The following is a 220,671-nucleotide window of genomic DNA, read 5'->3' on the forward strand; positions in this document are numbered from 1 at the left end:
AGCCATTCCTGATAGGCAAGGCCTAGAACATTTTGTTTAATACAATGAATCAGGATCCAATGATGACAAAAGTTGTTAGAATAAGCAGCATAATTCAAATAAACCGACGAAAAAAGCAAGAAATATCTGGAAATGTCATTTTGACACCAGGCCGGGTATAATTAGAAATAGTGGCTTGGTTAGTTTCACACGCAATTTTCAACTTATTGTATTCAACTAGGGCCGATTATTTTCTCCGTTTTTGACTTACTCGGCATGTTTTTCGTCGGAGACGAGGTGCTCTCTTCACCGCCTCCGAAGATAGACGAATGAGTGTTAGATTGCTGTTGGCGAGCTGCCGGCTTATCATCGGGGGCAGGGGCGCTGCCGAACACGTTATTCTGAGGGGGTGGTGGCTTCGGTTTATTTTGAGCGGCGGGAGTCGGTTCATCGCTACCACCAAATAAGTTGATAGACGTTCGGCCGCCTGGTGGAGCCATAACCCTAAAATGAGAAATAGTACCGGAATAAAGTTCTGAATTAAATTCAGCAGGCAGGTCAGAGGAAGGGACACAGACTATATATAGACCCGGAATTTTGAAGCGAAATATTTCAGAAATACAAGACGTAATTCTTACTTAGAAGTCGGGCGACCGCAGTCGTAGCCTTGATTCGTTCCTGTCGAAGTCATGGTCGCTTTTAGCTCTTAACAACAATCGTAAACGAGGATTTTCTTTCTTTTTCGGTGTAATTTTCAACCCTGAGAAGTTTACTTTATCTATGTGTGCGGTATGGCGCGTGGGAGATTGTGTGCCGCACTAGATCACACCGCATAACCCAGTTGTTACTAAAATTGAAATTTAGAGTTCTAGAGCCCGGACTGAAGTTGTTCGAATTTGTCGTTTAATAAATTAATCTAATCAACCAGTATTCTTTAATTGTGTGGAACTTTTCAAGCCCTCAGAAATTGTAAGTAAATTAGATATTACATGTATTGCAAGGTATATGTTGATGATCTCAACTTTTAGCGGCAAGAAAAACAAAATTGTCATCTGTTATCTGTTTTTCTGAACAATTCAATTCAATAAATATTGAATATTTGCTTCCAATGAACATGGGGTTAGAATGAATCTCAAAATAGCAAATGAATTAATAATATAAATAGTTATCATATATGTATATTGTAGGTTTGACTCATGTGAGAAGAAACTGATGCAGCTGTAAAAATGGTTCGGTTGAAAAATAGGTAAAATATTCCGAATTTGCCATTGTCCGGCTCGTTCTGGGTCTTTCAAATGTGTCATCACATTCAGAGATTTTCAAGTGTTCCTTATAGGGACAGTATGGATCCAGTATCAATGACCAGCACCACTGAAGAGTCAATGATCCTTAATACTGGTCCCATTAGTTATTACAGGGGGTCTTAATCAATGTGACAAGTCCCGCCCCCCTGACTGTGAGAGATTTTCAGTACCTGATATGCGATTTGTATTTTTGCTTCGATAGGTACCTACTATGCGAGATAATCTATGAAAACGAAAACTCAGTCAGTACATCACTTACGGCTTTCAAAATATTGAATTGTTTGAAAGATGCCGTTTTACAAATACATGGAGTGTACGGCGGATCTTTGTTAAAGGCTTCTATATCTGGTAAGTACCGTAAAACTAAAAAAAAACCAGCAACAAGAAGTATGATTAATTTCCCATTTAAGGTCCTTTAACTTGTGCTAAGATGGACCAGACTGTGGTTTAGATTGGTATCCTATCCCATTTTACTAGCATTCAATAATCATTGCATTTTCGCCTACCAGTATTTAGCTCCCCTAAATTTTGCTTCGAAGCATTTTTTTGTTGATAACATCTCTGATAGGTGAATTATTGTTGATGATTTGCGCTATTTTCTTTTTTCAGTAAAATATTTCAATGAAAAAACGAATATTGTATTGATTCGCGCAGCGCGGGGTTCGCACAAATTACTTCAATCTGCTATGACGTTTGTACAGAAAATCGGGGACTATTCTGCATTCTTCAATACTATACACATTGGAGGTAGGTTCATTATAAATGCGTTGACCAATTAAAAACTTCCAGTCTATAGTAGCTGTATTCTAAGTGATTAGCTTATGGATCCTTTTATAGTCTATTTCTTATTCATCCTGACTATTGGGAGTTATAGTCAGAGTTTATACATTCATTTGTCAATTTTCAAGTACCAGATTCTAAAGTAAGATATTAACTTGGAATATAATTGGGGCACCTTGGTATGTGTGGAGAAATGTCAAATTTACCGTACCGTAAAATTTTTCAGGAGAAATTCCCATGAAATCTGTTTAAAGTTCCCATTCAGCAGAGAGTTTATTTTGGCCCTATATTGGGCCTAATCATTTTAGCTCATTTTTGGACTTAAGACCAAAGAAATATATTCATATACATATGACTCTGGTAGACTGGTATAAATCTCAGTACATGTATTCAAATTTGATAAACAAAACCCACAGTTGATGACTTCATAATTCTAATCTAACAGTTTATTTAATCTTAGGCTATGTAAATATATCATTTACGTGTTTATTTTTTTAGGAACGATCCAATCATGTCAGAAGTTTTTGATGAAATATAATAAACGACAGTTAAAAGTTCTACTTGCTTTGGTCTCGAAAAAAGGTGTTATTGTATTCGATTAGTATTAGAAAGTTTGAAATTTTTCTTGTATGAAAGTTTTTGATATCAATCCTTTTTTCTTATTTTAGAAGAGAGAAAGAAAATCCGCGAGAATATCAAACAATGCTCGATTGTCAAACAAAATCCATATTTAGAGGAAAATGATGAAAAAATGGTTTCTGATAATGATTGATACGTGTTATTTTGTTTGTAAATAAATGCATTTAAATATTTTGAAATCTTATTTCTTCATTACCATGGAAATCTTAGCTTTTCACTCTGGAACAGGTTCTTCTACAGTCTATTTTTTCATGATGAGCGGTCTGGAGAGGCCGAACTTAACGATTCAGTAATGATTGAATTCTATATACGATTATCACAGAAACTCGTTTCGGAGTTGTAGGTACTGCAAAAACAAGAATCAGCATACGGTACATTACTGAATTTGTAGTAGTAGTAGTAGTAGTAGTAGTAGTAGTAGTAGTGGTAGTGGTAGTAGTAGTAGTAGTAGTAGTAGTAGTAGTAGTAGTAGTAGTAGTAGTAGTTGGTATTTGCTCAGACATTTCGTGTAAGTAGTTTGTGTTTTAGAACTACATGATGCAGTACGATCATCGTGTCCACTTGCGCTCCACGCTTCAATGTGACCAGCTGTCAAAACAAACCTCAAATGAAACTCTTTCTATATCTGGGGTAACGGTGGCTGGCCCCTCACACACGATAGCTCTGACGTGAAAGGATAATTTTGGTGAGAAGTGAATCGATTTATCATATAGCCCCTAGCCCATGAATGATACATTATTCGGGTTCAAGCGCCCCTTTTGGGTCACAAACTAATAAAAATAACATCCACCACAAGTGTCATTCCATTGTAGTATTGACGTACTAGTAGGCCTACTGTGTAAGTTTTAAGCGGGTGTAGACTAAGATTTCTTTTTATCATTTGCAACTTTTGACTTGTTAAAATGGCTGTCTGTTCACTTGTATTATTATAGGCTTACTAGTAGGCTGCTAGACGCTTTTTGTGGCCGAATCGCACCACCTACACCTGCCATTTTTGAATTGTGCAGAATTTTTATCTCGGTTGTCTGTTAGGCTATAGGCCGAATTTATCGTTAGAAGCAGTACGGCAGGTAGTCTGAATACCAGTCGTTGTTACGGTTCCGTACAACAGTTGTTTCAGGAACAACGGCTAGGTACTAGACTACTGCTGATCTTGTAGTAGTCAGTTAGGCCTACCTGTCTATGGTTGAGTTTAGTTTCCCGATCGGATATTTTCAAGCACATCTGATTATAAAAGCTTACCACCAACCATTCTAACTAATTACCCCATAGGCTAAGCAACATTTTTGGAGGTATGGTGTCGGCTAAGGGTACGTGTTGGACTGAAACCTGAAATAAATTGTTTTTCTTATTGCACTTTCATCCTTTGGTGATAAATAATCCTAGTTATTTTTAACATCAGTTGCAGTCTTATCATTAGATGCCATTCTGACGTAAATCAAAAAATATCAGCTATGAAGTATATTATTATTCTTTCAACGTAAGCTTATACGTATTACTTCATGCTTATTTTCTACTCACTCAGATATTTACTTGATTTACTCCCTTAGGCCTATTTATCCCCTGTTGTTAGCTATTCCTAATATCTATTTCCACTTAGCCTTTTGCTTGAGAGAATGTCAGGTGAACTTGCTCAGTCAGTTTTCAGCCCACTTGAGACCCAGCGGGATATTGTGGTTCACTTTGTTCATTTTTCCTTTCATCCATCCATCCATGGACGGAATCTATTTTGGGCAGTTTTGAAGATGCTTCTATTACAGACTGTCTTGATTTTTGGTTTATAATGTATCTACCCAAGACACGTCTTCAGCCCAAAAACTGGTTTGGTCAGACTGGTGGCCATTGTCATTCGCCGAAATCAGCATTTTTACAGCATTTTTATGGGAAATTTTGAAGATGCTTTGATCATTTATCTTGATCATTCAAATATTTGTGTCCTCAAGGGCCCATCAGCATAAGAAAAAGTGGATCAATCCTGCAACCTTTTTTGTTCCTAAAAAGGTCACTTTTGGCCTGAATTCTGAGACCTGTAGCTTCCTACTGGTTTGCCATTTTTCATTGAAATTTGTGATGTGTATTCCTTGGAAAGATACAGGTTTTGACTTATAGTCTTGATATTTGATTATTATTAGCACTGTCATAGGATACATCTCAATATCCAAAACGACCTCCAAAATAAAGCAATTTTTCTTTTCGAATTTGCCTCCCCAATCACTTAATTAGTAATGAATTCAATGTCTGAAGAACAAAAACAAATTATCTTTTTTGAAACCTAATCATAGAAAAAATAGGTAATGATTATGTCACTTACATCAATGTTGTCATGTTGCTAAAAACATAAGCGTTCCCGCAATCATTAGGTTTTTCTGGTCGTTTATTTTACAAAATCAAGGTTGAACGATTAATTTGAGGCTGGGTGTGGCTATGATTAATCGTACATACATAGTTACCATGGTTGCGCCATTATATTTCATTTGAAGTGCATTCGTACGGTTTTGTTTCAATAGGTTGTTATGGTTCGTCGGACAGCTTCGATGTCGATGAAACAATGGAGCAGTCACTTGTGAAGTCAAGCAATAACAGGTGACAAAAAACTTTTTATTTGGTATCATTCAACTACAGTAGAGTTGGCGGATCCGATCAACTCGGATGTTTGTTGAAATATTTTTTCTGACACTATTTGAGAAGTATATAGGCCTAACATCCAACTCTGAATTCGCTCGAGTCGAACGCATTTTTAAGGTCCCAAGGGATGCGACTTGAGCAGAGTCTACTGTAGTACGTACGCACCTTAAGCGGGAGGCGGGAGGTGAATTCAGCGAAAATGCACCTTCCTTTTTTGCCCAGGAGACAGTTGAGTTATGTTAAAAGTTCACATGTGAAGGCTGGGTTTGTTTTTGATGACAATTTCTTTCAATTTGGCAATATCAAGAGTCACTTAATGCATGCCTTAAGCAATTAGAAATTTATCTATTGATTTTATCACTAATCAATGACAAAAACTACAAAACCCTCGTAAAGTTTCCGATTTCGGTGGCCCACTTCACCTTATATATAAGAGCCTCGACTATTTACTACAAAATAACACAACTTGTGACACATGAAAATCAACTGTAAATGAGCTATTCTGTGTCGTGATAAATGTGGATTTTCCCTTGAATATCCAGATGAAAGTGACATTAGTGGGTGCTAATGGGTTAAATTTTGATTTTTGTATCGTAGGTTGTCGCGTAATGTGTCCGAAAAGAACCGACGAGATCGATTGAACTCTTTGGTGAAAGAACTCGCGAATGTTAACCCTTACATCAATGATACGAATAAACGCCTCGACAAATGCAGTATTTTACGCCTTACAGTTAGTTACCTGAAGCTGTGTCAGTGTAAGTAAAACATGAATATTTATATGTGAATTCATGAAGGTAGGTGCATTATCAATCCTCTTTGTGCATTTGATGCAAATGATGGCATCGTGGAGATTTTGCCACGGTACAGCAAAACCCAGGGCTCCAAAACCCTGTCATGGGTTGTAGACCCCTTACACAGCTATCCAGACAATTGAATCAATCGTGGTATCTCGATACTCAAATTCTGCTCGCATTTGACTGGCGATCATCCAGTATTCAGGCATTAGAACTTGATGTGTACAATCATTAGCTCATTTGAAAAGATCACCTTTCATTGAGACAACGATTCCACATGAGTATACGTACGACAGATAATAACATACACAGAGTGCGCTTGCCTCAGATCTCGCGGGACAAATAGATTCCCTCTCACCATGCATTCCATGGCAGTTGGAGAAGGGATGGTTCATTTCACATCCCGTAAGTACATTCCATCATTTATATTTATGTGCCTGCATGTACTACTATTTTCAGATTTATCTAGACGCACTAAGCAGAGGCAGAGTGGACAACCATCCTCAGTTCCGCGAAAGTATCAACTCCAAGATTTTTTTATGGTACTAATTCAGCTTGTTTTACATTCTTCGAGCCATCGATCGTGCAAATATTACAAACCGATAATCTAACTTCATCTTTCAACAGATCTCATTTACTAAAATGATGTTTCTTTGCATTTTAGAAACTGGATTCATTTATCTTTTTGATCAACCAAACCGGTACTATCCTATTCGTATCGGACAGTCTATCGCGGATCTTAGGTCATAATACGGTGAGTGGCATCAGAAAGTTCATTTGGACCAGTTGAAAAGTGCCCTTGATAATTGATCCTTGGCACAATCGCAGCTAACCCCAACTGTTTGCGCTAATTACTGGATTCGTTTGCGGTTCCATCATAGCCATTTTACATTGCAAAACATATAAGGGACTCGAAGCGATGCTGCTTAAACCGGGCCAAATCTTGCCGATTCTTCGAAAGATGCGAGTATGATTCCGCCGAAATAGAGCAATCGGAAGAGAAACTTTCTAATTACAGGTCGAGCTGATCGGAGGTTCGATATACTCAATTATCCATCAAAACGATCATCCGATATTATCTGCTGAACTTGAATCGTTGAAATTTGACCAGACTGCCAAAGGTAATAAATAATATGCACGGAGAAACTGATTAGAGTCTTGGTAACGTTGAAAAAACTAGTGCTTTACATCATATCACAATGCACTGCAGATTATAGGTCCCTCTAATGGGCCAACTGTATTGTCGAACAAAAGACTCTGCTCTTGCCAGGATTCACAACTAGACTGTCCATCACGAAAACTTTTTTCTGGTTTATTTTCAGGTTTTTCGCACCAGAAGATATCTGTGACGTTGAGATTACTCAGTCTACTGTCTGAATCTCATTTAAGTCATTATGAGTGTGTTCAGTTCATCGCTCAAGCTCACTTTTTACCAAACGATCATCTCATCTGTAAGAATATCTCCTTCATTCTAGACTTAGCGAAACTTTCACCCTCAACTCATCGTTCTTATTCATCATTCATCTTTGCTGTACATCCCCCTTCTTTGTAAGAATGCAAACCTGATTGAGATTCTGTTGTAGTACAACTTCATGCATTGAAGAAAATTTCTGAGATAGGATGTCTGCAAATGCATTTTCTTCCTTATTTCAAGAACAAAGATATGCTGTTTCCACTTCATAATTTTCAAATACGTATTTGTGACACTTCAGTTTGATCAATTTGGCATTTTCTGAATTAATGGGGCGAAATGAAATTTGATTTAGGAGTTAAACATTATCAGGAAATTTGCATCATGTGAAGGGGAGACTCTTCACCCATTAATTCTATGGCTGATTATTGTGGCAGAATGTTGATGCAACAAAGTTTGAATCCCTGCACTTCTTTGCGAATAACTGCAACTTGTAAATGCATGCAGTCTGTGACATTCATTTAAGGCATCGCATTTTCGATCGCTTTACTTTCAGCTTCTTTGCATGACAAATCGACTAACTTAGTGTTCGGTGTAGCTAGACTAACATGGTCATTGTCAAACATGGAACTAAGTCTTAAAAATGATGAATATACTGAATACGTATCGACTCATGCTCTTGATGGTCGTGTCATGAATCTGGACAAAAGGTTAGCATTATTCATGAATTAGAAAAAAATTGGTTCCAAACCAATTTCATTTGCAAGTCTGTACTGAAAATATTGATTTTTTAAAGCCTGATTAGACTTAGTACTACATAGCTACAGTACTGGGCTTAAGTTTTGCATAATTTCCTGTTTTCGCCCACTTTGGACTTTAATCCCACGGGGCTATTGTGTCCGCTTTCCATTCGTCTGTTGACAGAATCTACGTAGTTTTCTCGGGAAGATGTCAACCTGCTTTGATGACTAGTCTTGATATTCACATTATTTATGTATCTACCCTAGACACATCAGTGGCACAAAATTGTAGCCTGATCAGAATCGAGATGGCCAACTTGTGGCCATTGTTGTTTTCCAAAATCAGGGGGTCATTTGCTAAAAAATAGGTTAAAGATAACCGGCGGATAAATACCATATAGTAACAATAAACTTTTTTCATAGAAATTGTTTGGCATTACCAGTTCCCTAATGGGCATGGTGTCCCTGGACTCATAGCTTTCTTTTCCTTTATTCCGATCTTAAGAATGTTTTATACAATAGTTATTCAGAAGCTTTTTCCTTGATCACGCGAGTTCATATTTTTCAGGGCAGCTGTGATTATTGGATATCTAAATCAGGAGCTTGTTGGCACTACCCCTTACGCGAAATGTCATCCGGATGATATGATATTCGTTTTGAGGAGTCACGAAAAATGTAAGATTTCAACGCAAAATTCAGTGGGTGATGTGTCATTTCGGTGTCAGCTAAGAATCATGGAAACTTTTCTTGTACGCTCGAAAGTTTGCTCAGTATTTCGAATGTTTCGAATTTTTGTGTTTCAGTATTAGAATGCGGTTTCACGAACAGTACGGTATTCAGGCTGATATCATGGGACAACAAACAATTGTACATAAACGCTCAGTCACAAATTATTTATGATAAATGGACTAATGAGCCGAAGCACATAATGAGCTGTAATAGAATTCTACAGTGAGTAACTATTCAAAGTCAATGATGCCATCGTGTTTCTGTAACTACGCGTATTATGACATTAAGAGCCCCAGTTTTAGCAATATTTTAGTTCTGCGCCTGAATATACTTGTGATAGGGTACCCAACATTGTTCATCCTCAGTACCTACTATAGTCGACTCCGCTTTATTCGGAGCCAAATTACTCGTATTTTCACATATTTCATAGACGTCGGCAAGTCTGAATTATTTCAAGAGAAACCTTTAATAGATAATTCATTTCACTCGTAGAAATAACTTGTACTATTGCTTTATCCGTACTATATTTTTGGTTGAATGAAATTACATAGTAATCAAACTAGTTAATCTGTACTGCTGAGATCGTCGGCAGAAAACATATGTAGTCCTACAGTTAGTGTCACTGGCTTGTTTACTAGTGAGAGCCACTTATAGTTTTATTTTCTTCAGGTTCTCAGCAGATGACCGTTCGCATTTTATGTAATCTATACGCCCGAAGCCACAATGCTCAAGAAAAAGGAGCCATTCTCTGCTTCATGCTTTCGAAGATTTTTGGGTTTATTGCCAATATTCAATACAACGCAACTTATTTTCAACAACTTAGTATTCTTTAAGTCATACATGCATTATATTAAGTTTAACACCTAGGTACGAGTTTTATGACTGCTTTGGCAATCTTTGGAAAATATCAAGTCACCTTGCTCATATCTGGCTTAATACGTATGAAAATCACCAGTCCCCAAAGATACGAGCTAAGCGGAGTTAACTGTATCTATGGTTTCAAATTCTTCCTTCCTACGTGCTTTCTCATAAGGCAGTCTGAGCTGTTACCTAGTCATCACTTCTGACTAGTCAGCAAACTTTTTTGTCTTGGATTAGGGAGATGAATAACACGATTGCTATCTCTTACAGGTCTTCGGTTGGTGAAAATCTGAGGCGCAAGCAATTAGTCAAGAAAGAACCGGGCGTCCAGACAGGAATCAAAGTCAGCAGCGATGACCAAAAACGGGATGAACGGATCAATACTTTGGACGATAAGACCAACGTGTTGCATTGTGTTTGCATCGGTGAGAATTGTTACACGTTGTCAGTGCCGTCAGAAGTAGTCAGCGACGGGTTCTATGACTTGGAAGGTCATCACGGTTTTTTCAACTTGGCCGACCACAGCGAGTGCTACGGGTCGGAGGATCATCAAACGATGGCGATCGACCTGCAAAGCCGTGGCGTGTCTCACAATGGAAAATATCTCAATTCGAACAATCCCATGAAATTGTTGTCCGATGAACTTACTACTACTTTCAACCCGGGAACAGGTCGATATGGCACGTGTTGCCCTGTAGACAGGTACACATCACCAGATGGCGCAGCTGAGCCTAATTTCGAATGTCAAAGTAAACAAGTCGGTCCTGTCTACGAACTCTCTTCCAATTATGGTGAAGCGAGTGGCTCGACTTGCGATTGAGGCCGATGCTACTGTTTGTTGCTTTTTAGAGTATATTTTTCAATCTGCTCATATGAATGGGGTTTTAATTCACAGATTTTGTAAACCAAAAAATATTCGAACATGCTACTTCCTTAATAGATGTTATAAGTGGGATCAAGGGGCTTCGGCCCCTTTGTCAGGATAAAGATTGCCAAAACCAGCATCCTCTTAAGATTGCATTTTTTTAGATATATTTCTTTAGATATTTCTAAGGAAAAGAAATGCCTTTCCTTTTCTTTTGAATGCCTGTCTTCCACCTTTCCTAAATCAGCCCCTGGACATATACGGTATCTTTTTGGTCTTGTGAATTGTTTGGAATAAAGGTTTTTCTTACAATTCTCTTCTAAGACCAGTGTTTCATTTGGTGAAACGTATCTGGGACTTTCCGGGTAAGAAATCAAGCAATGCAGATAAATGAACCGGGTGATCTATCCAATTTTATGTCATCTACAGTACGGCCTAGAAGTAACTTATCGGTAACCTTGTTTGCATTTGGTTTTGTCTTTATTTACATTCAAAAGGCATTTTGTAATTCGTTCGGCGCTCCGGGACTAAAATGCTTGTTTCGAACGGCATCCTCGCCGCTAAGACACATTAGGTAGCTGGATACAAAGAAACTCAGAACAATCCTAGGTGTTCATAACATGACTACGTGTATGCTTCTCTATTCTCTCTCTCTCTCTCTCTCTCTCTATATATATATATATATATATATATATATATATATATATATATATTACTATTACTTAAAATGCTGGTTAAATTTTCGCCTTCTGAATCCGTCCATCTATTATCCGTATCTAATGATTCAGTATTGTAATTGTTGTTTCAATGCATACATATTTAGCTGTTTACATATCTTAAAAGTACGATGAATTTTTAGAACCTAGTACAACTCGGAATCGAACTGTTATCACACGTTTCCTGAGCCGTCTTGAATGAAACATTCGAAGATTTGTTTATTTTCGCATCAAATCATTTATACTCTCTTGAGTTTAGAAGCTAGGCTAAAAGAAAATTCGCACCTCGTTCTCTCCTTTCTGCTGAGCTTAAAAGTTGACCCGGTCGGCTGCATATCTACCCTGTACATTACTTTTGATCACCGTGATCAAGCCAACAATAACTGACCCGGCAGCTATAGAATTAAACTGATAACAAATTTTCTTGCAGTTTACGAAAGTTACACGGCCCATTAGGAGAAACTAGGTATAATTTTTTTTAGCCTAAATTTTCATGCTTCATTGCTCAAAATGGTATATAATAGTAAGGTAAACTCTTATTAAGAATGATGCAGGCATTACGACCTTGCCAAAGTTGTCGTAGTCAGGACTCGTCCTAAAGATGACTTACGCTTTAGTAAAGTCAATTGGAAATATAAATCAGGGCTTAAGAAAAGATGGCTTATGATGACTTCTCTAATGATGATAAGGTTGGCTGTATTTAGATTTAAAAGTTGCACTGATAGAGAAGACCTTCAATACATAGTGAAGGCCTTATTTGACTAGAACTTGACAATATTGTTTAATTGGGTTTTTCATGGATGATCAGGCTTAACGTTTGCTCCCGAATGTCTTGTACTGGAGTTAACCGTTGGTGATAGCGAACCCAGTGATACCTACTTGTCTCAATTTCTATAATATTTATACATTATTTACTGACATCATGTACAGTATTACCATGTTTAATGCGTGGCAAATTTACGTATATTGTCTGTTGAAAAATATGTATTGAGTTACTCTTTGACTGCTGGTGTCAGTCAATCAATTGACTTTGTCATGACGGAAATGTTATGGACCTAATCATGAAAATACGTCAATTTCTTCATTTTCTGAATGCATGTACGAGTTGTTTCAACTGACAGTCTTACTGGTGAAGCGACCAAACAAGCCAGCGCAGGTTATCCTCTAGAAATCATGCTTATTCCGTCCTTTTTATTTTGTGATTTACATTTATCAAATCCTCGAAACACAAATACATGTATTAATAATCCATACACGTACAGGGGCCAGTTGCTCAAAAGTTGGTTAAAGATAAGCGGCGGACAATATCATAGTAACATTGAACTTTCAATTGTCGGCATGTCAACTATCCACCGGTTGACTCTAACCAACTTTTTGCGTTTTCCACTCAAAGCTTATGTTTATAAATGACGATACACACATTTTGGATCTAGATTGTTAAAAAGGATACCAAGACCAAGACTCCAAGGGACATCAGTCGGTATGATATCCAACCTCTATGTTGTCGTGATGAATATTCTAGTATACTAGCAAATACAGGTACCAAACAACGGCATGGGTAGAAATTGCTAGAATCCGGTAACGTCGCTCAGGTGCAAAAATGCTATTTCTTAGGTTTTTCATTGACAACATTGAACATCGACAAATATTAACCACAGGACATTCTACCCATATCCCCGGTCATGTATTGCCAAATTTGACTGTAAGTGGCTTACTGTAAGAGGAGTAACGTGACAAACATTTCCTCGTCACCGTCAGTGATAGTGTACGTATATTTTTGTATTCTGTGCTGGTGAAACTTCCACCTTTTATTGGAGTCTTGCGTAATTTGAATGTAAAGTATCAATAATACTCGGTCATGCCGTTGCATGTTTATATATTATGTATTTTTGTGACAATGTTTATTAGATTTTATAGATGTCCATATAAACAAACGTTACGTGATTGAAAATGATGTTATGAACAAATTAAACACGGTGTTTTTGTTGTCTCTTCGGTAAACCTCGCTTAACTTGGACTAAGTGGGCACAGCGGCAAGTGCAGTATCTGGGCAAACCGGCAAGTGAAGTAACCGCGCAAACCAGCAAGTGCAGTAACTGGGCAAACCGGCAAGTGCAGTAACTGGGCAAACCGGCAAGTGATGTCCGAGTGAAAGATGGGAAAATACACTAGGGAGTCAAAGTGATTTTGTTTTTGTCCGAGTTTGCCATCTTCGAGTGTGATCGCGGCTATGGTTACATGAGGAGTCAGCCTATAGCCGATCGGATGGACATTGGACTCGTTCAAGTCTGACGTAAACGGCAAAACGTTTGTTTCATCGGAGACGCACAAAACGTTTTGAGTAAAAAAATTACTCGCAAATGATAAAACGCACACGGCATAACGAGATACATCGAAAACGTTTTTTCCTTGCCGTCTGCGTTGGGCTTTGGACTCCACCAATAAGCGCGCTTTCGATCGACTAAGGGATTTATGAGTGTCTAATCCTGGAATTTATTCCTCCTAGATGTTGGATTCCGGTGTTTTAGATCTGTCACACGAATATGAAATATCCCCTGCCAATTTAAATTTGCCCTCCCTCGTACGCGTTCTGATACACGTTCTTCATGAAACAGGTGATAGCCCAATGTGCCTTCAGAAAAAATAGAGTTGACATTATGATATTTCGTGAAGATTAGACCTAATCCCACCATTTTAGACGATGTAATGCCATTTTCCTCAAATGCAAGAAACCGGGCACCTCAATTTTAATAAATCTAGTTGAGAATTTGCAGTTAATGAATATGTATTTAATTCCTAACCTGATACGAATACAGTGGGGCTACGTATAATCTATTCAAGAGTTTTTTCTTCGGTTTCAACTTCTTAACACAACTTTGAAGTCGCTGTCCCACTTAGCGTAGTAGATTTCAACAACGAATTCACCATATTCGGGTAGATTTAGCTCTTAAAAGCTCAAAAACTAAATAACAAAATATGAAACATATATTGATTTAGATTATCAAGCAGACATCGAGAGATTTAATCCAGCTTTCCATTACGGTACAGTACACTTCGCTCAGTTCTGACGTTTAGGACCGTAAAGATATGTCCGACCATGGACGTATAAACTAGATACGTCCATGGTCCGACTTAGGTGATATCCGAGTTGGATGTCATGTATTTCATAATAAGTGTCACAAAATATATACATCAACAAACATCCGAATGGGACGGTTATCGAAGTTGAGCGGATCCGACTTAGGCAGTCGGGCGGATCTAGGATATTTGAAGGGGAGGGGCCCAGGGAAGTAATAAGGGACCATATGAAATCAAACTGTAATGACGATCGCATAACAGCATAGCCCTTATGGCCGACGACTGTGAGGGGCCCCGGGTACTCGACAATAGAAATGTTTTGAAATTTTGAGAAGAATTTGATGGGATTTCCACAGAGTTGAATAATGAAATCTATGAAATTAATCATAAAATACACAATACCACATCCACAATCAAAATGCTATTGTATATTTATAATTTTGCATGAGAAAACACCACTTTAATTGAAAAATGTCACTTGGGATTTCTCAAGATTTCTTTTTGGGCACCTTCAAACCCTGGGCAGAGTCTACTGTGTATATAGGATAAAACCTTGCCCAATATGTATCGCCCAGTATTATTTACCTACCATGATTTTCGTGGGGCGCGTCTCATTCTTTATTGAAGTTGTTATACGCAGATCTATGTAAATAAGACAAACGAATTACACGCTGGAGACCGTCGACGTCTATTTCCTATTCTTAATTGGCAGACATCTCCCGGGAATATAGTGCATGTTCCGTCATATACACGGCTTGTCTCTCTTGATCGTCTCTTTACCATAAGCAAATAGCTCAAAATAAACCCGAAAGCGTATGCCATTACACGACTGTTAAACTGTTATATAGTTCCAGTTGATATGGGTCATGATTTGTGCTAATATTTGTGGGAATGTTTCAATCTTCAATTTCGTGAATATTTTCCAAGCTACCCGCGCCGATTGATCGGTTCAGTTTTTTGCTCTCTCATTTGCTGTATTTCATCTGTCTCGACGCATCAACAAATCCCGGCTTGTCAACCTGATTAATTAGTCTGAATTAAATCTGCCACGATTTGGATTAGATGCTGTAACCAAGACGTTACTGAAATAGGGCGCACGTCGCGCTTTTTTATTGTACAGATAGTAACCGACGTCAGCGAATTTGCACCAACCAATAACATTTAATTTCGTTATTTCGTTTCAAAAATAACGCTTTTGTTTGACTTAGCGAACATTCTAAATAGGATAGGTGGCTGATTTGGGCCATACTAAAAAAATGCCCTTACGGCTGGAGGCATGAAAAAAATTTCATTATCGTGCCTTAAGCTTTACATATATATGTTTTAGTATGGCCCGAATCGGCCACCATAGATAGGTCTATCCTCTGGAAGTAATATTTGTAAGTTCGGCACTCTGTTCATAAAGCTTTCTGTTGATATTGATGTAGCCGTCTGCATCTCACAGTTCCTCGTTTTATCGTCTGCCCGTCTGTCTCTGAAATGGAGGCGTCGCGCGGACAATCCCGGGTTATTGGTTTTATCCGATATCAATCGGGAGAAAGTTGCAGTAACTTTTACTCCTATCGGTTAATTGTTTGGCCTTTGTGCATTCGCCACAGGATTGGATGCGATCGCGAAACGTGAATTACAATTTATGGCTACTGCACGACTCCGCTGCCGTCGTGATTCAGAACGCGGTATGAAACTCACTAACAAAAACATAAGATAATCAGATTGTCATACATACCGTTGATGTTAAGACACTTGAACAACTTTTTAAGATATACAAATGTAATTGGTTGTATGCAGTTGGCAACTGGTGCAATGCGACGAGGCCGTCCGATGTTAGCATCGTCAGGGATTCAAACATGTTGGCTGCCAAAGTCCCTAAAAAAATTACAAAAAAATATGACACCCTCCACCAATTTTATTCACATACAAATTCTACGCTCATATAAACCTACTTTTCGCTTTAACGTGGCTTCGGACCATATGAACAGATGAGACGCAACCTGTACCAATACTTTTTTAAAAAAGAAAAGGCGTCTTAAACCTACGTTTATAATGGAAAAAAACACGTTAAACCAAAAACGTGGCATTTTCGTAAATTGCAAAAATGGACGGAGAATGCGTGTGATATAGTGATCTTTATGCATATGTATAGTTTCTTAATTGGGCTCGAATCAGCGACCATTCCTGATGCCATTGCAGGTCTGTATCCTTGCCGAGAGAAGATTGTGTACACGAACTTCATTCGCGTTAGCCACCGGCAGCATCTTCACATTTGCAATTAAATTGAATATCAACTCAAGTAGTTGAGAGTAGCCTACAGTTTACGCGAGTCCTTCTATATATACGTAATATTTCAGTCGGTCGGGTATAAGGATGAATATTATCGAATGTTCGAATACTGCGCCAGTTGTAGACCTATATTGCTTCCATCGTCTTTGTCATGCATGGATTGACATTCGCGCATCGGTCAAGGAATGATCTTTAAAGCGTCAGCAAAGTACAAAGTAGTTACTGTATTTGAGTAATATTCGCTACTTCATTCGTTTCAATCAACGTTATTCGAAATCTATTATGCGTAAATGACTGAACAAATAAACGAGAAAAATAATGTTTAGTCGAACAGTACGGTGATCATTACTTAACGTTACGTGTGCGACGAATCATTGCGACTATCTCTGAATCAATAGCAGAGAGCGGCGTACGTCACCCGTGATTTTATAGTCACGAGCCAGTTGACGCAACTCGCAAATGATAATGATGTTGATGCGCTCGACAACCAGGCGGTCTTGACGACAAAAACCAACGCCGCATCGGGAATTCGTACTACGCCAGTAACCGTAGCAACAGGATTCATCGCAGAAAAAAATATCAAAAAACCTGACTCAAACTGCAGTCGTAAAAGACACACCAGCGTCTGTAGTTCAGAGCATCGCAAAGTACGTGCTTGTTCTAGGTAAGTAACTTTCGAATGAATTTTTCCTTCGGATAAACAATATGATATACACAAAAAGTTTAAATCAATAACTAGGATATATGTACAATTCACAAAGTAGGGTGAAGAAAATTTTGACGGCAAGCTCACACTCTGAAAACTGTCATTTTCAACGTTTCTATCACGCAGTTCTAAAACATGTTCGATCATTATATAAAAGTTATTTTTCTGACTCGTTTCCATTTTTGTATTCGACCCGCGTCGTGTTCACTACTAACTAATTTACGGGCAAGAGCGCCTCCCGTTCACTCTTGCGCGGGAAAATTGTACAAATTGGTGATTCATGACCGCATATGTGTAAATATGGTATCATTACGAACAAAACGAGTTGACATAGCAACTGAAAAATGATCGTAAAGAGCGATTAGATGTTTTGTCTGTTGTATATTTGATGGTTATATTAGATACACCACCGAAGGACATTAGGCCTGGGTTTAGATAAGAGCGGATATTATCGGAGCCGATTTTTAGTGCGCGGTCGAATTTCCATACACTTTTTGCACACGATCGACAATTACTAACTTTTTAAAAGTTGTCGCGTCGCACGTAGATCTAAAACAGTCTTCGTAACTATTTTCGCATTTCCAATAACGTCTGTAAACTAATGGTGTTCATAATGATAATAATGATAATGATAATTTGTATAGGGAGCGCGTTAATTCCACGCAAAAAAAGCTCCTCCAGCGTTCAACAGCTGAACCACGATGCGGTGGAAACGCGCCGTTACGTGGCATCCAAACAAAACATAAATTTCTGGAAAAAAACATTCAAAACTAAATTCAACATGATATACACCGACAACTCAAAATCTTGCGGGTTTTGTATTTCTCCGAATGAGGAAGTGCCGTTCTTTCAACTGAACTAAAAGCTCGCACAAAATGATCTAATTAAAATTCGATACTTGCTGAGCAATCAATTCTTTTAATTCTATCTACGTATCACCTTCGCGGATTAAATATTCATGTTTTACCGATAAAAACGCTTGCACAATTTGAATTTTATTTAACGCCAAACACGGCTACTTTCGGTTATAGAACACGCCTGCTCCCGATGCGTTATGTAACAACGTTGTATTTCGTTGCCAGTTAATCATTTCAATACACCACATTAAGAATTCATATGGGATTCTGATTAAAAGTGTAACACGATCGCGTTACAAATTCACGGTTGTTACAACAAGTTTCGTGTTTCATATATAATGTCGACAACATATTCAAGATATTTATGACTGGTCTATTCAATATCTTAGTACGCATCTTTTGTCTCGGATTTTTTCCTTTTTACTGCTTGGCCCGTCTTCCCGTGATAAAAATTCGAACCTGGCGGCGACCGTAGGAGGTCGGCATGGCTGTATTCGGCAAGTATGTGCACCTAATCGAAGCACATCTCCCTTCCACCCATATACATTTTTTACAGGGACAGTAAGTATGCGAAAATTTGCCGTCGTGTGTCTCGGGCGCCTGGCCATATCAACATGTCTTTGCCTCAGTCTCTGGTTGCATAAATCAATTTTTCAGGGACAATAGGTATTGTGGTTCGTAACACTTTGAAATATTTTGTCTAGCGGTATATTCTGAGCAATGTGTTCGTGGTATGATATAGTAATTAGGTAACTGATTTCATTCGCGCCTATTAGGTAAGCCCTTTAGTACCATGGAAATAAGATTTCCTGAACATCCGTTCTAATCAAAGATAATAACCAGGCGAAATCCTCGTGGGACACAAACCTTAATACTTGAATTTCCGCCGCCGTGCGGTATCAGCATCGCGCTTCATCACATCCTATGTATAATACGGGCATCGCAAGGTGCGCTGTCTGGTTTTCCATTATCTCTTAACGAACGATAAGTTAATCGAAGGACTCGTTCGGATAGTTGAGTAAACCTCAACTTAAAAAACACCGATGTCCAGTGCTATTGAAATATCAAGATTTAGAATATCACAATCGATACTAATTTCATCAAAGCTATTTGCGTCCGCTCGACGTCGAGAAAGTTTTTCGCAACTTCTCGAGAGGAGATGCTTTGCTGAGTTGGTTCAACCATTCTGCAAATTAGGGTGACTCCTTACGTTCATTCAGCGTATAGGGAAAAAGGTCTGATGTTCACTTCAAGGAAAATCAAGACGTCTGGAGAGGTCATTAGATCCAAGAACTGACTAGACTGTCGCTCACATAAGTACTATTAAACCATTACCGGTTACAGCGGAACAAACACGATTAAATACACGGTCACGATTTTGATTTTGCGATGACTGAAACTTAATACAAATGGGCTTTATCGATTAACAAAATCTCGAAGGAGACTGAAGTTTCGTCTGGCAATTATCCTTTTGTGGACTCTCGGAACAATTGTCATAGCAATTATTGCCGTTTGGCAGAGCGCACATTAGCATGCTGGACATTCCGACGCTGAACTGGCAATATGGCATCGGTTCTATGGTTACAGACCGGCTCTTGACCGTTCGAAGAAATCGGCGATTATTGGTGAACAGTATGCCGTAATTGACCGCATTAGCTGTCCGCGGGGAAAGCCTTGGACATTTCAGATAATCTCAGCGTCAAAGTGAGTGCTAATCTTGCCTGGCTGACGCGCGCGATATCATGCGAGAAATTTTGCCGATGATAACGTGTGTAAGCTGATTCCTCTAGCGAGAAAAAAATGTCAACGTCTCTGTCGTCTGAACTTCACTACATCGATCTCTTTTTACGTGATTATACGCGCGTATGCGTTATCGTTATACGGCCATCAATGCTGTCATGTTCGATACCGGTCCAAATCGGTACAGGTTTTGTTTATAAAGAAACAGATATCACTGGCGATAATACACACAATCATGCCGATGAGTTTCTTTACCTCCAGAAAACCTTTTTTTGTAAAATAGCGCGAGAAGTCGATCGAAACACGCAACGGAAGCGCAGACTCACTTGATATACCTATAGATTCCAAAGGCATCCTCGCTTGCCAGGGTTTGGTTGCTGTCCGCCGAGCTCACGCCTTTATGTTGTCCAAGAGCAACTTCTGATATTTGAATTAGATTTTAGAATATATTGTAATATAGTCGCACACCTATTCGTTTCATTCAATTCCGCATTTGTTTCCCAATCATCGTCATGGCAATATTTTTTTGAGTACCAGGTAACAGTTTTCCGCGATCGTCATCGGTGACGCGTGCCCAGTCAGTCGAAATTTATGCTCTATCAAAATTCGCGTCTGGTTAATTAGCGTTGGACGTAGTTCGCTAATTAGGATAGCTCGTAATCATAAAGACTAATGAAGCCACAGGAAGTAACATCATCCTGCGAATAAAGGTGCGGGTTCTCAGTCACGGGAATTGATACCCGCACTCATCTATCATCCATATTTCTTTTCATTCGTTGCTGATCCAAGTTCTATCAGTGAAAATCGATTCGTTTTCAATGAGTTAACTCCGAGTTAAATCTCAACTCAAAACCGTGGAACTGGGTCCATAGTTTATCATTCCATGTGCCAATATCGATAAACGTTGTAATCAGAAAAAACGAAATAACTGAAAATAGATTGAAAATATAAGCCACGTTTTAATGAATAACACGGTGTATGCTAAACATTTATGACAGATGAGGTTTCTACATAATTAGTTGCGGAAGTCAACCATCTTATTCTCCAATGACTTTAACTATGATTAAGATAATTTTTAAGTAAACAAAACGGATCCTTTATGATTATTCGTTATGGACATTAATTTTCACTCGATACTTGTGTTTAAACGCTATACATTGAATTTTATTTGTATGGTTTGAATACACATCAACAACATGTAACAGTAAAACCACGTACACATAGAATTACATAGATTAACCTCTGCACAGTGAGCGATCTAAAACAATGTTTTTCGTTGAAAAAAAAACCTGAAACTAGTTCATGGAATGGCAAACAGAAGTTTCTACGAAAAAATTTTCCCCGAGATAAACGTATCTCTTTATCCGCAATCAGAGAGTTGATTTGGTGCGTGAATAGATCAATACAATCGGAGCACGTCGATGTAAAGACTGTTGATTTTTTGAGTGCTTCGAGCGCTCTTGCGTTCGTTTTTTAGTAGATTCGAAACTAATGATGGGCGACCACTCGGGATCTGCAAAGTCTGAACTCAAACGAGCGCTGTCGTGTTTTACGCTGATAAATGAGTTTATAGCGCGATCGCTATTAGACAGACCTGTTGCAAGTTTCCTTCGTTTAAATTCACAATCGCGATTCGATTGCGCTTTCTACACGTGTGGGAATCACGCGATAAGAAAATCTGAATTGCTGAAAATTAACTCCGTCGAGAATTTCGGTAACTGAAATTTTCCTAAGGTTCTTATTTCATTCAACCTCTTGTTAAATCCCTTAATCTGTTTAAGACCTAATGTTGGTTTATCATCTTTCATTTTTAACATTAAGATAATTTTCGATTTGAAGTAAGTTTATAAACTGTTAGCCACCGTTAACCTTAAAGGTTTTTTATACTTATCTGGACTATTACAAATTAATGTACCCGTCGTATATCTACGTTCTGTTAATCAGGAGAGACTGGTTGTTCCTATTTTTCTTGTCTTCGTATGGTGGTAGGGCATTCTCCACATGCTCCCAGATGGTGGAATAACCTTCTCGCGGGCATACCGAAACCCCATGTCTTGTAATTCATCAGGCACTCGAAACAGTTCTATTCCGTGCTAGCTTTCTAGAGCGCATTTGAACTTTTCTTCCGCTATATAAAGTTTTCCGCTATATAAAAGACAATCTATCATTATTATGTAGATATCTGTTTCGTCCATAAGGCTTCGGAGCTATACAATGACGGGGAATTAGCAAAGAGGCGAATTTAATGATTCGACCTCATAGTTAGAAAACGACGAAGAAAGCACTGTAACGAAATTGATAATTTCTATCCGAGTCTACATTCTACATTCTAGCTTCAAATAAGTCTACGGGAAATTAATGCGAAGCTCAAGTTCCCTATAGCGACATGAAATTCACGTTCAGAGAAGATTCAAAGGGGTTGCAATAGCCATAAAAGCCGCGAAGCAAAAGAGATCTTTTCGCTTATACCAAAGAGAGCCCCTTTAATAACAGTTATCAGTGCGCGTTCCGTACAATGAACTAAATTTGATGGATTTTCTGTGTTTTGCTTAAAATATTCTTCAAGACTGAATCACCCGCTTCTTAGTTTCCATGGATACACGAAAACCCAGTCGGAAAAACGAAAATCTTTTTGCGGCTATGAAAACGTTTCAAACGTGTCAACCCATTATCAGTGCGTCTATTTAGCGTTGCGAAGCGTCGAACACTGATGGTCACGCTATTGACGTTACCAAGTCGCAAGAAAGTCGTAAAAGTTCTCTTATGAAGAAACTATCTTTGATCTTGAACCTGAAACTATTCCGGAGTCGTTTCTTGCGGAATAAATCCGTCGATGCGGGGATAATCTCGCGGTTCCCTGGTGTATACGCAAAAATCAGAGCCGATCGGGTTTTCGATCGTTCTTCTGCTGCGGTTGTTTCGTGCGTGGTATAATATCTGACGCGAATGAGGCCTTTTCCTCTTCATTTACCGTTTGACAAATTCGTTTTTAAGAAAGAAGGTTTCCGTTTTGAAGTTTTTGAATTATCACTAAAATCGGTTTTCGATAGTTTTTAATCCCGCAAAGCATTGATTTATTTTGAAACGATTTCCTTTTTCTACGCATAGACAGACAGCGATCATTGCAATTATATCACTCTCCGTCAGACGGAAATAATTGAATTCGTTATTTTTTATAAAGATGAATTTTGCGCGAATCCCCATTTCCATGTTACGCTACTTTTTGTTAGTTATCAAACTTGCCATCGACGAAAGGAATATTACGAGAGAGAAGACTTCCGGTTCGTTTTTTTTTTCTAATTTGAATTGAGAATGGCATCTGCGAAGTTAAATCGATATGGTAAATAACGCGCAGAAGACGCTTCCATCGTCTGTCAAGCACGTCGAGCACACGTTCAAGCAGGAAGTGAAACATCGCGTAAAAGATCTCTATTCAAGTAGACTTCCGAGTTTTGAAACATGATGTTTTTATTGATTTCCTGGGAGGTCTAGTTTCAGTTTATTTCGACCTTTCAATTTTCTATCAGTCACTCTTGTCAACGAAGTTTCCCTTTCTCTTGATGTAAGAAATTTTTCTTTCATATTCTGGCCGCAATTTATGATATTTACAATCAATTTAATGGCTTCACAAAGCTTTGAACTCCCCAACTTTTTCATAAGTAACAGATACGTAGGCCTTTCCCCCTAATTCCCCTTATCCCCCTTAAGACCACAAAAAGTTTTTGACTCCACTGTATCCTTGGTACTGGATGGAAATTCTTATAGTACCAAGGATACTGGTGGCGTCAGGCCCCTGTGCTCTAATTCAATTGTAAATTCTTTGACGCTGTCCAATTTCGAAAAACGTGGATATCGCCAGCTCTCATCAGCGAAACAATTTTTTTTTAAAATATTTATACATGATGTTGGTTCCGAGGGATGATACAATGCGAGCCAATAGGCTGTACTTAGAAATTTGAGGCACTGAAGCCCTGTGCTTAGTGCATCGGTGCAATTGTGTAGTAATAGAAATAGAATAATACTAATACTAATACTAATGATAATGATAGATTGTTATTAGTTTCTGTGAATTACTAGAACTTTCATCCGTCGTTAGCAAATATTTTCGTACAATTATGAGTAGATTTATCGTCGGTATTTTTAACGTCCGCTTTGGTGTTAATTGAGTGCATAGATATACATTCGACCATTACGCGACGTCGAAGTAACATATTTCCGACTTGTACCGATGTTAATTAGGCGCTGATGAATATAAAGTCAAACAATAATTTGTCCGCGTACGCCGAATTGCCGTATTATGCGATGTAAATAACACAACGGAAGAGAAATCACGACGAAAGAAAGCAGTTTGTGTTCGAACGACGTGACTCGTTGTCGTAAAACCAACGAGCCATTTGTGCCGGAAGGAAGCAATATTGACGATTACGCTAATATGACTTGTGTCCGGCGACGTTTTATCCGCGTATCTTTACATGACCAATCGAAAATTACCTGCCATCTCGTCTTTTTTATAATACTAGGAAATAGCCATCTTACTAATCCACGTGATACGACAACGGATATGGGGGCAAATGTTGATTATTTGATTGCTAATTCTATATTTACATACAAGATGTATTTTGCATGGATAGATTTCACATTATTCCATCAACCATAAACTATCATTTAGGGGTGGGCTACTTCAAAAATCATACTTTTTTGGTTGTTCGTGAAAATTGAAAAGAATCATCAATATGAATTAGGGGTGAGTGACGATTTATGGCGGATATCTACTACTGCTGGAACGGTTAGGAAATCATTTAAGTGGCTCTTCATTGACAGCTGAAAGGTTTATTCTATTTCTATCCTTTCATTCGTCATTTCAAAATCTTTTTTTTGAAGCTAATGTCTTCTGACTGTTTAGCAGTTCCTTGATTTCTTCCCGGCCTTTTAATCCATTAGGTTAGATGATGTAACGTTATTGGATTTTTAAAGGACATAGTGACGTGTTTTCAATCCTCCACAGCATCTAACTGTTCTGAAAAAAAAGAAATGAACTGAAAATCGGAAAATTCTTTATGACCGTTCCTTGGAGAAATTTCCACATGCATTTATTCACTTATGTAAAAATCCTGGAAAAACAAGCGCAGTGGCAACTGTTGATAACGAACAATTTAATCGGTCCGATGCTTTCGCAATAATACAGGATTGTACCCTTGGTTCGAAATCGCTTTTGAGTAACGAATCATCTCATTTTCGAGCATCTTTCGCTTGGTTGGAGTCTTAAAACGTGTAGGATAATCGAACAGTTGATAACTCGGGCGATTTGTCGTGTGTGATGATCTATGACGAAGAATCCCGTGAAAAGAAATCAGATACGTTGCCTAATGGCTCAATTGATTTTACGATTGATTTTCTACTTTCGTTATGGATTCCATGTTTGGGAAGCATTTGTCGATGACATCTTTACGAGGAGGCGAACAGCCGTTTGTTCAGTAAAATCACGAACGCTTTCCGCAAAAGCTGTCGGTATCATACGATACGCCAGATAAAACTACGATTATTACCTAGAAAAAGTGTCCGCAAATTGAGCAAAATGTAATGCTAGACTTGAGCCAACACGGCTCTAATTGCTAGGGAAGCAGAGGATCGTTTTATACCGAGGCAGACATTCTCTTCACCAAGAACCTTAGTGTCTGATGTACCACAGTTGGTTACACAGGATCGTAGAGCAACGTAGATACACTGTGGAGACAGCCACTGCCAGGACTGGGTGAAACATTCTCCAGACATTAAGAATAGAAGAAAATGATTGAATCGTAATTTCAACTTAAACGCCCCGTACCCCACGGTTGTGAGTCCGCGGGTAAATGGTATGTTCGGTTGTCATTTCCGGTCACTACGTCGATGTCTTATTTGCTGTTTGCTCGAGTAGCCGGTTGATAGATTTGTCTCTGTAAGCATCGCCCGACATCTCTTTCGTATATCCGGTCCCCTGTCCAGTTTTGAGTGACTGTAAATAACATTCCTTTCCATATTCTATTTGCTTTATGAGATCTAACAAGAATCCCGCGGGTCACGCGGCTTGACTGACAGCCAATAAATGAAACTTGCATATGATTTTTGTATGCTTCGATCAAACACTGTTTCGATTATATTGATCATCGATCGTCAATCATCCCTGATGAAGTGAATTTTGACAAAGTCTTGTTCGTCTTGTAATCAATTTTCCGACGGGTACAAACGTCGATCGAAAGCGCGTAATATGTGGTTTTTGTAACCGAACCACGTAGCACGCACCGTAAGCTCCTTTTAATCTGTAAACGATGATCAATAGTTTCAAAACCATTATATGGTTCAATATCAAATCGCTTGTTCATCAATTATCTTAGACACATGCGTTAAGATCTGTTTTGAGCTTTCTTGAATATGTGAAGGGTGAATAGAAAACTGTGCTATATTGAGAATTACGAAAGATGAAGTTCGAAAAGTTTTCTTTTAGCTAATAGTTTATTTGATTCGACGTTTCGACTATAATCTAATAGTCATCTTCAGGAATACTGAATGAAACAAAATATGAGATATTTACATGTGACAAGAACAAACAGACGTATAAAGCAAGAGTGAAGGAAACTAGGGGTATTACAAGATAGAAAAGTTACGAACTAAAGAAATCATTAAGTAAAGCAAATTAGGGGGTAATTATCTAAAACAGTGAATATAAGCAGTAACGATAAATGAATGAAATCAAAAGCAAAGGAAGCAACAACAGGATCAAAACCAGGATACATTAGAGTCTAACCAAATTTGCTGAGAAATTTAGAAATAAGTTGGTAATAAAAACTAAATGGTTAATCGTGCTGTTATAAATCGGATTCAATCTATACAGTGTACATACGTATAGCGATGGCCGAATGTGATCCAAATCGGCTTATACTCAATGGTTTTTGAATATTCATTTCTGAAGACCTAAAGCGTGCGTGATAGAATACATGGAACATCTAAACTGACCTCTCATATAGATGTAAGTTGAAACAACGTGTGGACGTACACTGATCCATATCTTTGTGTTACAAGGAATCCAAGGCTACGTACACGAAGGCGCTAATAAGTCACAAACTAAATAACAAGTGACGAAATATAACCGAAGTGGAAGTAATTTGTGTACATCTTGAGAACAATGGCTACGTGATGCGGAAACCTGTTATTAGAGATGATTGCTAACCGCGGGCAACTAATATCACCAGTACTACTCCTGAGACAAATGAGAAAGAGAAAGGATCCGGTATTCCGATGTTAGAGATGAGGTCACTCTGAAATCAGTCGACGGAACTTTATATTAGATTTATATCGAAGACAATAGGCGCATTTCTGCAATTAGGCAGTGTTTGTAGAACGGCAGAGATAGGCGCCTAAATAGAAATGAGATAAAAAGATCTCCCTGGAGAAAATAGAGAACAGAGGAAACATCACTCAATGTACAGAGACCCAGACACCGCACGTACATGTATGAATTCAGTCGGTGTTCTAAATACAACCATCGACGCAAAAAACAGTTCTCGTGTTATCCTCCGTCTGTTATCTCTACACATGTCTTCGCAGAACAGGGGAAAATGATTTTGATCGTCGGTCAGATAAGTTGCCGTTTTGTTTGTTTACTGTTGCGTCTTTCGTGACGTCACTGATGACCATGTGAGTGTATATAACTAGACGATGCGACCCATAACAAGCGCATACGAGTGTTTGGATCGCGTTGATCAAGAAATATTCGTGGTACGGTCTTTGTTTCGATAGTTTCAAACCAACTCTGCAGTTGCTTGTTAAGGCGTATGAATACCCCAATTATCGACAAATTTCAGGGTGATATTTTACTCGAAAGCGTTTTACTTAGTGATGCGACCGCACCTTTAGTTAACCATTCACTGGGCGTAACGCATGTTGGTCAGTTACCGTAATTATCAAGTGACAGTGTAACTATTCATGATTGTCGCATAAGTAAACGGGGGATGCAGAGAGTGTTGGTCAAAGCAACGGCGCAGCTGTGAATTACCTAGCACATATACGACAGGTAAGTTTCTACGCTATGTCGTGACGAGTATATACTTATGGTGTTCGGCGTAAAGTGAAAACTTTTGGCCGTTGTTTTGAAATAAGTTTAATTTTTCCGATTAGCTTTAAACTAAACGGTAGCAGTCGTGTAACTAGTCCGAAAAATTCGACTTTAGTGTGACGAACAAAAAATTTCCTCTGTGAAAAATTTGTCGCGAGACGTTTTAGGAACGTGTCGAATTTGGCTCCGCTAATGCTAAGTTGTCAAACGACAACGATTTGTATTGATCATTTCGGCTGTCATTTTGTTTTGTAGCTTTGGATACATCGGAGAATCGATAAACGTTGATACAGGTTTCATTTATACATATAATATACATAAATATCCATCTCCTGGCTCTGTTTCATCATTCCCTCGCTCTATACAGAGAACACAGAGACTTCGTGTTTATATAACATTCTTAGACAATTCAGCGTTAGAAAGATAATTGTTCTAATGATGGTAAACATGTATCCACGGCGTATAAGCGTTTATTATCATATATTCTAAAGTCGATGTTTTATGCGCAGGATACATTGTGGTTTGGGCGGCAATCAAAACAGTCGCAATTAGTGCAACGCTCGAAGTAATGCTACATCGCATGGGAATAAAATGATTACAGCACCACCATCAAAAGTATAAAAATGCATTTTTTTCATGTTTGGCGCTGAACTAGCGAATCACAAAATGCCTAATTTAGTGTGCAAAAAATCGGCGGGCTTGATTATCACCAACTTGTACTAAACACCACACCAGTTTTCGCTTAGTCTCGTAAAACCTATTATACCTATAACCTATCCATCGCAGCTGTCACCAATATATCTCATTTGAATCAATCAGTCAATTAAAATGTCGATGCAGTCCACATGAGACGTATATACATGCATATATGTATATATTGTAGGTACGTATTTTTTCCGATGGTAAAATATGACAGATGTCTCCAGCTTTTGACTCCTTTTAACGAACGCGCGCTCGTTTTAACCGCGAAACTAAAACGGGTATACTCCGGTTACGAGAAATAGTTAAATCAAACTTGATAGGCAGCTGCACGGTATGCAAAATCGCCACTATATGATTTCTAACCGCATACTAGAAAACAGGAAAACTAACTTGAAAGTTTATTGAAGCCTTAAAAAATAACACATATATTGCGTAAAATTATATATTACTAAGGAACGATGAAAAGTTATTTTGATTCTAAATATATAGATAATTGAATTGAATTGACCGGCAACCAGTCTAGTCCCGATATGTTGACGACGTAGTGCACATCCTCTCAAAAATAATTATCAAAATTTATCAAAAATAAGATAGGAGTTAAGAAATATATTTAATTACAAAATAAACGTCAAAATTCATTGTTGTAATTGTAATTTTGAAACGCCAATATTGATGACGTAGTGCACATCGACTCACACAGAACCCCTTATATAACGCATACTACGTATCAAAGTATACTTCATTGTAACGGTTTTACGGCGTGAAAAAGTTATTTCTTCTGTTATATACTAGAATAGAAGAAAAAAAGATATTTCAGTTTCACTGTAGACAGAATTAGCGAACCGAAATAGCCAAAGCTGGATGAGACTGGATTTCTTTTTCACCCGGGCCAGACAAACGGTATAAACGGTAACGATACCAGATGCCTTACCAATAAGCTTAGGCAATCCTTGTAGTTCTTCGGATTGCTTCTCGTTAAACGTAATAAGTTACATCTTCTGCCGACTGACTCCTGACTGACTTTTCAAATGCCGATTTCATTTCATCACTGCGGTGAGATGAACCTTGCGCAACGAATAGTTAGTTGTTTATTTGATTTTCTAGATCGGTGCGCAGGACCACCTGATCGGCGTCTGAAATACTTTGAATATTTTCGATCATACCCGCAAGCAATACGTTCACCTGGCAGACAATCTTAAAAGTATGAAATTCGTATCATAGTTATCGGTGCCAATCAGATTATTAGGTTTCGATCACCGGCTATTTTGTAATTTTTGGAGCTTTTAGATGATATGAAATCGCTGTGGAACATCGTTGGTTTCGAAAAGCCAGGGGCGGATCTAGGATCTGATTCAGGAAGGGGTGCACCCCCAATCAGGGCATATCATATAATTAAAAGGGCATTCATCGGGAAATAGCAAGTCAATTTTTGAAATAAAGAAAACAAGCTTATGAGCTTGATATTTTTCATTTTCATGCGAAATTACTGGGCAACTTGACATTTTTAGGGGGTGCGCGCCCGCTGCACCCTCGCCTTAGATACGCCCTTGGCAGTGTGTGTGCGCTGCTTCGTTTTATGTCAACCACAGATGACAGACGTATATAATACATAAACGTACACACGACATCGGGCACGTCGAAGAATTAATCAGCGCGCGAAAATCACCGTAAATCAAATAAAGCGCGTTTATAAAATTATCACCGTTGTACATGCTGAATCGCCCGTAGTGGTTTTGTTTTCCGGAACTGTCGTTTTGCTAAATGGAAATGAACGGGTTCATCGATGACGTATGACAATTGTCTAATGTAGCAGTCAGAGAAACACTACGTTCTAAACATGATTATGTATATGTTATAATGTATATTAATACACGCGGACGTTGATATAATGAACGGCAGATGGTTTGTACATTCAATCGCTGTTTCATTAATAGTTAGTTAGTTTAGGCTTGTTGTTAATTCCGAGCTGTGTTCATTGGCTCATTTTCTGCGTCATTAACTGGATATGAAACACTTCGAAATTTGTCAAGGTAAGCGTCGTTGACCACTTCGTGAATTTCGTTATGAAAGATATTCTACTTCCGTATCAAAACGGTTATTTCTATACATAGATCTGTGAGCATATACCATCACATATAATGTCTAACCAGTTGATTAGTTTTCGTTGCATTAAGTAAATGCTTTTTCAAAAAGAAATCAACGGAAGCAGCTTCGACGAAGGATTTCTCGTTTGTGTAATGAAAAATAATCGCGGTATCAATTCCCTAAAAGTAAAATGTGGGCGCCATCGATGTACAGTTGAAAATGTTTCTTTGAATTCTTTGATTAATCTTTTTATGACGACAATGTTCGTCGTGTTTCTTATGCGACTGATCAAAGAGACGTTTTTAATGCGAGCGATAGCTAATTTAAAATTCCGCGATTCTTAGTATACGTCTTTGATCACTGAAAGTAAACCGGTTTCATCTTGCGTGATCGTTTTCCCATACGAATGCGAGACGCTATACCGCGCCGCGTTCGGCATCTCCGCCACTTCTTGCGCAACGCACGTTCACAAGCCATCAAGCCGGTGGCTACCTTTTCGATCTCTGATCATTTCTGTCGAAGAACGAAAAGGCGAATTATTCATTACCACCCGCAGTCATGTGGCGGACTGCTTCTAACCTTTCTACGCTTATCCCCCACCAGGATGTATCATTGTCTCCGAGTTCTGGTAACTAATCAATTTCAGTCGAGTTGCATTGTTTGGCCAAAATAATGTAAGCCTTACCACGTGATCGGCCTTGACACAAGACTGAATGCCTGCCATCCACTTGGTGAACTGTGGAAAATAGCCACCAAGTCGCTTGATTTGATATGAGTTCCCTAGTCGATGGTGACAAATTCAATTTTCCTTTCCTAAAAGCTTCTTTTCAGTGGCGATCAATATTAAGACATTCCAGCTGTAGCAGTAACGCATCGTGTCGTCTGCTTACATTATCGACAAACACATGACATCTTCGTCGAAATATTTCCTATTCTTGAGTCTCGTGTATAAAACAATGTAACAATCGATTTGACCTGGTGTCAGTGTTGCACATCTATCGATCTTAGCCGTATAGAATTTCAAATCTTTCTAGGATATATCATTCGCTGATTGGAATATCGCTTCGCGTTCATAGCGTTATTTTCTACCGCGTTTTTATTCGAAAATTGATGCGAATTCAATTCGCATGATTGCGGTAATGAAATTATACAGCAGCACGAAACTTGAATTAGAAACTAATCAGATGGGCGCTTGATTGTGTATTGATGAATACTAATCATTGCAACGGTAACTACATTGGAATGACTCGTACGTTTCCGGTTTAGTAAAAAAGAACTTTAATGATTAATCATGTTATTTACAAAACATCTGTTGTTGACATTATCAATAATCGTCTGTCTAGTGTTAGGAAGCAATGTGACGACACTACGTGATCTAGCCACCAGTCATACGTAGATATATAAAAATGGTCACATATTTTTTTGACGCATGGCGTGTGGGGGTTTGTCAACCGTAAAATGATACTACTAACCGAATTCTGACTATCTTTCCTCTATTGAGATTATTATGATATTAGTTTTTAACTCAAACTTAGTGCAACAAGAACTGAGTTAAAAAACAAACTGTTATCATGCTGTACATTTTGCAAGCATAATCTAACACCTTATTTGCAGCAAAGTTTATTATATTCACATCATTTTGTACACCTTTTCTCAGCCCGATGCCGTTTGAGATTGTTTCATAATCCGCGTACAACTGTAGAAAGATCTCTACAATTTTTTTTAACGTGTATCGACCAACTATTTTCGTCAACGAAGTCGCAAGTCAATTTCGATATGAATACTTTAAGGAAGTGAATCTTCCGATTCGATTTGCCAGGGTTTCAGGTCGCGATTGTACGAAACGAAACTTGAAAAGGTTTCTTTCGTTTGTTCAGTCGCCTGGAAATGTCAAGGTCGTCGCAGCGCGGCTGAATGAATAATTCACCGGATTGTTCCTAAGAGAACGTCTGCCGTACAACATTAATTCGCTTTCCCTGCGTAAAAATATATCGCGCAATATAATTAATTACAAACGATTTCAGATGCTGGTTTTATTCGCTGATCATTTATCACTTCAGCAGCCGAATTCGAGAAACTTAATGATATATGCGAATTTATTTCAAAAAGCCTAGCGTTAATCACTCTAATCACGTCGTCTATTTTTCATTTTCTTTCGCTTATTTACCAAAATCAAAATTTCTACATACATCGAATAGTTTTCTAAAATCTATAGTTGTGATATTCTTTTCATCCACCATTTTTACTTCGGGATTGAATGATATTTTCATGAACGAATTTGAAAATATCATAAACTTTATGCGATAATGATGTATCGAATATATTACCACGTTGAAAGCTTAGTTACACAGTTCCGGTTTGAAAAATCTGATTTTAGGGTTAGATATATACACGTATTTTGATCATGATCTTTTCATTTTCCGATTCAAACTTAACTGCAGGAGTATTGATTAAGAAATCCTACAGTAGAATTTCATGATGAAATTTATCAAAACGAAACCACAACGTTTCGACTGTTGACTAACAGCGATCATTGGGTTATCATTCCACCTGATGATGGCTGTTAGTCAACAGCCAAAACGTTGTAGTTTCCTTAGATTTTATCGTATAAAATTCTATTGCGGGCTTCTACAGTTTACGCAGATTATAGTGTTTTATTCGACTATTGACCGCGGTGGTATGTAGGCCTTTCACAAAAAATTTGACGTCTCTGATTCTAACGCAGCCTATGAAAATATAGCCTTACTTTATCGTTACTTTCTTGAATGGGTGGAAATTTGATCTAAAGGAGAATATATAGAACTTCAACCGCCTCCGAACCCCACGCTATCGTGTCCCACGCAAAATATTTCAATACGATTTCTTTTTGAATTTATGTTGATCTCATTTGTTTTCGTATTCCGATAGCGTTCGTCGGGAATTGTTGTTCATGGAGCTCACGCGCGTGTTTCGTACAAATAGGAACAAACGATATGTGGCAATTTTGAATTATTTGCCAACCTCCGGTTTCGACATCTGCGATTCATAATTGGCCTACAAGGGACATTGAAATAAATCCGATTTTAAATACTTTAAGACTGACTTTCTCCGAAAAGCCGCCGCAACACTAAGACTCCGAGGCCGGCGAAGTAACTCATTAATTCTGATAAGTTTAAGACGAAGGCGTTCTCTGCTTCGATTCGAACTTATGCTTCCATCGCATGATGGATCGGATACGTAGGGTAGACTGCGCGGTTCGTTCTAACAGATAATACCGGTATTATGCGAACGGTGAGAGTCGACGTGTAGCTATATTAATGATACTATATACCGATATTATCAATCTTGACGACGAATTATTTCTGTGTGTGTGTGTCTGCGTCTGCGTGTAGATTCCGAGTTATATAACACAAAATGAATCATTTTGTCATCAACGGGTGAAATCAATAATCGATACTGATGTAAAGATTAATTCCTTGGAAGAATTAAAACCTAATTCCGCAGAAAACTAAAATACACGAGTAGTTTATACTTACTTCCAAGATTAGGTGTTATCGAATTACTTGTATATTGTGTATTTATCGTAATCTTGTAAATCGTCTTCACTAAAAAATGTTCATTTCACAAGCGCTTATATTGTGGTTGCTGATTCGAGCTATAGAGAAAATCTACATAGAAATAGGTTTTAGGTTGAGAACATTGTATTAATAATTGAGCGCGTAGGAAGAGGCGGTGTATACGAGAAAACCGGGATTTCCACTGGAATGGAGGCAACCGAGGCTGTGTCATCGATCTCGAAGCAAACAGATGAACCGGGTTTGCTATTTGAGGATGTTCGATGTTAGATTTTTTACTGATCGTGAAAAGAGTCGGAAGGTGTTCCAAATAGTATTGGAACGGGTTGTATACATTGTATCAGTTATGCATGAAACACTACAGGAAAGGTGGGAACTTTAGCATATATTGAGGAACATAAATTCTATTAACTTTCTCGAAATTTATCATGCACGATTTTCGTATGGTTGCTTTGAAGTTTGGCACGATTTTTGAGTCAGTCTTGATCACGTGATGGCTATTGTATATTACTATATGGATTTACGAAGGCAATAACCGCAGCATAAAGGCTCCGGTCATCATGTGCCACAGAATGTCTGACTTTCGCATTTGCAGCCGTGATTCACATCGAATTGCAATAGAACGAAACGTGTAGGATATGATACGAATTTTTGTTTTGTGGAACTATACATATGTCAAACATATGGCTCATTTCGTCTATTCTCACTAAGTTTTGAAAACATTATCTTTAATGCCTTCCTATTTCCTAGATACAGTGGTACTCAAAATGGTTTGGGTATCCTACGGTTTAGAAAAACCTACTACGGTACATTTACCTACCCATTCGTAGGTTCTCCAACCGAAGCGCCGTTCTGATTTTTTCGTTGTCAACATAGTGAATTTTAGTTATCGAGTTCAACGCGGGTCACTGCGCGGCAATATATAGTTTTCGTTTATGTGATCACAATAATAACTGTATGAAATCTTTGGTATAAATATTTATGAAAGTTTTCCGAGCGGAAAATTAGAAATCCGTCAGGTCATAGAAAAGTACTGTGTTTGTAATTATCAATTTTGGTTATTAAACTACAGTTTAGTACTATATGTCCCTAACGACCCCCGTAAACTTTGCAAGAAAGTTACGCTATGTCACGTCGTAAGACAGTAAAATTGCGTCTACGAAATAATGTGTTATGTTTCTACATATATCCACGGATGTAATCTGTTTACGCTTGTAGGTGAGTGATAAAACGATACAAAAAGAAACTTGATTAACTTATTTTCAATGGTTGTAGATCTAAGTAGTTAAGATAATATTTTTTTAAATATTGTCTTGCATAAGGTAAAGCTTTTCGTGATAGGTTACCCAAAAGGCCGAGGTTTGATTAGTTTAAGAGATTTATCTCGAAAAATATCGATTTTCTTTCCGCGGACCAAACTGACGCGTAAACAAATGTGTCCGGATTTCGTTAGCCTCGAGTGGGTGATTATCCTGTTTTATCGGTCGTTTCGAAACAATTAATCGCATGGAAATCTCGATGTATAGGAAAGTTCTTTTTATATAGATTAAGCCACGATGAATTATTAAGGATTTGAAGGACTAATTTCGTTCCCCGTCGACTGTGTACTCCGGGCACGGAAAGTGGTGTAAAATCCACGTTATTGTTTAATTGATCGATGCGCATCAATATGAGGTCACGGTAGCCTGCAGCATCTTCGGTTTAATCAATGGTCATTACGGCACCGTGTGTGCGCCCTCTCAGAATTTCGTATCGGATTTCGTGGAGATGAACACACACACACACGCCATGGGTTAATCGACAATCCATTTCTGATACTATGCTACACCCGGATCGATTACAACCCGGGCGAACACGGACTGAACGTGTACGAATGAGATTAATTGCGACATAAACCCGATGGCATTCCTCATCCTAGTCGCCTACTTTGCGTCGACCGCGTCTGAGAGCGAACAAAAAAGTCCGTAAAAGTCTGATTCCGCGAGAGTCGACGGAATACGAAAATCTAATATCAAATGCGGCGGTGTTTACCTCATGACACTCGAGCTTTCTTAGATATTTCATGTCTCTATTGACAACGGTGAAGATCGTCCTAATCAATTTTATATTAAAAAAAATGTATTTCATATGTTACTACTAAATGTCATAACTCGTAATTTATAACATGGATGTTCCATCCACTAGCTGAAAGCCTTAAATAGCCGTTCATTACATACTTTGTTACAATATACTAGACTCAATATGATCAAATAATAAATGATTCTATTATGTTCTGCTTTTTCCAAATCAATTTGACCTTATCATAATAGACTTGACTCGTTGGGAGCGTGTATGTCGTGGATTCACAGACAGACAAACGACTGTAAGACATGACCTGAATTTAGTCAGAATTTCCTTCTAAGGCGTTTGATTAAACATTTTTTTTGAATCCGTCATAGACTAAGTGATCAATCGCATGCAGGTTTGTTTAGAGAGTGAATTCCATACGAGATTTTAAGGATACAAAAGATGATTTTGTTTTCATTGTCTCCCGCGATGTACGGAGCAACCCCTCGGTGAAGCATCTCGTTGTGATCCTCACTCGCGGCTCCGGTGGCAGATGGCACACTCGAAGCAGCTTCCTTGAAACTCGTCAGCAATAATCATTTACAAATCATGTAGTCATTTTTTGTCATGCGTCAATTTTGATATTGAAAATTGGCGACGCATCTACTAATTGTTTCAATTAATTTCGTGGCGTGTTACTGTGAATCGTATAGATGACAATCAACTTTCAATTAGAGATTTCTCTTTTGCGAATCAGAAGAACGTAGACTCCGCAAAGCTTCCGAAAGGAACAACGACGGCAGTTATGGTCGCGTGGCTTGAATCTAAGATCAGGATTTCAAAGTTATTCTAAACGTGAAACTTTAGCGCATATATACGCATTTATTTCCTCGAAGGCTTCTTCGAAGATCTTTTTCCTCAAAACTGCTGATTTCGGCAACTTGGAAAGCAAGAGATAGCCGTATCACGTATATTGCCTCTTCGAAACCCGAGCACATCCACCGAGGCTATTACCAGGGGCGGATCCAGGGGGATGAGTAGACAGTATTGGAAGGAAATTTAAGGGCACCCTTCTGATCTTAGGGCACACCCAGTATCCAGGTCAATGCGAGCGCCGAAAACTTTGAAAATATGGTACCATTTGAGGCTTTTAGAGGGCTTCTAGAGGCTAGCAGAGCAATCCAGAATAAACGAATCCGAGACAAGATTTCAACAGATGCGGATAAAAAAATGAAGCCGGCGAACCCATGAAAGAATGGTTGTCGCCAACTTCAAGATCAACAATGAATTTCACAGAAGACACCCATGAAAAACACTGGCATTGTTTTTTATATTTTCCCTAGTGCCCCTATAATCTTTAAAAGTGCCCCTTAACAATTATACAGAATACGGCTAAGTTGCCCCTTCATTGTTAACAATCGGCAAAAATTGCCTCGTCTTCACATTTATCCGTATGTCGTGTGCCGTATTCCAAAGCAAAAGTGCCCCTAAAATTTTAAAAATTAGGCAAATCAGCATTCACCGCGAATTAAAGTCTGACCCTTGAAAAGGCAAAGTGCCCTTTTCTTCAACATTTTCCGCGTATAGTGCCCTTTTCTAAAGTACGAGTGCCCCTTTTAGTCCTCCCTGAAAATGCAAGGACAAGGTGCCCTCATCTAAAGCATGAGTGCCCCTTGAAAAAGGAAAGTGCCCTTTTTAATTTATCATGATTAAATGCCTAATATCAAATATGATTATCTCTCCTCACTTTCTCGGCAGCAGTATTTACCGATTAATTTTATAATTATGCCCGGATTCCGGACACGGAATTAGAGGTTGCTGAAATAATGCCGTCAAAAATATTGCCGGTGAAATTTCGAAGGGCACTTAAAAATTCTAGACCGTAGTGGGCAATACGGCTAATACGGTCTGGATCCGCCCCTGATTACAAGCACTAACTAGGGTGTCCTTTGAAACGGGATATGCTTGTTAATATCAGCGGTGAAATATGTGAGCATTTCAGTATAATTTCACATCAGTCAACGGCTTTCATATTACCCTGATGCAACAGATATTTGATACAGAATATTGTTATGGTTTTATATCATGCGCCCCGTAGCAAGCGATTACGTACTTTATTATAGAATCACTGTACGCGAACACACAACATATCATTTCCCCTCAGATTCTAACCCTGGGGTCACTATTGTGTTAATGATTGGAATATTAATTATGAATGCACCGTGGCATCGCTATCATAATCATAAATACTGCATTATTCCGTTTATCGAATATGATTGACAATATTCTCTCCATAGATATACATCTATGAATATGTATAAATGAAAATTACAGATCTAACCCCCCTCTGGGGGTTCGTTCTAATTATTCGAATGTAAGAAAAATTCGTAATCATTCAAGAATTGGATGTCGAATGTGCCCCACAAGAATATAATTCTTTGAATTATGGTTCTTTTTTTCAGGCAAAACGTTATAGTATGCCGTGAATGAAATTGAAAAAGCTTTGTGGCATCTAATAATCAAAGGGAAACAATTCAAGATATCGCCTTAACGCTTTTAAAGATTTGACTCAGAGCTAGATATCATGTTCTAGACGGTCATACATTAAGCTGAATATTCGAAAGTACAATTTGAAAATCCGAAAGTTGTAAATGTAACTTAGAACAATTTCTGCTGTTGGTGAATTCGCAGGCTGTTTTTATATTTGAATATTCGTTTGAGACCTTTTTTGTATTATTCGACCGAATACGGCGCTATTAGATATGATAACTCCAAGAAGCATTAGATATATAGATGAATTCGAAAAAATTCTTAGTCAAATACAAGCAAAGTTCTACAATCTTTTCTTCGTTTGATCTAATAAGAAATATTATAGTTTGATTATAATCTTTTTCAAAAAATTTAGTCCCTTCTTGATCTAACTAATTATCATATTTTTCAAAATTCAGTCCTATCTATTTCTAACAGACGTCATTTTCAATCGAAGCGTATATCGTATTTTATCGTATATAGGTAGGAATTGAATATAAAAAGCTGTCGGCTATAAAAAATGATATGCTCTTAAACCTTAGCATAATATTTATATTCTTGTGGGTTAATGCGAACTGCGTGATCGATAATCCGTAAGTACTTAGTAGAAAACGTTTTTCCAAACCCTGAAGGAGATCATAGCTCTAAAACATTTCGTTGTAAGTTGTTCATTTTAATAGAAAAATATAGCTATCAATGGTAAAGCCTACGATGTACACGACACAAGGAAACACGTAAACAGGAGACGGAAACATGTTTCCAGGTGTTTCCCTGCGTCGTGTTCGTTTACGAACAACGATAAACACGGTTTCGGGAACAACGTTTCCGAGATCAAGCATGTTTGTTTCCGTGTGTCTGTGTTCCCGTGTTTCCCTGCGTCATGTGTATTGGGGCCTCGAGGTAAATGCAGTCTTTGCGCGCTGCTGTAACGATAAACCGTAACGCTAATTGAGGAACAAATCACGTTCATAATTTATTCATAAGAAATAAATCCGGCTGTTACTGTTCATATTGTGATCTATAATTATTTATACTTATCATATCTATACGCTCCTTGTCTAGTGAATTACGTGCATTGTTGACGAGGCCATGCCATATTTATACGACAGCTTGAGACGATCGTTTAGAAAAAGAATACTGGAAATTATTTTTCATTATGGTTGCCGCCATTATGGTTGCTGCCAATTTGACTTAGTTGATCTCTGATTGCCCTAAAACCAGCTTTAAATGATCAATTCGATGTTTCAAGTCAAAAAACGACTTAGAAATCGACTTCAAAGCCAACGGAACTAATATATGGGTGTAGAAACCGTTACAATAATGTTTTTATAATAACGATGATAACTACTATCAAAAATACATAACGAGTTATGTATTTCTGCTTCTATGCGTTGTTTAAAGGATTCTTGTTGATGTGTACTACGTCATCAATATTGGCGTTTCAAAATAACAATCACGTTTGGGAATTTTGGCGTATATTTCGTATTTAAACATATTTGGTGACTCTTCTATTTGATATATTTTTGAATTGATTTTTGGGAGGATGTGCACTACGTCATCGACTTATCGGGGCTAGACTGGTTGCCAGTCAATTCAATTCGAAAATCGATATATTGAAATTCATTGATGCTTTAAATTCTATCATCGTCATTTATTGTCGACAATATCAAGCAATATTTATGTGTTGTTTTTAAGGCGTCAATAAACTTTCAAGGTAGTTTTCTTGTTATTGCAGTATCGAGGAACACAGATGAAAACAAAAAAATGTATTCTTCATTTTTCATTTCCTTTTTTCAAACTTACATGTGCAGGCCTATCGCTGGTCAACGTCAGTCAAGCCACGATAGCTATACAGATTCATTGTTTATTCGTTTGGAATTGCTCTTTACGGTAATTCGTCGCCGGAAAAGTAGTGATGAGCTCGACGCGGGGAAATTGGGTTACTGGGGTGACGAAAATGAACCCCGTTAATGAAGTAGACGGCTTTACGTGCTTGCTTGCCCGACTAAGCACGTGCGACGTGGCTTCGGGACATCAGCGTCCGGCAAATCTGACCGTCTATCATCGCGGATTGATGAGATTTATTTGTAAAGCAATTCGGGACGTTCGTTATGACAAGCAATTTACCGCCATGAACAGTTGTGAGAGCTTAGGGGCAACGATATTGAATAGAGTCGTTGTAACTTCATCGAGTACGCGGCCATATTACGTCTAAGTTTGGCCATGACCAAAGTAAATATTGTTAGTACTGTTGTCGCGTTAACGTACTTAACCTCCATTCATAATAACATCATATCTGACCTACTACTATTCATCATGGCAAATGCAATTACGGATTCAATTTGACAATATAATCAACAAACAGTTATATACTTTCGAAATAGTTAGTACGACTGTTCTATTGGTCGTATGACTTTTGTTTGGTTATCGTTGAAATAATTGAAATAATACTTCGGAAAATATACACAACACGTAAGATTCGTGTTGTTTTCAATGACTTTTATTCATGTAGATTACGAAATATTCGAAAATTATATAAAAGCTTATTCAGATAAAGGGTGTTTCATTTCACCACGTCTTTGTTTTTGACAATGTTTTCTGCCTTCTTTTTGTGCAGTATCGATCACGTTTATTCGCATATATAATATTATATTTTCATCTGGTACGGGCACGAAAAACGCCGCAAAAGGAGTGTTTCTTTGTTTATAGCACAGAAATACTATCCCTTTCGGGGATCCCGGTAGCCCGGGGTCACACGGTTTGCGTACAGCTTTTCAACTAACCTGTTGACACGATGCGAACGCTCAGATGTACTGTATTTTTATTTCATCTTTTCTTTTCAGAGAGCCGATTTCCATGACAACGTCAGCGGATAATTCGTATCAACAGTTACCATAAATAAATAGTGTAATACGCAGACGGCGAAGACACCGCAGGGCATGTGACGATCGTATCCGGCATTCATCGTTTTAATCATCAAATATTTTAGAGAAATTAACCACAGCAGGAGCAGTATTGCCGAGCACTGCCCGCTTCATCGCCGTTTCAATCGATTTTCCAATTTGAAAAACGCCCCACTTCTAGTTCTTAGCAAGTTCTCGTCTCTCGTTCAGTTGTTCGGAAGTTCGGAAACTTTTTTCGCACTCACGCGGTCATTAAGGCCGATCGAAGACTTTTATTCGAGACAATCAGGGGCGACTAATCTTTACAACTGATGAGGCTTTCCGTCGCGGAAATTAACATTATTAACCCGGCATTATCGCCGTGCATCTTAAGCAAATTGATTGGGTTCCCCAGCGAAATTCAATCACTGTAAACCGAATCTTTGCACGCGATTGACTCGACCAAAAGTCAATACTAACTATGTTTCATCTTAACCACGTCGTGGCCGTCGTAAAATACGACAGAACCTTCATAATCACCGATGCCCGCTAATAACCTGTTAAAATAAAGTAGTCTTGTGCGTTAAAACGTTTATTGCCGACACCGAAATAAACAAGACAAAAAAGAATATGAAAAGCGAGAAAAAATCGTATCAAAATACAGGAAAAACTCGATACCAGTCAGTATTGAGGGATTAGTTTTTGATGATCGCCAAATCGGTCTTTTATAGTTCGCTTTTATTGATTCCATTGACAAGTCCATCGCGTTGAAACGTTGAAATTAGCCGCAAAAAATAACACATCACCAGTCGAACGCTGGCATAAACAACAGAAAATTGCATATGAAATGTCATGAAATATGCAATAAAAGGTGTTTATAAGGCGCATGGTGATTCGTTGCCAGGAGAGAATTTTCGCTGAAAGATGTCAGTAGTTCTGGTCGCGCCAGCCAATAATAATAAGCGTATTGATTCAACCGAAGAGCTTTTACCTGAAAGTGAGTGTAATCGCAGCAATCCGAACTATTCAAGAGTTGAAAAATCAGTTGCGAATTCGTGTCTGAATCCAGTTCCTGTTGAAACTGCTATGGACAGTAGTTCATCCGGTGAACCAGGTGGTCGAGTTAATACTGCGTACAGTTGTCCCGATATCGAACTACAGAACTACGCTTTCAGTATGAGCGGGAAACCTGATTCAGCACACAACAGCGATAGGCATCAGCTGCCGCCTCTCAAGTCAGTAGTGAATGCGCCGCTGTCACATGCAAGATGGAAGAATGAAAGCGGAGCGCCAGAACCACAACCGCAGTCGGTGGACGTTATACAGAATAAGCCGGACGAGGGTGGCACACAGAAGCGTCCCCAGCGGGACGAGAAAAAAGACTTCATTTCCGATATAGGAGTGGATTACATGAGGGTTAATGGGGCGTGTAGGCAGTTTAAGCAACTTCAAAAGCCTGTCCCAACACAGAACAATCCCGCCGCGGCGCCTAAAATGAGCTACAGCTCAGAGGATGCGGGAACGGCTTTAGTTGCCAATAATACAGAATATCCGAAATACATGGAGGAAAAGCAACCGAAACCCAGAAATAAGCCAAATGTTGGGTATAGACTGGGAAAACGGAAAACCTTATTTGAAAAACGACGTCGGATATCGGATTACGCGCTGGCTTTTGGGATGTTTGGGATAGCGGTCATGGTTGTCGAAACGGAACTTTGCGCCGCTCAGGTATTTGCCACGTCAGTTGGAGCCTGCAAGGTATGTTGACACGTACTCGTACATTTTTTAAAATCGTCAAAACATTTTTTACCGTCGCTTTTTCTTTCGTGAATTTTTTTTTTGAAAAGCGTTCAGAACTTTAAGATTCCAACATCGTTTTCCATAGTCTCACAGTGTTTTGGGGTTTCTTTGAGATAGTTTTCTAGACATCTTTTCCTCGTTGTTGTTTTAAGAAGATTAAAGTATAGCGTGTTGTATAGTGCTTTAACATATTCTACCTTCCGCTGAATTGTTTAATAAACTCGACACGGGAAAAAGTACGAAAACTCTGGCACAAAAACGGCAACATGATACCATTGTATTGATACATAACATTTCTTTCCAACTGTACAACATAAATGTCAACTGTGCGTTAACATATACTACTTGAAATGTGACTAAACGCGCGTTTTGTTGGATGTTTTACGATCAATCTTTTTTATTCAATTCATAACGAAACAATACATATTTTCATAATAACTAAGTCGATAAATCTAGTCCATGACGTTTGTTGATATCATATATGCCACATGCATTTGGCATCCTCGAACGGAATCGCGGGGGTACCGTTACGTAATGTTATCATTATTATTACAGTTGTCGGGAATGTTATTAATATTTTCGAATTTGTCATCCGACCTGTCATCAGCAGTGGGTCTGTAGTTGACCCGGTGTCAGTTTCTAACACGAGCTCACTAAACTATTGTATATACATATGTAATATACATCTCAGACTCCTGCCTGAAGTTAATGAAAATAAGGTTACACCAAACTGAATGTACCGGTACAACGCCCTTCATTTTATTAAAAGTAACTCGTTCGAAATCTGACTGGAAGACTTCAAAGACCGTATTCCGAACCAACACAGGTCACCAGATCAAAAATAAACATAATTCAATACATATATAGTTCTATTGGAAGCAAAGCAAAGTGGGATGACGTAATGAATTGGCAATATGCGAATGATTCGCGGAGAATAAGACGTACAACACTTGTTCGTCGAATTTAAGTAAATAGAATTATCGAATATGAAATGAGACCATATAAGTAATTATGATGCGTTGTCTTGGAAAGTATACCGTTGATATCTATATTCGTGTATAGATCCATTCTCCGGTTCTATTGTCGTGGTTTCTGTTCGGACCGCCTATTATGTTATGTACATAAGTCTAATTAATCTGTTTCGGGGTGGTCGAGATTTCTCATTGATATATCTGAGAAGTTCGAGGCGGGGAAGGCTATTGAAGACGGTGCGACGCGGTATCAGGTCGCATTTCCATTATTCATATCGCAGATGAGAACGCTAAAACTAAAGGTGATTATTAATACGTGTATGCGGATACATGAATAAGACGGCTCCCTCCTAATCAGCGCAGAACATCAATTAGTCCCAACACTATATATACTGGTCATAGTTACTTCCGTTATCCCTTTCCTTAGCTTTCGAGTTGGAATTCAGAAGTTTCTGTTAAGCCAAGAAGCACTCGGTATATATGTATATATAAAAAGACGAAGAAATGCGCTGAGAACGTATATATGTATATATGTATATAATATTTCAGTATACTGGTTCGTAATACAGTTATACCAGACAGACAATGTATGCGTATATACCGTATATCTGAAGGGAGGTTTATAGTAGATTAACAACAAGAACTGTAGAAAGTAATGTGCCGCTAAGTTTAGCCACCCTACTCGACGATGTAAATGCCCAGGAAATTACCGACGTTGCCAATATGTAAGAAGAACATATAGCGCGAGTGAACTGAGTAATAAAAATAAAAGAATGAACGCCGATAAAGACCGTTATAAAACGCTGGTCAAATACTTCACCATAGCTCCGGTGTATGCATACACCCGCATAAACCGATTTCATCGTCGGGCACTTTCGCTGCGAGTAATCTCCGCGGATAATGGCAACATCTAACGTTAATGCGATAGCTATCTATTTTTCTGACACAGTAACCTGCACGTAGGGCCGGCAATTACACCCGACGACTCTTCCCAAAAAATATCCATTCGAAGGTAATGGCGATTGAATGAAACTATACTGTATCTAATCTTCGAGATTTCCTAAAATTCAGAACGAGCCAATTTCATAGTTTGATGTACTAACCCACACTTCTCTTGTTAATTGAAGAAACGGTATCAATGTTCTGTTGGAAGAATTCTAGATAGGCTATTAACATTTGCGCCATGGTCGACTGGTGTAAAAAGCCAATACAATGATTCTTTGCAAATTTCAAAATGCATGTATTGCAGCTCATTGTTTTGGCGGGCAAAGGTCGGCCTTACGACTGGTTGTGACGCATTGCGACACGATTTTCAGCGACCGCAAGCGATGGATTCTGCCCATAGAAAACACTTGATCATAGTGACTGAGCGCGTTAATTTGTTTGTATGTACTGTCTATTTTCATTGTCTGTAATTTGTATAATAACGTATCTTGTAACTGGCTTTTGCTCTTCGCAAATTTGTAGATTTTGTGAGCAATAAATCTATCTATCTATCTATCGCTCGTATCGTATCGCTGTTCCCGGGTCCCGTAGGTTAACAAACATAGCATTATTTTACGGAAATTCGAGGACATAGCGATTTCGTGTAAAAATATATAACGTATACACGCAGTACAGAAATACATGAACGCTGGAGTATCCATAGACTATAGTCACTTCATTTATGAATGAAACAGCTGTCCAAAGAACAGCTGAACTTACGTGTGTAAAATGCATATTCCACTCGCAAATCGATTTTCATCTGCACGGGATTGTCAAAAATTTGAATTATCTAGTATTTTTCCTGAATAAACACGGACGTTCGATTGACGATATGTAGGCGGATTGTTAAGAAAAATTCACCCATTCCGCCTGTCGGCACGCCGAAACAAGCTTGGAATGTTTCACAAAATTGTACCGGTTCCTCGTAAACATGAGTAATGCATAAAACCGCCGAGAATCGTTCGCCAACGTGATCTTCAAAATGAAATATTGCCGACGATGTTGAAAGTTACGAATCTCGTGAACGGCACGATCATCTGTTAGTTGTTTTTTTGTGTAAAGCCTATCAAAATTTGATCGGCGTCTTTAATGACGTATGCTGATTTCCAAATGGAAAGCAATACGATTATGGATAAATGTAGGCCTTGTATGAATGTGGGATATGTGCGCCTTTACGATTGGTGACACATTTTGTGTGACGTGTGCGCACTTGTTTATCCACGAACTTGCGATTTTTTTTATTTATTTGAACATGCTCCTTCAGTTTATGACTATTACTAAAGTAAATATGCTGCAACCATGGGCTGACAATAGATTTAACCCGGATATTGTCGACTGCAATTTTCGTGATGAGTTTTCCATTTACCTAATTAAAGTGAAGGATACCGTTTTTGCGAATGACAAAACAAATGATACTCCCTTTCGCTTACTGCGATAGTTCGTATGTACAGTACGCAAGCTGATGCATAGCATATATCAACGTCTTTGTGACGGTCTCCTCTCGCTGTCGTGATTGATGACATTTTCTATCCTGAAAACGATACTTGACGGATACTGGCTCTCTAAATACTCATCCGTCCTGTGGTCGACCAAAGATCCGTATCAATTTCGCCTGTGGGCTGTCAACCAGCGCCGGTTAACTCGATTCTGGACTCCACGCGAACAACCGATAAAAGAAACAACACATAATCGAACGGAAATCGCGTTTATTTTAGCCAATCAACAGTGCCCGGCCGTCGTATTCTCGAAATTGAACTTCTAACTTACGTAATTTTTCACGTCTCGGTCTTGTCATTAAAAAACTGGCTTATCATTTCAACCCATTCTAGAAATATTTGTGTCGATTTTGAAATATGCGATTTACATTCGGTCGCCTTTGAAATGTTGGAAAATTACGCGATAAATAGCTAATCTGGTATTACTCGGCGGCATTTGCGTACACACGCAAACAATGTCCCCCATTACCAGGTCATATTCAAGCCACATATACCATAAATATATGAATACTTAATCTATCAATGGACCTTGGGAATGATGACCATTAAGCGATATTGCTACATGTATAAATCATATTCCACGCATTTAACGTAATTACAAATTGCCGCAATTAAATTTTGAATTGTATAGAATTCTGTTACATGCGATTTGTGCTCATATACACTTATATATATCCGACCAATTCTCCCATTGATGATGTGCATACGTCTTATAAGTCGCATCTATCTGCATTTTTAACGTCAAATTATTCAGTAAAATTTTTCAGAAATTAAGTTCGAAGTGATTGAACTTTTCAAATTCACCTATAATTCCATATGAAACCATTAAAACTGTGAGTCATAGAAGGCTTATATACTAGAGATAAATTGACTAATGGACACTATTTTTCAAAATAAAGATGATTTTAGTTGCCCTAATAGAAAATCAATATTTACAAATGATCCATCTATTTTCTTGATTCACTTATAATATGGCAATGTTATCTACGGCGGTGAGCCATCACGCAGTTGTTGAATGAAAACGATTTTTTTGGGGGGGGGGGGGGAATCAAAGATTATACGGCATTTACCCCCAGTAACACTTATGCTATCGGATCAGTACTAAATAAAGGTTATCAATACGTTTTAATAGTGAATTATCTATTTGACGTGCCGATAGCGTAAATTTCGTAGTCGATTATCGATACACACACGTGGTGGTGTCTAATCTCAGTAACCCGTAGCTGGCAAGGTTTCTGCGAACTAATAGCCATGAATCTTCGCTTTGAACTCGTTGACGGAGCATCAATGTCTATCGCTGCAGCGTGTACTTTTTTAAATACTTTTTTCTATCAGGAAAGCTCAAATAAAGCTGACGTACTCAATCTTGTTTGCTAACCATTCGAACCGATATTTTAACGTTTACTCGCCTCGCGAGTTTTAAGGGTCGAATGATTTACTGAAATATAGTTGTACCTAGGTCGCGTAAACCGATTGGCTGCGTCCACAATTATCATCTGCCAACATAATTAACCAATATGTATGTATCGATACGAGTGGTTCGGCTGCTTCAACGTCATCACATACGCAATAACCAAATATACGTATTACATATACGTATTAACAGCAAGATTCTCCGTGTAGTTAACAATGTTTGTGTTATTTGTTCTTCAACGGAAATAACTTGTTTGTAATCTGAGATCATTGCGTTGTTGTTTCTTGACTTCGCAACGCGTCTAGTTAGTTCACTATAAAACGCACCATTTTGTACAATTAATACACGCTTATTTCGTATATGCGTGCAACATTAATCGAAGCGTGTATTTTCACGCCGAATCCTGTAAAATCTAATAATCGTGGCTGACAGTTTTCTTGTCTTTGCCTCACGAAATCTCATTCATCCCTTAGATATCTGTAGGTACGTACAACTGATTACTTCACACGTAATGAGAAAATATATTATATTGAAAGTTTATGCTCCTGAAGCCCAAAGCACACGGCACCGAAAAAACGTTTTTTTTTCGGTGCCGTGTGCGTTGGGCTTCACTATGGAAATTTTGGACAAATCCGTATCAAGTATCCTAACGCTCATCCCGAAATCAGGACTTAGAAAAGAAAAGATCGTAATACAAATCTACCCCTCGTTCCGGCTGAGCAGGTTTTCCAGAATCCTGTTTACTCGGCAATAAACACCGACTGTAATGTATTTTCGTTTTCCACGGTCGGCGCGCTTACAGCTATGAAATACTAATTCATCTTAAACTTCCGGAAAATACCGAACAGGTTGAACTATAACATGAAAAATAGACTAGCCATTACCCGACGACAATACACGAGCAAGAGTAATGATAACAAAAAATCTTGTAGGTGTATATCACAAAATATGCGAATTCCGATACCCTGAGAATTAAAAGTTATGTTTCAGTTGATGAATTCCAATCAGGTCGTGTCATCAATTACTCTGCTACCTTTTCTTTCCCGTCGCCTATTTTCATTTGAGCTCTTGCACTGAAACAGACTTGTAATCATTGCTCATTGTAATCGCGGAAAATGCAATCAATTTAAAAATAGGGCGAACGCCAGAAAATTGCGGCTGCTTTTTTCTGCTTTTGATACAAAAAATTGGCTCGTCGAGTTTATGGCGCGCAGTGTGTGAATGATCACCCATTTTTTCCGCAAAGACCGCGGACGCCGATAATAACATTCGAGTGGATACAATTTCAACCTAATCACACACAGGCTTTTCATACATATGAACACGACAAAAACCCATAAACGATACGTTGGTTTGTGTTCGAGAACTATTTTTGCTGGCGCTCGGGTGCAACAGATGTAGTTAAGCGTTCTGTTTTATATCGAAATTGATTAACAATGGAATTAGACGAAATCGATCGTTTTGGTTCTGATATACTGTAACAGGTGCTCGTGTATTTGTACATACACTCATATCTGCGATTGACGACGAGACTCCCTCACTGCGGGGGAGGCGGCGAGCATGGGGTATCTTTATACATATGTATACGTAATTGAATATTTACATCGTTATCGATGAGTTAGTCGAAACGCACTAAATCCGCGAAAAAATGTGATTGATGCTTAAATCGTTATTGATGTTCCAACAGGGGTCAGAAGGTTTAACGATGTCAGGGATAGAAAGTAATCAAAACTAAAGGACGTATTTTGGATAACGTAAACCTCTGATTCGATTTTTTCATACAAGTTAAACATACGTATTTCATCGCCTTTGCTCCATACACACACGTAGTCTTTGCGATTCACGTCGACAAAGCAATTTAAAAGCAATTTAGAATTCTCACCATTATCGACCGCGTTCTTATTAGGTTACGCAAGGAGGTGGGAGAGGATGTGGAAAGTCAGTTCGGTCAGAATGATTACTCCAAGGTTTGGCCAAGACAAAATAACAGTTTACATATGATATATGAAATTGGGTGGATGGTGCAGACTTAAGAATCGCGCTGGCTCTCACTAAACTTGAAATACGACTATACCTTACCAATTCTCATTCCGAATAGGTATGGAGGTGTTAATTTGCCGCGTGAGTTACTCAAGACGTGTTAATTACACTATCACTTGGTGTAGATTCTAGAACGGGGAGATAGCCATAAGACATCACGGATGAAAATCAATCTAGTCTGACTAGATCTAGGTATTTTCGGTGCGAGAAACATGTCCCGATAATTTGACGAATTGCACGAATGTTTTACCTAAGAAAAGTTGCCTGCATTTTAGAATTTAGAATTTCACGTACATTATATGAATTCTTGATCGTAGCGAAAATAGTTTCGACACGAAAAACGTAGAAAATCGAACGCCTTTAATTGGTGGATGACAGTCAATTCTAATTAACAGTATAAGATATACCGAAATAGAATGCATATCAATCTAATCAGCTTGAAATATCTGGCAGCAAGATGCCCGACTGATTATTCTGGTCGCGGAGTTCCCCTTTCGCTTTTCATTTATTTGCGAACGAAAAGGAAATAAAGGTTTCCGTTCGGCTGGCGAGAAGTTGATGAATTCAAACACACTTCGACGAAGGCCGCCATTAATGAAATAGCGCCGACATGCTGGCAGTCTGCACGACCCATGCTCATATTCGTGTAAATATAATTCGTAGCGGTGAAATGTTGAGGTATTTGAAGAGTGGCTTTGCCGAGGAGGCCGAACCATCAGGCAACCAAATAAAGGAATATTGGCTTAGCTAATCTCAGTCAATAGTAACTTAGTATAACTAAATCTTAATAATCGTCGGCGATGTTAAATTTGCGAATAGATTTTATACAAAAAATACCAATAATCAGGGCCGGATCTATAGGAAAATTGGACGACCGGGGTCCAGATGAAAAGAAGGGGCTTTTTCAGCCATGTCATTTGCTACTAGCGCGGCCCCCTTTGGTGGAAAATACTTTTTTAAGAATTGAATATGCAATTTCCAAAAGGCTGACTGTCAAATGTGTTGGTTTTAACGATCTTTGAAATGAAGAAAGGGCCATCTCAATGCGAATGCCAGGGCCCAGACCCTCGAGACCACTCCCTGAGTAAACTCACTGTAGCCGATTAAGTATCAATTCTGTTTTGACTTCCTTTTTCATTGGGCGCGATTTTACAACATTTCATCGCTCCTAATTACTTATATCGTGGAGTCTAAATCGTTTTAGAGTCCATGCTTCTACCAAGTCGTTCTGCATCCCAAAATACAGTATGTATGAATAAAAATCATTTTCCAGTGTAATAATGATGATATGTGATGATGTTTTTTTCCCCAATTTCATTCGACCTGTTTAATGAAATCACGGAGTTGGGAGCGGACTGCATGAAGAGGTTCTGTCGGATACTATGAAATTGCTAAACTGGCCTAATCATTACGCTAAGTAACCACGAGTTAAACACGTGAACAGTTGATATTACGTCTATATAGTACTGTAACAGGTCGTTATTCCATTAAGAGTGGTTCATTCCACATATCATATACATTAACCAGTCGTGCATTACAGTTTACAATTGACCATTTTACTACTGCTGCGTGAAATAGGCTCGGGGGAGCATCGTTAATAATTCGAAATTTTCGTTCGTGTGTTTATACGCCCGTCATAAAACAACGATTTCGTATTTGAAAAAAATATTAATCCAATTAATATACATAATAAGTGCCCATTGAAAAACGTGGGCGATGATTGATTGAATAGTCAACTGATGATATTCATGTAGTTATTCATCTAGGAAACATTTTCCGAAGAAAACATAGAGAAAAAAAAGAAATATATCACCTATATGAAAGCGGTCCACAATAACATTGATAGAGGCCGTTTCTCATGAAACAGAATTGAAAAATTCGATTTTCTTTTTTTTTCATTCTAACACCAATCTCGTGGTTCTCAATGAATCAATTTACATTTTTACATGAACGATCAACCACGCCTCTACCCCCGGGAGTTATGTCAATAGGGAAATTATCCCTCTCTGCTCAATAATCTAAAAATTGGAAATTGATCAATACATTGCTTTTAACTCTAAGGAAGATATTTAACCGACGTATTAACCATGGGATCTGTTATGCCAGTACCGAGTGACCGAACGTAATAGAAATCATTTTAAGAAGGCATATAGTAATAATTAGTCGATATGTATTATGGTAGTTCTTAAATGAAAATATTGGCTGCATCGCCATATCCGGTCACAATACATCATTATTCGGTAAAGGTGAAAAGGAATTAGGTTGGGTGCGTTAAAAGTGTCATCAACGCACCTTAAGACTTTACCACGGAGACTTCAGAAAGTATATCTGACATCGATACCATTAGCATCTATACTTGAAACGAGGAATACTTTGGACATACTCTGTCAACAAAGAACTGACAGCCTTCGTGTTTCTCACCAGTTTCGGCCGTGCAACTATAGTTCTCGTGATGTACAGTTAGATCGGAGGCCTTAACATCTCATTCTCGATAAAACCTTGATGCCGAATGAATAAACACGATATATCCTTGTCGACGTATTTAACCTAACAAGAAACCAATTTGCAGAATTTGTTAGAATCTAGAGATGTAACCCCATTCTCTATTTTACCCGTAGTGTCTAGCATCTTTTCGTTACGAACACTGTAATTCCAATCGCATGCATTCGGGTCCCCTTATTATGAGTTTTTTTCGTTACTTCAGGAATAAGATGTTTGATTCTAGTTTATCGACTAAAATGACATATCAAGAGCAGATTGCATCCACCGGTTTTTCCAATATTCTTAGTTTTAGTACTCCTGATTTAGCAATTTCTGTCAATAACTTACTTAATCATGCGGCGTGATTTTACATCTGCTGGAGATATTAGAATCATCGTATATATGAAGTTTTGGTAATATTTTCTGTATCAGCCTTGCAAATACAGTAATTCTGGTAACGTCCATGATTTAACATATACATAAAAGCACTTACTGATTCTAGTCAATGCATTTCAGAGAAGCGCGTATCATTAGGTTTTTTTAGATGTATCGAAATCATTCCTAAATCTGTTATGATTATGGCGTAGGTCTACTGGCATAGATATTTAGCAGATTTCCTCTTGCTAATCTAACAAGTTTAACACATAAATCATTATCTAACTATACAAAATCGGTCTCGAATTTAGAATATCTGAATATATCAGCGTTGAACGAGATCTGCATTCTTAATGTCTCAGGAGTTCTCTCTATACATATATATTCAAAAAGTTCCAATCGACTACAGACACTGTTCTCATGAAATTGTTCTAATGAAGCTACCGTCCGGCCTAACCAAGCCCTGTTGCTAATTCGTATCAGGTGCCGCTCAAGAGTTGTCATTTTTCATACGTTCTGGGATGGTTAAGGTGGCCTCCTCCTTATTCACCTGTCGTGACAAAACTTGGAATTCTCCGATAAGAATTTAGCGCGACAACCGACGTGTATATAAACACCAGGAGAGAGATAAGTTGCATTTATCCCTCGAGGAATCACACGTGGAAAGTTTCCCATGGAGCCGTGACTTCTCGCTTGCTGTCCTCACCTCCAGAGATAAAAAACGAATAACTTTGTCACCGCAAAGCCGATGACGTAATACGTCTTTCGTCGAGGTAATCAACGACGTTTGATGTCAGTTCTCCGAGTTCCCTGCTCTTTTGATGCAATGAAATTAAATTCAGTCGAAAGTAACTCCTGCAATTATTTTCTTCTGGATCGAAGTGCTCGCTCGTTTCTGATTTCAACAGCTATTATACGCACTTTTCGCGGAAATATGAACTTGACGGCACTTAACGCTCAAAGATACTCCAGTTCAAGATGAAATAGGATTGGGCCGCACTGCCTACGTGCATGTATCGATATCATAGAAAACAAACACGTTTTGCAGCTGTAAAAAAATCGAATGATCCGCATTCAATTGCAAGACAATGATATAATGTTCAGAAGATTTATTGTTTGAACACGGATTTTTGAAGGATTATTCGCAAATAACCCACGCATTTTTTCATCAATGTCGTCGTGGTGGTATTCGAGTCGGCAAAATTTAAATACATCACTCATTTGCATGCCAGTTGTAGACGCTACAGCCACCGACGCCAATATCGTAAACAGCGAGTTCGTTTGAAATCGTATGCAACCAGTCGCAGTCGAGTTCAAAAAATCGAAATGAAATTTTGTCATTTTGCCGATGTACGAATATGATTAAATAGAGCTCGTGTTTGCAGTGCGGCTACAAAAAACCCCTGACTGACGAACGAGATATCATGGAAAACACGGTTGATAAATAATGACATGTGCAAAATGGAAATGTGTTAGTCATGTAAATATCACGTTTTTATTTGCCAGACACTTTTTCGTGGCGGTCTCTTGTAGTGGATCATTACACATTATGCGCGGACGCAATAATAATGATAATTTTTCGGTAATGCCGCGTTGAACGTACCATACTGGCCGCCTTGCTTGATACTCGCTTAAAACAAAAGTGGGTGCCTATTGCAAAAGTGTCGTAGCGACGGGCATTAGCGGGATTTATGGTTTGATTAGCAAATCTGGATATCATGCCTACATATCGATCGATTACGAGTTTTGATTTATGACCGGATTCCGAGAGCGTAAGAGAAAAGAGTGTGAACAGCCATTTCTTGTCGATCGTTGGCTGATTTAACACACTTTCGACAGTCTGGTATCGAGAAAATGATTTAAAACGAAAAAAGTTACGGAATACGTAATAATGTGGCTCCTAAACATATTTCCCCATGGATTCGAGAGCCAGAGGAATGTTTTCTGTTGTTGCCAACAAAGATATTTGATCTTCATTTGTTCCTAAGACAAAAACCGACACACTTAGCCTAAATCTTATGCAATTTAACCCATTAATGTCTAGGGGCCACAACAAAATAAATCAATAGATGCTCCTATAATTTCGAGAGAAATTCTTTGCAAGACACACGATAGCAAGATTAGATATAAAAAATGAAACATATTGGTGTTGAATGCCCAAGATTTCTTTGTCTATTATTTTGGCATCATTTTGTTCATTTTTTTGCGGTAATCGCCAAGTATGCTATATATACTAATGTTTTAGGTATCGTTTCTTTTGTAGGCAACACCATATTCCATAGGATTAAAATCGCTAGTCAGCATTTCAACGTTGATTCTGGTTGGCCTTATTCTAGCGTACCATGCTATCGAAATACGGGTAAGTAACGGATCTTCGGGTCTGTCTCTGTCGCGCGCGCGCGCGTCTCTGTGGTGTGACGTTGCTCGATGTTTGTCTACACCTCGAAGCAATCAGTATCAGTGTGAACGTCCATTCACGGCCCCTATGTCCCATGTTATGTTGTTTCCTCCACAGGGCTTATCGTGTTGATTCTAACTAACAACTGCACGCATACTCACCGACTCTAAAATGACAGTCACGACGAATTATCAACGTCTCGTAAAGGAGAGATTGCCATTCTAAGTACCGCCATTATCGTGTGACTAATGATTTTTAATTACGAACTGGAATCTTAATGTGTTTCGAACACCTCTGAGCCCTACTGCACAGTTGTGACTTAGTACAAAAGTCGTATTAAATCATAAGACTGGAATTAAGTTGTTAGATCGGCTATTGGATCTAAGATGGTCTTAAATGTAAGTCCGTAACTTTGCACCTGGCCCCAGCTTCTAGCCTTTGCTAGAAGTTATTCCCTTTTCTGTTCAAAGAAGAGGCGTTAATATGTTCCAAAGTAGCGTGCTAAATGCGAATCAAACACGATGTTGGCAAAGATTACAAGAGTTTTTAGGTATTGTAAACGATAACTGTGTACAATTTATAGAAATATAAGTTGTTTCACTACCCGAAAAATCTCCACACTTATCTGCGGATCAGTATCCGCGATCCACACCCACTATCAGATTAAAACCGCCGAATGCAAACCTTTTCGTACACTTCTCATTCGAAAATCCGAGTCATTATAGGCGGATACCATTATACCCAACCGATCAGACACGGAATCTGTGTTTTAGAGAGTCCGTGGCTTTGTCAGACGACACACTCGTATATCTTATGCGTCATAATCAAAACCGTTCTGAGGCAATCAACGCAATAACCGGACGCATGTTCCAGATAAGTGGGGTTCAGTAGCTTGTTATTACTCCGCTTATCATACAAATTTATTGCATGAATAAAAAATGTACTACTAGTATATATATACGGCAATGGTTATAACTTGACTTGTATATAGTTAGTTCCCATGGGTTTAGAACATGGAAGCCAATTAACGGCAACAACTAAAATAATGCGACTATAGTTGCGTAGCGTATCATGTTTATCGTTTATTCATTAGTTACGAATATACTAAACAATATCAGTTCATTAAAAACATTTTCATTTTCATATGATAGAAAATTGGTGAAATCTGTGCTCGTATGATTAAAGCATGTTATATCATATGTTTGGTTAGGTGTAATTGTGTGAAGCTATCAGTTGATATGTGTTGACAACATTGACAGCGAAGGAAGATGCGCTCGTTGATTTATCATCGAATCGTGGCCTTCGTTTTAAGATTTTCACGCGGCGACTTAACGACTTATTCGTTCGAGCGGATAATTCGACTAAAAGCGTATTGGATATAAAAATCGAACTTCAGCGCGCTTCCATAGACGCGCAGACTAATCTCAGCCGCACTCCGTCTGCGGGCGACTACAAGACTCGATCAATTCCTACTTCACCGTTGACAGAATCTCATATAATTGGTTATACGTGATCCGTATCTACAATGTTTACTGATTGCTAACCTCGAGTCCCATCGGGTGTTTGCAGCCTGATTATCCTCTCTCCAACGGTTCATACTGGTAATATTTGCTGGGAATAACCACCCGTCGGCCATCCTTATTAACAAATACGGCGTTAACCCAGGCGCCAAATTCCAAACGGCTCAACGAAATTACTTGTATATACTATATGACTTAATATTTCCTCAGACAAATTGGCCTGGTATTTTGACTAACAACTTCTAGAACACGATGAGCTTTCTTACCAAACATCTTAGCATTGCGGTGATAAGATATATCTTCACACGTTCGGTAGCCAGAGGAATGGAATAATAAAATAGAATCCGATCAGCCGTAGGTACATAAAACTCTAACGCACTTACGGTGCTTAGTTTTGCCGCGCATCTGACAAAATTAGCCTTATAGACCGTGTGATGAGTGGCGAAGTGTCAGAACAGGTTAAAATTCATTGAAAATTACGCGGCTGCCGAAATAGAAATAGGCAAATGTCTGCCATTTCTATAGTAATCCGATCGGGTGCCTTGGCATTTTTTCGAAAGAATAGAAATGCTACGTAGACATCCAATCTTTATTTTACCTAGAAGGATGGTGGAGAATAGTGCTGGGAGTTTTGCGCCGCTTTCATTCGCATACGTCGTAGTATTATTTCTCCGAGCTTTTCTCAGTAGTAGAAAAATACCATATAAATATGATTCTTAGGGAAATGAAGCCAACGCTGAAATATTTCTGAGTGAGAAAAAAAATATAGCAAGCGCTAAACGATAGAAAAAAATGTTTAGAGTCACAATCTATAAAACTGATTCTTCGATTTCTGCTACGAATGAGAGTTGATTATATTCCAGAAATATTGAACATTAGGTTGTATTTGGCGTATAAATCTTTAAGTTAACGCGGGCTGTTCTTCAACACCTGTATTGCAGACTCAACGTCAATACCAACTGCTGTTCGGAAATTCCTTCCCTCTTCGACATTACTATTTGTTTTGAAACCCTTCTCAATTCGAGCTATATCTGCGAAAGTGCAATCAGCGAATTTCAATATACATTCTATAAATCAAATCGTATCCGAGATTGAACCTAAGTACTCCATCATCATTCTCCATTCTTCAAGAACGGAAAGGTGTGCCTGTTCTAGCACTCCGACCATAGCTACGGCCGTGAATACCTAAAGTGCCCTAAATTCTCTTATGCGAGCGAATACGGTTTTTGGGAATATTGCTTGGCGCATTCGAATAACAAAATGTAGTTGAATTAGATTGAGTTTGTTAAGTCTGCCAGTTAGACTAACAGCATACACGCGCACAGTATAATATAAAACTGCTATCATCACATACGAAATGTATATGTAAACATACTTCTTCATCACCTGGTAAATTTCTTCCAAGGTTACCCTCTCTTCAAACAAGCGTATCTATCTACCGGAACCTGCACAATGTATTTAGGCCTATCTAATAATCCGAACGAGAAGAAATTGCGTTGTAGTTCAGTCGTGAATTTGAGATTTCAGCGCGATTTCATACACGCGCTACCAGCCGGAACGACGGGATACACAGGGATTATCCCGTGTATAGATGATACACACGTTAACTAGTATCGAACAAGGAGTAAATTCTGTAAATTGTACCACTTAACGCTCTGACATAGCTGCAATTTCGTCTGCAAATTAGGTAAATGGTAATTTCATTTACGCGAATCAATTCTGATTTATTTGATCGCCTGCGCCGGAAACTCGTCATCATCAATTGATGAATGGCATTTAACCAAAATATAGACCTATGCGGCTGTTGATCGTACCTCCATTCTATTCGATGGAAGGCTGTTAGAGTTCCTGGGGAGCCTATGTTGCTGTTCAAGGCGCTCACCTTGCGGAGTACCGCAGTGTTGCGAGCTTACTCTCATTTCGTTTTTCCGACCCCCGTGATCCGACTGAAAATTATGGATTTGGCTCTCCCGGGAACAAGCACCTACAAATGTTTTTCCAGTTTCTCACTCTCGCGTTTATAACAGTTATTGCTGTTTGCGTACAGCAGTGTGAGCTTGCCTTCCTAAAAACAAGATAACGGGGAACAATCGACTTTCGTCCGAGCACGCCCATTTCTGATGAGGATAACGAAAGTTTCGATCATTGTGTCGAAATCTTATCTGTTCTATATTCAGTAACTTATGTTATGATATGATATTAGATGTGACAGATATATCTGGACTTTGTCGTATCCACACTTAGGCAAACAAAACGACGCTTGAAATGCGCTCGGTGGTACAGACCCTACAGCGGTTAGTTGTTTAAATCGTTCAAAGTTACGACAAATTGCCTTTAGAACTTACACATGTACATGGGGAAAAACTCACAGACATCACAGGCCCAATTCAACTACGCGAATTTCTCCGATATATATATATATATATATATATATATATATATATATATATATATATATATATATATATATATATATATATATATATATATATATATATATTATATATATATATAAATAGACGTAAACAATTTTGTCGGTTTCAATTGAATATTTTTATACCAGCAGCTAGGGTGTGGTAGTAGACCCGTTGCATTGACGTCATGCATATCGTTTGAAGCCAAAAACTATGCGTCTTTATATGATAACGAATATGATAATTTTCATTGTTGTTAGTCATTTTCACGTTGAAGTTGGCGAATTGACAAAAATAACCCAGCTTATTAATTACTAATAAATAGCTAACGGGAAGAAATGCAGCGAAGCTTGCTGATAGGCGACACGTCGCCTTCATCGGGTGCCTAGACTAAGGTCATTTCAAAGTCAACAAACGTCGAATTTTGAGAGGAATTCGTTCAGAAGCTGATTCCGAGTAGATCGGACGGGTACATTCGGTGTCAGCCGGAATCTCACGGAGTTTTACCAAGGAACATCCTCTTATCTTATATAATACACGCATAAGTCGTCTGGGCAGATCCTACTAGCGAATCATTTTACTAATGATATTAATGATATATGATATTAATACTGCTTTCCTTTATGCAATTATCTTATATATATATATATATATATATATATATATATATATATATATATATATATATATATATATATATATATATATATATATATATATATATATATATATATATATATATATATATATATATATATATATATATATATATATATATATATATATATATATATATATATATATATATATATATATATATATATATATATATATATATGTACCATCACGGGCGATGCCAGCGCATGATTGCTCCCAAGGGTAACCCGTGATCACATCAACGGAATCATCATTTCGGCTCCGTTCGAAAATAGACAAATATGATCATAGCAAATATGAAATAATTATTCCCAAAGGTATTGGTTTCGATACAAAAATATGTGCTAATTTCCGCAGTAATGTTTAAAGCCCCACGTGCAACACAATATTTTCGGCCAAAAATACAAAAATATTACTTAGTCTACAAATGGCTATGGTGGCTGATTCGAAAAAAATATATCCTTTCGAACGAACAGCTTCAATGACTATTTACGTACGTGGCGATATGGAAAAAAGTCGGATTCTCAATAATTCCAGCAAATATATCAATGGCGAAGTATGCGGTTAGAAATATTGAATGAAAATATATAGATATCCGCTGAATTTAATACGTCGTGAAATGACGGGTCAGAGTCATTCGCCAGATGACGTGCGTTTGCAGCTGCTTAAATATTGCGAAGTGGGCAACGATACCAAAGGGAGTGGCTGTTACAGTCACCCGTAGCGACAGACGACTGCAATTCACTTTTAAAAACCCAACCATTTGAAGCTATGCAGATGTTTGAAATAAAAACAGCAGCTAAGATCATTTCGAACACGCTATATATCACTGAATAAACACGGCTCGAGATAAAAAATAAAAAAAAACGTTTTGAGAGAGTTCGATCGGTTGATCCCGGGAGGGACCGCTGACATAAAATGACACGGCGTTTAAATCATTGGAAATGACTTCGGCACCGGACTGTCAGAAAGTCAAGTCTTAACTTAGAAAACTTCTCGAAAGAATTTCTATATATTTCTATTAGCCACGTTATCGATTCTAATAATCGGTACTGATTAACAACCTGCCAGTCAAATCTTACGCATAAATACTCGCCATCTAAAAACTGATACACGGTTGTAGCTTTCGCGGGCAGACGCTGTCATTAATATTAGAAAAATTTTCAAAATTGATGAATTGGCAAACCATTTCGTGCTACTCCAGCTGCTAAGCATTCCTGCGGGCATTATCGACGTGGGATTTTTGCTCCTCGAAACGTCATCTTTAGCGTTACGGTGTCATTTTGGGATCTTTTAATGAAAATTACAAAATTGTATGTAGTTGCGCGTACGTTCCCCGTTATGAAGTATTGGGAACTGATTTACACCATTACAGTAAAAAATCAATCGAGGGAGTTTTATGAAAGCTGCGCAGTGTCTGAAATAAGATCAATCTAATTAATGAAAGTAAATATAGCGGAGCTTTTCGATTTCGAAATTAAGATAATCGCAGTTGAATGGTTCATGCATTCATATCTCGCGGGTTTTTTTCACATCGGTTTCAACTGTCTTTCCGCAATTTCATTCGGCGGAATTAATTTCAATCAGCTTTCGGCGTCGCGGCTGTTATTGGACAGATGGAACCCACGTACTGGTCGTTCAGCTTTTAGTCCGAGACGTCTATATTCCCTATGACAACAATGCAACAAGAAACCCGCCATTAAAAACGAATCGCATTTGGGTTCAGCCAGGACATTTCTCGTGATTCCTGAATGCATTTCGCGGAAATCCTGTTAAATACGAGGAGCTTACGTACGTAGATACTCATTCGACATTAGTCATGTCCGATTTTCTAATGGTTGCCTCGCTAATTACTCAACTTCCACACCGGGCGCTAATCAAGTCATAATCCACTTACCGCGTAATTAGATTTAGGCTCTATTTTACTTATCATATTAACAAAATGAAAGTGACGTGATTCGAATATAAATGGCATCGAAAACTTCTTTCGCACACAAATTAAGCAGAAGTTGCGGCCATGGTATTGTCTTGGACGGATTTTTTTCTACATGTTAGAGATATATATTCCAGTCGTTTAGCCTCGATTATCTCGCGTTGGATCAACAAAAACCGGGTCTCCTCTTACTCGCGATCGATAACAACAATTTCACGATGATGTCGCAGTTTGCGACCGACCACGCGCCGCGCAGAAATTGGAAATCTCATGATGTCACGAGAATAACGGCGAAAACAAATAGACCCCTCTTATCCAATCTTGCCGATCAAATGATCAATCCAATATGCCACACGAGGGAATCGAAAACAGATTTTTATATGGAGTATCCGTACATTGAATTAAGCAACTTTCTCGTTACATTGACCCCGAATGCATCCGCTATAGATCATGGTCGCAACTTAAATTGCTTCGTTCGCTCCGTTTCGTAGCAAATATTTTGATCAGTCCATTCTACTGTGAAAGAACGCTAGTATCGACGTGGTCGTGTATCGCCCGTGGCTGCGCTTCGGTCTGAAGTTATTTCTTCGGCGAAAGGTATAGTAACGTTAAACCTACGATAACAGGAAGCATTTTGAGATCGATCTCTCCCATCATTTGACGGAGTTCAATGAGTCCGCCCGAGGCCTACGAGTGTCGAGTCTTCTAAACCGTATTAGCCTTTTGCGCGATGATAGAAATTCCATCAGACGAACGGCGATTCCAAAAACTAGTGCCATCCAGAAACGAGTAAGAATGCTTATTTTCTATTAGGGTATGTTATGTTCCGAGTACGTCCATTCACCTTTGAATTCGAGCACGCGTGTACCTTATATTTTCTTATCTCTACTTCCCTGTTTTCTTACCACGTCTACGTCTTTCTCTCTCTTACATATTACCTATCTAGTTATCTTATCATTTTCGTGCTCTTTTTTTCAACACATATAAATTACGACGCTGCATGATTATTTGATGCATATATTTGTATACCTGTATTTATCACATCGAATATTTTTTTACTTACGGCGTCATCGACGAGGATGTAATCATTATATCTAAAATGCAGATTTGTCGAAATATCACGTTTATGTCGGACTCTATATCATTACAGTCTTTGTTAGAAGATTTCACCGGTAGCTTTTACGCCTGATAATTACCTTGTCTTAAATTCGCTTCACTAATCGCATCATCTTTCAATAGCCGCCTAACGTTTTGTCGCCTGAAGTCTATAATTGTTGTTGATGTGCATGAAGTCACTGGCTTCGTTCCTTCATGCGAATAAATCTTTTTTCCTGACTTCTTCTTCTTCTTCTTCTCTGTGAAATTCTCATTAGAAAACCGAACCATTTTGACAGATGATCATTGTCACGCTATCATACTAAAGTAGATTTCTAGAAAATTTGCAATGGAAATTTATCATCTGAACTATATGATATGTTCTGTCTCTGTATAGTTTATTGGTAAGCTTTCTTTTTGAATTAGATTTTATGATATTTCTTTCGAATTTAAGTATTCAACACTCTTTTCTGCGTTATTCTACTATTATCACACACGAGTTCGGTGCAAATTAAGCCTCGTAACGTACGAAAATGCTTACAATTCGCGGTGATAAAATTTGTATGTCTGGTATTTTCTTATTTTCCAATTTCTATACACTACGTTTTCTCCCAATAGCGGGAATCTCTGCATATAGGATATCATATCTTTCGTTAGAAACGTTTTCGAAAAGAATAGAAATGCTGTTGTAAGCGCGTATTCCGATTATTTTCCGAATATATTGGTTGAATTCATCATTCGAACTGGACATTCGAATAATCAAATTTGAATACGAAGTCACAATCAAATTGTCCATAGACAAAATGTCCATTTTTTAAACGCGAGTACATACATTACACGTGCGTACGTTACGGGCTGCTTAATGTATCGTGACGTCTGCTCATGAATCGGCAATTAGCGATAATGACATGCTAATTTTGATTACTAATAGATTATCCTGGCTGGGACCGATGAAAATCTAAGGATGGTAAGTCAGTGGCCTCGAATGAAATGTTATTTTTTCTTTCTAATCAAAAATTTATTCACACGTTCTATATATATATATACGGATATCGTCCACACACAATAATATGATAATTGTTTTATTTATACATGTATGTATATGTATATACATAACACATTATATTTAATACATACCATCTTCATGTTGTTGACAGCATGGCTCCGAACAGCTCACCAAATATTAATCACTCGTCATCAAATTAATTACCATATGATTTATTTATAGTCATATTGTATATGTTTATATACGTGTATTATTTTTGTACTCGTAACAAATATAAGGTCGGATACTTATTTTTTCTTTATTGAATTCGTTGGCTTTGTTCGCGCTTTCGTTGGCGTTTTTTTAAACCCGTAGGCATTTCACCCGTTAAACCGCTACGTCTAATATGGAATGCTAGCAGCACAGACGATTTTTTTCTTGTAATATGCAATTAATGTCGCCATCAGATGTGTTTGGAAAAATTGATCTCGATGGTTACTGATATGTTAACCATATCAAATTCGTTTTCAAAATCAAACCAATTTTTCAGAGAGGTCCAGTCTATGATAAAATGATTTCGAGTTTTTCGAGGTAAAATCTATCTAAAATATGAAAAGACATTGTCAGCTCTGGGCCCTGGGCCAAGTCTTGGCTAAGTATTCAACTTGATCGACCCAATTATATCGAGTTTCTAAACGTGGACTTTGTTTAGGGGCCGAAATAGTGTTGTGGATTTTTAATGTAAATCTGTGTTGATTCAAATATTCTTTTTTATTTTTATTGACACGTATATTTTGTTTTCATTTCCACGGTCGCTATTCGTTAATTTTTATACTACCTTGTGTTCGACATGTTTGGTCATTCAAGCCCAAAGGGACCACGTATCTGTAATTCAAGTTTGCAGACAAAAGTGTTTAGGAAATTTTGGCACTGTTATTAGTATTCAGTCTTTTGCTTATTTCATCTTTATTTGCCCGATTCATTTAAAAAAAAAGCGCAGGGATTATGCAGCATTTTTTGTTAATTTATTTACGAATATGCAGGAGACACTTATAATTCTAAGATTTTCTCGTTCCAGTATTTCACTCGTTAACATTGCGCAATATCACCACTTAATCGCCATTGCGATTTTCTTCCGACGAAACGCTATTTCTTAGATTCGTGCGTCATAGTTTTTCCGACATCACCAAACTCCGTCTTAGTCCTGGCTCGTCCGTAGTGTATACAAGATGGCTTTCGTATAGTCGTAGGGAGTATTGATGAGTGTATCAAGTCTGTGATTTCAACTGTTCAGGTTCGGGAGTTTTGTTTGTATACACTGCACTTTACTGAAATGCGGAAATGCGACGAATCGATGAATTGTTTACTGTGAAACCAGTTATTTCAAATAGTTCGACTATTTGCTATGCGTTATCATTCCATTTCGACGGCACCGAAACTACAACGGTGTTCAATCAGCCCATCGTACACGGCATCAATCATTTTGCTAATGTTACAAGAATAAAGTAAATATGGAAATGTCAAAGCAATTTGACTGGTCGACCAATACAGGATAGTGGGGTACGCACTGATTGAAGTAATTAATTCATTTTTCCGGCTTCATAAACGCCGCTCTATAGCCAAAAGCAGGTTTGTTTGATCAAAACCAAATATGGCCGCGAAGGCTAATTCGCTCAACTAAGAAAAATTGTTTTAAAAGAAATCGGTCGGTTTCATCAGTCGGGATTATTTTTCCATTTGCTTCGCTTAGAAAGAGCAGGATCCGTTCTGAGAAAAAAAAGAGTTAACGATAAATTTACTCTTTCAGTTAATTTTCAATCATCAACTCTAGAATCCTAAATCACATCGCCGTGGAACAGGCCTATGTCTTCTGCAATATCGCAAACTCTATTTCGATACAATTATCAGAACGTTAGAAATCGATTTCAGTACCACAAGTGTCTATTTAAAGCAGTTATATCGAATCATAGAACTAAAATCAATTTGAGTTCTATAGTCGAATCGAAGTCGACAGTTGTAGAAATGATGAATTCCCCCTTTTTTTCTAAAATCTGGGTTATCGTAGAATCCAAAATGAGGAATTGGATAATCTTTATTTTACTATTTGTTTGGATATGAGGGCTTTTGGGTTCTTGTGAGTAAAGACAAGCACATAGTAGCGAAAGCAGGGATTGGCTTAGAATCGGATCAGACCTTAATATTCGCCGCGATTTTAGCGTGTGGTTTGTCTTCATCAAAGAGAATGATGCAGTAGTTGTGTGAGAAGCTAGACGAAACAAGAGAAATTGAGACGTGATAATCTGCATTCGCTGAGGATAAATTACGACACAGAGAAGCGCCATAAGGGGTTTTATTTTTGTTATCTTTTAATGCGATAAATCGCACTTATCATCGACTAGATGGGATTGAGCTGTGTCTAAATAGATTTGCTTTGATCTTCCAACGACATTGTGAGAAAAAAATTACAACAGATTGTCTCTCGATCATTTGCGATGAAATACCGTACCAACGCCGTATACAAATCGTGTGTCACTGACTTTTACATCGTGCGTCATAAGATTGTACGAAATAATCCGCAATTAGATTTTACAAAGCAAAGGTTTTTGTTTTTCCTCGCGGCAATCATCACAAACAGGAGTCAAAATTAGACGGAATTCATTTTCGAAAACGAATGCGATATCGTTGAAGATGAAACAACGGATAGGATTTCTTGAGATTTTGTCATTTAACCATATTCGTGGAAGCGTCGCTGCCATCGCACCTGCAATTCGAATAACTGATTCGATCGGTGCTGGTGCTATCTTCTGTTTTATCGTTTATTTCAAACATTCAAATTCACGGCGGGCTTATAGAGAATTCGATTATCCAACTTCAATTATAAATTCTGCAAGAGATTTGTAAGTTATTACTCGATCACCAGACGACAACGCAGTGTGATTCAGATTCACGCGAATCACGAATCATCTTTCCTACGTCTCACCATCGTCCCCGAAGGACCAGTGATCAATTTCTTGTAGCCAGTAATCGGTCATCTTGTCAAATTGTCGTAGAAATTCTGAAAGCGAACATACACTTGTTTTTCGACCTTGCAATGACTCCGTATCATTAGGAGTTCGTGGAATGTTTGTATTCGTAGCCCATTCACAAACGTTCTTCGGATTGACGAAGTCTTACCACGAAAACATGAATGTAAAACTAATACCCTATAGTCATCTACCAAAACTACTTAGGAAATAAATCGTATATCTCATCGAATATATCTTAAAACATATCTACTCGGTGGTTCATATTATATCATACGATTAGGTCGAATTGTGTGAAATGATATATCTGACGTGCGCTTTCGAGAAAAAGGCATGTTTGCACTCCCATGCTGATATTTTGCGTCGCCGCCTAACCCTCCGTATTTGGCCTATCTGCTAAGAATGCATGCTGTTCTGCTCAGTGTCGAAAATAACGTGAGAAATTTCGTGTAATACGTGATTTTGCCAAGTGAAACAAAACCTTAAAAATGTATTATATATAGCTTATATTATGTACATAGCACATATCGTAGGAATAGAAAAATCGATTTTTTTTTTCATGAAGTAAATTCAGTAATCAGTATATGTCTGGCGTTCATTCAGACTGTAATTCTTTCGGAAACTATTTAGCGAAAAATCCGTATTGACGTCGTTGAGTTTTTTTGTCATTTCAGTTATTTGCCGTTGACAACTGCGTAGAGGATTGGAGAATAGCCATGGATTTCAAACGATCGCTTCAACTAGCCATCGAAGTGCTGATTTGTGCCATTCATCCCGTACCGGGCAAATTCACTTGGGAATGGACGACGGTGATATTCGAGACGAAGAAGCCGGAAAAACGAATAGTGCCTGTGGATCTGATTTTATCTATACCAATGTTTTTTAGATTTTACCTGATATTCCGATCTATGCTGTTACATAGTAAACTGTTCACTGACGCCTCCAGTCGTAGTATCGGGGCTTTGAATCGTATTAATTTCAATACGCGATTTGTGTTAAAAACGTTAATGACTATATGCCCAGGGACAGTGCTGCTGGTATTCATGTTGTCCTGGTGGATGATCGCAGCTTGGACACTACGGGCTTGCGAAAAGTAAGTATACCAATGTTTTGAATCGATTCCTACGTATTTAACTTCCCGTAACAGTAGAAAGGCATGTTTTTCGAGTGAGCACCCCGTTGTACTTCGTTAAAGTTACGTAGCTCTTATGCGCACGAGTGCAAATTGGTTTTGCATGCTTCCGTGTTCAAGATGCTTATTTTCGCATTCAACGTTGCATCATTCATTAACTCGAATTATTATTGCTGAATGATTCGTTTCATTTCGAAATTGGCACTTTCATTCTAATCCTATTTCGTCAGCACAAATTTCTCCTAACGTGAAATAATCAATCTAGGGTAAAACTCAACTTAAACAAGGATAAAAACTGAAATAGGTTTTTTCGTATAATTGAAGAAAATCGTATTATGATTATTAGTTTCACATTGTGTATATACATCTCGTTACATTTATGAAAACCGTTAAATCCCGTCTTCTAAACCTTAAGGATAAATAATTTTCAACCATTTTGAAAAAACACAGATAGTTCCACAGATTTTCTAATTATTATGAGTTGAATAACTACTGTTGTTTGATATTAGGTAAATTTGACTGCAGATTTTGACAACTTTGTCCACATACAATTATTACATCCTTTTTGCTTTCGACTGTGGAACTGGGTCGTGCATGCTGATAACATGATGATTAATAATTTTGAATATTATATCAATTTTAAAGCGATTACATGGGGGACTTCGTAATGCATGTAAACACCATACCAGGACATGCGTAAGTCGATCCTATTACACTCGCTCCTACCATATTCATATCATAGAAAGTGGGAAGAGGCTTCGAATCCTATTTCCTGAGGTGTCAGGTTTTCTATACCCGACTTCATATTTATGAAATCGTTTAATGGCCTTTTTTGCGGCTAAACATGATATTTTGTGCGCTAACCAAGCCATAAATTCCACTCGATATCTAACTTAAACTATTCATCAAAATCATAAAAAAAGACTATTCGATAAATCATAAAGATTAAGCCGATTACTCTTAGTCATAGGTTTCTTTCCATTTCTGTTTTAAAATCTCTCGCGTGTAAAAACTGCTTTCTGATATTTAGTATTTCTATCAAGGGACAGCCGCTTATTGAAGGTAATATAGTATATACGATAAATGAAAAGTTATTCTTAGTATCCTCTATATGTGGTTGGTGTTTTTTTTACGGTATGCAGGCATCGGTTTTTCATTTGTTTTTAAATCAGAAATAGCGAAAGCTAACGGCCGGTTGAAGCCCATTTCCATTTTTATTCCATCCACCTCACACCCCTTCTAGAAACTTTGTGAGATTTCTTATAATAATTTAATTGGGAAAAATAGCTATTACCTTCTCATTACGTCATTTGGATAAGAAAGTGCTCCCTTAAAAAATCACACCATATTTACTTAAATCCTCACGAACCCTCAAAGCAAAAACTGCATAATTCTTTATTTTTTCTATTGCAGCTACCATGACCCGCTACATGGCAACTTTTTAAATTCAATGTGGCTCATAGCCATCACATTTCTTTCCATTGGTTATGGTGATATAGTTCCAAATACGTACTGTGGTAGAACAATTGCTATTGCGACAGGCGTCATGGTAAGTAGCGGATAGGTTATCTTAGGCATTTTCTTTTACAATCGAGGGCATTTCTTACACCTGTTGATGGTCTATAGAAAGAGTCCGAAACCTCGTGTCATTGCTTTTACATTCTTGTGTAAAAGGAATTTCATTTTGAATCCATTAAATTTGTGCGTAAGTTGGTTTTAAACTTATAATCTATATTCTCACATCAGAGTGTGGCTATTCTGCTATGTTATTACCAGCGTTACCTTCACGTGCAACATTTTAATTCTGTCTTCGGCTTGCTATTAGGGTGGGGGAGTCTAAGCTCGTCTTTGTTAATGTAAAGCCTTGGCGTTAGTGGGATGGGAGCGTTGTTGGATGCAGCGATACAACACTGACTAAATGATTGAAAACTCCAAATCCTTCCTAAATTAAACGACTAATGAAACGGAATAGTTCTTTAGCGTTATGATCGGAAAAACTCGTATTCAAACCACAAATCGCCTTATGTCCAATCCTTAACAAAGTGAGGTTTCCCAGCGGGATTCTCATCCATAAATTGATGTAAGAAGAATTAACTTAATGTGTCGCTCTGAATGAGACTATTGGGGGCTTGATATTACTCGCGTGAGCACGTGTGCATTTTTGGGTTCTCCGGCTGGAGGTATTGAAATAACTGATAAAAATCTTGAAAATCTGCCTTGACATTTGGCAGTTCATAACGTCGAATCAAAATAGAATGCCTTGGTGTGTTTTTGTATAACAAGCTTTTAATCGCCTAATAGTCGGAGGTAACTAAAACGATCCTTTTTCTCGATGACGTCAAAGTATAAGATTTTTTATTGAGGCGTGTTTTGAAAAATTGCTGCGTGGGTTTGTTATCTTTTTTTCGTCTGCGCAGGGGAGTAGTCTGTCAAGCAGTTGCAGTCAGCAGACACCGCGCCTGACGCCAATCGGAACTCGCTAAACTTTTGTCGTTTAGAACCCATTAGCAAATGGACCTGAAAAGATTGGATTTTCTCGCATAATTTTTGTTCACCTCGGCGGCTTTTCATGACATCTTGTTTACTTAAGAGAGTATCGTTTTTATCCATTACATGAGATGCCGACTATGTTGGTGTGATGAACGAATCTTCGTCGTTTGCCAGACCTTTTAAAAGAACAAGCAATATCGTAACAGGCCATAGTTATCGTATGCACCAGATGAAGCGAGGGGGTATATTATGATTTTGGCTGTACCACGCCCGCTTCAACGTACGCGAAGTTTGCTTCACCGCGATAACTCGAAAACTGGTTGAGATGAAATCTTTAAATTTTCAAGTTACACGTATGGTAACAGTAATCACATTCAAGAGGGCTGACAAGCGGTCATCTTGGATTCCGAAAACGTATGCGCATTTTGGCCTATATCGTATCGCATCGGTTTATGACTCGTTGAAAGGCTTTTGAAGCCTATTTCTAGTCGAATCTTATGGCACAAGTGCATTACTACAGAGTTGATTAACGTGAATAAAAAGTTTCTCTCGCCAGTGTTTGTCCAGTTTGTTCTTGAAATGGATGGTGCAATATCGACAGTGCCGACCATACAACTTTTATTTCATAGAAAGTATTGATATTTCACACGGAAATGTTAGTATATATCAGTATATGAATCCAGATCATAATACCATCCAAAATGGCTGACTGGCGGCTGATTCCAAAATGTATATTTCGGCCTAACATTGTATACCAGTAGACGAATTTAGGTCATAATGCAATTCAAGATGTCAGAATTGCGGCCATCTTTGATGAAAACATTTACATTTTAGCCTATAACTGTGAATTTCATACATAGCCAAATAATTGCCGATTTTAACAAAAAGCAATTTTGATGGTGGACCTGGTTGTGAGGTAATTTTGAGATGTCCAAGCGATATACATAATATTCGCATGCGGCGAACGCAAAACGCTAGTTAGTTTCTATGTTCCGAGCTCAGCTCATTACACCGCCATAGTTTCACGCGTCCATAATTTTTGAATGTTGCAGCAATTTTCATATTAGAACATCAGAACAAAATACTAACGATTGATAGAGATAACAGGATAAAAAGATTCAATCAGTAATATGGACAGATTGTGTCAAAGGAACTCGCTTATTTCTTTATAGATCGAGTGTCTCTTGTCGCTACTGGTTCATCAATGCATTTTCTATATAGCTGCTCTGCGCAGATCGTGCGAACGTCTCACCAATAAAAACATATAATATTTGATTCTAGGGTGCTGGTTGTACAGCTCTCGTAGTCGCTGTCTTAGCAAGAAAATTAGAATTAACCAGGGCTGAAAAGCATGTACATAATTTCATGATGGACACGCAGTTAACCAAAAGGGTAAGTATCACAAAACGACGGCGCACTGTCTTGCTCTTCTCATGTCCGGTTGATGTCCTTAATCGGGTAGACATTAAAGAAAGATGCGCCAATCTCTAAGGGAAAGAAGAAGAAAGTGGAAGTTATTTTTTTGTGTGACAGACACCAACGGATGAATTCGACATCCCCGATCAACATCATCTATTATTTCGGTTGAGAAATCCAATACAAAAGGCAAGGTGGAAAGCCGAGAAATGAAAAAAGAATATACGTTGCTTCTTTTCAGTTGAAAAATAAAGCAGCTAATGTACTAAGAGAAACGTGGTTGATATACAAATATACCAAACTAGTGAAACGGGTGAACGCATCCAGAGTGCGGACCCACCAACGAAAGTTCTTACAAGCCATCCATGGGTAAGGACAAACAGGATTTTCTCTGTATCTCCGAGAAAAATACAATCTAACGTTTCAATCAATGTTAAGTCGAATACTTATTTAATGTATATTCACTGCAAGCCAATAAGTAGACTTAGAAATAACGAAACATCCTGAGCTTCATTTGCATTAGAACTTATCACTATTGGCATCTTCATAGATGAGTATTATTTGAGAAACCGTTCACTTATCAAAAATGATAGGTGTGGAAATATTTGAATAAATAGATATATCAAATCCTATCATTTAGATGCATGATTGCATCGCTTCGTCGAAAAAAGTGACAATCAAAATGTCTTTTCAACATTCGAGAACTTTCAAGGATTAGAATCGTATCAAATTGGCTTCGTTCCATTTTTTGGAAATTAATCGCGTTCAGTTTGGGTTGAGGCAAAAAGCAAAGGTATAAATCCACACCGAGATAGTTGTCATGAACCGAACGAACGCCGTTCCCCCGTTCAACAATTTTTCAAACTTTGATTCGTCACGTTTCGCGCACGTATTGAAGTATTTAAAAAAACATGTTGTTGCTCGTTTTAACTTCAGCCTACGGCGCGTAAAGATGGATCAAAGAAAGCTGATGGATAACGCAAACACATTAGTGGATATGGCAAAGGTAACGAAAGCTTCCCTTTTCGTTGTCAATTTACGACGAGCGTTTCACGCGCTGCGGCTATCTCAAGGGTTTGAAACTAGATTAGAGAGCTGCGTTACAATGTAATTTTAATATTTTACGATAGATGCCTTATTCATTCATGCATATTCATTTCATAAGCTCGTTAGTGTTATTCCGATGATAGATATCATCATTTTATCTTTTGATAAATATCGAACCGTGAGATACGAGTTTTGATTTTGAAATCTTAAAAAAGATGATATTCTTAAAGTATTCTGAATCCTTGAATAACCGTACTTTTTGACTAGATTAAGAAAGGTTCATCGTATTTTAGCAATGTTTCAGCACTCGCGGATACGTACTTATTCCCGATGACCAAATTGGTACTTTTTAGATGCATGTTGCATTATATTTGCATTCTGAAAAAAAGAACTCTCAAGACGCCCCCTTCCCGCGTAATACCACTAAAACGAAACATGATATAATCACACACGCTTTTTACTATGCGTTTCACTTTATCAATTGACCGAACCCCTTCACCTAAAGGCTTCTGCTTCATATCTTAAATATAATGATTAATTAAAGGCTTTTCTTGTACATTAATCAAGCGAACCCCGAAGTGAATTCACTACCCCCGGGATTATGCATGAGGACGGACCTCTGTGTATTGACTCTTTCTTGGCGTTCTATGTAGACGGTTTTTACGTATATAAACACTGTGTCGTTGTTCGTTGTCGATGAAACCGATTAACCGAATTAACGTATACGAACCATTAATCATAATAACCGAAACCAGCTTAAAAACCTCCGGGCGCCATTATCGGGCTCAACGGCTTTTTAATACAAAACGGTGCATGCAACACTGCACTCGATTCTCGTCAAGTATTGTTTTTCTTCTCTTTAACTTGTGAAGTGCCCATTTTATATGCACCACAATATATCTGCATATTATTTCGGAGTTCTCTCTGCGTCCGGGTCTCTGTGGTCAAATCCCGCCATCCTACCGCCGTATTATATGTATATACTATTATCACCGAGATCAACGAAAGCGTCCTAGGGACATATTTGTAAAAAGTTTTAAGAAAACTTACTAATCTACTCCAACTCGGATAACTCGGAATAAACCTCGAGATGCTGCATTTTTTGCAATTTTCCCAAGACGCTTCCGTAACGATCGAAACACTCAGTACCATATGAGATTTTGATATCGGATTTGGGATTGCACTTTAAGACAATCGTGTGGTTTCTTGTTTGTCTCCGATGTTTGATACTAGACGCATAACGCCGCTATTCGTGAACGGCGTTCCTTGGCAAAAATATTCATCGCGGCAAATCACGGGAGAAGCTCACAGAAATACTCTCCGTGCTAGTTTCAGTAGCCTACTGATTTCGGAGCACCTTCATATTAATATGTGTTCGTCGTATCTGGGAGGAATGATCTCTGCATGGTGACTGATTCAGGTCAACGGAAAAAAAGATGTCAGCCTTTTCAGTCCGTGGCAATTCTTTCATAACTCGAAAATGCGTTTTAAAGCCGTGTTTAGAATTATTTGAACGTAATGTTGAATTGGAACAAGACTGAGAATGCTTACTTGTGCGTGCTTATTTTCAATGAGAGCACGAAAATTCAGTTAAAAGTATTTATGCGGTCGGATCACTCACCATGTCAGGTCTTAAGAATGCGCACCGATTCATTCACCATCAGCTATCTTGGTCTTCAAGCCCTTTTACTTATACAAATATTATATAAAACACACTTCTACACCTGCCTGTTATCATCGACATATTTATATATATAAATCCATCACTTCTTGCCCGCATTCCTTTCAAATTTCAATCGATCAACAGTGGTAGTTCCTAAAAAGAAATACTAAAAGTATCGTCCTCTTGGCCATAGAATTATGTAAGGAGTCGCGCCGTCCGCAAGTGAACGCACGGCGCGCTTCAATCTAATCAAACGCTCTTTGCATTTTGTAGCAAATTTCGCCCGGTTTGGTGAATAACACAACTGCGTATATCTCGGTCCAACGGGTAGTCTACCAACAGGTTTGACGGTTTATCTGTTTTGACGGGAATGCCGCCATTACTAACAGGGCTCGCATTTAATATATGTTATATATATATATATATATAAATATACTGACACATGGTCGGTTGGTACTCTTTGGCAAGCTACGTATATATAGATCTGAAAAATCTGAAATTCGGCCCAAAGCGAACAACAATCGTCATTCACTCATGTCATACCTGTCAGCTGCTGATGTCTTGACTAAACCGTCCGTCTCTCTTACCGAAATTCATCCGTAGAATTGGGCGTGGTTATTTTTCTATAAAATGCTACTTTGTAAGATTAATGGCAAAACGAATATGTGCCCAGTATCAAAAACCACTTGGTAATTTTCCTTGGAGCGACGCGTTTGTCTCTTTATTGTGTATTGGATTGATTTCTGTAGGTGATTACGAATGGCACAGTCGAGTCAGAATGTCTAGATCTGGACCCGGATGTAAGCAAAATTCACCCTAGCCAGATTCACCACCAGATTCAGAATTACAGAGAATTCACGAACTTATAATCATGCAGATATATTATTGTGTTCTTCTGTACATAGTTTGCCAAAAAGATTACCTGTCACCAATTGGCCATGCCGCCAGATTATCCATGCTAAGTGTTTTAGCTCTTCTTATTTACATAGATATTTTGAAAGAATCATCAAATTGTTTTATTAAGATTATTATGATTTATATCATTTAATTATCATCGTTATCGATATGAATATCTATTTTGCATCGTAAAAGAGAATTCTCCTCGCTATTATCATCATTAGGTGACTTAGTTGACTTCAGCACGGCATGCGTTAAACTGGGCACTTCATATAGCTTTTTAGAAGCATTTTGCTATTAACAAAAGTGTATCTATAGCATATATTACATTTCAGTTTATTTTTACTTAACTAACCGTTGCAATATCAAACATTCCGAACGGACTTTATTATTCCCACGCCTGGTGATTTTTAGTTTGTAAAAAAAAGAAAATATTACCGCAATTAGAAAGAAGTGCTGCACGCCGTCATAGATTTCCCAAAATTAATCCAATTTTTTGTTGATAAAATTTCATCCAAGTTGAATGACGCTTTGTATGTTTAGTCTTCATGCAAAAAGATTCCCGTCCGTAGTGTGACTTGTCTGTCAAATCCTACCCTTTTGATGTGAGCAACAAAACCTGCATGGGTGTAAAAATTTCGGTCTGTAACGATACAGCGTTGTACTAAATGGTGTTGCATCTTGAAGTATTGATTGTGTTATTAATATTGTGTGTGGAAATTCAGTTGATTTCTTAATAAACCCGTTTGAATTATATACGTGTGATATATTTACTAAACGAGATCTAACATTATTGGCGCCGTATTTGCATCTTCACGAATATTGTTTCAAATCCAGTATGACACATAGATAGCCGTCTACGTTCACACCGTGTCCCTCCGTGATAGAAATGAATAAATGCACCGAGGCATGTTTAACCCAATCAGAAAGCATCATCCACCTCACCTTGATCTGCCTCATCAATTTATCAGCAATTGTTCACGCAGAATGAAAAATGCATGATCACGTATGTAACCTAACGGAATGCTACCCATCTGAGATCCTCCCAATATGGCGTCTATGCACACGAGGGTTGTATCAAAGCGTACGGTCAAGTGGAGGCGAGTGATGACACAAGAACGTTCTTTATCCAGATTGAATTGTGTGTGCGTCTTTTTTCTTATCTAAGCAATGCGTCAATTGTTTTTCCCCTTCTTTTCGTTTCAGACGCAATCAAATATTTACGAGGTGGTGACGGAAATGCATTCAAATCATTCCAAACTTGATGACCGGGTTACAAAAATAGAGAGTAAACTTAATACGCTGCAGGTACGTACGTAACTCGTCGAAGCCTGAAACTAAATCGATATTACACCAAAAAATTGCCTCTAGAAAAAGATGATAATTTGTTCCTTACAAGACGCTCGATCTGGATTTTTGTTTGGCGATGGAGAAGTTTGAAAAATAGAAGAATTCGTTCATAGTCAAATCAAATTTGACAAGGTTAACGAAAAGGCGCTTGTGAATGTTGCAGATATGTAGATAATATGGTCTTATGATACATACACACTTGCCACAGCCCCAAGAAAATCTATATGTTTGGTCGAAATGTGCACGAACTCGCCGCTTGGGGATAACATAAAGGGATAATTCATATCGAGGAAATACCCTTAAGAAATAAAATCAAATAGAACAGAAAAAAATCCTCTGTGACGCGGTTTGTTGATTGAATATCCATTTCAAAAATTATTTTTAAATCTTGCGTGTCTTTTTTCAATTTCAGGAGCAAATTGAAGCTCTTCCGAACATAATTGCTCATCGTTTGTCGGGTCATTCTCCGGAACATCCGAGCGTATCGCGACAGCCACCCCCAACGAGTAGTAGTACTCTAGCCAAACGGTCACCGACTACTACAACGGCCGGTGCAGCAAGTTCTTTGCCTTCAGACTCTCAAATATAGAGAATTTTGAGCTCATAATATTCAAGAACGGATAAAGACAGACCTCCTGTTAAAATCCTCATGTTAATTAAAGACAATACGGAAGTGATGAACGAAAATTGCTGTGACGGCAAAATTTTAAAAGGCGGCTTCACTCATTTCTTGTTTCTGTGATTTTCAAAAAAATGAATCGGTGCCAAACCGATTTTATGTGCGTGAGAGTGTGTATGTATTGTTCGAACGCTTCTAGAGTCGTGCGTGAATTTCTCCACACGGGAGACACTTTGGTGATTACTAAAACAGATCCCTGATTCGGTATCTTTCGGGAATGATCACTGTATTGAAGACGACCGTCGTCGGATCTGAGGGCGATGTCGAATCTCTTATCAGTCAAATAGTGTTTTTCGTTTGAACAATGAAATTCGTTCCAAATACCGTTAAAATCGTCTCTCTTTTTCTCACTTTTTTACAACACTACACACACATGTGTATGTTTACTGCTGTTTTGTGGCGAATATCACCCTTATATAATTGGGTTTATAGGTGGAGAGGTATCGTAGCTAGACAGAGGTATCGTAGCTAGACTAGCTAGGCGAAGACAAGTTTTTAGAGCCGTATTCAATCTCGGCCACCGATTATTTGAAAACGGGGATCCAAAATTGTCAAAAATAGTATGGACACAATCGAGTTGCCAATATCTTAATCGGATACCCGATATCTATCTTTTTGGGGGGTCGAACCTACTTTCTTGAGGAGGATATTTTGGCAAATTACCACTCGAACTCAACGAGACTGAATGATGAATTTGTGTTGGATTCAAAGACCATCGCGTCGATTACATATATACATATTCTTCAAAATTGGCTTTAAAGTTCAAAACATTCTGGTCACATTCGAAAATCCACTTTCAAATAAGATTCGAGAAAAAGAGCAAGATATTGTACGTGAAGATCCAGACAAAATTCAGACAAAAAAAAATTGTGATGTAGAAAAAAAATAAATTCTTTTGCTCCGTCCATAAAATTCACTAAAGTATTCTCAGATACTTCAACTTCTTGTCTGCCTACGTTTGAAATTGAACGAGGCGTTAGATTTCTGCTGAATTTCCCACAAGTTATCGTAAGCGATAGATCACGTGCTTTCCCCGTTAGTGGCGTCGGCACTAGTAGCAGACGATGCCGCGACATTCGTTTTCTTCTTTCTAGAAATGAAAGTAACTTATTGTTATTCGTAGATACGTCATCGATCTGCTATGCAACTTTTTGTCTCAATCAAAGACCGAAATGTCTAGTATAGATACGTATTGATGATTTGTGTTCTGTGGCATTCCTGAGGGCGATGATGTTGACGAATTGTTGATAATAATGAAATTATATTCCTTTGAAAATTAATGTAAATATGATATGACGAATTTTTCACTAGTGCGAATGGCGATCATCATTTGCACGACTATTGTTAATCGAATTGGTATGATCGACTAAAATAGGTTTCGATCGAGGCAAACGTTTGGATCGCGCATATCCGAGTACGTACGTTCGTATATGGCTAGCCGAAATATATAATACCCAGTACATTATAGGCTAGTGTTTCAACTCCTTAAATATAACAGTTGCATCTGTATTGTTATTTTGATCCGAGCTTGCAAGGATGAAATATTAGACTTATACGCATATATCTCTCATAAAATAATACCCACAGGGAGACAGACGAAGGACGACTGCTGTATCAAAACACAGACAGACGATAGACACCGATGTGCGGAGGTTCGAACAACAGCTAGTATATAATTGGTGATAAAGACTATATTAATTATAGCCCGCAACCCTTATACAGATGTTTATAATGTTCACATAAAAATGTTTGAAGAATGTTAAATACAAAGGTGTAATTAAAATATTAGAAATATCATCGCATTTGCAGTTTTTCGATTGGAAAATATAGGAATGTTCGGTGAATGGTTTCAGTTCACTTTCGGTACATACATGTATCGATATTGTTTCGACTCTTAGATTTCTCTGGTGCAGTCACATTGAAAGGTAATTCTAATTAATGACACGAGGACCATCCACGGACCTTTTACACCCAGTGTTGATCAGAAAAAGAAATGCATACACACCTTCAATAAGGGATCTAACGAGGCGCATTACCGGGTCGTTATTCAAATCAGTCCAGTAACAGACGGATTAGATGCTACAGTAAACATCATCTTCTCTGAACATGGCCGATTCAGACCTTTTGACTAACTCGGACAAAAACAAAATAATTTTTCTGACTTCGTAACGTTTTCTCGTATACTTAAAACTCACCTTATTTCGTTTACCTCGGACCGATATTGCAGGTCCGAGTTTAGACGAGGTTTACTGTATAATGACAGCGGAATAAATGCCCTCACACCCATATATGCACACCCTATACTGGGTCTCCAGTGGTAAGGTCAGGATAAAAAGAAGTACTAAGAATGACTTTTTCAGCAATTTTGGACGCAAAAGGAGGGACTTGTGGACTCGGAAAGAAGTACTTTCCAGTAAAATGAGGGCCCATAAGGAAGCATTTAAAATGCCTTGGCCGGAATACTCATGTAGACCAATCATACATGTCAGGGTAATTCCATAACACTTTCCTGTATATTCAATCTTACTGACAATTGAATTACCAGGTCTGAGTAAGAAAATACTTCAAGTCGAATTCGCGACAAAATTGCGCACAAAAAGTACATAAAAATCTAATTTGGAAGGACTTTTTTATCAAGAGGAAGGACTTTAAAAAGAAGGACAAAGATGATGTTTGTCCAAACCTTTTCCAAAAGAAGGACTTGGAATGACTGCTGGAAACCCTGCCAATATTGCAACATAGCAACCTCAACCCCAACCCTCATCTCTCACGTTGGCCCCGAAATTACTAGCAACGCGAGTAACGTAACAAATCAACAATTTTGTTATACCCGGTATATAAATATTTATTTGATTAAAAAAAAAAATGCTCTTCATTTATCATCATCGTATTGTTCTTCGTGATTGTATTTACACTCCGTTCCTAGATCGCATTCTCCGTTTTTAAACCTTTTGCACGGAAAGTTCTTATAACGATTTTCCTCAGTATTCAAGCTATGTGGTCCCTGAAAATAAAAGGCGAAATAATGATTATGTCAGTCGGACTTTACCGAATCAAATATTCAGATTGCAGTGGTACATTGTGAATATAAAGACGTGGGTTACAGTACTTGCTGAAAATCGAAAATGCATTCATATTTTTAGAACTATAGATTAAAGAATGATCATTATCCTAACAGCCAGAGTCAACTGTTGTGTAGTACCTTGCGTTTTCCCTGTTGTTTGGACCTTTTTTCCGTCATTGACTCTTCCCCGTCGAATTTCTTCGCCCTTGATTTCGGTCCCCAGTCTTTTTCGGGATTCAGCTGCCATCGCACTAAGCCTTTTTCCCTCGACTGTGGGTTAGCATCAGCGTGGAGTTCAAATGAAGCTTGAACTGCCGGTTCTTTGCTTAGAATCGCCTTCGTCACGGAACCTTCTACCAGATGTCTTTCATTGACCGGATTTTGTTTAGCCCAACACCTCATGATATCCTAGAAATTTAGAAAATACATATATATTGCAAACCACTACAAAGAGAACATACCAGAAAATCTCCACTGCATGCGTTTGTACATTATCTGGGGAAGAGTACAAATGATTGTTCGAAAATGTTTAAGAAATTCAATTCTATGACATTTTCCAAGATGATAAGACCTCTGTCATTACAACATTAATTCCATGAACTTACAGGCTACCTGGAATTCAACACTAAGTCCATACTCTATCTCAAACCACATGAATCCGATCTATCTAATCTAGATATAAAGCTAATCCTAGAACCATCTAAACTCAGTTTCCTTGTAATGGATGCAATGCAGTTTTTAGAGCGGCTGATGAATCCTGAGAAATTATCATTGCAACCTAAGACCTGGGTTCCTAACAAATCTTTGCAATTGCATGACAATCTTTTATGTGAGCTCCTTGACCCTAGTAGCAGCATCAACTTACCCATATCACTGACATTGGTGCATTCGTTTTGATGGAATTCTTCTGAGCGTGAGACATGGAAATATCATAGCCAGCATTCATAATCGCAGACCTTAAATGTAGAAAGATTGGAAGCAATACAGAAGGAATTGTGGCTGAATTCTTAGATTTACAGACTCAACGAAGGCTCTTTGATAAAAATATCAATTTGCTTCAACAAACCTAATAGTGACTAATGAAATAGCAGTAACGTGAAGAGTAGAACACAACCCATCAGTCAGGTAGTATAACGGTACGTCGGGAAGTTCTTCCGATACGACGGTCATCATTCCGATGATACGATTCGCCGTTTGAAACCGTTCGCTGTTCTGGTGTACGCTGGCGATCAGCTTCCGAACGAAATCCATATCGTGTAATGGCGCCGACCAGATCGGACCTCCGAGGATATGTGCGTGATTACAATGAGCGCACGCGGCGTCGACCGGCGGCCCGCGACCGGGCGCGAATTTCACCGATCCCTTATGCGGCTCGGCTAGTCCGAGCGGCTGCAGCGTGTACGTTTCGCAGCCGACGCACTGATAGACCATCGCCAGTTTACTCACCGCCATTTTCGCTTTTGACTGCGCCGAGAATACACGCGCGAACACGCGTATGTAGAAATCGACGCTGACGCTGATCACCGGTTCGATATAGCGACCGTAACGCGCCGCGTGACTCTGAATACTCTGCAGCAGCACGCGTAGCGCTTGCTCGTGGCACGCTTTGCTGCGAATCGCCATCGAACCGTATTTCGTGAAACAAGTTTCGCCGTGATTTCCGCTCAACACGGCCATATCGGTCGCCGTTATGCAGAGTAGTCCGCCGTCGCGTACGGCTTGAACGGCCGAATCCAAAAACGGACTCGGACTACCGTACGGGTCTAAATCGATCACGTCGAATTGATCGGAGACTTTTCGATTCCGATACATGACCATCGAAGCGTCGCCGCAATTCGCTTTCATTAAGCGCTCGACGGAGTTCATTTCGATATTTTTCGCGATGTAACCAACCGCGTTCTCGTCGAAATCGTTGCTGACGATTTCCTTCACGCCGGGAATCTCGAGCGCGAATCGAACCGATCGCAACCCCGTAGCGGCTAATCCCTCCAAAATACGTAATCCATTCGGGTAATACTTTCCGCACTCTAACTCCTCCGCGTTAGCCAACTTAGCCTCTTCAGCCTCCACGCTTTTGGGTTTTCGTCCTTTGATTCGACCATTTTGAAGATCGTCGAAATGCTGCTTGGCGAATTCCGTTATTACGCTTATAGTTAAATCGCGGTTGAATTCTTGCACCGGATTGTAGAAAACAGTTTTCGGGCTGAAGATGCGAGCTTTACCCTCAGACACAACATTATCAGTCTCAGCGGAAGGTCCAGTGCTTGCCATTTGGACGCGATAGCCCAGAGAACTCGAGCGTTTGAGAAATTTTGAATGTTTAAAGCATGAACAACGAAACGCGGTAATTCTCAACATTTGCTTTCATTCTGAAAAATAAAGATTTCAAGTAACCAATCAACATCATAATAATTTATCAAAGGCACTCATGTTCAAGTCCACGCAGTAATAGATAGGCTAGCAAAATTGGTTCTGTGATAAAATGCAACGATCTAAATTTTCAGATAAAAAGGTGAGGGACAAGGATTTTTCTCGATGATTGAACAGGCCGCCATTTAGGGCAAGTCGGTTGGTCTTACCTTGTAACCACTCCAGGAACAGCACCGTTAAAATTTAGTTAACTGTTAGGTTTATGTCTATGACAATTAAATAATAATATGCCAGTAGCAGGAGTAAATCAATCTAACGAAACAAGTAGAGTTTTTGGTTTTTCAAAAAACCAATCAGTTTGTCCTACGCAAAGACGCTGATCGGTCATTGGCACGAATATATTGTTTCGAACGGATCCTGGCCGCTGGCGCTAATTTGTACGACGGAAAAGTGTCATGTCGCATTTTCCACTTACTTTCGAAAATACAGAGCCATCGAAGCAAAGTTTATTTAAAGAAATGAAAGGATCTTTTGTTCGTCTATAAAATCATTTCACCCAGCACTGGCAGCGGTTGTCTCCACCAGTGATCTCCGTCGCTCTACGATCCTAGTGTAACCAACTGTATGAAGTAACTGTGGTACATCAGACACTAAGATTCTTGGTGAATAAAATCATGTGCTACCTTGCAAAACTGTTCCCCAATGCCCATTACACACACATGTGGAGGTTTCCCAGTACGACAGTGACGTCATTCAAGTTCAAGTTCAAGTTCGGTGATTCCTGTAAAGTGAGCGAACAATACAAATTCAATTCAATTTTTGTTCTTCAAAGTAATCGCTGATAATTACACAAACCCGATAAAAGATGACAGTCGTGATAGGGGCGAAGAATAAAACAGATACAAAAGATTAATATGAGTCACATCCTTCACTTTGCAACCGTCTTCTCATATCGAAATGTACTGGTAGCACTAAAAGCGGTTGGTCAATTGTATGTGGAGCCGGTGTGAATTTGTTTCCTTCTTTATTCGTTTATACGATTTTTATTCGAAAAGCAGAACTACGAGAGGTTTAAGATGTCTCGAAGACGACATAATAGTGGCGGTAGTGGCAGCGAAGATGAAGATGGTAGGTAGAAATGTGTGTGGTGTTTGAATGTGCTATTGTAGCGTATGGAAAAATAAACTGAGCAAGTATTTGTAGATCGGTTACGCTAATTATCAAAATAAACCTTAGTAGAAATTAATGTAATATAGCGCTCAAGTGTCATGACAGTTGCATTACAGTGAAGAAAAACTGAAAGAAACTGATGAAGAGGCAAACGTGAAAAAGAAAGGGCGTTTGCCCGGGGGCGGGGTCTTCCATGAGTAGAGACATTTTTTTAGGATAAACAGTTGCCTGTCTTGTTTGTTGTGCAACCCCCTGGCCCTGCCCTGCAACCGTACATAGGCTTTGGTTTCACCCAGTCCTGAGAATGGCCGGTTCGCGGAGCTCCGTATACTGCCAATACTAAAGAGCTCGCGTGAACCACCCACCCAGTCACGTAGTCGTTATTTTACGTCGAAATTGCCGACTGGCGCTCAGTCGGCACTTTAACCACTCGGTACTCGGCAACTACTCATCCGATTTCAATAAATAAACTACCTACACTGACCTTATGTTGTTATCTTTTCATTGTTTACCCTCCAAAGAATATATTTGAAGTTCAAGTGGCTGGAAATTGCCTCTATAAATATTTTAGTACCGCTTTTGTTTTACTAAAAAACGGTTCCTCGCGAGACTCACCCGCATGAAAAAATCAATATCTTAGCAACACAACAATAGATACCGCTTTGCGCGACTCGTGGATATTTGACAAGTCATGAAAAATCGTTTCATACACAAAATACGATGACAAAATGACTAAATAAACACAACAGTAAGAACAAGAAAGATCAGAGGTTTGCAATGATGGTTTATTTTTTGAAATCGGATGAATGAGAGCTGAGTAGTGATGATATAATTAGAGTTGAATTAAAAAGAATTTAAAATCACCGCGTATATGGCTCCTGCGACTTAGTGTCAGGGGTCGCGTTAGCGATATAACACTGACACTAAGGTTCTCAGTGAAGCTTTGGTGAGAATTATGTGACAAATGTGAAAACTTCTTGATATTTCTCTGAAAATGTGTATATTTTCAGAAAATCATGTTTTTCAAAGTTTTGCCAATAATGACACTGAGGTGAAAAATGTGAAAATTCCGCCTTACACCAATCTCACTGCTGCTAAGAGTTAGGGATGTCTTAAGACAGTGCATTTCTACTGATATTTTTCAATTGATTTCATTTTTAATTTTGGTGACAGGACATTCAAGAAAGCGACGAAGAGCTGAAGTAGATATCGAAGACAGACTCGAGTCCCTTATCATGAGAGTAGGAGAAAAGGTAAATATGATAATACATGTATAATGATGATAATTTTTATTCATAAACAGTGTGGTGCATAGGTGTCATGAATAATTGAAGAATAATAGGGTTACAGAAGATACTTTTTTCAATGTGTTTAATTACCCAGGAGTTCTCCCCTTTTATCTTTAGAGCACCTCATCCCTAGAGAGCAACTTGGAAGGTTTATCCAGCGTTCTGGAAGCTGATTTGATCAATTACAAAGGACAAATCATCAAGATTTTGTGCGATTGGTAAATGAATAATCATGGATCATTCGTCATTGCAATTCACTTTCTCCTTTTTAGAGTTTCGTGGTAATTGTTTTCATTTTATTTTGATTTCAGCGTAGTGAGAATGCCAGAGAAGTTGACGGTCTATACCACACTTGTCGGTTTACTCAATGCTAAAAACTACAATTGCGGTGGTGACGTAAGTTTCGAAAACCAGACTTGATATGCCTAAATGATTTATAAAGATGACATTTTTAGAGGGGGGGACTAGAGCATAATAGTGCTGCATCATTTTCTTTATTCGGGCCTCATAGGACTCGGGAATATTGATGTACCTGTTGTTTTCAGTTTGTTGAAATGTGCGTCCGAAACCTGAAAGAAGCTCTGAAATCAGGTGAATGGGAAAACGCGCGAATGATGGTGCGATTTCTCGCCGATCTCGTCAACTGCCACGTTATCGTAGCTGGGTCGCTGTTAGCGATGTTTGACAATTTCATCGAGGTAGCTTTAGAGGACAACATTCCTCAGGTACGGGTAGAGATCATTCACTGTTTGCGATACACCAGACCTCTTGGGCACACAAATGTACCCATGTTGCTGGACAAATATCCTATTTGGTATTTCATGTATTTTCTAGGTCCGTTCTGATTGGTATGTTTATACTGTACTTAGCGCATTACCTTGGGTATGTATATCTATCTATTTCATTCACATTGCGGAGATTCTGTAGACTATGAAACTGCAACGGTGATCATCCATCAATTATACACATATGTAATCATGGATCTTTCCCTATTCCTTCATACTCGCCTCATCACCAGAAAAGTTAATTCATTTCAGGCCATTATGTGTACATTATGAATAGTAGTCCTTGTTATGTTAATTGGTAGTGGTTCTAGCTGTATAGTTAAAACGATTTGAAATACAGTTTGAATCACTCCCAATTAACATATTGAAGCCTGAAAAATTTTCAAATGCTGTGTCTTTCTTTACCACTAGCGGTATGTCAGAGATATTTGTCACTTTTTGAGTTTAAATGTTGCGCAGGTCGGACGAGAGTTATTCGAAACGAAATCAGGGGAATTCAACAATATGTTAATGACCATCGGCAACTATATCAATAAACGACAGAAGAACTACGTGCATTGTTTGAGAGTATGGACGACTGACGACCCACATCCGCAGGAAGAGGTACGCTGAATGTTACTCCCTCGAGATTGAATGATTGTTGATGAATTAATTTTGATTTTATGGTCTAGATTTGAATCGCACTTTTGTGGCAAAGATTTGAGCCTGGTGACATCAGGACCCAACCACGGAAAGATAACCCGCTCAAATAGACCCAGTGTATGTGTGCATATTGTCGCACAGGGTTGCCTCTCAACTCGTTTTGATAGATCCATGGATAGAAATAAATGAATGGGATGGAATAACCATGGCTAAAATGAAATGTGACATCTGGTGGCTGAACACATTAATTCACTGTTCATTTCGATGTATAAAAGCTAGATTAAAAATGTCTTCGACTTATGGTTAAATCTATTTCCAGTATTTGGACTGTTTTTGGGCTCAGATGTGTAACCTGCGTAAAAATGACTGGAACGATAAACAGATCGTGCGACCGTATTTAGCGTTCGATGGTACGTTGTGCGAAGCTCTGCAGCACGCGTTGCCGCAGATTATTCCTCCGTCTCACAACGACGACACGGTCTACCCGTTTCCGTCTATCGTCTTCAGAATGTTCGATTTCACCGACGTTCCCGCAGAGGTAAGTTTGATTATGCTAACGTCTGATTACTGCAGATACTATTTGAGGATAGTTGTTACTGTTTTAAGAGCTCAATTACTCCTTAGAACATGACTTTTAGTTCATTTTCAATCAAACCATTATTAGATGTCAAATTGTGTGGTGAAAGCTACTGCAACTAAAAAGTTGACTCCTACTACAAAGATGTATAAGAAGATAGTTAAGTCTGATTACCACAGTGGATGTAGTCAGTGATATAGGTGTCAAATGCACTGTTTGAATATCCCGGAGGGAGAGGAAAGAATATAAATGAATTTATCTCGAATATGAGTGATGAATTATTGTTTTCACTGCCAGTATATATAATGACCCATTTGTGGCCTCATGTAGAACACAAACTTAAGGGATCAGTAGTAGACCAGAGAACTCGTCTGTTCCTGATTTCCATAATGCTACCCTTTTAGCCTGATGAAATCTCAGTTTGTGCTAGTGCGATACCGCTTTCCAGACATTGACAGCCCTACAAGTTTACTACGTTTATTTTTGTAGGGACCAGTACTTCCCGGTAGCCATGCGATCGAGCGATATCTAATCGAAGACCAGCTACATAAAATATTACAAACCCATCATCTGGAACGAAAAGATTGCGCCGCCGCTCTGCTCAGTTTCCCGACGAAGAATAAGATTCCTCTCAATTACATGATTGTTGAGGTATGTTTGAATTGTGTAATTCCGAGAGCGTTTGATTTGCCCAAATCCAAAAAAAATCCATAATGAATGTGATCAGTGACATTCGTACTTGTTGGTGACATTGTTGCCCGAGTATTTATCTTGAACTATGTATCAGTCATCTCTGTCTGAGGAGAGGTAACAACCAGTTTCATTTACCCGGTATCTCTTGGTCAAGATTTGACTAGGGTTAGAAAAGAATGGAAATTTTAACTCAAGTCAAATTTGAGCTACAGCCCATAAAAACCCGGGAGTCATCAATCAGGTCAGGCACCCTTGGTTGAGAGACTAGAGGCAATAATGATGAGTGTCACTTGCCCAGGCACTAAAACTGTGGAACTTGATCCAATTTTTCAAAAATCAGAAGTTAGGTGTTGATGACTGTAGTAGTGTTAAAACTGTATAATCTCAATCTAATATCACTTTAAGTTATATTATTTCAAGACATTTTTTCATATTTTCAGGTTGCGTTTTCGCAGCTATTCAGACTGCCTCGTGCTCCGTATTTGGAAATCTTCTACGGATCAATTTTGATCGAGTTGTGTAAACTGCAGCCGAGTTCAATGCCTCAAGTTGTATCCTTTCAACACAAATACGGTTCATTTTTGTAGAAAAAAAGCGATTAATTATTGGTTATTCGGTTCCTTGAATCAATTTGTTATTAGCTGGCTCAAGCGACTGAGACCTTGTTCGAAAGAATAAATCACATGAATGCTGCCTGCATTGAGAGGTTTGTAGATGAATGCCTGGCCTAATTTTCCACTTAGGGGTAGAGGTGCTACTGCACTTGCTAATGATATCTAATCCTTGTTGTTGAAAACGAAAATCATGTTCCTGTTACATGAAAAGTTTGGTTTCATTGATTTTGTTTACAATATTTCATTATTTCAATGCAGAAAACAATTCCAAATTAGCCATTTTTAGCTTAAATTTTTACGGAAAACTGCAGGACCTAGTTCCACAAAGGGTGTACTAATTTTTTCCTGATTTCAATTGGTTTTACCCTCAGTCCCTACTTTTCCGGTTTTGTAAAAACTAGTTCAACCTAGTAGATTCAATCCATGAATTATAGCCACGATCACAGCAGTTTTCACAAAGTAAATTGCAACTACCAATATTTCTGGAAGCCTGAATCACTTTGCTTTGTCCCAGCGTTCTTTAGTATCGAATGAGTGGTTTATGTGCGGTTACTTCCAGATTTGCCACGTGGTTCGCGTATCACTTGAGTAACTTTCAATTTCGTTGGAGCTGGGACGACTGGGCGCCGGACTGCACGAACTGCGACCCTGAGGCGCCGAAAGCTAAATTCATCCGCGAAGTTCTCCTGAAGGCGATTCGTCTGTCGTATCATCAACGATTAGTCGACAGCGTGCCCGAATCGCTCGCCGAATTCGTGCCGAAAAAACCGGCGTCGCATTATAAATACGAGGCAGAAGGCGCCGGGTCGTTGCCGGGTACGATGATCGCGCATCGTTTGATTCAGGCGATTAAAGAGAAATGCACTTCGGAAGACGCTCTTATGATATTAAACGAACTGCCGAACCCTAATGAAGATGATTGTAAGTTGAAATACAGTCAAACTTGCTTGAACTGGATCCGTTTGATCTACCCCAACTACATGCCATATACATGTACATAGTGATGTAGTCCTTCAAATTCCCCAAAAATAGTTCATCTATCATCGATATTACTGTTTACAGCCGATGCTTCGAGTTCCGCCATCAATCCGTTGAAAATAGATGTATTCGTCTCGAGTTTACTGCATCTCGGCAGAAAATCATTCAGTCATTCATTTGCTGCTATTGCAAAGTAAGTAATGAATCATTCATTACCTACATTCAGAATGTGTAAGATAACACGATGGTATACTCGTACTGTTTGCGCATTAGGTCGGGTTTGTTTGTTAATCGGTAACATTTTTCCAGGTTCCACAACTTGTTCAAGGCCTTCGGCGAAAGTGAAGAGAGTCAGATAATGATACTGAAAATTGTCTATGAAGTCTGGCATGACCATCAACAAATGTTAATCGTTCTCATTGACAAAATGCTTAAAACTCAAATCGTCGAATGTTCAGCCGTCGCTAATTGGATATTCTCACCAGAAATGTTCAAAGATTTCACCAGGTGAGTGAACAACTACAGTGTTTTTGGTAGATTTCTATATTCAGTTAATCATAGGATAACACCGATGAATTTCAGCACCCTAATTTACGTGAAAGACCATTATTATTATAAACTTCATCCCCAGTGAATATTTGATTTTTCACGGCTGGTTCCTCGTATTTTCATTTTTGCGACCGAGTTAGTTAGTTACCTACTACGCTAAAGGTTGAAATCTGGGGTGTGTTAACTTTGCTATCTCTAAATCTGGAAAGCCAAAATGTTTGAATCATTTTAATTGGTTCTCAGGCTTCACTCTGTCTGTGTGTGTGTTTGTCATCAGACAATTAGTGGGTCGATCGATCTTGATGAACCAAAATTTTGCTATTGGCCCTAGATACAACGTATCGAAAATGCATTTGGGACTAACGCATAAGAATTTCGGAGCCCGTGGCTTGTGTTCGGTTTAAAATTCATCGTATTTTCTTCTCGGTGTGTCGATATTTCAGCTTTTACATTTGGGATATTCTACATACGACGATAAAGAAAATGAACCGCCATGTCATTCGACTGGCAAAAGAACTCGAAGATGCACGTGATAAAATCGAAGCGGCACAACGCAAGGTATCGTATTTGAAATAATTTGTTCGCGTGCTGTGGATTGTATTTCGCCGCCGATATCATCGATGATTGCATCTTTCAATCGACAGATTCAAGACGGTTTCGATATCGATTTACTCGAAGAAGACGTTCCCACCGATGAAATGTTAGAACGCATGGACGAACGATTGGAAACGGCTCACAGCGAACAGAAAAATCTATTCCTCATTGTATTCCAGGTACGGATATACAACATTCAAAAGTGGAGAAATCCCGCTGTTTTTATGAATTTTTTCTACTTTCAACCTCGGATAACTTGCCACTCCGGAGACTGAAAATAATGGCAAACCCACATAGGAAATACAAATTTGTACTAAAGATAGAGATGACTTAAGCAATGTGATGACTGTATATGAAAGCGTAACATTTAACATTTCAAACGCTAGTCGGCATCCATCATCAGTGGCTAATGAACACTAACATTTTAGGTTCTAGGTTTCAGTCTAATGCCTTAGCTTCCATCTAACAAACAGATTTTCCCCTAAAACTTGATCCATCTTTCTTAATGACATCGTACTCTTCAATAGTGGACTCCACTCAAGTCGTATCTGATCAACTAGGACAACTATTTAACTTGGTTTGTTGAAATATACATCTTACCCTATTCATGAATTTTATACTATCGCTCAAGTTAGACAAGTTTCCATGGTCCTAAAAAGATTTTATTTTGAGCGGAGTCTGCTGCACTGCAGGAATCATGATTCCTGAGCTGGTTGTCTTGTGTTTGCTGATCCTAGAGAATCTTAAAGATGATATCATCGGGAAATCTTTTCTGTGATTTTTTTTAGAGATTTATAATGATACTGACAGAGCATTTAGCGCGTAGCGAAGCTGAACGACAAGATTATAACACTCCTTGGTATAAATGGGTCATAGAACGATTACAACAGACATTATTACTGGTAAGTTGCCCCCAAAAAAATGATCCGTCGAGAAGTCTAAATTCACCAGTGCATCGAATAATTTTCTTCTGTTTTCAATTCCAGCACCACGAACAGGTTTACACTTACATACAAACGCTGGAGAACTTATTGTTCACGAACGACTTGGATCCACACATTCTCGAAGTATTTCATCAGTTTTGTGCGCTACGTAAATGAGTTGTTCATGGATCAAAAGAGACAGAATTGACATTAAAAAATCTTGAAGCCAACCATGTACCACAAAAGGCAACTAAATAAGTGGAATAAAGCTGCATTTTTAGTTCTCACATTGCGCAACTAGATGGAGTTTATGTATTTGAGCAGTTCTCAAGAGACAGAATTGACATTCAAAAATCTGTATGCGAACAATGTACCATAAAGGCAACTAAAAAAGTGAAATTAAGCTGCATTTTAAGTTCTCGTATTGCGCAACTGGTTGTACCGTTAATTATTTTTGATCAGTTTTATAGTGTTATAGCGGTACATTGAACTATGACTATAATTATCTAAAAGTGTATAATGTTAAGTAATTTTGGCCGAGTCATCAGCTAATGTCACTGGGCTTTACAAAAGCAAACTTTTATGTTGAAATAATAATACTTTCGTATCTTGATGAGTCAATATCAGTTATTAGTTTAGTTGGTCTGTTTCACTGCATTTGTCAAAATAACTGAAATCACTTGTTTTAAAACTTGATGGGGAAGAACATTTTATATCTTATTGATATGAATAAAACTTATAAATCTAAATTCTTGAGTTTATTCACATATCTGTACCCTATCAGGACAATTCCCCCCAGGATAATTCCCCGCCGGACAATTTCCCCTGCCCGAAGTAAATCCTTTTAAATCTGGATTAACACCACCTAAATACATATATCAATAAATTTATCCGAATTAGTTTTAGTGTTACTTTAGCAGATCAAAACCTTTAAAATCCATCCTCAAGTAATTATAATCCACTTACCAAATCAAAGGAAACTTAGTTAGTCCACTTATTAGTGACTAATTTATTGGAATGAGTTTTAGTATTTAGTTAGTTAGCTAGTCTAAATTTAGTTAGTTCTAAGTTAGTTAGTCTAATTTATTAGAAGTTGGTATCTGCGCTACTTTAGGGTTAAAATTTACTTCGGGTGGGGAGCAATTGTCCTAGAATCATCTGTACTGTACTGCTGAGGGCCAAGCACGCGAGTGCCTCTTACTGTCTTCACACTTTCTGATCCTCACTTGAGCAGTTTTGCCACCACGTTTGCACATTAACAAAACATTGTCTCCAATGTTAAGTAAGTACAAGTCTTGTGTCTTGAGGCAGACATGTCTTTCAAAACAGATACGAGATGAAATCCGACAATACAAAAGAAAAAGCTTATCAAATTAAGTGTATTTAAAATTATGACTTAGGATTAAGTAGCAAGGTCGAAGAAAAAATTAGTTTTTGGACATTTTGCTGACTTCATTTTCATGGCTTTTATTCAAGTTGAGGGAATTTATCTTATACAATCGTTAAAATGCTGACTAGTGTTCCACCAAGGTCATCGCTCGAAATAAGTTAAATCAAAGACGTATTTGAAAAAAATCTTTTCATTTTCTGTAAAATACTGCACCATTACATGAAATACATAGTTTATAATACTTTTGAGATGGTCTGACCTGCCCTGCCCTTGTTACTAGAATTTAAACCGACATATCCTAGATAAATCGGTAATCAGATTGGTTTCTGGACTAGCACGAAATGTTTTGATTAATTTTAAGTTATTTACAACGTTTTTAGACCACTTGTCAGGTTTTATGAAAGGCTCATAATTCAATGCGGTCACCGCCAGCTGCTGTATCCAGCACAATGGTATCATCTTCGAGAGCTTTCAAATGTTCATCGAACCACTTGAAAATGGAATGAAATGCTTTCCATGAAGTTTCTTCGTGCTTCGTAGTGCCTGCATAACAAAAAGAGATGTTATCGGAAAGTCGTAATTCAGTTAACTGGTTTCAAACGCTTATCCCAGTAACTGATTTGTAATTTTTGCTTCGAATTTTTCTTTCCTGACCGCTGCTCTTTAGTGTTATTTTTGGCCACTTCAAGTGACTGATTAGGTACTTGGCCATATCAAGCTCGATGTGCACATGTAAACCTAAAAGCTAGATATCTTCGTTCTTTCAGCAGAGATTAACCTCTTTGATAGCATAACATACATACCTGCGGAAACACACTTGCATTCCTTGAACTGTATTTCTGCAACTGGTTCGTCTAAATCCAAATCGCTCGAAACCCAATTACAAATTTTCTAGAAAAAAAATCCAAACTCAAGTCCATAACACAGTAGTTACTGGTCCATATCAAATAATCATTATTTTGTATCGTGAAACTGGCCCCAGAAAATCGTACAAATATGATACCGATAGTCAATTTACGAATATATAGGGAAATCGTTTTAGTAAGGAAAGATGAAATGTTTCATTCTTTCAGGGCTGCCAACCCTCCCGAATTATTCGGAATCCTCCCGATTTGCGTGAAGAAATTCCGACGATACGATCGGGTATACAAAATTCCGACTTTTTTTTTCTTTTTCGGCGATGTCCGATTTTCCACCCGCCAGCGCGTTGTAACACAATATGATGATTTGGTAGAACAGAATTGAATAGGTGGGGAATTTATATGCACGCCCGCGGTGGATGAGTGCGTGGCTATATACTGTGTACGTGGGTCAGGCGATAAACAGCGCTTACTAGCGCGCGCGCGCGCGTGCGTGTGTATGAGAGTAGCTGTGTTATTGATTTTATCTACGCATGGCGTACGATTATTTCGTAGTAGGAGAGCAGCTTTTTAATTTGTTTCAAGAATAAAAATAAAGTTCATTCGTTTTAAAATACGTTGTTTTCAATCATTTTTGTGAAAATATTATGACATGTGGCAAAATGTGATTGTTATTGTCAAATTGCTCCGCATCGTTTCGGAGAAGAATCGGTTTACTGCGGTAATTAGCTCGTTTTCGCAGCGCGATTAGCATTCGAAGATCCGGGTTAGATTTCAACGTGTGGACTCTTTGAAATGTTTCGGTAAGCAATTGCTTTGCTAGTTTGAACCTTAATGTTGTCACTCTTGTGTTAGTTTGATTTAAAAAGATAATTTAAGATGCTTTTGAGCAGTGCATCTCAAAGTAAACTTTTAGTTCGCATATTTGGCAGATGGCAGCACCATCGAGTAGCATGTAGATTTAGAGACTTTTTACTGTTTGTATCTTTCAGTTCTGTACGTGGAGTCTCTCTTGGACAGTATCATGGAATTGATGCTGGAAATGGATATATTCGCATGACAGCTGTATAGTGTTATGTAATTCGTTTGACAATTTATGCCAGTTTTATGTTCTTATTTTTTAGTCTATTGTATATTTTTGATAAACACTGTTGATTTTTATCTTTCATAAAATAATAAAGAAAAAATACATTCTGTAGAATTTTCTGATTTTTTATTTTGCTAATAATTCCATATTTTCATATCCAGCTTTCATATATTACACGTGAAAGGTATTCCTAATTGAAAGCAAAATATTCCTACTTGGAAAAGTCACAATTTCTTCGGTTTCGATATATTCCTATTGAAACCTTCAATATTCCTAATTAATCTGCCATTCATCCCTAAATGGAATTTTGAAAGGTTGGCAGCCCTGTTCTTTACAACGCATAAACTTTTTTAGTATTTAGCCAATATATTGTCGAAGTATTGGACTTACTTCTCTTAATAGTTGCATGAGACTTGCATCTCCTCCTAAATGCAGAATGTTGTGCGCGGAATCAGTCAAAGCTAAAGCCGCAAATTTCTCCAAATGATCGCGTCTTTGGTGCAACTTGAAATGAAAACAAGCATAATTTATCATTACTGATAATACAGTAGGAATAAAGCTGGAAACTTCCTTAGGCCCTTTTTTAATAGCTTGGTTTACGGGGTAGACCTATCAAAATATCATTTCGGAGGAAAAAAAAATTTAAAAAAAATTCCCTTAGTGAGATAAAATCACTTTTTGAAGGAAGAGGGAACTGTCAATAGGGCAATATATCCAAACAAATGATTCTTGGAAAGTTCGAATTCTGCACACTGTGATCAAAACAGAACCTCGAGTTTTTCAATTCTTTCATCATTCAAGCCACAGATGGGAATAAAAGAAAAAAAAATTATTTTCATATGACTTTTCTTCAAATTTCGGGAGGCGGTTCCTGTAAACCAAGCTATTAAAAAAGGCCTTATTTGACACTCGTGTCCACTCTGCCTCTAGTGCTGGAAACACAGATTCAAATCTCACCATATAAAGAGAAGCCATGCCGCCGTAACTATGCGCCACTATAAATACATGTTTGATATCGGTGGAAGGTAAGATGAATCGATCCCAAACGTACACCATTTGTTCTTCCGGACATGAACATCCCTGTAAAGATCAGCAAAGAATTTTCAAATTCCATCGATACTCCTGTTGTGGTTAGTTTTTATCATCAACTGGCTCGCTTACCCGCACTGTTTTATCTTTGCCGTTTACAAGTTGCCGGCATTGATTTGTATTCATTACGAATACGCCATAGCCTTCCGACATGGCTCTTTTGATGAATGGAATCTGTGAGCCGATATCCAATCCCTCGTTTATTATCAATCTGAAGTGAAATGAAAATTTCTAGAATGAGATTAAAAAGTGAAAATATTTGAACTCAAGAATAGGAAAGTTAATGTTTCGCTATATCCAATGTTTTCTTTAAAGAGTGACAATCTATATCAAACTAGATTTTGAAAGCTGCATACAGCTTAAGAAGGAGTTATGAACTCAAATTTTTGGTTTTTTCATTCCTTTGTCTAGAAATCTTACTTTCTGGACCACTGTCCTGCTCGGACAACGCCATCGCCGTGAACTAATATCATAGCTTTCTCCCTCAGCATCGCTCCCGGACTCATGTACAAAAATGTAACGGCTTCCATGTCGAGAGCATCCACCTGAAATGAATAGATGTTCACACTCTCTTCATTTTTGAGAATTATTCAATGGCCAATAAGTGGTGATAAGATCATCACTTACTGGTAAGTCCATTCTTTCTAATTCCAGTTCATTTTCAAGCAGATCAAACACATATTCTGTGACAATCTGCAAGAGACAAAATAAACCGGCACATACAATTGTCTGAGCTTCTACAAGTCAGAAAACTGCTCTTTTTACATCCGCCAACCATAAAAAGGCCGACCACTTTCAGGGTATCATAAATTGGCTTGATTTTTCAAGCCCGACATAGTAAACCTCAATTTCTAACTTATTCTTTAAGACCACCCACCTCACCAAGAGCTTCATATCGTCGCTGATTATAACTGACTCCTTCAGGTCGAACGTTGAATATAAACGGTTCCCCAGTTTCTATATGTCGTAACTGTCCCTCTACAAAAAAATACCAACATACCTAATTAGCCAAAATAACTAAATATAGGCCTATAAGACGAATCAATTTATCTTATCAATTTCTTTAATCTTCTATTGATTTTTTTCTTCAAAATTAGCATATAAACCAATGATTTGAGGATACAAACTAACTGATAGTAACTGATCTGTGGTAATACGAGATATCTCCACTTATATGAAGTAAACAATAGCAAATCGGGAGTAACATCAAGTAATATTAAGTAACCAATAGTAATGTCTAGTAGAATGTAAGCAAAATGGTAACTATTGGTTACTCCATATTACAATAGATAACCCTATCGGATACTCTATCTTACTTCAGATTACAACAGATTGCTGGTTTGCTGTCAGTTACTAGGTATATGTTGAACAGATTAGGCCTTACATTATAGTAATATGGCATCATAAGTGCTCCGCTTTTTAACCCCCTATATTAAAGTCTGAAGTGTATACAGGGGGTGTTATACACAATGAACAGAAGAATGCTTACTATCATTGAACTTATATTTGAATCCTTCTAATGTTTCTGGAAACTCTGGTACAACTGGGGGATCATCTGGACTAGCCCACAATTTAGGTACATCCTCTACAAAACAGGAAAATAATATTTTTACAAAACAGGAAAATAGTACCTTGAAGATTTTTTGTCCGCTGAGCGAGTGTCTCAATGGGAATCATTTGGCATAGCTGGTTTGAAACTTTTGTTCCCGAGAGCAAGCCTCTCAGGCCATGTAGGTTTCTTGGAATATCTTTTTAGATTTAGGAATAATTCTAACAACAAATGGCCTCATTTATTTGAATTTGTACTTTACCAGTCAGTGAACCAAGACTTTCATCAGATACAGCCATGTTGCTACTCAAACCAATAACACTTCCCTAGAATTCAATGAATAAATATATAAATAACAATAAAAGATAAACAATTTTAACTTATAGAAATTAACTCAAGGTACAACCATTTTTGAGAAAATTGATGAACTCAAGAAGGGTAATTAAAGCCTAGTTAATTCCAATGTCTTTTTTTGCTTAAACACTTCATCTGTCGCGACTATGTACAAAACATATCGAGGAATGTATGAAAAATCTTCCTGGTTCGGTATGGAAAACCCCCCATTTCAAATACAATGGTATTTAAATTCGTAGAAGTTAATTATAATAGGGATACTGAAAAAAACTTAATAATAGCAATTGATAATGCATGCATGTAGTTGCATTGTGAGCAACAATAATAGGCCTATGGGTGATACCATTATAGTTCAGCGTGATTGTATCCATAAATAGCAAAGTTTTTATAAGATTTTGTTTCCGTTTTTAGATTAAAAATCAAATAAGGGCTCACCAAACAGACAAGGCTAAGAGTGTCAGCAGACCATTACCATTGGACATTGGTCTTAACCACCCCCTCCCCCACGGCACTGAAAAGGTCGACTTGCATACCAGTAAAAGAATTATAACTCGCATCAGGTCCAGTTTATATATGTTGTATGTTGGTGCATCTAATTTACTTTTTATTGCATTCCAACGACACTAACGTCCGGGACTATGAGACCAGTCTTTTTTTACTCCCAGGCAACAATCAAACGTCGAATCATCAGTCACGTTCCTGACCTCAGCAGTTTCGTTGGCGTTGTTCTGATGACTCATACGACACGTTACTCTTTAATTTAGAGAAATTTCAGTGAAGTAAAACAGAAAATTTCACGCACCAAATCGTGTCAGAAGGATTGAAATGGGAAGTGGCGTGAAAAGCTTTGTTTAATGAACGCTGGCGTCTCCTTAGTACTATCAATCTATCAATAAATTAAATTTGTCGTTGATGCGGACGGCGAATTTAAATTGTTGAATACAGCTGTAATATTTCATCTTGTTGACGTTTCTCAGTAGTCTGATCAGAGGGTTCGAAACCGATGAATATCGATATCGGTGGATCCCACGACGGACGCCGGAGTTTTCGCGGGTGGTTAGAAACGGGAATGCGAAATTTGTTTTTTTTTTCACAATCTTGATCAAGTCCTATGACACGTTACGTTACCGATTGGTCAGAATTATTTGAGGAAATTCAGAATCGCGTAACTTAGCACCAGACATTATAATGAGAAAACATTCCGAACTCTTCTTAGCGTCGTGTGGCCGATTTTGTATAAATGAATATAATTTTTGATTCGTATCGATTATTGCAAACTTTTTTAGTTTATACTCCATGTTTTGCCTGAAGGCTTTCTCCTACGCCCGCAGGCTCTCGTTTAACTTCAAAAGGATAATTCCTTTTTCGAATTTCGAATAGAATACAAACAGGGATTTTTTCTTGATTTTGCTCGTCAAAATCCAATATATCGACATTTCGAGATATTCGAGAGGAGCTATTGCGATGTCCCTGAACATTTCCTGGTCGGCAGCTGCAGTTGCCGATGAGGCAGACCTATACGTGTTCGCCGACACTATTCGTTTGGTAATTGTGACAGTACTCGTCGGATTTGGAACGATCGGCAATGTGCTTTCCATTATCGTCCTATCGAGACCTAATACGAGAGGAACTACTATCAGCTTATATCTGAGAGCTTTGGCCGTGACTGACACTTGCATTCTTTTACTGGTGGCCTTACCGATGACGATCGGAGAATTTTGGAGCATCCGTTTTAACAAGATAAACCATTTCACCTGTTTGATGATGCTATTCTGTTCGGGTTTATTTCCTGATTTATCGAGTTATATTTTGGTTGTTGTTGCTATTGAACGCGTTATATCCATTTATTTGCCGTTAAAGGTACATATTATGTGCAGTGCAAAAAGAGCTAGGGGAGTCTGTTGTACACTTTCTCTTGTTTTCGCGGCATTAAACTCTTCAACCATTTTGGTCTTCCAGAGTACTCCGCACGACATTTGCATACCTCGGAAAAGATTCGTTCATTTCTGGTTCGCCGTGTACACGCATGTAGATTTGATAAAATACTCAATTTTACCTTTTACCATTTTGGTAGTCACTAACATAGCAATAGTAGTAAAACTTCGCATATACGCTCGTAATAGGAGCGGATTACTTACTACCAGAACATCCGCATCTTCCGGAGCTAATGTAGATATAACCGTCATGCTCGTATGCGTGTGTACATTCTTCATCGTGACCTCAAGTCCTGTGGTCGTGTATGGTCTGTTGCGGGGCAATAAGCTAATCGTTCCCAATCAAACTGTTTTCAACTTCTGTCTGCTTTTGGTTTACGCGAACAGCGCGATTAATTTCTTTCTGTACAATATGACTGGTATGAAATTCAGAAGCGAAATGATGTTATTTGTCAGGCAAACCGTTACATCTTGCAACATATTTCTAGACAAAAGCGCACAATCGCGAACCAAATACCAAAATAAAGTTTAAGTTGATATGAGTCTTGGGTTTTTTCCCAACAAATATACGATAGTAATTGTATTGAAATGATATATCATTCAACCGATACATGGCAATACACCGTTCCTAGCGGGAACATTAACCGGAAAATATTTTGAGATGGTTAAATGATACCAAATAGAAGATTAATGAATATTGAAAAAAGTTGCAATTCAGGCAAATATATAAGATGCCTGGTAAATGTATCAGCCAAAACACCATGATAGCTAAAAGCTAATTTCATTTGTTACAAAGCCTGTTTTAATATTCAAGACCTTTCTCAAACTTACTATGAAGTGAAGAACCAGGCCCTGAAGACATTAAACTATTAATTGAGCATTATGTAAACGCCTACTAAACCAAAAATATTGTTTTAGACCATGAAACCATATTCATGATAAATTCCATCGTTGATCTCTAACTAGGGTCCAGTTTTATGAAAAGGTTTAAGCTTAAAACGGTTAAGTTTTGAATTGTTGGCCTCATTGAAAACATGAAGCAACTAAACCATAAATCTTAGTTAAACCTTTTTGTGAAATTGGAACTAATGACGGTAGATGCTTTCCGGTTTGACCCTGCGTGCCGGTTTGTTGTATTAATAGTTGTTCGCATATTATGTACCAAGTGATAAAACTTGATAAAATCTCTGAACACATATCTACGCGCAGATAAGGGAAATGCTTGTTGAATTCCCATTCGTATCGAAATGTGCATCTGTCTTACTCGCATCCGATCTAACCGTAATAACCAGAAGAAAAAAGTCATACCAACATCGAAGCGAGAGCAAGTGTTTTATAATTGTGGAACAATTGACTAAATGACTAGTACAGTAAGCCATATTTGGATATGGCCATATCCACAAGTGAATAGAATTAGATAAAAATGAAGTTGATTTATTGGTCTTTGATTCAAATGCTTTCGGTCGGATGGAAAGTGATCAAGTGATATTCCACGTGTTATTAGCCTCATCTAATAAGGATTAAGACGATACGGATATGAAATATTTTACGTTCGGGCGGAGAAGTTAAGACGGTTTTCGGACGGTTTTTTTGAAATGCCGGTTTTTGGAGCCAAAATGCTTGAACCACCAGTTACAGCGGGTGACTATATCAAAATCATCGTAGCGATCTTCACTATGATTGAAATTACGAGCGCAAAAGGACTGTGCGACGCTTGGTATCAGATAATCGGCGGAAATCTGCTCAAAGATGTCCAGTTTCGAGGCAATACCTCCGGTAAAATATCATATTTGAGAAATTATTTCAGCAAGCATTTCCAACATCGTTCAAAAAGGCATCGGTGAATTTATTTATGACAACAGTACATATAATTTTACATACAAATAATTCCAAGCCGAATACTTTTTTTAACATAATACAGGGGCAACTGAGAGCGCACATACGTACGCGGGGAATCGTTGGAATCGTTTTTTTCTTTGATGAATCCTTGCTCTATGAAATGAAAAAACATCTTTATAGATATTTCATGGATCGCCGCAGGCACTGAATCTAGAATCGATTTCCGCCTTTCGTTAGAATGGCACAACGATTACTCAAAAGAAGGCAGTCCCTTGTATTTATCGTTACAGCAAAATCTTACAAAGTTTGTATGTATTTTCTCTATATTCTTTTTATCTTGCAATTCATTACATTCTATTCTAATTCTTATTAATCATATTTCATTCACTTTAATTCCATCTCAAATGGCGAGTTACCATTTAAACCTGTAGACGATTCGACAAATGTTGAAGAATTACTTTAAAAAATGTTTCTTTTCGTCGACAACTTTTCAGATGATTGGCGCTAAGCAAGCTCTAGGCTATGACAACTTTCAATTTACTGTTCATTCGTTTTCGTAAGTTTGAATAAAGACCTCTTTTTAAAATATCATATCAAAACACCACAGAAACATGTGTGAATAGTATATCCTCAAGATAGGAGTCTTAAAGAAAGAATTAAAAACACAGATTTTATTATTTTTCATAAGTGAAATGAAATATCACAACGTAACTCTGTCCTTTCACACTGCGCTTTCTTTGTGACATAGAATATTAATCTGGTATTATATTCGTATTATCACAAAATAGACCTGGCAGTGTAATTGCGCATACCAGTTTCAAACCTAAGATACGCAACACAGAGGATTTGCGGCAGAGAAGAGATAGACTGAGACAAAACAACAATTTGCGTTAGTATCTGAGATATATTCAAAAAGTCATAGTTATATGATAATCCTATGGAGCCCCGGAAGTGACATGGCGAAAAATGTAGACTTTTGGAATGAATGCTAAATACACCAGGTGGCGTTATAATTTCGTAATAGTCGGGGCGATAGACTGGGAAATTGTCCTAGAACCCACAGTCAAGTCAAATGAAATGGTGATACCTAGCATTTACCGAGGAATACTATTATAATTTCTAGAACTTTTTCGACGAAAAACAAAACATCGCTATATCTCGCATCTCGTTCCCGAGAAGAAACATATGTTTTTCACCATGTCACCTCCGCGACTTCGTATATATTCCACTATTCTTAGTTGAAATGCTAAGCAACACTCAAGAAATTTTGAATGAATTCTTTATTTTTTCCTCCGAATAAAGGTGTAAAACGTGGGAGTGCGGAGTTTGGTATGTTGTACGAGATGCGAATATCTCGTTACACTTCTGGCGACACGAATAAGAACCCCATTACCTGGGCTATTTTGACGTGTAAGGCCAACGTTTCAGACAACCGGCGGACGACTTGGTCGAAAGGAGGCTCACCAATCGTTAGCGACGGTAACAGAATACAAATACGTCGTATCGAAAAGGAAAATACAGTAACGTCGACATTGAGAATCAATCCTATGATTTACAGCGACGCAGGTATGCACGAAAACAAAGTATCGATTACAATAGCGGTTTTTATAGGAAGATAGAAATCAAATTCATTATAAACTATACGCAATTAAAAGTCTTAGGTTTGACTAAATTTTGAAGACAGAAAAATTTTAGGAATTTTAGACATCAGATAAGGAAAATTGGTAAGAGGTTGAGAAAGTTGAAGTTTCATTACCCAGAAAGTATGTTATCCCTATCTATCCGATGACAAGGGAAGAAGACAAATTTTATTAGTTCACAAAAGATGCCATGGTCTTCAAATATTCTTTTCAGGGCAATATCGCTGCACAATCGGAAATTTTAAAAGCCAACGCAAAGTAACTATGCTACCGAAGGTGAAGCTAGAATCGTCGGTAAAACCGAAAATTTTCGAAGGCGTCCGTTTTGAAATGACGTGCACCGTTGTAGTTGGCGATGGAACGGTGCGCGTAAGATTTCTGCACGATCAAAATCTATTGAAACAAACAAGTACTTCGGGTAAATTAACGTCCAAAATCTGAAGTCATGAATTCTCTGTAGGAACCACCTGCATATCGTTACTTTCATTTGATTTTCATTCCAAGGAAATCAGGCCACACACGTCGTTGAACAAGCCGGGCTGGGTACTTATTGTTGCGTAGGCGTAAGTACCGGTGGAAAGCTTGGACCAAAATCCACTAAACTCACAGTGTTTGAAAGATGTAAGTCCCCCTGTTTCGGTCCCGGCATGTGTGGTGGGTTTGTAAGGGACACCAAATCATAAAAATCGAACGAACGAACTACAGATCAAATAAATAGCAGGGTCATCCCTGTTTTAAGATAAAAAATATCTTATCAAAACATACGTAAAATCCACGGCAATGACGCAAACGAATCATTGAGTCTGATGGATCAGTGACGCTTCCCAAAAAAAGCCGAGGGACCCATTGGTTCATCAGCTGATCGAATCCGTCGCTTGGCATTTTGATACCTTCAAGCATTGAAGCTGCACTATTGATATTTTCTAGATTACCAAAGTTTCAGCGTTCTCCTCGTCAACAAAGTTGACGTAATTGTCACTTATCGGAAAATGGAAAGTTTGTCTACACGCGACTTCAGCCATTATGAAGTGAGTTCGCTAATCGACACAAAAAAAGAAAAAATATAGAAGACCTCTCTTTTTGAAAAACTAACCGTCATCCCTACTTTCCCGTATCTAGATCATTGCTGAAACCACCGGTGAAATGCCTCTGAAGTTTTTCACGCAGGCTCCATTTGGCGAGTTAACAATCCGTAATCTAACTGCAGATAAAGGGTACACCATCAAAATGAGACCGATAACAACAAATTCGGCGATTGTGAAGTCCACTTCAAAGACTGTACATACTAGAGGTATTATGGAATGATAATATAATAGGGGTTCGACTCCCAGATGCGCAATGATACTACATAAAAATTCTATAAATATTTCAATAGGAAAAAGACAGATAAATTGTATTTCTCCATCAATATTTTTTTCTAAGGACATTCGAAGATTTACGTTTTGGAATATGCGCTCAACTCGACATTGGCGCAGACGTACGATAGCAACAACACGAAACTGAGTGGCTTAGTTACCTGGTCAAATAGACTGTATAACCAATCTTCGCAACGGTTCGAAAAATTATCAGAGCTAATACTAACGAAGGTGATGATTAGAAAAGCATTTGTAAACCATTGATGTCTTTATAGATTTTTGAATAACCAAAACATGGAATCATCATTGCAAGTGCTCGGTGTCCATTCTTTAGCATCTGTCTTGTTGTGAACGTTTCAGGTGACGCCTATCTTTACAAACATTTTCGGGTATTACTTGTATAACATCAAGGTGGATCATTTCAGGTTCGACAGATACGCATATCCTATAATCCATATGTGGACCAAGTTAAGTTACAGAATATACGATACTACTGAATTACTATGTCATTATTACAGGAAAGGAATTCTTGTGAGTATTATCTTAGAACTGTCGTCTGCAATGCCGCCGCAGACGATACCAATTTTACCGGTGGAAAATTATCTGTCTGACTCTCACAGTTCCATACCCGGCCTCCAGTGGATAAAGCTTGACAAGATCGTTCCACCTGCAGGTACGGTTCTCATGTGTTGACTAAGACCCCGTGATAATTTCATCAAGTGGACCTTTCAAGTACCGAGTCGATGACAAGGGAATTCATCATTTGCGACTCTCCCAGTACCGAGTTTAAGAGAAATTCCGCTGTACTAAGCATCTTTGCAAAATATCTGACAAGAAGTACCTACGTATTCTGAAATGAAATGGACGTTCGAACTAATAAGACCTCCAAAAGTAGTTGTTTAGGATTCGACTGTTTCTTTTCACATCAATTCCAGGTCAGTTTGTGTCCGTATATTTCGACAGCCGACAACAAAGACTCTACTCGGTAGGCGAGGCGGTAACACTCGTGTGTAATGCTGATGTCATCGGCGATGGGTCGGGTGTGAAATTTTCTTGGACATTAAACCACTACACGATCATGAAATCATCGAAATTAGAACGCCGTATTCATTATAACGTCACAACCAGAAGAGAGCAAACTTTCAAATCGTATATAACTTTTGACCCCATTCAGTCTGGTGATTCAGGTAAGCTTTACAGCTTTTCGTCCTTATTCATTTTACAGACGCGGATTTTTCATTATCTTAGGCGAATAATGTTTCATTAGGAAAATGCGCATAATGTAATATAATTTTGTTACCAAGTTATTTTTGGACCTGACGGATAAACTGATGTAGTGATGCAGTTATAGAATAGTCCTACAATGATGACATTTCAAAGTTTATTCGCATGACAGTTTCGAGATCCCATCTAAATCTAATCCTATCTAAATGCCATTTTTAGAAAACCAAAAATTTTGTAATTTTCGAAATATCATCAATGTGGGAAAATATATTATCAAGTGTGCTTTCTTGTGATTCCCGAAGTTACGCACGTAGTTCTATGATCATCTCGTAAGAAACACGTCTGTGTTTGATATCAATTGAATTGGAAATTTCATTACATTAGCGACGGGCTGTTGATCAATATTGCAGGGACACTCGTGTGTTTGGTCGAAGGTGATTCATTTAAAACGACGACGACTCATCGAGAAATTAATATCAAATCAGTTGTAAATGTAAAGTTGTCACCGCAAAGCGTTGCCGCTGAGGTCGGTACGAGGGCTACGTGGACTTGTAAACTATTGCCCAATGGCAAATATGTAAGCGGTGGTAAGGTCGAAGTTGTCTGGGAGAGAGACGGAGTCGTGTTACGACCTGTTCCCGATGCGATCCAAATGGGTAAGCGGAAAAAGATAACACCCCGAATCTCTTTGTTATTCGAAGTATTTTTAAATATAAAAAATAAAAAACAAAGGTTTTTGCGAAACTGATCGTTATTGCTATAATTCTGTAGAAACGCTTGTACTTCTTAATTTCCATGGATCCATTGCGATATAAAACATTATCTTTATCCTTAATGAATTCATAATTCTAAGAAATTCTCAAAACAAAATCTTGAAAATTTATTTCGTTTATCAGGCATCAAATCGAGTGTGGAAACGACACTGACGATATACAGCGTGAAATCGGACGCGATTATATCCTGCCATGCCGAGAACGGAGCCGGTCCTGGTGCTCGCTCCGAGTCATATCTCACTGTATTCAACAAAGGTTGGCACCGACCACTCAGACTGTAACATTATTAACCACCACGACCAAGACTTCTTTCGATACCTTTGTTATAGATTCGCGATAAAGCGGCAACAGTACATTATATTTCCAGCGTTGCTTACTTGCCCGGCTGAAGTCAGTGAAAATGGTCTGACCTTCCCAGAAACTAACCTCGGCAAAACTGCACACGTACCTTGTCCCAAGTCGAAATTGGGTAAATATATGACCCAATAATTTGATAAATGTAATTACAAAATTTGTTTACACAAACGGGAGACCATGCGATTTTTTGCAAGTCTTATAAGATAGACGCCATTTATAAGACGTTTTTTATGATTAGATTATGAATTTTATGATATAAATGTCGAGTAACTAAGTCGAAATTTTGGTTTTAAAGTAGAAATTTCGAAAAAACCATGTGGCCACAATGCTCTTCAGTAGTAACGAGAAAGACGAAGATTTTCTATTCATTGAATTGTAGGTTTAGTAACGCGGGACTGTGTTTTGTCTGTTAACGAAACTGCTCTGTGGACAAACACTAATCGGAGTAACTGTATTTCGCCGCAGTTCATTGAATTAGAAAAAGTGGCGAGTATTGTAAATGTCGCTATATCCACGAACCGGCCACTACGGGCTCCTGATACGGTATACTTTTTCAGGCTCTTGCCGTGTCGAGTGGAATGGAAGAATCGACCCCGCGTGAACTATGTAAAACGCTGGTGAACATAACCGACGTGACAGCATCCAAGGAAGCGTTACTCCCTAAAGAAATATCCGCGTCGGTGTCAATTTTGAAAACTCTCAACAAAATCGAAGCGCAGTCGGATTCGGCAGGCAAAATTGCACCGGTAGAATACCATTTTTATTTACCATTTTTCAAACAGGCGAGCGAAATCGTATCCCATTTTACACCACGATAGGACAGAGGTTATGGGGGAAATATACGGTGTTAACTACCCGTGACCTTAGCAGTTATCGTGAAAATGATTCTTGGGATCGCATATTTCAAAATTTCATTTTTGAACCCAATGACACATTTTTATTCTATTTTTCTACAAGGGGGCGTATTATTGAGAGAATGCAATCATTCATAGCTGAAGGTATCTACCAATTCATTTTTCGATTTTCTGTTTCAGGATTTTATGACGTCAGCGAGTCAAGCATTGGACCCGGTTAATTTGGAAAGTTGGGAAGAACTAGTAAGTCCGTTGCTTCGTTCTGGTCAATCATCGAGATTAAGCGACAATGATTGGAAAGTTAGATGTTTGCTTTGTCTTTGCTTTAGTCTGACACGGAAATTGCCGGGGAAATGTTAGGGGTGGTCGGCGATCATGGAGCTATGTATGCACAGGCTGCACAAACCGACGAAGGAATGAAGGAAATTGTCAAGGAAAACCTCGGTAAGTAAATTGATTTAGATGAGAGAATACCAGGAAGCTTTTCCGGGTCTGATATTTGACATGCGTTAAGTGATTCAAAAAACATTAATTACGTAGCCAACCTTCAACATTGATTTTAGGGCCCAGTCTTGACTGAAGTCCAAGAGTGACCTTTAATCATAAGACTAGATTAATATGTCGTTAGCTTGGCTATAGAACCAAAACCAAAATGAGCGTAGACCGGTCTTAAACCTATAACTGTGCAACCGTGCACTAATCATTAACGGTTTCAAAATGTGATAACCAGAAACTCTATTCAGGTAAACAAAGATAACTCTATGCGCTTTCTTAAATATGTTTCCAATTCTGTGAGATTTTGTAAGTTCTTCAGGTCAAAAGAGTGAATTCCGTAGATAACGACGGAAAAAAGTGCAAGCAGCAGATTAGAATGCCGACGCGAACTGCTAACTTACCAGATTGGGTGCTGGAGTCAAACGATATGTTAGAGTTACAATGGAAAGCCTTGAAATTTTCAGGAGGTTACTATATTCCTAATCAGAAATATCACACACAACAAGTTGATGACATTTTAGAAATAGAATGAAATCAATATAAAATCTATATAAAAAAGTAGTATTGCCATTTTTTTAGATAGTAAGATGATTGGTATAGCCACGGTGCAATACAGAACAATATCAAACGTACTACCAGCAAACAAGTAAGTTCCAGTATACCATACAAATCACATTAATTAAACTGGTGTGAAATTGAGGACTCTATCTGTGTGTCAGTAGAGGTGCGAAACATACAAATGAAGATTTACGTGAAAAATGCCTGCAATGTTTACACCAACTTTTGAATATAGTTCTTACATAGAATGGTAGTCGATATTCGTACGCATGATTTTCAGTCTGTTGATGATTGATGTTGTTTCTAGGAATTCACGTGGTGATGTATTCAAGGCGAACTCTCGTGTTTTGTCGGTTAGAATTTTACCTGATATTGATTACGCATTGGACCCACCATTGAAATACACCGTCAACCATTTACGGGTAAGTTTTCAACTACATGTACAACAAGGATTCACGTTATTATCGTTATAAGTTACTAGAAAACGTGAACAAGAATATACGTATGTCCAAAATGTACACTTGAAGATTTACCAAAGATTTTCGTATTGGGAATGCGAATGATTACAAAAAGTATGGTTGAAAAATGAATAACTAAGGCCAGCATCAGGTGGTACATCCACATTTCATTCAAGGTAATGGATTATCTAAGCATTTTTGTTGCAGGATAACCAATATTCTCCACGATGTGCATTTTGGGATTTCGAAATGCCAAACGGAGGCTCGTGGTCGACTAGAGGTTGTAAACGGGTAAAAACTGCGAGTGACAAAAATTCGACCACTTGCAGCTGTAATCACATGACCAACTTCGCAGTTTTGATGTCAACAGTGGTTCGTTGAATATAGTAATTTTTAAAATACGCCGTCAGCATATCTCACATGTATAGGAATTCAGCTAATATTTCTTGACATCATTCTTTTATTTTCAGTCTGTTTCAGATGCGTTGGGACTTCACATATTAACAACTGTAGGGTGTTCATGTAGTATAGTTTGTTGTATCGTTTGTATCATCATTTACATAGTAATCGACTTGTAAGTTGACTAAAGCTTTCATTAGTTATCGAAATATCACGAAACAGAATGATTGCTGCCTCATAGACCATTCTCCATAACATCTAACGTTTTATCATATCATATGTTCTAAATTATTTCATTTTATTCATTACAGTAAGTTGGGTAAGCTGCGACCCGTTCCGAAGAGCATTCCGAAAGAACGCAAGACAATAGTTATTAACATGTGCGCGGCTTTAGCGGCCGGCAATCTAGTGCTTATGACTGGTCTTGAGCAAACAGAAAACAGGGTAACTAACTATTCTACTTTCGAATGATTGTTTGTTTCTGTCGTCGCTTTCGGAATCAAAAATAAAATTTCTCTAAATTGTAGGTTGTTTGTGCGACCGTTTCGATTGTCCTTCATATTTTGTGGTTGGCCGTATTCGCATTTCTGCTGTGCCAAGGTGTTGATCTTGCCAGGAAGACGCTCAACTATAGAAACTTCATGAAACGCCAACCGGACCGCAGTAAATGGTACGCCTTCGGCAGCTGGGGTAAGAAGAATGCCAGCAATTTCGTTCCAGCGCAGATTTTGATCGGGTTTATACCTGGAAAATAGAACCGAACATAAATTTTGTTGTAGGGATGTGTATTTTGATTGTTGGCGTATGTTTCGCTCTAACCCAGGGCGAAGGATATGGTAATGAATACTAGTGAGTATTAACACAAATTAAAATGATTGCTATTATTGAAAACCTATATACTAAATGTGATTAGCGTTGTCTAAATATGACCAGGGAAATTTACTCAGAATTCATTACAAGATTATTCAATTTCCTTAATCCTACAATGCACGTTTCGCCATGTCTCTTGAGTGATTCTCTATCCAATTTCAATTGTATCCATTATTTACTAACTTATATGTTATAGTTGCTGGTTATCGGTAGAAAATGGACTTATCTACGCATTCATTGGTCCCGTCATGGGCGTAATTATTGTAAGTGAATTTACCATCAGATTCTTATCGCATTTCAACTTTCGAAATTGGTTCTTATCATCGATATTGAAAGTAATTCTTCTTTCGACATGCTGCCAGGTAAATTCAGTCATTGTTATTCTGCTGATCCGGGTCGTCGCTAAAAGTGGTGGTACGACATCGCCAAATCGAAGCATCAAAGACAAAGCCAGGTTAAACAAATTTTTGGATTTGAAAGTCATACTTTTGTTGATTACGTATTTAGAATATTCTTATCTTTACAGCCAAGGGCTCAGGGCATTGATTCCATTGGTTCCGTCTATGGGTATAACTTGGGTGTTTGGTATACTGATGTTAGACAACTCGTCCACGGCGTTTCAGTACATTTTTACCTTGTTCAATTCGCTGCAGGTATTTGCATATCTTCGGACTAGAAACCACAAACTAATCATAAAGTAGATCATTAAACATTTGATACGAAATCACTGATCTCCATTTTTTACAGGGTTTGACACTATTTCTTGTCTACGTTTTATTCAACAGTCGGGTAAATATAGATAATGGATTATATTCTAACTCTTTGAAATTGCCAAATTCGATATTTTGCCACTTTCTCATTATTTCTCTGTTATACGCGGTTAGATTTATATAATTGCTTCGTCATGTTATTGTTATTTGGCATATCAAGTACGTAGCTTGTATATATGGCCAAGTCCTACCTCACGTGTAAAAGCCAATTTTAGTTTTCACTAATGTCATGTCTCGAGGCATATAAGTTCAGTTTCTCCGTCGAGTTAGGGATGGAAAAGCTTTGGATGAAATGATATATATTTCAATTGAATCTATACTCTTTTTGTTTGTCATAGATGATAGTTGCAATCAAGGAGGTCTCTGGTATCAAACATCCTTCACAAACATTCTCATCTTCCGCCGGGAAATCTGTGAGCCAAATTTTGAATTTTCACACGTTTCATTAGACATGCATATCGAAAAATAGGCCTACCTCTCCTCCGTTCCTCTGAAGTTTTGGTTATTCGCTAATCTTACTGATTATTTCTACTAATTCCAGCAAGATACAATGGAAACTAATATTGGGAAGTCACCAGGTTCTGGTAATTAACAGTGCAATTAATTCTATCCGTACCGATACTTTGGCATTCACAGAATCGGTGCCTTTCGTTGCATTCAAATAAAAATGGCAGTAAATGGCAGTCCTTTGTTTCTTTTTTGAAGATAAACTGTCAAGAAGAAGAATTACGCCTTCTTCTTCGCGGCCAACATACGCTAAACATCAGGACAAAACAGACAACAGTTGCAAAACGAGGAGAACTTTTTCTTATCTCACGAAAACTCGTGTTTTGCCGTTGTTGGACGTAAGTTCTGAGGAAGGAAATGTCGAAATCGATGATTCTGTTCGCAAAATCGAGGTGGAACATTTGTCCGAGTTACCCCGAGATGATTCACTGCTAGAACAGGATGAGAGCGGAGATAGGCGCAGAGATGAAAAGTCGTTTATCTTGAAAGCGACCAGCGATGATGCCGATGGACACTGCAACCCTGCATTCAGAGACTCGGTGACCGAAAACGATTCCTGTCGGTTAAGAAATAAACGATGCTCGCAGGTAAATTGTATGGTAAATCTCGTCTGATTGTATGCAAAGAATGATTTCATTTTTCATTTATTTAAATTTCATCAGGCAACTGATGATACATCGCGACACAGTTATCCCTGGTTATGCGAAGATGGGGATCCAGAATTTCTCGTAAGTAAGGTGGCGTATACTCGATATTTATTGAAGAGTGTTAGAAAAGTGTTTCATGTTAACTTATGTTGCATGTACCTTGATTGTCATAGTACGAAACGAGGCTTCCGAGCCCTGTTATCTACTCATGTGTGCCATTCGCCATACTTTGTTAAGGTAGAAGAACCATGGTACAGTCTAGCGGTGACGCCTTCAGGTTTCAGTTTAGTTGATTTACTCCACAAGTTATGATAACATTGCACAGAACACAAAAATAACGCAGAAATTACAGCGTATTACAAAAATATAATGATAGTATTAATAATAGTTATATTGATAATAATAACAATAATGATAATAGTAAAATAATAACAATAATAGTGATAATCCATACAATAGGAAGAATTTTGATAGTTCCTTTATTGTTCCAATTCCAGGAGAAAATGATCGAAAGAAGAAAATATCTGGACAGCGTATGCGCGGTAGATGAAAATACAGCAGTTGAAAATGCCGTGAGTTTTGTAGTTCCAAAATCTAATATGCTAATGACCATTGAAGCAACGGCTTTACGATACTTAATACGGTAAGCCATGGTATTTTTGATTCATATTCTTTTCTAGAACCGCAGTAGCGGCGACGTCGTGGAGAAGGTTGGCGATAGTAACGCCAGGCAACGCTGGAATCTGCTGGCGCGGGTGTTGAACACGGCAAATATGAGAAACGAATTGCTAGAATCGCTGAGAAATCAGCAACAGCAAACTGTAAAATCTAATATACATCGAGATACGACCGCATTCATGACCGTATTATAGATTATAGAAAACCTAGTAATAAATGTATTGTCGATATAAGCGCAGGTGTTATATTAAAAGATTGGCGATGCTGATGTTTATTCTATCGTTGCGTGAATTAATATCCAATCGCGCCTAATCATCAAATCAATGATATAGAATCCCGTATTTTTATGGAATTTTAAGCTATTCATAGCGGCGCCTGTTGTTAAAAAAGAATTGTATCTTAACCGGTCGATAATTGACACATTCTGTGCCCCATACCCCATCGAAGTCTAATAGCCTCTCATATCAGACGATAATCGATTGGATCATGTGTTTTAAAACTTCACAGAACCGGTATAGATTACTTACACGTGGCATTGTAAAAGCATCATTCTCTTATCTTCAGCCGGGCTTTTTGATATCGACTAAATCTATATATGAAATATCCGCGTTTCAACTGAATGTTGACAGTTATTTTACATCATTTGGAACTCAATTCTTCTCGAAACCAACGACGAATTGAGAACGATTTTTTTGCACAATCACGTGTACATCAGACGTGCAAAAAATCCAATAGGATCCACCACTCGTTCTAGTCACAATAGCCTGAATTACTGCGAGTGATATTACATAACGTAATAAAAGATTTTCAGTTTTGTGAAAGGAATCATTTTTGCCTCATTTCATAACAGGACAAGAACGATGAGCACGTCGCGTTTTGATAATCGAAAACAACTTTATTGCAGATTATTCAATCAATAAAACTATAGTAGATAACGTTAACAACAAAACACTATTATATCATTTTTACATTATATTGCAGATTGCAACGAAATTTCGAAGCAAAAGAGACTTTTTACTGGTTTTCATAAACACCAGAAGATTTGTGTATTCTTTCGAAACAATATGAATACTAATTGCTGTAAATGGTGCCGATATTCTATGCATATTGATCTAAGCGACAGATGTTCGAATTCATTTCAGCTCTTGGCGATTGTTTTGCTTGGATGTAAGGCCTGCAATGTTTGAATTGTTTTACTCCAGATGTTTAACAGTATTTGACATGATTGGTGATCGTTGACACTCCAGTATTTTGCACGAGTAATCGAAGATACTTGAGGAAAAAAAAACGATAGTACCACTGCAACGATAAGACTATCATCAGAATACAGAATATATATATTCAACAGAGATAATTTCATTGTCATTTAACTATCAATCACCATTATCAAAATGAAATGAATCTCTCTAACAAATTAAGGCAAGAACGCTCGAATTTCATGTAAAAATCAAATTTCTCGGAATATCTTTTTCTAAATGGAGAAGCGTTGACTTTGTGACAACATGGGTATAAAGCCAATTCTGAATATATTCGGATCTAACGTGGGGTCAATATCAGTTCGTTTTGGAGAACACATGCATATTGCAGCATTTCCAAGCTCGGATCAACACAAGCTGTCACTGGAAGTCGACGTATGAACCCATGTAACTCATTATAATGAATTTACTACATAGCGCTTTGTGAAGTTGAATTATCAACGGAACTAACGGCATGCCCACTGCCAATGACCATAGCACTCATGGGCATAAATATCATCTGCAAGGAAATACAGATAAAACCAATAACTAACATCAACGAATACCATACATTCAATCTCTGGCCGGCTTCGAATTTCAACATGTCAAAAAACGTAACGTACATGAAACTACCCGTGGCGATTCCTTCGAGAATCGCTCGAGCTACTTGCATACCAAGGTTATTAGAGTTGTACGCGGTCATTATCGTGGCGATTACACCGCCGATAGGTGGCATTAGCGAGAATATTATCAGAATACCGATCACGTGACGATTAGTGATCTTGTCACGGACCTCGGATAGTTTTTGACCGAGACTGAAGGCAACGAGCGCCTTGTGAAACGACAAAGCCCCGAACATACCCCAAGCGCCACTGGGAGTTTTTTGAAATCCAATCACCATTCCTTCGAAAATAGAATGCAACGACAGGGCTATAACAATAGCGTACGAGCGCAAAAGCATCGTAGTCCTATCAGCATTTTGCGAGGTCGGCTGCGTTTCATAGTCATCCAGTGAAACGGGTTCACCACACGGCAGTTCAGCTGGTTGCGAGGAGGAATCGTCCTCCTCCGAGGTTTTAACCGCCACGGGAGGACCGTGGCAACTGCCGTTAAGCGGATCCGGTGGATTTTCGGAGTCGATCGCGCCGTACTCATTCGCTTCTTTGTAATGGCGCATGAAATGTACCTCTTCCACGTCTGACGCTAGCATATCGGCCATGTCATTGTAACCTTTTTTACGCATTCGATCCATCCAAAATATCAGGAAATGTTCCATCAACAGAAACGCGATAAGTCCCGTCGCGATAACTAATTGCGCTACGGGATAGTCGATTTTCACTCCTAGATTAGCGGTCGTAAACTGCATTTCGACACTGGGAATTAGATGTAACAGAATTGTGCCCAAAAAAACTCCGCCCGCAATGAAATGTAAGCTCGTCATAACCTTAGCTGTCAGGTCGGCGTGTTTCGCGTTTCCTCGTTTTTGAATTAGTTTCTGCACGAGAATTGGTAAGTACCCGAAGAAAAACGCTATTATCCATATCAAAATCAACGATATGCTTTTTATAATCACCAACGACACCATTTTTGCTTTCGGATCGATTTTATACTAAGAAGCCCTGATCAACGACGACTCTTTGTGACCATATTGCACACATTAAATGCAAATTTTGAGTTCATCTGAAAAAATGAAATAGAAATATACGTAGGTTTCGTCGCTCGGATGTGAATTTCATTTAAAACCACATGTACGCGAGAAAGTAGTTGATATTCGATTCTCGGCAAATTAGCCGCGCAAGGATGCGCAATTACACAAATTAAAATCGTCTCGGGAATCGTAATCATCGCTATCAGATTTTCCGATGTATTCAACAAACTATTTCTCCATTTCGTCCGTACTTACGATAACAACCGAATAACGTTTCCGTATAGAACTCCTCTCGACTTCATATACCTGGCTGCGTATGAGTAGGACAGCCGATGCGTGGGTATAGAACAGTTGTGTGAATATATTCAAACACCAGCTTGGTTTGGGTAAGCTCCATGCTACTGAATCGATCTACATTGCGCAAATATCATTTCAGGCAGCCAATTGTGCGCACATATTTCTGATTGAAGTATATGTAAATGAATTGATATAGCGACACAATATGAAACTGAACGAAATGCAAATCCTGATTTTAAACGGTATTTTTGACGGCAACTGAGTCAATCATTTCGTTCACTGACCGAGCCTTGCGTGTTCTCGCTTTGTCTAGCCACACGTGTTGTTTCGTATCGAGCAAAAAGTTTTCAATTTATTTCCGAGATCCAGAGCCAATATACACTAACGTATTTATGAACAGTCTGCTGCAGTTGTCGCATGCACATTAACAATATATATTGTCATAATCCCTCATTTTCAGCTGTGTTTGACACAATTCCTCCCATTTATAGTCGCTATAGTTGAAACACAGTAAAATAAGGTATTTACAGCGATTGAGTCTAGAATCAGTGTGAGATTCATTCGATTTTTCATAATCGAGATTATATTCTATGAAACAACATATTGTAAATTCGAAACTTGTTTCAGAATTTGTCTCTCTCAATTGGCGGTGTCTCTACTATTCTAGCTGCTGTCGTTTCCGAAGGGTTGGGAGCTATTCTGTTGGAGAATCTCCGAAACAACTGCGAATATTGCTCCCTAAATCTGGGCCCACTGATGCAGTACAGATAAAAATTCAAGGCGTTGTTACTGTATTGAAGTAGATTTAACAACGGCCACAAAATCGCGTTGGAGTCGAGAATTTGTTCTCTGTTTTGGCTGTTTTTCACTTCCAAATGCAAATAGTCCTTTCCTTTCTGATAGAAAACGATAACATAAATTGAAATTGGCAATGTTGTGATCATAAAGACGAAATTTACGGTCACCAACATGGCAGTCATGCTGCTGATTCGTTTTTGTCGATTCGGAACTACTCGGGCGTTTCCGCAACTGGTGCGGCGATGGCTGACCCTGACCTTGACAATGATCGAAACGTTGCATACGAAGATGATTACAAGCGGGACGAGGGAGTATACTGTCAAATCGATCAACGCCCACGTACGATCTAAGAAAAGTCGGTTATGCAAGTCCTCCGACCAGCAAAGAGTCTCATTTTTTCTCGTGATTATCAGTTCGACCGTGTGGAAATAGTGGGAGTTCAGAATAAACAACGCGATGAACATGGTCACCAACGCGATCACGGCGTTCCGTGTCGTGGTCATCGTTTTAGCGTGAATCGGTGCGCACGTGACTATAAACCGCTCGATCGTAACGGCCACTAAAATCCACGACGAACACTGGAGCAGGTAATAAACGAAAAAATGACCAAATTTACAAACCGCTTCCGAAAATGTCCAAATATCGATACCATCGGTCAGGTAAAATACCCAGTAGCGAGATAGACCAATGTATAAACCCAGAGTATCGAATATTGCCAAGCACGATAGTAACAAATGTGTCGGTACGCGTGGATCATTCTTCGTCATTACGATTAGGCACGAGACGTTTCCAAACGTGCCTAAAAGTAGCAAAATTGGAATTCCTAACTTCCAAATCAGTTCTCCAACGCTGTCGTAATAGTTCGTATCGTCGGGTGGTGGGAATACTCGAATTCTTGAGGCAATATTCCCGTTACCTGGATGAAAAAAGAAGGCGGATTCGTTTTATTCAATTCTATCGTTTGTTGTACATTCAGACGTAATGAATTTTGGAATTTATAATGGGTTCTTTATGGAATATACAATACGTCCTATACCGGTCGTCTCTTTTCTATTTGGAATGGCCGTGTTCTTCGAAAATATTTAAGCTTTAAGAACTATTACTTTCCTTGAAATAGAAATGCTAGCAACCAGGCCAAATTGAAAAAACCTTATCGAATTTTGATCCATATTATATTAGAGTAGTGACTCTGATCGAAGATGACGAATCTCCATCAAGCTTAAGTGTGATTTGAAGCGAAGAAATCAAAATTCTAATTTGAAAATAGTAAACCTATTAATTGGCAGTTCTACTTTACCTTCCAGATTTGCGAGTAGAATATGACGCGCACTTGTAGGTGTTCCATTCGTATATAATCGAATGATCTGGTCACCACTAGTTGAAACATCGTATACAGCGTCGTATCCGTGCATTATTTCTCGATTAAAATTTCTCGATATTCAAATTCTTGAATGCGGACGAAGTGGTAAAATCGTCTGTCTAGCTTACGGTGTAGCGTGGAAAAATTGTGCACCGCCAATGAACTCCTCATCACTAAATAGTGCATTTATACATTTTTTTTTCATGTTCTACCTAACGAAGCCATCAAACGTTCATTCCCGCGATACTAAAAGGAAAATAGTATTTTCCACGCAAATGGTCGACGAGTTGACTCTGGTGACGATAGATTTCTTATCAGTTATTAATGTTTACATAGTTGTTACGTTACGAGAATGTTTATGAGAAATCGAGGAATTTCAGCGGATCTACATTGTAGTTATTGGCCATAAAAGTGGGTTGTTTTTGTTATAATAAAATCGGTTTAATCGTAAACACGGTCGGTGTACCCATAACATGACGACCAGAAGTGCATTTTGGTGGGGGGGGGGGGGGCAGGACCCGAACCCGACGGAAGGCTTATATTATAACAATGATTGCAAAAAGGGCACTTTTCCAAAATTTCTGGGTCCCTGCTTGGTACGGCCCTGATTATCAATAAAGATTATTATGGTTGCGTCTTTCGTGATGTTTTTTTTTCGACGAATTACCACTTTTACCACGTCATAGTAAGTCTTACCTATCAAATATTGATAATATTGACAAATGCCAACCAGATTAATGGGTTGATAAGTTCATGATAATTTGGAATTGGGACCAAAATATCGAGTGTGAGGACAATGTAAATAAACAACTCATCGTACAGTTAGCCAGCCACCCGGGTTAAAGGTAAAAACTAGGTGAAGACGGCAAACTGAAGGATATTAGTATTGAACTTTATTATGCCCTGTCATGTAGTCAATTCCGGCTGCACTTTGTTGACCAAATCTGTTCGCGTACCCAGTGACATTGACACGCAACGTAAGGAGTTGGGCATGTACGCGCGCACGCCCGGAATTGGAGACATTCGAGTCTTCAGGTTTTGTTAGTATCGAGACGTGAGAATTAATAGGGAGGTTTCCAGTTACCAGGCGCCGTTTTTAGGCGGTCCCGCATTGTTGGACAAATTTTACATTTTTCACATTAAAACCTTTAGCGCGATTAATCGTCGTCCATTTACCTTTTGCTACAAAAATCTAAATTGTGTTTAGTTGGCCATCAGAAAATAGAAATTGTCACCTTTCTACCAACACATAACTCCAATAACAAGAAACTAGTTCCATTGAAACTTGTATTTTATTTTTAATACTGGTTGATTATACGTACACTGTTTCAAATCAGTTAATGATTTTAATCGAAATGATCAAAACGAACTTAGAATCTCGCAAAGAATCATCGTCTTTCGTTGAAAGATGTAAGAAAAAAACTAGAAAACGTAGTTACACCCACGACATCTATGTATATGATGATCAAATTACAACGACTAGAACATCTATTGACGAAGCGTATTACAAAATACAAAGTAATCCTTAAATTCATACATCCCATACACAAGCATCATTTAACAAGTGGATTTACGAGCAGAACAGGTGAATCCAAATTTTTAGGTATATTTTTGCGCTACCAGGAACAAGTTGTTAATGAGTAGTTTATGGTTCATCAAAACGAAAGCATAATAATAAGCCATAGACAGCCTCAACCCAGGAGAACACGACAGGCGTGCCGAATTGAAACACCGTCTGATAATTAGCGTCCTTGCATAGTAGTCGACCCTACGGTTGTGCTAGATTGTACATTTTACATGTTCATGTTGACCCCCACGCGTACCTCCCTAGTTAAACCGGCTATTCGTGCGATTTTTCAATCTTTAACACAAAAATGGTAAAAACACGCTCTAATCAATGGGGGTACACCGGCGCCGCTACTGTGACAAACGATGATTCCACACATGGCAGGCGAGGATCCGCCAGGTTCGCTAGTGGTACCCGCTTCAATACCTTTAAAGATTCAACTCGAATTAACTGTTCTGATTAGTGAATCAATTTCCAGTGAAACTATACCACACACTCATTGGGAACGTCAGGCTTGTTTGACATCAATTCTATTTGGGAGCCTAACATCCAGTTCAACAAATTGAAAATGAACAAATTTTCGCAATGTATTGTTACGCCATCTAGTATGTGCCAGTGCCCCATTGTATTACGTTTTTTTTATAATAACTGCAATCCGTACATGTACAAACCGTCGGGCGAGTTATTAACAATGGCTGCGATGCTACATCTATATTATATATAGTTTTGTTTGAATTACATTTATACAATAACGTTCCACATCAGTTCGTCATCATTAGAAAATAAGCTGGACTGAAAGTCCCCGAGTAGTTGTCATAAAACATCTTTATAAAAGATAAAAATAGACCATTTATATATATTAAAGTAGACTTTACACGTCAATCAAAAAAGAACGCGATGCATGCCACACAATTTGGAGCATGCACAAAAGAAAAATATGATTCGAAGCATCGACGTGATGGAAGCTTTTCTCAATATCTGAACAAATTTCTTCTTGAACTTCGTTCTAGTTCGAATATTCGTCAACAAATATTGGTTAGTCTGAATAGCACACGAATATTACATACTTCATCGCCTAAAACTGCATACGTCAATATGGCATCATCAACATTAAGTTGATTTTCATTATTTATTGCCTTTTTCTCTATTTGTTGGTATTTTGTTCCCTGGTTTAATTCCTTCCTTGTTCGCTCTTTTTAAAAATGTTCAGATCTTTGATCTTTCCTTGTTCTCTGAATATTTACCAGCCGAAAAGGCTTGATTTGCCGCCGGGTGGTTCCTGAACTCGAACTTTAGCTCGACGATCAACGTGGACGTTATCTAAGCCAGTTCCTAAAACAGAAAACAGGACATTTATAATGACCACGAAAATGACCACGAAAACCCATGGTTCGTATAGCTTTATCGATTCGGACAACAAAAACCTTTTTCTGATGGATGTTTCAAAATATCTTGTTCACTTTCGGCGTTTGCGTCGCTGTTGTCTCTACTTGGGATTGAAACAGGCATTCTCGTCACCGGAAGTACTTTACGCGCGGCCTAAAATTGCAATTGGTAAACGAATGTCCATAAACACAAATCAAAAACACGAAAGCTGTTGCTGAGATTTGCAAGATTGAAATAAGTCCAAAAGTAGTATTGCAATATCATGTATTGCAGTATTATGTTTTAGTGAATTAGTGAATATTTGTAAGTAGGCAAAATCGATCTCTCAATTAGATATCAACTTACCTTGTCTCTAGCAGCAATTTTACTGTAGATTTGTTCATTGTTGGCCGGAGTTTCAATAAATCGACCGGCTCCTTGAGATACGTGGAGCTGTAATGAAATGTGAATGCTATACACATCTGTATGCTTGTTTATGTGCATGAATTCCTATTACATCAAAGAATTACTACATCGAATATAAGGAACTGACAGCTGCTAGTACAGAGATATTAGACACACGCAAAATTTAGTATTTTGGCTTCGATTTTTTTCATCAATTTTTTGATAATTTTAACCGTTTTGAACACGTACGTATTGGACTGAACAATAATAGTATATAACGATGGTTTAGCAACAATAAATCGTAGAATTAGAAATCTACTACAAATCCTTGTTTCTTTACATCATCTTTAATATATATCAGGGGAATATAGATTAATATAGTTAAAAGAAACTCTCAGCATATATATAATCACCTCGCCCTCCTCGTATATAACACGTCCTTGACTGACAATTATTATCGGCCCTCCTTTGCATTTCATTCCTTCGAACATGTTATATTTGACTTTCGACAGCGACTTAGAGACGGATATCTCAGTGACTAGATTCGGATCCCAAATCAATAGATCTGCGTCAGAACCGAGAGCGATTCTTCCTTTCTGCGGGTAAATGTTGAATATCTTGGCAGCGTTCGAACTGGTTATAGCTACGAATTGATTCGGTGTCATTTCACCGGTATTCTGAAATAAAACAAATCGAAAACAAATCGATTACACCAAGTTATCATTAAAAGAGCTCTATAGCGATAAATCAGGGTTAGATTGCCTCTCGCTGAAGCTCACGCCAACACAAAACCTGTCTGCAAACCTTTTATTGGTCTTTTACATTGCCGGCTGAGTTTTGGGTTGGTGTACAAGCTTCGGCGGGAGGCAATCAAACCCTGGCGATCGAGGATGCTTGTTACTTACGACACATGTTTCCCACAATACAGACATTCGTTCTTGGACCCCGTGGACACCGTGCGGAATCTTTCTGAAGTCGTCGTAACCTAAACCACGGTCAACTAGCGAAAATGGGCTATGACCTGATGCGGTAACTTGGATAGATCCACTGAAAAATTATTATTTGATTTCATTTATAATATGTACATGTACAGAGAAAAGTTGGTTCAAAAATGATTAAAATCGGCATCAGACGATCTTACGATCCATTTCAAAGATTTCGATAAATCGTGTGAATTACCTAGAGAGGAAATTGATTAGATGAGAAGTGGTCGAGGGATCCGGTCTCAGCGGTGGAACCGATACCGTATGCGCAGCCGTTATCCAATCGGAACTATAGTAGTTACGTCCACTTCCGCCGGCGAGCGCGCTGACCCACGTCTCACAAAACACTAGCGCACCTATTTTTACAAGTGAGGATATGAGAATTATATATCAATATAATGACACAATGTCTTACAAGCGTCCATCCAAATTCCATAACCATACTTGACATCTACGAGTAAAATCCCACGATAAATGTATTACTGACTAAAACGTTCACTTAAAATACTAGATACATTTCGGGTGGTTGCTACCACCCTTCTTCAGTCTTACAAGCCTTTTTAGACTGAAGAAGGTTGGTAGCAACCACCCGAAATATTTCTAGTATTATGAATAAACGTTTTAGTCAGTATTACATTTATTGTGCGATTTTACTGGTCTTATCACGGATATTTCGATCTGACTGATTCAACTTGACCTCTGTTGCTGTGTCCTAACATCTGTATTTCAGTTTTTGCGTTTCTGGTTACTAATATTCTGGAATGGGCTTCATATGCAATGGTAGGTCATTTTTTTGTTTTGGTTGAATACAAGTAGTATATGTATATAACTATACCTTCTCTACGGGCCGCTGCAACTGCATTCGATGCGGTTTTGCTGAGTACGCCAATTATGTATAATGGGCAATTCGCTTGTTTTGCTATTGTAACAGCTCGCGTTATTGCTTCGCCTTCATTCTAAAAACATCACCAAAATACGGTCAATGTGTTTATAAAAATGTTGGATAATCTTGCTAATAGTTTCGAATGATGATGTGTTTTCTGATGAAAAACGATATCGACTTACCTCTTCGGGTCTGGCCAACAAGTGGCCTTCGGGCCCAGTGATACCTTGGTCTATAAGTTCCTGCGCTTTCTGTAAATACACAAGGAATAGAACTTATGTCATTGAAATGAAAGTATGTTTTTGATGTATAGGATCAGCTCTCCCACTCCCTGATATTTAGATTAAGAAATATACCAGGCCAACGAGGTCGCCGTTTTCAGCCACTATTTGAACCATAGCTCCGTGTTGCTTGCACGTTTTGAATATTCCATAAAGATCGGCATCGGTCATTTGATACATGTCTTTGTACGTCATGAAGCTAACGAACGTATTCACCCCTACAAACAGACGAAAATATTGATGTCAAGATCTTTTTGCTAAAACCATCGAGACCAACACGACAGCGGTCCGTCCCGGCGATATAAAGTCTCTGAAAAGCATCAGTTGTTCCAGTTTTGTACCTCGCGTTCGGATGAGATTTTCTATATCCACCGGAGTTTCTTCGTTCCACCGTGTGATACCGACACGAAGCACATAGTCACAACATACCTAAAATAGTTCAAACATTTACATTTTCAATACGACCATTCTCAATTTCCATTCTACCTTTCCTTTTTAAATATCTACCTTCTCGTCAATTTCATTGAGCCATCTATCGTAAACCTGGAGGTATGTCTCCTTCTCGCCCGGCTTTTCCATTATACAATCGACTGCAAACATATTGAAATGAGTTAAGGGCAACCGCCATAGTGGAAACAATTGAATTCTTTGAAAATATACGGTTTTTCCATAATTACTCAGTTTTGATGTGGGAAAGATCTCGATAGGTGTCGTTTTTCAAATGTTAATGGGTCATTTTTAACAATAATATAGACTAAACCTAACTGATCAGATATTTAGAGCTGATATCTTAACGTATCATGTGTAAATATTCTGAAAGGCTGGTTTTATGGAGCCGATTAGCCGCTTTCCTGCGAATGCTCGCTACGCATCGAGATGGAAATCCGTCTGAAATAGATGCCCTTGACGGTTGCCATGGTAAACGGATTATCGATCCCCAGCCTCAGCACGTTCGTTCGCAGACGGATGATTCATTTCTCATTTACTCTAGCTGCACTTTACAAAGCCTATGATTATGTGTATGTTGTATCGGGCCAGACGAATGTATATTATTCATCGGATTCATACATGGAGTCAACTATGTCTAAATGTCACCACTTCTGTCATTACATTATGTCATCCTTACTTACTAATGGTGGTTGTTCCGCCAGCCAGGGCGGCTTTGGTCCCGCTGTAAAAATCATCAGCTGTCGTAGCCCCCATCAAGGGACATTGGAAATGGGTATTTGCATCCACTCCACCTGTAAACGAGAATTATATCCAAAACATGCAAAAATGTTCATGACAAGGACCAGTTAACAGCTGTCAGTTTGTAGATGAAATAAGCCAAGCTCCGGAAGTATTGGTCCAATCTTACCTGGAATGATAAGCTTTCCTCGAGCATCGATGGTCCGCGTTCCTCCCGGGATAACCAAATCATGACCTAATTGTCTACGGAATAAAACGAATCTTTCAAATTGAGTTTATTTTTCCAGGTTCATAAACCTATTGCAATGCAATTTGTATGTTATATATACGTAGCTTGGATAAAAATAATTGTGTTCATTGGACAACAGAAGGCACATGTTTTAGAACATATCATTTAAATATAAACACAACAGACTTTGTCGCTTTCAGGTATGTTGCTTTAGTTGTCAGCTATGTCAGAAAAGAATTCAATGCCATTAAACGTATACGACACATGGACTTTTCCTGTAAGAACACGAACTAAATGTTTTGAAATCAAGCACAATGTGTGCGCACAATATGGAAATTATGATGAATTGAATTCCAGGCGAGTTTTATTTTTCATATCGCGTTTTGACGTATGTCACACCAGGTATTAATGACGTTAATGACGACAAATTAAACCCTGGTTATGATTAGCTTCTAGCAAGGGCTGGTCTTTCAAGAGTGTTTCACCTACACATGTTTAGTTTATCAAGATGACTTCGTTAAGTTTCTCTACCAGTGGACAATCACCCTGGCGGGAAAGTTTGGCGTAAAATGCAAATATTTTGACGAAAATGTGTAATTTGATGTATAAAAATAAGATATCTTTCAAAAGCATTATGTAAGGTTTAGCTACGACCTGCACAATAACAATGATAACGCTTGTTATTAAAACACGTTTATCCGTGAAAAATGTGATTAAAGCGCGTATAGAAGAACTAAAATCAAAAGTTGAAGAAATTTGAAGAAAAGCGGTTTAAAAAAACTTTAAATTTTTTTAAATTTCAGTCTTCAACAACGACTGTATTGACTTACTTCACGAGGCCATCTTCCATGTAAACATCGGCGTTGAAGGTGCCATCATCATTCACCACTCGACCTCCCTTGATCAACAATCTCGTCTGGGCACTCTGAAACGGCATCGTGTTGATTAAATCTACAACTTCTTACTCCGCCCTATACGTGTAAACTCTACCGTGGCACTTCGCCGTATAAAAGCTGACGATCTAGTTTTTTGGAATATATATTTACTGATTTATGTCCTAAACACATAAAAACACGGTCCCGATTTAGTTGTAGTGTGCTACGGAAAAACCTGTTTTTACACGGTCATTCGGTTCGAATTTCAAAAAGCAAACTGAAGATCATCTTATATCACAAGAATTAACGCATTCCTTGACTTTCTTCGGTTTTAATCCTCAAACAATCTTGACCACCGCTAATTCGTAGATTAGTTATAGATTCACGCTCTGTGAACTATTTCTCAACTCCGAATGGACGATATTGCTAATATCGCCTCTATGTAACTCGATAATCAAACCACACTCTTGAAATGAAAATAGGTCGGACGCGGTAAATACTGCAAAACCTCGGAATATATATATCTTGTTTTCTCAACAACCGTCGCCCGACGTCAAAATTCCGTCCGACATATACAATAACATTCGGAGCAGATGAATATTGTGATTCCAACTTTTATCAACTTTTTTCTACTTTTCTTCGTTCAGTTTCTACTCGCTATAAACTATCGTGTGAACACCGTCCCAAACACTGACAGTCTGGTATCATCGTGAAAACAATTAAATAATCCCCGATAACATGTGTGCTTCGTAATAAATAACGCTGGATTTTCGTCCATGAATTTCCACCCTATATCATTGTACGCTAAATTAGTCCCTGGTATTTCGATATATGTAAACGTATTCTATTTTTAATAATTTTCGGTAGACAGATGATTGATATGACACACTTCCTGTTACATTAACATTGTGCGCTATGTTTTATGCCTAGTGACATCGTTGAAAGGATTTATCAGTTCGGCAAAAACAACCACTGCACGGTTTGGTTTCTCTAATGAGTCAATAGTTTTATGTCCTCTGTTCTTAGTTCTAGCTAAAACTTGGCCCAAGTGTATCATTCACCTTCAACGTAACTACCAGTCGGGCTTCCATACAATAATATCAGTTTTGCTGTTTTATTGTTTTATCTGTTAGACCTTATTAATAGCTGTTTTATTTATATTGCTGGCCAAAGTTAACATTTTTTCTTCTCTCGTGCAATATAATGGAAACTCCTAAAAAATAGACTGTGGCAGGCGCCAAGCAACGCTTATCTCTTGCTCAATAGAGAATAAAAGGGAAAAAGAGAAGCGTTTTTATGCGTTCGCTTTCTATTCGATGCTTTGTGTGTATAATATATAGGAAACTGGCTTCTAAGACCAGGAGCTGCTCTGAGAAGGTGAGTATGTGTTTCTAATAATGTTATAGGCGTTGTTTACAATATTTGCAAGTAAAAGGATTGTACGAGCCGCGCTGCGCTAAAGTGTGAGTCAAGATGCAGGTGGATTATATATGAGAAACCACTGCGGGTCTTACAAAAGCAACAAAAACTACTCTTATTATTCTAGTGTACTGAAAAATAAGCTCATCGAGTAAATATTGTTACGTGTAGAGCGCCTAGTGTAGACAATCGAGTCTTCAACTAGTCTATGGTTAGACTTTTTAGATTGCCCTTATTTCAACACACTTGCCGACCGACATGCGCTGAAAAGGCGAACGGTACTTGAAATATCTATTTCTGATACATCGAGCGCATGGGAACACTCCAAAAATATATCCGATTCGATTGATTTCCTCTCATTTCATTTTGCGTTCTATGCATTCTATGCGTTCTATGCGTTGTAATTGACATCTCGTGAAGATCTACTTTCTTCCTAACATTAGCGAATATGACTCTAATCGTCTGCCTATGCTTCTGACATCTGAATAATGCTTTCGGGCAGATTTATAGGGCCCGGGAAAGTCTACGTAGGCTACCGCAAAACTCGATATCTTTTAGTCATCAGTCTGGAGTCCGCGACCGGCGTCCGCGCATACAAAATCTCCGCCCCGGCATGTTCAAACGCTCATGTGACATCGAAAATCGGACATCATCCCGCGTAGAAAGTACGCCATATCGACTTCAATTGTCTGCAGTGTATTTTAATGGAAATTTGCTACGATGAGAGGCAGATTGTCTGGCCATTGTTATGAAGTCAGTACGTTGACGGCAATGCGCTACGCTGTGGCGAATACACATGTAGTACACAATGTATATGAAATAATTAATGATCAGTGAATAAGACAATTACACGTTGCGTTCAGCGCATGTACTGGGAACATTGACGACAGATGGACCCCGGTCAATATACAGTTCTATTCACGTTTTTAACCATATGTCACAACGGGAGTCATTATAAATCAAACAGTTCCTGCTATTTTAGTGCTAATATAAGTGTGTTTCGTGCTAATGAGTTTATCTGGATTGTAGAGCGAACCCTCTCTCATCTTTGGCATCGTATCGATTTTGATTTCGATAGTCAAAGTTGCCCGGCGTGCCAATTCTCCACAGGATACCACTGAAAATCGCGAACATTTTCTGTGACAAAAACCACAATTCTGATCAAATTTCAAAAAGACGGTTTTGATGTATCTTCGATCTTCAACATTTTTGCCCCTTCTATTCAGACATGACAATTGAGCCGGATGTGTGGATGTAATGCACGATAAGGAAATACATGAATGGTCTTTACGGGGAAATCTCAATCTCTAAACTCTGATTCATGGGCTACAAATAGTAGTATTCTACAGAACAGGTGTTATTGCGCTCAGAAAACAAGTTTCAACAGTTTTTATTTCTTTATTAGTTGAAGAAAGCCGCTTTATTTCGGCGATCATTCACGAATCGTCATTTTGCCACCTATGGAATAATGCGTGTCGTACCGGTGTATTAAATAATTCAGCGCATTGTAGAATAATTCGAAATAACGAACGCTGCGAAAAACAAGTTCAAAGTGATATAAATATGCAAACTCTTTGATGTCGACTTACGCGAATATGCTTTCATTTTTCGAAAGAATGCTTTGATAACTATTTTCATTGTTTTCATAGATTACCGAAAAATAATGACCACGGTACGAAACCAAATTGAAACTTAAACCACCATTAGAATTAGTGCACCGTAGACTAATAAACAGTAGCCAAAATAGCCAAAATCAAACCGTGTCGATTGGTTGTTGTAAAAGCTACACGACACCACGTCAACCCTCAGCCAGTTTCACTCAGCACCCAATGCACTGTTGTATAGTTACAGGCAGTGGTTGATCGATATTTGACAAAACGGTAATTTCTGCATTTAAATAATCGACCTAAACGAATAATTATGTTACTTACCTGCAAATGTATGGGTACTTTCTTTAATCCAACCGTTGGAATAGTTTGCGCGTGGGCACTCATGGCGAAAACAGTTTATTAACAGAGTCCTTCGTTCGTCGAACAACAGTACTGCTACAACAGTAGTGTATAAAGGGTGTCCCTAGATGACGTCACGTACTGGCATGTCTGACCTACATTCATGCACATGTAACATGGGTATGAGTCACGACGCGCGCAGACGGACGCCGACGCGCCGGAGAGCTCAACAACGCGCTCAATCAGTCATTTAGAGACGGCAAACAATTTTTCACAAAATGAGAACCAGCTTCTGAGAAAATCAACAGGGTAGATTTAAAAATGCTCCTATTAGTCACGTCTCTTATTTTTTTTTCTCACTCTTAATCAGCCATAGCTCGGTGCCGTTTGTAACTCCGCCGTACATTGATGGCTACAGGGGGAGGGTGTCCGTGGGGACCAATAGGACCCCCTGAAATGTTGAGGTCTTTTAAGAATCTCATCCCCAAGAATTCCACACTAAATATTTTCGGAAGGAACGTCAAAATTAAACTTGAACAACTGAAAAAAATCAAACTTTTGTAGTTGCTTTTGTAGTTTTACAATTAAAGAAGATCTAAAAACTAATAGTGTAGGTGAGCAACGAAATCACGACGAAGCTTCGTGAGTGGAAATTTCGTAAGTGGACTGCCCCTCGCGGTTGACCCTGGATCCGCCTATGCTAAGAGGTAAATCCGCCCGAAAAGCATGAATTTCATTTGTGATAATTCTCGATCTTCAAAAATCGAAGCAACCCCTCCCGAAAGTCATTGCATTTAGGCCCATTCATTTTTAATCGGCCACCCATGATCATACAGCGTTGAACAATATTGTTGTTTGTCTTACAGTCGTTACTTATCGACGCGCGCAAACATATTCGACAATAACTTAATCAATAACGACACGTCTGATGAGTTCCTTCATTCAAGTTTTAATGACATTATTCACCGATGGGCATTAGAATATTGGACCTCAAATCGATCTTTTAATGGACTGAATTATTCAACGCAAACTGTGCAAAGCCATTGTTCTATCACGAGTTCCATCAGTGAATAATAACCATGCTGTAAATGTATTTCAAATGACAGTTATGCTATTTGAGATGCGAGCGCTCATTTCCTTCTCATCATTGGCAACAAGGAGCAACGATTATATCTACTAAAGTGTTTCAAGCTAGTATTCCGTTTTATGGGGTTATTCATTGCCCTTCAGTAGAGCCGCTTAATAAAGATTTACACGGTCATGCGATTTAATGACTCCGAGCTAACCAGATCACCAGCACGGAGTAGTTATACTTGAAAAATTCCGACGTGCTATTTCTTTGAGTCTACACATGTGTGACCGGTCACACATACGTATGGAGGTATTAAATCCCTTATCCGTGCTAAAACGACAAATTATTTCGTTTAATCAACATTTATAGGACGTATGTTCGTTAATCGACCAAGTTGTATACATACACGTCTCGCAATGGAAACATTTAGAAAATACGTCCACCTGTCGCGTATATGAGGGTATTTTCTGGTATTCGTGTTTTACCAACTATCCATGGTAAAGACTGTTAAGAAATATACAGTTTAAAGATTTAGATAAAAGATCGGGGAGATAGAGAGATTCGAACTGCGCGATGAATCCGAAACGAAAATTCGCTTCGAAAAAAATGGGAAAGTCGTTCGGGATTCCGGTATCTTACGAGGACGCTGCTGGATATACGAGCGAAATGGGGGCGTACACGGTGATGCGCATAGCCACGCAGCAGTTGGAATATCACAGAAAAGTGAACATTTTCCGCCAGGAAATGGTACGTAATCTTGTCTCGGTGAAAAAAGAAAAGAAAATACTGCAGAAATCGATGTGTCGTTTCCGAGATAAGAAACGCGAAATTCGGAAGCATCGAAAAGAAAACGCCGAATTTTACGCACATTTCGAGCGTCCGCCGTCACCGATGAACGTAAGAAAACAACGCCAGAAAAAAAGGGAACCGGATGTCCTCGTTACGCAGAATCACGACGTCACAGCGTTGGCTAACGAAGCCGACGCTGAAGAGAAGGTTTTCAAAATGACGATTCCGAAATTACCTGCCGAAAGCGATAAAATTACTACGGTCGTGATGCCGACAGTGTTCGAAGAAAGGGTCGCGGAGGAAGAAGGATACCGCGATAATGCCCCAAAACCGGATAAGTTGGGAACGAAGCTTCTGGTTGAAGAACCTGAAGTTCTACAAAAAGACGTGCAGAAAAGTTTAGATCCGAGAAAGGCTTTGTCCGATGCGGATCCGAATCAAGAAACTGTAGTTGACGAAGATCCGAAACCTGAAAATCAGGAAAATGAGAGTGGCGCTGTTTTGCCTAAGCTGAAAAGCAAGTCTTTAGATATCAACAATCGTGGACAGGTTAGCGGCGATCTTAAGCGAAATACACCGCTAGCGAGTAAAACGCACAATAAGCTCATGTCAATGACAGCCGTGGGTAGTAAACTGGCCCGCGAAAGATCACCTTCGAATGAAAATAGCGACAGAACGGCCGAGATTATCGAAAGAGTACGAAAAAGCATTGAGAAAGTCGACGACTGGAAGAAGAACCGAAACGATACTGATTTATCGTTGAGTCCAACACCTCCACCGGTTGACGCTAGAAAGCGAAAATCAACGGCACCTTCGTTTAGTTTTACGGATATCATTCGCCTGAAACGTATGAAATCTAAACAACTGCTTATGCAAATGGACAAACTGTTAACGCCCAGGGACGAAATCCCGGTGAAATCTAGGAAATCAAAACCAAAAATTCTGCCGCCCCTTCGTCATTCGGACTCGAGCGGAACATTGCAGCAGCAACAATCGCAAATGTTACGAACGCCCGACATATTAGAAATGCGAGGAGGTCAGGGCGACATAAGTCCGAGATTTAGAGGTATTCAAGTTCTAAGCCCTATCGGAGATAAACTACGCAAAGAGGCGGAATTCGTGATAAACAATGAAATGAAAGAAAGTCAGAAAATGAACAAAATCAGCTGGAAATCGGCAGTAATGGCGATCAGATGTGTTAATTCATTTACAAATCTCATGTAAAATATTATGATGTTATTGTGGTTTAATGTTAAATAATCTATGATTTGAGAGAGTTTATCTACGTTAATTAAAATGCAATTAAACTGCGTAAGTTTTAAATGAAATCAATACTTATAATCTATATCGAGCGTTTAGAAATAATTTATCAATGTTTCCTGATAGATATGCGATGCAAAATAAAATTGATCAGCTATGATGATACTATCAAATCGGAATTGAGTAATTCTTGAAAAGTCCGGATGATCCAACTGAACAATTTTCATGCAATTTCCTTTTCTTGAAAATAGTTTTGTTGGCACAATTCGTCAATTCCCGCAATGATAACAATACAATGCGGCAGATGTCAGCGATGGGCGACATATTCTAGTTCTGAGTGCGACCATCGTGGCGCTGTTTGTCGTCTGTCCTCCCGTTTGCGTGTGACGTCATGTCATCGTACACGGCAATACGCGTAGTGACTAACAATAATAGGTGGATACGGCAAAACAAATTCCGCCTTAGAACATTGAATTTGGAATGCTTTCGCACAATAGTTAAACGATGAATTCCACGCAGATTTTAAGCCGACTTTTTGCAGTTCTAACCGTCATAATCACAGGTATGTCTTCGCGAAATAACCGATGGATTTAGTTGTGAATATTTGCTTCGCATTCGCCCATTGTTATTGTCAACCAATATGGTGGATTCGGAACCTATTCACATGGAAATATGGGTCAGGGCATATCACACACGGCCTAGCTCACGGCACAATTCGTTTGGGAAATTTCCAAGACACGTACATATCAAGATATCATTTCGTCGAATAAGGAAAGAAAAAAGAAATAGAAAGAAACGATCACTTCATAAGACAGATCTATATATTTATTTCGTAAATATAATATTTACAATATAGATACTAGTGTCACAGAAACAATCCAGGTTAGCTACAGAGTAACACACTATATACAACACATGGTTAGACTTGAAATTTTGTTTTCTATGACAAGGAAGATTCTCTCTCCGCGGGCTCGTATCATCGCAGTTAATATTGTAGGTACTGTAGAACCGATAATCTGTTAATCCAGTGTCCATACTGAATTAACAGATTCGTTTTTCAGTATCTACAACCCCTGTGGTTCTCTCGCACGAAATGTATGCAGTGTATACCTGTTCGCAATTACTCCTCAATAGATGATTATAAATCAATTAAAAACTAGGAGCCGGTTCCATAGTCGAAACCCAAATCCCAAAGTGGTCTTAAATCTTAAGACGGGTAGTAACTTGTTAGATTGGCTATATAACTAAGTTGGTCTTGAGGCCTTGACTGTTGAAGCGGCCCATATTCTTAAATTAACTGTTACACAAGTTGATGTGTTGCCAATTATGTATTGTTAAGTGTATTAATTAACTCAATCACCTGAAGATAATTAACAAACACTTTATTATGCATGCACGATATGCCAGTAAATAAAGCACGAAAACGTGATTATCCAAGTATATTCATCGGTCAGCGATTTTCCATAAAAACACGATCAGCTCGCGCGTTATTTATGATTCTGTCGTGTTGAGGAGGTTTAACGGCACACATTTTCTTAATTTAGGCTGCATTGAAATGAAGTTTGATATCTTTATTTACTAAAACTGGCGACATTGGAAAAAAATCTTGGTGTTTTATTCGGTGGACGAACATACATATCTGTACCGGTATACATATAGTAACCGAAACTTCCACGACCTGAAATTTCAATTGATTGTGCAAATATTTACACATATTTAGTAATGTTCTATTTACATATATCTGCTGTCGTTTAGCTGAAAGGTCGCGGTTTTCTGATAAACGAAAACATAAATCAGAATACATAACGTCCATTGATATGGTATCACATATAGTTTCGTGATACGCATATAACGATTTCTTACGGGTTTTGGCAAGTTTGGGAAAATGGAGATTTTTTCAGGCCCTGGAAAAGCTATGTAAATCATATGATAATTCTTTATCTGTGGCTATGGGAAATAATAAGATGGTTTCGAGACCTCTATATCAGAAAAAGTTGAGAATAACTTGGGGTAAGGTATCGAAAATGAAATAGGTTAACCCGCAAGGATCCTGATATAATTGTGTATTTCCTGAAAAATTTCGGTTAGTTCGGTTTAAAATTCCGTACGCAGTTCAAAATAGAACAGTATCTATATTTTCTCGTTGCAGCCTGCAGTGCTCAGTTATATAAACCTCTGAAATGTTACGTTTGCGTGCACGCCGACGGGGCCCACGACGGAGCGCCGTACAATCCTGACGGTTTGTTGAAAAGTTTTCCATCGAGACCCGGTTTCGATTTTTCGAAATTCGTCCCGCACAAGTTTAGCCAAAGATGCAGCGAGATTTATCAGATCGACCCGCGCTATCTGAGCGGTAGACAGTGGACCGGAGCGCCCATCCAATCTTACTGGCCTCAGTTCGAGACAGAGTGTGAAACTGCCTATGACGGATTAGTAATGAAAGGCTTTTGCATGGTAAGTTTCACGTAAAAACATCTCATTTCACCAAAATGATTTTCATCATATTCGCGACAGATACATTTTGTTTAATGGTCGTTTCTTTGTGTATTGCGCATTATGACTCCCCTACCTGGGCGATAATACAAATGTTTTCAGGATATATGTTATATTTGCAATCTTTCATTTTTTTCAGAAAAAGGAATTGTATGTCGGTAACAACAAGATGATTATTAGATATTGTCAGCCATTTTTGGACGGCATGTGCCCGTACGACACGTGGGATAGAGAAAGTCAGACGACATGCTGCAAGGACCGTCCGCGTTGTAACCGATCATCCTCACTTCCGTCCGCAATCAATTGGTTAATGGTGATCACGTGCTCGTTAATCTCGTTGTTGACTTTAAAATCACGGACAGATTTTTAAAACCGTCCGCCACAACTCATTCAGCACATCATAAGTTATTCTGTGTATATAGTCGGGGTTTGAAATCAGCGAATCATTTTTGGGGTGTTGTCAATTGTGCATTTTCTGTAAAGAAAGACCCGAGTCTATCGCATTGTGGGAATAACGTTTGGCTAGATCCCGAAATCTTATTCAGTTAGCTGGGGTCTTATCTAAGTAAAATTTGGAAACTGGTAAACTTATAGTATACGGGCTTTCTAGATCAAACAAAAGCTTTAATACACGGTATTCTCATTTGATGCATTGAAATTTTAATATATACGGAATATATAAAAGCTTTGAATTAAGTATTGCGTTGTATATATATATTTAGAATACTTCTGCTGGGGTAAACCACAGGCAAATTATTGTAATCTAATCGATTTTGTTAAAATATACTAGACCGATTTTTTCAACGAGTCCATCCTTAGAAAATTAGTTCACCATCATGTATACATGTGTCCAGCGGAGTGTATACAATATGACAAAATTTTTGATCATGTTAATTTGAAAGTAGGATGTATTTATTTAGAAATCCAAAAGCGAATTATCATAACGACTCCATCCTTTGTAAATCCGTCACGTTTTTATATGCTGTCCTATTATCTATAATGTATGTGTAAATCAATCGGTTTTGATTATGAATAAATTCATATACTTTTTTGAAACGGGTGTCTCTATCGGTGACTGGGAAACTGTGGAAAAATCCCACCAGATGGCGATCGATTGAACGCGACGAAATGGCGTTCATTCATATCTGTTTGTTCTTCTTCGTCCTTCAATCATATTCACGCCTAGAAATAAGGACCAATCTAATAAGTTTTTACAAGTTTAACTCACTATATACAGTCAGAATTTAAAAGATTAAAAACGAATTCAAGGCTAAAATTTAAAGATATACACGACGCGTATCATGATCCCTAGTGAGAGTTGGAATCGTTGTGTATTTTTATTTTAATTCTTATCTTGATTAATAAAATTCGTTTTTCATCTTATGAATTTTGTATATAAAGGGTTTGAAACTTATTATCTGTTCGCGCTGCGTTAGATTGTGGCTATTCTACCAGTGACCAACGTACAACGCCGTCTTAGCAGGATACATGTCACGAGAACTATCATCCATCGCGACGACCACGATTAGGTTCGAATCCCTAATATTTACTGTCCAGACGCATGATCAACCCGTAACGTTTGACCGTTTCAGTGAGTTTCGCTGTTCACGTGCGAACGGATGTATCCAGACATTTGGTCCATGAAAAATTCGATAACTCCGTGTTTGAGTGCGGTAAACACAGCTCCTCATCAGTATCCAGCGTCGTGGTCGCACCATTTTGTTCTCCGTGCCCTGCAATGAGTAATTGATAATTACCAGTTATGACAAATCATACCGCCCATCTGTGTGCGATTAAAACTGAAAGGGACACTGATCATTTGACAGTCGTGGACAAATCCCCGAATCCCAGTGCTAATCTCTAAATAACGATTAATGATTAAAACCAATTGTCCCATTTACCAGATTAAATTCAGAGCCTGGGGAGATTACGATGCTTACGCAAGGGTGCACGGCGGAAACCGCTATTTTACGTTTAGAGAGCAGACGTAATCGTGCGCTTCACACTTCGGCCGGTGTCGTCGTGCGCCGCGCACGCGCACGTGTTTGCATCTTTTGATGCCGGGCAGCCGACAACAATGGCCGATCGAGTGTAATTATTCTTTCTCGCCGTCCTCAAATCGCTTACTTTCTAATCATAATTTCTGTAATTATGATTAGACGAGTTTCAAGGGAAATCAAAGGTAATAAATCGGGAACGTTCGGCTGACGACGCTGGAGGCGGTGCGCGTTGTTTTCCTCGCCAGATTGGATGGTCGTTTAACGTCCGATAGAGCAAATGAAACGTGATACGACAACGGTATAGACCATTGAAACGGTACCGACACGCGTTTGTTCCACCAGACCGGTTTCTGGTGATCGACGCGAAATGACACGTACTCCCACAGGTCAAACCAATTACGAAATCTACCGATATTAAGAAATTAACGCAACCGATGTCGTTTGCGTAATTTCCTTGGTTACTAAAATGTTCCCGATCGGGAGGGTCAACTTTCTTGATTCCTATCTCAATAACTCTACGAGTATGGCAACGGGACTTTGTCTGATAGCCTGATGAATTCGAACATAGAAGTGCTCACTACACTTCTATGATTCGAGTTACTTCTTTGACGCGTAAAACCGTAACAATAATGTTTATATACCTTGATAACTAGTATCCATTATTTAAGGGGTTCCGTGTAAGTCGATGTGCACTACGTCATCAAAATAACAATTACAATTGTGAATGTTGGCGTTTATTTTGTAACTAAATATTTCATAACTCAATTTTATATATGATGAATTTTAGTAATTATTTTTTGAGAGGATGTGCACTACGTCATCAACATATCAGAGCTAGACTGGTTGCCGTTCAATCCAATTATTAATATATTCATATCCAATATAACTTTATCGGCCCTTAGTATTGTCGACAATAATTTCAATATACGTCTTATTTTTCAAAGCGTCAATAAACTTACAAGTTATTTTTCTTGTTAACCCTCATTCATTTTCAACAAACGAAAGAAACATCTTTGTAGCTGGTGAACAAGCCATTCTCCAACCAAATCCTTTCAAGATCAACGGGGTTATATATTTTCGGACCTTTGTATATACGTCATTTGTATTTATTGCGGATGTGTTGGTGATATACGGAAAGTTCGCTTAGGAATTGAAGTTACGTGGTCAGTTCGCCGGAAGATATCAGGGCTGCCAAACTGGTACATTAATCTTCGACATGATGCAAGTTACAATTATCGAAGGAAGACATGGCTACAGGGAAATGTCGGATTCAGTAATCAATTTATATATATTAATGTATCTCGCCGCCGTGCTCAGATTGACCGTCATTCTGCGAGGTTATATTGACATCTCTCCGGCTTTGATCAATTCCAATTCCAAAAGGTAGATTAAAACGGGCGATGTACATCAACATCCGAGAGAGGGAGAGGGAGAGGGAGAGGGAGAGGGAGAGGGAGAGGGAGAGGGAGAGGGAGAGGGAGAGGGAGAGGGAGAGGGAGAGGGAGAGGGAGAGGGAGAGGGAGAGGGAGAGGGAGAGGGAGAGGGAGAGGGAGAGGGAGAGGGTTCACTACATAATATTGCACACACATACTCACAATGCATAGACATACAAATATGTAATGTGATTTGAATATGGCAACAAGGCAGCTATCTAGTATTTTGAAGCTGCAGAAAGGAGGCGCAAGAATCGTGATTGCCGTAATTTCGTTGTATAGGCGCAATCGTCTTCGTTTTCTGGAATTTTTGTTGACTTGCGTTAATTGCAAGGACGGGGGACCTAATGATTGCTATTGTGTTTGGATGGGTCAGTGTTATCAATCTTCAAGCTACACTCGCTCTTTCCTTTCAATGCAGGTAATTCATTTAATGCGTCACTCAATCGAGAAACTAATTGTCGTAATTCGGTTAACATTAGATGTAATTCTCTCGGCAAACATTTGTCGATGACTCGGTTGGATTGGCAGGCGAGCGCAGACGCTCATTTTGATATCATTTTAATCTTGTTAATTGCACTACGGAGCCGCGCTGAGCAGTGTTTCCCCGCTCAATCTCCAGATTAGAAAAAATGGCCCCGAGTTCTCTTCGCTCGCTTTCGTGCCGCGCTAATCAAATTTGCCGAACAATGTTTGTCGTTTTGCAATCCATCAATACAGCGCGCGCAATCCGTGTAAGGAGACACAGCAAAGGACCGCTTCCTTATTCGACAGTAAATGCGTCATGGAATAAGAATCTTTTATTGTATTCGTCGATGGATTTTTCACCCTCGAAGGCAGCGCGACGTTTCTATTCTTTATCCACTTCATCACAGAACTATTTTGCGGTTGCGGCTTTTAAAGATGGACGTTTTCAAAACAGGCGAGAGGCTTTCTTGCGTATCATCATTCGTTCCTCGAGACGTTCTCTGCAAAACGCCGGTGATAATCAAAGGGGGTTTATTTGTAACAATGCCAAGATGGTTTTATTTATCTTCGACAGACGCGGACACTTCGAACAAGACGTTGAAGTGCCCATCGAAACGCCGCGATAATAAATTAATTGGTTCGAGTGCGAACTTAGCTGCCGGCTCTGATTAATTAAAGCGACACAGTCAAGCAGACCAGGAGAAAGTGAAGACACAACAACATATTCCCTATTACTGACACCTTCCGATCCTTTCTGCTGCTCTATTGTCATTATTATATTTTCCTCGGGGCAAATGACTTTCGCGTCTCAATCTTTAATCAACGAATTATAAATATCTCGGTTAGGACTGCGTTTAATCCGTGATGTTTGCAGTTGGGGTAATCGAGTCAATATCTATACCCTTCTGAGAGTCCTGGTCCATCTGGATTTCGTCCGCTCCCCCTAATGTACGTCCCCTGTCCTCAACTCTCAGCAGCCTACTTAAAATTTAGGCTAAAAACTGTTAACATATTTCTCTATAATCTTCCTGGTCACTTTTGTAAGATCCTAGATCTGGCTTCCGTGATGTTTATAAAACGTCACTCCCACAGAGTAAAAATAAGATCCCGTTCTAAAATTCAACTATAGGCAGGTTTAAACTATGGAATTGGCTACGGAATCACACATGGAAAGCCCTTGTATCCTGGTGTAATTTATGTGTGAACTTCCTCGCAGCAATCTTCCATTGGTTATCGAGACATGTACATAATTTATTTAGAAACGCGAGTTACCATGGATACGACACTAATTGACAAACATATCCGAGCGAAGAATGTTGACGCTTCACAGTTTCACATGATACAATCCTGTAAAAGTATCACTCTGGTTCAAGCAATTTTTTTTCAAAATCAAGAACAAAATGTCCATTTTAAAACTTCAGGGTGATTCTAGCAGTATATTTTGAAAGAAGAGAATTATTCACGATGTTTTAGGATGATGTCTAGGATGTTTGCTTATAACACGTATGCATTTCATGTAGACATGTACCCAACCACAACATGGTAGAAGGTTTGCTTTGAACGCAATGATCTAAAATGCCCATTTCACCAACTCAAATCATGTGCCAAAATGAAGACTGGCACATTGAAGTACCACATTGACTCTCAGCGGGAAATAGTGTAATCTCTAAGTTTTTATGATTAAGGATAAAATCCTTAGGTATTGAGTTTAACCTTGGTTTGTTTCAATCAGCGACTATTTTCATATAGTCCAAGTGCAAGTTGGTAAATGATCTATTTGTCACCCCTTGTATGACCGGTTTTGCGTCCTTAAGCATCAGTAATTTTTTGAAATCCAATAGTATGAAGTTTACATCCAGTGGCTTCATTATAGGACAGATTAATGGAATTACATAACTCCGTATTTCTATTAGAACAGATTAGATCAGAGTTACATTTTTCAGGACACCCTGTATACGTTTAGATCTGTAAAGTCCACAGCCGCAAAGTCATTGATAATATACAAACTCGTTTATATATAATCTCCAAAAAACCCAGGCCAAAATAAGAGAAACCCCGATTCCTAAGCGCAAGACTTCTGTAGAAATTACGAAAAATCTCATTCAGACAAATAAGTATCTAGAATATAGTATCCGACACCTAATAAAGTGGTGATATATTTCCGCAATTTTTGAAAATGCGCGGAACAACTCGTTTCAGTGGAATATTAAAGCAGTTTGTGATGATGACAACGTTAAAACGACCGTATAACGCATAAAGCCTTCCAGCTCGCCAACCGTACCGTCGCAAAAAGGCCGCCAAGATTTCCCAGGCGGCAACGCTGATTCGATTACATACCAATTTGCTACAATATGAAAATGATTAGTATCCAGTCAGAGGGAACATCGCGCATCTTTCACCCCATCAAAGATGGATCCATCTAACTTGATTATTTCCAGTATATAATTGATTTTTGAGAGATGTTGGGTACGCCGCTTCTATCCGTTGATTACTTTGTGAGCAGTCGACCGTGTAAAATATCTAAATGAAACTTGAATTGCAGCCACCTCCACCCCCTAAACCCATGAATTGATTGCTTCTAGTATATTCCCTTTTAAAATCTTTGGTTTTATCTAGCATGACTGCGGCGATTCAGAATTTTGTCTACAGGGCAAGAAAACTTGTTTAAGGTATATTCATTGTCATTCAAGAAATGTCTTCAGCTTGAAGAATTCAAAGTATATACAATGTAATATCTAATGCACGAGCAACCAGAATCTTTTGACTTTTTTTCTAAATCGTTGAAGTGAAAATAATCTGCTTTTGACGCACCGTTAACACCATAGCTGTATTCGAAAATAAAGAAGAGGTACGCTAGAGTTAAAATCCGGCGATAATCATGTAATGCAAATAAGCAAATCTTTTTGACGCCGTAAAAAACGTTACAATAATGTTTATAATGATACCTATTTAAGGGGTGAGTCGATGTGCACTACGTTATCAAAATTGGCGTTTCTAAATAACAATTACAATATTTTTAGTTGAGGCGTTTTTTGTAATCAAATACATCTCATGACTCTTGATTTCTTTTTGATAGATTCTAATAGTTATTTTTGAGAGGATATGCACTACGTCATCAATATATCGGGGCTAGAATGGTTGCCGGTCAATTCAATTCAATTATCGATATACTCAAATCCAAAATGTATTTATTGATCCAATATATTTCGTATATTATTTTATAGTCGACAATTTCACGCAATATATATGTTATTTTTCAAGGCGTTAACTAACTATCTAGTCAGTTCTTTTGTATTGTTAACATTTGTTTTTTTAACGATTTATCTGACATCAAAAACTAACTATTGGATATTTTTTGTTTTCTCAATAGCGTCGAATGAATGCATAAGTGACGGCACGAATGAACGAACTTCAAGAACTGAAGGATTGGGTTTCCTAAAGACAGATTGTTTTATCTTTTTTTGAGATCGCATTAACGCATGTTGAGCGCATTACCGCAAAATCTAACAAACTAAAGCGGTAAAATTTGCGTTATATAACTGTCAAACTGGCAAACGATTCCGAAATTCTATTGATACCATCTGTTGTGTCGTGACGTCGGATGTTCTTCGGCACAATAGGATGCGCCTCTCATCTCTAATGATAACAATATTGTCAACCCCCGGTCACACTGTGACCAGCAATAGCAAGATTAAACACTAGACGTTCACTAGTTAATGAAGCTAATTTTCGCTCGTCGTTGAAAAGCTAAAATAAGCCACGTTTCGATCGAATGTATTCCGGTTTAGAAAAAGGAATTCTGGATTGCAAACTATATCTACCGGCCGTTTACAGATTATGCTATTTTGGAATAGGTACTGCGTATTCCATGGTCGAAACGAACAGGCCTAAAGATTCCTGGAATCGGTAAAAAACATTCGAAACCTACCTAAATCTAATCGAACCTTGGCGAAATATGTGCTATTAAAATTTGCTGATAAACGTAGGTCTATGAATAATTATGGGACATCACTAAAACATAAGCAGTGATTGTTTCTTATTTTCCGTATTTACCATTTTTCTCCATAAGTTTTGACACTCAAATTACAGATATCAGAGGAATAATTAGGATTTATTCGCTGTATACATCTTTGAAAACAGGTGATAAAACATAGCAGGTGTCCAGCCTCCAGGATACGGATAACCTGCCATTACATGATGCGCCATTAGTGACCCATCTGTGGTCAACACGCTCGTTAATATACTGGCCATTGGTCATTAATCAACTCGACACTACTGAATGAAAATGAAGGTATGGAAATGTAATGGATCCGAAATGACCCGTGGTCAGCATGAATTAGCGATACCGCTTGGGAAAAGTGACCGAAACCCAACAGCATGTGTGTGGTTTGAATGATTGCCAGAGAGAAAGAGAGAGAGAGAAAGATATGAATTTCGCTCATTGATCGAACTCGAAAAATTGTTGATCACGAATCGAAATTTACACATTGTCCGCAGTGCGTGACTAACTATAAAACTGCCATATGTTCTATTTTTAGCTGCAGCGAAAACTACTAGCCTCCTCCAAAATTCATAACGATTTTGATTCACGGTAATTATAATTTATTTCTACAAGTTACTTTTGTTGAAAAAGCGACATACGCGAGCGTGTTTGGAATCGTGGTCCGATCCCGTAGCCGAATGTGTGGCAACTGTCCCCTGAAAAAAACTCTAGACTCGCGGGACAAACACGAAACCCATCGACAGTTTTCTTGTCTTTTACCTTTGTTTCGTGTCTTTGAAATCTATCAAAATTTACCTGAGATTGAATCCCAATTCGTTTAACTAAATCGGTTGATTGTGGAAAGTATAGAATCTTTTCGAAAAAAAAATCTTGAGAAATAGTTTTGTGTTACAGACAGCTCAAATGAATTTAACAGAGAATAAGATCGTTAAAACATTATGCAAAATATTGATGAATGTTTTGGCAAACAAAAAATAATCTTTCACAATAAGCAAGTACAAGCATTATCGAGAACTTCAGAAGGGAGAGGTGAATTCTAAATCGCAATAAGGAAGGTTAATCGAAAGAATCGCAATTTTTTATAAAACCTTTGATAGAATAGAAACACGAATACATACAGAATTGCGATTCGGACTGCCGGTTTTAACATCTGATGCTTGAACGATGCCATAATCTGTAGAGGAATCTGTATGTATATATGGAATCTATAAGTGCGAAGCAAAAAATTAGTATATTAAAAACTCACCGAGGCAAGTACCACAGACAGAATCGAACGCGGGATAAATCCGAGTTAGGATATAACACGCATATTCCCAGAATGGATATTCTATCGAAATGTATTTCTATCACGACCGATTTTCGTTTGAAAAGTAAAAATTGAAAATATTCGAAGATGTTGTTTTTAGCGCTAGCACGTCCGATTGATATAGGAGCATTTGAAGGAATGGCAGACTGTGAGGACAGGGTAATATACTAACCAGACTTGATATTATTAGGCATAACTATATCAGAGTCGTGTACAAACGAATTATAGTTATTTAGTATTCAGTTCTCTTCTAGCCCTTAGCGCCTAATTCAGTTTGCCCGAGCTTAACTCGGCCTGATTCTATAAAACGACAAACCATTGTTCTCTCGCTACTGTTTAATTACGCGAAAGACGCCGGAGTCAAGTGGAATTTGATTAAAAACGTTCAAGTTTGCCGAAAACCTGACAAAAGCTTTCGGCAATTTCTCCATCGATGAATTAAAATGAACAGTTTGCCGTCCGGATTGGGCGGTAGATACCAGTACACGAGCGGCTGCGCGACACGGAGGGGTGGGGTTTCCAGGCAACCGATTCGCGTTTGGCTGCAACGGTGACGAAGATGAACTGAATACCGCCCATAACTGACAGCTATGAATCTTAAGTGTTTTGTAATTGGATGAGCGAGGGACACTTCGGGAGGATGTCGATAATATAGAAAATTCCAACACTTCCCCGATTTGGCATAAAACCTGCAAAGTCCAGTCCAGAAGAGCTCGTCTGAATTCGACACTTATTCAGAAATATCATTATGGATTACACGTATCTGAATCACCAGGGTGGCTTCGACCCCACAAACTGCTCAATACCGGGCATGGAGCCCACCAGTCTTCAGAATTGTAGTATACCTTGCACGTACGGGGACCTGGGCCCGTGCGGTCAAGTCTCGCAGGCTGCGTATCGTTATAACACAGCGGTCAGAAGTTTCGCCAATCCTTCGATCACGTCAGCAAGCTGTAGCATGATGCCGAGACCAAGGGATCATCATCAAGCGCCTGTCTTCCCGTCTGGTGGGTAAACCGAATTTTCTGCGTTAGTTTGTCGGCTGAAATACGATTTAGACAAACGAAAATTGTTTTACTGTTCTTTAACTTGGTTAGCGCGGCGAGCTCGGCTGCCATTACGCGCAGAAATTGAATTATTTAATTTGAAGCTGGGAATTTTGCATAATTTTTCCACATTTACTGGAAATTCTATTTATTTAGATATAGGGTTTGATAAAATAAAGGCACATGATAATTCGATTATTTGTTTGGCTTGCAGAGGTGTCATATTTAGCGGTCGGATTATGCGATTATCCTAGACATGAACATGCTAACTTATTTAGGGCGATAACTTAGTCAACATGAGCCAGGCGTTTACCGGGTTAGGCAGGGTTGGTTAAATTTACTCGATTTCAGTAACGAAATTATCCGTCATTTTTAGCGCTTATTTCTGGCAAGATTTATGACGCGTTCGACGCGTTTAAAAGCGACGCTTGATTTTGTTAGTCGATCGTTTCGTAACGAATTATTATTCAATTGTTTATTGCTAAATTAAATTTGCAGCTATTTCGCTGTTAGAATAACTGATTATCCTTATTCAATAAGACTTAATCACTGCATTTATCGTCATGATAGTATTGAAGGCGCTTTTATTCACTCTTCGCCTTTATTTACGAAACCGTCACACTAAATGTCCATTTAAGGAATTTTTTTCGGATAGACTTTTCGGATAAAATTGAAATCATAGTTAGTACGTGCGCTTTATTCGGTGATTGTTAAATTTTTGCTTTTTTGCGTTTAAAAGATGTCTATGATTTTAGTAAGAACGCTATTTTCGAAGCCGCTTCTTAATTCCCGCAAATTTGTTCTACTGAAAATAAGGGGGGATTTTTCGTCACCACATTCCGTCATTTCTTTGCATTTCTTTTGAGAATTTTTAATATAAATTTTTATTTACGGCAATTCATAAAATATATTGCGAAATGCAAATTCTAGGCCCGACCCCGTCATTCACTTTTCACAACCCGTAAGGATTAACAGAAATCATTTTAATGACACTGTGGTTCCACGTTTGGTAACTAGCGAAATTTTGATATTTTCTTCCTGGAAGTTCGACATTTTGACACCGTTTACGAATTGTTCATCGATTGATGACTTTCATTTTGAAATAGGAGATGTCTATCACTTAATTTTACAATGTCCTGTTTTCATAGATTTAAGAATGCAAATACCGAATTTCTATGTATCAAACATCCACACATTATGTATGCAATTGTTCACGAAAGTCAGTTAGAAAACTGGTTTTATACATCAGAAAATGTTCAAAACTTCTATCAGAAGGTATTATAATTCGCAGACAGCGCAAAAATTACATTTGATTTATTTCCGTGGGTGCGCACAATCCAATATAAAGACACGCAGTAGTTGATTTAATACGCTCAACATAGCGAAAAATATTCTTTATGAAATAATTGAAAATCATCCTTGAAACGATTTAATACTGATGAATATAACTTTATGTTTATCTATGAAGAATCGATAGATATGGCGTAATGATGATTTCAATAATAATATGATAGATGCTTGTAAAAAGGTAAATTCAGATAATCTACTGTGATAATCATATCGGCTCAATCACTTGTTTAGATATTTTCGTTTTTTTATTTCTATCTATAATATGTTATATATTGTAAAATTGTACATTTTTACCAACCCATCAGATCCTATCAGAGTATTAAGAATTCGATATATCCGCTTTACCGAAAGGTTTTTTAGGGGCATTGTTTTCGCTGTCTCTTGCGGTATTTTCTTTCCTCGCATCGCGGTATTTCGTGTCAGTTATTTAGGTAGATCACGAGAAGAAAAACACCGCCACTATTAGTGAGAGAGCACGCGTTATTTGTCATCCGAGGAACCACTTAATTCTTCGAGACATTTAATCGTCTTGTGAGAATCCTGTACAAATTTATTCAAGCGGAGAAATGCCCGGTCGTGTTTTTGTACCGACTCGTGGCTCGCATTGATGAACGCGCTAGTAGCACGTGCGCGATCCGGTTAGCCCGTTGGGCGGGACAGCTTTCGTGTGCCACGTCGGCGCAATAAACGCAACCGTCATCTCGTGTCGTCTGGCACTAGTGTGTGAGAAATGAAAGTTTAATTTAGGTGCAAGCACGCGCGCGCACGCCTCAGAACGTGTTTTGACCCGAAGGCCAGAAATTGTAGATGGTATGCAGACCGTATCGTAGCCAGATTGCTGCGACCGATGAATACTGTTTAACAATGCTGAAAACTCGGGCAGATTCCCGCAAATACGGCCATCTGCCGCCGCCTCGCACAAATATGTGCCCGACGAAGAGAAATTGATAATCGCTATGAAAAACAAAACCATCAACGAATGGTAAAATGATGAATGTAATTTAATTTGTCCAGATGTATATGCGACCGAGGAGAACGAATCGAGAATGCATTGCCGATCGCGAGGTCCCCGATCTGTCTGCAAAAAATAGAAATAAATTCCCGCTTAATGGAAATTCTAATTCGGGAGTGCTAGTTCGAATTTTTGCAATTTCTGGTAATCATCTCATCAGGCTTATCTTTTTTATTTCTACAGTTTTGGGTGAAGCATACTATGGACAACTATCGACTGACTATGAGAAGCCATCCAAAATATCTGGTAAGCATTTAATTTTATTCGTGGATCCCACGATCACGACCAAAGTTCTAGGGAGCATTAATACTTTCAAAAATGAAGTAGAAATCGTTCTTAATGATTGTGTGTATGGGGGTGACTTGAAAACTTCACGAACCTCACCCGTCCCTCCATCTTGAATTTTTTGGAATTCTATTGCTATTGTACACCAATTCAGAATTGTTAATTCAATTATTACCATAATAAACATCATCTTATTACAGTGTACGTTTTAGCAATGAGCGCGTAGCTTTGGAACACCCACATCATTGAAAGCCCGAGAGAAAAGCAATTTAATCAGAAATTATGAAAATTCTGGATATCTAATTCGAATCAATATGTCGGGTGTATCCTATATCATCCTGTTCTATATAAGTTCACTCTTCTTGGTGGATTTACCTTATAATTAGGTATTTTGAATTAATAGACAGTATAGAACTCACTTAATTCAGATTACTAGGGACTGCCCAAATTTCTTCGCTTTAAGCAAAATTCGAATTATTGATGATAGTTAACTTGGTTCCGGGTTAAATAGACCAAATATTTCATCCGAATTAAGTGGAAATCCGGATTGAAAAAATCCGAATTAAACGAGTACTACTGTACTGTGGTTTTAGCGTTATGTTCAACATTTTTTCAATGTTCCCCGCTCTCTCTTTTCAGACTACCTGCCGGGATTACCGTACAAGATGTACTCGCATTCTCACGATGCCAGTATCACGCCCGAAAAACGCAAACAGCGCAGAATACGCACTACTTTCACTAGCGCGCAGTTGAAAGAATTGGAAAAAGCGTTCGCCGAGACGCATTATCCCGATATATATACGCGAGAAGAAATAGCTATGAAAATCGATCTTACAGAAGCCAGAGTTCAGGTAAATTGAACATAACGATTAATCATGATCAACCATGTTTATTTCATCTTATATATGAAAATATTTTCGTTGAAATTCTCTGGCAAAGGTAAATGATTTTGGGGGAAAATATTGCAGATCAATCCGAAAAATATATATGATCTATAAATGATATAAAAATTACACGTATTTTCAATGACATATCTGAGAACTATTTCACGAGTTGAGTTGAACATTCCATCACATAGTATCACGACTCTGATAATGTATTCAAAACCCTTAGTCATATTTTTACATATTACATACGAAATAACGAGGCATGTTTTTGTTGGGATCATTTTATCATGATCGTTACAAGCATCATTACTACATGCCCACGGGGAGTTCACCAGTCCATAAAATACATGTCTCTCGAGTTCGGGCTATACGCAGTGAGATAATGATGCGCAGTCTCTTTGGGATGTTGTGCACCGTGCAGTCAATTTACGACCGCGCTTCGTGTGGCCGCGGTCGCTACGCACACTTAGGCTAATGAAATCGTTATGATATGAGATAATTCGACGGTCTAATCACAATAAAATGTCAAACTCTTCCCCTCCCGTTCGGCTCCTGCCGTCGAGCGTTGCAATATCTTAGATTGTCAGCAATTATATTTGTTTCCGTATTCCGTATAGACGACAGACCATTATTCGGTCGGCTGCCTGTTCGTGGACTAATCAGATTAGGCGCTCTCACTAGCCGCGCACAAATGACTAACGTTCGATTCACAAGTGTAAAATTAAGAATCAATTTCCCGCCGCTCTTCGTCAGAGCAATAAAAAATACTGTCCGCATGAAATATTTATCAAGCCGCCAACTCGTTTGTTTTGATTGACAGTTTCGCATTTATGTTCAATCTAATCGTCGACCTACACTCACCGTCGCTCATAGTGTCATCACGTTCCTACCAGTCGTGAAAATGAAGTTCACATTTTTTGGAAAGCCGGATTATTTTTACAGTTTTGAAACTTTTCTATAGTAGGAATATATATTTCAAAACATCTATTATATCTCGTTGAGGGAAATGACAGTAAAATGGAAAGATGAAGTAACGTCATGAACTTCAGGTTAAGGGTTAAGCCCACCGCACACACGAAGGAAAACATCGAATCTGCCGCATTCCTGGCCAAAAATGCGCCGAAAAATGCGCCGGAGCTGCGGCAAGCGTGTATGCATTGTATCGTAAAACAGATTTTGACCGTGTCAAAAATACACACAAAACCACAATAATTTCTAAACTTCCCCTAATGTTCACCCCGGCCAGGCCGGTAAGATGCAACGAGTGACTGGTCACATTACATAGGTCGTAAATAGCTAGGCGTTTTGGGTCACACACGCACCCACACACCACACCCGTACAACAAACTACATCGCAACTGATTTTACGTTTCATCGTTATGAATCAATTAGTTCTTTTTGAATCCGGGTTAAGATCGAGAGGTCAAGGTTAATGAATCGAATGAATTTTCTTTTACAGGTTTGGTTTCAAAATCGTCGCGCGAAGTTCCGCAAGATGGAGCGAGCGAAGCAACAACAGCAACAACAGCAACAGCCGTCGGCACAGCAAACGGCGACAAACAGCAGCGGTAACGTCAAACAGGAACTAACTGGAAATCAAAAAGATACCAAATCCGAACAAAGTAAGTCTAATTCGCATCCAGACTCGGTTGGAACGATCGATATCGTTCGAACCCAGTGAACCCAGTATTTTTGAGACGCGCGCTTATCATAATAAAGATTGGACGTAAATAACTGGAGTACAGGGGTATTTAACCTTAGATAAGTGATGACAGAATGTAGAAAAATTACCCGAAATCAATTCACTTTACATTAGTTTCACTTCACGTGCAGAAATATCCCACATCTATAGACTTTCATAAATAGCAGCCAGCCAGAGATTATTAGAAAATGATGATCTTTATATGTATAATATTGGTTTTTATTTTTCAGATAAATCGACAGCCGATAATCAGAATAAGTGGAACCCACCAGCGCCGGCAAAATCTACGAATTCAGCGCCGCATCCTAATCAACCATCTTTACCGGGACCATACTCAGCCGTGTTGACGGCACCCAATACTGACTATAACGCTAACTCTGACGCTAAACGGGAAGTGAATATGACGTCATCAATATTTTGAAACTTCTACCGATTTGATCAAATTTGACTCATGGTGGCAGGCGACCAGACTGGGTGGATTTGTTAGCCAATTTATATCACGTCTACGAACTGCACTAGCCAGTTGTAAAGTGTAAAATCCCTCATAAAACAACCGGCATTGTAAAAAGTAGTTTGCATTTGCCTGACAATAAAACTAATAGAAGAAAAACCAGAGCTATTGTTCCCGTGAATATCGAATTCGATTTCTTCGTTTCTACGAATAAAAATATCGGCTCTGACTGAAATGACGAGGGAACTATAAACGGATGTATCGCCAAACGTTTTGTTTTCACGCATTTTATGTCGATATAAGTGAAAGATGAGATTTCTTTCAAACCCTGTTCCAAATGCAGCCACCAAAACGACAGTTCAACTCATCGACTGTAAATATATGAATGTGCGTAAAAATGTTATGAAGATCTGTGAATATATTATATGTGTATAGGAAATGAATTCGTACAGGATTTCTAATAAAATAACGTAATACGTAACGAGCAATGAATTTGATTTTTTATTGGTGATTTTATTTTTTTCTGTATTCTTCCATGTATTCTTCATTTGTAACAGTGAACATCACGAGGCCAAAGCGAATCGAAAAAGCTTTTTGGTCGAATTTCAATTTTTCTCGTCGCCACATAATTGGAAATGCAAACAAAAGAAAAAGAAAACTACAGCAAATGGTCTTTTCCGTCCGATTTAGCTCAGTGTTCAAGTCTAGATATCTAAAATTTCCGCTTTCGGACTACACTCACTCTGGTTTTGAAAAGTAAAAAATCTTCTTGAAGAATTCACTTCGATGATAGCTTTATCGGTAAAAAATATGATATTCACCTACTACAAACAATTTGGTTCGAAATGATACGCAAAAAGTGCATTGACGCTGCTGCGTATTATCGCAAAATAGCAGATATGTTTGAATCAAAAGTGCCTTGTTGACACCGAAGTTATTACAACACCTGGTGAATTCTGAGTTTATCATTATGAAAAAAAATCTGCCGATACCATTAACAATTGATAAGCGTACGTATCTCACGACAAAACGTATATAAATGCGCGCCCCTGCATCGAAACAGCGAATATTCACGCTGAATCAGTTGTAACTGTTTTCAAGTACTACAGACATGTACAAACTAATCGCCGTTTGCGTCATCTTTGCAGGTAATAACATACTAATAAAAATATAATGTATTCGTTTCAACAAAATATTCTCATAATCTATCAGGTAAAATGTTATTGATATAATTACAATTATGTGTCCACCACTAATCATGCAGAGGAATCAAAAGAGCCTACATTTCTTGATCAGCTTTGATTAGTTTATCTTATATAATGTTTCAGGAATTTCCCTTGCTGACGGAGAAATAATCGGCAATCCCTGTTTGGTACGTATGTTGACTGTTCATATTGAGAAACCTTCATTCTGTGGTTTTGTTTCAAATTCATACCTAAAACTAGAACAGTGAACGAAAGGAAACGACCGATAAAATATTATAACAGACTGATGTAACATTTTTTCCATAATTTCCTTTTCGAGGCTCCGTTAATCGTCACTCACGTACATGCATATCTTAACACTTGATATTGGAAAATTATTGCAGAGCAACCCTGATTTTTTTAAACCCAACACGAAATGTGAAATAATAAGGGGAGATTGCAAATGCGTGAAGATTACCTCGATTCCAGATCTATCTCCTTGCGGTAATTCGGTAAGTCCTTTTTTCAGTGATAAGTTTTTTAGTTCCAGAAAAACTATTGAAGTTGTACTAACTTTCGTGTCCTTTTCATTCAGATACACAAAAACGATCCAAATTATTCATGCCATGCGTTCATGGGGGCATGTGTTTGTAGACGCAGAAATTGATTTTTCTACAATAACAATGCGTGTTTAAAAGTTAGAAATCTTGTTATTCTATTCGTATGTATCTTAAGGCGGGCGTAGGTCGGCTTAACATTGAATAAAATGGTTGAAATTATTCACCAATACTGTAGCAAAATGTAAAAAATGTCAAGTAGAAATAGCATTGATGTCCAGTAGATGGCGAATGTGTTGGATAGGAATGCGATGAATAGAAAAATTGTCCTCGGAGCAACTTCTGAACATGAACTCAACCAAGATGCATTAATGAAATTACTAAATGCCTAATTGGATTGCATGCTTCATAACGAACGGGCTTTCTACACTTATCTGGCACTTTCATTTGGTCGGAACGCACATTCTTTGCAGAATGAAATTGCAATTTTTCCAACACAAACTCTACAAATAGGTGCACACAAAAAAGTATAGAAATCATTCAGAACCGACCGATGTTTTTTATCATTTACATAAGAACTATGGGAATGATTATCGTGCTAACACAATTTAAAACTTCAAGTTAATGAACCGAAAGTAAGACTAAAATTGCGATGGCTAAACGTGGAGCATTGATATGCATGTGGATATTTCATAACCACCCGAAACGGAAAGTTATGCACCAAAAACGTAAGCACGACGCAGGGAAACACAGCAACACGGAAAAAGCGTGTTTCATCTCGGAAACGTTGTCCCTGAAACCATGTTCCTCTTTCTCCTAAATCCATACGACACAGGGAAAAGCTCAAACATGTTTCCGTCTCCTATTTCCGTGTCTCTCTGTGTCGTGTGCGTTTAGGGGAAAGTGAAGCGTGGTTTCGGGAATACAAGATAACCGAACACCTCCACCGATATAACGATCTAATGGACTAATATGCAGTGTGAGAATTGCTCCTTTCAATATAAAACTATCATTTTTAACATTTCATTTCGAACGTAAGGACAATGATAGGATGTTATTTCGGGCATTTGTTTTCGGTGTATAGGACACTATTCTCAATGTTAACGACTATTGTATGCCAGCGCGTCATTTGCGATGCCAGCGGATATTGCCCTCCTAGAGATATATTAGATGGTATTATAGAACCCGGAGGTAACGTCATAAAACATACCGCGTTCGCTATGATTAGTAGTTACTAACTCCGTAATAGCACCAGACTAAATCAAAATTATGATTTTGCGCATGGCGCAGTCGCCAGCCGCCGATCGCCTAGCGTCTGCTTATTAATCTCTTCACTGGAAAAGTTGCCCATTTAGAAGGGAAATGCGGATGTCAAAATAACGCTCGTAAATATAGTCGTTCGTATAAATAGATAGACTACGCGCGTAAGATGTCAGGGTTGAATGAAAAGGGCAGTGGCGTTGATATAGAAAATCCCACACTTACGTATATAAACATGTAATAAAGAAATTGAGTTAGAAATATTTACTTGTACTAAAGTAATTCATTCAACAATGTTTTCACAACACGAACTGAGACTATATATTGTGTTACGCGGTTTTTCTGGCCGTGCGTCGAAACCGTAAACCATAATCACGTGACAGTGACATCACGCGCACTCACCGCGATCGAACCCGTTTCATAGAATCCCCTTATTCCCATGCCCCGTACAATAGATTTCAGGATTAAGGGTTAGGGTTAGGTTCAGCAGCCTCATATGACTCGACTAACTTCGTCAATCTATGGGTTGGGGCATCTGACATCAGAGGCATCTGATTCTATGACACCGGGCGTCGTGAACGAAGAAGGCAAGGATGCTAACCCATAGACCAGTGTCCGGCTTGGCCAGTTGGTTCAACGGCTTGTCGTATATGCGTTACAACGTTTTGTTTTGCAATCGAGAGCGATTTCTTCATCTTTAGCGACGTAAAACTCCTCGTAACGCGATAATTCTCGATATCACCGAGAACCTCTGGTCATTGTCAGCCGTTTTTTTGTGAAATCACTTATCAATATTGATGTGTAACATGTGTATCTGGACGGGTACGTGTAGGTACATGTCCTTATCTTGTGTGTTTCAATTTTCAGTAAAAGTATCCGGCCCTTTACTTTGGAATAACATCAGTGAAAATCTAAAAACCTGGACTAAACTGTTCCTGAGAAAGTATAGAAAGCAACTTTGTGCTTGATTACATTATATAGTTATCCTCTAATTCAAACTAAAATTATACATGTAGTTATTGAAATATTACAGAAAACAACTGGGTTGTTAAATGATTACATCTTAATCAAGCTGTTATCATAGTTCACTATGTGTGCATTTTGTGTGTTAAGGGTTGACTGGGAGCATATTTTTTCTTTATTGTATTTCTCTTTTTTTTCTTCTTCACTTTTCTCTTTTGAGGGACCTGTTTTATATAAACTATTTCTTAGTTTCTACAGGCCCCTCCAAGTCTAATTTACTGTATTTTGTATTATGCTTTGTACACTATGCTGTAAATCATATTTGAAAAATAAAGTGTTCATTTATTCATTCATTCATTCATATGTATCTATGTATGCTACCATCTTGTCATTGTAATTGTAATTTGAATATACTGTACTCATTATATTCATTTTATATGGAGCAATAAACTAAACTGAAACTGAAACTGTCGCTCACGGCGTGTAGACCTGTACGCGCGTCTACTTTGGCGGGTGCTCCATCAGCAAACGGATAAAGAGACTGAAATGTGAAAGTATTACAAGCCTGTTCTTTTTTCGGACGCCTCGGTGAAATAAGGGCGTATATTTACGAGAATGACTTATATCCTGGGGAAATCGAAAAAAAATACCAGGAACAACCGCTTCGTCAGACTGAACCCAGAGGTGTCAATGCATTAACGGCATTTTCTTGATTCACTGAATCACAGTGACGTAGATATACTGTCAAACCGGTGTTATTAATCGCATATCTCTTCACTGTTTTAAGGATGATAACGGATGACACTTTTCGCAGTAAAAGACATGATAAATTGAGACATCTCCATCGGGACGTTGTTCTATCTGACACGTTCGTTACGAAAGGCGCGTAATTAAATTTCTACTTTTAAAAATAGCCCCGACGTATAGTCTACGGTTGTTTTATTCAGTAGAGCGAGGCGTTCGTCTCATCACCCCGGAACTTCCGTCGATGTTACAGGTCACGCTTGCATCCCCAAGGGACCCGAAAAACTACCAACATCACCAAATACGAATGAATAAAATATCAATTTCATCGAAAGAAAAGTCTTTTTTTTCGGTTTGCGAAGTGAAAAGAGCGGCCGATTAAATATAGGGCACTAACCTACTGAAATGTCAAATTTAAGTCAGCGTGACTGCATAGTTATACAGGGTGTCTCAGAAAATGTGTTACCGAGGCTTTAGGATTAATCATTCATTAAATCAGATTGAAATTAATTTTTTGGAGAGGATGGAATATTGAAATGCAATGATATATCCTTGCTTGGATGAGCACTTCTTGCGTCTTTTTGAATGGCTATGAAAATGGTCTTGAACCAAAGCAATAAATATTAAAGAATTGTTGCATCGTGTTTATTGTTAAATGATCACTTGTCATTTAAATTATAGTTAATGAATAGTCAATCTTAAAACTTCGGTAACACATTTTATGAGACACCCTGGACCCAGTTCCTTCCACAGTTGTAAGTTAAGATTTGACCCCGAGTTAAAACATTGAAAATGAACTAATCTTAACTCAGAGTTAACTCTCACCCACAACTGAACCGGATCCTGTATTATTCCGATAAAAGTAACCGTTACACAGCATCAATGAACCAGCTCATTTAATGGATATGTACCAATAGCAAACAATTTCGTTAATTATTCATGTAATTAATTGTTCCACTCTAATGAGTAGTATGTATAAACGTACATACAATAAAAACCATCAATCTTTGATAGTTGTAACATTGCCGGTTACGTTTTCCATTCGTAATGCCAAATGAATATTGCCCCCGTTAAGAATCATGGGAACATGTCGATTTTAGTAATTTCATGCCCATATAAAGAAAGATCTATATAGACAGCTCGAGCCTAGTGCGTATAGAACACTTCCAAAAAAGCTCATTGCCTCAGTAAAAAATTGCAGATGCGGTTATCATTATCGCGGTGACGTCTAATCAATTATACTAATTAGCAATTGGTTTTGAACCGAGCTAATTGTTAATGAATCAAATGAAATTGATGTTGTGGGACATATACGGAGGAGACAGACATCTTTTCCGTGAAATAAACTGTATGACAGGTCCAGGCCGATGATATTGGTGTTTTCTGTTACAGTTTCTCAGTAGGCTAGCATCTAACATTCCCTTCTTCGTCAAAGGAAAATGAAAACATTGCACTCAAATAGCACAATGAGCATTGACTAAGTTTGATCTATATACCAAATATCAGCACACCTATCGTGAAAACCATAGTATACTAAGACATACTTTACTACCAGCCACGACAACACAGCTGCAATTTTTTCTAAAGCTGCTTATTTTCGAAGCCACCTCATTTTGATATACCCGTAAACCAAAATATGTCCCCGCGCTTCGAAGTCGAAACATTCTTGTTACGGAATGTTCGGAACTTTTTTTTTACACCCTCAACCCGCTAGGCGCCATGCAGGGCATTCTAAGTGGGTTCGATGTTTCTTTTTCCCAATGGAGGAGAGACCAGAGAAGAACATTCGACCAAGAAACTCTGTCGCCACCATAAAACCTGAATTGACGAGACCAGTGACCGGCGGCTTAGACCACTCGGCCACTGCACCTTTCCAACTTAGTCAATGCTCATATGTTCGGAACTCGGTCTGAGGATATACAAATTGGCCAAGTCACGACTTTCACAGATCTGGACAACGACATAACAGAAAGTTTCCGATTCAATGAAATGAAATGCAGTTTGTAATGTTTAGAATTACCATATATGTGACTCAGTAAATTTGTTATGTACCGTCTCCGTCGGACTTGTTTGTGTGTTCCAGCGACTCGCACGCAAACAGTTTTATAGTATCCTCACGAACGACGTATCGTCACGAACTTCGGCTATTATTTGTAAATAAGCAACTTATTTGAGTAAATAAAATGCAAATTGTGGCTAATAAAACCCACTGGTATCGTATAACAGCGTGAATGTCAAAACTACGGATATGTAGCAATATGTACTTATAAAGCATTGAATTAATACAATTCATACAATCAGCTATTCCTGGACACGTTGACGTTGCAAAAATTAATAACCGTACTCAGATTATCGGGTACAATTTGAAAGAGAAAACCCGGATCACCGTTATCAACACTTTAGCCCCTTTGAAGATAAACATATTTTCATCGTAAAATGTTCGTTCCTTAGATGAATTCAATTGAGGATTTGTTCGTGGTGTCACGCAAATAAGTTGTCAATAATTCAAAATATCAACACGAGATTGTTCTGCTCCTTGCTTTGCATATTTAAGCTGTTGAATATGAAACGAAATATTGAGGCTTGTTCCGTTCTTCTAGCGCTGTTTGATTATTGACGCGATGGTGGGCTCTAGAGTTCATGGTAGCTTTGTAGGTGACTTTTGTCGAGTCAAAATTCGATGTCCCTCGCTAGGTCCCACAGGCCTGGAGTCAGTTGCGTAGTCACAGCTAGTTCTATAGCCAATCTAACGACTTATGACCATAGTGTTAGAATTTGAGACCACTTATGGATTTAAGTTTCGACTATGCAACTGGTGGACGTAGCCATAGTAATCAATACCACTAAGTTCAGTTACATTAATGTTCGAATATGTGAAATCGGGTCATATCTTTCACATATGAACAATCTTTTATCAAATCCAGAGATAGATTTGACGATGCTTTAAAAGACCATTTTAACTATTTTCTGTAACCAGAACACAATCAAATCAAGTAAACAGTAAACCATTATTGAAAAAGGAAAGATACAGATTCGTACGGTTAAGAAATAAGTTTCAAAGACAGCGCTATTTTCCTGACACTCGAAATTGTAAGCACATAAAAAGGCCCTAAACGCGAAACAGCATCAATCATCCGAAATAATTCAACATTCGCTGCCGGCGACATTCTGATAAATCTTTTCATTCTTAGATCACCGTCTTAGTTTATCGTGAAAGGAACGCTTTGCCAGAGCGGCTTACGATTACATAATTTTATTGACGCCTACGTGTTACATTGAAATCATTCATGGTTGATTTGCATCTTGAACTTTTTAGGTCGATGAATTTCAACAGCAGCTTTCAGTGACTTGACTTGCGTCATTTTGGATTTCATGAAGCCTTTGGTCGGCGTGGTTCCGTAATTCCGACCAAAACACCCACGATGTCTTTCTTCAAATATCTTATACCACTTATACATTTTCCCAATTTCCAATGCCGTCTTCACGCCCGCGACGTCGGTTTTCTTCATTCGGCTCCTACAGCCTTGTGCATATATATTCTATTTTCTTTACAAGTTTCTACAGCCAGGGAATGTTAACTTTGACGCGTAACGCGCGGCGCTATACCTCGGCTAGGATAATCTGCAGAGAACCACTTCCACCGAGGAACGCGGTTCGTCGAGGGGCGTGCGGTCATTCACTGCCTCCTAACTCGCGATTTCAAATGAAGTGAAGCATATACTGAAACTGAAAGCGTGCGATCCGATTATCTGAGATTAACTAACCAATGAAAATTGGATTACGACTAAAAAAGCTTGAAATCCGTTCGCAACGTGTAAATCTACTGCGGCATTAGATTGATCGGCGACACGCTTTCTGCTTCTTTTTCGCAAAACTCGAAACTGAGTTAGCCCCGTTATATTTTCAACTGACGCAACCGAAGCTGTTCGTCCGAGAGAAAAAAGGTAAGTCAATCAGTTAGAGATGGAATTTATCTAAAAAAGAAAACAGTCTTTTGCGTTGTTTAGTGTTTAGTGAGTTTTCACTGAATTGGTTGATTGAAAAAATGGCATTTACCGATTTGAATTTCTACGAGTTAGTAATACCGACGTTTATTGATAGCAACAGTTAACGGAATCCACATGGGTTGCAGAGATGAGAAGCTTAACTATACATGTTTTCTCTTATACGTTGCTTTTTTTGTGTGTACCTGGTCATCGCTCTTTTTATGTACGAAAACCGGCTCCGAGTTCAAAATGAAATCCAGCAATACTCGCGGCATGTGATTTGAAAACGAACTAGAAGGGCTAATTTTTTTTCTGTGGATAGTTGCATAACTAAATTAGAACGCGTACAATATCTCAGATTTCGAAATTGTTCGCTATATTGATAGAATTAGTGAATTGGATTAAGTTCCTGACTTTCTTCTAATCTCTATTTATAATTCTTAATATAATTTCTAATCTCTCTTTTCAAGTTTCTTCATATCTCTTAACCGATCTGAACTCGAATACGTCATCCCCTATCTGCGCTGACGATCGTTTGAACTTCCTGTTTTTCTTCGAGTTTCCTAAGATGATCGAAAGTCCCGCGGGGTTTCTTGTTTATAGCCGCGTGAAGTTGAAATGTAAACAACAGCGGCAAAAAAGAACGTTATGAAATTGACGATGTTTATAAATGCTTTGAAGAGAAATATGTCGTATCTCGGATATTTCATAGATGATTGATTTCGCTGCTTAAGCTGTTGAATCTTAACGCGTAGAAACAGTATCTATAAATAATGGTGTTATCGTTTCGACAACAAACATATTCGTGATATCGAAGTCAGGTCGGATACATTTAGCGATCAAAAGCCGTCACGTTTCAGACCGAAAGATTCGCACGAATTGATCAATGAAAAAAGAGTGTTCGACTTCATTTTGAAAATTTTCTTTTATTATTTGACAACAAAAAAAACACTCTATGAATAATTCATAGATTCAATGAAAAAAGGGAGTTCTTTATCTTAAAATGGGGATTGACCCTGTTGTCTATTTGATTGGTAGATTTGGTTTGATTTTTTTTAAATTTGGTGTCCCTTAAACAAACACCACTACACCTGCCGGGAACAAAGCTATATCTATCATAATCGTGTAATAATTGAACCAACTTATTGTTTTCAAGTATAGTGCATGTGCGTCCAGTTTCCCTAGATCTGACGGTTGCAAACGGACGGTTAATTGAAGTAGGAATACTAATTTGAAACTTGGAACTAAACTTTATTACGTAGATTTCCAAGTTCAAATCATCCTAGGTTTGTCAAACTACTTGTCTTTTCTCCAAATGGATTATGTGATTTCCATGTATTTGAAAATAATCCGAATTCCCTTGGAACGTACCGATAATCTGAAACAGATGTCTTTATATTTTGCTATTCCACGTTACTGTGTATTACATCATTAGTTCCATCGCGTTAATTGCTTTTCTGTTGATAACGCAGCAACGGAAAACCTATAACGCCGTTCCGATTCGTCGTGATAACATCTGAACACAGGATCTTCAGCGAAGAATTTCAGTATTTACAATTTCACACATGACGGCTATAGTGAAGTAAAAACCTATTAAACATCGCTCGGAAATCTGAAAGTTCCGTTCGCATTAACGATGATTTCGTAGCCTGAAAGTCGATGAAATGCTTTCAGTTCCTTTCCGCCATGACATTCATGTTATATAAATATGATCTACCGACGTTTTATTGATTGAGAACAACAGCTTGTATTAATTCCGTGTATCGTGATTATTGTCAATGAACATTCATTTACGCTGTCAGAATGCATTTAAATCTGTATAAATCTGTAAATAGATAAGCATATATACATACGTTGTTCTGTCATAATCAATATTATAATCTTGAAAGCATGTTATTAGTTAGAAGTTGTTCACTATAGATTAACGGATGGGTCACCACACCTACAGTTATAATTAACGGCTTCGTTAAAAGTACTAGCGAGATTAATTTACTTGACTTTTATCCTCTATTGAATTGCACTTCTTTTCGCGGATTAGTTCTAGTAGTGATTTTATCAGGTGTTAATGCACCGTGTTTTCTTTTGTACAGTACCGAGTCCGTCAACTGCCGTGAAATGTGACAAATGAAAACAATTTTGAAAATAGAATACTTAAGAATTCAACGCTCTGTGGTGTAGAACTTTTTTTCATGCGCCCACTTTCTGTGTGGAATCAGTTTTGCAAAAAAGTTAAACTTCATTGGACCAGTTACTCAAAAGTTGGTTAGAGTTAACCAGTGGATATTTGACATAGTGGCAATTAAAAGTTCATTGTTACTATGGAATTTATCTGCCGGTTATTTCTAACCAACTTTTCAGCAACTGGCCCCATGTTTTCAATTTTCAATGAGGCCAACAATTCAACAAACTTTAATCGTTTTGAACTTACTGGACCCCGGAGGGATTTTGAATAATTCAATATGAATCATTGTTGCTAGATTGTCCCATGTCCCTTGAGGAAAATTAATGCCATTCATAGAAGTTCTGATGACTTTGATATTCACGCCAATATATGGCGCGGCGTAATTTTACAGCGACAAGATATAACCTTATCAATTTCCAAAGGCAACCTGGAAATCTTTTCGGATCTTCTTAAGTCTCGTAAGTCCCCGGGATCGCGTGATGTTGAGGCGACAAACATTTTCATTCGCTGCCGGTATACGCTTGTGTACACCGCGGCTGCAATCGACGTGTTTCAGTAGGTTAGTGTGTGTGCTTAGCCCTCGCTTTACGAGAAACAATGATCGACAAGATGCGCGCGATGACCGGAATTAAGAGCGGGAATTAATAGATGGATCGCATTTACTCGAGTTGTATACAAACACGGTTGTAATAAAATGCGGATAATCGGTAATGCGAGTTGAGTGATTTGATGTAGAGGCGAATTGTGTCATACCGGCGCGAGCACGAAATGGAGGAGTCGGATAACAGTGCGGATCAATTTCCGGTCTGTCGCAAATCCGTTGTTTTATTCAATGTCATGAAATTGAAACTGAAATCTATCTGATTATAAGCAGTCACATGATCACGCGCGGATCACTCAGGTGATCAAGTTCAAAGCAACTAATTTCCAACGTAGCCGACGATACCAGAAGTCTATAAAATCCAAGCCGTCCTCCTACATTTAGGTACATTTTCCTATCAGTCAGGAGGTCCCCGATTGATTTATCATGCGCCGAGACGAAGAGAAACCTTTCGAAAAGAAACGTTCAATTCGAATCGATGATATCTATTTATCTGATTAGACATTTGCCTTCGTCGGGCCTTGATCGGAGCACATCTGGTGATTGCCAGACTAATGACTCTGGAAATCACGGAAGCTTCCACGTTGAATAGATGATTATTAAAAAAAATAGAGTAAATTGGATTACACAAGAAAACATGTTGGTGAATTGACCGTCAGAAAAAAAAACAGATAAAGCATGCATGTCTTATCTGAGATCCATTCATATTAGGGTTCCCAAAAGATAGGACATGTGTATAGAAGGATATCTAATATCCCTTATTATCCCTTAATTAAACAATATCTCTTGATTATCGAATCCAAGCTATTGACATAAACATCATATTACTCGAAACTACATCGATTTCTATCTGCAAAATTGACTTTGCGTAGCACGTGTTACTATTGCTCTAACAGCTGCCACGCGCGCATAGTCTTGTTAACGAATTTTTGTAAACAGCCTTTTCGTAAGGAACGCGATAGGAGGAACTCCACTACAAAGCGAAATACGGCAGCACACAATAGGAATATGAAACGGTCGGGTCGTTTGATTCTGCAGCTTTGAACGCGACGTGCGAGAAACGGAAATTGAACATTTCAAAGAACAACCAATCACTCAGTCAAGCATCTTATGGCTAAGCGTTTTGATGGCCTCTTAAGATACGTAGAATTTTGCCCGTCTTTGATTGCCCTTTCTTCGAGCAGATCAGTCGACCGTAGCTCGTGGAACATATCTCTCAAAATATCCGGTTCAAGTATATAAAAATCAAACACACTACAGCTATCTGAACAAAAATCGACTGAATACGACGAAAAAGAAATGTATATGTACATAAATATATAGATCTCGTTAGTAATGAAGCGCCCTGGGGACATGAGAGAGAGAAGAATATTTTCGGAATTAATTTTGACATAATATCTCGGAATAAAATCACCACCCAAACTAAATTGAAATTATTTTCTTTGAGATATTATGTCAGAATTGATTCTAATTGGTTTTTATTCAATGGGAATTCCCACTCACTACCTGCGATCCTCGTTAGATTTAAGGAAACTTGAACTTATACAAAAACACCCAGTTATTCAATATGAGTATGAACAACTGTCATAGATGGATGCGTATTTCGATTGAGTCATTCATGACCAGAATGACGTTTTTAACGTTTTTGAATCCGGTGAACGAAAAGAAGTCGTCGAACGTAACTCACACCAGCGAGGTTGATTGCGGAATTCAATTTCTAACCTTCGTAGTACGAAACAATTCCGAAGAATCTTACGCGAATGCGGTGTGAATTAAATACATTATTCAGTCGAAATAATGTAGAATCGTGGATCTGAATGAATTAATCAACACAGCTGTAATACTCAGAGGAAAACTGTGACGTCGATTGTTTCACGAATTCAATATTCACGAGGCAAGACTGCAATGTGACTTCTAGACTTGATCGATATTCTGAGAAAGGTCAAACTGTTGATCATTTCGTGTTGATTAGGAGGGAATTGATCGCCTGCTTGGGGAATGTGACATGTTCCACTAAATTACCACATCTCACGGTTGTCTTGTTGGTGCGAACGTATTTACTTTTGTCCGGACAGGTGATTTCGCCCCCGAATTAGTTTTGTAACATGGGTTATAATTCGGCTGCGATTAATACAACTGTACCGAAATTCTAGAAAGAAAATAATGATAAAAATGAAAATAACAACTGTTTAAAAGATTAATTTCGTGAGGAGGAATTTTTCAACGATTCTATTAGCAGTAAGCCATTATAGAAATTAGTCGCTCTTCCGAAGTCGCCGTCATATTCGCTTAGCGCGTCATTACACAAAGTGGTTTCGCGCGCTTCACAAGTTCAGCGGAATCTATGCTGGGTTCGTGTCGGCAAATGTTAGTTCATCATTTTTCTAATTAATCAAGAATAATGTAATAGCATGGAAAAACATTCGCCTTGCTCTTCGACGTATCGTGCCCGGCTGAATCTGTGTAACTGTTCCGTACGCTCAAGCATACGTTTTCGAAGATGAACGACCTTGAGACATTTCCGGGACGAATCTGATTCATATTTTACATACGAAGGAGAAGACGTGCTTATAGTCGAATTATGATTCACTGAAAATTTTAAGGAAAACGTTTTGGAATTTGTAAAAATTCAACCAATTGCGCGGTCACGATATTATGACCTTGACCTTGTTAATAAATATGGCTACCTCCATGAGTGGAAAGTTGTTGGTCAACTTCAATAGCATGTCTTGACAACGTCTGTTTTGCTCAACTTTAGAAGCGTTCCTTTCCTTAATCGGCGTTTTACGGCCACTTAACATCTACCTATACATTAGGGCAATTTCAGTAACCTTGTTCCCCCTGAATGACGCAGTTACACACAATTTTGAGAAATAGCAGATTCTCCTAAATAACTCCGCTGAGACGTGCAACCAGAGACTAAACAGTGGAAACATCATCTCATTTAAGGGGGTATTTTCGATCGGGTCGATGGAACCGGTAATGCTGCGACGCCATAAAATAGACGTATTGCGCTGAATTTTCGAATAAGCAATAATCCATGGAAAGCGGCCATGTAGCGATTTATGTATACTAATCGGTGATTCTCATTTTAGAAGATTAGTTATTCTTTATTTTGATATAATCTCCATATACATGAGCGTATAAATTGGGAAATTTACCCGAGGTTTGAAAACGAGTTCACGAGTTTTTAAATGTGTATGATAGATTGTTAATCCTTACCGTACGCAAAAATGTATAAATAACACGTCGAAGAGTACAGAAACCTCGATCTTAAAGCTCAACTTTCTCTTTCTTTATTCTATATATGTTCTTTTCGGTTTATTTTGCACAAGAGATAGAAATTATCAGTCGTAAAAAGCGTTTAACGACGAGTCGAGCCGCGGTTCATTTTATCTCACGTGCAACCTGGGATTTCTGTCCTTAAATATTACCGGTTAGTAAATCAAAAAGCCTCGCCGTATAATTCCATCTTGCGAATAACGGCATGATTATCCGGAGGTCCCCGGGGTCTAATTTACTTTTCGGCGCATTAAGATCCACGTCGTAAAATGCCGGGTCGACTTCGGAAACGCATTCGCCGGATGAACTTCGATCGCGGGACAAATTTCGAAAACTTGTGTATAAGGCTTGTACCTCGCATACGATAGACATTTTCGTAACGATGTATAACAATATATAAAGCTATCCCCACTAATGATAGGTAAGCTCCCTAATGAAACATTTTAGGTATGCAGGTAATGCATAGTTACGTACGATATATCAATGTTAATCATTTTCATCTGATGGTTAGTAGTGTCCAAACTGACAGTTATACTCGACGAGACAGAGAATTCCTTTGGCGTGGGCCATTTCGAGAATCCTGTCTAAAGTGGAATACCTGTATTTTTTTCTTATCCGTTTCGATACATTCTTTCCGATGGATTCGGCGATGGACTGTGATTTAGTGATAGTAATATCAGTGAGGTATATTTACTTAACGTAAACATATTCTGAGCGAATCGGTAGTCGATGAATCGCAAAATCAAACCCCCTGTTTCGCTCCCAGGTGTAGTAGGTTTGTAAGGTGGGACACCAAACCAATCAAACCAAATCTACCAATCAAAGGAATACGAGGGGACGTACCCTATTTTAAGATCGAGAAAAGAAAGATGCAAAAATAGGCATGAAACCCCTCGTAGAAACCCGTAGAGATGTCTGTCGTGAATACGTAACAGTTGCATCTATAGAAGCGGCATACCGGTACTGTGGCTTTTCCCTGCATGTCGATTGAAAAGTATGATGCAGTTTTGAGAGTTTAAAAGCCGAAGTTTAATTAGCGAAGATTTGATTGGAAAGGAAGGCGATCGTAGGCAGGCGTATGCTCGTTAAAGAGGGTGATGGGTATGGTGACCTGACCGTCGGGAATCCGGTAACGGAACGCAGACAGATTCTCCTTTCTGTAGATAATAGATTGGACACACTGTCAGCCATTTATCAGCGACATTCGATTGGATCAAATCAATTTTACATTTACTGGTATTTAGAATGGCGCGTATCCCTGGCTGCGTAAATCAACCTTGACGCAAACGCTGTGCTCGATTTAGGAAATATTCAGATTCTCAACCGATCATTGCTTCGTAAAAAATGTGCATCCGTCCTGGACGAATTGATATTCTACAGCGAAGCGAACCACCAACCAAGAATCACATTAGCCTTGTCTATATCACATTTCACGACAGCTACGGGTTTTACAATACCCTTAATTCAAAATGTCAATTTGAATTTGAAATTTCAAATCATCTGAGATTAGTAATTTTCATTGGTTTATACATGACGTCCGCCATCTTCTAATTATTGTCATCGTTCTGGAGCTGAAAAGTAACGTTTTCCAGATTAAAGAAGAAAAGAAATAAAACTCAGTTGATGACGGATCTGGCTTCAATATACGGAAATCTAAATATCTTTTTGAAATATGGATGTAAGTAACAGTTATAGGTCCGAATGTTTGTAGGATGGGTTCGTAAATATTACCAAAAATGATACGAAAATGCTACCGAAGTCTACGACAACATAATGAAATAACTGGCCTCCGTAAAGCTTTGCATCAGTGTGCGCAGTCCCTTTTTACATGATGCAATGATTTGGATGCTAAATCAGTCGATGAGGGCTCATAAAAACAGGTGAATGGACCGAGTTACGTCCTGTAGTGCGCCTAATGCCGCTATGTAGGTGGCATGTTGAGACGATATAAGCATGATTGATCATATTCCGGTCGTGCCGCTGGGGACATCTTGATCAGTGAAATTGACATTTAACCCGGCCATTATAAGTAACTAAACTAGAAGTTACTGTCGGGAGACTAGTTACATAATTAACATGTCCTTGGACCAGTCTGCTGCAGAAGAATGGCATTTGCGAATTGCGCCTTACAAGAAAACCGTGTTCTTGGGCACTCTAAAATGAAGTATCTATAGTTTGACTACTGTATGCATAAGTTCATTGTCAAATTAAGCGAGGGATTGCAGAAAACTTTACTGGATTAAATTAATAAGTTTACAGAAGGCACATGATTGCAGTCACGCCCTTGTATATCGTATTCTGCTTACTAGAACTCGACCAGGCAGTTTTGATTGAACTCATGATACAATGTTGTAGTAATCGAACACCGTTTTCGTAATTATTCCATTCCAATATGGTAGCTGCATGGCATGTTTTAACCTCGACTAATAAACGCTTCTAAGTTTTAATGCGATTCTCTGCGATGCGATGTGTGGCACACTCTTTGCAAATATTCGATTAACTACTGTTCCATCGTATCTCCGTCGATGTTTAATTACGGTCGGTATGAAATCTTCGATCGCGTCAACGCCATCACGACGCTTCGTATTTTTTGCGGCTCTGATCCTGGCGATCTGAAGATGAAATAAGCGACAAAAATTGGTTCATTTTTTTCGGCGGCGGTATACGTAGCGTTATGATGGATACGTCCGTCGGGACACGCAAAATACGTAGTGACGTCATCGGTAGTGTTGTTTGAATGCCGCAGCGAAACCCTATTATGGTGAATTCTCGAACAACCTTCGAATCGAATAGCCAATCTTCAGTGATTGAACTCCTGAAACAATTACCTCCTTTATTTTTGAACAAGTCCTATTGAAATTCTGCCCACGCTATGAGCGACGTTACCCCGTGTTGTGTGTGCGAAGCGTAAACGCGATCAACATTTAACGAATTGATGGCTTCGATTCATCCGACGATTTGAAAACAAGAAATTCATTGGTGCATTTGAATACCATCTGTGTTAATCATTTGTTTTTCTTTTAACCAGTCATCTTTATTTGGAAAACAAAAGCGTATATACGAATATATAAAGTTAACTTCGCCTAAGGTGGCAGTGTAAGGAAGGAAAAATATATATCTAATAAAACTTCAAGGTCAGAAAAAGTATAGTTATCAATGGTTTACAACGTATAAAACATATTACGAATAATGGTTCCGACTTGATTGGGCACAAATACATTGAGGCAAAGGTACACATGATGAAAACCGCGTTTGTGCTTAGTCTTTAAAACCCTCGTATTTATTGACCCACGTAGCAAACTTGCTACATAAATTTTAGGGGCTCAAAAATTGAGGAAGAAGGTGATTACATCCTCTATTAACCATTGTAGCAAATATGGTACATTTTACTTAGTTCATTCATATGACAACAGATGGCAGCACCTCACAGTGATTACTCTGACAATGAGTGAAGTTTGCTCAATTCACAGGGACCGCGATGCCATTTTAGCAGCAAATTCAAAATGAAAATTTAGAAGTCCCTTCATGCATAAATATGTCATTATGCATACCATGTAATGTCTAATACTTGTACAACAACTAGGTATCTCAAATAAAGTCAAGGATTTAGCGATTGAAGGGGGGTCAAAGTTTCTTGTAGCAAATGTATTACATTGGTAAAAAGCCGAACCCATATGTTAAAAAATATTTTTACAGTTTATGAATTTTGTCGGCATTCTTACTTAGACATATTCCTATTAGTTCCAAATAGCATTCTAGTTTGTAATAGTTATCGAAATAAGGTTGAATTGAAAATATTATAGTGCATTTTCAGACACTGGTAGGTGAGGGTCTTTTCTGAGCTTATGCTTCCCAGTGTGTAAGAGCCTCGATGAAGTCAACGCCACCTCTAAAGAAGCACGTCAAACGTCCATTGCCGACATCCAATATGATAGTGTAGCTATTTCTAGCCTTGATGAAACAAAGTTACATTGTAATAAGTTGGCCAAATTGGTTCAGTCAGATCAGATGTCCAAATTTTGTTTATAAATCTATGCTTGAGCAACAACTGAAACTATTTTTTGATATTCGTTAAGAAGTTTATGATACTATTGCAATTTTGCATCTGAAAATGATGATGAATTTGAAAGATATTTCCTCAAATTTTTACTTTGTTGACCAATGTAGCAAATTTGCAACATTTCAGAAACTAGGTTAAATGGGCCAAAATTTAAGCGTAGCTTATGCAATACTCCGACGTCTGATAAGGAAACGAAGCTGTTCATTTGCAGAAATTGCAGAAAAAAATACCTACTCGGATTCTAATCAACGGCTATTGAATGGAGAGAATTTCGTTTAAATACGTAAGGCTTCTAGTAAGATGCTCTTTGAAGTAATGAAGCAGTACATAACGAGTCACTATCGTCGACAATCATCTCACTCTGTTTGTAGAATGGATTGATTACCGGAGTATGCGTGATCGAAAGATAAAAGCGTCGCAGACGAGTGTATGAATCTTTTTCCTCGGAAGCTTTCGACTTGTCTTTTAGCATTTGAGGTACGCATTACTGCCATTTTGCCTGATAATCACAAGGAGGAAAGTAAGAATATTATCGAAATGCTTCGAAATTATACATATAAAGAATATTATCGATGATATTCTTAGTTTTCATGTACACATGTCTAATCAAAATTTCGAAGCATTTCGGTAACATTCTTACTTTTTTCTTGCGATAGTCAGGGCAAAAAGGCACATTCGTTTGACTATAAACCGTAAAAGTAAACGCTTATTTTGTTGAAAGATCCTCAGGTTTGAAAAGTCGAGAGCTTAAATTCGATAAAACATAGTCGTGTATCCCGTTCAATACCATCGATCACGCTTTCTTCCTGTAAATGATCTTAAAGTAGGGAGTTTCCCTGTTATTCGTATAGATTTCGATTGATTTGCTTTGATTAACCCACCACACCTGCCGGGCGCGAAACAGGGTGTTTGATTTAGAAATCGGAAATCGAAGTACAGATATCATATAGTTTGGTGTGTGATCGGCGGTCGAGTTTTATATAATTTTAATCAAAGTACACGATTGGAAATTTCGGTTTCGGTTCTTGTAATCGTCCAACTAGTCTGAACTGGCACGCGACTGATTGGGGTTAACATTGTTAGCTGCCTAATTTAATGCATCGAGATTTGGAAATACGTAACTATACTATCAGTGTTGAAGATCATATTGTCAATTTTTCACATTTCTTGTCTATCTTCCTGTATAAGTCTATATACACAGACTCACTATTTTGGCACATTATGATATGTAGACGATACCAAATTATCATAATTATTTCACTGTGGGTCAAAAACTTTATATGGAATTTGTCCAAATAACCGTAGTTTGCAAGAAAATAATGCCTGTAATCGACAACACGATATTCGTATGTCACATATAATTATGTTCTTTTCTCGGGACTTCATCTGCGGATGAAATCGGAGCCGAACAAGTTTTTAAGAACATTCCAGCTCAGTCGGAGACGGAAAATGTTTTTCTATTAGAGCTATTTATTAAGTCTGTAGACGTAATTCAATTTGTACAACACATGGAAACGTCTCGCTCGTAACTGCTTTTTCGTAACTTTATTCTGGCGAGAGAGACGTCGCGTTTCTTGTTTTTACGTTAATGTTCTATAAGGACGCAAGATATTATGGAAAACTAAACGCTTGCATAAACTACACGGTGGATAAAAGCCGATACGTCTTCCAATTAACAACATTTCTGGCAACGAAAATCTACCAAAGACACTAAAATACTGAACAGTGCCTCGTCGTTTTCTATTTTGTTGCACGACCGTAATTTGTACTTTGGCTAATAACTGAAAATTAAGGTTTTGTTGTTATTCGATTTTAACTATAGTAGTTACTGATTTTCTCACCATACATCTCGATACACATATTCATATTGTTGTGTTTACGTTGAACCCGATCGGCAGCAGTTTCACGTTACCTTTCCTCGAGTGGCCCATATTCAACGCATCTTCTTTTACCGCGATTGCATCGTCTTTTGTGTTTTTATCATTTAAATTATTGCGCTCGGACGGTTTTAGAGTTTAGTAAACTCTCCCTCAAGATCGTAAAATGCGATTGAATAGCGGCGGGTCGTCGATGAAATTATTGTGTTTATCTTGAAAGGAGAAAGTAACGCGATAGTAAATTAGACGGCAGGTGGGGTTATTCAAGGAGCATTTACCTGAAAATGTAATTGCTTCGGAGGTTGTTAACTACGAGAGACGATTTGAATATCTACTTCGATCAATCGAGAGATCTGTACTGACGACGCATATTTCATTGAACCTAAAGAGCAGTAGTACATCATTGCCTTCGTGTCAGAAATCGGCTATAGATTTTGCCATTAGCTGTTATTTAGTCTGCTAGACGCTGTTACTCTGCGTTGCCTATACGGATCGAATCCTAGATATAATTCGGCTACTAGTCTATGATCATAAGTTCGTGGTTCTAGAAAGTGACTGCTGCTGCAGCTGAGAGCGAGATGAGAGAGAGAGAGCGAGCGAGAGATCCATAATGAGAGAGAATTCACGCGAGATTGTTTTCCCTCGGTTGACGTAGGTGCGGCCGGTATTCTGTCTCGTGTGAGGATGTAATTCGAAGATTCAACAAGTTTGACATCTTTCGCCTCGCGAGAATCGTTGCTTGGCAAGCAGATCGCGTATGCGGTTGACTTAAACGAAGTTTCATTTTCAACAGTCATCTATCTCATCGCGGCGGTTTATTTATCTAATGTAGCGTCGAATTTGATCAATCTCGACAGCGAATGTGACTTTTGGAGTCTTCTCAGTTGTATAGGGATTAGACCCCGCTTGTACAATTCCAGGTTGTACAAACCTTGCCCACACCGATGATAAAAAGTCCAATATATAAAGATTATACAATAAAACAAATTCAAACGTATTCTAAACCATTCTAAATTGCATTCTTCGCAAAAGATCTTCTTGGAATTAAAATCAAGGTACTATTGTCCATTTTTTAAATCTGGGGTGGTCAGTGCTATGTACAACAGGACAGATATTTGAACAAATACGAATTGTATAATCGTAATGGACTGATTTTTATACGTTTTCCCTTATGGGAATTAAATCTCATCGTAAATCAAACTACGTACGTGTTTCGTTCAGTTTATCAATCCGCGATTTCTGACAGTTCTTCTCAGGCGCAGACGACAACCGAGCTAATTATACCTGCAGCGAGAGAGATCCGACGTTCATTAAAGGATAAAAAGAGATTCGGCAATTTTCCCTGCATGCTTTTCAACGACTCGTCGTAGCAGGTTTATAACCTATTTACCTGTAGCTTAGTGTCTGATAATAATTGTGATGAATGATTTTCAGTACAGGTCATCTGGGTCCTTATATTATGATTATACGTAATAATTCATTGTTCCCGCATAAGTTGTATAACCTCACATTAGGGCGTCGCGTCAAACCTAACTGAATGATGGGTTTTGTCTAAACGCTATAAAAATCGGTAATCTTTTCAAAAAGGTTTTTTGCCGTCGTTCAAGCGAGCTGCGGATTTTCGGCGTTAACAAACCTGCCGTTCGGGGAATAATCAATTTTCATCAGTACAGAAATTCGCAGAAATCCAATAGCAATCCCTTTGATTTATCAGTCAGTGTTGTGTAACACGACCTCCGAGGTATCTGGAATTTCATTCGGATTAAGTTCGATTCTCGTCTCGTGCGGTTCGCTGAGGAATCACTTGTAGAGGCTCGAACTTTTTTTTAATTTAAGCCGTTTTACGAAACCAAAGGCAACCATGATTCGCACCTGAGTGTAAAAAGCGAGTGGCTTCATTATGGGAAAATTGCGTTTGTTAATTTTACATCAAAGTCGCCGAAGGAAAGCCACGTTGCGTTGACTGGCTGGGGAGATTTCCATCATCAACTGAATTAAGCTGTCTGTTATTTTGCTTGTTCAATACGATACCTACAACCCATAGCAGACACCTATGCATGCGTAATCCCCATTTCATGAAATTTGGATACGGACGTTTCATCTTTTTTTTGTAAATAAAGTTCCTACGTGCATTAGCACATGTTGCAACTGATCTTTGATTGTCTAGAGCACTTAGAAAATTGAAATATTGTGTACAATGCGCCTTGCAGAGCAATGTACGCAGTTACATGGCTAAACCGCACACTTTTCTTTATTTATTAAATTTTTATTAAATCTATTTTTATCTTTTTTGAAAATTTTTTAGCATCTAGTCGCTAGCAATAAATGTGGATTATAGGCTAACCCAAGGGCCCTGCATGCAAGGTAATTTTCAGGCAGCACGTAGGCTCACAAATTCCGAAACACTAATCTATAAGCTATCTTATCACATGGAAAACAAGTCTCTTCGATTGTGAAACAGCACAGTGAGACGGTAAAGAAACTTTGAGGGTTATTCTTTTCATTCGCAATGATTTCTTTTGTCGGAGAATATGTAACATATTTCAGTCCATACGACAGCTTGAGTGCCAACAAAATAAACGGAAATCCTTTTGAATTACTGTCGTATAGAACAGAATAAAAATCACCTCAATAGCGATATACATGTGTAGTTATTAATGGCATGAATGCGAATAAATTCTATTTTGATCAAGGTTGTCAGCGTTTCGACAGAATATAATCCGCGTATGGAAGTGAATTTGAGGTAAAGTTCACCGATATCCATGTAAAAATGCTTTCAATCAACTCTACACGAATTCGCGCTAATTCCATTTGACAAGATCGGCTTTCATATGATAATATTTCATTTGATATTTTTGATTTACATCACCACTGATATTAAACAATTTCACTTTCACTCGAGTCTATACGGCTATCTTTCAATTTAAACATGTTTTGATGTCGTTGTCAAAACATGTCACTAATTAATCAAATTTATGCGGCTTTAAATTCACCATGGGCATTAATCAGATATTACGAGGCCTTTTCTGATTAAAAACAATGTTTTATTATCTTCGGGCCGGAATTATGAAAGAATCAGAGATAATTCGGATCGTTCAGATCGTTCAAATGGTCTTCATTTGTTAGGTATTTCGATGAAATACCTTGCGTGTGGGCCAGAATGCTCTTGACATTTGGAGCCCTAACAGGTCAGAAAGTTATTCCGATACCCATGACCCAGTTCCACGTTTGGTTGAGTTGTTTAGATTGAGTAATAAAAACAACTATAAGCCAGTGACGTACATCCTTCATTTTCCTATTACTTAGACATCAGGAAAAAAGGACATTAGTCGAGCTTCCGCAAAGGCGAGACCCTGGAGTGCCGTAGGCGCTAGAATCTTCCTAGAAAGGATGGCCATTCCCTCGTAAAATTTTAAAGATCAGAGGCATCCACATGCAATGTATTCTAAACTCAGGATTGGCACTAAATGCCTATTACAGGATTTTGGACCATTATTCCACAAAATAGATACATTTTTGGACTTTTTAAAAGATTCATGTTTTTCATTACTAATTGTCGGACCTGATGGCTACTTCGATTACTACCAAAAGTGTTGGATTTGCCTGTGTACGAACTGGACTGAATGAATGAACCGCGGTTATTCATCCTGCGTGTGACGTGTACGCACTCACGTCTTTACTGCGATTGTGCCAAATGTGACGTATACGAAGCCTCTGATTATTACGGGAATATATCCTGGGGTGCGTATTTTCCGAACTCTGCATTGTGTTTTGCGTCAAGAATGCCATTAATTACTCGGCAACACAAACCGCCTGCAATATAAGAGCTATAAGGTTTCCGCGCCTTTTAAAGGCTGTAATTCATTCATTCGTTGCGCTCTGAGGGAAATACGATGTTTTTAGAGCGAATATAGCCGGCAAGTTCTCGCTATTGTTTGCTGAATAATTTCCGTCACAGATACGTCGCTTCAACTCCTGTTTTGTTCTATGTCAGCGTTAAGCCTAATTTTTTTCCAATCCCGAAGTTTTCAGAATTTCAAAAATCCGATATACGCCTTATCGTATCAATGTTTGCCAAAAGATTTCAAAACATTTTCTCTCAAAGATGGAGAATTGCCAACGGATAATCCCCCCCGTGACCATCATTCTAGGTACCGATTACGTCAAGAGCTACCGTGTCAGATTTTTTTTCAAGCGGACGAGCAACATTCCAGGAGAATGTTCAATACGATTCAAGGAAGATAACGGAAAGATTTCAGATTACATTTTGCGATAATATTTCTAGACCTATGAGCACTCACGTGAGCCGAAATGATCGATCGGCTGCGGGCGATCATCCAATATCAACGAAATGCAAAACGTATTTACTACTGATTTATTGCAACGAAAAAGAAAATCAACGTTGGTCGCCTTTTCGCTCGAGAACCCGTTTCACCTGTCTATGATCCGATGACCAATCTATCAATTGGAAAGAAAATCATAACCCTCCAGAAGCGAATTGAATATGAATTGCTCGGTCCTCATTCGTATTCATTTTTTGTGCTAGAACGCGTCATCCACTTCGGTTAATCAGAAATTACGAAATCGGACGAGAAAAAGGTTTTTATTTCGGTTTTTTTTGCCTCTATGCATCAGTGTGCTAAACAACGTTACCTTAACACAAAATACACTCAGAATGCAACAGAGCTAACTGTAAATATGGGGAAAGTCTAGAAAACCCAGAAAATGGCGCCTGAAATCCTAGCTTCTGCAAATGCGAGTTAGGTACGCGCGGGATTTCCGCACAATTTACACTACATTGCTAGTTGATAAATGAGCGAAATTCGATGCCGGTTTTAACCGAAACCTTTGTCCACTGTCGATAAATTTGATGTATTGCATCGTATGTTCTGATCGAATCGGAAAATAGCGTCAAAAACTTTGATAAATAGGCCCCGTATTCATTTTGAAAACAGGCGGATTATAGTCTGATCAATCGGAACAAATTGACGAACCAGAATTCAACCCAGATATCTCCGATCCTCGATTGAGATATCTGTAGCGTAGATTCTCAAAAATAGCGTATAAAGATGAAGAGTCGAAGAGGATTCTTATTCAAACTCCTTACAGGAAAATGTTTGTGTAATCCTGCAAGCGATTCATTGCTTCATAGTTTGAGTTTCCCGCACAGCTAAACGGGATCGCACAATAGCCGGTTGCGCTTCGAGCCCTCTACAATTTTCTCCATACCGAATATAGTTCCGGGGGCAATAGTATGCCTTAAAGATGTTCATCTCCTGTCAACGGGAGAATGGAAGTGTATAAATGACAATGTATGCTAGTTGCAAGACGGCATATTAAGTTGTCCCCACGAATCAAGGTTTGTTGTAAGTATTCTGTTTGGTATATATACGTATATCACTGCTAAGAGCGGTATGTACATCCATATGATCCTTAATGGTTACTGCTTCACCTGTGTCGTTTAGATATCTACCGCATATCTAGCCAGGCTGTCTCGTGACAATCGTTAAAGTGGCAATCTTCATCGATACACGTGGAGCATCCAGATTACCGTGTTCCGAAAGATTACTGCCAGTGATGCAATGATATCCCATTAGATCAACATTTGTACAGTTCATTAGCGACACCGAGAGCCATACACGCAAACGCCTCCGGTGACCTGATATTTGAACGAAGTGAAGAGGCGACTTTTTAAAGTTGCCATAGCTTTGTACCAGCATAAAATGAATGGCATTAATGATATGTGGAAGGGATTCAATAGTAGGATCGGGCCGTTCAAGGGCAGCGAGATATATGTATATATAAAACCCGTGAAGATAATCGTATTTTCAAATCCAAAGCTGGTAAGTGGGAGAATTTCAAAACTGACACTATTCACCACTTTATGGTTATACCCTCCGAGTAAAAATAGACTTAGAATACGTAAAAAATCCCGCAATTAAGATAAATACAAAAGGCGATCATCAGGCATACTCAAGGTATGATCATGGCAGAATAATACCGAAACGTTTCTCGATGATATGTATTCATTTACGGCAGAACCTTTCGTTTTTTCCGGAATTTGTCAGTGGGAGTTTTACGTATACATCTTGCACGGGAATCTTCCTGACCTATATAGGCTTAAAATCGCAAGACGGGCCGTCATGTTGATAGATTTATAAAGTTCATCAGCGACGCCAAGATTATCGCGGGACCTCTTTTACTTCGGCAAGCGGATGGACATGCCGGCCAATCCGGACGCCGTCACGGCAAGCAAAGGACGTACCAGGAATAGATGTAGACATTAGTGATAGTCTATCCATTCCAAAACGTTCTAATAAAAAAAAAAGTATATGATTCTACACATGCGACGATAGAATATTGTACTTTGCAGGGGTTTTCCAACGATGAAAATCAATACAAAAGAACGAATTGCTTTCGAAGCCATTTTTATTTTGAGTAACAGAGATCATCAAAATTGCAATCGCCGAAACGGGCTATTATTTCGTATATCGAAGAACGTCAATCAAAATCTTATATCGATGATTGACGATTGACAGTCATCATCTTTCGACTGTTTCGTGCCGAACTCAAGTGTAATTCCACGCAGCAATCCATTTCATTAATTCCCCTCGAATCCATTTTATTAATTCACGGGCACCGAACGTCTCTCGAAAAACGCGCAGAAGCCAACAGCCGCTTCAGGTTATTGTGTTAATCGTGATTAATTGATTCAAAATGATTGATTGACTTCGGTTTTCCTTTAACCTCTAAATGTTTCACGCTCAGTGATTCGCTGATATTTGTTTTTAACGCGTTCATCCTAAAGGTGAAATGCATTAATTCCGACTTTCGATATCGAATACTCTCGCGGGAACCTATAACCAAAGAGATTTGGATTCGTTTTGTGGGATCGTTGTGCTTGCGCTTATAATTCATTCATTGGGACTAACAGAGTTAATTCAGGTCTTGAACGCTGAACACCTGACGTGAATTTTTGAGGTTACCGCTGGAACGACCTTCTAATCAGACAAAACAACAAGAATTGTCTATACTCGGTATCTTCAGTTAATTAAGGCGAGTTACATGATTGGTTTTGCAGTTTCCGAGAAGTAGATATTCTTCAATTCTATACAGCAGTCTGACAAAACGTCAAATTCCAGCGATAAGCAACAAGACGGCAATATCAAGTGCATTGTTTTTCGATTCTTTTTATAAAAAGACTCTCTTTATCTACCCTTCAAAGAGTTTTCGACTTCGTCTGTCTAATGGGGATATTCTCGAAAAGTCGATCTTGCAAACATGAAACCATTATGTAAAGCATCTACTCTCGGTGATACACGTGTAATAGGATTTGATTTTTCAATTCTTTCCAACAGGACAAAGACGGCCGCTCCTGTACTGATGATCAAGTCTGATGGATGATCTATTCAGGGGGTGTCGTAAATAGAGACGAGATTTCCTCCGAAATTTACTCCTTTTGTTTACTTTACGTCCGTTATGTGCAAAATAGCAAATAACACCAAACATACCCACAAAAGAAATAGAGGAAATAGAAAATAAGAGCGAAAAAATAAGGCTTCAAAATGACTGATCATAGCTGCACTCGTGAGAGCTTTACCTAAATCCACCACGGAGGGTCGGTGAACGCCACGAACATCGAAATATTGCAAACCATCTAAACTTTAAATCATAAGCGTGAAAAACATACGCACACGAGAACAGATATCAAATATCTGTTGAAAAGACTGTAACTAGATATCAACAAAAATACCTATAGGAAATGAAATGAGAGTAATAAGAAGTACCGAGAAAGATAAAATAACACATAATTTTTGTAATATACAAAAGCAGATATAATCTTCAACACGGGATATTAATGGGGCTTCGTGCAACATCTTTTCATACAAAGAACCCTTCCTAGAGCACAAGCAGCAGGTAGCTTTTTCGTGCAGATGACTCGAGTCTACTCTTCCAGATCAAAGAGTACAGTCAGTAAATGTTGTAATTTAAAAATATGAACAAATTCTACGACGAATTTTCTAAAGCTTCCCGGATCGTGCCGTAAATCTAACAGTACCGCAATACTGCGGGATAGCCATCAACTTTTTAGGCCCAATTAAATTAGACCGCAGTTTGGTTGCAGTTCAGAACCGTCATTGCTATGATGTTTATTCGCGAAATTGATTGAAACTCACGCGAAGATGACTCGAATGCTAATATATCTACTGTATAACCGTTACGTACATTGTATTTTCTAGTTATATCATTTCTTCGACAACATTCCTGATAACATTTTTTCTGTTCCGTTCTTAAAATCTTAAGAGTAATGTGGAACAGGCGGTTTTTAGGCCATTCAAAAATGAAACCGTGTTTCTCATCACCGCGTGCGCGCGTCGGAAAATCAGTGACGAAAATCGTGGAAAAATGAAATGAGCGCTCCCGCGTCTAGAGTAATTATGTAAGTTAGTTTATGTGAAAAATAAAATACGCCCGCCTGCATCAATAAATCTGTGTTCGTATTATCCTTTCTCCTTTTTTGTGCTCGGAAATGGATGGAAATGTTATGAAATGTGCTTTGTCGGCAATGAATCAGGTGATTTCGGTAACGACAATCCAAAAGCACAAACTTGATTTCAAGGTTTTCTAAACTACGTAAAAATAAACAGCTGCCTCCCTAGTGACTTTTGAGAAACCAGTGTGATGAGAAATACGGCATCAATTTTAAATGGCCTGTGGGAATCCAACCGCTAGTGTGTATGTAGTCTGATTCAAGTCACAACCGACGCCGAAATCAAAAGATAATTGGAATACATACAAAAATATAATAAACCGAAAAATCATTTGATCATGTAGTGAGATAATATAGATTCCAATGAAGTAGAATCACGGGGACCACTTTTACTCTTCTTACCAGGAGTTACCGTAATAGAAACCGGTTCAACCATTCCCTAGTAGCGACGCTTTGATTGGTCGATTATTTGAAATAGTTCGTATCTGAGCCAATAACAGATCGTTTCACCTGAGATCTCTTACAGATACTTAGTTCCTGCCCCAAAAAGATCGCGCGCTTTGTCGAGGATTTCCGAAGTTGGAGATTTTGCACTTCACGTACATCAACGTACATGTAATCAATTTCGTGCGGATATTTGGAATTTAGTTGTGTTTACCTGATATTATTCGACAATTATCTCTTATATACCGACAATGACTTCGATTAATTACCCGTGTTGTCTTACGATACGGAAACTAATAAACGTTTGGTTCGTGGCGTTTAATTTTATTCGACGTGGCATCTCGCTATCTGTTCGGTTGTTGTCGCTACATTAGGGGACATAAAATACGATATACGCAAAGTTAATATTATGGAATCATGTCAAATTTACGAAGCATAGAAACAATAACAATAAATTATACGAATGTGCGTTCGGTTCCCAGACTATCGCTAGAGAATCTGTCCGGTATATTATTGCTGGAGTGTTTATTCTTTCCATCAAAGCAAATAGAACATAATGACGTTAAGAATTTTTTCTACGGGGTTTTTAAGTGTCGGGCGCAATTACGCCATATACGGCAGAATTCGACCGAACATATAGGGATATTGCGTGATCGTCCATTTGGAATAAATTGGCGCGCACGAAGAATTATTCGAACCACGAAAAAAATAACAATTGGTAACGTCGCATTCTATTAGCGAGTGCGTCTATTAGTGTTTTCAGTGTTGGCGAAGATAGACAAATTCGAGAACTTAATAATGAGTTACATGTATGTTCTAGTAATGGAAATACTCGAACGTGATCAAGCACTGCGATGTTTCAGACATTTCAGACGTTTTTTTCTGCTTTTTTGTAAAGATTTAACAAGCAAAATGACTAACTAATGCTATACAAATTGTTGTTAACTATTCGACTTTGGCGACAAATCTGACATTGCTAGACTACAAAGCTACTACACAAAAAAAACGTGTCATTTGCGTTAACGAGAAACATGGTTTCGGGGGAAACAATAGCCGTGATCACACGGAGACGATTTGGCCCGGATCAGGCCCGAGTCAAATTTAGTCCATGCCTAATTAGAGAACGCGTTCACACGTAAACCACTCACTCGATACTAAGAAATTTAAAAAAAAATATATATATATATATATGTATATATATATATATATATATATATATATATATATATATATATATATATATATATATATATATATATTATATATATATATATTTTAAAGGTTTGTTCAGGTACAAAGTACATAGCAACACCATAGTAATAATTGTTAACAAGAAAAGGGTCAAATCATGTACTAAGCATGTCATGATACTAAGCAATGCTTAAACGAAGCGAAGTGCCCCACTTCCGGAACCAGTTGCAATTCACACGCAATAATTTGACCCGTGCTCACATTTGGTCGTACCAAGTTTGACCCGGGCCCATCTGGCACCCGTGTGAACAGTTGTTCCCGACCAAATTTGGCACCGACCAAAAACGTTCGTGTGATCGCGGCTAATGTGTCCGAGATTCCGTGTTTCTCTACGTCGAGTGCGTTGGGCTGATACGTGGCAAGAATTCTCAACGATCATCGTGACTCCAAAAGACTAAACGGCTAAGCGTCATTCGTTATCTCATCTGAGACGGTACAAAGATTCCTGCCTCGGGCGCCACGCACTGATAGGTATCATTATATCTGCTTGCGTATCATTGGATGATTGGATGGGAATTTAAAAATACATTTCTACGAGAGGGGAACCGTATTATAAAACTGATACACAAAGGATAGAGTATTCCGGGGAATTGTTAATTCAGCATTTTGAAATAGTTTTCATCTTTTTTTGTAGCCGGAGATGGATCTGTAAGAAACAACAAAAGAAGAAAAAACAACAGAAAACAAATAAGAACGGAAAGATGAATCAAACATCGTTGCTGAATGCTGATGATGTTAGACCCAATACTACTGATGTCGACTCGTCGTCCGTAGCTGGCGTGATTTCGACTGTCATTCCAGCGGTATTTGTCCGATATACGTGGACGGAGTTCGCTAGCGTACACGCGCCGCTGTCGATACAAGTGGACCGTTATTTGACGCCAATCATATACATAATAGGCTTAACTGGTAATCTTTTGGCACTGATCGTATGGATGGAGAAGCGTATGAGACAAAATAATTCATCGGCGATCTACTTAGTGGCGTTAAGCTGTTCAGATTTCGTCTTCTTAGTGTTGCACATAGTAATTGAATTAAGGTACGCCTGGGGAATCCGAACACTCAGTTACCCAGTCGTCTGCGAGCTCTACTTCCTCGTCTATCTCGCGCCTCAATATCTGTCCCCTATTCTCGTGCTCGGTTTCACCGTCGAAAGGTACATCTCGATATGCCACCCGTTCAGACGCGAGAAATTCTGCACGACGAAACGCGCCACGAAGGTCGTAGCGGCGCTGGCGTTCGGCTCGCTACTGTTGTCGAGTGTCCAGGGTTACTTCTGGACTTACAACCCGGCGAAAAAAACTTGCGACATGCGACCAACCGTCGCCGAAGGCGGACAAGCTTCGATAAAATCCATTTGGAATCTCGTAACCGAATTACTGATCTTTATATTCGTTCCGTTGTTCGTTCTTTTTTTCAACATCCTCGTTATTAAAGAAATCCACCACATAACGAAAACCACCCGCGCCCTCGACCCCGGCCACCACCACAAAGGAGCCGCCAGTACCATAATGCTTTTAACCGTCTCGTTTTACCTTATCATTACCGTGTTGCCGGCTACCGTTGTGTACCTATTAGAAACCACCATTTCAGAAGGTAATCATAACATGACCGATGACCAAATACGAAACGATCCTAGCTGGCAATCGTATATATTCTACATAACTTCGCGAAAGATCGTCGAGGAATTCGCCTTGTCGCATTACGCTTGTAACATCTTCCTGTATTTGGCGACGGGACCGCAGTTTCGAAAAGCGGTTGTCGACAACTTCAAAAGCGTGTGGAATTCGCGTAAGTCCAGCCTGGCGACGTATTCCGAAGTGCAAACGAGACACACGAACATAACGAAGGTTTAATCGAACCTATGCAAAATATCCGGGGTTTCAGTCAGTAGAGAAAAAAATTCATACGCCATAATGTTATTATAAGCACACAAGAACGACTCTATGTTGAAAAATATATATTTTGTATTGTATAATACATGAACCAGTTGTATGATACAAGGCAATTTCATTTTTGATATCATTCACAAACAATTGACTGGAGGAGAATGTACATATATATATATATATATATATATCCACTTCTTAATTAACATAAAACGGTAACGTAAATTCTATATGTATACATGTAGTACGGAGTTACATATATATGATAACAAGTCAATATATGAATATATTTACCCTTCCAGAAGATAAATGCCGTTACAGGTTTATTTTGACAAATTCATTGTCTTGCAAAGGTAATATCAGTACTATGAGCTAAGATATGAGTAATAATATACACGAGTATGTCACGTTAATCGGAGTATAATATTGTACCTTGGTTTTTCCTCATAGTAGGCCTCGACTGGGAATCACGAGATATATTTAAGTTTTCGTAGTTTATAGATATTATTTCTACACACACGCACACGCACACGCACACGCACACGCACACACACACACACACACACACACACTAGACCAGCGTGTGACTGTCGCTGTCGTCGGACGACACCACGTCAATAAATCATTCAACATTTTATTCGTAGAGGAGCCGTGTTAACCGGGTGTAGAATACAGACCTGCCAACCCCAGAAATATGTTGTCAGTACAGATTTTTTTGTACAGAGTTTGTCAGTATTTTCTTGAGTTTTGCGATAACACGGAGGAGATTTGGCCCGTGCCAAAGTGGCACGGATCAGGCCTGAGCCAAATTTGGCCCGTGCCTAATTGGAGCGCGCAAACCACTCATTTGATACTAAACAATGTTCAAATGCAATCCATTGTCCCGTGCTAAAATTTGGCTAGGGCCTGGTCCGACATTTTTGGTCGAATTAACTAGTTAACGTATAGGTACTACTCTCGTCTCGTTGCATTTTAAATATTTTGTGAGCGCGTGTCCGCCCGTCAAAGTCATATTTGATAAGGTTTGCTTAACAATAGTGAATAGCTGCTGTTCGGACAGATTCTACTAAACGCATCATCAATGTACTATCTTGATCATCGTACGATCGACTTTCGTCTTGGTACCCGGAAAAAATATGAACAAGAAATACATTTATGAAGCGTGGGATTTCTGAGTATTCTAGACTTAAAGAGTAGAAGAGTACTTTTCTATTCGAAAGACATACCCATTTCCTTACCCAAGAAGGATAAATTTCGATTTTGATTAAATTTACTAATTGAAGCTTATTTTTGATACGTATACAGTTACAGTCAGTCCACATTGATCTATCGCTTGATGGTACGCAGTATTGGCTTAAACTGCTTTATTTTTCGTAGTTTACAGAATATTCTATATTCTGGTCCTACACATTAGTCGACCGGCGTGTGACTGTTCGCAGTCGTCAGACACCACGAAAATAAATCATCAAAAATTCTACAGGTCCATATGCTTACCTAAGAAGGACAAAATTTGATTTCGATTTCTTAAAGCTATTGACTTTTTGAAAAACTTACTCTTGATTTAAACTTCTTTTTTTGATTCGTACATACAGGAAGTAGTCAATATTGATTTAGGAAAAACGGATTGCCGAAAACAGCGAGTAGACGTAAAAAGGAAATGTTCGGTTCATTAACACGCAGTCCCTTAAGTCAAAGTCCGTCATAACACCATCCTTTTTCATGCCACTGCGCGCCTAACGCCAACATTTTACAGAGAACAAATTTGCCCGATCTAACTCGAATTCAATGAAAATACCATTCTTTGCAAGGCCATGGACGTATAAACTAGTTTTATACGTCCATGGTAAGGCTAAACAAAAATGATACATTGTTTCTTCGCAACGGCCGGGTCATATTTGTAAAAGATAATATACTATTTGTAATCAATTCATTTCTATAGCTGCCGGGTCTGTTAAATCAGAAATGATCACGATTATTTTTAAGTAAGTGTACAGGGTAAATAGTTGGCCGGCCGGATCAAGTTTTAAGCCCAGCAGAGCGAAGAAAACAAGGTATCAATACTTTTTTTAGCCTAACGCCAATTTCGTTATATCGTCATGTTTTCCGTTGGTCCAACAGCGGCATTATAAAGGACTTGTACTCTACTTCCAAAGAACATCAAAGTCAATTTATTACTACATCACCATTTATGCCACTCGAACCTTTACTTAAAATGTCTACGTCGCCTATAGGAGTAACAACATCGCCTATATGAGCAACAACATCGCCTACATGATCAACGACGCCATCATTATTTATGACAACAGCATTATCTGTGACGTCATCATTATCCGAGTTGTCCGCCTCCTCGTCGTCGGTATTGAGAACGTCGTATTTGACGGTGTTATTTTCAACTCGATTCTGAGAGTTTCCGAACAGCTTTCGCCGTTCGTCTTTGAATTGGAAAATGAGAAACAATACAATGGCGAATAAAGCGATGACAAACAGCACGCTACCGACAATGTAAAGACCTATAGCTTTCGATCGGATCGGGCGGCATGCATTCGTACGAAATTCGACCATTCCAACGTGCGTTAGTTTTACGTATTTAACTGTGTTAGACGGACATTCACTTTGGCAAAGGGCGTCCAGCAGAACGTAACCGTTGTAACATGCTGAAAAAAACAAAGATTAAACTCGTTCAAAGCAAAGGTAAAGTGACTTAGAGGCAAGCGGGTTTTACTTCGAGTGTTGGCTGTCAAGTAAACTGAAAGAATAAGTGGTTGTAATATAACTAATGAACACGTTATATTTAGCAAATTATCGGATGGAAAAGAATTCCAGAGAAAGAAAGCATAGAAAATATACATATAGCAACACAATGAAATCGAGGGTTAGTTCTCACATCACACGTATCACACACGCTCATACAAAATATTTAGCATCAACAGTAAGACATATTTGGCACATTCAATACTAGGGGACACTCGAAAAAATGTATGTATAATCATGCTCACAAATCAAAATTTTCCAAGCTTTTCAAAAAAAGGTTTCAAACACATATTTCTACATGGTAACTTCGGGCCAATTTTCCCACTCAAAATTAATTGATGACATTTGCGGATCTCTGATCAATTCGATTAGAAGCAAAATCTTTAAAACTAGATCCATTGTCATGCTATCCGCCAGCTATATATGCTATGGCAAAATCCAATAAGTCAAAAACTATGGAACTGGTTCCACAGAACACACGAAAATGTACAACACTGAACACTACAAGGATAAACGTGGAAAAGGCACGGATTCATGCAGCCAGTTCCACTGAACAGTTGATGATTCAAAATGTGTGCATTTCTAATTGGAATCAGAATTGTCGTTAACCAGGTCGATTTTGAATCAACAATATCATATAATTAGATATATCATTAGAGTAACAAAATACATGCGTTGTCTGGAATTTTACCTGTATCGGGTTTATAACGTGGAAGTTCAATTCAGTTCACGACGAACAAAGAACAGCGAGTAGAACAGCGAGAGCGCCAAAACTTGTCAGATACGCAACATTCATCACGCAGAAAAATACACCGTAATCAGGATTGCACAAAGCCCACGACCGCTCTTAGTTAAGAATGGGTAAAACTGACACAATCGCAATGGAATTTAATATTGGTTCACTGAAATCCCTAGAGAGCATGAGGTACAGACCCTGGCACTATAGCCATATACGACAATTCATTATACACATTTCAATCGAGATTTTTTTCGTCGACATTAACTTTAGAACAAGAAAATAGCAAGAAAAGCAACCATAACAACCAGGATAAGAGTTATCGATATTTATTACAGATTTACATGACTTGCACCATGAGGAACCTTACAGGACGAAAAAGAGTTGTTCATCATTTACAAAATCAATCCTTTAAATGAAATGTCAATAAACATCTTAAGATTGTAATAATTATATCAATATAATAATATGGTAATAATAATAATTAAATAGTAATATAAATAAGACCCCTGAATTCAATAAAATGAACGCCCGAAAGGCAAGTCAACAAATAACTTGTGCTCTAACGAAGATTTATGCTATTGATATGGATAGTTTTTTCTCAAACGAACCCTAGAATTCAGAGGAGACGACTCATCATCGTATAAATTAATGCGAAAGATTATTCTCTCGGGTATTGTCAAACGAACATTCTATTATTATGACATATATCGTTGTACATGAAGTTCATACGCGTAACATACGAGGACAGATAACAACTATACACGATAAATATTACATCATCATCATCATCGGGTGGAAAATTTATAGCCAAAATCTATTGCATATTTCAGGTTATTGTTATCATCGTTTATGGCATATAAATCCGTTCATTGCAGTATTATGACATATATCAAATTACTTCTAGTTTTTGCGGCACAGTTGCACATACAAAACGAGGGTTGGCACCCCTTGATAGCAGGGGCGGATCCAGGCTGGAAGAGAGGAGGGTTCACCTCATGCGAAAAGGGCACTTTATAGTCTTGGCGGGTGCCCTGAAGAGCGCAGCAGGTATGAAGCCTTCGTAGCCAGAGCCGTCGGAAGGGATTTTTCAGTGGCGAGGCTTATTTCTGAAGGAGGGGGGGGGTCTTTTTGAAAATTCAATCGCCGGAGATGCGTTTTGGGGCCATTTCACGGTCTCATTCACAGAAGCATGAGAAGTCGTGAGCCAACCACCTAGTACAGAGAACAACGAGTTGCTACACGGTACAGCGTGCTTTTGAAAAAAGCATAACAAATTTTTTGTTAAGCAAAAAAGTGGGGCGGCTTTAGCCACCCCTGCCACCCCATTCCGACGGCCCTGGTAGCGGGGTCTGAGGCCCTCCCCCGGTAAATTTTGAACATTTAGGCACATTTTTATAGAATTTCGTGCATCTAATTAGATCGAGATCAGTATAGCAGTTAAGACGCATATATCAAATAGATTCGATCAGAAAGGGTACTTGATCAGAAAAGAACTTCCCTTTGGGTCGGCCCCCTCGATACGCAGTAGTGACTGAAACTGCTGGTATCCAGTACTTTCCCAGTATGCAGGTTGACCTGTACGCAGTAAGCGTGTTAAATTAGACTGGTCGTTTCAATATCATCAGAACACATCTGAACATTAGAATGAGTAATCAGTAGGCAGTCAGCACTTTAAATAGTTAGCGGAACCTCATATAGACAGAAAAGTTTGTGAAATGAATCCATTATCTCTATAACTCTCTTAACCAGTATTCAGGAAATATGTACCGGTATTCATTCGAGTATTGTAGGTTTTCGGGTGCCAACCCTCATAAACTGGGCCGTTCTTTTTTTCAAACAGCGACTTACTATACTGCGGGAATCATCTCTGAATATTAATTATCAGGTACGTACATAAATCCACAGTAACAACGATAAATATATTCACAAATTTGGGTAGACCTACGTAAACGGGCCCGGGATTATCAAAAAAGTTCGAAAATCTGGCATAGTTACTTAAACCGAATACTTGCATATATTCAATTGTATTATACCAAAATATTCTCGACGTCTGTCATGTTGCTGAACATCATTTCCAGTTTCAACGGTATAAAAACTGACAATCTCATCGATAATCCCAAAAAGAACAACGGGTAGACGACCGCCATTATATCATAACTCCACCCTAAATAGTCCATAATCATGCAAATATTTCGAGGTGGTAATAATAACATTCGGTGAGTACAAAATAGTACACAATAGTACACAATATATATGTATATATTATATACATACATTGTGTGTGTTCTACAATGAATTGTTACGGATGTAAAGGGTAGTGATAAAATCTACAGTACAAAACTACGTAAAATATCGTTTCTGTGTGCTACGTTTTTTTTTCTCATTTTGTTCATATTGGCTACGCAATTTCCCGGGGGCATTACTCACATAGTATAACACCATCATTGCCGCATTAATAATATATATATATATATATATATATATATATATATATATATATATATATTATATATATATATATATTCATAATACGTAAAATAATTACATTTCATCATTCAATTTTGTCATTAAATAATAAATATCTTTTATCAAAATAACACTACATAATATCGGTAATAATAAGAAAATGTTCCCTAGTTATGTGTGTGTGTATAGGGATTGAAAATAAACGTCGTGCAAAAAAGGTCTTTATTTCGATTCTTTTGCGAAAATAAATGCACCCTTTATCGAGGATTTTTTCTTCGTTTAAAAAAAAGAAGTTTTTATCAAAAAAGAATTTCACACGTGAACGTTCGACGTCATTCGATCAGAAGACTGGCAACAAATGTATTCAGAAATTAAGATTAACGCACTCTATGAAAAGAACCTGCATTTTGACTTCAAAAAACCACACTTTTTCAAAAGTCCAAACGATTTCTTAGTATCTACGTTTAAACCCGACACAACCACGCGCGATAGCATGCTATGGTGATCGTGAATTAGTCCTCACTATCCCTGAGTACTTCGCTATTGTACCGAAAACAAATTAAAAAGTTCGATTTAAAAATAAAACATATTAAAAAAATAAAAGTCTCATCATGGCGTTATATCCATTCATCAAACATTCACCTAAAACGAAGTATAAATATGCCCATCCAAACTACGAAGACACGTTAAACAGAAACTGACGAAAATTTCAAAACGAAACTAACTACGTTGTACAAGAAATCGCGGGTGCATCACGAAACTACGTAGTACAAAACGCTGCAAAATCAATACAATTCAAAACTGAGAGGTCCCAGTCTGAATACGAAACAGCCTTTACCCGATCATATCGCTAATAATTAACAATGGTACTAAGATACTGAATCATAGTATCGCTAATTACTCCAAGACTAGAACCTAACTGATGCACAAAGACGATTCTTCAGCTGCCATTATTGAACATATTATAATATTAATACTACAAAGTTGCCATACTGTCCGCACTTGTTTAGCTGTGACTCTAGAACTTGGGCCCTGTTGTGCTGTCATGACTTTAATACAAAGCAGTTGTAAATCTTATAGTCATAAGTTGTCAGATAGGCTAGACAACCAAAATGAGCTTAGACTGCCTGGGGCCAGTTGCATAGTCATGGCTTAGACCAGTCAAAGACCAACTTAGTTCTATAGCTAATCTAACAACTTAAGACCAGTCTTAAGATTTAAGACCACTTTTGGACTTAAGTCATGACTGTGCAACTGGCCCCTGGTCTTAAGTTGTTTAGATTGGCTACAGAACTAAATTGGTCTTAGACTGGTCTTAAGTCTAAGCCATGACTGTGCAACTGGCCCCAGGTCTTAAATCTAAGCCATGACCACGCAACTGCCCCCTGGTGGCATTGAGAGACACCCCTACATAAACCATGGAAGTCCGGTTTCGAATCCCAATGAGGACACATGCGGTTTTGCCAGGCGGATACTAAGTTAAGGAAGTAGCTTATTAGGATACAGTTTTTTTTAAGCCTTCGTCTCAGTAAATAAACGCTGACCCCCTTGTCCACTGCATGTCGGAGGCCCAAGAGCGGATGAATAGAAATATACCTTTTGAAAATGACCACCACCAAACGCAAGAACTGACAGGTGGAGAATTAAAGCTGTGCCAAATATGCCCTACACATGACGTCCATTTCACACTCACACAGAATCCATATGTGAGATTCATCAGTTAACTAAGGAAACAATGAACATTCTTTGACTAGAAAATTAATCGGTAAGGACAGGATAATTCTACCTATTGGCAATCAAGATCGGCAATAGCGAAGCCAGAAGTTCGATATGAAAATAGCGCATTCATGCCAGCGACGGTCGCGGAAATGATATCTTCTTCACTTTCAAATTAAACCACGGAAATGCAGCCAATCCCTGCTCCAAACTCTTTCTACATCTACTGCATATGCATACAAATCAGCTACCAGTCTATATAATTTCCCACTAGTTAGTGTATCTAACAGGAGTATGCAAATTTAGCGAAGAGTATATTGTGGGTTTTTTGAAGTCAACAAGCCCGGTGTAATAGAGGAAATCAGTAATAAAAAAATTCAAAAAATCAAGCTCATAGTGAGGGAAAAAGTGTGTGTGACCTTTATATAGTCGATATTGATAGAACATTCACCAGGTATTCTTCCTAACGTACATTATATATGCTAAATACAGATATCATAAACATGGATATCTATTAACTGGGTGGGCCACAAAGATAACAATTGCTATCCGTGATTAAATAGGCTAATAATAATGAGCACTTTCAGTAATCAGTAACAAACATTCTCAGTAACATTTTAACGCATGAAACAAAAATGTTCAAATCATCGAACAAATTAAACTTGAAAATGTCTCTTGCTGAGTTGAGTATTGTTAAATGCTAATTGGACATTTACATGGGACATTCGAAATATTGCCGTCACAAAAAAGATTTCAATCTTATCTAGATATTACGAGAGTGAGTCCAACTTCAATTGTGGACCCAACTGGCACTCATAAGTGATTTGAATGTTGAAATAAGCAGCTTAATGGGAAATGAATTAGTAGAAACAAGTCTATTTTAATGGTTATCTTTTTGATGGGGTGAATTAGCAGTTAACTACACTCAAATTGTAGTGCAATGTAGGCAGGTCAACTGACGTATACTTAAATGCATATAGAATACGATTTCTATTCCGGAAACCGGATGAATTCCGTTGGTCCCAAATAGTCAAATTAATCAGTAGACTTTTGCCTTGCATCGGAAGCTGCCCCGGAAACAGAAGAACAAGAATTCGGGAAAGTAATTAAAATTCTACTGGGAGGGTAGTATCTAGTTGGATGGCCAAGTTTTTTGAATCAAAAAACTATCCGCAATCGGTGGAATCGAATAGGTTCCATATATTCTCGATTTTGACCTGGTGAATGTTTCCTAAAAAGAGGTCTATAGCAACTAAACAGAGCATAGTTTCATAACATTAGGAATGTATATCCTCGTTGAAATACATAACGTACGTAATATATATCAAATGAAATAAATAAAGCTCTAGCGATAAAATATATATATAATTCATATACGCAATAAATATCAAACTCGTGGAATGTTTTGACGACAAATTCCCAAAACCATGAACAGTAACAGGCACCAACCTATACATGTAGTGTTGTCAGTATGCATATGGGCGCAGTTGGCGCTGCCGTTCCACGTGTGGTTTTTACTCTGCGGGTGAACCGGCGTACCGTGTATAACTAACGTCCATTCTTTCAATTCGGCTGCAACGTAGAAATGAGAAAGAAATTTTCAATTTTGCGAGAGACAGAAATTCGATGAATTAACGTTTTACATATATACAACATGCGTTACATAGAAAAAGAAAAAACTTCATTATTCACGATATTTGCCAGAGAAGAACTTTTGCATTTCCCTATATTTTCTTAATGGAAATTTCAAGAACGAAGATTGAATACGTTTCAAATATATGTAGTTGCATCAGCAGCAAATCCAATAATTTGTACTTATGCAGAAGTGTTCGCAAAAATTTCATCAATTGCTCTGGCACAAGAATTATCTTATAGGTATAAATACGAATTTGATATATATGGTATGAAAGATGTGTAAAAAGAAGCTTAGAATCCGTGGCTGAACAGAACGTAATAATAACAATCATAGATGAACTGGATTTAAAACTAGTTATGAAAATACATAGCACGAAAACAATACTCGTATACAGAAATCAAAGCGTTGCACTCGTCATAACTATACGCGAAGAATAACGAAGCTACTTGTAGTGTTGAAGTGGTGGAACGCGAGGTGCGCAAAAACCAAAAACCAAAAACCAAAATTCAATATCAGCTGCCTCTGAATAACGTCTGAAACAATTTTCTAGATGAAGTCATACCGTAGTAGTAGCACATATAGATCATCAATTTAAAATACAACATCGAATCTTTGTAATATGAAAACACAGAAGCATGCTAGTATTCAACAAAGACTGCATATAGATATAGATACACTGAACATGTACAATAATTCATCCTTGCCTTTGTCATCATCGCGGCCATGATTAGATACTTTACTAAAAGGCGTATTTTTCTTGCGACCACAGTTTACGTGGACCTTTGTGGGGCTATAAGGCTTTGAAACCTTTGTCTCCGACAAAGTTTCTTTTTGCCCCGAAGGCGAAGAAGAGTGAGAAGTTTTATTTGGCGTAGGTCGATTCATACGAGGAGTTTGAACAGTGGCAGTAGTTCGCGCTTGGGTTTTGGTACTGGTGGCAGTGGTCGTAGTGGTGGTAAACCGCGCGTCGGTGCCATACATAACCAAATGCCACTCCTGTAACTTAGCTGAACGGTCTGCAAGAGAAATAACAGACGATGCTTAAAAGAACATCGTCACCAAGACTGGAGCAAGAACTTAGCCCGGACACCTCGAGGAGAACCGAGATTACGAAACAAAGGAGAACCAAGATTATGCCGTGTTGCTTCAAGAAATTCCTGTATTTACCCATCCGTAATCAACTGCCGCTTAATCATAATTCTAAGTAGGATGCTATGGTAATTTTTTACTACAAAAAACCAATCAAACGATGGAATTTTGTCAAATACTCTTCAGTCTGTTTAGTATAATTACTCTTCTAGCTGCAAGCGGCACAACGCATGCCACTGAAGACGTTAGTCATCTTTTTGCGCATCTCTAGTGAGTTAACGATTCATAACGTAAACCTGATGCAAGGCCGATGCGCATTCCCCTTAAAGTACATCTCAGCTAAATACCAAATATCAAAATCAGGGGTCAATTGCTCATAAGATGGTTGGAGTTAAATTATGGACAAATACCATGGTGACGATGCAATTTTAATTGTCAGTATGAAATCTATCCACCAGTAACTTAAGCCAACTTTTGAACAACTGACCCGAAAATAAGATTCTGCAACAATCTGAAATTTGTAAGCGACTACCAGTAATTCTGTCAAATTGTTTGAAGTAGGACCATGACGTACGTATATCATAACTAGTTCAAAGTATGAAATCACAACACGAAAAATGCTAGTATCACTCAGTGGTGAAATAGAGAGGAGAATAGAATCACAGCAGTGCGCTGATTTATCAATATCTTACAACAGAATGAGGGAAATTATGTTGCAAGATGATAGAGATACGTGTACACAAGAGTAAATAATGGCTTATCGAAGGACATTAAGCCCAAGGCCAAACACTACAGTGATTTAGGAATTTTCTCCCGTCGTCATAAGATGCTAGAAATTTCGTCGTTAAATTCTGATAATCTACGTACAAGCGTTGTCGCCGTTTTCGACTTCTAACGTCCACGTTCCGTGCGAAAACTCGCCCCAGCTGTGAGTAGTCATAAATGCCCAACCGGTGAATCCTTCGTTCGACGTGTCGCGTATGCGTCTGGCGAGCAGCGTCGAACGCGTGCCCATCGGCGATGTCAGGAAGATTTGCATTTCACCGCGTCGGTCGGACGTCATCGTCACACGAGCTTGCACGTGCTCCAAATACAAGACGGGATGGTCGGTTTCGTTGCATCCATTCGAGTAAACGTGGAACTTCTTACGCGTCGATACTTTAATCGATCTGAATTCATAAACGTTTATAGAAATTTTACTAGTTTGAAATGCGAAGATGTACCCGGGTGCTATACAAATACTTAACATCATCATAAATTCAAAGTCTGCTACTATTGCCCCTGTGAGATATCTCACAATAATGGGAGTGCTACCATTGCTACTGTGAGATATCTCACAGTACGCTACCATTGCTACTGTGACTTATCATTAGCGAATATTTTTTTGTCGCTGCTCGTAATTCCTTCAATAGCAAATATGAGATATTGCCCAATTGCAACCTTTGGGAGTGGCAAATCAACTTATAATAGTGGTAACAAGGCACTGTCTCAGACAGTGAGTGATATATAATGATAGTTACTTATTAATATCAGGTCCTCTGATTTCACAGCGATGTTGCCGCGGTACATTGGTCCAATTCTGTGCAAGTTCAACCATCGCATGCGCATCCATTAATCCGTAACCAAAAGAATGGCTGACTGAAAATTGAAAACAATACAAATTGAAATAGACATGAGACGACTATTAGGTGAGTGGGCGTCAACTCAAATAAATGCGGGCTCCCAGTTTAGTTGCCATGGTTCTAGAGACAAGGCGAGGTGATGAAAAACTGCAATATGTATGAAATCCGTAGGTCAATATTCAATATTCGGCTTCAATGTCCTGGGATACACCTCTTTTCTAAAGGTTAGATTATTTCAAGTTTTGTTGGGTATGTAGGGCAAAAACCACTTCAATGTATAGCAAAGATGCTGGTCTGGCAGCCATAAGCAAGGAAAATGTATCGATTATTGCACTTGGATAGGGGAAACATAGGGGCATCAGTTAAACAAGGTTAATAGAAACAGAGGAAACTGCAAGCTGTTGGCCATACTGTGCTCCTATGACTGATGTATTGACCTGTGCCAATAATATGTAATTACAGTGGGGCTTGCAATCTTATGAATGGTCTTCCGGATGAAAATGACATATTCAATCAACAAGTTGATTATAATATTATACCTTTTCTATTGACTCCATTCATCACCCAGTCGTTTGCTTTTAAATTTCCTGGCCTAGCCGTCATTACAACAATATGCTGCATATCCCTCCACGACAATTGAGGACTGGAAAAGATTCAAACGAAAAACTTTTTCTTGCATATACAAGTACATTATTTGACATTAGGTGTTTTTAGGGAATATTTGAACTCCAATTGAACCCGTTTTTCCATTTCATTCTGCTTACTTAGCTTGCAAAGCAAGGGCACATATTCCTGCAGCTATAGGGGCACTGGCAGATGTGCCTGTATGAGACTCGGTACAACCCTGACGCAGGTCCGTCGTCACCTGTAAATCAACAAATCGGCATTTGATAAGAAATCGTAAGAAGTATTGTGATGACTGAATTCCTTCTGAGATCAAACGAGTTGAGCGGTTCTTTCACTAGTGTTAGTTTCAGTTTAATCAACATATGTGCTCAAAAGTTTTTTAGATAAGAGAAAGAACTTCAAACTGATCGAATACTTTTTGGTGTCACTGATATTTTCAGATAGTACGAATTTGTGTACTTTTGAATTAAGACAATATAAGCATATCATCCGTCTTTCTAAGAGGATAGGGGTATTGACAGATGGGAAAGGCTGCTTGGTAAACCAGGAGCAAAGGTCAAAGATCAAGCGTGACAAATAACAAATACAATAGACACTCCCTTATTCAGTAGGCCTAGTACTGGCCAAACCCAAATTCATTTGGAAAAACCTTTTATTTCCCTAATTATCAACTTGATATCAGGGCAACTTATCACACAATACTGGGTCAATGAAGCTATGTATTTTCCTGACTAGTTTTGAATCCAGTTCATCTATAATTGTTTATTATTACGTTGTGTTCAGCCACAGATTCTAATACAGAAAGAGTTTACTGTAATTTTATATAAACAATGATATCTTATTGAATACCTAGGTCAGTATTTTACTGAATAAGGCACCAAATATGGTAAATATTGTGATATGAACTTACGATTTGTCTTTCTGAACCGGTTCCACTGCTATAAGTGGTAGCAAGAGTTGACGAACAAGCCTCGCTATACCACGGTATATTACCATGTTCGGTCGTACTACTTATAGATAATGTATAAATACTGTTTGTATATCCATCACAGTTGCAACTATCTCCATCACGGCCGCCATTACCGGAAGCCCATATAAATATTGATCCCAGACCACCTCGACCCTGAAAAATGTATCTCAAAAATTGGTCTGTTATCGAATGAGCAAGTGCAGAGATATAAGTTACTGTAATCTTATTTTCAGCGAAAATTTTAAACCCCTAATAGGTTAGGTTTCAATTGTTTCCGGTTTCCATTTTCCCAAGGTTTTGATGTTTTTCACCCGTAAAAATTCCCCCTTACACGCAGTTGCTACGGTTGTTTTGAATTAAGACCCTAGCCACGTCTATCGCGTGTCAAGCAAATGAAATAACAGTGAAAATGTATGAATACGTTTGAAACACTCGGGTGATAAGAGAATCGCAGTATTGGACTTGAACCTACACCCAAAACCTTTAAGGGGTCAATAACAATAACATTAATTTAATGCAGGGAAATGATGCCATGTATCCTAATGTTAATCAGTTGCCTACCTGGTTGACACCCTCTTGAAAGGCCTTCCGTGCGAGGAATGCCGGCCCATCGAGTTGACGCCCATCATCATCAGGACCCCAACTGGCGCTATATATGTCTATATGTTGAGGATTCAGACTGAGAGATGCAGCTTCGACGCTATCAGTTACATCTCCATCCAACATCCGAACACCTGGAAATTTCGAATAAATCGTAAAATTCACCGATCTAACTCTTCTTAAAAGATAAGAATCATTCTAGATCCTCACAGAAGGCTCGGTTCTTGAAGTCATGAATTCGTACCTCCAATTTTTGCATCATAAGCTATACCGACATTACAGATAGCATTATTTGCTTGAGCAGCTACTTCTCCTGCACACCTTGTTCCATGTCTAGAAACAAAAATATTTCAGCGTCAACAAACGGCAACAAAAGTTGAGAAAGTACCATATCATGAATACCATAGATGTATTGAAACACCTACCAAATAATACGGAACCAAAATATGTAATACAACAAGCTATAATGAGGAACAGTTACCGGTTTTCGTTTGAGTAATCATATCTTGGCTGCGGGTCAGGGTCATTGCTATTGACATCGAAACTTGCTTTCGGATCCTAAAATAAGTTATTCCCAACTGAATAGGTGGATTCATTTGTGCCCTACAGTCAACCCTCGACAATATCCGCCAAATTAAGAATTCCTGATTCCGAAAGTTCATTAGTTCATTATACCATTATGTCGAATAAATACAGTGGGTTTAACAATTTCAGAAATTCACGCTGTAATCACCTATCATTTACGACGTTTTCGAATATATAACTTACGTAGTTATTCAATAAGTCGGGGTGATTTTTCTCGATACCGTCGTCCAGTATTGTAACGACGACATCGCGGCCGGTGAAACCTTTTTTCCACGCTGGAAGCACGTTCATGTTAGCGTTTAGACCATCTTCGCGATTCTTGAAAATTAAAATTTTGCGAAGACATTCTTAAATGATGAAAACTTCTGGGCTGGGTTTCATAGATGATGAAGAAAAATAGTCCCTGGGAATATTTTGAAGTTTGTCAGTTATAACCATGGTTTCTCATTGTAATTATGGTGGTTGTCACCCAGATTGACCATACTTTGATACTCAGTTTATGAAACCAGGCCCAGGGTAATAATATGCCTACGCATATCGAGATACAATCAGGACCCAGTTCCACAGTTGTGAGTTAAAATCTGACTCGGAGAAAATGAATTGATTTTAACTCAGAGTTAACTCTATCTGACAACTGTGGAACTGGACCCAGATCTAAAAAATATCCATAATAATGATAACCATAATGCCTGATGAATTGGACCTAAATGAGACCCGCTGAATAAGGGTGATGGATACTTAACAATAGATATCTGTTGGAGTACCCAGTTACAGTTCTGGGTTAAAATCTGAAAGTGAAGTTATTTTAACTCTGTGGCAACCGGGGGGACTGGATTCAGTATGGACGAAAGATCGCGACCACTTCAGAAGAACTACCGGTATTATTTTACTCACCAAGTACCACTGACGCGGCCATTTTGGATCCGTAAACGTCAAATCTCGTTTTACTCGTCTTTTCACAACTTGCTGTTCCAACCATTTCACCTGTCAAAAACAAAACGTCCAACAAGTTAATACTTATTCGCAGCAAAGCCTTTCGCTCATTTTCTGACGGATAGCTTGAAATCAACCAGGGGCCAGTTGCTGAAAGCGACAATTCAAAGTTCATTTACTATGGTATTTATCCACTGGTTACGTTTAACCAACTTTTGAGCAAATGGCCCCAGTATTCTAATTCTTTGTCAAAGCGTTGAATCATAAACTCATTTAATCGTAAATTCAAACACTGGTGACTAATGATTAACAGTGGAGTATTTGAGTATAAGACTGGTCAACAGAACAATGGTAGAAATTTGATTCACAGCAGTAGAATGTATTCTAACGATTAAGACAACTCTTGATTCATCTCCAGGCCTATCGTTTGTTTATTTACATCCACACTGATTAACGCCTACCTGAAAATCCTGGGCCAATGATTGGTGATATGCGTAGCTGTGATATGTCGACCTTTTAGCTACTTTTCGATGACGAAATTCATAAAAGTTTGGCATAATCTGAAAGATTAAGGAATCGATATACAGTGAATTCTTGGCGGCAGTTTATAAATGAAGTATCAGGGTTAAACAAATAAGTCCGGTGAAATGACCCTTGAATGTTAAGGATTATGGTCAGTCATCTTCATGCGTCAAGGGATTCGAACCCACTAAGCTAAAGCCGTTCCCCGAACCCCTTGACCTCGCGAGTCTTTGGAGTCGTTACAAACCGACCAGAATCCGGTTGTACCAATCAGAGCGCTTGTAACAAACTAGGTTAGGCTTCTGTTGGTTTTCCCGTTAAATGGACCAATCAGCGAACGTTTTACCGAACGAGGAAGTATTTCGCAAATCGATATATGACGTCATGCGCAACAGCGCCAGTAATGAAATCACGCATCCTGAGGCCAGGGGGCTGGTGGAAGCGAGTTTGGGGAGCGATACCGGACCCCTGGCAAGCAAGGATGATGGTCAGTAGGCCTAACCAGACTTTGTTTAAGTGGTGCATCTGCAATTTAGGTGCCCCTTCGTGGTTACATAACATAGGCCTATTGGATGCAGTTCCAAAGTTGAGTTTGAGTAGACTCCAAGTTAGACTCAGTTCAATTTCAATGAGTTAACTCAGTTTTAATTCAAATCTAAACTCAGAACTGCGTCCTGGCAGGCTTAACCATAATCCTTCGAAACCCTAGCGCCACGTAGAAGAAAAAACCTCAGATAACCTAAACTGCAACATAAATGACCTCCATAACTTAAAGAGTGGAGAACAATCAGAGAGGATGATAATCTGTAATGACAATTTTTTTTCCTATAGGCCTACCAACCTGTTTCACGTACAAAAACCCATTTCTTGCGGCGACCTTTCGGGCTTCGTTTTCATCTCCGTTCACTTCCACGGCCCAGGTATGCGTGTAAGTTAGATGAAGAGCATAGGTTAACTCCACTAAACAGAATAACAGCACCAGCAAGTAGAGGAGCAACGGTAGTATCGACGGAGACATACTACTACAGCGACCGACGATATACGAGCCTAAAAACGATGATTCTTCATATTCAAAGACGTTGTTGTCGCGATGATAGGAATGTTGTAAAGGCCACTGCTGCAGCATAGGTAAGGGGGTCAGCGGCGCGGGTCAATTCCTCATGATTACATCAGTTATTAATGAGTTATGCGTTGATTTATGCCATGACAGCAAGCACCGCTGTGAGTAATCGAGTCGGTAATGGCAAGTTGTCATCGGGATGGGCTCCACTTCCTGAAATGGATGCCTTGACTTGAATATACTCGGAGCCACCCATCATTATCTGCCTCGAGTGATTAACAATACGCAAAGTTTGATTCAACCTGCTCTACCAGGGTTTATGTGAGGAAAAAGATATTTTGAAAGCATCCAATAAATTGATATTCACGATAATAACAGAGCATGACCAAGAACATTCGAACTAATGATTTATAAACTAGATCATTTTTCTTGTCATTTGACCCCACAACTTTAATGCTCGTCGGATGTTTCAAAAAAAATTCAAACTGGCCTATGGCTATAGCCTATAAGTTAGATTCTAAGAAGTAATTGAAAGTAACTAGGATACGCGTTGTAGATGTACCAACGTGAAGTGTCAGATGAAAGCAACTAATCAACTCCATCGGCGTGCGCCTTATCGACGAGTTTTCCTTCTGGGTGCTTTGTACCGCTACAGTCGACAATTGCTACCACACGGGAGACAATTACGACGCCGAACGCCTTGTGAATTCAGTAGCATTCAAGATCTCGACAAATATTTACCCCCTTCAGAAATAAACGTAGCGCCCAACATCCATCATTAATTGTTCTTCGCAGGGAGACATTACTTATTGTCAATTTTCTTGTCAGAAAATGGCAGGTAACCGGCGCGCACGTCTGTGCGTGGGGGCGGTGGTGCGACCTGCTTTGAAAGTCCTCAAGTCACGATCGCAAAATAATATACCCTGCAGTTCCCGTCTAGACTTTTATTCAGAAAAAATAGTCGAATTCAGAGAATTAAACACTCAACACCGAAATTTACCATAACCTCCTCTGTCTGATGGCATAAGATATGAAATTCGCCCGCTTTTCGCCTCATTGTCTAACCGAAAACTAAAATGATCCCGTTATTCTATGAGTGATATTCGAAAAAGCCTTTAGAAACTCCTCAGCCCCTTCTCGTACGGGTCTCATCTTTTTCTATACTGTCTTTTTACCTTATACTGTCTTATTATCATAAGGTTGATTGGCTGTGTTGACGACAGCGTGAGGTCTGATTCTCCTTGCATAAAAACCGAAGTTATCTGTGGTTTGGGATGACACTATAACCGTGCGAGCGTATTGATTAAACGCTTCTTGTGCCTCGTACAACCTTGCTGTTCTCATTCTCATTTTGGTTAATCATTATTTTGTGTGCTCTTGAATCAGTGATAGAGAATTTGCGGCAGGATAAACGACCGGTGTGAAAAACATTTTGTCAAGTGCAATTTCGACTGGATTCTGCATTTTGTTTAAACTCCAGCATGTGAGTTTCGATATCGGTTGTATATGTGTTGCATTAATGTGAAATTTAGATAAATAAACTTGAATGAATAAAAAAAAAACTTAAACTATAATCAAATACATTCAATAGTTCAAGTCAGAAGCAACAAATTTTATTGAGAAAGCACATGGTTCTATCTTAGTAGTAAATTTGCCTCTCTCGTAGGAGATTTAGAACTTCGAACTCCGTAAATAGAAGAATCAAATGTTAATACAACAGTCGGACGCGAGTGGATGTCTTCTACGTAGGAATTGCAGGGAAACTAAGGCAATTTCTTCTTCATCGACTCACCAATCGAGCGTCCATTCTCATTCTCATTCAGATGTACATGTAGAAAATCAAGAAATCGTTCGATCGCGGCTGCTATCTACGCAACGCAACTACTGAACGGCTGGTGTTCAATCAGTCGGTATTCATGCCTAGCCTGGAGGAATACGCTAGCTGCGCTTTCTCTCCCTCTCTCTCTCTCTCCATCCCTCGACGAACAAACGCCGTGCCACTTGCTGATCTAACTAAAAGAAATCCACACAAACAATAACATTTGGGCTGATAGATGAATTCGTAAACAACAACAAAATTTTATGGAATAAGCGCGCGTTGAAAACCAAATTTGGTAAGTAAAGTTTACTGTTTTACACATCTTTATACCATTCACCGTTCAGTTTGATTTTATGGATAATTACACACTTTCATCATTGTTCTTATTAAAAAGAAGTTTTATATGAATATTTGCTACCTGCTGCATCAGTGTCATTACACGCGCGTGTATGGATCTAGCGAGGTCTATCAGATGAACTAATTGCAATATCATTATTGACGATCTCGTCTCGTGAATTATTAAGAACTTTTATTTGATAACATTCCCGTAATTAGTGTTAGTGTGATCCCTTTACCTAAACCTGCAAGGGTTTCTAACTTAGGTCGTTATTGATAAGTGCGAGTACGGATCCACCGACGAAATTTTCCGATTTCCAGGAATAAAATAGATTTTTATCTTTATTATATTTTTTCCGCCACCCCTCATTTTTGAATGTAGTCACGAAAGTAGAAATAAACATTTATAATTTTTCCACTGCCATATCATTCTTTTGACATAATACACAAAAAATGACGTGGTTGACCATTTGTCGGCTTCGTACCAGCAAGTAGAGTGACTTGATAAGTGGCAGCGTCAGTTATGTGTGTAGGCAATAGACAATATTCGGGTATCATTATCCAAAATGACTTCTGAAATAAAGCATCTTTCCCAAATTCTTCTCCTCGATCACTTAATTTAAAATAAATTCGATGTTTTAAGAAAAAAGAATAATGTTTTCAAATTTTCTTAGTTTTCTAAATCCGTCATCCAACTTAAACGTAATAAAAACGACCTTACTTACTTTTGTAATGAGACACCAGAAATCGTTACAATACGTGAGTAGTAGGTAACTAAACAATGTTTCATTCGACGAGTATGTTTATCATTACATCGATGTGTTTCGAAAGCTTTGGAGTCAATTTCGCTAAGTGTGCAAGGTGATCATCTGTTTACGATTCAAACACGACGCAGACGGAGGTCTCTGTATAGCGTGCGTAAAGCGTGATGAGACGCGGAGAAAACGAGTTGTTTTTCTGCGGACTCACGGCGAAAAGAAATCAATCATATCACACGGAGAAACAGAACGAGGGAAAAACTGGCAAGACAGATCATTTATCGACGCGAAATAACGAAATAATATCGGCGCACATCGAATTCGAGCTCGCACGCCCCCGTTGGAAACAGAAACACAATCGACCAAATCTTAGTATATCGGAAACCGTATAACAGTCAATGGCGGAATTTCCATTTAGTCCATAAAATCTTCACAAGTAAGGTAAAAAATATATCGATATCATTTGAGCGCTTCGTCCGGTAGATAGTGCAAAAAGGGGAATATATTTCTCGCAAATTTAAACCGTAAATTTAGACGTAAACCGTCTATGACAGTAGAAATATCAATCATTTGTCTCAAACCATGGACATCGTTTAACCCACATTCCTACCAGTTTCACAATATAACTGAAAACTAATCTTATTGACTGATCGATAGTTTAATTAATCTTAAGCAAATCTTACACCAAAATTCTTGTAGAATTTCTGGCAATGTCTCAAATATTTCTAATCTGCTGATCGTGGTTCACCGGAATTCAATGTTACAGCTGGATTGAACATGGCTAACAAAGCATAGATACAAATTGAATAGCAGTAAAAAACATGGATATTCTAAAAAAAACAATGTCACTAAGCACGCATGTGCTGTTCTTATCAAGTTAACATTCGTAACCTTACCAGGGCGAGACACGGGCTATAAGTGTTCTTAGGAATGTATATAGATACCCGTCACCTTTTTCGGTTCCCATACATTAGTGGTTCCATTTATTTCAGTAATGGCTGATGTTACGACAATCCGCTTTACGACAATGCTATATTCAATATTTACAGTCCATGCATTGATGTGGGAATCTAACATATTTTGACGATTTCGACCTGTGTGTATGATACCAAAATTGTCAACTAGGAACCGTGCTCGACTTCAAACCAGTCCACTAGCCATCTGTATAATCATTAGGCTATCAGATTCTTACCGATTTTTTGTATTCATTTCCAGAAATATTCTTAAAACACGTGATTCGTTACGTCATCAATTGATGGCATATATCAACCTTTCTGAGCCCTATCAACGACCTTCACCCAAACGGACGAATTATGAAGGCTTACTATTTTCAGCCTTCGTTAATGGCAAAATCGTACGCGCTGCACTAATTACTGATGCTTATAAAGTTCAGGGAAATAGAAGCAAATTTTACGGCGCAAAGCAGCGTGGTTTCACGCGTGTCCCGTTGGAAGTAATCATCTCGGCTTTCACTGTCGATTACGAAGACAGGTGTCATATCAATTGGTTTTCAAAGTTCGGTTTAACCGGAATGATGAAGAAATTCTCGGCATTCAACTTCTGCTTTAGAATACGTACTGGGCTAATGTTTCTATTTCATTTCAAACATTCGATGAGTTTCGGTATAGTGTTGATTAATATTCTACGAAAACTATATGATATACAAACGAGTCGAAACTTTTACGCATGAAGGCCTATTTCGTGATTTAAAATCTATTTCATACGTTTATATCTGATTAACGATGTAAAGAGACATTAACTGAAGATCAATTTGGGTTTATGCACTAAACGGCTTTGACTTAGCTTGTTGGCGAACTTTGATTTTAATCTATTCACGGCGGTCTGAGGATGAAATTAGCGATTAAGTTTTCCTCATTTCCCCTTTTTCCAAGTTAATTAAAATCATGCGTTATTCTTTAAGTAGTATTACTAACGCATGAGAAGCCGCGGTTTAGGTTTAGAAGACGTCGAGCGTGATGATCGGTGACGTACGCCACGCCACGAGTCCTTCTCCGGCAAAGACGACGACACAGTTTCAAATGATCATAGATTCAATAATCAGACGATTGATTGAATTGAATTAGTCATTCGTGTCATATCATTCATTTATTAAATTATTCAATTAATTCATTCATTAATCGAAAATACCTTACATAACTTCAATCGTTTGTTGCATTGCTTTTCCAGGGTTCGATCTAAGGAATAAAAACCACTTGCCCGAGGGGGCAAGCATACGTACCTGAAATTCCACTTGCCCCCTAAAACTACTTTCCCTACTTCCGTGAAGCTAAAAAAAGCTGGAAAAATATAACAACAAAAATTATCAAAACGATTAGAAGCTTTTATTTTCAATAATTCATTAAAAATTAAACAATCAAACAGGAAAATGTATCAAAAAGCATTTTTTTCAGAAACATGTCTTCCAGGTTAGTTTCCCCATGTAAAAAACATGTCAGTCTACAAAAATGAGTCGTACTCAATTATTACCGTTGTATCGATTGAGAAAAGACATGAAAATGCACTAGACCGGTGGACAAGTGATAATGATGACCTGCTTTCCCTATACAGATATGATTAATAGTTCATTCTATGCCCAGTTGATACCACCTTTTTGTTCCAGAAAAGAAAACCGTAATTTTCACCACCGCGCCTGGAAATTGTGGGAATTTTCGACAGTCTAATTTTCTAATGTATTTTTAGTGCACAACTACGCAAAATAGATATACATACATACAAGCTGCAAATAGAGACCGATGTAGGGACAATCATAACTTGTTTACTTCGCAGGGTGAAATGAGTTGTTCAGAAAGACATATATACAACTATATCTTTTTTACGTAGTAAAGGCGCCCAGCTTTTGTTTCTCTGGCCTCTGGTATCGTTTTTCCTCACAGAAAATAAAGACGTAGTGCAAAAGTACATGGCGCTGAATCTATTTTGTAGAAGCAGTTTCAAGTGGGCACGCAGATTTTATCGAATCGCTATGATCCTATATAAGGTGGTTCGGGGTCGGAGACTACTGCCTTCTCATTGAGGCTACCCTTTACCAGAAATTGCACCTTTCGAATGTATTTCTACAAAAATAACTAACACTGAGCGTGGGATGCGCCTGTAGCCTCTAGGCGTGTCTGATCTTTCCCAGGAATGCTTTTTATTTCTTGATGGACCTCACCTTCCAATTTTCCTAGATCCGCCCCTAGCACATGACACAAAACTACACTGCCAATTTGAATTCCGTAATCCTGCGCGTGTTTTTAATGTATACAGGAAAAACGGCATATCCCAAGACCTAAAGGTACGTACATTTTATCTACGACCACTTTTAAGTGCCATCATAGACTGTAAAAATTCCTTTTCCGCGATGGTGCGATGTAGGCCTATTGTGGAGTATGATGCCAACGTAGAAACTTGATCTAGCAGTTTGAAATCGCAACTGTCATTAATATTGCCGGATGTAAATCAGTATCGCGTCAGTGTCCAAGGTCTCCACTATTCGTTTCGATGTATGATGAATTGATTGTCAAATGAACTGCAGATATTTACGCTACGAGCTACAAGACGATTGAGGCCGAAAGATTTTATAAAGCATCATTTACAGCCACGTATAAATCAAACGTTTGAACGCGCCGAACGCTAAATTGCGGTTTCTGGCTCACAGCATGAATTCAGCTACTCGGAAAATGTTCATAAACATTCTCTGAGTTGTTCACCCAATGTTTTGTAGTTGCGAAAATTGTTTGGTCGGATATGCGGAATTGCGCGCAATGTAAATATCAATTTTCACATCCCAACTCTCATATCAAAACACATTTGATATTTATGGGATTTTCTAACGAAAAAAAAAAGTTCCGCTACCATTAATTTACCATGCAGAGATGTTTGGGGACAATCCGCTGAAGATATCCACGGTGATCGTATATATTAGCATTACCATTGTGCCTAATATTCGAAATGCTCCTTACATCCACTCAAAACAGGCTCAAAACCTTATTATCATTAAACTAATTTCGCTCGTATCCATGAGTATGGATATATATGAATGTAGGTGTAATTAGTTTGAATTGCCTTGTGTCTCCATGACAATTATTGGAAAATGTCCTTTTTACATTGATACTCACTAACATTCAGTCGACACGATGTAACCGTATTTTCGCATTGGCTATTGACGTAATGCCCGACGATTCGGATACTGATTACCTTACTCGCAAAGATAACACACAGACGGTGATTAAGAACCAGACATTGACGTCATAATGGGTCAGCCGTGACTAGTCGGCGAATTCAGGCGAAGGTATCGCCACATGGACAAGCACGAAATGTGAATTATAATCCCAGCTAGCCTAATTGTTGATAGACCGGTAATTTTTTTGAATTCTTAATCCGCAACCATAGTTAAGGGTCACCGTGGTCGCGATGAAGAAAAATGTGGCAAACTTCTTCGACGACATCTGAGGCTCGTTGGGTGAAGGGCTGACATCAGTAAAAATTACCTTATCGCTTATTCATTAATATTGTTATTTTTTCTACACACGCGACAATATTGTTGAATAACATCGATCGGCAAGCCGCTATACAGCAAAATACAATAGGATAATTTCTAAAACAAATTTACTGCGACAGATCAATTTGCTTTCGAATAGTTTGTCAAGTACAGGATTAAGATTTATATTATTCTATTTTTTAAGTTGTTTTGTTAGCGAAAGATAGAATCGCAGTGGGAACTCTCATTCGGGAACTCTCGTCGTCATTGTTTATGTCAGTCAGCCCGCCAGGTGGTGTTCGTCAAGAGGGTTCTGTTTCATGAACAAGTTTTAGCTTTTTTCTGAGTTTTACCTTTGAGAGCAAAATTTGAAGATTTTAACCAAAAGCAATAACACAAAAAAATTAAAAGTTGAGCTATACCTTTTCGTGCAACGGGGGCCCAGGAATATTTCCAATGTTGATATGCTCCAGCTCCGTCGCGATGTTGCAGAAATCTACGTGTAGACTAAGTCTATGTTGTGTCTGGTGCAAACGTCTTCTTGCGCAGCGGCGGATAGCGAACAAAAACGCACGATTTGCACGCTTCGTCGTATTTTAATTACACGCAAATATGGTTGTTATCGAGAAAATCACGCATAACTGAATATGTTGCTCCCACGTGGAGACCAATCACCGCAAGATGATTATTCGTTATTTCCATTAAAATCGCATCTATCGATCCTTTCACAGTCGGCAGCAACTATGTATCTGATAGGAACTGAGTATATACTACACAATTATTTTACGGATCTTTTGCCCACTATGGCGCATCTTTTTAATAATCATTACGTCGAAGAATGTTATGCATCGGTGATGCGCAAAACCAGATTACCACCGTGTGCGTATAGAAGCGCAAAGACTGCGGCTGCTGAGACGTGGCTCGACCGTATAATGTTATTTTCTTTCGATTAATCGCCGGGCCGGTTCGATTCGTATTGACCCGTTGTCGAAATGTTAACATAAGATTTTGAATAAGCGAAGAGTTATTTACATAAAAAAGGAAAAGTTGTGCTGGTGTGGTACGGAATATTTCCCTATGTTCAACTGCATTTTTTTCTGAGTTTCTGGAATTCAGGCGTTCATATACACATTAATTACCTTATGTAGGAAATCAATATGTTTAAATAAAATGTGAATAAATGTCATCGAGTAAAAGGTGCTTTAGTAGCTCTTGTAAAGATTTTACAATCAATTACATCGGCAGATGCGATTGTAATTGACGTTAATTTTCCTTTTCTAAACGAAAAAAAAAAAATCAATCTCAGAATCTGTTTATCTGACATTTCTCAAATACATGTAAGAGGAAAAATTTTTTCAACATCGAGTTTCTACGAAATAGCACTTCTATTGCAGTCTTCGTATCATACGGCGAATCGTGATCTTTTTTGCCTTGGCACGAGATGCTCGCAGCTATATACCGCTTGAAGTTAAAACGACCTTATCAATATTTGCATGATAGATGACAGGGGATTTCAATGATCCTTAGTTCAAATCGCCGGCTAAGCAGAAATGTCTACAGACCGACGTGGAGTGGTGTCGCGTGATGAAAATCGGCACTTATACGCGTGACCACCGAACGGGTTTTATTTCTCGTCGAATGAATTAACTTGCGCCATTAAGGAAATGGAGATGTCAACGTCGCTTTATCCCCGCGGGCAGGTGCTAAACCATGTTTTATACGTAACCCGAATGCTGTGCACGTCACCGCCGGCAGAAGATAGCCGCCGAACATGCGACAACTTGAAACAAAATAATAAATCACACATTAAAAGATTGTCGCGCAAAAGAAACTCGAAAGAACGAACGACCGACACCTAGAGGGGCGCCGGAAAACCCTGTTAGCCTAACCAGGGTTAGTGGTTTATCCGTGGTTACGCCGCACGAAATCGTGGTTACAGGGATTTTCCTGCGCCTACCCCTGGGGAAAAGGACAATTAGGTTTAGAATACTTTCCGGAGGTGACCCAGAGATCTATGGCCTACCTGAGAGATTTGATCACATTTCCCCGATTTAACAGTGGTATGGGTGGAGTTATGATTCGAAGAGCATATTTTATTTTCATTTTGAATTGAATGCAGCAAAAGAAAATTGTATCAATTTTCATCAGAACGTTCCAGAACGTTGATGCGTAACAATGATCATTAGTATAAATACAAAATCTATCTTCGGAGACGATCAGGATATTTTTGCATCGACACATTTATAATCTGGCTAAACAAACCTGTTATTAATCGTGCCCGTATTCAATTCATGTAATCACTAAATTGCGTGTTGATTTGGCAGAAACGAATAAGATTCTCATTAATCAAAATTTAATTAACCAATCCCAGTGGCGTAGGCTATAGACCATCGATTTCAATAATGATACGGAAACGTCCTACAACATTATCACCATCTCATAGATATTACATCGCAGTGGCTTTTCCGTGAATACATGTGTATACAAGTTATTCCACCAAGGGACCAGCAAGCTCTACAGTGACGCCATCCAAGTCGAAATCGAATGTTTTTCAATCATTACCAATAATCAAATTTTATTGGTACAGAACTGATAGATATTTGGGTTTAAAAAGTAGGATCATTAAACCAAGAAGGGGGCCTATGTTTGTCAGTATCCTAACCGACTCGACATTGGTAATATGAAAAATGGACATTTCAGCGGGCTTCTCTAGATTCCTTTAAAAGGTTCCAACAAAGATTTGCTTCTTGCGTAAATAACGATCACTTATTTTTCAATTCGACGCCACCGATTTGTATCTCTTCTGATAAATATTTCATATAACTCCCCGTTTCGAGCCGGGGCGATGCAGCCTCTACCACGATACGCTCTGAAGTGAGCTCGCTATTTTCACCGCGTGTTCCCTTAGTTGCTAGTGGCGCTTTATTCTCAGGAGAGCGTATCATATTAGCCGGTGAGTAAACAGTATCGTCGAACTGTTCAACAGGTTGATTCAGTCGTATTTCATTACGTATACCGCGTTAGTCCCGGACAAAGCTGAGATGTTCACAGGCGATCGGGTAGTTCTGGTATCTTCTCCGATCGGGTTGTTAATATCCGTTTTTATCGCGACGTATAGCCGCCGAGGAAAGTTTGTCATATCGCGAAGCGTTCCTTCCGCTCAGTAACGTGTAATCGGAAGATTTTCGTTTTGTCAACAGGTAATGAGGATTTACCCAGGCGTTCGTGTGTACGTTTATGGACTAGATAAGCAGTTCAAGCAGAAGAGCAATAGCCGTGTAATCTAAACGAAGAACTCTACAAATTTTGGTAAGTAGGTTTTTTGGATTTTCATTCAGACATTCTACGAGATTCCCAATAGCGCTTTTCGACCATGTGCCCTATCAATATCTCCTAGATTTTGCTAAATTTTCCAGAAATTCCGTAACTTGGTTAATGTTTTCTCAATGAAAAACGCAATTACGCTGAAATATTTGCGGGTACCACCGTCGGGGTTTATCACCCCGGTATCCCAAGCATAGGAAGATACTATATAGGAAAGACGGTTTCGGGCATCTTTTTGATGGGAACCATGCCGGATACGCTTGGCGAAAGGGCCAGCTGATCACGTGAGCGTGGGAATTTCAAAGCAGACTGCATGTAATTGTGCAGTATACGACGAACGCAGTGTAGAATCGATGCGAGAGCCAACGACACGGCGGCGACCATGCCACAGTCTCTGGTTGTCAGGCAACACTCAAGAACATCGACAAATAAAACATAGCTAACGACCTGAGATTCGCTCTATAGATCCATATCATCGGCTTAGGAAGTTTCTCTCCGATTTCGTAAACAGAAAGCTAGATATACAATTCATCACCGGTTTAGTGCGGGTTTGACGGTCTTTTAATTGAATGGGTAAGAACACATCGGGTTTGAACGCGGGGAATTCGATTCCAGTACCGAATTTATAGATTGACTACAAACCGTTTAAACGTATGAAATAACGTAATTTCCGGTTAGGCGCGGGTGTTGTCATTTTATCTCGCAAAGAGGAAGTAACACCGTTTCATTAAATCAAAAGGTTTGGGCGTGTGTGTTCTTTGAGAGCGAAAAAATACACAGCTACCCGAGGGAATAATGTAAATATATACGTTATTTACTACGACGATGCGTTTGGATTTTTATTCACCCTGCTGTCATTATGTTCTGGTAGAATTTGACACTATCGTATCCGGTTGCAATACGTTTATGCCTTGATGCAGCCGTGGAGGTGGCTTCTCTACCGTTGGCACCCTGTTCAGTTAAATCAGAGAGGTCTCTCGCACCTCTCTTATTAGATCCTAGAGTGAAAGTCCTAACAAGTAGACATTGCAAAAAATGCCAAGGCCAACATTTTGATTTCAACAGTTTATTTCCACGACCTGTTTCGACTGTGGCACACAAGTCTTCTGTCAAAATCAAAATGTTGGCCTTGACCTTTTTTGCTATGTCTCATATTAGTTGCACGAGTGAGAACGTGGCTGCATCAGTCAGTTTAAATTTTTTGGACCGTTTGCCTTCGCCAGTTAGATATCAATGCGCTTATTTTTCAATTAATTTATTTTATCCTTCACTCAATCCTACGCAACTTAAAGATGATAGAATCTATATAATCATTAGATTGGTAGTGAATGATTGGCGTTAAAAACACTTAAAACTTCAACCCTTAAATGCTGCTTGCATTAGATCAAAACGCTCAATTATCCCATATTACGCAGAAATGGCATACATTTGAATATTTAATTTTTTTTCATTACCCATTTTCATCCAATTTATCGCGTTTCATTTGTTCTATTCACTCAAATCAATTCCCTATACCGCAATTTGTTCGATGGCGGTTTTCATGCGATAGCGGCTATGCTGGTGAAACGACGGCTGTGTCCGTGCGGCAAAACAATAAATAGACATCAGACCGGCTCAACCGATCCCTCGGGGGTAAATGATCATAGAATTACTGGTTTTAATTTTGTCACATCCGACCAGTAACGAAGCCACAAGAACGTCTGCATATACGTGTATGTATGTTTGTTGTGGGTACACTGATACGAAAGTCGATTTTCTCTTGAAAGCCTTCATTAATTATTGCAGTATTCGAATAGTTAAACAACCATACAGTGGGACGATTTCAGCATTTTTTCAGCGCACTCTTTCTGCACTTTGAATTGTTGATAAGGTTTTAATCTGTTGTTTGAAGCGCGACGTGTTCGACTCGCTAAAACGCCGTGTAGACAACGATATAAACATGTATGCGGTTTTGGCCATTTATTTGGCCTCCGAGTAAAATACCATGAGATATTCCTCTTCAAATACGGCAAATCGACTACAGAACTCAACCTATCATTTTACGCATGGCAAATTTGAATCATATTTACGATTTATTGAATAGATTAGAATATCGTGGACGCCATTTTTTGCAGCTCTTTTGATTGTCCTTGCCTACTAAAATAATGCTAATACAGTAAGCAAACTGTTTCCTTTAGTTTACAATCATGTGTGAAAGCAAATGATGCAGCTGATACAGTCGTACTTCGATACAAATCAATCAAATCATATATGCCATTTGAGTACACTCAAACCATGCTCAAAACCTATTTAGTATGCGTATATTCGTGCATATCAGACACTTATTCTGTCAGTTTTACATGAGTTGGATATCGAGTTACAAAAATATGATTTCCATCCATAACCGTTTCTAGGGAACGTCACACAATATTACTCTCTATTAACCACAGTCTCTTAAGTCCGATCGCGCAGTCCAGCTTAAAGGTATTACAATAAAACCTGATCAAGACAACTAGGATACCATGTTGATGTAATCAAATCAGGGATTGAGAATGTTTTTCTCATTTTTTTTTTAAGTGTCCGCTCGGGAACAAATTACACGGATAATGACTGACAGCTAAGCTTCAATTTGTTCTGACCCTAGAACTCCACTAGAAGTCCACTTTACCGATCGCATAAGAAATCTGTTAATCTGATAGTAGGCAGGAAGAGAGTTTATGATCCGGATGTGCTATCTCAAACCGGAATACGACAATCGGACTGGTCCCTGGTCATTGGCGAGAGATGAACTCTGAGCGCTGCGACGTTTAGAAGCTATATCGACCGTGGGATGCAAATAATGTCACGGAAAATTACTTTCATTATTCAGTGACTGTTCAATTTTCGGTGATTGATTCACCGCGTATGGCGTGGAGTAGTTGGTTCCGAAACGGAATCGCCATATGCAAACATACGTAGTACGCTTCATTCTAAGAAATCAAACCTGTGGTCCCTTAACTGGTATCTGCCGTCTGAGCAACTGCGTTCTAAAGGAATCCCAATGACAGTGTAATGGCTGGTGATAAATTGAACAGTATTTAAAAGCTGAATGGTCGCGGGAACTTTAATGCGTGAAATGCGAGAATGCCGCAAATTGATTCTAAGCAGCTAATGCGTAATTCATCATACGTTAAGTAAGATAACGTTAAGAAAAAGATGTTTAAAACACGAATCGTTTTCCTGTGCGAGAAAACGGTCTTCATCGATTCAAGACAAGCTTATCAAGATCCAGAGGTTACAGCAGCTCAGATCTAAGGCCAGTTTACCCATATAATCCAGTCTAATAATCAATTTTAGACGACTATATATCCAAACTCTCACCGTGCAACCGATCTGTAGTTACATCAGAATATTCACTTTCTCTTCCGGATTTCGACCCAGACGACTGCATACCACGTGACGCGGACTGATTCCATCTCGCACGGAATTTAATAGTTAATCAGCAAATCGTCTGAAATTCGAAAAGCAATTCGGAAATGAAATCCAATCGATTACGAGTTTAATGTTCATCGTCTCCGTTCGTGACGTTCGCGTATTTTCGTTGAATCTAATTTCTTTGCTTAATTTTGGAGATCAGGGCATGTCATTTACTTCGCAGTAAAAATAGATTGGCGAAAATGAAAGGCGAAAATACTGGACGAGTGTGTACCAAGAACAGGGCTGTTTCCCGTGCAAATCCGGGTATAGTCGATTCTGAAGAGTTGTCGGTACCCAATATATATATAACATAAGAATACTCCCTGCGAGTAGAAGAATGGCTTTGTATCCTTTGGCCATATTACGAGAGGGGATGCGTTTTCAATCCATCTGTTCCCGCCCTGTTTGAGATTGAATATGTATCTTGTTATAAAGCCCCGTACTAAAAACTCAATCACAACGCTATACAATAAAATTTGACAAAATTCTTATAGGACACGATGCAGAACTAATCAAAATAGGTGCTACGAGAAGGGTCTCGGAAATTATTTTCTATTTCTATTTATGATGTGAAAAAAAGTAATCAGTAAGTCCTTATTCATTCAACACCGCGCTTTCTCTCGCTAAAGCAAGAGGTTTTCAGCGATTTCTCAAGATAATATTTCCACGGTTGCCTGTTGACTCGTTCATTGCTGTAGCTGTTAATGACATGTATGACGTGCTAGCTTCTAACAAGTATCTCTCGAAATCAAATGGAAACGTTGGATAGATACATTGCAACTAGTATGCAATCATACATGTTAATGATTAAGAAAAATTTATTGCTATGAACTATAATACAGAGCCTGCCCTGACAGACCCGATGTCGTCGATGTTTTTTTTTTGACGCCGTAAAACAGTTATGATAATCTTTATACACGTTGATGCCTATATGCGTTATATGAGGGACCTGCGTGAGTCGATGTGCACTCATTACTTCATCAATATTGGTATTTTAAAATAACAATTATATGCAATTATGAATTTTGGCTTCATTATTTTATTGATGTGCATCAATATATCGAGGCTAGACTGGTTGCCGGTCAATTCAATTCCATTATCGATACACTCGGATCCAAAGAAACTTTATTGATCCTAAAACATGGTATTATTCATATGACAGGTATATCATTTTGATTGTTGACGATATCAAGCGATATATGTGTTACTTTTCAAGGCGTGAATAAACTTTCAAGTTAGTTTTCTTGTCACGACTTCATATTACGATGCCATGATTATGATTACGTAAATGAATTTGCATGCTCGCTGGACGCTAGAACTCAGTTCTATCGATGTTAGCTAAATTTTGAACAAGGAGTCTCGGGGAATAGGGATACTCATGTCATACAATGTTTTAAAGGTTTAGGAAGCCCATAACGTGGCTGCAATCTAAGTTGTTCGAATATCTGCTCGAATTCAAATCTTTCTAATGCGATTTACATCTTCTTCGTAATTTTTTTCTAAATTATACTCGACTCTACTTGATTTGAGGGTTGATTCATCACTGCGTCTTTCTGTAATTACGAATTTACTGGAGACCACTTGGCAGTTGTGCGCCGTTTGACAGTAATCAGATCTTCACCACCAGATTGCTCGCCGGAAATCAAACACCGACGGAACAGTCGATGATTTGCTCTGCCGCAGTACCCTTACACCGACTGTGTTTTGTTATTGCATTCGGGACGATATTCTAGAAAACCATGCTTCGAAATCAATCTGATTCGGGGATCTTTGTTGATTGACTCCTCGGTACAACAGCTTGCATGACTGTTCGTACGATCAACTAGATACGATTGTCTGTCTTCTTATTTATACAGAATATTAAAACCCGACTGTAGATGAAATGGCGATATCTGGGTGTAGCCTATAAAGTTAAGTAGTCACGCAGCTCAAGTCTGCCCCTGACGATGAACACACGTTTATTACTGTCGCATCGCATGCTAGAAGAGTCTCGCATGAGCAATATCTACAATCAGTGAATCTCTGTGCTCCGCGGGATAACGAGAATTCGCTATTTTCCGTTCGTTTAACGGCGCCGTATACAAAATCGTTCGAGCTCACCAACAGGGATTGTATACACCATCCATGTATTCTTTAACATCAGTTATAAAAGCAGTTCAAACCACTAAAGAGAAGAAGAATGATAGCATTTTCGTCCTTCTTAGCAAAGTAAAGCAGTCGATTTTTAGTAGTTTTCGTATGTATCTTAATAAGATACGGCAGTTACCTACGCACACGAAGACAATCAAGGATTCATCGCCATTGGAAAAGGCATGATCATCGGTGAATAAAGGCCTTTAGATGGAATTGTTGAAAATTAGAAATGGTTTAAATCAGCCAAGTCTGAGAGTTTTGAAAAAAAGAATTCGCATTGGATGAGTTTAAAACACGGCAAACATTCGAATGTATCATTAATGCGCTAGTAGCGTGGTGAGGACATTCACCAAATACAAATATCAATCGATTTACCATCACGTGGCTTGAAAAGAAACATTTGCTCAGATAATCAATCTTAATCAATCAAAATGTCGCCTGAAATGTAAACAAACCGCCGAGAGCTATAGCCACTTCCGTATTGATGTGTAACTACGTCAGTGCCGTAGATAAATTCTGAAAATGTGAAGAATGATTTATCTTGAATGAAACAAGGTAACGAAATAGGTCCTATATCAAACAGACTATTCAAAATAGAACCTCTTACCTATAAATCTTGATCGGAAACCTACGTATGCGCTAACTCAACTGACAGACATAAGCCGTAACAACCCCCCTCGCCGTATCAGAGGCTGATCCAAGGGGTTTTAGGGAGTCTCGGCCGCCACCCCCATACCCCCCACCTAGCTCCGTGTTTGAAAAATTTCTGATATTGATATCAATCATATTAATGATGAAACTAACCACAATTCAAATCTTTATCGATTGATTTTTCGGCGTCTGCCAGAAATTAACGTATAGGTAATGCACAAATCTTTATGAATGCTTTAGGCCCTTAATTGCCTTGATTACTCTTAGGCCTTTGTTATTACTATCATTTTCATTAATATTACTGCCGTTTTGTTAAAAAAGATTTGGCTTATAATTTATGATTTTATTCGAAATTATATACCGGCGCGAAGTCCTCGTGTGTGATAGGTTCATTTATAATGACAGACGACCGATCGATTTCCTAACGTAAAGACCAGCTCGACTCATCCATCACGCTGTAGCGTTAAAAAATCGAACCGTGCACTGCTCGATTAGCCTAAACTAGCCTTATATAGAAAAAAATCGTTCGTCGCTCAGATCCGACAGGGGTCTCAAACGACGACACGCACCGGCTTAGCCGTGTTTGCATGTCTTTTATCGGCGACACAGCCGAGTAAAGGATTCGGATTTATGCTGTCATTGTTTCGGATGAGAAGACTTTTAGTTTGGAAGCTCTTGAAAAGCACAGCGCAATGACTTACACGGTCTCCGTAGCGCAACTAAATTGAATTTCAGATCGTACCTTTACGTGATTTGCATGCGAGCAAATACAACGAATGCAAACTATATCGTTTGTCGTGTTGTGCGAACGTCTTCCACTTGTTTCCACATTGATAAATTACTTGTTAGAAAGATCTCCAACAACCAGCACCAGATTCAAACTGAATTCGTTAATTCTGTAATAGCGAGCAAAACAATGAGCAAATGAGCTAATGAGCAAAATGAATGTCATCATTTGTTTTCCAATAGTTCGCCATTTGGTTGGTAGGAAATGCCTATAGTCCCGCTGTTTTTTTTGTGTTTGGTAGAAAACCCAGATCAGTTTCCATAGGAAATTTTCCCAAAACCAAAATCGGTTTTCTGTGCTTTTCTTTTTGATTTCCGATGTATTCTATATCAACGCACTTATGATCGAACTTAACGTTTAGTTCAGTTCATCCATTATCCATCTTTAGGATGAACTCTTGTACACACACAAACACAAATACACCATCAATGCCAGTACCATTCTCGCTACCAATGCTCACGCATATAACCAAGGTACAGTAACACTTAAATCAATTAGTCTTGAGGGGGCTCTTACCGGTAAATGTTTACCAGTTTATTCAACGGTAATAGTTACAGTCGGAATTGACCTCGTAGTGTAGATGACAGAACCCCGATAATTGATTCACCGGTCCACCTCATAGGCCTACGATCGGCG

General features: G+C 38.5%; 17 protein-coding genes across 23 annotated transcripts in view; 11 read left to right on the forward strand and 6 right to left on the reverse strand.

Annotated features, from left to right (window-relative positions):
• Positions 1-838: 838 nt before the first annotated feature.
• LOC141906165 (ribonuclease P/MRP protein subunit POP5-like) lies at positions 839-2,864 on the forward strand. Its single transcript, XM_074795387.1, has 6 exons — positions 839-948; positions 1,167-1,225; positions 1,486-1,631; positions 1,893-2,030; positions 2,562-2,645; positions 2,732-2,864. Exons 2-6 carry the CDS (start codon positions 1,206-1,208, stop codon positions 2,833-2,835), a joined length of 492 nt encoding a protein of 163 aa, XP_074651488.1. The 5' UTR covers positions 839-948; positions 1,167-1,205; the 3' UTR covers positions 2,836-2,864.
• Positions 2,865-3,255: 391 nt separating this feature from the next.
• On the forward strand, positions 3,256-11,382 carry LOC141905791 (neuronal PAS domain-containing protein 2-like). Its single transcript, XM_074794822.1, has 11 exons — positions 3,256-3,387; positions 5,210-5,285; positions 5,925-6,082; positions 6,581-6,663; positions 6,786-6,875; positions 7,140-7,242; positions 7,444-7,572; positions 8,089-8,242; positions 8,841-8,947; positions 9,076-9,223; positions 10,133-11,382. Exons 2-11 carry the CDS (start codon positions 5,251-5,253, stop codon positions 10,680-10,682), a joined length of 1,557 nt encoding a protein of 518 aa, XP_074650923.1. The 5' UTR covers positions 3,256-3,387; positions 5,210-5,250; the 3' UTR covers positions 10,683-11,382.
• Positions 11,383-42,915: 31,533 nt separating this feature from the next.
• Positions 42,916-80,019, forward strand: LOC141906063 (small conductance calcium-activated potassium channel protein 1-like). Of its 3 annotated transcripts, XM_074795227.1 has the most exons (10): positions 42,959-43,749; positions 55,816-55,911; positions 68,252-68,670; positions 69,355-69,405; positions 70,123-70,258; positions 72,481-72,591; positions 72,857-72,984; positions 73,552-73,621; positions 77,429-77,530; positions 77,985-80,019. In XM_074795227.1, exons 1-10 carry the CDS (start codon positions 43,078-43,080, stop codon positions 78,159-78,161), a joined length of 1,962 nt encoding a protein of 653 aa, XP_074651328.1. In that variant the 5' UTR covers positions 42,959-43,077; the 3' UTR covers positions 78,162-80,019. The 3 variants fall into 3 exon arrangements, with proteins under 3 accessions (XP_074651327.1, XP_074651328.1, XP_074651329.1); XM_074795226.1 differs by lacking the exon at positions 69,355-69,405 and having other exon boundaries at positions 42,916-43,749; XM_074795228.1 differs by lacking the exon at positions 69,355-69,405 and having other exon boundaries at positions 42,959-43,734.
• Positions 80,020-81,085: 1,066 nt separating this feature from the next.
• On the reverse strand, positions 81,086-84,445 carry LOC141905106 (tRNA (guanine(26)-N(2))-dimethyltransferase-like). 2 transcript variants are annotated; one of them, XM_074793868.1, is made up of 5 exons: positions 84,369-84,445; positions 82,382-83,684; positions 82,181-82,271; positions 81,454-81,723; positions 81,086-81,255 (listed from the first exon to the last, which is right to left on the reverse strand). In XM_074793868.1, the coding sequence occupies exons 2-5, from the start codon at positions 83,671-83,673 to the stop codon at positions 81,124-81,126; spliced, it is 1,785 nt and encodes a 594-aa protein (XP_074649969.1). In that variant the 5' UTR covers positions 83,674-83,684; positions 84,369-84,445; the 3' UTR covers positions 81,086-81,123. The 2 variants fall into 2 exon arrangements, with proteins under 2 accessions (XP_074649969.1, XP_074649968.1); XM_074793867.1 differs by having other exon boundaries at positions 84,161-84,433.
• Positions 84,446-84,505: 60 nt separating this feature from the next.
• Positions 84,506-93,197, forward strand: LOC141905105 (nuclear cap-binding protein subunit 1-like). The gene is made up of 18 exons (XM_074793866.1): positions 84,506-84,813; positions 86,029-86,108; positions 86,262-86,362; positions 86,456-86,540; positions 86,690-86,869; positions 86,979-87,026; positions 87,389-87,532; positions 87,891-88,109; positions 88,638-88,799; positions 89,282-89,392; positions 89,483-89,547; positions 90,015-90,376; positions 90,518-90,626; positions 90,743-90,940; positions 91,426-91,540; positions 91,627-91,755; positions 92,365-92,478; positions 92,563-93,197. Exons 1-18 carry the CDS (start codon positions 84,762-84,764, stop codon positions 92,674-92,676), a joined length of 2,388 nt encoding a protein of 795 aa, XP_074649967.1. The 5' UTR covers positions 84,506-84,761; the 3' UTR covers positions 92,677-93,197.
• A 593-nt stretch (positions 93,198-93,790) lies between these two features.
• LOC141905585 (cotranscriptional regulator ARB2A-like) lies at positions 93,791-99,012 on the reverse strand. The gene is made up of 11 exons (XM_074794516.1): positions 98,881-99,012; positions 98,737-98,800; positions 98,415-98,510; positions 97,803-97,903; positions 97,553-97,618; positions 97,346-97,470; positions 96,998-97,136; positions 96,794-96,916; positions 96,227-96,340; positions 94,693-94,780; positions 93,791-94,432 (listed from the first exon to the last, which is right to left on the reverse strand). Exons 1-11 carry the CDS (start codon positions 98,881-98,883, stop codon positions 94,296-94,298), a joined length of 1,056 nt encoding a protein of 351 aa, XP_074650617.1. The 5' UTR covers positions 98,884-99,012; the 3' UTR covers positions 93,791-94,295.
• A 1,280-nt stretch (positions 99,013-100,292) lies between these two features.
• Positions 100,293-101,294, forward strand: LOC141905514 (uncharacterized). The gene is made up of 2 exons (XM_074794391.1): positions 100,293-100,688; positions 100,788-101,294. Exons 1-2 carry the CDS (start codon positions 100,293-100,295, stop codon positions 101,292-101,294), a joined length of 903 nt encoding a protein of 300 aa, XP_074650492.1.
• Positions 101,295-102,018: 724 nt separating this feature from the next.
• Positions 102,019-105,546, forward strand: LOC141905517 (uncharacterized). The gene is made up of 9 exons (XM_074794393.1): positions 102,019-102,538; positions 102,782-102,909; positions 103,096-103,157; positions 103,390-103,490; positions 103,904-104,167; positions 104,456-104,659; positions 104,746-104,862; positions 105,169-105,269; positions 105,361-105,546. The coding sequence occupies exons 1-9, from the start codon at positions 102,358-102,360 to the stop codon at positions 105,544-105,546; spliced, it is 1,344 nt and encodes a 447-aa protein (XP_074650494.1). The 5' UTR covers positions 102,019-102,357.
• Positions 105,547-106,046: 500 nt separating this feature from the next.
• LOC141905663 (adhesion G protein-coupled receptor L3-like) lies at positions 106,047-114,391 on the forward strand. Of its 2 annotated transcripts, XM_074794630.1 has the most exons (27): positions 106,047-106,269; positions 106,532-106,783; positions 107,231-107,476; positions 107,717-107,848; positions 107,961-108,062; positions 108,330-108,436; positions 108,508-108,696; positions 108,985-109,047; positions 109,134-109,248; positions 109,611-109,766; positions 109,879-109,945; positions 110,165-110,279; positions 110,523-110,687; positions 110,786-110,889; positions 111,026-111,158; positions 111,242-111,404; positions 111,494-111,563; positions 111,781-111,847; positions 111,947-112,038; positions 112,111-112,237; positions 112,332-112,373; positions 112,693-112,767; positions 112,896-112,938; positions 113,060-113,448; positions 113,524-113,589; positions 114,006-114,080; positions 114,189-114,391. In XM_074794630.1, exons 1-27 carry the CDS (start codon positions 106,053-106,055, stop codon positions 114,378-114,380), a joined length of 3,564 nt encoding a protein of 1,187 aa, XP_074650731.1. In that variant the 5' UTR covers positions 106,047-106,052; the 3' UTR covers positions 114,381-114,391. The 2 variants fall into 2 exon arrangements, with proteins under 2 accessions (XP_074650731.1, XP_074650732.1); XM_074794631.1 differs by lacking the exon at positions 112,693-112,767.
• A 777-nt stretch (positions 114,392-115,168) lies between these two features.
• LOC141905930 (zinc transporter ZIP1-like) lies at positions 115,169-117,499 on the reverse strand. The gene is made up of 2 exons (XM_074795039.1): positions 117,325-117,499; positions 115,169-117,101 (listed from the first exon to the last, which is right to left on the reverse strand). Exon 2 carries the CDS (start codon positions 117,004-117,006, stop codon positions 115,852-115,854), a length of 1,155 nt encoding a protein of 384 aa, XP_074651140.1. The 5' UTR covers positions 117,007-117,101; positions 117,325-117,499; the 3' UTR covers positions 115,169-115,851.
• Positions 117,500-117,989: 490 nt separating this feature from the next.
• Positions 117,990-119,576, reverse strand: LOC141905518 (C-C chemokine receptor 1-like protein 1). Its single transcript, XM_074794394.1, has 2 exons — positions 119,462-119,576; positions 117,990-119,080 (listed from the first exon to the last, which is right to left on the reverse strand). Exons 1-2 carry the CDS (start codon positions 119,574-119,576, stop codon positions 117,990-117,992), a joined length of 1,206 nt encoding a protein of 401 aa, XP_074650495.1.
• Positions 119,577-120,832: 1,256 nt separating this feature from the next.
• On the reverse strand, positions 120,833-130,791 carry LOC141906041 (dihydropyrimidinase-related protein 3-like). Its single transcript, XM_074795191.1, has 15 exons — positions 130,651-130,791; positions 127,256-127,350; positions 126,366-126,439; positions 126,139-126,249; positions 125,516-125,598; positions 125,350-125,437; positions 125,084-125,226; positions 124,910-124,978; positions 124,680-124,800; positions 124,041-124,200; positions 123,767-123,908; positions 123,275-123,538; positions 122,823-122,909; positions 122,516-122,630; positions 120,833-122,423 (listed from the first exon to the last, which is right to left on the reverse strand). Exons 1-15 carry the CDS (start codon positions 130,711-130,713, stop codon positions 122,332-122,334), a joined length of 1,707 nt encoding a protein of 568 aa, XP_074651292.1. The 5' UTR covers positions 130,714-130,791; the 3' UTR covers positions 120,833-122,331.
• Positions 130,792-134,178: 3,387 nt separating this feature from the next.
• On the forward strand, positions 134,179-137,323 carry LOC141905398 (uncharacterized). Of its 2 annotated transcripts, none has more exons than XM_074794244.1 (3): positions 134,179-134,351; positions 135,939-136,243; positions 136,422-137,314. In XM_074794244.1, the coding sequence occupies exons 1-3, from the start codon at positions 134,294-134,296 to the stop codon at positions 136,650-136,652; spliced, it is 594 nt and encodes a 197-aa protein (XP_074650345.1). In that variant the 5' UTR covers positions 134,179-134,293; the 3' UTR covers positions 136,653-137,314. The 2 variants fall into 2 exon arrangements, with proteins under 2 accessions (XP_074650345.1, XP_074650344.1); XM_074794243.1 differs by lacking the exon at positions 134,179-134,351 and adding an exon at positions 135,637-135,799 and having other exon boundaries at positions 136,422-137,323.
• Positions 137,324-146,240: 8,917 nt separating this feature from the next.
• On the forward strand, positions 146,241-152,195 carry LOC141906084 (paired mesoderm homeobox protein 2B-like). The gene is made up of 4 exons (XM_074795274.1): positions 146,241-146,499; positions 149,825-150,036; positions 151,532-151,694; positions 152,005-152,195. Exons 1-4 carry the CDS (start codon positions 146,241-146,243, stop codon positions 152,193-152,195), a joined length of 825 nt encoding a protein of 274 aa, XP_074651375.1.
• Positions 152,196-160,583: 8,388 nt separating this feature from the next.
• LOC141904904 (nematocin receptor 2-like) lies at positions 160,584-185,158 on the forward strand. 2 transcript variants are annotated; one of them, XM_074793513.1, is made up of 2 exons: positions 160,584-160,877; positions 183,742-185,158. In XM_074793513.1, exon 2 carries the CDS (start codon positions 183,809-183,811, stop codon positions 184,961-184,963), a length of 1,155 nt encoding a protein of 384 aa, XP_074649614.1. In that variant the 5' UTR covers positions 160,584-160,877; positions 183,742-183,808; the 3' UTR covers positions 184,964-185,158. The 2 variants fall into 2 exon arrangements, with proteins under 2 accessions (XP_074649614.1, XP_074649615.1); XM_074793514.1 differs by lacking the exon at positions 160,584-160,877 and adding an exon at positions 183,492-183,578.
• On the reverse strand, positions 185,098-202,472 carry LOC141904902 (furin-like protease kpc-1). The gene is made up of 14 exons (XM_074793512.1): positions 202,094-202,472; positions 201,192-201,290; positions 200,692-200,781; positions 199,981-200,115; positions 199,694-199,770; positions 199,457-199,545; positions 199,174-199,346; positions 198,553-198,765; positions 197,780-197,880; positions 197,555-197,658; positions 196,914-197,031; positions 196,261-196,562; positions 194,118-194,240; positions 185,098-187,650 (listed from the first exon to the last, which is right to left on the reverse strand). The coding sequence occupies exons 1-14, from the start codon at positions 202,376-202,378 to the stop codon at positions 187,160-187,162; spliced, it is 2,400 nt and encodes a 799-aa protein (XP_074649613.1). The 5' UTR covers positions 202,379-202,472; the 3' UTR covers positions 185,098-187,159.
• A 10,304-nt stretch (positions 202,473-212,776) lies between these two features.
• LOC141906046 (uncharacterized) overlaps positions 212,777-220,671 on the forward strand; it is a 26,149-nt gene continuing 18,254 nt past the window's right edge. The window contains exon 1 of the mRNA XM_074795197.1: positions 212,777-213,014. The gene's annotated coding sequence lies outside the window, so the exon portion shown is untranslated. The remainder of the gene's footprint in view (positions 213,015-220,671) is intronic.

Source organism: Tubulanus polymorphus, chromosome 5, assembly GCF_964204645.1.
Source record: "Tubulanus polymorphus chromosome 5, tnTubPoly1.2, whole genome shotgun sequence".
Taxonomy (NCBI): Eukaryota; Metazoa; Nemertea; class Palaeonemertea; order Tubulaniformes; family Tubulanidae; genus Tubulanus; species Tubulanus polymorphus.

What these genes read in the sequence shown, in the direction of transcription:
- LOC141906165 (XM_074795387.1), top strand. Translation starts at nt 1,206, where the DNA reads ATGGTTCGGTTGAAAAATAG. An exon ending in ATGGTTCGGTTGAAAAATAG is followed by an intron (nt 1,226 to 1,485) that starts GTAAAATATTCC and finishes TTGCTTCGATAG; the next exon opens with GTACCTACTATGCGAGATAA. An exon ending in GTTAAAGGCTTCTATATCTG is followed by an intron (nt 1,632 to 1,892) that starts GTAAGTACCGTA and finishes TTCTTTTTTCAG; the next exon opens with TAAAATATTTCAATGAAAAA.
- LOC141905791 (XM_074794822.1), top strand. Translation starts at nt 5,251, where the DNA reads ATGGAGCAGTCACTTGTGAAGTCAAGCAATAACAG. An exon ending in AACTCCAAGATTTTTTTATG is followed by an intron (nt 6,664 to 6,785) that starts GTACTAATTCAG and finishes TTTGCATTTTAG; the next exon opens with AAACTGGATTCATTTATCTT. An exon ending in ATTTGACCAGACTGCCAAAG is followed by an intron (nt 7,243 to 7,443) that starts GTAATAAATAAT and finishes GTTTATTTTCAG; the next exon opens with GTTTTTCGCACCAGAAGATA.
- LOC141906063 (XM_074795226.1), top strand. Translation starts at nt 42,916, where the DNA reads ATGTCAGTAGTTCTGGTCGCGCCAGCCAATAATAATAAGCGTATTGAT. An exon ending in ACACTACGGGCTTGCGAAAA is followed by an intron (nt 68,671 to 70,122) that starts GTAAGTATACCA and finishes TTTCTATTGCAG; the next exon opens with CTACCATGACCCGCTACATG. An exon ending in ACACGCAGTTAACCAAAAGG is followed by an intron (nt 72,592 to 72,856) that starts GTAAGTATCACA and finishes GCTTCTTTTCAG; the next exon opens with TTGAAAAATAAAGCAGCTAA.
- LOC141905106 (XM_074793868.1), bottom strand. Translation starts at nt 83,673, where the DNA reads ATGTTGAGAATTACCGCGTTTCGTTGTTCATGCTTTAAACATTCAAAA. An exon ending in ATTTCATTAGTCACTATTAG is followed by an intron (nt 82,272 to 82,381) that starts GTTTGTTGAAGC and finishes TCTACATTTAAG; the next exon opens with GTCTGCGATTATGAATGCTG. An exon ending in CACCAATGTCAGTGATATGG is followed by an intron (nt 81,724 to 82,180) that starts GTAAGTTGATGC and finishes CTAAATTTCTAG; the next exon opens with GATATCATGAGGTGTTGGGC.
- LOC141905105 (XM_074793866.1), top strand. Translation starts at nt 84,762, where the DNA reads ATGTCTCGAAGACGACATAATAGTGGCGGTAGTGGCAGCGAAGATGAA. An exon ending in ATCAAGATTTTGTGCGATTG is followed by an intron (nt 86,363 to 86,455) that starts GTAAATGAATAA and finishes TTTTGATTTCAG; the next exon opens with CGTAGTGAGAATGCCAGAGA. An exon ending in TAGAGGACAACATTCCTCAG is followed by an intron (nt 86,870 to 86,978) that starts GTACGGGTAGAG and finishes TGTATTTTCTAG; the next exon opens with GTCCGTTCTGATTGGTATGT.
- LOC141905585 (XM_074794516.1), bottom strand. An exon ending in AAGTCTTGGTTCACTGACTG is followed by an intron (nt 98,511 to 98,736) that starts GTAAAGTACAAA and finishes CCTGTTTTGTAG; the next exon opens with AGGATGTACCTAAATTGTGG. An exon ending in CAAATATAAGTTCAATGATA is followed by an intron (nt 97,904 to 98,414) that starts GTAAGCATTCTT and finishes ATTTTTTTGTAG; the next exon opens with AGGGACAGTTACGACATATA.
- LOC141905514 (XM_074794391.1), top strand. Translation starts at nt 100,293, where the DNA reads ATGTCCCTGAACATTTCCTGGTCGGCAGCTGCAGTTGCCGATGAGGCA. An exon ending in CCATTTATTTGCCGTTAAAG is followed by an intron (nt 100,689 to 100,787) that starts GTACATATTATG and finishes TTGGTCTTCCAG; the next exon opens with AGTACTCCGCACGACATTTG.
- LOC141905517 (XM_074794393.1), top strand. Translation starts at nt 102,358, where the DNA reads ATGCCGGTTTTTGGAGCCAAAATGCTTGAACCACCAGTTACAGCGGGT. An exon ending in GAAACAAACAAGTACTTCGG is followed by an intron (nt 104,660 to 104,745) that starts GTAAATTAACGT and finishes TTTCATTCCAAG; the next exon opens with GAAATCAGGCCACACACGTC. An exon ending in ACTCACAGTGTTTGAAAGAT is followed by an intron (nt 104,863 to 105,168) that starts GTAAGTCCCCCT and finishes GATATTTTCTAG; the next exon opens with ATTACCAAAGTTTCAGCGTT.
- LOC141905663 (XM_074794630.1), top strand. Translation starts at nt 106,053, where the DNA reads ATGTGGACCAAGTTAAGTTACAGAATATACGATACTACTGAATTACTA. An exon ending in TCTCACTGTATTCAACAAAG is followed by an intron (nt 107,849 to 107,960) that starts GTTGGCACCGAC and finishes TTATATTTCCAG; the next exon opens with CGTTGCTTACTTGCCCGGCT. An exon ending in ACACCGTCAACCATTTACGG is followed by an intron (nt 110,280 to 110,522) that starts GTAAGTTTTCAA and finishes TTTTTGTTGCAG; the next exon opens with GATAACCAATATTCTCCACG.
- LOC141905930 (XM_074795039.1), bottom strand. Translation starts at nt 117,006, where the DNA reads ATGGTGTCGTTGGTGATTATAAAAAGCATATCGTTGATTTTGATATGG.
- LOC141905518 (XM_074794394.1), bottom strand. Translation starts at nt 119,576, where the DNA reads ATGCACGGATACGACGCTGTATACGATGTTTCAACTAGTGGTGACCAG. An exon ending in TCTACTCGCAAATCTGGAAG is followed by an intron (nt 119,081 to 119,461) that starts GTAAAGTAGAAC and finishes TTTTTCATCCAG; the next exon opens with GTAACGGGAATATTGCCTCA.
- LOC141906041 (XM_074795191.1), bottom strand. Translation starts at nt 130,713, where the DNA reads ATGAGTGCCCACGCGCAAACTATTCCAACGGTTGGATTAAAGAAAGTA. An exon ending in ATGGAAGATGGCCTCGTGAA is followed by an intron (nt 126,440 to 127,255) that starts GTAAGTCAATAC and finishes TTTATTCCGTAG; the next exon opens with ACAATTAGGTCATGATTTGG. An exon ending in TGTTGGCCAGACCCGAAGAG is followed by an intron (nt 124,801 to 124,909) that starts GTAAGTCGATAT and finishes TGATGTTTTTAG; the next exon opens with AATGAAGGCGAAGCAATAAC.
- LOC141905398 (XM_074794243.1), top strand. Translation starts at nt 135,739, where the DNA reads ATGGGAAATAATAAGATGGTTTCGAGACCTCTATATCAGAAAAAGTTG. An exon ending in AAAGTTGAGAATAACTTGGG is followed by an intron (nt 135,800 to 135,938) that starts GTAAGGTATCGA and finishes TTCTCGTTGCAG; the next exon opens with CCTGCAGTGCTCAGTTATAT. An exon ending in TAATGAAAGGCTTTTGCATG is followed by an intron (nt 136,244 to 136,421) that starts GTAAGTTTCACG and finishes CATTTTTTTCAG; the next exon opens with AAAAAGGAATTGTATGTCGG.
- LOC141906084 (XM_074795274.1), top strand. Translation starts at nt 146,241, where the DNA reads ATGGATTACACGTATCTGAATCACCAGGGTGGCTTCGACCCCACAAAC. An exon ending in AGCGCCTGTCTTCCCGTCTG is followed by an intron (nt 146,500 to 149,824) that starts GTGGGTAAACCG and finishes CTCTCTTTTCAG; the next exon opens with ACTACCTGCCGGGATTACCG. An exon ending in AGATACCAAATCCGAACAAA is followed by an intron (nt 151,695 to 152,004) that starts GTAAGTCTAATT and finishes TTTATTTTTCAG; the next exon opens with ATAAATCGACAGCCGATAAT.
- LOC141904904 (XM_074793513.1), top strand. Translation starts at nt 183,809, where the DNA reads ATGAATCAAACATCGTTGCTGAATGCTGATGATGTTAGACCCAATACT.
- LOC141904902 (XM_074793512.1), bottom strand. Translation starts at nt 202,378, where the DNA reads ATGCTGCAGCAGTGGCCTTTACAACATTCCTATCATCGCGACAACAAC. An exon ending in GGCCGCGTCAGTGGTACTTG is followed by an intron (nt 200,116 to 200,691) that starts GTGAGTAAAATA and finishes TTAATTTTCAAG; the next exon opens with AATCGCGAAGATGGTCTAAA. An exon ending in GATTACTCAAACGAAAACCG is followed by an intron (nt 199,546 to 199,693) that starts GTAACTGTTCCT and finishes TTTTGTTTCTAG; the next exon opens with ACATGGAACAAGGTGTGCAG.